The sequence below is a fragment of the Erythrolamprus reginae genome, chromosome 6 (assembly GCF_031021105.1).
Source record: "Erythrolamprus reginae isolate rEryReg1 chromosome 6, rEryReg1.hap1, whole genome shotgun sequence".
Lineage (NCBI taxonomy): Eukaryota > Metazoa > Chordata > Lepidosauria > Squamata > Dipsadidae > Erythrolamprus > Erythrolamprus reginae.
This window is the reverse complement of record NC_091955.1, coordinates 36,228,517-36,489,431: the sequence shown is the minus strand read 5'-3', so window position 1 is coordinate 36,489,431 and position 260,915 is coordinate 36,228,517. Positions and strand designations below refer to the sequence as shown.

Sequence of the window (260,915 nt, the reverse complement as noted above, 5' to 3'; positions counted from 1 at the left end):
AGATTTTTATTCCTTGCAGACAGCTGTCATTTGTATTCTTTTATAGAGTCCTTGAGGCCGCCTTGAGGTTTTTCTGTGTTCTCAGGATCACCTGAGTTATGCAAATGGGTGTGGAGCCTTCTGGGAACTGTTGAAAAGACTGGTGTAGACTGGAGATAAATGATGTTGTATCTCTCCCTCTATGCCAAGGGTCCCCAAACTTTTTACACAGGGGGCCAGTTCACTGTTCCTCAGACTGTTGGAGGGCCGGACTATAAAAAAAACGTATGAACAAATCCCTATGCGCACTGCACATACCTTATTTAAAGTAAAAAACAAAACGTTAACAAATACAATATTTAATATTTATTCTCCTTCTTTCTCTCTCTCTCTTTCTCTCTGTCCTCTTGCTTTCTTTCTCTCTCTTCTCTCTTTCTCTCACTCACTCTCTTTGTATCTCTCCCTCTTTCTCTCTCCCTCTCTGTCTCCTCCTTTCTCTCCCTTTCTATCTCCTCTTCCTTTCTCTCTCCCTCTCTATCTTTCCCTCTTTCTCTCCCTCTCCCCCTCTCTCTTTCTCTCTTCTCTTTCTCTCACTCACTATCTCTCCCTCTTTCTCTCTACCTTTCTTTCTCTTTCTCTCTCTCCCTTTCTCTCTGTCCCTCTCTTTCTTTCTCTCTGTCCCTCTTTCTTTCTCTTATCTCTCCTCTCACTCACTCTCTTTCTCCCTCTTTCTCTCTCTATCTCTCCCTCTTTCTCTCTCCTCCTTTCTATCTCTCCTCTTCCTTTCTCTTTCTCCCCTTTTTCTCTCTCTCTCTTTCTCTCTCATACACACACCAGCAACAGAGAGAGAAAGAGAGAGGTAGAGGTCGGGTGCGTTACCGGGAGGTGGAGGCGGCGTGGGGCCGGACGCTGGGTGCCGGGGAGGGCAAAGGGATGGATGTGGCTGCTGCCTCTCAGCTGCAGAGCTGAACAGGGGCGGAGGCAACGGCGGAGTCCGGCTCTGGGGCCATGCAGGGCCGCTCATCCAGGGGGGCGTGGACCAGCAAGCCGCCCTCCACTCTCTCTTTCTCTCTCATACACCACGCCAGCAACAGAGAGAGAAAGAGAGAGAGCAGAGGGTGGTTTGCTGGCCCACGCCCCCCTGGATGAGCGGCCCCGCATGGCCCCAGTGCTGGACTCCACCGTTGCCTCCCCCCCCTGTTCGGCTCTGCAGCTGAGAGGCACGTCCACTCCTTCGCCCTCCCCTGTGTCCCCGGCACCCAGCGTCCGGCCCCACGCCACCTCCACCACCCGGTAACGCGCCCAATCTCTTCCTGCAGGAACGGGTGGTGGGGCGCCGCGAAGGGACGCGCTTGAAGGCCACCACGGCGCCGCAGTCCCAAATTGCTCACTTCTCTGGCCAGCAAAGCCGGCTGCCTGGGAAAGTGGCGTGCTTTTTGAATGCGCGCTTTTCAAAAAGCACGCCACTTTCCCGGGCAGCCAGCTTTGCTGGCCAGAGAAGTGAGCAATCTGGGACTGCGGCGCTGTAGTGGCCTTCAAGCGCGGCCCTTCGCGGCGCCCCACCACCCGTTCCTGCAGGAAGAGATCGGGCGCGTTACCGGGTGGTGGAGGCGGCGTGGGGCCGGACGCTGGGTGCCGGGGGCGCCGGGGAGGGCGAAGGAATGGACGTGCCTCTCAGCTGCAGAGCCTAATGGGTGGAGGCAGGCGCTGGGGCCATGCGGGGCCGCTCATCCAGGGAGGCATGGACTGGCAAGCCGCCCTCCGCTCTCTGTCTTTCCTGCATCAGCCAGCAAAGCCGGGAGGAGGAGAGGAGGAGGTGGAGAGGCAAGGGGGTGGGGACGAAAGCGGGCCTGCAATTGGCCAATTTCTTTCTCGCCTTTAGGGAGAGGAACTGTTGCTGCTCTGCCATAGGGCAGCAACAGTTTCTCTCCCTAAAGGCGGCAAAGGAAAGGGCCAATTGCAGGCCCGCTTTCCTCCCCACCCCCTTGCCTCTCCACCGTCTCCTCGCTCAGCAGCCGACCACGGTGAGTGGACAGGAGATTCGGGAGCTTATTATATCGACCAGTAAAATCTCGTGAGCTGCTGCGGGCCGGTTAAAAGACCTTATCAGGCCGCATCCGGCCTGCGGGCCGTAGTTTGGGGACCGCTGCTCTATGCTGTTCAATTTTGACAAACGTGGTCGCTTTGACCCCTCTTTCAAGCCAGTGGTCCTCTCTGCCCAAAATGAAGGTTTTGCTGTCTTCAAAAGATTAGATTAGATTAGATTTATTAGATTTGTATGCCAACCTCGGAGCGGCTCACAACAGCAAAACACAGTACAAATCCAATGATTAAAAAAAACAGTTACAACCCTTAATATAAAAAACAGTCATACATCCCAGACAAACCATACATAAAACGGAACGGCCCAGGCGAATCAATTTTGGGTTTTAAGAAGTTTGCAAAAGGCAAGGAGGGTGGGGGCAGTCATGATCTCTGGGGGGAGTTGATTCCAGAGGGATGGGCCTGCCACAGAGAAGGCTCTTCCCCTGGGTTCCACCAGATGATATTGTTTCGTCGACGGAACCTGGAGAAGGCCGACTCTGTGGGACCTAATCGGTCGCTGGGATTTGTGTAGCAGAAGGCAATCCCGGAGAGTGACCATTGTCTTTAAATGCAGATAGACTGTTAGATTTGGTGGAGTATAAGCAGCATTTTTAATATGGTGGAGTACAAGTGGCTTGCTGGGCTTGAGAGCTAACCCTGCAGGAGCTAAGAGAGACACTCAATGAGATGGAAGCTCCCGGAAGCCCATTTCTCGGCCCATAGTGGGAGCCTTTTTTCCAGTGTAGGAAGAAGGGACATCAGGTTGTGACTTGCCCAACCGATGGTGGCCCAGAGAGTCCTGAGCCAACCAAAGACCAAGAAGGTGCCAAAGAAGGCAAAAGAAAAAATGCAGATGGCACATCAAGTCATGGAGGACTCTGTCTAATCCAGTGAAGGGAAGGGAATTCCAATCCCCATCAAGCCCAAACTGGTCTTCTACAAAAGCAACAGCAAGGAGGAGGACAACATGATGTTCAACATCACATACAGCCTGGGAGAAACCCCGCTTAGCAGCAGTAACTGCGAAAGAGATCTTGGAGTCTTGGTGGATAATCAACTAAACATGAGCCAGCAATGTGCAGCAGCGGCCAAAAAAGCCAACACCATTCTAAGATGCATCAACAGAGGGATACACTCCAAGACCAGGGAAGTACTAATACCACTCTACTACGCCCTGGTCAGACCACATCTGGAGTATTGCATCCAGTTCTGGTCACCACACTTCAAAAGAGACATTGAAACTCTGGAGAAGGTGCAGAAAAGAGCAACCAAAATGATTAGGGGATTAGAAACCAAGACTTACGAAGAGAGATTGTGGGAACTGAGCATGGATAGCCTAGAGAAAAGGAGGGCCAGAGGGGACATGATAGCTGTATAAAGGTATTTGAGGGGTTGCCACAGAGAGGAGGCGGTCACTCTATTCTCCAGAGCACCAGAGGGCTGGACAAGGAACAACGGCTGGAAGCTGACCAAGGAGAGATTCAACCTAGAAGTAAGGAAGAACTTCCTGACGGTCAGAGCGATCAACCACTGGAACAACCTGCCTGCGGAGGTTGTGAACTCCCCAACTCTGGACAGTTTCAAGAGGAGATTGAACTGCCACTTGGCTGGGGTGCTATAGGATTCCTGATCAGGCAGGGGGTTGGACTTGATGGTCCCTTTCAACTCTAACAATAAATAAAATAAATAAATAAACCCGATGATAAGTGGAGCCATTGCCCCTTTCATCGCCTAAGTGGAGATTATGATATCTCCGGGACCGCCTTCTGCCGCACGAATCCCAGCCACCGATTAGGTCCCACAGAGTTGGCCTTCTCCGGGTCCCGTCGACTAAACAATGTCGTTTGGCGGGTCCCAGGGGAAGAGCCTTCTCTGTGGTGGCCCTGACCCTCTGGAACCAGCTCCCCCCAGAGATTAGAACTGCCCCCACTCTCCCTGCGTTTCGTAAACTCCTTAAAACCCACCTTTGCCACCAGACATGGGGAAAGTGAGATATCTCCCCCGGGCCTATACAATTTATGTATGGTATGTTTGTATGTATGTCTGCTTAATAATGGGGTTTTTTAATTATTAGATTTGTTATGAATTGTTTTGTGTTGTGAGCCACCCCGATTCTGAGGTTGATGATGATGATGATGATGATTGCCCCACTCAGGAGTCTGGGTGGTTTTCACCACTCTGATAGACTCGGGTTGGACCCTCTGCTTAGTCAGTTTGCAGACTGTAGAGAAATTAGGACTAAGAATAAGGAAGATAAACTAGCAGCCTATAATGTTCAAGCAAGATGATGGCTGAATCACAGTGTCTCTCTGTGTGAGTGCCTGCCCACCACATGCCTAACTAAACCAGTGAGCATGATAGCAGGGAGCCATGAAGAGATTCATGATTCGTAGTGGCCCCCAAAATGGCAAAGATATTAATACTGGGATTACCTATGTTGAAAAAATGGAACCCTGCAATGAATTGTGGAAATGACCAGTGACACTTAAAGGTGGGGATGAAAAAAATAGAGATAGCAGAAAGGACGACTGGAATGAGTTGAGTATGGAGGAGAGAGAGCTGAGCCAATTAATTTATCAGGCAAACCCCAGGTCAGGGGAGCCACACATCCTGAGAGAGTACAGGGATTGGCAGAAGTGTTCAATGAGAAGGAGTCTGACATCTGAGAGGACCCAGATTGTTGGTGGCAATATGCTGACTCTGTAAACTGCTTAGAGTGGGCTGTAAAAGCACTATGAAATGGTATATACAGTGCGGTGAAAAAGTATTTAGTCAGACACCAATTGTGCAAGTTCTCCCACTTAAAAGGACGAGAGAGGCCTGTAATTCACATCATAGGTAGACCTCAACCATGAGAGACAACATGAGAAAACACATCCAGAAAATCACATTGTCTGATTTTTAACTACCGTAATTTATTTCCAAATTATGGTGGAAAATAAGTATTTGGTCAATAACAAAATTTCATCTCAATACTTTGTTATATATCCTTTGTTGGCAATGACAGAGGTCAAACATTTTCTGTAAGTCCTCATAAGGTTGGCACATACTGTTGCTGGTATGTTGGCCCATTCCTCCATGCAGATCTCAAGAGCAGTGATGTTTTGGGGCTTTCGCTGGGCAACATGGACTTTCAACTCCCTCCAAAAGTTTTTTATAAGGTTGAGATCTGGAGACTGGCTAGGCCACTCCAGGACCTTAAAATGTTTCTTACAAAGCCACTCCTTTGTTGCCCTAGCGGTGTATTTGGGATCATTGTCATGCTGAAAGATCCAGCCACGTTTCATCTTCAGTGCCCTTGCTGATGGAAGGTGGTTTGCACTCAAAATCTCACAATACATAGCCCCATTTATTCTTTCGTGTACACTGATCAGTCATCGTGGTCCCATTGCAGAGAAACCGCCCCAAAACATGATGTTGCCACCCCCATGCTTCACAGTAGGTGTGGTATTCTTTGGATGCAACTCAGCATTCTTCCTCCTCCAAACATGACGAGTTGTGTTTCTACCAAACAGTTCTACTTTGGTTTCATCTGACCATGTGACATTCTCCCAATACTCTTCAGATGGCAAACTTCAGATGGGCACGGACATGTACTAGCTTAAGCAGGGTGACACCTCTGGTACTGCAGAATCTTGAGTCCCTGGCGGCACAGTGTGTCACCGATGGTAGCCTTTGTTATGATGGTCCCAGCTCTCTGCAGGTCATTCAGTAGGTTCCCCTGTGTGGGTCTGGTATTTTTGCTCACCGTTCTTGTGATCATTTTGACCCCAAGGGGAGGAGATCTTGGTGTAGTCCCAGATCAAGGGATATTATCAATGGTCTTGTATGTCTTCCATTTTCTAATTATTGCTCTTCACACCAAGCTGCTTACCTATTGTAGATTCAGTCTTCCCAGCCTGGTGCAGAGCTACAATTTTGTTTCTGGTGTCTTTTGACAGCTCTTTGGTCTTCACCATAGTGGTGTTTGGAATGTGACCGTTTGAGGTTCTGGACAGGTGTCTTTTATACTGATAACAAATTCAAACAGGTGCTATTACTACAGGTGATGAGTGGAGGACAGAGGAACCTCTTAAAGAAGACGTTACAGGTCTGTGAGAGCCAGAAATCTTGCTTGTTTGTAGGTGACCAACTATTTATTTTCCACCATTATTTGGAAATAAATTAGTTAAAAATCAGACAATGTGATTTTCTGGATGTGTTTTCTCATGTTGTCTCTCATGGTTGAAGTCTACCTATGATGTCAATTAAAGGCCTCTCTCATCTTATTAAGTGGGAGAACTTGCACAATTGGTGTCTGACTAAATACCTTTTCCCCACTGTAATTCTAAGTGCTATTGCTAAACTCCTTCCCAATTGTCCCATGGAGTGTTGGGAAGGAGTTTAGCAATAGCACTTAGACTGTGCAATTGAGATATTACCGGGGACAAAACAACCTAACCCAAGATGTACGTGATGACCACTAGGGAGATGGAGGATCTGAGAAGTTTCATGGACCTGGCTAGAGGATTTATTCAGCGAGCAAAATCCTAGGTGGCAGCCCCTTACTTTTCAAGGAGAAGAAGGATGGATCCATGAGGCTGTGCATGAATTTCCATGGAATTAATAGGATGTGCGTTGAGAAAATATACCCACTCCTCCTCATGAAGAACATGCTGGGCTACCTGTCCAAAGGGAATGTATTCACCAGTCTGGACTTGAGAGAAGCATATTGTCAAGTAAGGATTAAAGAGGGAGATGAGTGGAAGACAGCTTTCAATTACCCCCTGGGATGCTACCAGTTCCGAGTGATACCATTCAACATATATGGCCCCCAGCTTATTCATGCAATTAATAAACATGTTGCACGAGTATCACAAGTGTCTTCGGAGAGGGGCGGCATACAAATCTAATAAATAAATATAAATGTAACTGTAACTGTAACTGTAACTATAACTATAAATATAAATAATCGTCTTCATTTACCCTCAGATGGAAAAAACATGTGAAGTTAGTGCATGAAGTGCTGAGGAAACTCCTAGATGGTAAACTCTACACCAAACTATTGAAATGTGACTTTTATAAAACTGGGTTATTTGGGCTACAGGTTGTCAAGCAAGGGGGTGGAGATGGACCCTAGGAAGGTGAAGGCCATATTGGAGGCCCCTTGAGCCAGAAAACAACTGCAGAGTTTCTTTTTTTTTTAAATGTTTTTTAAATTTTTCTCCACATTGAAATTATACATAACATCATATATACCTTCAATACAAATCAATAAACATATATTGTCTCTTGAATACAATAACCTAAATTACATTCCAATTTTACTTTTTATCATTTAGTCTGTCTCAACCTTTCCTTTCCCCACTCCCCTTCCCTTCTATCTCAGGTGGCTATTCCAACTCTACTACCTACTTTCTTAGAACTTCTCTCTGCTTTTCTACTACCATCTCCTCCTCCTTCCTTCTTTCTTCTCTACCCCCCCTTCTATTCTCCTTTCTCTCCTTTTTTTCCACTTCCTCTTATGTCCTCAAACCCTTCCCTGAGTGGATAATTCTATTTCTAACACATGACAGACTGAAAAAAAAGCTTCTCTTAATTTTTACCCTTTATAATCATAGTTCTTAGTTCTTAATTCCATATCCATTCTGTTATATCTTTACATTAGGTATATATACCACATTTTTCACAGTGCAAGACACACTTTTTTAACCTCCCAGAAGAGGATGAAAACTTGGGTGCATCTTGTACATCGAATGTAGCCCCACCCAGCCACCTCCACTCTTTGGTCTCTGCCTGCCAGCAATTTATCTCCTTGCAGAAAACAGCAGCAAAGCCTGATTAGCACAAGCCACTGATAATTATCTGCCTCCCAACACTCAGCTGATTGAAGTTGCTGGGAAGCCCACATGCTAAAATTAAAGTGAAATTAAAGCTGCATGGAGGCAAATTGCTGCAGGGAGAGGCAAAGGCTGAAACTGGTTTATTTTTTGCTGCAAAAGGGTAAGTCAATAACGGGGGGTTTTGCGCATGTGTCAGTGAGTGTAGACGCTCTGCTGAACGCTCTTCAAATGAGAAAGTAAACACTGGATTTTAAACCCTGTCGAATCTCCCGAAGTCTCAAATAAATTGAACTGAGTAAAAAAGCTATAAATTTGGAATCCGGAAATACCTTGGGCTCATCGAAGGAGAGAGAAACAACTTGGAAACAGCCTGTTTTCCATTCGGAACTGTGAGTAAATAATAAGCTAAGAGGAAGAGATGGCGGAGAAAGTTGGGGAGGATCTCACAGAGAGAATGGATGCCTTGGTGAAAACTTTTGTTGTGGTCGGTCAGCAGTTAAAAGAAATGCAAGATGTGGTTACTAAGACCGCAACTGAGCTACAAACAGTGAAAATAGAGCAACAAGCCCAAGGTAATAGGGTTTCAAAACTGGAAGAAGAAAGGGAACAGGACCGTCAGCGTATAAGTATGTTAGAAGACAGATTAAGAAGAGCAAATGTACGTCTGAGGGGTTTTAAAGCAGATTTTGCTGATAGCAGAAACATGATCCAAAATATCCAGCAATGGTTTAAGGAGAATAAAATTGAAGTGTTGGATCATGAACTAGAAAGGGCACACTGGGTTTTTGGAGCAAGAAGGGATGCAAACCAACGAGACATCGTAATTAAATTCCTCTCAGAAAGAACAGCTGAAACAGTTTACAAAGAACTAAGAAAAATCACCAACCTTACTTTTAAAGGAGCCCCGATTCGGGTCTTAAAAGATTTGTCGGTGTCAACTCTGCAAGCCAGAAATCAAATGCGTCCGATAACAGATACTTTGTTCAAAGGAAATGTGCATTTCAGTTGGCAGTATCTGGCCATTGTGGTAGTGTTTCAGGAGGGGAGGATGTATCGAGCAAAGACATTCGAAGAAGGAAAAGAAATGCTGGTGAAACTCGGCATGAATTTGGATTTAGAGCAACAGGCAGGAAAAACAACAGAGGCGCTGAAAGAGGGGGGTGCATCAGGAGTAAAGATCTCATGGAACTTCTACAATCAACATTCCTCAGCAAACAAGCCCTTTTGGGGAAGGAAAAAGAAGCACCGGAATCTTCCAAGATGGATGCAAGAGTCAAGAGGCAAAAAAAGAAATGAAATGTTTGTAAAAATCTTTGTCTTAACTGTTTTAATGGTTTTACATATTAAGGGGAAAAGTTAAGGTCTGTTTCAATTCAATATCTGTTTTAACTTTAACCAAATTAAGGGAGACTTAGGGAGGGGAGTGTGGGGTTTTATTTCCAACCTTTAAAGGGTGTTTGGGGGGGCATTAGCTTCGGTGGAACCATGCCCCTTATGGTGCCAAACCAAAGCAGCGGATTTCCCCCCCACTTTTCTCTCATTGTGAGAGAAATTCAGAGGGAGGCACCTGGGTGGGGAGATTCTTTTATAAAAATGAAAAAACCAACAGAACTCTGGGTTGCAGGAGGGAAAAATGTTAAATGGAAATATTATGGGTGATCGAACAATTATGGTATTAAATATAAATGGTCTTGCATCGCCGGTGAAAAGGTATAGATTTATTGAAGTTAGCGAAAGAAAACTATGTGGATTTCTTATTTCTTACTGAAACCCATAAGGGAAGGAAAATACGGATAAATTGATTGAGAGTAAAGAATGGAAATATATTTTTGAGTCTAGAGGAAAAACAAACAGTAAAGGAGTGGCCATATTAATAAATCAAAGAAATGTTTTTCAGGTGATACAAACAAAAGGGGACAAAGAAGGAAGATTATTATTTGTAAAAGGAAAAATGAATCAAAAGATGATAACGTTAGCGGTAATATACACTCCAAATGTAAATGCTAAACAATTTATTATGAATGCAAAACGTAAACTGGATTTATTTTCAGAGGGGACGGTGATATTTTCTGGGGATTTTAATGTAGAAATAACAGCTAATAACAAAGACAAGAAGCAATTAAATTTGAATAAGTTAAATATGATAGACTTACACGCTGATAATTTAAATAGGGGAACATATTCAGCAAGATACAATAAGTTTAGTTGTATTGATTATATATTCATGAACAAAACAGGAAACATCCAAGTTAAAAAGGCAGAAACTAAAAGTAATTGGATATCTGATCATGCAGCCATAACGGCAGTTATAAAAATAGACTCCATTGGTAGACAAAGAATTTGGAGATACAGTGGTACCTCGAGATACGAGTTTAATTCGTTCCGGACCTGGGCTCTTAAGTCGAGCAGCTCTTATCTCGAACGACTTTTCCCCATAGGAATTAATGTAAATAATTTTAATTGGTTCCAGCCCTCAAAAAACTCACAAAGTTAGTCTAAATTATGCAGAAAGACATGTTTTTAATGAAGAAATGTACATGTACATATAAATGAATAATGAAGTTTCTTTCACTTAACTTGTAAACTTTCTTAAACTTTTAAATTTACATATGTTCAACTTCTCTGCCACCCAATCCTGTAGGACAGAGGTCCCCAACCCTTTTTGCACCAGGGACCGGCTTTAAGCGATCAAGAGAAGAATGGGTGAATGAATGGACGGAGGGTGGGTGGGAAGGAAGGAAGGAAAGAGGGAAGGGACAGGAACAGAGGAAGGAAGCAAGGAAACTTATGAAAGGGGAGAGTAAGAGAGGAATGAGTGAAGGGAGGGAGGGAGGGAAGAAGGTGGGAAGGAGAAAGAAAAGAAGAAATAGAGGAAGGGAAGGTAAAAGAGAGAAAGAAAAAGAGCAAGAAAGAAAGAAAGAAAGAAAGAAAGAAAGAAAGAAAGAAAGAAAGGGGGAAGGGACAGGAACAGAGGAAGGAAGCAAGGAAACTTATGAAAGGGGAGAGTAAGAGAGGAATGAGTGAAAGGAGGGAGGGAGGGAAGAAGGTGGGAAGGAGAAAGAAAAGAAGAAATAGAGGAAGGGAAGGTAAAAGAGAGAAAGAAAAAGAGCAAGAAAGAAAGCTGCAAGCACCCCCCCGAGCCCTCCAGACCGGCTGCAACCTTTTAAAACACGCACGCCGCTTCGCAGCTGTCTCCTGAAGCCGAACGCGGAAGTTAGCGTTTGGCTTCAGGAGACAGCTCCTTGGCGCTTGTATCTCGAATTTGGGCTTGTAAGTAGAACAAAAATATCTCTCCCCTCCCAGCTCTTATCTCGAGTTGCTCTTAAGTAGAGCAACTCTTATGTCGGGGTTCCACTGTATAACACAATTGTCTCAGTAAGTGAAGAAAATAAGAAAAAAATTCAGAGAGATATTCAGGAATTTTATGAAATAAATCAAAATGATGGAATGAGACAATCAGTTATATGGGACACGAAGAAAGCAGTTATTAGGGGTAATCTAATTACTATGGAGTCTTATATCAGAAAAAGTTGGGGGATGGAAAGGGAAAAAAGAATAAGGGAAATAGAATCAATAAGAGAAAATTTGAGAATAACCAGAAATAAAGAATGGAATGACCTGTTAAAACTTAAACAAAGACAATTAAAGGACATAGAGGAAGAAAACTGGAATAATATGAGAACAGCAGTGAAACAGAGAATTGAAATATGGGGGAAAATATCAGCATTACAAATGGCGAATTATCTTAAAAAAAGAAAATAAAAATTAATAATAAATGGCCTGAAGGACAAAGATGGAGTAATGAGATATGGTAACAGAGAATTAGAAAATGTAATAAGAGAATTTTATGCAAAACTATATGAAAAAGAACATGTTATGTTACAAGAAATAGAGGTTAAAGAAAGGCTGAATGAAGAAGAAAGACAAATGTTAAACGCAAATATAACAAGGGATGAAATAATTAAAGTGGTAAAAGAGCTAAAACCTGGTAAAGCATCAGGCCCCGATGGATTTACAGGTGAATATTATAAAACGTATATAGAAATTTTGTTACCGCATTTGGAGAAATTGTATAATAATATCCTCACAACATTGGATGTTCCACAAACATGGAAGGTTTCTGAAATTGTAACAATTCCTAAACCAGACCGAGACTTAAAAGAACCAGGTTCCTACCGCCCAATTAGTCTGCTAAATCAAGATTATAAAATTTTTATGAAAATTTTAGCAAATAGATTGGAAAATATATTACCAAAGATAATTGGGAAATACCAGTATGGTTTTATAAAAGGAAGAAGAATATATGAGCCTATTAGAAACATAGTGAATGTGCTGCACCATGCCACAAAAACCAAAAGGAAAATGGGAATACTAAAGCTAGATGTTTATAAAGTTTTGATAAAATAAATCATGAGTATTTGTTCCAATTATACAATAGTTTGAATATGGGGAAAGGGTTTTGTCAAATAATAAAAGAAATATATAAGGAAAATACAGCCTATGTTAGAGTGAACGGAAATAGAACGGAGAAGATAGAAATAAATAATGGGACTAAGCAGGGATGTCCCCTATCCCCGATGCTTTTTGCAATGGCAATTGAAACGTTAGCTAATAAAATTAGAAAAGATAAACAATGGAAGGGATATCAGATAGGAAATATGGAATTAAAATTAAACTTATTTGCAGATGATGCCATAATAGTTACAGAAACACCAATAGATATGATTAAAAGAATGATTACAATACTTCAGGAGTTTAAAAACCAATCAGGGTTAAAAGTGAATATGGAAAAATCAGAAATTATTTGTTTAAATACCGGGCCTAAAGACAAATTGAAATACGGAAGGTATCGGGTTTAAAATTTGGTAACAAGAAAATGAAATATTTAGGAGTATGGTTATTAAAGAATCCGGAAAAAATGGTGGAGTTCAATTATAACTTAATATGGAAAAAAATTCAGAAACAAATTAAGAATTGGAGAAATAAAAATTTGAGAAGATTGGCTAAAGTAAGAGCATTAAAGATGATGATTATCCCAAAAATGTTATACATTTTACAGGTAATGCATGGAACCTTCCCAATAAGGAAATTAAGAGAATGGGACACTAAATTAAATGAATGGATAGAAGGTAATAAAAGATCAAGAATTTTTTAAAAAATGGCTGATAGCTACGGAAGATGAGGGAGGTTGGGGAAATCCCAGCTTGGAGTGTTATAGGGACGCATATCAAATTGATAAGCTAATGGAATTACAATTATTAGAGGAAAAACCATGGGTAGAATTAGAGAAAGAAATTAATGATATTGAGAATCAGGAATTATTATTTAGGAAATGGAATAAGGTAGAAATAAATAGATTATTAGACCCTACTAAAGCGATAATAGAGAGTTGGATGAAATGGCAAGATAAATTGAAAATGACAAACTCTAAATTAGCAACGCTATATGTGATAAATATAAAGAAAGAAAGTAATCTCACAAAGATAATATAGGAATTAAGGAGGAAAGGTGTACAGTTATACGAAAAGGACGGAAGAGCTAATAAAAATGAAATAGAGAGGTGCCTTGGACAACAAAATTGGTTACAAATTAATGCAATAAGCACATACTTAAGTAAAAGGGAAAATAAAGAAATATTCATTAGACAAGAAACAAATTTAGAGAAGATATTAAGGGAAAAGTGTAAGAATATAAAAGCACAAACAGATAATATATAGAGAGAATTATTAAAAGCAGAAGAACAAGTAGTAAAAGGATTGACGAGATATTGGCAGGATGAATTAGAAATCGATGAATGGGATATGGAAGGTATAATTGAAAATATTAAAAGAATTAAAAATACAAGAATAAGAGAGATGAGAAGAAAAATATTACATAAATGGTATTATACACCAGTACAATTAGCACGTTTTCAAACAACGAAGAAAGGAAATTGTTGGCATGGGTGTAAGGAAAAAGGAGTATTTATGCATATGTTTTGGGAATGTAATAAAGTTCAAAATTTTTGGAAACAAATACAAATGGAAGTGAATAAAATTACGAATGGTAATTGGAAAATAACCAAGGAAGCAGCATTATTGATAAAAAATAGTGAGGTAAAGGAATATGAAGAAATCAAAACTGCAGCGATAGAAAGCGCCCAGGCAACTATAGTGCTTGGGTGGAAAGATGATAATAAATGGACGATAAAAAATTGGTGCAGATACATGGTGGACCACAGTCACTATGAAATTATGGAAATCAGATTACATAATTATAATGAAGAGAAATTAGCAGCAACAATGAGGTGGTGGGAGAAGGTCAAAAATTATATATTAACAACATCAGTAAGCGATGCAAATGTAAGAAATAAAATTCAATCACTTTATTAAAAATGAACAATGTAACCCAGAGATGAAGTAAATGAAGGATACAAAATTGAATCTACCTTGGTGAATGGGATTTTTCTTTTTCTTTTTGGTGATGGCACATTTTATGCTTTATGTTTTGTTTTTTGTAAAAATTTTAAAAAATCAATAAAATTATATATATTTTTAAAAAGGGTAAGTCAATAACAATAAATGTCTATGGAATGTTCAAATTATTAGACTTATTTTTTAAAGACTGCTTTATTATTGTTCTAGACAACTTAACAAAATGAAGAAGATTTTTAAAATAAATGCTTAATCTGAAGAGGCCCAATGCTATTGTATCTTCTTTTAAATAGCAGAGAATACTTCCAGAAAGCCACATCAATTTTAAAGATCTGCAAAAGTATAATCTGAAATGTCCTGTTTTAGTATTAAATATTTGTATTAAGTATTAGTATTAAGATAAAGCAGCTGAGTTAAATCCTGACTTAGGTTTGGAGTAGATCTATTTAAATCACTGGGAGGAGTTAGTGTGATTATATGTTTTAAATTATTTTTTATTATTTTCAAATATTTTATACTTCAAACAACAAAAATATGACAGAATGTCAAGACAATAAACATACATTTCAATACAACGTTATATGTCAAATCGTTTTTTGGTTCACGAGTCTTCCAGTCCATATAATGTGGATAAATGCTCAGGTTTTTATAAGTGTTCTTATATTCATCAGAATGGACATTCATGGTTTCATATAAATATACAATAGAGAAACTAAATATAAACTTTAATATAAACTTTAACTCCATTCTATTTGTTTAATATACTGTTTTTTAATTTATTTGGAGTATCCCCAAGGAGCCTTTTAGTCTCTCTGATAATACCACTCCATCAGAGTGAATGGACGCATCAGTATTTTGTTCTGCCTTAGCAAAGTGTACGTTTCCATTTCCTAAAATAGGCTGCAAATTTTCTCTTAGATTTTTCCGTTTCCAGGAGTTCTACACAAAAGAGTTGTTTCATGTGTTCTATTACCATGGCTACTGTTGGCACTGTGGGTTACAACCAGGGGTGGGCTACTGCCTAGACAGGGGTGTGTGTGCAGTGGAGTAGCAAAAATGAAACTACAGTGATCCCTCGATTATCGTGAGGGTTACGTTCCAAGACCTCTCGCGATAATCGATTTTCCGCGGTATAGTGGTGCGGAAGTAAAAACACCATCTGCGCATGTGCGCCCTTTTTTCCATGGCCGCGCATGCGCAGATGGTGGAGCCGGGGAGCGACGAAAGTGCAACTAATATTAGATAAACATCTACAGTATCTAAATAAATAAAATAAACATCTCGCCGCTCGCCCGCCCGCCGCTCGCCTGCCCTTCGCCTGGCCACCCGCCGCTCGCTCGCCGCTCGAGAGCAAGAGGGGGAGAGATAGAGAAAGAGAGAGAAGGAAAGAAAGATGAGAGAGGGAGGAAGAGAATGACAGGAAAGAAAGAGACAGAGAAGTGACTCTTGGTATGATGTCATCGGGTGGGAAAAAACGTGGTATAGCAAAAAAACCGTGGAGTATTTTTTAATTAATATTTTTTGAAAAACCGTGGTGTAGCGTTTCGCGAAGATCGAGACCGCGAAAATCGAGGGATCACTGTAAACCCCAGAGTATCCAATTTGCATTGAAAGATGTTGAAAGAAAATACATAAGCCACACCCACAGTGTGTTAGTAAAATTTTTGGTAGCCCTTCACTGGTTACAGCCTACGTTTTAATAAACACTTTTTGCTGACCAGAAATAAAACATGTAAGAGTTTGGGTTTCCCCAGTGAATTCTTTGGCTCACCATTTTACGTTTCAAAGTCACAATGAAATAGACATAATTTGGAAGAAAGGTTGTTTTCCCTAGGCCATAATCCTTTGATGACATTCTCTATTTGTTTCCAAAATCTCTTAATATATGTACAATCTCATAGTCCATGTTATAAGTCAGTGTGGGGTGTATTATATTTTGGGCATGCTGTTAATCTATCCCGTCTGCTTGGTGTTCTTGGGAGGTTAAATGCATATATAGCCTTATGCATGTTTCTAAATTGGGTCTCACGCCAATATTCATTTATCATGGTCCTACGTAATGCCTTCCAACCTTGCAGGATTTTCCCAATATTCTCATCTTTCAGTTGCCTTGCCCATGTGGAGAATTATGGATTATGCTGCACATCTAGGTTTCTCATATGATAGTATAATATTGTCACTGCCCTGGTGTTTAAGTTTAGTGAAAGAAGTTTATCTATTTCATTTTGCCTGACTTCATCTTTAACACATCATATAATAAAGATATTAAAAACCTTCGCATGTGAGCAAATGGTAGCCCATGAGCCAATCCCAATTGGTATTTGTCCAGAAATCCTTTTCTATCTAACCACCTAGGTTCTGTTTCATGGAGGTTTTTTAACAGATATGGTGTCTTTTGTTTTCCATTCTCTAAACATCTTATTTTCGCGCCCCTCTGGAAATCCCGGGCAGTTCCAAAGTGGTAAATGTTTCGATATCTGAAAGGACAAGTGGTATTTTATGCATATGGTTTTCCATGCAGCTATGGTGTCACGAAAGGCAGCTGATTTTTTAATATATAACGGTAGCTGAGCCATCTTAATGTGTAATAAGGTACTCAGGTCTCAGGGTGCACAAAATTGTGATTCTAGATCAAATGTTGAAAAAATACTAGTGCCTTTAAGCCAATCACAGATGTGCCTCATCATACATACCAAGTTATATCCCCTAATGTTTGGGGAATTAATCCCTCCCTTTTATTTTGCTGCCATCAATTTTTGATAATGGATACATGGGCGCTTGCTCTGCCATATAAAGTGAGATATAGCTTTATTAAGTTTCATAATGTCAATATGCTTAAAAAAAACAATTTTTCCTTATTTGAATGGGTTGGGGATGAAAGAAATTGCACATAAATAGAGCGTACTGCAACTGAGATCAAGGCATATTGTTGTCCAGGTTTTTTTTTTAAGGATTGGACATTGCCATAATTCTGCCTTGAAGGACTGCCTTTGCGGTCTCCGAAAATAGAGCATGGTCTTGGGAATGAATCTGGTTATTACTCGCATACTTCTTGAGCAAAAGGACAAAGCTTTCATCTCTTATTAGATAGGATGGGAATCGCCATATCACTATCTTTCTTGGATATCTAAGGATGGGCTAAGTAAAATATAGTCGATGCGTGACCATGAATTGTGGGAGTGAGAGTAATGGATGTATTCTCTCCAATTTGGGTGTATGAAACGCCACCTGTCTGATAGTTGGGTATTGTCTAAGAATTCAGCAAGACAGGTCATCTCAACCAGGGGCACTCCAATTCTTGACCTTCTATTGCTAATTTTTGCACAATTTCTTTTGTTATGTGAACATATTCCATTCTAGTCACTTTTACAGTGCTTTCAACCTGCACAATCCATCTTAATTTTCCATTATGCTTCTTCTTGTTTTCCCACAAGTTCTTCCAAAGTTTGTTGTTGATGATGATGACAGACTTAATTTTCAATTCAATCACTGTCTTGGACTGGTAAAAACTTAATACAGTAGTCCCTCACCTATCGCTGGTGTTACGTTCCAGACCCGGCCGCGATAGGTGAAATCCGCGATGGGGAATTTCTCCTCCTTCCCACCAGCTCCGGATGCCTGGAGGTGAGCAACGGCTGGCTAACCTTCCCCCCCCACCACTACTACTTACTCTGCGCCTGAGGAAAACAAGGGGAGGGGGGCAAAAGAATCGCCCCCCTGAGCATTCCCGACCCACTGCTATTCTTTGCAGCAGTTCGGCCAAACGTTGTCTTTTTTGCCTCTTTTTTGCACACCGCCGCCGCCAACCACTAAGCGCGCCTCCAAAGACTGCCTTCTCGGCACTGGCGAGGCGGGTTGATTGAGGGGACGGGCCTCCGCCGGAGCTCAGTCCCCGCCCTGCTCATCATTCGCCCAGCCGCGGGCTGGTTGGCTTGTCCTGCCCTTCCAAACTTCTAAGCGCTGTATCTGTGCCAACACTGACTTCAAAACCCGCAATGAAGTGAAGCCGTGGTGGGTGAAGCGCGATATAGCGAGGGACTACTGTAGTTCAAGTTCTAACCAAGGACCTAATGGCTACTAAGATAATGTCTGAGTATATAGGCGGTTTTTTGTAAAGTCAGAATATTAATATCTATATTTCATTATTTTTTGCTAGCTGTTTCTCTTCAATTTTTGCCTCATCTGGTGTTGCAGGCTTTTCCATTTGCTACAATAGTAATGTCAGGTATATTGTGGGCCAGGTGTCTGTTTGGATTTGAAAGTTCCACAACATCTTGACTTGTTCATTTTTAAGAACTTTGTCAACTTGGTGTTCTCAGTAATTTTTGCTGCATTCAAATCCAAACTTCTGGCAAAGCTTCCAATGTAAAATTTTAGCAGCTCAATCATGACATTGTAGATGATGATGATGGTGGTGGTGGTGGTGATGACTTTCTACTATTCCAATACTGCATTGTTTCTCCTTTTATAGGGAGCTTTAATTCATTTTGTAGGCAAAGCAGTTTCTGTAAACAGCATTCTACAGATGAATGTATAAAATATATCCTAGTATTTACTATCACTAGAAAATACATTGATATTAAAGGTGCTTTCAATTGCACAAAGAAACTAAATATTCCATAGTATACTAAATAGATTTATGGTTGAGAAAAGCTACATTAATTCAATTTCCCTTAACCCTATGAACCTAGCACTGATCTTGTAATTTGTATGTTGAAGGTGATGTATCAGACATTGCAATGGTCAAAGTCACAGAAATGCCACAAAAACATAACTGCCTAAATCAGACTACTATTCCATTTGGTCCATATCATTAATTTTAATATTAATATGGTTATAATTCTCCATGTAGAAAAACTTCCTCTTGTATTTGGGATCTTTTGTATGTGTTACAAAGCATGTATGGTACCATTAATGACACATATAATTAATGTATCAAGGTGGAAGTTATTTACTGGTGTAGGACAATTAAATGTTTTAAGTCTTTGAATAAAGTTATTCAAATATACTTATCTCGGAATAAATCTATTAAAATGAAATGAATTATGGGAATAATGTACATCCCAAACTTGCCAAAAGTTATAGAATTAAAGACAATCTTAAAATATCTTCAAAATAATAAATTCAATAGCACTTCTGATCACATGTTTTTTCATACTTAAACATTTAATAAAATAAGGACTAGAGGTTTTCTGTAAAGTATATTCCAATTCAGTGTATTTATTCTGCAGTGAGTGATTACATTAGAAATAGAGACTTTAAATATCTTTAAAAATGCAATGTAAATACAATTTAATGTAATCATGACAATAACAACAAGTAAAACAACATACAATGAAATGTATTTATGGGAAAATGTATTCTAGGGCATAGTTTTCTATATTAGAAATATTGTTTTTAAAAACATTATACAATCTAAAGTATTAAAATACGTAAGTATTACATCTAAAATAATGATGAATTACATGCTGATATCATATTTCAGCATGTAGTAATATCTAGTATACTGTGAAAAAACAGTAAAAGGAAAAAGGGGGGAAACCCTAGAACTTAAAAAAAAAATTAATTCATTTTAAAATATAAAACACAACATACAACAAGTGCTCAGTAATTTGTGCCCACCACCAGACAACATCCATACCCCTCCACCAAAATGGCGGCATATCTTATATATATCATTTTAACTCAAGAGCAATATATCTATTTACATATTATAAAGTGATTCCAATTTATTGCTTGTAGCTTGGTCTCGAATTCTACTAACCATATATCCTCTTACCTTGTCTCATCGTCCCATCAGTTCTCGCAAATCAGTTTCATTAGCCGAATTCATCCTCTTGTCCATAATCTCAAATTGAATATGATCCACCATGTACCAGTACCAGTTTTGTATTGTCCATTTTGGTGCATCCTTCCAACCGAAGACTATTACCACCTGAGTGCTTTCATCGCTGCTTGTTTTATTTCTCCAAATTCTCCCATCTCATTGCTTTTAACTAATACTGCCATTTTCTTTGTAATTGTCCATCGTATATTTAACATCCTATTAATATCCTCTTGCACTTTCCCCCCAAAAGTTCTGCACTACCGGGCATTCCCAAAGCATATGCATAAATAATCCTTTATCTTGACACCCATGCCAACAAGTAATTTTAACATTCTGCTGGAAATATGCAAGTTGAACTGGTGTGTGATACCACTTATGTAATATTTTCCTTCTCATTTCCCTAACCCTTGTATTCTTAATTTTCCTTATATTCTCCACTATATTTTTCATCTCTTGCACATCTACTTTTAATTCACTCTGCCACCATTTAGTCAATCCTTGGGTCACATAACCATCTGACTGCACTGACATCTTATATATATTACTTGCGTGTGGTTTGGTACCCTCACTTTTTTCTCTTATTATTTTCTCTAACTCCATCTCCTCTCTAAATAGTGCTTCTTTATTCTCCCTTTCATTCAGATATTTGCATATTGCATTTATTTGTAGCCATCTTCCCTTACCCAACCACCATTCTATATTATTTCTACTTGGCCTCCCATCCTTCTCATATAACTGTTCTATCTTAGTTATCCCTCTTCCCTTCAACTCTCCTATTTAGATTTGTTTCATTATCTCTATTTATTATATATAACGATGACAGTTTTGATTTATATAATCCTATTTTCCCCTGCCATTTTTTCCAAATTTCCATGGTCTCTTTCAAGGGACCTATTAATTTATCTAGATCACCCCTCTTCCCTTGAACTCTCCTATAAACCTATTTAGATTTACTTTGTTATCTCTATTTATTACATATAACGATGACAGTTTTGATTTATATAATCCTATTTTCCGCTGCCATTTTTTCCAGATTTCCATAGTCCCTTTCATGGGACCTATTAATTTATCTAGATCGCTCCTATTCCACCTTATAAAAATTAATTCTCTATTCTTCATACGATCCATTTCTTTTCCAAATTCACCCATTTATTTTCAAATAATTGCAGCTCTATTAATCTTTCAATTTGAAATGCATCTCTATACAACTCCAAACAGGGAATTCCCTATCCACCCTCTTTTTCATTAGCTATTAACCACTTTTTTCTTACTCTCGGTATTTATCTTCTTCAACCCAATAATTAAGTTTTTTATCCCAATCTTCGGAGAGGGGCGGCATACAAATCCAATAAATAAATAAATAAACTTTGCTGCTGATAGACCCCCTGGCAATACCTGGGGCAGCTATATCATCTTGGGGACTATCATCATTTTTAATGCTCTTATTTTAGCCATTCTCCTTAACCTTTTCTCTTTCCCCTTTAACATTTTCCTCCATATCTGTCTATAATTAACCTTCACAATTTCCCCTGGATAACTCAATATCCAAATTCCCAAATGTTTCATTTCCTTTAGTCCCACCTTTAACCCTAAAACTTGTAAGGAAAAAAAGTAAAACAAATCTTTTTGTTTATAAATTAAGACACTAGAATAAAAAGTTCAAGCCCTGTAGAATGGGGTGACTGAAATGCTAAAATCAAGACAGAATTGCTTTAGAAGCAATTAGGTATTTCATTTACACCAACCTTTTATTAAGAAAATGTCACCATCAGCCATTTCACATAGTCATACCAAATTCAGTGATAAATTTTCAAACAGATCCAAAATAGTCATTCCTGGTCATGAAGGAGAGGTTGGCGTTCTGGAAAAATCTTGGGCTGTAACTTTTGCCAACGCTCTGGAGGCCAAAGTATATGAGTAGCACGAGCATGTAGAAGGCCAAGAGAGATCTGAAAAAAAGTAATGAAAGCATAGGTGTATGAATGAACCAGCAAACATCTGAAAAACTCTCAAAAACATCACCGCTTACTGCAAACCAACTTCCCAAGCTGAAGGAAATCAGCAACTGACAGAAGACCTGAATGTGTTCTACTGCAGGTTTGAAAAGAAATTATGGCTACCTATCTCCACAATCTCCATTCCAGATACATCCGTTGATGATCACAGAAAAAGAAGTGCAAGATCTATTTCACAGACAGAAATCTGGAAAAGCACCAGGCCCAGACAACATAACTCCTTCTTGCTTAAAAGTCTGTACTGACCAATTGCCCCCCCATTTTCACCCAAATCTTCAATAGATCACTAGAGATGTGATATGTTCCTTCCTGCATCAAATGCTCTACAATCATCCCAGTGCCTAAGAAGTCCTCCATCAAGGAACTGAATGACTACAGACCCCAGGGTAATGGACGGACAGATGGGGTTCTCCTTGGGAGGCAAGACCCACAGCCACTCCATCTTGTCAGGGTTGAACCTGTGTCTGTTAACATCCATCCAAACCCTAACAGCCTTCATACACCAGCATATCATTTCCACTGCTTCACGGAGTTGGCACGAGTTACTGATGGTAACTTACCCCATGTCCTCGGATGATCTCACCCAGCTTAATATCATGTAGATATTAAACATCAGGGGGGAGAGGACCAACCCCTGAGGAACCTCACAAAGGAGGGACCTAGGAACCAACCTCTGACCCCCTGCCAACACTGAGTGTGACTGACTGGAGAGGTAGGAGGAGAACCATCATAGAATGGTGCCTCTCCTCCATCTGGCACAGAAGGATACCATGGTCAATGGTATCGAAAACTGCTGAGAGGTCAAGAAGCACCAGGATAGCGGAGTTACCCCTATCCCGGGCCCACCAGAGATAATCCATCAGTGTGACCAAAGCAGTTTCTGTGCTGTAGCTGGGCCTGAATCCGGACTGTTGAGGGTCAAGATAATTGGCTTCATCCAAGAACCGCAGGAGTTGAAGCGACACCACCGTCTCAATGAGTCGTATTTATATACAGCCTGGGAAAGATGGTATAAATGGCTCAAAGAGAGGAAATATTTAAATAACATAAAATAAAATTAGCATTAAATTCATCACTCGCAAATGCAAAGAAATTGAATTGAATTAAATAATTAATTAATTATACACATTACTAAAATGACAAATCCGATTTAGAGAGAAAACATCATTACAATATAGTAATACATTCCGGGACGAGGTTCCTAAGGTGAAAAGTTCGTAAGATGAAACAATGTTTCCCATAGGAATCAATGGAAAAGCGAACAATGCATGAAAGCCCAAAACTCGCCCCTTTTGCCTCATGACCACTGATATTCTGATCCTTGTTCGGGGGCAGGTGGAGGAGGGGAGGGGAACAGAGCAGAGGCTGTGGAGGGAGCTTCGTGAGTGATTAACACACGCGGGAAGCTGCCTTGCGGCTTGTCAGCCGGCAGGGCTTCCACCTTCCTTCACCCTGGCTCTCACTCTGCTGGTGTGTGGGGGTCCATGAATGCTGGTAGAGAACAGGGGGAGGCTCCTTTCCTTCCCCTTTGCTCATGGGGACCAAGCCTCCGAGCTCCAGTCCTCAGTGAAGCGCAGGCGATGGAGACACGGTGTAGGGGGAGGTCAGTCTGTCAACTAAAGAAGAGCAAAATAGGAGTGCTGCGGCCTCTGAGGATGGTAGGGGGGCACGTTCCTTCCATCAGGTTTGGGGCTGCGCGATTGTTTAGTTCCCTGAAAACTTCGCGAGGAAGTTGAGATACAGGCTCTCACAGCCTCCTCACCCCCTCCCCATTTCTTTAAGGCTGCCCCCATCTCTCGCAAAGGAGGGCAAAAGGTGGCCAGCTCTCCTACCCTCCTCTCAGCTCTGCTACGTACATTTTCCCTTCAGTTGATCCAAGAGCTGGCAGGGAAGGAACGAACTGAAATGCGAGTCAGGAGTCCTGGAAACCTTACAAAAATGGGGCTGGTGGAATAATCATTGGGAGTGGGGTGTCCTGGAAGTTGAGATACAGGCTCTCACAGCCTCCTCATTTCCCCCCCTCCCGTTTCTTTAAGGCTCCCCCCTCTCTCGCAAGGGAAGGCAAGGGGATGGAAATGCGAGTTAGGAGTCCTGGAAACCTAATAAAAAGGAGGCTGGTAGAATAATCATTGGGAGTGGGGTGTCCTGGAAGTTGAGATACAGGCTCTCACAGCCTCCTCATTTCCCGCCCCTCCCATTTCTTTAAGGCTCCCCCCTCTCTCGCAAGGGAAGGCAAGGGGTGGGAAATGCGAGTCAGGAGTCCTGGAAACCTAACAAAAAGGGGGCTGGTGGAATAATCATTGGCAGTGGGGTGTCCTGGAAGTTGAGATACAGGCTCTCACAGCCTCCTCATTTCCCCCCCTCCCCTGTTTCTTTAAGGCTCCCCCCTCTCTCGCAAGGGAAGGCAAGGGGTGGGAAATGCGAGTCAGGAGTCCTGGAAACCTAACAAAAAGGGGGCTGGTGGAATAATCATTGGGAGTGGGGTGTCCTGGAAGTTGAGATACAGGTTCTCACAGCCTCCTCATCTCCCCCCCCGTTTCTTTAAGTCTGCCTCCCTCTCTTGCAAGGGAGGGCAAGGAGTGGCTGGCTCTCCTACCCTCTTGGCTCTGCTACATACATTTTCCCTTCAGTTGATCCAAGCGCTGGCAGGGAAGGCACAAACTGAAATGCGAGTCAGGAGTCCTGGAAACCTAACAAAAAGGAGGCTGGTGGAATAATCATTGGGAGTGGGGTGTTCTGGATGTTGAGATACAGGCTCTCACAACCTCCTCATTACCCCCTCCCCGTTTCGTTAAGGATTCTTCCCTGCCAGCACTTGGATCAACTGCAGGGAAAATGTACGTAGCAGAGCCGAGAGGGTAGTAGAGCTGGCCACCCCTTGCCTTCCCTTGTGAGAGACGGGGGGAGCCTTAAAGAAACGGGGGGAGGGAAAATGAGGAGGCTGTGGGAGACCGTATATCAACTTCCAGGGCACCCCACTCCCAATGATTATTCCACCAGCCCCTTTCCCTGCCTCTCCAAGCACTCCGCTAGCCTTGCTTTATCCACCCGCAGCTGTGGAGAGATCCTCGTACTCGCTGATTTCTAGTAGATGGGATGGAGGGAGGGGGGAGACCTCCCATGGAAAGCCTGGCTCCAGTTCCTTTTCCATCATCAGAGGTGCAAACTGAAAAGTGCTTGTTTTGGCCGCTGCTCACAGGAAAGAAGCAAGGGTTTGTAAGACGAAAATAGTTTGTGAGAAGAGGCAAAAAAATCTTGAACACCCGGTTCGTATCTTGAAAAGTTCGCATGAAGAGGCTTTCGTAAGACAGGATCCCACTGTACTAAGTCGCAGAGTAACAGAAGTCAGTGGATAGATGACAGATGTTCTTATTGAAGAAAAGCAGTAACACATAATCATAAAGGATTACTTGGGAAGAGATAAAAGTACAAATGAAAAACATGGAGGAAGTAATAGACAACCATGATTATAAAATAAAAACAATGGAAGATGCCAAAGTGAGGACAGATTCAAAGATTGAAGGAACCGAATGGCAATTGAGAGCAGCCAACAGAGAATTCGAAGGAGCAGTGGCAATGTTAGAGATGGAGAAATCCAATTTCTACCTCCGCTTTCAGAACATCCCAGAGTCCAATGATGAAGACCCTTTTAAAAAAATGATTGAGATACTTACGACACTTTTAGAAATTGACAAAGAAGGACTCAGAAATCACATAGACGATGTTTACAGGGTACAAACTAACTATGCCAGGTGCTTCAAATTATCAAGAGAAGTCCACATAAGATTTACAAAGAAAGCGGTATGAGATGAAATATATAAAAGCACCGGGGTGAACCTTTCATGTATGCAGGAAAAGAGATAATAATACTAAAGCAGATCCCGAAAAGGATAAGAGAAAGATGAGATTTTCAATATTTAACAAACAAATTAATCAGACAAGGGATTACATTCAGATGGTTAATCCCAGAAGGATTATTAATTATTTGGAATGATAGGAAAATTAAAATTGATTCTTACGAAAAAGTGGATACATTTATTAAAGAAAATTTGGAAATAGAGAGAGCAGCACAGAAATTGAATCTCGAAGCCAGGAAGACAAAGAAACAGAAGAAAAAAGAAATAGTCAAGACCCAAAGGAAGAGAGAAAATAGCCACCCGAGCAACGACGAGGAAACAGGAACATGGCGAAACCAGTAAAAATATTTTCAGTTAACATTAATGGACTAAATTCTATAATCAAAAGCTAACAAACAATTAAAAAACTACAAAGAGAAAATGCAGGTGTAATTTGTTTACAAGAAACACATATCAAAAAATCTGAAAATAAAATGCTAGAATACTGTATCCAAAACTTGGCAAACTATTTGTAGCCTCAGCTGAAACCAAAAAAGAGGTATTGCAGTGTATGTAAAGGAATGGCTGGTCCCCAAACATATATACTCAGATGATGAAGGTAGAATTCTAATCCTAGAAATCTAAATAGACTACATTTTTTTTATTTAATTGTAATATATGTACCTAATATTAACCAAAAAGAATTTTATAAAAAGCTATATGAACAAATTAATATGATACAAAACCAAAATATATGACTGCTAGGTGATTTTAACGCCATTCTAGATCTGAATATTGATTATAAAATAGGGAATAAAAGAAATAAAGGTAACAATAGAAATTGACTACCTTCTGTATTCTTTGACATGGTGGAAGAATTTAGACTCAAGGATGTATGGAGGGAAAGGAATAAACTTAAAAAACAATACACCTACTTTTCACCACCCCACAAATCATGGTCTACATTAGACATGCTATGGACTGATAATGAGATAGAAAACAAAATAGAAAAAAATAGCATCGGAACGAACATTTGGGCAGATCACCAACCAATAATATTAACACTAAAAGGAACTGAAAAGGGAAGTAAGAGATGGCCATTATATGCTAATATAATGAAGGATAAAGAATATATTAAATTAATGGAAAAAGAGCTAACTTCCTTCTTAAAAGAAAACTGGAACAATGACACCATATTACAGAACATTTGGGACACCGCTAAAGCCTATATCAGGGGCTTATCAATCTCATACATAAGTAGGAAAAATAGAAATAAAAACCAAAAACTAAAAGAAATACAAGACCAAATTAAAAAGTTAGAAACTCAATTACAAAGTTAGCAACATTATATCAGACAGAAGAAATAAAAGAAAATGATATACGGAACTATCCAAACGAATGTAACCCAGAAGATATATCAGACCTTAATAGAGAATTACTAGATACAATGATAACTAAACAGGAATTGGAAGTAGCCATTCAAAGCCAAGGGAATAATAAAACCCCTGGACCAGATCGGATCCCTGCCGGCGTTGCTGTGCGAATGTGGTCTTAAATAATGTTGCTCACTCAGCTACTGGAGAGATATCGTTCACAAGGTGGTATGGTAGGAAGCCTGACTTGAGCTATCTTCATGTGTTTGGAGCACCAGCATGGGTGCACATTCCATCGCAGGTTAGGAGAAAAGGTCAGCATAGAGCAAGGTTGTTGTATTTTGTTGGATATCACAATAACCATAGATCTTTTAAGTTCTGGGATAAGAACACTGGTGCATGCTGCTATAGCGCAAGCGCCAAGTTTCTGGAAAACCCTGGATAGACTAGGGTAGAACATCCTGAAGGGACAAGTAAGGAAGTTATCATTCAGACTCCATTATTTAAGGAGAAGAAGGATAGCTGCCAGAGACTGTGTAGTAGTGCTGGAAGTAAGTCAGAAGAGTCAGGTGATGAGGAGTTGTCAGATGAGGAAACTCCAGGTACTAGTGAGATTGCTCCAGTAGTGGATGTAAAGAGTGAAGTGGAGGATGAGCCAATGCCAAGCGGTAGCGATGCAATTGTTCCCAGGAGAGGTTCTAGAATTAGGCAGGAACCTGATAGGTATCAAGCTAATGTAGCTTGTAATGCAGTTGTGTAACCAATGCATTATGGCGAAATTAAGATGTATCCAGATAGAGAGAAGAAGCATTGGCATGATGCTATGAGGAAAGAATTGGCTGCAATGAAAGAGTTGGGTGTTTATGAGGAAGTTCAGTTGCCTCCTGGAGAGCATTTGGTGGGATCTCGCTGGGTCTATAAGACTAAAACCGGATCCGATGGTGCTATTAAGTACAAGGCTAAATTGGTAGCACAGGGTTTCTCCCAGATGGAGGATGACTATGATGAGGTATTAGCTCCAAGTTTTAGAGCTGCAACTCTGAGGACAGCCTTGGTTTGGGCTGCAAATCATAAGAGCTGTGTTTACCACGTTGATGTGCAAACTGCGTATTTGCACACACCATTGCAACATAAGATATTTATGAGGATTCCACCTGGTGTTACACACAACAAAAGTAAATGTTGGGAGCTGAATAAAAGCTTGTATGGATTGAAGCAACCTGGATTCGAATGGAATTCATTGATTGTCAAAGAGTTGAAGAACATGGAATTTCATGCAAGTCAGGCTGATCCCTGTATGTTCACTAGAGAGAGGAAAGATTCCAAAGAAGCATTGTTGCTTTTCACATTTTGCTGGGTCTGTAGAGTCTGTTCACAGGATTGTAAAAGACTTAGAGAAGAAGTTTAGGATACAGAATCTGGGTGAGATTAGCCCATATCTGGGCACTGACATTGTGAAAACTAAGAAAGGTTTTAGATTGACGCAAGCTGGAAAGATTAACAGTCTGTTGAAGAAGTAAAATATGGAAAGTTGTAAGATTTCTAGAACTCCATTGGGAGTTGCTTCATGCATGGCAATAAGGATGGAAAGGCTATTGATAAGGGACTATATCGTTCGCTTATAGGAAGCTTGTCGTATTTGGGAAATTGGTCACGGCCGGATATAGCATATAGTGTGAATCAGTTGGCACGGTACAATATAATTGGAAGGCGACAAAGAGGATTTTGCGGTATTTGAAAGGTACCATGCATCATGGTTTATATTTGGAACCTGATGATAGTTTGAATTTGATGGCATATGCGGATGCCAGTTTCGCCTCTCATAATGTGACCATGAAGTCTACGACTGGTTTAGCTATTCTTTTTAGTGGAACCTTGGTAGGAAGCAAATTAATGAGACAGCAACACCTTAGTCTGTCTATGATGGAGGCCGAATTTGCTAGTCTGTCGCAGTTATGTACAGATCTAGTGGTATATCGGAAATTGCTCCTGGACTTAGGTATAGAGTGCCATAAGCCTATTATGGTATATGAAGACAATAAGTCAGCTTTAAGTATGGCAAAAGGGAGAGCTGTCAAGAGAAGATCGAAATACACAGACTTAAAGTACCTGAACGTAAGAGAGTGTGTTAAGGATGGGATGATCAAGCTTGAGTACTGTGAGAGTACTGATAATGAAGCTGACAATTTCACCAAGGCACAAGGAGATGTTGAGAATTGCACTAGGTACAACCTGAAAATGTAAAACTGTATTAAATGTACATTATACTGTCAACCCCAATGGGGGAGATTGTTAGTACATGGTACTCACCTGTTTTGGGGTTGCCATGTAGTAAACTACCAATGGTAGTTTATAACTATAAAGTTGTAATATGTCTTTAAGAGCTTTGACTGGTTTGGCCATAAGAGGGCGCCAGTACCTTTCCCTGTGGGGGGAGTTTACTTTGAGATATTCTTAGCTGTGTGCGGCTTGTTATCTTTTGCTACTTTGTGTTGTATATATGTAAATACTGTAATACTTTGTTAAATACTAAGTCTGTATCTTTTACTGGCTAGCCCACACAACTACACCCTTGCTGGGCTTCTCGTTGCGAGCCCCCAATTAAATCCAAAAAGAGAAATTGAAACACACGCGTTTGTAAAGGAACTAAGGTTGTTTTATCGAAAGGAAAATACTTCCAAACACAGTGTTAGTCAGTTAAAGTGCTCTCCCACAAGTCAACAGACTAGAACACTGTGAGGAACACAAAACAAAAACAGAGCAGAGAAAAGGCAGCTGTGAAGACATCACAGCTACCCCCCCTTTTCAGAATCCTTGAGTCAAAACTTAACTGAGTTAGTCCGAGAGTCCTAGAAAAACCTTGAAACGGGTCAAAGAGTCCTTGTGAAATCCTGATGTAAAATGCAGTTCTCACTATCATCAAACGGATAAACTTCCATGCCCAGAGGCAGAAATGCTGACTATTTAACAGCAGCCCCATTAGCCTAATTACCCCAGCCACAGGCGATCTCCCTTATTTCCTGTAATATTTACGCAGTTGTACTTTCCTTGACATTGCCCTGCATCTGCGCACATCTATGAATGTCTCCCCTTCAGAATCTAATGATGATAAGGAAGATGATTCACTAACAGGACAATTATCTAATGGGCTGCCTGTCCTTACCTCCTCCGTCGACCCCACTTCACTTTCAGAATCCTCCCCAGACGCTTCACTGTCGGAAGCAGCCGGCAGCAAAACGGGCCTCTGACAATGGGAGGATTCGCTCACATCAACCCCCACAGTCCTTGGAGCAGGAGCTGGCCCAGAGACAACCACAACACCACCCCCGGAAGACCCCTCCCCTGATTCCAGCGCAAGGGATGGGGCTTGTGTGGAAATTTCATGTGAAATGCCTGAATGAGTGCGGGAGCATCCACCAAGGTGTCCCCCACCCACCAGCACTCATCTGGCTCACCCTCCACCCATTGCACTAAATACTGGAAGCAATCATCCACCCAATGTGAGTCCCAGATGGTGTGGATCATGACGTCGGGCAGATAATCCCGAACACAGGGTACAGGCAGGATGAGTACACTAGGATGGAGCGGGCAGTCAGGACGAACAGGAACCAAGAGAAAACGATGGAACACCGGGTGTACTTGCATGTTGGCAAGCAAGGTGAGATGATACGCCACAGGATTGATGACCTGCTCGACAGGGAAAGGGCCCATGAATTGCGGATCTAATTTTTGACGGGGCAACTCCAAGGCAATGTACTTCATGGACAGTCACACTTGATCCCCAATGGCCAACAGGGGAGCGTCTCGCCGGGACTGGTCAGCAAACCGCTTGTAGTCCTCCTTGGCCATGATCAAATATCGTTTCACCATCTCATGCACCGCGTGAAGTTCTGAGAGAAAGTCCTCCGCTGTTGGGACTGGGGAATCTAATAGGGTTAGTGGAAAGAACTGAGGATGGAACCCGTAATTGGCATAGAAGGGTGTGATTCTTATGGATGTATGACGGAAGTTATTGAAAGCAAACTCGGCCACCGGGAGACAGCGTGACCAGTCGGACTGCCAGTCCAACACAAAACACCGCAAATATTGCTCAAGAATGCCAATGACCTTCTTGGTGCCACCATCAGTCTGAGGGTGCTGTGTCGAGGCGAGGCAAACCTGCACCTGTAAAGCGGACAAAAGTTCCCTCCACAACCACGCCGTGAATTGAGTCCCCCGGTCCGACACTACCTGAAGCCCATGGAGCCGGAAAATGTTCTGGAAAAATAATTGGGCCGTGACCTGAGCTGTGGGCACTCGGTGGCATGGAATGAAATGTGCCATTTTAATCAGCATGTCCACCACCACCATCACCGTGGTGAACCTCCAAGACACTGGCAAGTGGGTTACGAAGTCCATGGACACAGCTCCCGACGGCCTTGTGGGCGTTGGCAATGGCTGAAACAATCCTGGTGAGGCCCCTGTAGCGGACTCGGCTGCACGACAACGTTCACAAGTGTTGACATAGGATTGTACATCATCCTGGAGCCGTGGCCACCAGAATGTTTGGGACACTAAGTCCAATGTCTTGAATAATCCAAAACGACCCGCGGCGGGATTGTCATGACATTGGGACATGATTAAACCACGAAGCGGCCCTGCTGGCACGTAGAACTGCCCCCGGTACCGGAGCAGTCCATTTGTAAATGTCCAGGGAGAATTTGGCACCATCTCCCACACCCGCTCTGCCACAAAACCATCCCCCCACTGCATCTCTCGAGTACGCCTACGCAAATCGACGGGGTCATGGATGGCAGCCGAAGCTTCCGCGGGCAGGATAGTTTGTAATGGGGCCAGTTCTTTGGGATGCATGAACTCAGGTTTTCAAGATAAAACATCCGCTCTGGGGTTTTGAAAACCCGGCGTGTACCGGATCTGAAAGTTGAAATGCACAAAGAAAAACGTCCAACGTATCTGTCGTTGATTCAACTTTCGGGACGTTTGCAGGAACTCCAGATTCCGATGGTCCGTCCGGACCTCCACCTGATGCCGAGCTCCCTTGAGATGATGTCTCTACGTGTCGAACGAAGACTTGACAGCCAACAATACTTTTCCCAAATCGTATAATTCGGCTCCGAGGACGTGAGCTGGTGGGAGTGGTAGGTGCACAGAAACAGTGTGCCACCTTCTGGACATGCCTGAAGAAGCACCATGCCGATGTCGACATCAGAGGCGTCGGTCTCCACGACAAACGGCCGATGCGAGTCTGGATGCTGCAGCAAGGGTTCCTTCATAAAAGCGTTCTTGAGAGCCACAAATGCCTGCTGCTCAACCTCACCCAATTGAAACGGCACATGTTTCTGCAACAGGTGGGTGAGGGGCGTGGTCATAGTGGCAAAACCTGCACGTCGTTCACCCTCCACGGGGGTTGCCAGGTTTTGAGAGCCGACATCTTGCCTGGGTCCATGGCTATGCCCGCTGGAGAAAGAACATGCCCCAAAAATTTAATGGTGGTCTGAAAAAAATGACATTTCTCCAACTTGGTATATAAACTCTGCTCTCGCAAATAGTGCAGAATCTGGCGCAAATGCCCCAAATGACTGGACTGTGATGGGGAGTACACGAGAATATCATCAAGGTAAATGACCACAAACTGGTCTAGCATATCCCTGAACACATCGTTCATCAGATGCTGGAAGACCGCCGGGGCATTGGTGAAACCGAAGGGCATAATGGTGTACTCAAAATGCCCTTACGGGGGGCCGAACGCCATTTTCCACTCATCTCCTGGTCATATCCACACCAAATTATGGGCACTGCATAGATTGATCTTGGAAAGCACTTGGAAACAGATAAAAGAGTCCTTGTGAAATCCTGATGAAAAACGCAGTTCTCACTATCATCAAACAGATAAACTTCCACGCCCAGAGGCAGCAACGCTGGCTATTTAACAGCAGCCCCATTAGCCTAATTACCCCAGTCACAGGTGATCTCCCTTATTTCCTGTAATATTTACGCAGTTGTTCTTTCCTTGACATCACCCTGTGTCTGCACACATCTATGAATGTCTCCCCTTCAGAATCTAATGATGATAAGGAAGATGATTCACTAACAGGGCAATTATCTAATGGGATGCCTGTCCTTACCTCCTCCGTCGACCCCACTTCACTTTCAGAATCCTCCCCACACGCTTCACTGTCGGAAGCAGCCGGCAGCAAAACGGGCCTCTGACAATGGGAGGATTCGCTCACATCAACCCCCACAGTCTTTGGAGCAGGAGCTAGCCCAGAGCCAACCACAACAGCTATAACTCTGCTGTGTGTATGTCGACAGTTTCGCACAAGGCTGCACCGAGACATACTAACAATACCCTTTTAATCTCTGGGCCAATATCAAATTGAAAGTTTTGTAGTCAACATTTAGGAGTGAAATAGGTCTATAATTTGAAATCAAAGTAGGATCTGTATCTTTTTTATGTATTAGGGCTATATTAGATTCTTTCCAGGACATAGGTATTTTCCCCTCTTTCAGCTTTTTATTTGAAGACTGTCTGAACCTGGTGATGTATTATCCTTCTGTTTTTTAAGTGCTTCCCTTAGTTCTACAATTGAAATTTCCTTATTTAATATCTGTTTTATGCCCTCTGGTATTTTAGGAAGGCCTGCCATTTAAAAAAATTCTTATACTTTCCTTACATTGATCGGATTGTCCCTTTTATATAGTGTCCTATGAACAGGGGTGGGGGTAACGCAGTGGAGTAGCAAAAATAGAGCTCCACCCCAGAGCACCCAATTTGCACTGAAAGATGTTAAAAGAAAATGCAGTGCATCCTGCATAAGCCACACCCACAGTGTGGTAGTAAAAAATTTGGTAGCCCTTCACTGTGTATAAAAGTCTTGAATTGTTGCCATCTTGTTGCACCGAAGAGTGCATTTTCAGTTAAGTAATATTAAAAGGGACAAAGATGGCAGAATGCTATTTATTAAGGGGAAAATAAGTAACAAGCTAGTAACCTTAGCGGTAATTTATGTTCCCAATGTAAATGCAAAACAATTTATAATAAATGTAAAACGGAAACTAGATGAATTTGCGGAAGGTATTGTGATTTTAGCAGGAGACTTTAATCTGGAATTAACAGCAGGGAAGGGGGAAAAGAAAAAATTACATCTAAATAAACTCAATATGATGGATCTTCATGAAAACGTAGCTAATAGAGATACTTTCTATTCTGCAAGACATAATAAATTTAGCTGTATAGACTATATGTTAATTAATAAAACAGATAAGGTAAAGTTTAAGAAAGCAGAAGTAAAAACTATTTGGCTATCAGACCATGCTCCTCTGTTAGCTGTGATAGAGATAGAGGTTTGTAGTAAACAAAGAATTTGGAGGTATAACCCCATTGTTTCAGCAAATGAGGAGAGTAGAATTAAATTACAAAGGGAACTTAATGGATTCTTTTGTATTAATGCAACAGGTGAGGTTAAACAAACAATAGTTTGGGATACACATAAAGCAGTAATGAGGGGCAACTGCATTAGTACTGAAGCTTTTATTAGGAAATCCTGGGATGTTAAGAGGAATAATTTATTAAAAGAAATAGATTTAATCCAAGAAACTTTAAAAATTACAAGAAATAGAGAATGGAATTTATTATTATCATTTAAGAAAAAGAAATTGCAATTACTTGATGAAGAAAGATGGAATAAAATGAATATGATTATGAAACATAGAATTAGAGGGTGGAGTCACAAATCAATGAAGCAAATGGTACATTATTTGAAAAAAAGAAAAGAGAAATCTTACATCTCTGCTTTAAAAGATAAGGATGGTGTAATAAAACGTAGTAATGTAGAAATGGAAAAAATAATGAGAGAATTCTATGGGGAATTATATAAAAAAGAGTATGTTGTTTCGCAAACCTCAGAGGTTAAAAAGAAATTAGAAGAAGATGCCCAAATGTTAAATGCAAAAATTACAAGTGAGGAGATATCTAGAGTTATTAAGGGATTGAAACCGGCCAAAGCTCCTGGTCCAGATGGTTTTACTGCTGAATATTATAAAGTGTATATGAATGAATTATTACCACATATGGAGAAATTGTTCAATAACGTATTGGAGACTTTTGAAACTCCAAAGACGTGGAAAATGTCAGAAATTATAACGGTCCCAAAACCAGATCGTGATTTAATGGATCCGAGTTCTTATCGCCCCATCAGCCTATTAAATCAAGATTATAAGATATTTATGAAAATATTGGCAAATAGGGTGGAGAATATATTACCAAAAATAATTGGAGAAGATCAATATGGATTTGTGAAAGGAAGGAAAATTTATGAACCAATAAGAAACATGGTCAATGTTTTACACCATGCTACCAGTACCAAAAGAAAATTATGCATTTTAAAATTAGATGTCTATAAGGCTTTTGACAAAGTTAACCATGACTACCTATTTCAATTATGTAAAGATTTAAATATGGGAAACATATTTTGTAGAGTTATAGAAACAATATACAGTAGTCCCTCGCTATACCGCGCTTCACCTACTGCGGCTTCACTTCATCGCGGGTTTCTGAGGAAGTCGATCGGCAGATTTAAACAGCCCGCCGAACTCGATCGGCAGGTTTAAAAAAAAAAAAAAACTAAAATTGTAAATACTGTATTTAAATACTGTATCTAAAATAAATACTGTGTGGGAAGGGTTTATAAACACTTAAAACAATGAAAACTTACCAAACAATTACAATATAAATACTTAAATAAGTACTATCAGTCGATAAATTCCCCATCGCGGATTTCACCTATCGCGGCCAGGTCTGGAATGTAACACCAGCGATAGGTGAGGGACTACTGTATAAGGATAATGTGGCTCAAATTAGAGTAAATGGCAATAGAACAGAAATAGTTAAAATTCAAAATGGAACTAAGCAGGGTTGCCCACTATCCCCAATGTTATTTGCATTAGCAATTGAGACCCTAGCAAACAAAATTAGAAATGATAAGGAATGGAGAGGCTATCAAATAGGGGAATTGGAATTGAAATTGAACTTATTTGCAGATGATGCTATAGTGATGTCTGAAACTCCAATTGAAATGATGAAAAGAATAATGATACTACTTCAGGAATTTAAAGATCAATCTGGACTGAAGGTTAATATAGACAAATCAGAGATAATATGTTTAAATACAGGCCCTAAAGAGCAAATCGAGATTCAAAAAACTTCAGGACTGAAACTAGGTTGTAAAAAAATGAAATACTTGGGAATTTGGTTATTCAAGAATCCAATAAAAATAGCAACGGCCAATTATAACCTAATATGGAAAAAAATCCAGAAGCAGATTAAAAATTGGAAGGGTAAAAAGTTAGGAAGAATGGCTAAGATTAGGGCTCTTAAGATGATGATAATACCAAAAATAATGTATTTGTTTCAGGTTCTACCTGGTAGTTTTCCTGAGGCAAAATTAAGAGAATGGGATAACAGACTAAATTTTTGGATTGAAGGAGATAAAAAACCCAGAATAAGGAAACATTGGCAGAATGCACAAGAGAAAGAAGGGGGGTGGGGCAGCCCATGTCTAGTATTATATAGAAATGCATTTCAAATGGAAAGGTTAATGGAGCTACAGTTATGGGGGGAAAAGAAATGGGTACGAATAGAAAAAGAAATTAATAATATAAATAATAAAGAACTATTATTTAAAAATTGGAGTAGAATTGAAACCAGTACCTTAAGTGATCCTTTTAAAGCATGTTTAGAAATATGGCTTAAATGGCAGAGGACAAGTGGAATAAAGGTATCCAGGCTATCAACGTTACATGTATTGAATATAGGGGATGAGGTTAATCTAAGTAGAATTATTAAAATATTAAATAGTAAAGGAATAACGAGAATTGAGCAATTATATGAGAAAGATGGAAGAGTTAGTAGAACTAGATTGGAATGGTGGATTGGCAAACAGAAATGGTTGCAGATCAATGTAATATGTACATACTTAAACAAAAGTGAGAATAAAGAAGCCTTCTTACGGGAAGAAAATAGTGTAGAAAAAATAATAAGTGAAAAGACAAATGAAAGTAAAGCACAAGCCGGTAGTATATATAGAATGCTATTGCAAATGGAAGAAGAAGTAACAAAAAGTTTAACAAGATGTTGGCAGGATGATTTACAAATAGATGAAAGAGAAATGAAAGAAATAATAGAAAATATATACAAGATTAAAAATACGAGAGTTAGAGAGATGAGAAGAAAAATCTTACATAAATGGTACTATACACCTGTACAAATTGCACACTTCCAGGGGAAAGAGAAGGGCATATGTTGGCACGGATGCCAGAAAAAAGGGATTTTTATACATATGATTTGGGAGTGTGCAGAAATTCAGAAATTCTGGAATGTAGTCCAGAATGAAATTAATAAAATGTTAAACATTAATTGGATTATTACAAAAGAAATAGCAATTTTAATCAAATATAGAGAACTAGGAGAATTTAAGGAAATTAAAACCGCAGCATTGGAAAGTGCTCAAGCGGTGATGGTATTAGGTTGGAAAGATTCTACAAAATGGACACTACAAAATTGGTACTGGTATATGGTGGATCACATACATTTTGAAATTATGGAAATAAGATTAAATAATTTTGATAAGAATAAATTGGAGAAGCTGATGGTGCGATGGAACAAGGTAAAAGATTATATGTTAAGTAGAATCTGTGATGTAAATATGAAAAATAAATTGCAATCACTCTTTTAATAATACTTGATCAAGATAGAGCCAAGGAATAATAGATAAACAATTAAATTTCTTTGAATCCTCTTGTATGGGTGGTGGGGGTGATGGGGTGTGTGTTGTTGTTAGGTGATGGGCACATGCACTGTGCACTGTTATATGTTTGTTTTATGTAAACTTTTAAAAATCAAAATTTTTTTTTAAAGAATTGTTGTTTCTTTTCCTCTAATTTATAACAAAAGGTTCCACCCTCTTTTTTAAGAGTGCTGATTAAACTATTTTCACTTTCTTTTTTTAGTTTGTTTGCAAGCCATTTTTTTAAAAAATGTTTACTGTACTTAATTTGCTTAATTTGCTATGCAAGTCCCTTTCTTATCTAGTAGGTTAAATTTATGTTTAGCCAATATCATCTGATGTTTAATTTCTTTTCTATCCAGTTCTTTTAATAGTTCTTCTTCCAATTTCCTATATTTAACCTCTTCTTTTTAAAGTCTTTGGCCATGTACGCAATTGCCATCCCCCTCATTACCGCTTTAGCAGTATCCCAGAGGTTCTGCTAATTAGGTTGCTTCTTGGTATTTTCTTGAATGAAAAAATTTAATTCTTCTTTTAATTTCTGTTTAAAATTCTTATGATTCCCAATTGTCCTTTTTAAAGTTCATCTTATTTTTCTTTCCTTTCCTTTCAAGTTTATTCTTATTGCTTCATGGCCTGCCTCCAGATTGTTCTCTATTTCTACCACCACTAATAGTAAATCTACTTCAATAGTTGCTCAGACCATATCTAACTTCAACCAGGAGCAGTGTCTATCTGAATAATATGTGAACCCTCTTTGTGTCAAATGTCTTTCTCTCCAACAGTCTTTTAGATTTAACTCTTTGGCCAATTGAAAAAAAGATTTATGGAGCACCAAACTCTCCTCATCCGGGAAATAATCCTGGATGAGGAGGCTGACCTGGTGTGACTGAGACCTGGCTGGGCCCGGAGGGAGGAGTTCCTCTGTCGGAAATATGCCCAGCTGGGTTTCAGGTATGGCACCAGCCACGACTGCAGGGAAGGGGGGGAGGGGTGGCTATTATAGCCAAGGAGACTTTTAGCTTGTGCAGACTCGCTACTCCTGAGATTGCGGATTGTGAGTCCCTCTTTGTAAAGCTGGCCCCAGGGGTTCAGATGGTCTTGTTGCTCACATACCTGCCACCCAGCTGCATGTCAACAACCCTGCTTGCACTGCTCGAGGAGGTAGCTGGGCTGGCGGTGGAGTTCCCCGGACTTAACGTCTTGGGGGATTTTAATCTGCCGGCGCTCAGTGAATCCTCTGGGCTTGTGCAGGAGTTCATAATAATAATATTAATAATTAATATTATTAATAATAATTTATTAGATTTGTATGCTGCCACTCTCTGAGGATTTGGAGCAGCTCACAACAAGTAAAAACATCATATACAAATTCAATATTAAAACAGCTTTAAAAAACCCTTATGAAAAAAAATCATACAACCCAAACAAACCATACATAAACCAAGACAGCTAAGGATATATCAATTTTTCCATGCCTGGCGACATAGGTGGGTTTTCAAGAGTTTACGAAAGACAAGGAGGGTGAGGGCAGTCCTAATCTCTGGGGAGAGTTGTTTCCAGAGGGCCGGGGCCGCCACAGAGAAGGCTCTTCCCCTGGGTCCCACCAGACGACATTGTTTTGTCAACAGGACCCAGAGAAGGCCAACTCTGTGGGACCTAATCGGTCACTGGGATTCGTGTGGCAGCAGGCGATCCTGGAGGTATTCTGGTCCGATGCCATGTAGGGTTTTATAGGTCATAACCAACACTTTGAATTGTGACTAGTAACTGATCAGCAGCCAGTGCAGGCTGCGGAGTTTTGACGAAACATGGGGATATCTGGGAAAGCCCATGATTGCTCTTGCACCGCATTCTGCATGATCCGAAATTTCCAAACACTTTTCAAAGGTAGCCCCATGTAGAGAGCATTGCAGTAGTCAAACCTCAAGGTGATGAGGGCATGAGTGACTGTGAGCAATGATTCCCTGTCCAAATAGGGCCGCAACTGGTGCACCAGGCAAACCTGGACAATCGCCCTCCTCGCCACAGCTGAAAGATAGTGCTCTAATGTAAGCTGTGGATCGAGGAGGATGCCCAAGTTGCGGACCCTCCCAGTAATTCCCCCCCAGGGTGATGGACAGACAGATGGAATTGTCCTTGGGAGGCAGAACCCACAGCCACTCCATCTTGTCAGGGTTGAGTTTGAGCTTGTTGATACCCATCCAGACACTAATAACCTCCAGGCACTGGCACATCACTTCCACTGCTTCACTGACTGGATATGGGGTGGAGATGTACAACTGGGTATCATCAGCGTACTGATGATACCTCACCCCATGCCCTTGGATGTCCTGACCCAGTGGTTTCATGTAGATATTAAATAGCAGGGGGGAGAGAACCGACCCCTGAGGCACCCCACAAGGGAGAGACCTAGAGTTCGACCTCTGACTAACACCGACTGCGACCGATCAGAGAGATAGGAGAACCGCTGGAGAACAGTGCCTCCCACTCCCAACCCCTCCAGCCGGCGCAGAAGGATACCATGGTCGATGGTATTGAAAGCCGCTGAGAGGTCAAGGAGCACCAGGACAGAGGACAAGCCCCTGTCCAGGGCCCACCAGAGATCATCCATCAGCGCAACCAAAGCAGTTTCCGTGCTGTAGCCGGGCCTGAACCCTGACTGTTGAGGGCCTAGATAATCATGGCCATTATGGCAGCCATGGACCTGACCCAAGTAATTCAGGTCCGACTCATGAGGGTGGGCACACTCCTGACATGATATTTCTCTCAGAGCAGCTGAGCATTTAAGGGGCTTAGATGTTTTGCCCTTGGCAGAACTGACCAGGTGGTTCCGCCCCAGACGCCTAATGGACCCAAAGGACTTTCAGATGACACTTGGGGTTTTACCAGATTCATTCGTACACAGTTCGGCAGAGTCTCTCGCTGTGGCCTGGAATATGGCTGCGACAGAGGCTCTTGACCAGATTGCACCATTGTGACCTCTCTGTGGCACTAGACCCCGGAGGACTCCTTGGTTTACCGAGGAACTCCAGGTGTTGAAACGCCAGAAGAGACGTCTAGAGAAGCAGTAGAGGAAAAGTAAATCTGAGTCTGATCAAACACTTGTAAAAGCCCATGTTAAGACTTTCAAAGTGGTGCTCAAGGCAGCAAGAGAGGAGTTGGGGAGCCCTTACAGAGTAGTGCTGAGGACTTTAACGTGTTTTTCGCTAATAAAATCGCTCATTCAGACGGACCTTGACTCTGATTGGACTGCAGTGTCAGGTGACAGGGGCCCATCTTTGTCCATCTGTCTGGAAGGAGTTTGACCTGGTGACACCTGATGAAGTGGACAAGGCCATTGGAGCTGTGAGTTCCACCACCTGTTTGCTGAACCCATGTCCCTCCTGGCTGGTTTTGGCCAGCAGGAAGGTGACATGGAGCTGCGTCCAGCAGATTGTCCATGCTTCTTTGAGGGGGCATCCTTCCCGGCTCCCTACAAGGAGGCACTCATGCGCCCCCTCCTCAAGAAGTCTTCCCTGGACCCAGCCGTATTTAATAACTACCGTCCAGTGTCCTACCTTCCCTTTATGGGGAAGGTTGTTGAGAAGGTGATGTTGCTCCAACTCCAGCAGTCTTTGGAAGAAGCCGATTATCTAGGCCCTCAGCAGTCAGGATTCAGGCCAGGCTACAGCACGGAAACTGCTTTGGTCATGCTGATTGGTGATCTGTGGCAGGCCCGGGATAGGGGTTTATCCTCTATCCTGGTGCTTCTTGACCTCTCAGAGGCTTTTGATACCATCGACAATGGTATCCTTCTGCACCGGCTGGAGGGGTTGAGAGTGGGAGGCACAGTTTTGCGGTGGTTCTCCTCCTACCTCTCCGGTCGGTCACAGTCAGTGTTAGAAGGGGTCAGAGGCACTGTTCCCTCTAGCTTGCGTGGTCATGCGGCCGCACAGGTAAAAAACAAACAAGCTAATCTGCTGTCGGTTAGGAGAAACCCCTGTGGGCTCTGAGCCCCACCCAGTTCCTCCGGCTCTGTCTGGGCCCTCTGCCCACTTCTCTCAATATTCTTCCCGGCGGCGGGAAAAAACAGGAAGCAAAAAAACCCCGGAAACAAGAGGCAGCGGTTGGACGGCCTCGCCACCTGTACGCAAAGGCGGCACTCTTGGGAAAAAGCGGCAGGCGTGGACTTGTGTCTACACCTGAGCTGTCGCCTCACCCTCTCTCCACCTTTCCCGTAAGTTGACTTGGGGGACGTCTCATTATTTCAGCAGAGAGACAGAGACGCACCCCGTCAAGTTCATTCATCCTGCCTGCTTAGACTTTTTAATATTGGAATTGTTTGTTGAAACAATAAGTGATCACATTACATGGGTCTCAGCTATGTGTTAAATTGAAAGAGCTTTCTCACAGGGTATTTTGTGGGGATAAAAAAAACCCACCCTCATAAAAAACCACCCTCTTATTTGGAGTCCTATCATTTTTCAAGAATTCTTTCATATTTTTTAGACATTGGCTTTGTTAAACGTTAAGCGTACTTTAAATACAGATTGATAATTTGGGCATTCATAGTGGAGCCTCTCCCACCCCTCACCCCCTGAGGCGCATGGCGGGACACAGAAGTTTTTGTGAGAGAGAGGGGAAAGAGAAAGAAAGAAAAGGGAAAGAGATGGAGGGAAAGAGAAGTGGAGAGGAATGAAGGAGGGAAGGAAAGAAAGAAAGAAAGAAAGAAAGAAAGAAAGAAGGTTGGAGAAATGGAGGGAACAAGGAAGAAAGGAAGGAAGGAAGGAGGAAGAATGAAATGAATGGAGGGACAGAGGAAGGAAGGACTGTTCTTTTTTTGGGGGGGGGGTTGTTCATTTTTCTCTCAACATACATTCAAACAATACAGTGTACCTGTTAGTACAGGGTAAATGATTGTTAGGGATTGCCATTGTAAACTGCATATTGTAAACTGTACCAAACTTGTACTGAAAGAGTTAATGTGAACTCAAAGAGTTAACTTGTACTTGAAGAGTTAATCTTCAAGGCTGTTTCGTCACTTCCTCATTGAAGCTATAAAAGCTCATTATTTTGCTCGGTCACTTCCTTTACTTTACTTTTGCCTGAGATGGGGGAGTTGTGCTTGTATTAGCTTCGTGCTTGTATTAGCTTCGTGCTTTATCTATATTGTATTTTAAGCTTCGTGCTTGTATAAGCTTTGTGCTTTTATCTATATTGTATTTTGCTTTGTGCTAATCTTGTAATTGCTCAGTGCGTATTATTCTGTATTTGCTTCGTGCTTATTCTGGATTGTTTATATTTTGTTTTTATGTAAGTAATACTTATTTAACTAAGTCTGTGTCTTGGCTTTATCACACATCCACGCTCTGTTAAAATTCTCTGCTCGGTATTGTCGAAGGTTTTATAGCATAGCTAACCGAGACAAGCCAACAGTACCATCTAATTTTCCATGAATAAAATGTGGTATTTTGTTAGTTGCAAAAGTTTTTTTTTCTAATTTTGTCATCCAGTTACATTCATTTTCTTTTAATTAAATTCTCTCCTTAATGTTCCTTCAAAAAGTACAACACCAATTATATTTCTAACTTATTAACCATTATGCCAAATGTTCTGGTTTCTGGCTAGGACCTTGGTTAATTGGAAATAAGGCTCGCTGAATGCAGTGATTTATAAAGCAAAACCACCATCTTTATTCCTTCTCTCCTCTGTTATCAAACTATGTCATGTGCAGGCAAACACTTTCATCTCATTCCTTAGTGATAAAAAGCATAAAAACATCCTTCCAGCACTCCTCCCTTATCTTAAGATTTATGGCTAGGCAACATTAGTCCAGAGTAATAAAAGCAACTGTTAAAATACACAAAAAAGGCATAGCTTACTTCACAGCCGCACCGTGGCACGTCCATTGAATTTATAGCAACACTGAAAACTCTTCCCTTCTTCTCCGCTGGCACCCGGACGTGACAAATTAATCACTAAAGTAATTAACCTGTTCCTCCCCATAATATTTCTTCCCTGACAGTTGTTCCCTTCATCTTTGTAAATGTCTGAAATGTGGATTTACCCATTTATTATCTGTCTCTTCTTCATTGGAGTCTGGGCTCATAGAAATGTCCTGTGGCTGGCCTCCCCCTTGCTCTGCTGCCTGTAAATCAGGACCTGCCACTAATTCATAAACACTATCTGAATCAGAATCTTCAAAATCTTCAAACTGAACAGGAGTATATACAACACCAAAGTGCTTCCTTTTTTCTTTATACATAGACTTATGCGCCCTTTTCACACTTAGGACCTTCGCAGCAGCCCCATGATTGTGTGATCAAAACTTGGCTGCCATTGCATATTTATGACCGCTGCTGTGTGTCTTGAGGTCATGTGACCCCCTTTTGTTTCTAACCGATCCACGCCCAAGGCATGAAAATGTGCCGCTCAAACATTATACTTTTCTGCCCACACTGAAAAATAATTAGAGGGAACATTAGTCAAAGGGTTACATCTAGGTTTCTCCCTTGTGGGGTTTCTCAGGGGTTGGTCCTCTCACGCCTGCTATTTAATATCTATATGAAACCACTGAGGTCATCCAAGGGCATGGGGTGAGGTGTCATCAGTACACGGATGACATCCAGTTGTACATCTCCACCTCGTGTCCAGTCGCAAAGCAGTGGAAGTTATGTGCTGGTGCCTGGAGGTTTTTAGAGTCTGGATAGGGGTCAACAGGCTCAAACTCAACCCTGACAAAACGGAGTGGCTGTGGGGTTTGCCTATCAAGGACAATCCCATCTGTCCATCCATTACCCTGGGGGGGGATTATTGATTCCCTTGGAGAGGGTTGCAACTTGGGCATCCTCCTTGATCCACAGCCGACTTTAGAACATCATATTTCAGCTGTGGCAAGGAGGGTGTTTGCCCAGGTTTGCCTTGTGCACCAGTTTCGATTCTATTTGGACAGGGACTCCCTGCTCATAGTCACTCATGTCCTTAGCACCTTGAGGTTCCACTACTGCTATGCTCTCTACTGCTATGCTCTCTACCTCTGAAGAGTGTTCGGAAACTTCAGACCATGCAGAATGCAGCTGCGTGAGCAGTCATGTGTCTTCCCAGTTACACTCATATTTCGTCAGCACTCTGCGGCCTACACTGGTTGCCGATTAGTTTCTGGACACAATTCAAAGTGTTGGTGATGACCTATAAAGCCCTACATGGCATCGAACCAGAATACATACGGGACCACCTTCTGCCGCATGAATCCCAGCAGCTGACTAGGTCCCACAGAGTTGGCCTGTCTCCAGGTCCTGTCAACTAAACAATGTCGTCTGGTGGGGCCTAGGGGAAGAGCCTTCTCTGTGGTGGCCCTGGCCCTCTGGAATCAACTCCCCCCAGAGATTCGAACTGCCCCCACCCTCCTTGCCTTCTGCAAGACCCTGAAGATCTATCTATGTCGCCAGGCGTGGGGCAACTGATGTATCCCATTCTCTGACTATTAATAGTTATGTGTGATTATGACTGTATAGTATTGATTGTTTTTTAAGATAGCGGGTTTTTTAGTTATAGTTTAACCATTAGATTTGTATTGTACTGTTTTATTGCTTTTGTGAACTGCCCTGAGTCTTTGGAGAGGGGTGGCATACAAATCTAATAAATTATTATTATTATTAAACATTAAACATTAGATTTTAAAGTTGAAAGTATAGCATCAGTCTGCTAAGGTATGTTTATTATTTTATTTTTTAGTCTTTAGAAGGTGGGAGAAGTAGAAAGGGAGGGAGAGAAGGTGAATGAGGTTGAGGAAGGAAGTGGTAAGGGAGAGAGAGAAGGAAAGAGAGGTCAAGGAAGAGTGAAGGGAAAGCAAGTAGGAGGAGGAAAGAGTCTGCAGAGAAGGAGGAGGCGGACGCACAACTCTGCAATGTGCATCGGGGAATCAGGAAGAAAACATTTTCAGGTGGTAGCACTGGCTGGAACTGGCCACCGCCTGAAACGTGATGCACTTTTTTGGCCTCCACCCATCCTGTTTTTGGAATGGGGAAGAAAGCATTTTTGAGCAGTAGACCCACGATCCCCTTCCTGATTCCAAAAATGGGGCGAGAAAGTCAGGCTTCCAATGCCTATGGCTATTGGTAGGAAAACGGAGGCATCGTGAGAGTGAAGCCTCCAGTGCCAAGTCCCATTTCTGCTCCCATGGAAATCATCCCCCACCCCACTCACTCACTCCAGTTAAATTGGAGTAGGGTGATAGGATTTTTAAACTGATAAAAAGATCCGTGCTGTTTGTTATCAAGATCTGAGTGGAAGTGAGGATGCTGCTGATTCTGATACTAGTAGGGAAAGGCAGAATGTCTTTTTTTCTTGTTTTCCTTCCCCCAAAATAAATGCATCTTATACTCCGGTACACCTTATACTTCAAAAAATATGGTAAGTATTCACAGAAATAGAATTGCAAAGAAATGAAAGTCTTGCCAGCAGTAGGTCAAACTTTCAAGGCAAATAATGAGAGTTGACAGTAGATGAAGTCAGCAGAGCTACTGAACTGTTTTCATTTCCAAACCAGGCACTCAGCTTTCTCTTCAGAAAGAACAAAGCCTTCTAAAAAAAAAACAAGAACTGGGAAAAAAAGAATAACCAACATGTAGAATCTCTGGAGGACCACTTGAACATTATCAGCATTGACAAAATCACCACCAGTGATTTCAATTTCAAGATAACACATTCAATTAAGTATTAAAATATGGTTTTAGAATGAATTTCGGGAGACTTCCGGGTGGAGCTCGATCGCGCCGGAGGTGCGGAAGCCAAGCTCCGGCTCCGTGGCCTTTGTTTCACACTGTAGGACGCCACGTTGCGTTGTGCCGACACCCGGACGGGGTCGGCCTAGGACAGGGGGTCTCCTGGACCCCCCGGGACGGATCGCCACGACCCCGGGGGTTAGGGACAGCCCCGCAGCTACAGGAATGGAGACCTGCAACCAGACGGTCGTTTGGGCGCAGCCATAGCGATCGCGATAGCGGAAGTTAAAAGAAAGATCAAGAAGTCTACAAACCAGCAGATTGGCAGATAAGGGAGATCTACAGCACCACACGGAAATCTTTCGGATCGGAGAAATTTCTATTAGAAAAAGAAGAGATTTGGAAGGCGAACACAGGCAGAGGAAAAATAAACAAACTGTAAGTCATATCCATACGCGGAGGAGAAGCCTAGCCGGAACTACTTTATTTTTTTATTTTATTAATAGAGTTGAAAGGGACCGTTAGGTCATCGAGTCCAACCCCCTGCCTTTGTTAAATCCAATAGTATAATCCTTTTCTTTTACAATTTTTTTTTTACAATCTTAGGATAGTGTGGTGCCTTTGTTGTTTATTCCTCACTATTGTTTTTCTTTTAAAATCATATTTTCCCCTGACAATTAAAGACTGATTGACAACTACCTGATTAGATAAAGTAGAAATGTCTAAATGAATTGAATATACGACCATATGGATTGAACTGAAATCACCTTTTTATAATGGAATCTTATTGAGATCATAATTGCTTGGAGTAAATTTTGGATGGTATATTTTATTTTTATATTTTTATAATTTTTTCGTTTGGATTTTTTTCTCTTTTTTCTATGGACTAAGTGGGACTATTTTTCTTTCAACACGAATTTGGAGGCGTAAGGATATCTTTTGTGTTTGTTTCTTTTCTCCTTGTTTTCTTTTTTTAAAAATCCTTTTTAATCCTTTTTTATACAATAAGAAGATACTTATTCTAATTGGATATTATACTGGATATTACATTGGACATTTGCTTGGAGTATTTTTTAAAGAGATTTTTATCAAAGCATAATTTATATTTGGCATTTTTGGATTCAATAGTGTTTTTTTTTCTTGTCTTTTTTGCTTCCTTTTTTCCTTTTTGGAGTTTTCCTTTAGACTTTTTAGACCTTTTATTTTTATTACATATATTATTTTATATTTGTTTTCTTCCTTCTCTCGTCTAAAGAAACTTTTTCCAGTTATTTTTTCTTTTTCTTTTTTCCCCTATCACTTTCTTCTCTTTAAAGAAATCTCCCTACCTTTTTGTCTTCCTTCTTCTTTTTTTTCCTTTTTTCTCCCTCTCCCTTTTTAGCTTTTATCTTCAATTATTATTAATTTTTCCCTCTCAAAATCACATTTATATTTTTTCTCTCTTTCAGTATTAAATAGCCATGTGCTAGAATATTGGTTTCTTCCTTTCCCCCACCTGATCCCCCCTTTAAGGAGTCTAGGAACTCACTGAAACATTTCTCCACCTTTCCCCCCCCTCTTTCTTTTTCTCCATTTTCCTTTTTAATTAAACCAAATAATTAATTATAGCAGTAATTGAATTGAATTGATATATTTAATTTCTTTCTTTTCTTTTTTTTCATTTCATTTTCCTATTAAGAATATATAAGATTTAGATTAAAATAATTTTTAAAATAAAATAATAACAGTGATTTTGGATTATGAAAGGTTCCCACAGGGCACAGAGTGTGACTTCAGTGACTACAATAACAATGCGTAAACAACCAACCACTCCCGCCCCAACCTCTACACCCAGGGTCTCCCCAACTTCATCACCGTTACAACAAAGGACCATACCCACAATGTTGGCCAAAGAGAAAGAAAAAGACAAGCCTATGATGGATCCTAGTTTCCAGATTATCCAAAAAGCACTAGCAGACATCAAGGCACTACAAACCCAGGCAAAAACTCAAAGTGACACAAACAAAGAAGAAATGAAAACTTACCTACAAGAACTGAGGCAAGAGATGAAGGAGATGAAAGACGAAATTAAAAAAGAAATTGCGGAACTTAAAACCGAATTAACTGAAGTAAAAGGGAATGTTGTCGAAATGGACGGAAATATTAAAGTCATGCAACAAAAACTACAAGACAGCGAAAAGAGAATACAAGTGACAGAAGAAAAAATCCAAGAGGTGGGACAGAGAGTAGAAGAATATGAAGACCGTAACTATGCAGCCTGTAGAGACTTCGATATAGCAATAACCAATCTAGAACTCCACTCCGCACAACATGGTTTGAGGTTCCAAAATATTGAAGAAGAAAGAGATGAAGATTTGCCTTCAAAAATGGCAGAAGTCATGGGAGCTATTTTGCAGTTAGACCCAACAGACCTGGTAAAAGAAATCGACGAAGTCTACCGAGTCCAGACTGGCTATGTAAGGCACCATAATTTACCCAGAGAAGTCCACATTAAGTTCACAAGAAGAATCGTCAAAGACGAGATACTGAGATACACAAAAAACGAGTCCTATCAACGCAACGGGAAAGAAATCACGATCCTGAAACAAGTTCCGAGGAGAGTCCGAGAGAGTAGAAGACAATATTATTTCCTTACAAGCATTTTAATCAGAAAGAACATTGTTTTCAGATGGCTGATACCAGAAGGGTTGACCCTAACATGGCAATCAACGAGAGTGAAAATAGAAAGTGTAGAACAAGCAAGATCTTTCCTAGCACGCAGTGGACTGGACAGCACCGCACAAATTCAGATTCAACCAAAGCCTAGTGACGATATGATGGGGGCCACAGGTGGCGGAGGGGAAGAAGCATTGGTGGTGAAGCAGAAACAACTACAGATTTCACAGGACTTAATCTTGGATACTCGTCTCCGAGAACCAAAAGAAGCTAAAAGGTACTACAAATAAAGATGACACATGATTTGAAAATATTTTCAGTCAATGTACCGTATATACTCGAGTATAAGCCGAGTTTTTCAGCCCAAAAAATGGGCTGAAAAACACAACCTCGGCTTATACTCGGGTCATTGACAAAGTCACCACACGAGGGCGCCATTGCTTGAGCCAGAGCGAGAAGGCACCAGCTTTTGTCCCCTCTCGCACACTGTAGTTCCTCTCCCTGGCTCAAGCAAAGGAGGCAGCCATTTGCTCCAACCGAGAGGGGAAAAAAGCAATGGGAAGCCGGTGAGGTCGTGTGTGTGTGGGTGGGTGTGCATGCCCCCTCTCCCCCCCACCGTGAAAAAAGCCAACTACCTCTTGCTGAAACCCAGAGGCTTTTTTTTTTACTCCCTGTGTGTATTTGTCAACAGGTTTACAGTAACTATTCCTTGCTCTCTCTGAATCCCCCTCCTTTGAAAGGATTTAAACTGTTTAAAAAATGGTATTTTGTGGTAGTTGCTGTCCTTGCTTGGATAGGATCTAATAATGTGTTATGAGGCAGAGCTAGACAGGAATTCTTTTTCTATCTGTCTATCTTTCTATCTATCTATTTTTCTATCTATCTATCTATCTATCTATTTTTCTATCTGTCTATCTGTCTGTCTTTCTGTCTATCTATCTTTCTATCTATATCTATCTGTCTGTCTATCTATCTATCTATCTATCTATCTTTCTATCTATATCTATCTGTCTATCTATCTTTCTATCTATCTATCTATCTATATCTATATCTATTTCTATCTATCTATCTATCTATTTTTCTATCTTTCTATCTATTTTTCTATCTATCTATCTATCTATCTATCTATCTGTATCTATTTTTCTATCTGTCTGTCTGTCTATCTATCTTTCTATCTCTATCTATCTATCTATCTATCTATCTATCTATCTATCTATCTATCTATCTATCTGGTTTTCTATGCTGATAACCTCACAGCAGCTAATGCTGAAGCTCTTCTTTGGATACACTTATTTATTTGTTTGTTTGTTTGTTTATTTATTTAATTGGATTTGTATGCCATCCCTCTCCAAGGACTCAGGGTGGCTCACAGCATATATAAAAACAGAACAATAATGTAAATCCAATTAATGATGAGAAGGAATCCAGTTTTGAAGGATTTTAACTCTTAGGTTTTAGCTTTGTTGCTGATCGAGCTACTTTTTTTACTTTTTAATTTATTGTTAATATTGTTAATTTGTTTACCCTCTTTTAAATTTACAGAGCTAGTTTACTGGTTTTCTTTAAAATAAATATTCTAAAACATGTCTCAATTAATGTAATTTTATTGTTTTCCATTTTTATAAGTTACCAGTAGCCACTGCATTTTCTAACCTCGGCTCATACTCGGGTCAATACGTTTTCCCAGTTTTTGTGGCAAAAATTGGTGCCTCGGCTTATACTCGGGTCGGCTTATACTCGAGTATATACGGTAAATGGATTGAACAACCCAAGGAAGAGAAACCAAGTATTAACTAAACTTATGAAACAAAAAGCCCAGATAAATATTCTACAAGAAGTCCATATCAAAAAATCAAAAAGAAGTCTCCTTAAAAATTCAAAATTGGGAAAATTATACACCAGTTTGGCTAATCAAAAGAAAAGAGGGGTAGCAATGTATATTGATGAACTAATTGAATCAAAAGAAATATATAACGATGGGGATGGAAGGATTTTGATAGTACAATTAGATTTAGAAACAAAACCACTAACAATTGTCTCAATTTATGCATCAAATGATAATCAAAAACAATTTTATAATGATTTACATGAAAAAATTAATGAGTTATCAATTGAAAATATGATAATAATAGGAGACTTTAATGCAATCGCAGATGACCATATGGATTATAATGGGAAAAGAAACGAAAAGAAAAAAAAGGTAATTTTGCCGGTGTCATTTTGGAAAATGAGTTCAGAATTATCATTAAAAGTTGTATGGCGAGAACTGCATTTAAAAGACAAACAGTATACTTTTTATTCCAACCCGCATAAGACATGGTCTAGAATTGATATGGCTTGGGCCCCTATTCACATAATGGAACAAATAAGTGAAATAGAAATAGAGACAAATACTTGGGCGGACCATAACCCTTTATCCATATATTGGAAAGGTAAAAGGAGAATAAAGAATTGGTCAATGAATAGAACTATAATAAAAGATCCTGAATATAAGAAATGGATAGAGAAGGAATTAGAGATTTTTTAAAAAATAAATAAAAATACAGATACCACTCCTCAAAATTTATGGGATACAACTAAAGCATATATACGTGGACTAACAATATCATTTATAGCAAAAAAAAATAAAGAAAAGAAAAAATATCAAGAAACACTAGTAGAAGAATTAAGAAAATTAGAAATTTTAATGCAAAAAGAGGACAAGGATGATAAATTAAAAAATCAGAGAGAATTAATAAGACATAAATTGAGATTAATAGAACAAGAACCAATTGTAGAAAAGATAAAGAGAGCAAAACAAGATCACTTTGAGCATGCGAATAAACCTGGAAGATGGTTGGCATACAAACTAAGAAAAGAGAGAGAAAATAAAATTATAAAGAATTTGACAGATTCAAAAGGTATAATAAAACATAGAATAGAAGATAAAAAGGAAATAGTATTGGAATTTTATAAACAATTATATAAGAAAGAAGAGATAAGTGAGGATGCAATTTTTAAATATTTGGAAAAAATAGAACTTCCAGTTTTAACCGAAACACAACAGCAAAGATTAAATAGACCTATTACTGATATAGAATTAAAACAAGCTCTAAAGAATCAAAAAAATTATAAAGCGACCGGCCCAGACGCAATACCAGCTGAATTTTATAAATTAGAATTAGAATTTTTTTTTTCTAATATGTTTGAGATATATAATCAAATATTGACAATAGGTAAATTACCAAAAACCTGGTCACAAACCTTAATAACCTTAATACATAAGGGTGATACCAAGAAAGAAAAAATTGAAAATTACAGACCTATCTCATTGTTGAACGTCGATTACAAAATCTTTATATCAATATTTGCCAATAGACTTAAAAGTATTATAAATAATATGATACATAGTGATCAAAATGGATTTTTACCAGGAAGACAAATAAAAAATAATCTAAGAATAACAGTTAATACTTTGGAATATTATGAGCAGCATCCTGAAAAGCAAATGGCACTTATATTCCTGGATGCCAAAAAAGCATTTGACAATGTGGATTGGAATTTTATGAAAATACAATTAAATAAGATGGAAGTAGGAACAATTTTTTTTAATATAATAGACACTATATACTCTGAACAAACTGCTAAAATTATTATAAATAGTGAACAGACAGAAAATGTAGTTATACAAAGAGGAGTAAGACAAGGCTGCCCAATATCACCATTGTTATTTATTTTAACCTTAGAAGCATTCTTGATAAAAATAAGAGCAGATAAGGAAATAAAAGGATTGAAAATTAGGAAAGAAACCTATAAAACACAAGCATTTGCAGACGACGTAGTGTTTGTTTTGGATGACCCAATAGAATGTATTTTAAATTTAATAAATGCGATCGAAGAATACGGGAAAGTTGCAGGATTGAAAATAAAAAAGGAAAAGACACAGATATTAACAAAAAATATGACTGAAATACAGAGAAAATATTTAGGAGACCTATCAAACATGAAGATCACGAAAAAAGTGAAATATTTAGGGATATGGATGACTTCCAAAGCCGTATCTTTAAAAAATGACAATTATCTAAAATTATTAAGTCAGATCAAAAAAGATTTAGAAATATGGAGTAACCTACAATTATCATTTGTAGGAAGAATCTCCACAGTTAAAATGAATATCCTTCCAAAAATATTGTTTCTTTTCCAAGTGATTCCAATAAATCCAGGAACAAAATTCTTTGCTGAATTGAATAAGATAATAAGAAAATTTATTTGGCAAGGTAAAAAACCAAGAATAAAACAAAAGTCATTAGAAGATCGTAAGGAAAGAGGAGGCCTAGGTCTCCCAAATTGGAAACTATATTATCAAGCCACGGCCCTGACATGGATAAAAGAATGGCTCACACTAGAAAATCAAAGATTGCTCAATCTAGAAGGGCATGACTTGATGGTCGGTTGACACGCATTTGTATGGTATGATAAATTAAAAACTCACTCATATTTTAAAAATAATGTTATTAGAAAAGCATTGATAGAAGCGTGGAATGAGATAAAGAAAAATCACTTTTTAGTAATGCCAGAATGGGTTTCACCCTTCAAAGCCATTGTACACCCGAATCTTAAAGGAAAAGGTAAGATTTGGAAATGTAGTGATTTGTTAGATAATCAATTAAAATTAAGAACAAAACAAGAGCTATACGAGTTAGGTATAATTGGTGGCATTATATGCAGATTAGTTCTAGATATCAAATAGACGCAAAGACCTATATTTTTTAAAAAGAAAACAATGTACTGAGCAAATTATTATTTCAAAATCAAACAAAGACAATTGGAAATGTTTATAAATATTTATTAAACCATAGAACGATAGGTTGGATATTGAAAGATAATATGATCAGTTGGTGCAAAAATTTTGGTAAAGAGATTAATTTAGAAACTTGGGAAAAGATATGGACGTATAATTGGAAAATAACAAAATCAATTTCTTTTAAAGAAAACCAAATTAAGATGTTTTATAGATGGCACCTTCCACCATATAGAATTTCTAAAATGTTTCCATCCGTATCGCCTATTTGTTGGAAATGCAAAAAAGAAGTTGGTACATATTATCATGCATGGTGGACCTGTTCTGAGACAAAAATATTTTGGAATAAAGTAGAGAATTGGATAAATGAAATAACTAAGGAGAAGATTAAAAAATCTCCTGAATTTTTCCTATTGGGTATTTCAAATATAAAGTATAAAAAAAATTACTATTTGATAATACATATACTGGCGGCGGCACGAATAGTATTTGCACAGAAATGGAAAGAAAAGACGATACCGAAAGAGAAGGAGGTATTCAAAAAAATTATAGAATGTGCAGAATTAGACATGATGACTAAACGTTTGAATAACCAAACCAAAACAGAATTTTACAAAATATGGGATAAAGTATATGATTGGTGAAATGTTAAAAATAGTACTAAAAATTAAATATGCAAGAATAAATGACTATTTGAAAAACTATATGATAGAATTAAATAGTTTATATGATAACTAATTTAGAAGTGTTTATTTTATTCTCTTTTTGTATTACTAATAATTTGCTCTCTCTATATATACAAGTGTATTATTTATATATATATATATATATATATATATATATATATATATATATATATATATATATATATATATATATATATATATAAATTTAACCAATAATCTTAATTTTAAAAACATAGAATTAAATTCAATGATAATGTAATTTGCAAGTGTGGCATTTCTGCTTAGATCTGGTAACAGTTAAGAGTTTTTTATATTCTGTATTAGTTAGACTTCTACGATAAGCGGAGCAATGGTAGCTCCTTAAATGTTCAATGTTGTATGTCTTTGTCTGTCTTTTTTGAAAATAATAAAAAATATTTTTTTTTAAAAAAAAGAATGAATTTCGGTGTGTGTGTGTGTGGATTAAAATTAATGTAGAGACAAGATGGAGCAAACCATTTTGTATAATCATTTAAGAAAATATTATTTCGTAAATCAATTTATGAACTGGAATAGTTCTGTTGTTCATTTGTAATTCAGCTTTCTTCTTCTAATTATTATTATTATTATTTTAAAAAATTGTTTTATTTTTTCTCCACTATTACAGATATTCACCCAATATTACAGAAATCATATACAAAAACATAGTTCTTATCATTTAATCAAAAATTCCCTTCTTTTGTCACCCCTAGTCTTTTTTCTATCCTTCTCTCTTGAATTCCCCTCTATCTTTCATCAACTCCTCCGCCTACCCACTTGCACCTTCACTCCTCTTCTACCTCTCTCTCCTTCTCTTCCTCCCTTTCTACTTCCATCGCCTTAAACCTTTCCAGCATATCTCCCCTCTCAGGTTTGCAGACTAGTATACTATAATTCCCTTCTCTTCTTCCTTTGCTGTCCCTGGTCTATTTTTTTCATCATTCTCTCTCAAACTCCCCTTTCTTTCATCACTCCTCCTCTACCTCTCTCTCCTTCTCTTCCTATCTACTTCCTCTCCTTCTCTTCCTACCTACTTCCTCTTTCATCCTCTTAAACTTTTCCAGAATACCCCTCAAATTTGCAGACTGGTATTGAATAACTCTTTTAACTATTCCCAAAAGAAAAGAAAAAAAATATTTATGACTATAAATGCTAAAAAAAAGGACACATCTCCAGTAAAAAAATATATCTAATTTTGTCATCTGGCTTCACAACCTAATTAGTCCAACCACTAAGTTCTTGTAATTAATAATTATAACCTATTTTCTATCATTATTGGCTATCTCTCATAACTTCCTTTTTAGGCCTGTTGCTTTCTCCTCTTCTTTGATAGTTTCCTCAATATCTATTTTACTTTCATTCCCTCTTTTACTGTAACTAAAAACCTCTACTCTACTTTTAAATATATAATCCAATCTATTATATTCCATTCATTTTCATTTTTAAAAACACATTTTTAGTAACCAATCATTTATATAATCAGGCTTTCATGTAACCAACCATCAAATTTCATTTAGATTTTTTTCTCATAATTAAAACCAATTTTTCATCATTTTTTCATTTAGTATCATATGAATTAGGATCATTTCTAATTTGATAATTGTCAAATCAAGAATTACCCATCTATAATATAAGAAGAAACATACATACACACACAAAGAAAACCCCCAGAAAACCCCAAAATTAATTTCTTAAGAGTCCTTCCATATTAATAATATATCATCAATCCTTGAATTATTAATATTACCTTGACCATTACATTGTATTTTTTTATGTTAAAAAAAAACTGTTAGACAATCTCAGAAGTATACTTGCTTTTTTCAGGCAGGGCTTTACTTTTGCAAATTTTTCTTATAAGGCTAATTTGTAAAATATATTTGCTTATTTAAAAGGATGACAACAACAAAAAGATATTACAGCGTAAAGGAGAAAAGTCAAGAAGGCGGCCAAATTAGGGAGGTCTCTCAAGTATTAATAATATGCAAATTATTTACCCTCCATTCTGATAGTTACATTCATTCTATATAATCACATTATTAAAAAAAGAAAAATTCTTGTTTCCATTACCGCCAACTCTAATATGTATGATAATAGAAGATCATTGATTATGCATGTGTTGCAGACAGCTGTAGCCGCTCCTACAAAGAGCTCCCAAATGTAGGTTTGAAAAATTGGGAAATAATCCACCCCCCCTAAACTCCTTAAAAGACATACAGTACTGAAGAGCAATTAAAGCAGATCAACAAAAGAAGATGGCGGAACTCTAAGCATCAGCATATTAGCATTAAGAGACCCTTGTGGAGTTGTTAGATACGGTAAACAGGTGGAGAAGATAATGAGAAAATATTATGAGGATTTGTATAAATGTAGGAGCTCTAAATGTTGGGGAAATAGTAAGTGAAGAAGATAAACAAATACTGAATGCAGAAATTACACAGGATGAAATTGCTAGAGTAATTAAAGGGTTAAAACAAGCCAAAGCACCAGGCTCGGATGGGTTTACAGGAGAATTTTATAAAACTTATATGAATGAATTGTTGCCGCATTTTGGGGGAAATTGTTTAATGATATATTGCAAACTCATAATGTTCTGCAGGCATGGAAGATTTCAGAGATTGTTACCATCCCGAAGACTGATCGAGATTTAAGAAATCCGTGGCACTATCATCCTATCAGTTTGGGAAAGCAAGATTATAAAATATTCATAAAGATACTGGCAAACAGACTTTAAAATATTTCACCGAAAATAATCCAAAAGGATCAATATGGGTTTGTAAAGGGTAGGAAGATAAGTGAACCAATTAGAAATGTAATAAATGTGATGTATCATAGAAGATAAGGGAGAACACCTGTGGCTGAGGTAATTAGGTTAATGGGGTTGCTGATAAATTATGGGCATTGCGGAGTGCGCATGTGGGTGTTTATCTGTTTGGAGAAAGACCATTGTTTTGGTTTGAACTGTTCCAGGACTTTTTGGATATTTCACAATTAAGTACATCTTGTGAACTCATTGAAGAGGGGTGGGGTGTTCTTCCGATCTGGCTCGGGACCGCAGCGGAGTCTCTTGGGCAGGGCTCTGCCCCGAGACTCCTTTCACCCCTCCGAAGGTCGTGGATTGCGATCGGATCGGGTCCGGATGGCCCGATCCTAGAACAGGGGGCTCCCCTCTGTCCGAGGAGCCGCCGCCGAAGCTCCAGAGACGGCGGTCTGCCCTACTGCTCCGGAGAAGGGAGAACCAATCCTCTTCCATAAGAGGATACGGCCATCGCGATCCCCCCAAACCTAGTGGGAAGCGAGGAAAAAGTTTAAAGAAAGTAAGGATTTCTGAAGCCTCTCAGACCGAAAAAGAATACAAAAGACAAGAAGAATTTAAGGTAAAATTTCATTGTTTCATGTTTACAAATAGAAGATCGGAGTACAGAGAAAGTTACAAGTGAAAGTTTCTTTAACAAGGCGAAGGTGAAAGTTATTAGAAAACTCATATCCAATCGCGAAACAACAGCCGGATCTACTTTTCCTCACTTTCGTTTTTTGCCTCGAACTTGAACTTTCGAACATTTAAAAATTCTGGAAAATTAACCACATAATACAAATTTGATATGATATTATGAAAGACTTAATCTGCAAAGTTGAATAAAATTGAATAAAATTTGGAATCCTTAAATCTTCAGTAAAACTGCATCCCAGGCTCTAATTTTTGACAGCGGAGGGATTAAGAACGTCTTTGCTTCACTTTCTTCTTTCTTCAAACGACAAAATGAAATAAACTAACAACTTGAATATAAATGAAAAGTAAAATGAACTGATATATTAAAGCTAAGAAGACTCATTTCTTGGACTGTTTGTTCTTGGATTATTCTCTTTGGATTACTTGCTGTATTCTTGGATTTGTAGCAGAGAGACTGACTGCTTTGTCTTGGGCTGTGAAATATAAACTGACTCCATTTTTAAAAAATTCAAATTCGACTTGATTCTAATTGGAAAATCATGACTGTATAAAATATAATAACATTGAAATTTCTTCTTTGACATCGATGGACTAACAAGACTTTGCATCTACAAGGATTATTTGCCATATAAGAAGAATATAAGTATATAACATTGGTATATAACACTGATATTTTGCTCTTTAAATTTTACAGCGTTAATTCCTAACCTTTGTCTCTTTTTCTCTTTTCCCTTTGTTCTTTTTAAATAAAATTAACTCAGAATATATGCATTGCTAACTATCCTTGGTTTCCTGCTCTACTCTACTGAAATTAAAACCTCCTTTTCTCCAGGGACTGCTTCTCTGCTTTCCTTTTTTTTTCTTTTTCTTCTTCTTTTTAGTTATATAATTAATTTTTTATTTCTCCTCTTTCTTTACTACAATTTTTTCTCTTTGTATTGAACATTGAACTGCTTCTTCTTTTTTAAATTGTTTTTAAATTGTTTTATTCGTCTGCCCTCCTTTTGGTCTTGTCAAATTAAGGTAACAAGATAATCTACTGTGAAATTTGCTAACAATTTTACTGATATCTCTGCTATATTATTAGTTAAATTTCATTGTGATATTTTAAAGAAAATTTGTTGAAAAATCAATTGAACAGGTTTGGAATTTATAGTGATTCTTTTCTTTTCACTAAATATAAAATAATAAGAATTGTAAATTTGAAAATGTTGAGTACTTCAACCCATACTAAAACAGTTAAAAAGCAAACAGCAACTGCAGCTTCATCACCCCAAGGCTCACCCCATCCTTCTCTGGCACACCAGACTGTATCTGTAACCATGTTTACTAAAGAGAAGGAGAAAGAGAAACCACAACAGCCTACGCTTACAACAATACAAGAGACTTTGAATGCAATGAAGGACTTTATGCTTAAATCACAAGACGATGCAACCCAACAAAGAGAAGCCATAAAAGACAATGCAACTCAACAAAGAGAAGCTATAAAAACAGAGATGGCTGAACTCAAAGCAGACACGGGAGAAATGAAGGCACAGATGAAGGAGATTCAACAAACTCTGAAAGAAAGCGAGGATCGAGTTAAAACAGTTGAAGAGAAGACTGATAAAATAGAAAAAAGAATGGACTATCTTGAGGACAGAGCTGACTCGAGATATAGAAGATATGATGAATCAATCACTCATTTGGAAATGCAACGTGCTTCGTATGGGCTACGATTTCAAAACATAATAGAAGAAAAAGATGAAGATTTAAAGATGACTATGGCTGAAACCATTGGAGGAATCCTCGAGGCAGATCCCATAGAAATAATGAAAGAAATCGACGAAGTTTTCAGAATTTCAAATAGCTACATACGTCGCCACAATCTTCCGAGAGAGATTCACATCAAGTTTACAAGAAGAACTCTAAGAGATGATATAATACACTGGGCAAGAACTGGAAAATTGCAACACAAAGGAATAGAAATAAAAATATTAAAACAAGTCCCAAGAAGTGTCAGAGAAAGCAGAAGAGACTACCATTTCCTAACCAGAATTTTGATTAAAGAAAATATAACTTTTCGTTGGCTCATTCCACAAGGACTATCATTAACCTGGCATTCTAAAAGATACAAATTGGAAAATCTGGATCAAGCAAGAGATTTCTTTTAAAATAGTGGAATAAGCCAACTGGACCAATCAGTAAAGGAACGGACAGTACAACAGCAACCAGTAAAGGAATTGACAGTACAACAGGAGGAAGTCATGGGGGCAGTTGCACAAGAAGAAGAGCAGGACCAACCTCAGCGCGAAACCAAAAAGCACAACAAATGACAACATTGAAAGACTTAAAAATTTTCTCAGTAAATGTAAATGGACTGAATGAACCAAAGAAAAGAAAACGAATGTTTTCCAAAATTAAAAACCAAAAAGCTCAAATTGTAATATTACAAGAAGTACACATTAAAAAAAGTAATCGGAAATTATTATTAAATCCTAAAATTGGAAATATGTATGCTGCATTAGCAGACCCAAAAAAAAGAGGAGTACAGTGATCCCCCGGTTATTGCGAGGGTTCCGTTCCAGGACCCTCCGCAATGAGCGAAATTTCGCGAAGTAGCGCTGCGGAAGTAAAAACACCGTCTGCGCATGCGCGATCTTTTTTTAAAATTATTTTAAGGCCGCGCGTGCGCAGACGGTGGGGCGACGGCAGTTCGGAAGCTGGCAATGGTTATTTTTCATGGTTTTTTCCTGCTCTCAAGTTCCTAGCTCTCAGTGAGTAAACTTGCCACTTTTGATTTTAAAGTCCATTTTTAACATGGTTTCTTCTGGTCAAGTTCCTAGCTCTCAGTGAGTAAAACCTGCCACTTTTGATTTTAAAGTCCATTTTTAACATGGTTTCTTCTGGTCAAGTTCCTAGCTCTCAGTGAGTAAACCTGCCACTTTTGATTTTAAAGTCCATTTTTAACATGGTTTCTTCTGGTCAAGTTCCTAGCTCTCAGTGAGTAAACTTGCCACTTTTGATTTTAAAGTCCATTTTTAACATGGTTTCTTCTGGTCAAGTTCCTAGCTCTCAGTGAGTAAACCTGCCACTTTTGATTTTAAAGTCCATTTTTAACATGGTTTCTTCTGGTCAAGTTCCTAGCTCTCAGTGAGTAAAACCTGCCACTTTTGATTTTAAAGTCCATTTTTAACATGGTTTCTTCTGGTCAAGTTCCTAGCTCTCAGTGAGTAAACCTGCCACTTTTGATTTTAAAGTCCATTTTTAACATGGTTTCTTCTGGTCAAGTTCCTAGCTCTCAGTGAGTAAACCTGCCACTTTTGATTTTAAAGTCCATTTTTAACATGGTTTCTTCTGGTCAAGTTCCTAGCTCTCAGTGAGTAAACCTGCCACTTTTGATTTTAAAGTCCATTTTTAACATGGTTTCTTCTGGTCAAGTTCCTAGCTCTCAGTGAGTAAACCTGCCACTTTTGATTTTAAAGTCCATTTTTAACATGGTTTCTTCTGGTCAAGTTCCTAGCTCTCAGTGAGTAAACCTGCCACTTTTGATTTTAAAGTCCATTTTTAACATGGTTTCTTCTGGTCAAGTTCCTAGCTCTCAGTGAGTAAACCTGCCACTTTTGATTTTAAAGTCCATTTTTAACATGGTTTCTTCTGGTCAAGTTCCTAGCTCTCAGTGAGTAAACCTGCCACTTTCGATTTTAAAGTCCATTTTTAACATGGTTTCTTCTGGTCAAGTTCCTAGCTCTCAGTGAGTAAACCTGCCACTTTCGATTTTAAAGTCCATTTTTAACATGGTTTCTTCTGGTCAAGTTCCTAGCTCTCAGTGAGTAAAACCTGCCACTTTTGATTTTAAAGTCCATTTTTAACATGGTTTCTTCTGGTCAAGTTCCTAGCTCTCAGTGAGTAAACCTGCCACTTTTGATTTTAAAGTCCATTTTTAACATGGTTTCTTCTGGTCAAGTTCCTAGCTCTCAGTGAGTAAACCTGCCACTTTTGATTTTAAAGTCCATTTTTAACATGGTTTCTTCTGGTCAAGTTCCTAGCTCTCAGTGAGTAAACCTGCCACTTTTGATTTTAAAGTCCATTTTTAACATGGTTTCTTCTGGTCAAGTTCCTAGCTCTCAGTGAGTAAACCTGCCACTTTTGATTTTAAAGTCCATTTTTAACATGGTTTCTTCTGGTCAAGTTCCTAGCTCTCAGTGAGTAAACCTGCCACTTTTGATTTTAAAGTCCATTTTTAACATGGTTTCTTCTGGTCAAGTTCCTAGCTCTCAGTGAGTAAACCTGCCACTTTTGATTTTAAAGTCCATTTTTAACATGGTTTCTTCTGGTCAAGTTCCTAGCTCTCAGTGAGTAAACCTGCCACTTTTGATTTTAAAGTCCATTTTTAACATGGTTTTTGGCTCTCATGTTCTCCTTCCATCCCTCCCTCCTTCCTTTAGTAAAAAGCACTTAAACAATGACAGAATAAAAAACCCCAGCCCTCACCTGTGTTTGAATTTCATTCACTCAGTCATTCATTCATTCTTCTCTATGCCACTCAGTCCCAACACTTTCAACCCACAAATTACCATTTCCCATCCCCTTACTGTACCTCTACCTGTAACCTGTAACCTGTACTGTACACATTGAATAACACTTAGTCATCCTGATAGAAACAATAAAAATATTTATTTACATTTTTACATTTGGGGGGGGGGGGGGTTAGCATAACTAGGATAAATCGGGATCTTCTTCTATCACCATGTCTACAATGGACGCTGCAGGTGATGTTGTGGCAGACCTCTTGGTTTTCGTGAGAAACATAGTTATGGGCAGTTGTTGGCGCGTTTTCTTTTGCTTGGCTAACAAGGCTCTGTATGGTGCAATGGTGTTGTCAAGGGAGGCCTTAAAGTGTATAGAGCGAGTCATGTTGGGATCCCAAAGTTCCGCCATGCGTTGCAGATGTGCAGCAGTTCTGTTCATTTCTGCAAACCGCTCTAGCGTTAGGCCAACATCTTCTTCTTCCTCAGCTTCTACAGCTCCCTCCTCTTCTTCACTCGCTGACCTGGTCAGCTCCTCCAGATCTTTGTCTGTCAGCGGTAGGCCATGCTCATCTATCAAACCATTGACTTCCGCTGGTGTCATGTCAACGAAGCCTTCTCCACCCAGTGCCTGTGCCAGCTTCACAGACTTCTGGACTGCAGCATCTTGGATTTCTTCGGGAGCAAATCCCCTGTGATCATGCACCACTTCTGGCCACAATTTCCTCCAGCAGGCATTCATTGTCTGTGACTTCATATCCACTAAGGCACTCTGAATGTTCTTCAGACAAGATGCAATTGTGTACTGACGCCAGTAGGCCTTCAATGTGAAGTTTTGATCAGCTTCCATTGCTTCCACAATGCTTCCAAGAGAATTGCGCGTGTACAGTGCCTTAAATGCGCGGATAATACCTTGATCCATCGGCTGGATAAGCGATGTGGTGTTTGGTGGCAAGAATTCGACTTGCACCCCATCATGTTCATCTGCCAGATCATCATGGCCTCCGGCATTGTCCATTAGGAGAAGCACTTTGAAATCTAGTCCTTTGGCAGCCAAATAAACCTGCACCTGTGGGATGAAGCAGTGATGAAACCAGTCCCGCGTGAGGGGTTTTGTAATCCATGCTTTAGGATTATGCATCCAGTACACTGGCAATGCATTCTTATTTCTGTTCTTGAGGGCTCTTGGATTTTGTGACTTATAAATTAGCCCTGGCTTCAGCAAAAAGCCTGCTGCATTCCCACACATGACCAAAGTCACTCTATCTTTCATGGCCTTAAAGCCAGGGGCTTTGGCTTCATCTTGCATCAAGAAAGTCCGTGAAGGCATCCTCTTCCAGAACAGGCCTGTTTCATCCATGTTGAACACCTGTTCTGGATGGTAGTCCCCTTCTGCAATTAGATCTTTAAAGGTGTGCCGGACAAAGTTTTCAGCTGCACCTGTATCTGCTGAGGCAGCTTCTCCATGCAATGACACACTCTTCAGGCCATAGCGCCGTTGAAATCTGTCAAACCACCCTTTGCTTGCTGTGAATGTGGCTGGGGCTGAAGAAGCAGAAGATGTTGATGGCTGGGGGTCTTCAGAGTCATCTACAGAGAATGACAGGAAAGGGAGAGAGAAGTGACTTGAATGAAAGCATACAGTCTTTCCATCCCTCCCTCCCTTCTCTCCCTCCCTCCCTCCTAACATCCCTCCCTCCCTCCATCCATCCATCCTTCCATCACTCCCTCCTTCTCTCCCTCCCTCCCTCCCTTCTCTCCCTCCCTCCTTTCTCTCCCTCCCTCCTAACATCCCTCCCTCCCTCCATCCATCCTTCCATCACTCCCTCCTTCTCTCCCTCCCTTCTCTCCCTCCCTCCTAACATCCCTCCCTCCCTCCATCCATCCATCCATCCTTCCATCACTCCCTCCTTCTCTCCCTCCCTCCCTCCTAACATCCCTCCCCCCTCCCTCCCTCCATCCATCCATCCTTCCATCACTCCCTCCTTCTCTCCCTCCCTTCTCTCCCTCCCTCCTAACATCCCTCCCTCCATCCATCCATCCTTCCATCACTCCCTCCTTCTCTCCCTCCCTCCCTCCCTTCTCTCCCTCCCTCCCTTCTCTCCCTCCCTCCTAACATCCCTCCCTCCCTCCATCCATCCTTCCATCACTCCCTCCTTCTCTCCCTCCCTCCCTCCTTCCCTTCTCTCCCTCCCTCCCTCCTTTCTCTCCCTCCCTCCTAACATCCCTCCCTCTCTCCATCCATCCATCCCTCCTTCCATCACTCCCTCCTTCTCTCCCTCCCTCCCTTCTCTCCCTCCCTCCCTCCATCCATCACTCCCTCCTTCCATCCATCCATCCTTCCACCCTTAACACTTAACACTTAAATACAGTATGTAATGACAGAATAAAAACCTCAGCCCTTACCTGCGTTTCCCTCATCTGCATCGCCTCCTTCTGTGTCTTCAAGACGGTTGTACAATTGTTGTGCCTTGGTTCTTATAGTGTTGGTATCCAAAGCAATGCTCTTTTTGCGGCAGTCTTGTACCCACACAGACAAAGCAGCTTCCATCTTCATAAGCCGTTTGTTTCTAGGCGTCACTATTCTTTTTGCACCCTTGTTGAATGATATCAGAGAACTTTGCCTTATCTTCTTCTCCTCTTTCCTAATGTATCGCACAGTCGATTCGTTGATCCCATAATGCCGACCAACCTCTACATTAGAATGTCCCGCTTTCAGCATGTCCAAAAGTTCAATCTTTTCCTTAATTGTCAGCATCTTCCGGGTCTTTTTAGCATCGCCGGCTCCACTCCGCATGGAACGTTTAGGTGCCATCTTCCACGAAGTCTTCACAAAAGAGCTCCAAGCAAGAGATCGAAGAAACAGATCCAAGAAAGAGCTCCAAGCAAGAGATCGAAGAAACAGATCCAAGAAAGAGCTCCAAGCAAGAGATCGAAGAAACAGATCCAAGACAGAGCTCCAAGCAAGAGATCGAAGAAACAGATCCAAGACAGAGCTCCAATGCAAGAAACAGCTCCGACCAACAGCTCACAAAGTTCCAAGACAGAAACGGCTGCACAAGTTGCAAGTTGCAAAGGAAAGCAAAGCAAAGCACTGATTGGCCGAGATTTCTGCCCATCAGCAATGACAATGGTGATTGGCTGAAATTTTGCTGTATCACCATTGCCATTGCAATGGCAAAGCTGATTGGCCGAGATTTCGGCCAACCAGCAATGCCACACGTCAGTTTGGTCAGTTTGGGCGGGAAAAACCGGGCAAGTACTGTATTTTTAACTTTTTTTTTTTTTTTTGAAAAATCACGATGTAGCCTGTAAAGCGTTTCGCAACGATCGAGATGGTAGCAATTGCTCAAAAATCGCGAAGTACCATGTAAAGCGTTTCGCAACGATCGAGATGGTAGCAATTGCTCAAAAATCGCGAAGTACCCTGTTCGCAATAGTTGGGGACGCAATAAACGGGGGATCACTGTAGTGATGTATGTTGAGAATTCTATAAATTCCAAACATTTATAGACGATGAAGGTAGAATTTTGATTGTCCAAATTAATATTGAATCTAGACCTCTTGCTATTGTTTCTATTTATGCCCCAACTGTAGACCAAATGACTTTCTATAAAAAATTACATCAAAAAATAACAGAGTTAAATATTGAAAATATGCTAATAATTGGAGATTTTAATGCTATTACAAATAAACAGTTAGATCACTCGGGGGGGGGGAATAGTAAAAAGGAAAAAAAGAATTTACTGCCTACCACTTTTCAAAAAATGAAAGCAGAATTATTATTACATGATATCTGGAGGGAAAGACACCCTCAAAAAAGACAATATACTTTTTATTCTAACCCCCACAAAATTTGGACAAGAATAGACATGGTATGGGCTCCAAAAACAACCGCAGAACAAATAAAAGAGGTGGAAATAGATGTTAATACATGGGTGGATCACAATCCTGTAGTAGTCTACATGAGAGTTAATAAAAAACATTTTAATTGGCAGATGAATAGAAATATATTGGAAGAAAAAAAATATAAGGATTGGATCGAGAAAGAATTAAAAATATTTTTTGAAATTAATAAAAACTCAAACACCACTCCACAAAATTTATGGGATACAACCAAAGCATACATAAGAGGATTAATGATATCTTACACAGCAAAACATAATAAGGAAAATAGAACAAAATACGAACAATTAACAAATGAATTAAAACAACTAGAATCTTTATCACAACAAAATATAAAAAATAAAGAATTAAAAGGAAAAATAGAGGTAACTAAACATAAAATTAGATTGATGGAACAGAATCAAACTGTAAAAAAAATAAAAAGAGCTAAACAATATTATTTTGAACATGCTAACAAACCAGGTAGATGGCTCGCATATAAACTTAGGAAACAGAGGCAGTCAAAAGTAATTAAAAAACTAGAAGATAAAGATGGAATAATAAAATATGATACGGAAGGGAAAGCAAATCTTGTACAAAATTTTTTCAAAGAATTATATAAAAAAGAAAATATTAGTGAAGATGAAGTTTTCAAATATTTAGAACATGCTGAGTTACCACAATTAACAGAAGAGCAACAGGCAAATATGGAAGGACCAATAACAATGGAAGAACTTCTTACAATAATTAAAAAACAGAAAAATAATAAAGCTACTGGACTAGATGCTATACCGGCAGAATGGTATAAAATAGAAAATGAGACAATAAGAAATATGTTAGAAATTTTTAATGAATGTAGACTTGATGGTAAAATCCCTAAATCTTGGTCTGAATCTTTAATAACCTTAATTCATAAATCGGGTACAGCAATAGAAAAAATCAAAAATTATAGACCCATATCATTATTAAACGTAGATTATAAGATATTTACTGCAATATATGCAAATAGATTAAAAAGGGTTATAAATGGCATAATTCATCAAGACCAGAACGGTTTTTTACCAGGTAGACAAATTAAAAATAATCTTAGAATGGTTATCAACACATTAGAATATTATGAGCAACATCCTGGAAAAACATTATCATTAATGTTTCTAGATGCTCAAAAAACCTTTCACAACGTCAATTGGATATTTATAAAAATGCAATTGAATAAAATGAGATTTGGTCCTAAATTTTCAAATTTAATAGATGCTATCTATTCAAAACAAACTACAAAAATTATATTAAATAACGAACAATTGGAAACATTTGAAATAAATAAAGGAGTTCGCCAAGGATGTCCTATATCACCTTTATTATTTATTATGTCCTTAGAAACCCTATTAATTAAAATAAGAGCAGACTCAAATATAAAAGGTCTGACCGTTGGAAAGGAGACATATAAAGTCCAAGCCTTTGCAGACGATCTGACTTTTATAATTGAAGATCCGATAACGACAGTCCCAATATTAATTCAGACAATAGAACAATATGGAAAGGTAGCAGGTTTAAAAATAAATAAAAGTAAAACACAATTTATAACAAAAAATATGAGTAAAATACAAGAAAGCAAACTGGAACACATCTCTGGAATACAAGTAGTTAAAAAGGTTAAATATTTGGGGATATGGCTAACAGCAAAAACAATAACACTAAAAAATAATAATTATACAAAATTAATGGTGGAAATTAAAAAAGACTTAGAAATTTGGAATAATTTAAAAATATTCTTTTTGGGAAGAGTGGCCACAATTAAGATGAATATTTTGCCTAAAATCTTATTTTTGTTTCAAGTGATCCCAATAAATCCAGGGGGAAACTTTTTCAAAGATTTAACAAATATAGTTTAAAAAAATTTATGGCAAGAGAAAAAAGCAAGAATAAAGATAAATATGTTAGAAGATATTAAAGAAAGGGGAGGATTTGCACTTCCTAATTGGAAATTATATTATCAGGCAACAGCCCTAACATGGATTAGAGATTGGATAACCTTAGAAGATAAAAGAACACTAAACTTAGAAGGATATGACCTTCTACTTGGCTGGCATGCCTTTATATGGTGGCTGGGCCTGGGTGATGGGAGAGCTACGGCAGGCCAGCAGGTAGGCCTGGGTGGCGTGCCAGAAGAGGGAGACCTGCAGCAGGCTGGCAGCTGGGCCTGGGTGGCAGGAGGGCCATGGCTGGCTGACGGCTGGGCCTGGGCAGCCGGTTGACAGAGGGAGAGCTGCAGCAGGCCAGCGGCTGGGCCTGGGCAGTGGGAGAGCCACAGCAGGCCAGCAGCTGGGCCGGGGTGATGGGAGAGCCATGGCAGGGTGGCTGCTGGGCCTGGGCAGTGGGCTGGTGGCGGGAGAGCCACAGCAGGCTGGTGGCTGGGCCCTGGGTGGCATGAGGGCTGCGGCAGGCCTGGGCAGCGGGAGGGCTGTGGCGGGCCAATGGCTGGGCCTGGGTGGCAGTTGGGCTATGTCATAGGCAGAGGGTAAGGGGCTTTCTTATCTCCTTAGTGAGCTGAACAACTACTGCCGCAGTTAAAGGGGCGAGAAGGAAATCAGGCTTGCAATTGGCTCCTTTCTTTTCCATTCCAATTGCCAATTGGTCAGACCTCTGTGTGGGAGTTGCAAACTCCTGCGCGGAGCTGTCAAATCTCCTGTGCTATAGCACATAGCGCAGGTTAGAGGGAACAGTGATTAGGGGGGCTCCTAATGAAGGGCCCAGCATAACACCATGCTACTGTTACTAAAAGGAAATTGGGAATTTTGATATTAGATGTCTATAAAGCTTTTGATAAAGTTAATAACCGTTATTTATATAAATTATGTAAGGAATTAAATATGGGGGATAAATTCTGTGACTATAAAAGAGATATATAAAGGAAACAAAGCATATGTAAGAGTGAATAGACAAAGAAAGCAGAGATTTAAATCCAAAATGGCACTAAGGAGGACTGTCTATTATCCCCAATGTTATTTGTAATGGCAAGAGAGACATTAGCTAATAAGATAAGACAAGATAATACCCGGGGAGCCGCCCCAAGTTTGCGGAGAGGGGCGGCATATAAATCCAATAAATCTAATCTAATCTAATCTATAAAGTAGGAGAATTAGAAATGAAGTAAAATCTATCTGCAGATGATGCAATCATATTGACCAGACCCCGATGGAGAAGATTAAAGCTATAAAAATTATTCAGCAAGAGTTTCAACAGCCATCAGGGTTATCGGTCAATATGGAAAAATCAGAGATTATGTGTTTAAATATAGGTCCGAGAGAGCAGAAAGAAATCAGGAAGGAATCAGGGTTGAAGGTGGGACTAAAGAAAATGAAATATTTGGGAATTTGGTTATTGAGTAATCCAGGGGAAATTGGGGAGGTTAATTATAGACAGATATAGAGGAAAATGTTAAAACAAATGACAAATGACAACCTGGAAAGAGAGAAGGTTAAGGAGAAGGGCTAAAATAAGAGCCTTAAAATGATGATAGTCCCCATAAAAGACCAAGAGTAAGGAAAAAGTGGTTAATATCTACATGAAACCGCTGGGTGAGATCATCCAGGGGCATGGGGTGAAGTATCACCAGTATGCTGATGATACCCAGCTGTACATCTCCACCCCATGTCCAGTCAGCGAAGCAGTGGAAGTGATGTGCCAGTGCCTGGAGGCTGTTGGGGTCTGGATGGGTGTCAACAGGCTCAAACTCAACCCAGACAAGACAGAGTGGCTGTGGCTCTTGCCTCCCAAGGACAACTCCATCTGTCCGTCCATTAACCTGGGGGGGGGAAATTATTGACCCCCTCAGAGAGGGTCCGCAACTTGGGCATCCTCCTCGATCCACACCTAACATTAGAGCACCATCTTTCAGCTGTGGCGAGGAGGGCGTTTGCCCAGGTCCACCTGGTGCACCAGTTGCGGCCCTATTTGGACCGGGACCGACTGCTCACAGTCACTCACTCCCTCGTCACCTCGAGGTTCGACTACTGTAATGCTCTCTACATGGGGCTTCCTTTGAAAAATGTTCGGAAACTTCAGATTGTGCAGAATGCAGCCGCGAGAGCTATTGTGGGGCTTCCAAGATCTGCCTACGTTTCACCAACACTCTGCAGCCTGCACTGGTTGCCAATCAGTTTCCGTTCACAATTCAAAGTGCTGGTAATGACCTATAAAGCCCTACATGGCATCGGACCAGAATACCTCCAGGACCGCCTGCTGCCGCAAGAATCCCAGCGGCCAATCAGGTCCCACAGAGTTGGCCTTCTCTGGGTCCCATCGACTAAACAATGCTGTTTGGCGGGACCCAGGGGAAGAGTCTTCTCTGTGGCAGCCCCGGCCCTCTGGAATCAACTCCCCTGGAGATTCGAATTGCCCCTACTCTACCCACCTTCCGTAAGATGTTGAAGACCTATCTATGTCGCCAGGCATGGGGGGAATAACTATCTTGTCCCCCCAGCACCACCTTTTTTCTGACTGTAATATATGAAAATGGTATGATTGTGTAGTAATGGTCGTTTTTAATATTTATGGGTTTTAAATTGCTTTTAACTTATATTGGATTTGTACTTTGTATATTGTATTGCTGTTGTGAGCCGCCCCAAGTCTTCGGAGAGGGATGGCATACAAATCTAATAAAACTTAAACTTAAACTTAATAGCTAATGAAAAAGATGGTGGATGAGAAAGCCCTACCTTCGAGCTGTATAGAGATGCGTTTCAAATTGAAAGATTAATGGAGCTGCAATTATTCAAAAATAAATGGGTGAAATTGGAAAAAGAGATGAACGGGATAAAGAATAGAGAATTAATTGTTATAAGGTGGAATAAGAGCGATCTAGATAAATTAATAGGTCCCTTGAAAGGGACTGTGAAAATTTGGAAAAAATGGAGAGGAAAATAGGATTATATAAATCAAAATTGTCATCATTATATGTAATAAATAGACAATGAAACAAATTTAAATAGGGTAAATGCAATATGCAAATATTTGAATGAAAGGGAGAACAAAGAAGCACTACTAAGGGAGGAGATACAGTTAGAGAAAATCATAAGAGAAAAAAGTGACGCACCAAGGCGCAAGCAAGTAATATATAGAGGATGTTAGTGCAGGCAGACGGGTGTGTGTCTATAGGATTGACTAAGTAGTGGCAAAGTGAATTACAAATAGATGTGCAAGAGATGAAGAAGAATATAGTGAAGAGTATAAGGGAAATTAAGAATACAAGGGTTAGGGAAATAAGAAGGAAATATTACATAAGTGGTATCACACACCTGCTCAACTTGCATACTTTCAGCAGAATGTTAAGAATACTTGTTGGCATGAGTGTCAAGATAAAGGGATGTTTATGCATATGTTTTGGGAATGTCCAGTAGTGCAGAACTTTTGGGAAACAGTGCAAGAGGATATTAATAGGATGTTAAATATAAGATGGACAATTACAAAGGAAATGGCGGTATTAGTTAAAAGGAACGAGATGGGAGAAATTAGAGAAATAAAAGAAGTAGTGATAGAAAGCGCTCAAGCGGTAATAGTTGGAAGGATACGACAAAATGGACAATACAAAATTAGTATCGGTACATGGTAGATCACATTCAATTTGAGATTATGGATAAGAGGATGAATTTGCCTAATGAAACCAATCTGCAGGAACTGATGGGACGATGGGACAAGGTAAGAGGATATGTGGTCAGTAGAATTTGAGACTTAGCTATAAAGAATAAATTAGAATCACTTTATAATATGTAAATAGATATATTGCTCTTGAGTTAAAATGGTATATACAAAATATGCCCCCATTTTGGTGGAGAGGTATGAATGTTGTCTGGTGACAGGCACTTAAACACTGAACACATTGTTATATGTTGTGTGCTGTGTGGATGTTCTATATTATAAAAATTAATAAAAATACAAGATAATAGAAGATCATTTAAAAGTCATTTGATGGAAAAAACAATTTATTGATACCTTGACCATTCATCTTTTAAAAAATATTTATATTTCCTCCAACCCATAACTTTAAATTGCCCCCTTTCTCTCTAGCTTTATTTTTCTTTTTTCTTTTTTTCCTTCTATTGTTCTCCTGTCTATCCCCTTTCCCTGCTCCTTTTCTGTTTCTTAAGTATTTTATTTTTCCCTTGCCTGACTCTATAATCACAACCTCTTTATTATCCTTCTCTATTCCTTTTTTGCAATTCCAAATATTTTTTTAAAAAATTATTTATTTATTATTAGAGTGCAACCCTCTGTTGCTGCAGGAGACCTTATACCTCACTAGCCCAACAGTAGTCCAGTCTTTTCTTGAAGGTCACTAGTGTTTGAGTGTTCACCACCTCTGTGGGCAAGCTGTTCCACTGGTTGATCGCTCTCACAGTCAGAAAGTTCCTCCATATTTCCAGGTTGAATCTCTCCTTGGACAGCTTCCAACCATTGCTCCTTGTCTGGCTCTCTGGTGCTTTAGAAAATAATTTATTTATTATTTATTTATTATTTGGATTTGTATGCCGCCCCTCTCCGAAGACTCGGGGCGGCTCACAACAAATGGAACAAATCATAAATAATCCGACTAAATTTAAAATATTTGAAGATTTAAAAAACCCCATATACTAACAGACACACACACAAGCCTACCATGTATAAATTAAACATGCCCAGGGGGAGATGTTTCAGTTCCCCCATGCCTGACGGCAAAGGTGGGTTTTAAGGAGTTTACGGAAGGCAGGAAGAGTAGGGGCAGTTCTAATCTCCGGGGGGAGCTGGTTCCAGAGGGCCGGTGCCGCCATAGAGAAGGCTCTTCCCCTGGGGCCCGCCAACCGACATTGCTTAGTTGACGGGACCCGGAGAAGGCCCACTCTGTGGGACCTAATCGGTCGCTGGGATTCGTGCGGCAGGAGGCGGTCTTGGAGATATTCTGGTCCAATGCCATGAAGGGCTTTAAAGGTCATAACCAACACTTTGAATTGTGACCGGAAACTGATCGGAAGCCAATGCAGACTGCGGAGTGATGGTGAAATATGGGCATACCTAGGTAAGCCCATGACTGCTCTCGCAGCTGCATTCTGCACGATCTGAAGTTTCCGAACACTTTTCAAAGGTAGCCCCATGAAGAGAGCATTACAGTAGTCGAACCTCGAGGTGATGAGGGCATGAATGACTGTGAGCAATGAGTCCCAGTCCAGATAGGGCCGCAACTGGTGCACCAGGCGAACCTGGGCAAACGGCCCCCTCGCCACAGCTGAGAGATGGTTTTCTAATGTGAGCTGTGGATCGAGGAGGATGCCCAAGTTGCGGACCCTCTCCGAGGGGGTCAATAATTCCCCCCCCAGGGTAATGGACGGACAGGTGGGATTGTCCTTGGGAGGCAAAACCCACAGCCACTCCGTCTTATCCGGGTTGAGTTTGAGTCTGTTGACACCCATCCAGGCCCCAACAGCCTCCAGGCACTGGTACATCACTTCCACCGCTTCATTGACTGGGCATGGGGTGGAGATGTAGAGCTGGGTATCATCAGCATATTGATGATACCTCACCCCATGTCCTTGGATGATCTCGCCCAGCGGTTTCATGTAGATGTTAAATAGCAGGGGGGAGAGGATCGACCCCTGAGGCACCCCACAAGGGAGAGACCTAGGAGCCGACCTCTGACCCCCCACTAACACCGACTGCGACCGACCAGAGAGGTAGGAGGAGAACCATTGGAGGACAGTGCCTCCCACCCCCAACCCATCCAGCCGGTGCAGAAGGATACCATGGTCGATGGTATCGAAAGCCGCTGAGAGGTCAAGGAGCACCAGGACAGAGGATAAACCCCTGTCCCGGGCCCGCCAGAGATCATCCATCAACGTGACCAAAGCGGTTTCCGTGCTGTAACCGGGCCTGAAACCCGACTGCTGGGGACCTAGATAATCGGCCTCTTCCAAGGACCGCTGGAGCTGGAGTGCCACCACCTTCTCAACAACCTTCCCCATAAAGGGAAGGTTGGAGACTGGACGATAGTTATTAAGTACAGCTGGGTCCAGGGAGGGCTTCTTGAGGAGGGGGCGCACGAGCGCTTCTTTATAGAGTGTTGGAAAAACTCCCCTCCCCAAGGAAGCATTGGTAATCTCCTGGGCCCAGCTCCGTGTCACCTCCCTGCTGGCCGAAACAAACCAGGAGGGACACGGATCCAGTAAACAGGTGGCGGAACTCACAGCTCCAATGGCCTTGTCCACTTCATCAGGTGTCACCAGATCAAACTCTTACCAGACAGGTGGACAAGTACGTGCCCCAGTCACCTCGACTGACTCGTTGTCAGTCGACTCTGTTTTACAATTGGAGTCGAGGTCGGCCCGGATCTGAGCGAGTTTATCAGCGAAAAACGTGTTAAAATCCTCGGCACTACTCTGCAAGGGCTCCCCAACTCCCCCCTGGTTGAGAAGGGAGCGGGTCACCCTAAACAAGGCGGCATGGTACGCGCATCTTGCCGCCTTGAGCGCCACTTTGTAAGTCTTAATAAAAGCTCTTACAAGTGTTCGATCAGATTCAGACCTACTCTTCCTCCATCGCTTCTCTAGACGTCTCTTTTGGCGTTTCAACTCCCGGAGCTCCTCGTTGAACCATGGGGCTCTACGGGGTCTAACGCCACGGAGAGGTCGCAAAGGCGCAATCTGGTCAAGAGCCTCTGCCGCAGCCCTGTTCCAGACCTCCGCGAGAGACTCCACCGAACTGTGGACGAGTGCCTCTGGAATAACCCCAAGCGTCGTCTGAAAGCCCTCTGGGTCCATCAGGCGTCTGGGGCGGAACATCTTCATTGGTTCCGCCTCCCTGCGTGGAAGGATTGGAGCCAGGAAGTCGAGCCGTAGTAGAAAATGGTCTGACCATGACAAAGGCAATGCTTCTAAGCCCCTTAGTCTCAGACCATTACTCAGTTGCTCGGAAAGGAATACCATGTCAGGTGCGTGCCCTCCCTCGTGAGTCGGACCCTGTACTACTTGAGTCAGGTCCATGGCTGTCATGGTAGCCATGAACTTCTGTGCCAACCCAGAGGTTTCGCCGAGTGACGGCAGGTTGAAGTCCCCCAGGACAATGAGTCCGGGGAACTCCACCGCCAACCCGGCTACCTCCTCGAGTAGCACAGGCAGGGCTTTTGACACGCAGCTGGGAGGCAGGTACGTGAGAAATAAGCCCACCTGAACCCCTAAGTCCAACTTCATCAAGAGAGACTCGCAACCCGCAATTTCCAGAGCAATGAGTCTATGCAGGCAAAGGCTCTCACTGGCTATAATAGCTACTCCTCCCACCCTTCCCTGGGGTCGAGGTTGATGCCATATCTGAAACCCGGCTGGGCAAATTTCAGAGAGAGGAACACCTCCCTCTGGGCCCAGCCAGGTTTCAGTAATACATGCCAGGTCGGCCTCCTCATCCAGGATCAAATCCCGGATGAGGAGAGCTTTATTTACCACCGACCTGGCATTAAGCAGCAGCAACCTGAGCCCAGGGTCAGAGTTACACTCACCACCAGTACCCAAGATTGGGCTCACAGAGCCAGAACAAGGGACCGTTATTAAGCAACGATCCCTCGTTCCCCTGGAACGGCTAACTGTGTGGCCCCCGCCATAACTGCCTCTCCGCAGCAACACAGGGATATTCCGACCCCCTGCCACCCCAGAGATCGGTGCCCCTTCCTCTCCTGTCTCCCGAGCGTCAGGTGGGCCAGACCTATCATTCACATTACTATCACTCAACTCATCCATACCATAACCCCACCCACCCCCACCCACCCAATCATACCAGTCATTCCACTCATACCCTCAAGTATATTTATCCCAGTCATCCATTACTTTAGAACCCCAATTATGTTAAAAGTCAATTAAATTAGTAACAGTGTAAAATAGCAGTTAATAACAATTTAAAACACTAAAACATTAAAAATATAAGTATATAAAATATAAGATAAAAATTGTAAATTAATATAAATTTATTTTGTTTGATGGTATAATCAATTGTCCATTGGGACACAGGGTCTAAATACAGTTTGGTTTTTCTAGGACTGGTCAAGATCGGTGACCAGTACTGTAAAAATTCTGTCTCTTTGCCTCGATTGAGAATGTCCCAAGTTCTTCCTCTCTGGGGGCTCCAGTTTCCATCAGGTGCCCTGGGCAATCTCCAGTAGTCCTCAGTCCCACTTGATAACATCTCTATCTCCATCGCCCCTTCGTAGCTCCACGTTCTTAAAGCTTCTGCTGGGTGCTCCCCCCAAGACAGCAGCCACTCCCACTGGCCACCGCCCCAAGTGCCTCGGTGTTTTCAGGCATTTTCTTTTGGCTTTGCAGCTGACACCAGCAGGCTCCCTCCAGCACGTTCTTAAAGCTTCTGCTGGGCGCTCCCCCCAAGACAGCAGCCACTCCCACTGGCCACCGCCCCAAGTGCCTCGGTGTTTTCAGGCATTTTCTTTTGGCTTTGCAGCTGACACCAGCAGGCTCCCTCCAGCACGTTCTTAAAGCTTCTGCTGGGCGCTCCCCCCAAGACAGCAGCCACTCCCACTGGCCACCGCCCCAAGTGCCTCGGCGTTTCAGGAGTCTTTTGGCTTTGCAGCTGACACCAGCAGGCTCCCTCCAGCACGTTCTTAAAGCTTCTGCTGGGCGCTCCCCCCAAGACAGCAGCCACTCCCACTGGCCACCGCCCCAAGTGCCTCGGCGTTTCAGGAGTCTTTTGGCTTTGCAGCTGACACCAGCAGGCTCCCTCCAGCACGTTCTTAAAGCTTCTGCTGGGCGCTCCTCCCAAGACAGCAGCCACTCCCACTGGCCACCACCCCAAGTGCCTCGGCGTTTCAGGAGTCTTTTGGCTTTGCAGCTGACACCAGCAGGCTCCCTCCAGCACGTTCTTAAAGCTTCTGCTGGGCGCTCCTCCCAAGACAGCAGCCACTCCCACTGGCCACCGCCCCAAGTGCCTCGGCGTTTCAGGAGTCTTTTGGCTTTGCAGCTGACACCAGCAGGCTCCCTCCAGCACGTTCTTAAAGCTTCTGCAGGGCGCTCCCCCTCCTCTCTGTGGCTGCCTCTCAAGTATTTGTAGACTGCTATCATGTCCCCCCTGGACCTCCTCTTTGCTAGATTATCCATGCCCAATTCCTGCAACCTTTCCTTGTATGCTTTAGTTTCTAGTCCCTTTATCATTCTGGTTGCTCTCTTCTGCACTTTTTCTAGAGTATCAATGTTTCTTTTGTATTGTGGTGACCAAAACTGAATGCAATGCTCTAGGTGTGGTCTAACTAGGGCAGTGATGGCAAACATATGGCATGGGTGCCCCAGGTAGCACGTGGAATCATACCTGCTGACATGCAAGCCATTGTCCTAGCTCAGCTCCAATGTGCATATTTAGGCCAGCCAGCTGATTTTTGGCTTGCACAGAGGCTCTGGGAGGGCCTTTTTGTCTTCCAGAGAGCCTCTGGGGGGATGGGAGAAGGCATTTTTACTCTCCCCCAGCTCCAGGGAAACCTTTGGAGCCTGATGAGAGCAAAACACAAGCCTACTGGGCCCACCAGAAGTTGGGAAACAGGCCATTTCCGGCCTCCAGAGGGCCTCTGGGGATGTGGGGTGAGTTGTTTTTGCCCTCCCCAGGCATTGAATGATGGGTGTTGGAACTCATGCATGTGCAATAGCACACAAGCACGCTCTTTCAGCACCCGAGGGAAAAAAGGTTCGCCATCACTGAACTAGGGCATTATAGAGTGGCATTAGCACCTCCCTTGTCTTGGAGTATATTCCTCTGTTTATGCAACTTAAGATTGGGTTGGCTTTTTTAGCTGCCGCTGCACATTAATTGGCTCATGTTTAGTTTGTTGTCCACTAAGACTCCAAGATCTCTCTCACATTCACTGCTGTTGAGAGTGTTTTTGCCCAGTTTGTATGTGTGTTTTGGGTTTTTCTTACCTAGGTGTAGGATCCTACTTTTCTCTGCATTGAACTTCATTTTGTTTATTTGGGCCCATTGCCTTAGTCTGTCTAGATCCCTCTGTATCCTGACCCTATCCTCTGGGGTATTGACCACTCTCGCCAGCTTGGTGTTGTCTGCAAATTTGATGAGTTCCCCTTCTACTCCCTCATCTATGTCATTAATGAATATGTTGAAAAGTACTGGGCCTAGGACTGATTCTTGTGATATCCCGCTACTGACTTCTTTCCATGTGGACATGGAAAGGACTACTTGCTGTGCGCGATTGGTCGGCCAGTTGCCAATCCACCTGGTAGTGTTGCTGTCTATCCCACTTTTCTCTAGTTTGCAGAGTAAGAAATTGTGATCAACCTTGTAAAAAGCTTTGCTGAGATCCAGATATACTAAGCCCACTGTGTTGCTCTGGTCAATTGATTTGTTCACAGTATTGAAGAATGAGATGAGGTTGGCTTGGCATGATTTGTTCCTGACAAACCCATGTTGACTGTTGGTTATTATGTTATTTGTCTCTAAGTGGTGGAAGATCTTTTTGATTATTTTGATTATTTTCCAACCATTGTTTCTTTTTCCTGCCCTCTGATGTTTTGAGGAATAATAGCCTGCCATTCAACTTTCCGGTTGGCTCAGCTCTGCTGTGTGGTCTGCTCCAATCAGCCCACCACTCGGCTCCACCATCTCTTTCCCATTGCTCTCTGTGCTGCACTCTATCTTGCTACACTGCCCCTTGCTTCTGGGTCTCCTCCCTGCTCTGTTGCTGCTGCTTTTTCTTCTGCCATCACATGGCTCTTGTTTGCTGGTCCATTGCGCCAGTATGCTGCTTGTACCAGCAGATAGGACTGCCTTGATGGTCCACAGCAAGCTTGCTTTTCCTCTCTTCACCTCCTCCCTACTCCACTCTCTCAGTGGCTCACCTCTTTGTTCTCTGCTGGTTGTTGTGCTGCCCTTTGTCTGCTGGCCTCGCTGCCCCATAGCTGATTTTCCTCCTTGCTCCACAGCTGGCACCACTTGCTCACTGCTCCGCCTCTTTGTTCTCTGCCAATTGGTTTTGCTGCTCGCAGTCAGTTTGTCTTTCTACTTACATAACATCAATGGGCCACTGGTATCTTAGGTGAGCCTCTCTGGTGCAGCTGGGCTTTTCTCAGGCCTCTCAGATGAAGCTGGGCTTCTCTCTTCCTTTCCTTTCCCCTGTCCTTTTTATTTTTCTATGACTTATCTTTCCCTTTCAATCTTACCTTTAACCATTTTATCTTTGTTTAATAGCAACTTTTCTCCCTGAAATATAACAAGGTTTCCTCTATTGCTGCCATCTTGAAAATGTATAACTAATAATAATAATAAATAATAATAATTTATTAGATTTGTATGCTGCCCCTCTCTGAAGACTTGGGGCGGCTCACAACAACAATAAACAATGCAGTACAAATCCAATAATTAAAACTATGGCTAAAACCCACTATAATTTAAAAACAGTCAATACTACCCAATCATAGCCACATATAAATCTTACTAGCCAAAAAGGGGATACATCAATTACCCCATGTTTGGCGACATAGATAGGTCTTCAGAGTCTTGCGGAAGGCGAGGAGGGTGGGGGGTAGTTCAAATTTCTGGAGGGAGTTGATTCCAGAGGGCCGGGGCCGCCACAGAGAAGACTCTTCCCTTAGGTCCCGCCAGACGACATTGTTTAGTCGAGAGGACCCAGAGAAGGCCAACTCTGTGGGACCTAATCGGCTGCTGGGATTCGTGTGGCAGGAGGTGGTCCCATAGGTATTCTGGTCCGATGCCATGTAGGGCTTTATAGGCCATTACCAACACTTTGAATTGTGTCCGGAAACTAATTTGCAACCACTGACAAAAGATGGGCGTATCTGGGAAGGCCCATGATTGCTCTGCAGGTTAGAGGGAACAGTGCTCCCAACCCCTCCAGCCGGCGCAGAAGGATACCATAGTCGATGGTACTGAAAGCCGCTGATAGGTCTAGAAGCACCAGGATAGAGGATAAACCCCTATCCCAGGCCTGCCAGAGATCATCCATCAGCGCAACCAAAGCAGTTTCCGTGCAGTAGCCAGGGCTCAATCCTGATTGCTGACCACTGGAGCTGGAGCAACACCACCTTCTCAACAACCTTCCCTATAAAGGGAAGGTTGGAGACTGGACGGTAGTTAGAAACATAGAAACATAGAAGACTGACGGCAGAAAAAGACCTCATGGTCCATCTAGTCTGCCCTTATACTATTTCCTGTATTTTATCTTACAATGGACATATGTTTATCCCAGGCATGTTTAAATTCAGTTACTGTGGATTTACCAACCACGTCTGCTGGAAGTTTGTTCCAAGGATCTACTACTCTTTCAGTAAAATAATATTTTCTCATGTTGCTTTTGATCTTTCCCCCAACTAACTTCAGATTGTGTCCCCTTGTTCTTGTGTTCACTTTCCTATTAAAAACACTTCCCTCCTGAACCTTATTTAACCCTTTAACATATTTAAATGTTTCGATCATGTCCCCCCTTTTCCTTCTGTCCTCCAGACTATACAGATTGAGTTCATTAAGTCTTTCCTGATACATTTTATGCTTAAGACCTTCCACCATTCTTGTAGCCCATCTTTGGACCCGTTCAATTTTGTCAATATCTTTTTGTAGGTGAGGTCTCCAGAACTGAACACAGTATTCCAAATGTGGCCTCACCAGCGCTCTATATAAGGGGATCACAATCTCCCTCTTCCTGCTTGTTATACCTCTAGCTATGCAGCCAAGCATCCTACTTGCTTTTCCTACTGCCCGACCATACTGCTCACCCATTTTGAGACTGTCAGAAATCACTACTCCTAAATCCTTCTCTTCTGAAGTTTTTGCTAACACAGAACTGCCAATGCAATACTCAGATTGAGGATTCCTTTTCCCTAAGGGCATTATTTTACATTTGGAAACATTAAACTGCAGTTTCCATTGCTTTGATCATTTATCTAGTAAAGCTAAATCATTTACCATATTACAGACCCCTCCAGGAATATCAACCCTATTGCACACTTTAGAGTCATCGGCAAATAGGCAAACCTTCCCTACCAAACCTTCCCCTATGTCACTCACAAACATATTAAAAAGAATAGGACCCAGAACAGACCCTTGTGGCACACCGCTTGTAACCTGTCTCTGCTCAGAATACTCACCATTAACAATAACTCTCTGATGTCTACACTTCAGCCAGCTTGAAATCCACTGAACTATTCAGGGATTAAGTCCAATCTTCACTAATTTATCTATCAGCTCTTTATGTGGAACCATATCAAAGTTATTAAGTACGGCTGGGTCCAGGGATGGCTTCTTGAGGAGGGGGCACAGGAGTGCCTCCTTGTGGGAGCCGGGAAGGACCCCCTCTCAGAGAAGTGTTAACAATCTCCTGGATCCAGCTCCATGTCATCTCTCTATACTAAAAGCACTGAGTATATTTAATATTCTCTATTTCTCTTATTTTCCCAGCAATAACTGGGAAACGATGAAATGAGTTGCTTTGAGAAAGAGAATGACAGGCACCGTTCCCCGTAAGCTGCGCGCTCCAAAATACCCCCCACGCACCCTTTTCCTCGGGCGCGTGCTCCCCATCCCCCTGCCACCCCACGGGGGGGGGGCGGGGAGGCGCGGGCAGTAGAAGGGAGCCGCTGCCACCCCTGCCTCTCCATGGTGCCTCCAGCCCCCTCGCGCTCCTGGCCTCTCGGCCCTGCCCCCCGCCTGCCCGATCTGCCCCCTCTCCTCCTCCTCCGGCTCCTGCCTTGGGCGAGACTTCTCCCTCGGCAGTCGCTGCAGCTTCTTCTCCTCGTCTTCATCCACGCTCCTGGCAAGAGGGATGCAATTGGCCAGGGCGGGGCTGGAACAGAGGGGCAGCTGCGATGGGGCTGGCTCGGCAAAAGTGCTCCCAACGAAGGGGCTGTGAGAGGGTTTTCTCTGCGCGCTTCAGGAATGCCCGCCCCTCTCGCAGCCCCCTCGCTGGGAGCACTTTCGTCCCGGACTTTCAGCAAGGGGGCTGCAGTAGAGGCAGGGCAGGTGTTCCCGAAGCGCTCGGAGAAAGCGCTCTCGCAGCCCCTTCGCTGACAGAGAGGGGGGGGGAGAGAGAAAGTAAGTGAGAAAGAGAGAGAGAGAGAAAGGGGGGGGAGAGAGTTAGCAAGAGAGAGAAGAGAAAGAAAGCACAAGAAATAGAGTGAGAGAGAAAGAAAGCAAGAGAGAGAGAGAAAGAAAACAAGAGAAAAAGAGAGAGAGAGAGCAAGAGGGGGAGAGAGAGAGAGGGAGAGAGAAAGTGAGAAAAAGAGAGAGAAAGCAAGAGGGGGAGAGAGAAAGAGAGAGAAATGACTCTTAATTTAAAGTATATGGTAAAAAGCACCCAAATAATAACAGAGAAAAAAACCCCCAGCCTTGTGTGTGTGTGTGTGTGTGTGAACTCTTGAACCATTTCCAATAGCTCACCTGTTATTGGAAATGGTTCAAGAGTTCACACACAGAGAGAGAGAGACACACACACACAGAAGGGGGAGGAGACAGGGATGGAAAAAGAGAAGATAGTAATAATAACATTTTGGTTTTGTTTTATTATTAATTTCTTTTAATTTAAAAAAAGGGAATTTTTTTCTTATTTATTTATTTATTTATTTATTTATTTATACTTCTATGCCGCCCAGTCCCAAAGGGACTGCCGCTCAGACACTATACTTTTACGCCCACACCGAAAAAAAACTAGAGGGAACATTGATGACAGGTCCAAATTAAAGTAATTGTTTTTCATGCCTAAGGGAGATTTAAAACTCCCATTCTCCTATTTCTAAATCAGCACTTCAATCAGTATATCCAACTAGCTGTCTATATAATATTTAATCATGTGATCAGAATTCCTGAAGAATTAATTCCTTAGATCTCAGTAAATTTAAATTGTAATTTAAATAATAAACAAATGTGCATTATTATTAATATGAAATTGATCCAGAATACCTTACATTAAGTTTCCTCTTCAGCATGTCATAGCTACATCTGCGCCTGTAAATTCTTTGAAATGAATGATTAAAATTATGCATGATTTTTAGTCTCTTAAATAAAACAGCAATACTGTATTCTTCAATGTTTTGTCTATTGCTTATTGCTTTTATGAAATGTTCAATAAACCAAAAAAGAAAAGAAAAAGAAGGTCAAAAGTGACTCTGCTTCATCATTGCCTGCACCTGATTTCAGCTCGTAGTTTGCCAAACAGAATTGAGAGGGATTTTGGTAAATTTCTAAGGAGGGAGGAATGTCAAGGAACTCTGTCATAGAAACATAGAAGTCTGACGGCAGAAAAAGACCTCATGGTCCATCTAGTCTGCCCTTATACTATTTTCTGTATTTTATCTTAGGATGGATATATGTTTATCCCAGGCATGTTTAAATTCAGTTACTGTGGATTTATCTACCACGTCTGCTGGAAGTTTGTTCCAAGGATCTACTACTCTTTCAGTAAAATAATATTTTCTCATGTTGCTTTTGATCTTTCCCCCAACTAACTTCAGATTGTGTCCCCTTGTTCTTGTGTTCACTTTCCTATTAAATACACTTCCCTCCTGAACCTTATTTAACCCTTTAATATATTTAAATGTTTTGATCATGTCCCCCCTTTTTCTTCTGTCCTCCAGTCTATACAGATTGAGTTCATTAAGTCTTTCCTGATACGTTTTATGCTTAAGACCTTCCACCATTCTTGTAGCCCGTCTTTGGACGCGTTCAATTTTGTCAATATCTTTTTGTAGGTGAGGTCTCCAGAACTGAACACAGTATTCCAAATGTGGTCTCACCAGCATTCTATATAGCGGGATCATAATCTCCCTCTTCCTGCTTGTTATACCTCTAGCTATGCAGCCAAGCATCCTACTTGCTTTCCCTACCGCCTGACTGCACTGTTCTCCCATTTTGAGACTGTCAGAAATCATTACCCCTAAATCCTTTTCTTTTGAAGTATTTGCTAACACAGAACTGCCAATACAATACTCAGATTGAGGATTCCTTTTCCCCAAGTGCATTATTTTACATTTGGAAACATTAAACTGCAGTTTCCATTGCTTTGACCATTTATCTAGTAAAGCTAAATCATTTACCATATTACAGACCCCTCCAGGAATATCAACCCTATTGCACACTTTAGAGTCATCGGCAAATAGGCAAACTTTCCCTACCAAACCTTCCCCTATGTCACTCACAAACATATTAAAAAGAATAGGACCCAGAACAGACCCTTGTGGCACACCGCTTGTAACCTGACTCTGCTCAGAATACTCGCCATTAACAATAACTCTCTGATGTCTATGCTTCAGCCAGCTGCAAATCCATTGAACTATCCAGGGATTAAGTCCAATCTTCACTAATTTATCTATCAGCTCTTTATGTGGAACCATATCAAAGGCTTTGCTGAAGTCCAGATAGGCAATATCCACGGCACCACCTTCATCCAACACCTTTGTGACATAGTCAAAGAAATCAATGAGATTAGTCTGCATTATTTGCCTTCAGTAAAGCCATGCTGATTTGGGTCCAATAAGTTATTGTTTTTCAGGTGCTGATTTATCCTCTTTTTGAGTAGAGTCTCCATCATTTTAACTACAACTGATGTCAAGCTAACTGGCCTGTAGTTACCAGCTTCTTCTCTACTGCCCTTCTTGTGAATAGGCACAACACTGGCCATTCTCCAATCCTCAGGAACTTCTCCTGTTAACAAGGATTGGTTAAACAAATCAGTCAGGGGGGTAGTAATGACAGATCTGAGTTCTTTAAGAACTCTGGGGTGGATGCCATCTGGACCCATTGCCTTATTTATCTTTAATCGTTCAAGTTCTTCTAAGACATCGGCTTCTAAGATCACTGGAGCTGAATCCGTACAGCTGGAAGCAATGCTATATCCCTCTATAGTATTATTTTGTACGGTGTCTTTTGAGAAAACTGAACAGAAGTAGCTATTGAAATGGTCAGCGATCTCCTTATTCCCATTAATGCATGTATTATTCCCGGTACTAAGTTTCGTGATGCCGCAGTTTTTCTTCTTCTTATCACTAACATATCTGAAGAAGGTTTTATCCCCCTTCTTTACAGATTTTGCAATTTCTTCCTCTTTTGAGGCTTTAGCAGCATATATTATCTGTTTCGCCTCCTTCTGTCTCATTTTATACACCTCTCTATCAGCTATACTTCCAGACTCTTTATACCTCCTATAGGCAGCCTTTTTTTCATTGACTATAGCCCTTACATCATTGCTAAACCATAGCGGTTTCTTCTTCCTTTTACCTTTAGTTATTTGTCTTACATACAGTCCAGTGGCTTTTAAGATGGCCTTTTTTAATACAGTCCACTGGGTGCTCGCTCCTGCCATTTTATCCCTCCCCTTTAATTCATTTTCTAAATATTCCCCCATTGCATTAAAATTTGTTTTTCTGAAATCCAATACTTTGGTTGCATTATAGGATTGCTCACAATTAGTTTTTACATCAAACCACAAACATAGATGGTCACTGCATCCTAAATTTTCTCCCACCTTGACATCTGAAACCCAATTCCCATTCGTAAAAACTAAATCTAGAATATTCTCCCCTCTAGTTGGTGTCTTAACCAGCTGTGCCAGAGCTGCTCCTGTAAAGGCCTCTACTATATTATTACTTTTGCATGTTAGGGCACTGGGGATATTCCAGTCAACATCAGGCATGTTGAAATCACCCATAACCACAATATCTCCCTTTACTGCCATTTGGGTAATTTCATCCACCATCTTGTTGTCATATTCCTCGGATTGCTCTGGAGGCCTATAGATCACCCCAATTCTAATGACAGAACCTTCTTTATTTTGCATGCAAATCCAGAGAGTCTCTAGATCTTGACATGTCACCTGAGATCTGTCACCTGAGATACCCACCAAGGTCAAGCTCTGAGAACTGTTCAAATGGCGCAGACTGTTTTCCCAAAACAAAACACTGTGTGTAATGGTGGACACTGAACTGTGAGTCGCCTAGAGAAGAAAAAGGGTTTTTACTTATGCTGGTTTTACTCTTGGTGAACTCTTGGACCAGGAGTTCCTTTTTTAGAATGTGCGCATGAACCTGCTAAAAGTGTTTTTGTGATTTATATCATATTATTCAAAGTGTAAACTATAAAACTGCTGGTATATTCATTTGAATATTTTATAGACTATAACAATAATTTAACCATCTGAGACTACTTCTCTAGCAATAAAATAAACAAATGTATTGATATTGTTTTTAGTAAAATTTAAGTTCAGAATCAAGTTTCATAACAAACCTTTAGGCCCAGTGTTTGGAGATTGTAGATTAGAAATTGGCTATCATATTTAAATTGTTTATATTTAAATCAGGGGTGTCAAACTCAAGGACCATGGGCATGTGGTCATCCTGGAAACTGAAAGGGGTCAGCCTGCATCACTACGGCTTGGCCCATGCCATCCCAGTGTGTGTGTGCATGCACAGGCTTAGTTCTCCATCACTGCATGCAGGGCAACAAAATTAGTCTATGGGACTATGGTTAAAAAAAAATGTCCAAACATTCCAACCTCACAAGATTCTTTTTTGTGTGAGAAGTTACCATAGTCCCACAGGTTAGTGAAGGGATGTGTGTGAGCGATGGTTTGGCCTGGGTAGCTTGGCTGAAGGATTCTCAGGTAAGGCAGGATAGGTGGGGAAGCTCCGCACCTCCTGCCTTGCTTCATCCTCCAGCATTAGTGCAGCAGCCAAAAAGTGCAGCAGGGGGGAGTGGAGGAAAAAGCAGGGCGGGTCTGCCTTCATGCCCTGCACCAGGTTACTTGACCTCTCTGCCGGCCAGGCACTAAAGTAGTGCCACTGGAGAGAGAGACAGAGGGGGAGAGAAAAAGATGGGGGGGGAGAGAACCGTGCTTCACACAAGTGGGCTGGACATGGGTAGGAGGGGCCTGGCCCTGCAGCACATCCTCGCTCAGTTGAAGACTTTGTTCAGGCTTCAAACAGTAAGGCTGACACACACAAGTGAGCAGCACATCTGGGCCATGGACAGCATTGGTTCCTGCATCCAGCCGTTCCGTGACTGGCCTTACTGTTTGAGGGCAGGAATGAAGACTTCAATATTGTTCAGTGTTGGGGATTGGAATTAAAGAGGGAGAGAAAGTGCAGGTAGAGACCCACATATAGACAATACACATATAGAATATCCAGCCCAGGCAAAATCCAACATCCAATCATGATAGAGCTCAGAACCCTTCACCCAAGGCTTCAAACTTTGAATCTGATCAGGTCTTCTTTTCCCTATCCCCCACCTCCAAAAGACAGAAATTTTATTTGTGACATTTGTGAAATGAAATCAAAATAGCAAGTGCTTTGATGCAAAGGGGGAGGCGAGAGAGAGCAGATGGTGGTGAGTACTCATACTTGCTAATGCCAGGTGGGGGCCACCAAGTCTGGTTGCTCCATCAGAGGATCATGTCATCCTCACCAGCCAAACTCCCTCTCCTGCTTGGGTACAACAAGGGCCTTTTTGTCCTGCTCCTTAGGGAAGGTGTGTGCACTCTGACTACATGGGAATCAGTGGCTGAGTGCTGGATATAAATGCACAAAAGAGATGGTGGACAGGATGGTGTAGCTGTGAGAGAAGGGGTACAGCGCTATAACTCAGCTGCCCTAATCAGTTTCTTCTTATGGGGGAGAGAAGCGTCTCGACTCAAGGCTTTCCAGGCTCCAGACCCAGCTCTTCTCCCCTTTCTCTCCTGTCCAGCAGCACATCTCAGACTGAGTCTAGAGAGAGGGGCGGCATACAAATCTAATAAATGAATAAAAACAGGGAGTATTGTGGTGCTGTGGACTATAGAAGGGACTCATTCCCCTCCTCCCACATTGCTGTATGCAACGTGGGGTTCATATGTTTAGCAGGAGAACTGTCACATTCTGCAAATGCAGTTTGGCGACATATCAACTTTTACATGGTCTGATCCAAGACTGGTTTTCTTAAATTCACGACCACCATCCAATTAGCCTTAAGGAACCCTGGTGGTTGTCCCCTTGGAACTCCCTGCCCGATTGTCTGCCCCTGCTTATCTGCGCACAGTGGAAGCAGATAAGAGAAAAACAAAAATAAAAACGTGAGCATGAGCAAGAGAGAGGGAGGGGCTTCTGTTTTGGACAATGAAGCTAAAACAATACAGTATAATATTTGTAAAGTAGGATTTTAATTGTAATAATCACCTAGAGATTTTGCTGCATGTTAGTATTTATTACTTTTTTAAAAAAAATAGTTTATTAAGTTTCACATTTTAAAAAGACACAAGAGGGGTATGGGTCAAAAGAGATAGAAGTGATAAACAGGTGGTTACATAATTGTGCAAACGGTTCTGTAGTTTAAGAAAGATTGTAAATGATATGATTAGCTATATTTGCAACATAGAATATATGCATCAAATATATATATTGTATATTAAGTAACTGTTAGCTAATAATACGTATTGCACTATTATGATAGACTCAAAGACAAGAAAAAAAGAAGGAAAGGAAATGAAAAAGTCGAGAAAGGATATAGAAGAGAGAAGAACAGATATAGAAAGAAAAAAGGGAAAAAAGGGGAAAAAGGAGGGATAAAGAGAATTTGCACATTCGCAGACATTTGTAGGAAGTGCGACATAATAGTAAGTTGAAGTAGTAGGTGTAGATGATACAGAGAGAAATATAAAAAGTTAGTATAAAAATAAATTCGATTAGGAGTAGTTGAAGAGGTGGAAAAATTTTATATTACATATTTAGAATCAGACTGATTATTGTCGATGTTTGGATTACTTATAATAGTATATAATGTTTTTGTTTAGAAAGGTCAAAAATGGGGTGAGTTTAATAGGTAAATGATTGGTATTTTTTTGCTGCTATCCATTGATACCACTTGTCCCATATTTTATAAAAATCAGATTCTTTTTTGTCCCGAATTTCCATAGTAATTTTGGTCATTTCGGCACATTCCATAATTTTGGTTATAACTGTTAAGAGTCGAGGGAGTCATTGGCTGCTTCCAAGTTTGTACATATGCAATTCTGGCAGCTCCTAAAATGTGTAGCATGAGATATTTTTCTTGATGTGTAAATTTTTGTCTAAATATTCCTAATAAAAATAATTCCGGTTTTAATGTTACACCAATCGATATGACTTGGTCCATTAGGGCTTTAATGTTCTTCCAGAATTTTTTGGCGTGGGTACAAGTCCACCATAGGTGGTAAAATGTCCCTGATTTTATTTTACATTTCCAACATTGGGACGATAGATTCGAAAACATTTTTGATAATCTCGACGGAGGTAGATGCCATTGGTAAAACATTTTAGTTGATTTTCTTTATAAGACATTGCTAATGTCATTTTATAGTTGGTGGTCCATATTTTCTCCCATTCTGCTAAGTTGATCGTGTAGCCGAAATTCTGACACCAAGCAATCATGCAACCTTTAACTTGTTCTTCACAGTTATCTTGGGCTAATAAATAATTATATAGTTTAGATACCATTTTTACTTTTGGTCCAAAGAGAATTAAATCTATTGTATCATTTTTTTGAAAACCAAGTATTTTTTTATGATCATTGTATTTGAAATTGATTTGTGTGTAGGTAAACCAGTTCAAATTTATCCCAATATCTTTTAGTTGTTGTCTTGTTAACAGAGTGTCATTGTTGGTATGTTAGGGATCTAGAATATGAAAAAAGGTTGGGGTATGGGATTAATTCATTGGGGGCTATCCATTTAGGGACGGAGTGATAGTAATTTTTTTTTATAGTTTGCCAGATTGTTATCAAAGTTTTTTTGGGTATTTTTTGGAAATCCATCATTAAAAACGAGTGCTATCCAGATTGGAGGTCAAAACCCTCAAGTTTTAGGAGTCTTGTATTCTTAAGAATCACCCATTCTCTTAACATAGTCAAAATTGCTGCTTGGTGATCTAATTGAAAATTGGGAAGTCCTAGACCACCTCTATTTCTGTGATCTTGGAGATTTTTAAATTTAATTCTAGCCTCTTTTTTTGACCAGATAAATTTCCGGATTTCTCTGTGTAAATTTTCAAAGAAAGATTTGTTCAAATTTATTGGGACAACTTGAAAGAGGTAAGATATTACATTTAATCGCAAATATTTTCCCCATCAGGGAGAGTTTCAAATTTGACCATTTTAGTAGATCTTTTTGTACCTCTTTAAGTAATTGGTCGTAATTATCTTTTTTTATTGTACTATAATTTGACATCATCCATATTCCCAGATATTTCATCTTTTTAGCTGTGTTTATGTTAATCAAATGCTCCAGAAATGTAATTTGATTGGTGGACATGTTTTTGGTTAGAATTTGAGTCTTTGTCTTATTAATTTTTAGGCCAGATTCTTCACCAAATTTATGTACTTCTTTTAATAAAATTGGGGCAGTTTGTATTGGATCTTGTATAATGAAGACAACATCATCCGTGAATTTAATTTAATGTAATTTAATTTAATTTAATGTAATTTAAATTGTTCTTTTTTAATATTAATACCCTGGATTAGATTATTGTTTCTTATATTATTTAAGAGGGTTTAAAGGCCAGAATGAAAATCAGTGGAGCTAAGGGGCATCCTTGACGTACTCCTTTTATTATTAATATTTTTTCAATAATATTATTATTAAAAAGAATTTTCGCAGATTGTTGTGAATAAATAGATTTAATTAAATTAAGGAAATTTTCTCCAAAGTCTATGTATTTAATCTGGCTAATAAAATATTCCCATTGTAAACTGTCAAATGCCTTTCTTAAGTCCATAAACATTAAAGCTGCTGGTTTATCAAAAATTTTATCATAATACTCAAGAGTATTTAATATTATTCTTGTATTGTCTGTTATATTTCTTAGGGGCAGAAATCCATTTTGATCTGAGTGGATTATGGTATTTAATATTTTCTTAAAACGGTTTGCGATTATTGAAGTAAAGATTTTATAGTCAGTGTTGAGCAATGATATTGGCTTGTAATTTTCAAGATGTTTCTTGTTCTGATTATCCTTCAGGATTAACGTTATGTACGCTTCAGACCACGATTTAGGTAATTTAGCATGTAACAATGCATCATTATAAATGTGTAACACCATAGGTTGCAATATAGCTATGTGTTGTTTATGGAATTCAGCAGGAATTCCATCAGGGCAGGAGTTTTATTGTTTTTTTGTTTTGCAATAGCAGTTTGAAGTTCCGTAGTAGTGATTACATCATTTAGCATAAGCGTTTGTTCATCTTTTATTGATATTTTTTCATTTTGTTGTAAGTAGTTTAGTATTGTTTTATTATCTGTTCTATCAACAGTTGTTGATAGAAGTCATGTATTATTTGTCTTTTTTCAGTATTAGTAGATTTCAAGTGTCCAAAGTTATCGTATAATGTTTCTATGTTCTTATCTAATTGTTGATGAGCTATTTTAGAAGCTAACCATCTACCCAGCTTATTGGCGGATTCAAAGTAAAGTTGTTTTGCCATTTTTAATTTGTGGGAAAGTTGCTGTTGTATAATTAAGTTCATTTGATGTTTGATGGTTTTTATTTCTGCCAGTATTGAGGTATTTTGAGGGTCCATTTGTAAAGCCTTTTCAGCGTGTTCTGAAGATATATTTAGTTTTTGTAAGTTCTCTTGTTTTTCTTTTCTTTTATTTGATGAGTAAGATATATATATTCCATGAATAAAGGCTTTGTTAATGTCCCACACAACTTGTTGTGAGGTTTCACCATTACAATTGCATTCAAAGAAAGTAGTTAGATCATGTTGTATTTTTTCTTGGAATTGTTGTTGTTTAATGATTGATGAGTACATGGACCATCTTTGTGATTGGTTGTTATTTAGATTTCTGAAAGTCATTAGTAAAGGGTTATGGTCTGCCCAAGTAGCGTTCTGTATTTGTATGTCTATAATTTCATTTAAAATTTCTATGTTGGACCAAGCCATATTGATACGTGAGAGAAAGTGGTGAAGAAAAGAAGGTGTACTGTTTAACATCGGGGTAATAATATCTCCAAATATCTTTTAGTGCAAATTCGTAGGTTAATGAGTCAAATGTAGATGGGAGTATCTTCTTTAGTTTGTGTTTGGAAGTGCCTTTATAATCCTTAATTCTGTTTGAGATAGCATTGAAGTCTCCAATTATAATAAAATTTGTTTTCTCCAATTCTAAAAAAATTTTATGGAGATTTTTGAAGAAAGTGGATTGGTTGATGGAGGGCGCATATATTCCTATGATATTAATTTTCTTATATCCTAAGTTTAGTTGTACTATAAGTATTTGTCCGTTTTGATCAGCATAGATAAATTTTGGAAAAAGATCTTTTTTTGCATATATAGCTATGCCTCTTTTTTTAACAGAAGCCGATGCAGTAAATAGTTCTCCAATGTTGGGGGAGTATAGTAAGTTCACCTCATCTTTTAAAGTATGTGTTTCTTGGAAACATACTATATCATAATTATAGTTATTTAATTTGTGAAAAATTTTAGTTCTTTTTTTCTGTGAATTTAAACCATTAATGTTAGTAGAAAATAGTACGATCTGGTTTTGTGGTAAATTAGGGTACAATTTTCTTCCCTTTCTCTCTTTGAGCTTCTGCTTTTGCTCGAGTTGCTGATCCTCTTCTTGTGTATTCATCTTCCAGGTGTTTTAATTGGGGGTCCTTATCTAATAGGTTGTCATCTGAACTAAGTTCTTCCAAGGTAGGTTTGTCCCTATTATCTTCTTCTCTTACTCTTGTGTTTTCTATTGTTTTGAAGAATTGGTCATAAAATTCTTTGGCTTCTTCGGGTGATGTGATTTTGTATTTTTTATTTATCAGAGACACCATTATGCCTTCAGGGATAAGCCATCTAAATTGAATATTGTTCTTGTTTAATTTGTTGACTATAATCTGATATGGCTTTCTTTTTTCTCTGACACGTCTTGGTATTTGTCGAAGAATGACAATTTCTTTTCCCTTGTAAGATACCTTATTTTCTTTGGACATATTGTATACCTCATCTCGAATAGTTTGTTTGTAAAATCTAATATGCACTTCTCTTGGAAGTCTGTGACGTCTTGGATAGGTTGTCAAAATTCGATAGATTTCATCTGTCTTATCAATCATTTCTTGAGGGGTCTTGCCAGTTAGGTCAGTCAGTATCTCAGCCATTATGCATGGGAGGTCTTGGTGTTCTGATTGTGTAATGTTTTGGAAGCGGAGGAAGAACGCTGATCTTCCTAATTCCAGATTAATTATTGACTCTTCTAAATTTTTATTAATATATTCAGTTCTTGCTTTGTTGAATTGTAACGGTCTGTCCATCCTGTCACTAGTCTCTTCTATGTTTTTTATTCTTTGGACATTTTGTATTAGGATACCTTGGCCGTCTTCCATTCTTCTGTCAAGTTTTTCCATACGTTCATCAAGGTGTCCTACATGGTCTTCTATTTTTCTTTTATGTCCTCCTTCATTCTGATTCTAAATACTCTTGCATCTTAATCATCATCTAAAATAGTGAATTTAAAGTAATAGTCGGTGTTGATTGTGGAGGTTGCGTCACAGGTGGTTTTTCTACTAGTGCCATTTCTGTAGTGCACTGGGAAACAGGAGTTGATAGTTGTACAGTGTCCTTCTTCCAGGATTTTGTTATAGTAGATTGAGACAAAGAAGACATCTTGAATTTGTTCGAAATGAGGTCTAATGTGATCGTACAGGTTTTTTTTTAAATTAGTTGTAGGGGGGAATCTATAACGATGGTGTCAACCTGCACTGCCTGCTGGTTGTCATAGAGACGGGGAGGGGTAGATAATAAGGGGGGGTTGGGAAGTGTGCAGGAGGAAAGTTTTGTTAAGTTTCGTTTCCCCAGGTTTGGAGGAGACCGTTACATGGACACATTCCTGAGAAGCCTAGGAGGAGCATCTTGGACCACCTGATGTGGGGTTTTAGTATGTGGGCTACGCGCCATTTTATTCAGAAGTTGCTTTGCTTTTGATGTTTCATGTTCTGATTTTGGTAAATTCACTTTGAACCTTAAATGAAAGGACTCTGAGTTTTATTTGTCTGAATTATAACTGGCAGCATCTGACATTAAGCAAAGTCTGCCTTAACAGTCACTCCTGGAGAGAAATCTCCCAACATGAGAGTGAAGGGTTAACCTCAGAAGAAGAGATTGCTATTAAGAGTCCGGGACCCCTCAGCTTGGAAAAAGAGGTAACCTCCAACCTCAGTGGAGACGATCCAGCCAGACGGATTCCACGATGGTCTATCAGGGTAGGATCAAAAGGTCTCCTTGAAGAGGGAAGCGGAGCTTCGGATGCAAATGTGACCTATCGTAAAAGGAAAAGTAAGGAGAGATGGGTGGTTAACCAGGAAGGTAATGTACTGACAGAACTATTGACAGGAATTAGAGATGTCTTGTCAGTGGTGGAAAAGAAAAGTCAGGCTTCCCTAAAACCACTCCTTAGTGAGGAAGAGGGGGAGGAGGATCAAATGCCAGGACCCTCAGGCCAGGGAGAACAGCGTCAACAGGCAGCCACCCAGAGCCCTTCCCCCCCAGAGGCCAAAACCCTGTGAGCCCAAGACGCTCTACACAAAGGGGGGGAGCCCACAGAAGTAAGGCCCCAACCACCCCCTTCACCCAGCGTTACGATGGAGCGCCGGCAGGGCTGAGATATTTCCTGGCTCATGTAAACCAGTACATGGAGGATTATGAGGATGAATTCCTCAATGACCCAGCCCGGGTTAGGGTGGTGACCCGAGCATTGGATGCGGAGGCCGCAAATTGGATGGTGTCATTGCATGAGAGGAGAGACCCCGTCCTCAGGAATTTTGATCAGTTTATGACAGCACTCAGAGCGTGCTTTGAGGATCTCCAAGCGGAGAGGAAGGCTAGATGAAAGCTGAAAACCCTAAAACAGGGAGGAAGATCAGTTACTGAATACACCCAGGAGTTCAGGGAACTGATGGCTTATGTGAGCTCATACCAAATGAATATTCTGATGGAATACTACATGGGTGGCTTAGATGACGAAGTTTACCATCATTGCAGAGGTAGAGCAACCCCTAGAAACCTTAGCAGATGGTTCAAATTGGTGGCAGAGATGGAGATAGATCTCCAGCGTAACCAACGGGATAAAAGCCCCCCCCCAGGGGAGAGAGAGTCATGAAGAAAACGCCCCAAAGTTTCCCAGACAAGCCCAAATCTACAGCCTGTTTCCGGTGGGGGAAAAGAGGCCATAGGGCTGCGGAATGCTTTGCCAAACCTGTGCCGAGAGTGACACCTGGTGGCGGAGAAAAGTCAGAGCAATGGAGTAAAAAAACCTCAGAGGCTGCCAAAAGTGGAAAGGAAACCATTGAGGTCACCCTCCCAAACAGGGAGGAGTTGGGATCTCCGGATCGCCCAAGCATCCTGGAAAGTGAGCCGGAAGAAGCCTTCTCGGTAAGTCCCCCCCGGCTGTGTATACATTCCCCTAACTTTAAGGGATCCGAATGGGGGGATGAGGGGGAGTATGGTAGCCCTCCTCGATTCAGGCTGCACCAGGAATCTGATGTCCCCTGAGGTGGCAGAGAGTTTGGGCCTCAAACTCAAGAAACTAAGGGACCCCATTTCTTTCACCCAGCTGGATGGAACCATAGCAGGGGGGAAGCCCTCTACTCAGGAGACAGGGACTTTAATAATGACCATGGGTTCCACCAAGAGACTATGCAATTCATTGTGGGACCCGTGCTGGATAGCTCAGTCATTTTGGGACTCCCCTTGTTGCGGAAGTGGAATCCAGAAGTAAACTGGTGTACTGGATCAGTCATGATCTCCTACAAGGGGAAAGAGGAACGGGGGTTTGTAAAGGCCAAGATGGGAAAGAAAGGTCCCCCCCTAGTGGAGAAAATTGCAGGTGATGAAAAAAAACCCAGAGAATATTGGGATCTAAAAGCAGTGTTCAGCGAACAGGAAGCCAACAAGCTGCCTCCCCACTGTAGTATTGATATAGTGCCCGGGGCGAAATTGCCGAAACCCCGGATGTACTCATTAACTCCTGGGGAATTGACCAAGTTACGGCATTTCGTTGATTAAAATTTGGAAAGGGGATTTATAGAACCAGCCAGGCCTCAAATGGCGGCCCCCATCATGTTCAGGGAAAAGAAAAACGGCTCGCTTTGCTTAGTGGCAGACTATAGAAACTTAAACGCCATTTGTACGCACAATGTGTATCCCCTGCCCCTTATGAAGGACATGTTAACATATCTGGTGAAGAGGAAGTTCAATTGGACCTATGCGAAGTGTACTACCAGGTGCGGATAAAGGGAGATGAGTGGAAAACCGCCTTCAACACTCCGCTGGGATGCTTCCAATTTAGGGTACTCCCTTTTGGGCTGCAGGGGGCGCCAGGAGTTTTCATGCAACTGATCAATGAGGTATTGCATGAACATTTATTTAAGGATGCTTGGTCTACCTAGATGACATTTTAATTTATTCGGAGTCTCTAGAGGAACATATAACTCTGGTCAGGAAAGTTTTAAAGAAACTCAAAGCTGCAGAATTGTATGCTAATTTATCCAAGTGTGAATTTCACCAGAGCAAAGTTGACTACTTGGGTTATCGCATCTCACATGATGGAGTGGAAATGGATCTACTGCGGCTTGACTTCCTGGCTCCAATCCTCCCCCGCAGGGAGGCGGAACCGATTAAGTTGTTCCGCCCCAGGCGTCTAATGGATCCAGAAGGCTTTCAAAAGGCACTTGGGGTTCTTCCAGATACACTCATCCACAGTTCGGCAGAGTCTCTGGCTGAGGCTTGGAACAAGGCTGCAGCGGAGGCCCTTGACCGAATTGCGCCACTGCGACCTCTCCGCGGCACTAGACCCCGTAGAGCTCCATGGTTCAACGAGGAGCTCCGGGAGTTGAAACACCAGAAGAGACGACTAGAGAAGCGATGGAGGAAGAGTAAGTCCAAATCCGATCAAACACTTGTAAGAGCTCATATTAAGACTTACAAAGTGGCGCTCAAGGTGGCAAGATGCGCGTATCATGCCGCCTTGATTGCATCAGTGGAATCCCGCCCGGCCGCTCTGTTTAGGGTAACCCGCTCCCTTCTTAATCAGGGAGCGGGTTACCCTAAACAGAGCGGCCAGGCGAGATTCCACTGATGCAATCAAAGCAGTTTCCGTGCTGTAGCCGGGCCTGAATCCAGACTGTTGAGGACCTAGATAATCGGCTTCTTCCAAGGACCGCTGGAGTTGAAGTGCCACCACCTTCTCAACAACCTTCCCTATAAAGGGAAGGTTTGAGACTGGACAGTAGTTATTGAGCACAGCTGGGTCCAGGGAAGGCTTCTTGAGGAGGGGGCGCACAAGTGCCTCCTTATAAGGAGCCGAAAAGGACCCCTCCCCAAGGAGGCATTGACAATCTCCTGGACCCAGCTCCGTGTCACCTCTCAAATGGCCGAGACCAACCAAAAGGGACACGTATCCAGTAGACAGGTGGTGGAACTCACAGCTCCAATGGCCTTGTCCACTTCATCAGGTGTCACCAAGTCAAACTCCCCCCAGACAGATGGACAAAGATGTTTAGCCCCAGTCACCTCAACTGACTCGTTGTCAGTCGACTCTGTTTTACAATTGGAGTCGAGGTCCGCTCGGATCCTAGCGATTTTATCAGCGAAAAATGTGTTAAAATCCTCGGCACTACTCTGCAAGGGCTCCTCAACTCCCCCCTTCTTAATCATCTGTCTGGGGGGAGTTTGACTTGGTGACACCAGATGAAGTGGACAAGGCTATTGGAGCTGTGAGTTCCGCCACTTGTCTACTGGATCCGTGTCCCTCTTGGTTGGTCTCGGCCAGTTGAGAGGTGACACGGAGCTGGGTCCAGGAGATTGTCAACGCCTCCTTGGGGAGGGGTCCTTTTCGGCTCCTTATAAGGAGGCACTTGTGCGCCCCCTCCTCAAGAAGCCTTCCCTGGACCCAGCTGTGCTCAATAACTACTGTCCAGTCTCTAACCTTCCCGTTATGGGGAAGGTTGTTGAGAAGGTGGTGGCGCTTCAACTCCAGTGGTCCTTGGAAGAAGCCGATTATCTAGGTCCTCAACAGTCTGGATTCAGGCCCGGCTACAGCACGGAAACTGCTTTGGTCACGTTGATGGCGGGCCCGGGACAGGGGCTTGTCCTCTGTCCTGGTGCTTCTTGACCTCTCAGCGGCTTTCGATACCATCGACCATGGTAGCCTTCTGCGCCGGCTGGAGGGGTTGAGAGTGGGAGGCACTGTTCTTCAGTGGTTCTCCTCCTCCCTCTCTGGTCGGTCGCAGTCGGTGTTACTGGGGGGTCAGAGGTCGACCTCTAGGTTGCTCCCCTGTGGGGTGCCTCAGGGGTTGGTCCTCTCCCCCCTGCTATTTAATATCTACATGAAACCACTGGGTGAGATCATCCAAGGGCATGGGGTGAGGTATCATCAATATGCCGATGATACCCAGTTATACATCTCCATCCCATTTCCAGTCCATTATTTATTTACTAAATTTTACAAATCTATAATATATTGATATATATATATTAATCTATTATATATTATATATATGTTTATAAAATTACTTATTTACTTCCTCTCGTAGTTCAAAGGTATAATATTATAGTAAAGGACCGTTGAACTTACCTGAACGGTCTTCTCAATGCACTGCAAGGAGAATCCAACGTGGGTAATACTCTAGTCTGATTGGTAGGGACTGAGTTTAATTTTAATATTAGGTAGGCACCGCCCCCTAGCCCTCCAGTCAATAAGAAAACGAAGGAGCAGTAAACCATTGAAATTTATTAAATAACTAAACAACCATGTCAACTTATCAATCTATAATAACTTAACTGAATATCATAACCCTGGTCCCTTAAGCCAGGAGGGTTTGGACTCTCCTTGCAGTGCATTGAGAAGACCGTTCAGTTCAACGGTCCTTCTCCAATGCACTTGCAAGGAGAGTCCAACGTGGGATACGCCCAAGCCATAGTTAGAGGGAGGGATAGGCTGGACCAGGGGCGCTGTAGTAGAGCATACTCCTTGTAACACACGCCTCCCAAAGGCTGCCTCCGATGAGGCAAAGTAATCTATGCGATAATGTTTAATAAATGTAGATGGTGCCGCCCATGTAGCTGCCTTGCAAATGTCTTTGAGGGATGCTTGCATCGTCCAGGCTGCCGAGGTGGCTGCGCTACGCGTGGAGTGTCCGGTTACTCTGTGTGGGATCTGTTTACCCCTTGCTTTATATGCCTCAGAAATACAGTCACGCAACCAACGGCTAACTCTCTGAGATGAAACCTTGTTTCCTCTAGAACTTTGGGAAAATGATACAAACAACGCTTCTGAGATTCTAAATGATTGTGTCCTTCGGATGTAGATTTTTAGAGCTCGGCGAACATCTAGCTTGTGCCACCTTAACTCAGAAGGATGAGTCCCATGTGTGCAAAAGTCTGGAAGAACTACCTCCTGGGCCCTGTGGAACCAGGAGTTTACTTTTGGTATAAAGGCCGGGTCTAATCGTAACATGACCCGGTCTGGATGAAATTGGGAAAGATCCGATCTTACCAACAGAGCCGAAATTTCCAAAACATGTCTGGCCGAAGTGATCGCTACCAGGAAAGCGGTCTTCATTGACAGAAATCTTAAAGAGATTGTCCAGATTGGTTCGAAGGGAGGTCCTGTCAAAGCTTGTAGGACCAATGGCAGGTCCCATGTTGGGTTTCAATGGACTGTCGGAGGCCGAACATTAGAAGCCCCTGTCAAAAAATCCTTGATCCATGGATGACGAGTCAGAGTATGGTGGATAAAGCCGCTACATGGCTGCACAGGGTGTTTGGCACGAGCCCTTTATCCAGGCCTACCTGAAGGAAGATCAAAACTGTGAGCGGAGAAGCTGTTTGTGGATCAACTCCCTGATGTTGACAAAATTTACAAAAGGCCGACTAGGTGGTTTGGTAAATGCGCCTAGTTGATGGCCTGCGAGCAGCCTGCATGGTAGCGATGACTGTGCAGGTAGCTATTGATGTCTCAAGCGATCCTCCTCAAGTGCCACATGGTCAGTTGCACCCCTGGCTGAGGGAGATCAAATGGTCTGGGATTCTCCAGTGTGGAGAGATGGATAGGTCCTTTAGGTCTGCAAACCATGCTCGCCGTGGCCAGTAAGGTGCCAGTAGTAAAATCTCTGCCCGCTCTGAAAGGATCTTTCTGATCACCTTCGGTATTATGCATGTTGGTGGGAAAGCATAAAGCAGTCCATGGGGCCACGGGTGGTGTAATGCATTTACCCCCTCCGCACCCAGCGAGGGGAAGCGGGAGAAGAATCACGGGAGAAGAATCACGGCTGTGGCAAAGAGGTCGATCACTGGGTGGCCGAACCGACGGGTTATTTCCTGGAAAATTCTGGGTTCTAGTTGCCATTCCGCCGGATCTATGATCAAGCGGCTTAGCCAATCCGCTTGCATATTCTCCTGACTGGAGATGTGTTCTGCTGTGAGGGATGCGAGGTGAGCCTCGGCCCACCTGAAAAGTGCCTCCGATTCCCGCATCAACCTTCGGGATCTTGTGCCCCTTTGGTGGTTGATGTATGAGCATGTTGCAACGTTGTCCGTAAGCACTAAGACATCCTGTCCCTGGACTAGGTGTATAAAGCTGTGTAGGGCTAAGGATACTGCCTTGAGCTCTAAGTAATTGATGTTCACCTCTTGCAGGTCTTGTGGCATCCAAAGACCCTGGGCCATCTGACCCGACGAGTGGGCCCCCCAGCGCATCAGGCTGGCGTCTGTTGTTATTGTAATTGGTGTCCGTCCACGGAAGTATGAGCCCTGTTGAATCGCTGTTGAAGCCCACCATTGAAGTGATCTTCTGAATTGCGGGTTGAGGGTCACCCTTCTGTGTGTGTGACTGGATTTTCTCTTTTGAAATGGTAGTAGAAACCACTGGAGTAGACGTAGATGGTGTCGAGCCCATGGTACTATATCTATGCAAGACACCAGTGTGCCTAACAGCTTTGATAGAAAGGAAAGTGGGATCCTTTTGTGAGTCCTCAATGAGTCCAGCAGAGTTCGTATATTGGTCTGTTTTTCCAGTAACAGGTAAACTGTACATAGGTCTGTGTCTATAATTGTGCCTAGGTGTGCTAGGCGCATTGTTGAAGTTAAGTGACTCTTGTCGAAGTTTATCGTGAAGCCATGGGATTGAAGTGTCTGGGTGGTTAATGTCAGGTCCCCTTGAGCCTGGCTTGGATATTTTGAGAGGACTATTATATCGTCGAGATATGCCATAAGGCGTAGGGACTGTTGTTTGAGGTTGGCTGTGAGGACATCCAGCAATTTTGTGAACGTCCTTGGCGCTGATGATACGACAAACGGCATTGCCTTGTATTGGTAATGTACCTCTTCGAGCAAAACCAGAAGAATTGCCTGTGTGCTGGATGGACGGGCACATGAAGATATGCTTCCCTGAGATCGATGGAGGTAAGGAAGTCCCTGTGACGTATGGAGAACAGAATTGAATGGAGGGAGTGCATTCTGAACCTCTTGTATCGCACATAGAGGTTCAGATGGCGCAGGTTAAAAATTAATCTGCATCCCCCTGAAGCTTTGGGGACCACAAAGATGACTGAATAGAAGCCCTTGCCTTGTTGTATCAGAGGTACCTCCTCGATTGCCTCTATCTCCAGTAGGTGATTGACTTCCTGATGTAATAAACCTCTTTTCAGAGGTTTTGTTGCCAGTGGACACGGTAAGAATCGGTTTGGAGGTAGCTGAGAAAATTCGATTCTCAACCCCTGGGAGACGGTGGCTATTGCCCATGCGTCTGAAGGTGTGATTTCCCAGGAGCTGGTGAAATTCTGCAGCCTGCCACTGAGAGAATAATGGTCTGCTGAGTCATTTGTTGTGTTTGTACCCCCTGTGGCTGGAGCCTCTAAAGGGACGCTGTCCTTGTTGCGAGCCCCTACTACGATCCGTGAAATATCTGTCTGAGTGGTACGCTCCATGGTTGTAAGAGCCCTGAAAGTAGGATCTTGGGCCTTGGGAGGAGGCCGAGGGGGGCTCTGATCGAAACGGCTGTCGACGGGTGAATGGGGTGAAACGTCTGTCGGATCGTCTGTTTGCCCTTGGAAGGACATTTTTATAATCCTTATCCTCAATGAGGACCTTATCTAATGACTGGCTGAATAATTTCTTGCCCTGAAAGGGTGCAGTCGCTAGACGCCATTTTGATTTGGTGTCTGCCTGCCAACTTCAGAGCCATATCATCCTTCATGATGACACTGCTGCTGCCATGGCTCTGGAGGAGAACTTTGCTGCATCAACTGTGGCATCTGCCGAAAACTCTGTAGCTGCTAAGAGTTTGTTTAGGTCCTGTCGTAGGCCCCCATCCTCTGGGTTGACTCTAGTCTGCATTTCTTGGATCCATAAGGTAGTGGCCTGATTAAAAAACAAGGCTGTGGAAGCCCCGCGAAGGGCCCATGCTGCCATTTGGTGCGTTTTCCACACTCTCTGTCTTCCTATCCTCGGGCTTCAGGCCGTCCGCCATTTCTGAGGGGACCAAAGCGTTGGATACGAGGCTGGCCACTAGTTTGTCCACTGTCGGAGAACCCAGTAACGCCTCCATCTCCTGGTCGAATGTGTAAAACGTTCGCTCCACTATTGAAGGACCATGGGCCGCCGTTGGGTGCTGCCATGGTCTTTTTACGTTCTCTATGAACAGTTCAGATGAGGGGATGTGTTCTGTCTCCCTCTGGTGCACTTTAAACAGGCCACCTGTTGTGGCAGTTGTTGGTGCTGTCCCAGGCTGCTTTCCCTCACCTGCTTCGTCTATGGTCTGTTTTGCTTTGTTCAGTAAGACTTGAAACAGTGATTGTTTAAAAAGTCCCGTAAAGGCCGGGGGTTCTGGGATATCTTCCTCACCAGACAGGTCTTCTTCCGCATCGCTATTCCTGCGCCTTGGTGTTACATCCTCCTCTATAGATTCGGGTAAGGATGGAGGGGCTTGAACTATCCAAGGGTCTCTAACTCTTGGGCGTGGGGCGGCTGCTGCATATTGCTGTGCCCCTGTTGCCAGGCCATGCGAATAAGCGTTGGCAATGATATCCTGCAGGGCTGGGGGCATGTTTTGCCATGTGTCCTGTGAGGTGCACAGTCCCGCCGCTGTTGGAGTAAATGTGGCAGTTGGTATTTGACTATACTGCGTTATGTAAGATGCTTGTGGGAGTGGCGGAATGTTAGGCCAGCTGGAAGTCTGTCTAAGAGGGGTGTATGCCTCTGGTACTGGGAGAGGGGCTGGTAGGAGAGGGCGATCCGGTGACCAGTCCTTATCCATTGCCGAGCCTGCTACCCCTGTAGTTATGGGGGAGACCGGTGGTGGTATAGGTCCCAAAGAGAGGCTAGCTTGTGATGGTGAAGTTACTGGTAGCAGCTGTCTTTGGGTTGCTTCTAGTTGTTTTTCAAGTGCCTTGATTCTCTTTTCTGCCTAAAAGAGGAGCCTTGAGAAGACTTGGCCTTAGGCTTGTCTGATTTAGATTTCTCCCTCGGGGTGTTAGGTCTAGCCATGGCTGTATATTCCTCCTCTGCTTGATCTGCCATAAGTTTGCCCCTTTAAAACACTCACAGCGGCCGTTATGTGTAAATAATCCGTTACACCACCTCTCTGTTCGTACACCTCGTGGAGAATGGTAAATGGCCCCTCACCATGCCTGCATGTCTCTAGGGCAGATTTTAATGTCGTCTAAATCAGTGTTTCCCAACCTTTCTTGAGTCGCGGCACATTATTCATATTTTCAAAATTCTGGGGAACACTGAATGGGGGGGGGCGGGGGAGGCGGGGGGGGGGCTAAAGAAAAGTTTGGACAAAAAAAATATCTCTTCCTCCATTTCACTCTATTTCTCCCTCGCTCATTCTCTCTCTTCCTTCCTTCCCTTCTTTCTCTCTCCATCCCTCTTTCTTTCTTTCTTCCTCTTTTTTGCTCTCTTTCTCTCCCTCCTTCACTCCCTCTATGTCTTTCCCTCTCCCTCCTTCCCCTCTCTTTCTCTCTCTCTCTTGCTTTCTTTCCCTCTCTCTCTTGCTTTCTTTCCCTCTCTTTCTCTTGCTTTCTTTCTCTCTCATTCTCTCTCCCCTCCTTTTTCTCTCTCTCTCTTTCAGCACGCCGGCAACAGAGAGAAAAAGAAAGAGAGAGAGAGAGAGCCGGAGAGAGAGTGGAGGGCGCCGTTGTCTTCGCCTCCGCCTGCCGGCTCTGCATCTAAGAGGCAGCAGCCATCAGCCCCCTCGCCCTCCCAGACGTCCCCAGCACCCGGCCATGCACCGCCTCCCGTTAGCCCGGCCAACTTTGCCCTGCTGCCGTTTTCTCTTCATGGCGCAAAGCCCCACAGTCCCGGACTCCCGGATCGCTCGCTTCTCCGGCCAGCAAGCCGGCTGCCCGGAAAAGCATCGCGCTTTTTCAATGAGCGGCGCTTTCCTGGGCAGATGGCATTGCTGACCAGAGACGCGAGCGATCCGGGAGTCCGGGACTGTGTGGCTTTGCGCCATGAAGAGAAAACGGCTCTGCCAGCAGGGAAAAGTCGGCCGTTTTCTCTTCATGGCGTAAAGCCATACAGTCCCAGACTCCCGGATTGCTCGCCCCAAGGCAGGAGGCGGCGGCGGAGGAGAGGGGGCAGGATTGCGCCCCAAGACAGGAGGCGGCGGCAGAGGAGAGTGGGCGGATCGGGCGGGCAATGGGGCAGGGCGGAGAAGCCAGGGGCGCGTTTGTCTGGAGGCACCGTGGGGAGGCAGGGGCGGCCGCGGCTCCCTTTACTCCTACTGCCGCACCTCCCCGCCCCTGCCTCCTTTTCCCCGCCTTCCTTCTTTGGGGCCCAGCAGGAGAGCGCCATCGGGCAGTAGCTGGGGGACAGCTGCGAGTGGGAGCTCCAGGTCGGAGGCACTGGCGGTCCGGCACCGGCAGCGCCCCGCCCAGCTGGAGCTTCCCTAGGAGCTTCGCAGCACACCTGACTGTGTCTCGCAGCACACTAGTGTGCCGCGGCACACCGGTTTGGAAACGCTGGTCTAAATGACGTGTATATGAGGAGGCTCTCTGCTCCTCTTCCTTCTAATTGGCCTCTGTTCCTGTGAGTTTTTTTACACGGCCAGCTTTCTAGTTGCTATGGTAACCACCAACGCTCCGAAATGAGCCCCGAGCTGACGTGCCCATTCTGGAGCCTCCAAAATGGCCGCTGCCCAGTTGTCAAGGCAACTGAGGACTTCCCGCCTCGTAACGGTGCCAAAAGAAAACCTTCCCTTCGCTCGGCTAGGATGTTTATTTGCCTCACGAGCAGAATCTGCCGCTTTCTGCTGATATCGGAGTCCTTGGGATCCTTCTGTTTCGGGCCGGTATGTTGGCTGGGGGTGGCGGATCCCCCCCCCCAGCGTCAACTGCCTCCTCTTTTCCGGGTGTGACCGCGAAGGTCGGTGACCCGGTAGCTCCCTCTGTCCTGATAAATATCGGTCTTTTTTGTGGAATAGGGGGAGGGGGGAGCGGCAGCTCCAAGGGTGATACCCTCTGAGGGTAGTGACCCTGTGCTGCTAAGGAGGGGCTTGTATCCATTGATTTTCTTCCTGTAATAAAAACAAATGAAATGTTAGAATAAACTTACATACAAATTCACTTCTAAACTATTGAAGTCTTGGAGAAGAAACTCAGAGTCCCTTTACTGCGACTCAGTTTTTAAGACTGGAGGGCTAGGGGGCGGTGCCTACCTAATATTAAAATTAAACTCAGTCTCTACCAATCAGACTACAGTATTACCCACGTTGGACTCTCCTTGCAAGTACATTGGAGAATTATAGTTTTGAATTAATAGGTGTAACTAAATTAACACTATTCTCAGTAATATTAAGAGATATCAAAGTATCAAAGTATCTATTGTTCATATTTATTTGGAGTGGTAATTCTATAAATTCTATAAATATTCTATAAATTCTATAAATAGAAGATTACAACTAGTGGCAAGGAAAATAAAGAGAAAAATACAGGTTCAAGATTTACTCTGTAGGGAGTCTATTAAGCACTACTAATAAATAACACACATTAATCTAAGTTAATCTAAATGTATTATAAATGTATTATAAATTCAATATATATTTAAATTTAAGTATTAAGTATTTTTCTAAATAAAAAAGTAACAATAGCAGTAAGATATAATGGTAATAACAGTAATTTCTTCTTAAGTACTTGTCGAATTCTATTATTTGCTTGTAGTAAGTTGCAATGGGTCTTATAAGTGTAGATGTTGTATGTATAGTTTTAAGTAATCTCAGGATCGTCCAAGACAACCCATATATCCAATATGTGGAGTATTAATTCAATAATTAGTTAGTTCATTAAGTAAAGTACTCCCAATAGTCAACCGTCATGTTCAATGAAATCGAAGTGTGTTCAAAATAGTTGAACGGTTAGATAATTAGAAGAATAGTCACTCCTTATTGTTAAGATAATCCAACTAGGGACTTCCAGGGTGGAGCCAGGCTGAAGCGATGTGCAAATCAGTAGCTCCTGGTTTGTACTCGAGATTTCTCGCTTAAAAGACCACTTAGTGGTGTTAATTCTTCCTGGTGAGAAGACTTATAGTTAGGGGAAGCATCTGGTTACGGGGGGGTCGTAACCCCTCCCTTAGCGGGGGGAAAAAGCTGGGGTTTGTCCTCAGCCCGAAGGCCTGGCTTACTGAGCTGTCATCAAGGAAGTAAAAAAAGTAGAGCGGCGGCAGCAGCGGTTTGGGAAAAAAAAATTACTTACCCAGAATGATTTAGAGGTGCTAAACAACGTCTTTGTGATAACTCATATAGTCTCCTGTGATTAACGAGCGGCGATTGAGGAGAGCGGAGTTTTTCATTTTTTTTGAAGGGAAAAGTAAGTTGCTGATGGTGGGCGGAAGTAGTCGCAGCCGGTTAGAAAGTTAAAAGAGGAAGTTCTGTGTGAAGGAGACGGTAGCTTGACGGAGGATCTGGTGCTGTGTGGCTGGTGTGGTCAGTGACAAAGAGAGAGGAGAAAGAGCAGAGGCGAGAACGGTTATAGAAAGTAGTATATCGTGAACGTCTGCAGCGGAGAGCGGAGACCGGGGAGCGGTGCAAACCAAACGAGACGGGAGGCCTAGACCGGTCGGAACGCAGCGGAGCCGAGTTGTGAAGGATCTCAACAGCCGAATATCTACGTGGAGGAGACAAGTAAGACCAGCGGCGGAAGATTTGAGACAACCGCCACCTGTTCTCGGTCCCCTTTTTGTTTTGTTATTTGCCTTTCCTCTCCCCCAGCGAATCCAGCTACTCTTAGTGATTGTAAGACGAAGGAGAAAAGAAACCCGGCTGGGAGACAGCAGGAGAGGAAGTGAAGGAGGGTTAAAGGCCTGTGGCTTTGAGAATGGTCTGTGGGGGTTTCATAGTTTAATGCGACCGAAGGAGAGAGAAGGAGAGAAGATGACTTTTTCTTTTGCACACCTGCAGGGAGATCTGAGAAACCGTTGCTGACAGTTACGACAAACCAGGATACCTCGATCATTGGTGAATAACATTGACTGAACTGCTGAGCCTTATTTAAAGTGAACGCTGCAAATTTTTTTGAGCTGACTGGAACGTGTTGTAATACTAAAAGCTAAAAAGCTAATTGCCTATTCTTGATTCTACTATATTGTTTCCCTTTTTTCCTTTTTTCCCCTTCTTTCCTTTCTTTTTTCTACTGTATTAATCTTTTCCCCCCTCTCTCTTTTCTTCCTTCCTTTTCTAATCTAATCCTTTTCCCTTCTTTTTCTATTTAAGAATCAAAAGTGATTAATTGATTAATTGACTAGTTGTTGTATTAAGACCTTTAAATTAATTGACAATTGACAACTGATATCAATTTAAACTATCTAAGATTAATTATTATTAATTATTATTAATTATTAATTATTAACTATAGTGTTTATAATAATACCAATAAAGTGTTTTAAGGATTTTAAGACCTGCTTAGAAACAACTTAAGTTAGATTTATACTATTTAAGCTATTTATTACTATTTATTAACTGTTAACTATTAACTAAGTAATTAATTCATTTAACTACCTAATACTACTTGACAGTACATTAATTATTTACCTTAATTGTCTACTCAAACTCTATTTCTATCTATACCTTATTTATATGTGTACTGAATACTGTTATTTACTATTTATTTAATTGATTAATTGATAACAATCGATAACAATTGATAACAATTGATAATAAGTGACTAGTTAAGAAAGAGATATATATATAATCAGTTAGAAATTAGTAATTAGAAATTTTATATTTGACTACTCTTATACTAAATATTGGAGAATTTAGTTACGTTAGAACGAATTCAATTACTCCAACTTACCAAGTGAGACTAACCTTAAAGTGTGACTCAAACAACAACTCCTCCTTTACTAATCAATTGAATACGTGGAAAGGACATTATCTCGGACAAATTGTTAATCACTCTTATCTGGAAAGGGAGTATGACAACCAATTTCTCTAAATACCCAAAAAAAACCACACCAGGAACACCGACGACGCAAAGCACAAAATCAAATATAGAAATGGCAACTACCGACAAAACTTCTCTGCAATCGATCCAGGCCTCGTTAAACCTGATTCAAGAGTTCATGGTCTGCAGCCAAGAGGCAGCCACAGTTACCTAAGAAACCATAAGACAAAACCACAAAGAAACAAAACAAAACTTTGAAAAAGTGTCTGGAAAAATTGAAGGTTTGGAAAACCGAATGGAAGGCATACAGGAAATTGTAATTAACAATGAACAGAGGATACAAAAAATTGAAACAGACACAAAAAGAATCGATGAGAGAAGAATCGAAGCGGAAGGAAGATTAATTGCGGCCAATAACGAGCTCGAAAACTCAATCGCAATCCTGGAAATGGAGAAAGCAGCTTACTTTCTCTGCTTTCAAAATATTCCCGAAAATGCAGACGAAGATCTATTCAATAAACTAGCGCAGCTGATCACTGATAATACACAAATTGAACTAGACGAGGTCAAAGACCACATCGATGAAATTTACAGAATTCAAACAAATTATGCTAAGAACCACAGATTACCCAGAGAGGTCCACGTAAAATTTACCAAAAAATCTATTAGGGACGAAATATACAAATCAACAAGAAATGGGAAAATCTTGTATCAAGAAAAGGACATAATAATTCTCAAACAGATCCCGAAAAGAATAAGGGAAAAAAGGAGAGAATTCCATTACTTTACAGCAAAGCTATTGAGAAGGGGAATCCCATTCCGATGGCTAATTCCGGACGGTCTCCTGGTAACGTGGAATGGGAAAAAAATCAAAATAGACTCGTTCGAGAAAGCAGATTATTTCATTCAAAAACATCTAGAACAGGAGCCAGAGAACCATCAAACTATAGAAGATCTACCACAGGAGGAGAGACGGACCGAGGATAGAAGAGAGGAGGAACAAGACAAGGAAGAACAACAAAAGGAACAAAGGGTTACAACAAGAGTGGCGGCTAAATGTCAATAAAGGAAAGGAAAGCAACCGGGAAAAAAGGGAAGAAAATGACGCTAAAAACACTTGAGTTAATTTCTGTAAACATCAATGGATTCAATTCTCCGATAAAAAGAAAACAGATAATGACGAAATTATTAAAACAAAATTCAGATATATTATGCCTTCAAGAAGTACATATCAGAAATCAGGATCGTAAACTCCTAGAAAATAAAAAATTAGGTAAACTATTCACAGCTCTAACAGACTCAAAAAAGAGAGGGATTGCTTTATACATTAGGGACATATACCAACCGGAAAAAATCTACTCAGATGAAGATGGAAGAATACTGATTGTAAAGATTAAAATAGGATATAGAGAAATAGTGATAGTGGCGATTTACGCTACAAACACAAAACAGAAACAATTCTACAAAAAATTAGCTGAACAGTTAGCACATATACAAAAAGGGGACATTTGTATCATTGGGGATTATAATGCAGTGAGTGACATTAAAAAAGATTTTAAATCTATGAAGAAAAAATCGAAAGATAGAAAAACACTGCCATCAGAATTCCAGGAAATAGCAAGGAATATAGATTGGTAGATATTTGGAGAGAAAGACATCCATCTGCCCGGGAATACACTTTTTACTCACCGCCCCAAAAGTCATGGCCCGAATAGACATGATCTGGACAGACCAAAATTTTGGGAAATTAATCCACAAGATTGAAATAGGCCCAAACATATGGGCAGACCATCAACCAATATTGATGAAAATTAAAATACTGACCCCAGGACAACACCGTTGGTCCATAAACCAGCTATTACAGTAGTCCCTCACCTATCGCTGGTGTTACGTTCCACACCTGGCCGCGATAGGTGAAATCCGCGATGGGGAATTTATTGACGGATAGTACTTATTTAAGTATTTATATTGTAATTGTTTGGTAAATTTTCATTGTTTTAAGTGTTTATAAACCCTTCCCACACAGTATTTATTTTAGATACAGTATTTAAATACAGTATTTACAATTTTAGATTTTTTTTTTTTTAAAAAAACCTGCCGATCGAGTTCGGCGGGCTGTTTAAATCTGCCGATCGACTTCCTCAGAAACCCGCGATGAAGTGAAGCCGCAGTAGGTGAAGCGCGGTATAGCGAGGGACTACTGTATTCCAAGATCAGAATTATATTAAACATATTAAACAAGAACTCAAGCTATTCTTAAGAGACAATTGGAATACTGACACCACTATTCAGAACATCTGGGATACAATAAAAGCATTTATGAGAGGGACAACAATAGCTTACCTAGCAAAAAAAAAAAGAAACATAAAGATAGGAAATTAGATGAATTTAAGAGTAAACTAAAACACTTAGAAATAGAAGCTCAAAAAGACCTCCAAAATGGAAAAATAAGAGAAGAGATAGACACAATAAAACACAACATTAATCTAATAATACAAGACGAAATTGTCATAAAATTAAGGAAGACCAATAAATACCAATTTGAAAACGCGAATAAAATAGGTAGATGGCTTGCTTATAAACTAAAAAAACAGGAAGAAGAGCGATACATACAAACTTTAGAAGATAAAAACGGGGAAATACAACATATACTGGGGGGGGGGGAAAGAACATAGCAGTGGAATACTATGCCCATTTGTATCAAAAGGAAGAAACAAATCAAGCCCAATTAAATAAATACTTAGAGGAAGCGAAAGTACAAAAGATAGCAGAATCAGATGAAACTATACTAAATAAAGAAATAACCATATCAGAAGTTGAATAAGCAATAGCTAAACAAAAGAATAGCAAAACTCCAGGCCCAGATGGGATACCGGCCGAATGTTATAAAGAGCTAAAAGAGTCTTTACTTGAAATTCTAGTAATAATATTTAACGAAGTATTAGGAAAAGGTTTGCTACCGACACCTTGGACACAAGCCTTAATAAGTTTAATCCCGAAAGACCTGGGGGAAAAAAACACATACAAAATTATCGGCCAATATCCCTTCTCAATGTCGATTATAAAATCTTTATGACAATAATAGCCGAAAGACTTAAACCAATCTTAAACAAAATAATAAAGGAGGATCAAAATGGCTTCCTCCCAGGTAGATACATAAGAAACAACACAAGAACAATACTCAACACTTTAGAATATTACGAGACACATTCAGAAAAACAATTAGCACTAATATTTTTGGACGCCCAAAAGGCTTTCGATAACCTAAGATGGGAATTTACTCTTGAACTAATTAAAAAAATGCAATTCGGCCCAAAAATGATAAAAATGATTATATATAACACCCAATCAGCTCAAATAATACTTAATGGTGAATTAACGAGGTCTTTTCAAATCTCAAAAGGAGTCCGACAAGGATGTCCTTTATCTCCGCTTCTATATATTTTAGCAGTAGAAACACTACTAAATCAAATAAGAACCAATGCGAGAATCACAGGTCTCACGATAAAAAAACAGGAATTTAAAGTCCAAGCTTATGCAGATGACTTAGCATTTATTTTGGAGGACCCAATAGAAGCAGGGGAATATCTACTGAGAGAAGTACAATGATATGGAGAGGTAGCGGGTCTAAAAATCAATAAACAAAAAACCAAAATCATAACCAAAAACATGAACAGCACGGTTACAGCACGGAAACCGCTTTGGTCGCGTTGATGGATGATCTCTGGCGGGCCTGGGACAGGGGTTTATCCTCTGTCCTGGTGCTCCTTGACCTCTCAGCGGCTTTCGATACCATCGACCATGGTATCCTTCTGCACCGGCTGGAGGGGTTGGGGGTGGGAGGCACTGTCCTTCGGTGGTTCTCCTCCTACCTCTCTGGCCGGTCGCAGTCGGTGTTAGTGGGGGGCCAGAGGTCGACTCCTAGGTTTCTCCCTTGTGGGGTGCCTCAGGGGTCGGTCCTCTCCCCCCTGCTATTCAACATCTACATGAAACCGCTGGGCGAGATCATCCAAGGACATGGGGTGAGGTATCATCAATATGCGGATGATACCCAGCTTTACATCTCCACCCCATGCCCAGTCAACGAAACGGTGGAAGTGATGTGCCGGTGCCTGGAGGCTGTTGGGGCCTGGATGGGTGTCAACAGACTCAAGCTCAACCCGGATAAGACGGAGTGGCTGTGGGTTTTGCCTCCCAAGGACAACTCCATCTGTCCGTCCATCACCCTGGGGGGGGAATTATTGACCCCCTCAGAGAGGGTCCGCAACTTGGGCGTCCTCCTCGATCCACAGCTCACATTAGAAAAACATCTCTCAGCTGTGGCGAGGGGGGCATTTGCCCAGGTTCGCCTGGTGCACCAGTTGCGGCCCTATCTGGACCGGGACTCATTGCTCACAGTCACTCATGCCCTCATCACCTCGAGGTTCGACTACTGTAATGCTCTCTACATGGGGCTACCTTTGAAAAGTGTTCGGAAACTTCAGATCGTGCAGAATGCAGCTGCGAGAGCAGTCATGGGCTTACCTAGGTATGCCCATGTTTCACCATCACTCCGCAGTCTGCATTGGCTGCCGATCAGTTTCTGGTCACAATTCAAAGTGTTGGTTATGACCTTTAAAGCCCTTCATGGCATTGGACCAGAATATCTCCGAGACCGCCTCCTGCTGCACGAATCCCAGCGACCGATTAGGTCCCACAGAGTGGGCCTTCTCCGGGTCCCGTCAACTAAACAATGTCGGTTGGCGGGCCCCAGGGGAAGAGCCTTCTCTGTGGCGGCACCGGCCCTCTGGAACCAACTCCCCCCGGAGATTAGAACTGCCCCTACTCTTCCTGCCTTTCGTAAACTCCTTAAAACCCACCTTTGCCGTCAGGCATGGGGGAACTGAAACATCTTCCCCTGGGCATGTCTAATTTATGTATGGTATGCTTGTGTGTATGTCTGTTAGTATATGGGGTCTTTTTAAAATCTTTAATATTTTAAATTGTCAGATTATTTATGATTTGTTTCCACGTGTTGTGAGCCGCCCCGAGTCTTCGGAGAGGGGCGGCATACAAATCTAAGTAATAAATAAATAAATAAATAAATAAATAAATAAATAAATAAACATCAAACAAGAACAGGAACTAGAAAATTTTTTTAGGAATTCAAACCGTCAAAAAAGTAAAATATCTGGGCATAATACTAACTAAAAGGTGTGGCACAATTCAAAAGGATAACTATGATCTACTTATCAAAAAAACAGAACAACAGTTAATTAGGTGGAATAAAATTCACATCTCGTTATCAGGGAGGATAGCTACAATTAAAATGTCTATCTTACCTAAATTTTTATATTTATTCCAGACTATCCCAATAAAATTGAACAAAAACTTTTTCACCAAAATAAACACAACTATTTCAAAATTTATCTGGGCGGGGAAAAAACCAAGGGTGAGATTTAAAGCTTTACAAGACAGAGTAACAGAAGGCGGATTTGGACTACCAAACTTTCAAGTCTACTACGAAGCATCGGTTCTTCTATGGGCAAAAGAATGGATAACCCTCCAAGACCAGAGAACTTTGGCTTTGGAGGGACACAACATTCTACAGGGTTGGTATAGCTTTCTATGGAATGAAAAAGAGAAAATACCAGTATATTTTAGAAACCACATGATCAGGGACTCCTTAATAAATGTATGGTTAAGAATTAAAAAAGAACACTACTCCAAAATCCCTAGGTGGTATTCCAGCCTTGAAGCCCTTAGACACCCTAATTTATTTCAAATACAAAAAGTGCTGAATTATAATCACACATTAGATGAGAAAGGAGTTATAAAATCTAGACAACAACTACAAAACCAAAATATCAATATTGATTGGTGGTCCTATGCTCAAATTTTGACGAAATGGAATAAAGACAAAAAGAAAGAAGGAATCCAAGAAAAGATAGTATAATTGATAAAATATTATTAGGATATGAAAAAAAATTTATAACCAAAATGTACAATTATATAATGGGGTATACTATGGAAACTGAAATAGTAAAAGATAATATGATTACTTGGGCCAAAAATATAGGTCATAACATCTATATAGAACAACGGGAACAAATGTGGAAAAACCTGAAAATTACTGAAAATCTACAAAAAATGTTCTATAGATGGCACTTACCCCCAACTAGATTGGCTAAGATCTACCCCAACCTAAAACCAAACTGTTGGAGATGCAACAGCATAACTGGAACCTTCTATCACCTATGGTGGACATGCCCACGCATAAAAAAAACTATGGAAAAAAATTCAAATATGGATACAACAAATCACAGCAATTTCATTAAAACTTAGACCAGAAATATTCCTCCTGAGCATAATGGATTTGGAAAATAAAAAAGAAGACCTATACCTAATACAGCATATAATTACAGCTACAAGAATCACAATAGCACAAAATTGGAAAAAAGACAATACACCAAGTGAAAGAGAAATTATTAAAAAAAATTATGATTGTGCAGAAATGGATAGGCTCACCCAAAAACTTAAAAATAAAGAAGATTCGAGATTCTATAAGAATTGGGAAAAATTTTACGACTGGGTAAAAATCAAAAAACAAATGGAGAAAGAAAAGAAAGACAAGGAAACAACATAAATTGTAGATCAAAAATACATTAACGGATAGTGGAGAAACCTTTATAGCGACATAACACAAAACTCTGAACGGTTTTATCGGATCATTATGAACACCTTGATCAACCCAATATGACTTTATCTCAAGTGTAATCTAGAAATGTATTGATAAAAATAAAACAACAGAAAAACAAAAAACAACAAAACCGCGGCACCCATATGCCGCCCAATTAGTAATTTAAAGCTTTCAGAACTGTTACAGTTCACTGGGGGGGAGGGGGAGGGAAGGAAGAGTCAGAAGACTTAAATGATAACGAATTTTCCATAATTGGTTCTGGGTTTGATATGTATACTGACTGGATAAAGTTTAATTGAACAGAATAATCATATTACACTTGCGAGTATATGTTATCACAATGATGGCAATTAAGATATATTTACTCTTCCTCCCTTTGTACATACTTTTTTTCTGTAAACTAATAAAAATTATTAAAAAAAAAAAAGATAATCCAACTAATGCAAATGATGAGATGTTCCAGATGTTCAATGTCTAAATATCCAATAACTAGTCCAATTGATGTGAAAAATGTTGTCTGAGTACGGTCTGAAAATCCGGTAAGTATATCACATACGTCTACAAGATAGTTGAGGCAATAGTTGAAGCAGAAGAAAAAAGACAGGAACGTAGTAAATCCAAAAAAAAGGGAAGTCCCAAAAAAAAGGGATATGCAAAAAAAAAAGGGATATGCAGAATAATGTAGAGTAGAAATGGAAAAAGTAAATAGAAGGGGATCAGTGGGGAATTCCGGTTGTTATAAAGTTGTTATAAAATCAGTGGGCCTGATTCATTCATTCAATCAAAGTTTCAAACGACAACAGCAATCTAACAGTAACTTCTTTCTCTTACGTTCAACATGTTCTAAAATCTTTCTCCCTTTGTGGTCAATGTATGTCTTTTTTTAAAAAAATAATATTTTTTATTAGTTTTGCACATTTGTATATAACATAAAACAAACAAAACAGTGCACGTGCCCATCACCCGACTGACAATACCCACCACCACCACCATCACCACTAATTAGGGGGTTCAAATATTTACTAGTTTATGTTCTTTTATTTCCTTAGCTCTAATTTGCATTTGTTTACTATTCAAAGAGTGATTGGAGTTTATTTTTCACATTTTCGTCACAAATTCTACTCAACATATAATCTTTCATCTTATTCCATCGTACCATCAGCTTCTCCAATTTGTTTTCATCAAAATTGTTTAATCTTATTTCCATGATTTCAAAATGAATGTGATCCACCATGTACCAGTACCAATTCTGTAATGTCCATTTTTTAGACTCTTTCCAACTCAATACCACTACCGCTTGAGCGCTTTCCAATTCTGCAGGTTTTATTTCTTTGAAGTCTCTTAATTCTCTTAGTTTAACTAATATCTCTATTTCTTTTGTGGTCAATGTATGTCAATGATCTGATGGCTTGAGATTTTTAAGTCGAAATCCGGCAGAAAGAAAATACTTTATGGCTATCTGGCTATTTATGCCTATCCGACTATTTAGTGCTGCATCATTGCCACCATCTTCTTCAGCCAGAAAAAGAAGAAAATTCGTAGTCACCGCTTACCATTCCATTGATATTGCAGGAACAAAAAATAAATTAATTCCACAAAGGGGTTACTTTCATAAACTTTCAAAATCCAAAGCACCAGCTTGTAATCTTTCAAATCTAGCCCAAACAAAATGCTCCGTCGCTACTGCGGCTTCCTCTAATGAATCAGGAACGCCATGCTTCTGGATCTGCCTGAAGACAGATCTCTTTGGGAGACAATCAGGAGGGGTTCCCTCACTTCCCGAGGGGTCCGCCGGCCATCCCCTAGTGCGCTGGAAGTTCCTCTTTAAAACTGCAGGCTCTATGGGTCCGCAGTCGCCCGACATGGCGATCGAAACTCTTAAAACGCCGAAAACAATCTCGGAAGACCGGGAATCGCCCAGCTACAGCGTGACGTCACAACTGTCACAAATTTTTTAGACACAAATTTCAATTTGATTGCATCATAATCTTTTTGAGTAATCACGCCTGCTTCTATCTGTATTAAATAAGATCCTTGGTTCCAGGTAAGGTCTTCAAAACATAATAACTTATAGACCAGCATATTTGAATTTTTTTGCCACATATAATTTACCTGTGATTTGAGGAAGTCTTTATATTGCTAATAGGGACAAAATAAATTCTTGAAAACAAAGAATGGCCAAATGGTGTAGATCAGAATTCCCCAACCTTTCTGGCTTTGCAGACTGGCAGAGGTGAAGGGAGGGGATGGTTCAGCGCAAGCGGCGGGCAGGCATATCTGCATAGCTCCATTTGTGCAAGTGAGGGCCTCTGGCTGGCAGTGACAAGGTGGGTGCCGCCCCAGTTAGCCGATCCTGGTGGAGGCAGCTGCAACAGCAACTGCTGAGGCAGCTCTGGCGGCTTCCCTTTGAGAAGCAGCAGCGCTGGGAATGCCACATCCACACCCCAGGCCCCCACCGCTGAATTTCAAGGCTGAGGAGGTGGGCAAACTGGCCCTGAATTAGCAGAGCCATTGTTTGCACCTGCGCCTTGTTGTTGGGTGACGGCTCGGCGAACAGCTGGGGCAGGGACCGACTCTCCCCGGCTGAGACAGCTCCACACCCCAGGCCCCCGTCACCAAATCGCAAGGCTGAGGAGGTTGACAAACTGGCCCTGAAGTTCCTCAGCCTCACGATTCAGTGGCAGGGGCCTGGGGTGTGGATGTTTACATTCCCGGTGCTGCTGCTTCTCAAGCGAAAGCCACCGGAGCCGCCTCCGCCGGGATCAGCCGACTTGGGCGGCACACCCCTTGCATTTTCCAATTATTTCCACCCTACTGTCCTTGCCTTCACTTCTGACGATGTGACTCCACCTCCGCCTTCATCCCTGATCCTGGCAAAGCCACCTCTTTAGTTCTGCGGACCAATTTGTGTTTGGCGTGATAAAACTTTACGATAGCTTGCACCAATAGCGACACAAAAGAAAGGATTGGAGTCTATATGGTCTCTACATCAAATCCATGAACTAAATTTGAATAACCTACTGTAGTCTCCTTGCATAAGAGAACAAGTAATGCCAGTGGAAGAATTCTATATTTCTTATATGCTCCTCCATCTATTTCCTACAGCTTTGTTTTGTTAGCATGAATCCAGTAACCAAACTTCACAAAAAATCCTCCAGTGTTTTTTATTATTAATACTGGATCATTATTTGGTGGGACTTAATAATAATAATAATAATAATAATAATAATAATAATAATAATAATAATAATAATAATAATTTATTAGACTTGTATGCCACCCCTCCCCAAAGACTCCGCAGTATATTTTACTTTATAAATTTTTAAAACAATTGTAAAAATAAATATAACTAGTATACATATTCATTAGATGAACCTTGCACTTCAGAAATATTACAAACAATCTTTTAAATGAATTTGTGCATTATAGACTAGAAGGTGCTTGAGCAACTTTTACTTAGGTTTTATTAATAAAAATGAAACTGAATTAGAAAGTGGGACAGTGTGAGTGCTAGTTCTCTCTGAAAAATGAAATATGGGTAGTGATTTGGGACAAGCCATATTATCTCAGCCCAACCTGGTTTCACAGATTTGGCACCAGCCGAGACTTCGAGGAAAGGAAGGTGGGGTGGCAGCAGTAATGGGCTTCTGCCCCCAAGTGGGGGACACACAGTGGGGGTAGTAAGTTTATGCACTATTTATTGAATACTGAATGATTTTTTATTGTCCTTCCTTCTCTAATACCTTAATATGATCCTTAATTACTTTTAAAATAGGAAATAATTAAACAGTATGTTTTTACCCATAAACGCTTTAATAATTTTAATCATTATCTAGAACTTAGGGGTTAGGAGTGCAAGGGTCTTCAAACCTGCAAAGTTTAAGGCTTGTGGACTTCAATCCCCATTTCTGAGCTAGCATGACTGGTAGAGGAATTCTGGGAGTTGAAGTCTTGGAGCTGTCAAATTTGAAGTTTGTAAAAAGTGTACATGGTTTTAAAAAGTTTACATGGTTTAAAAAGTATTAATGGTTGTAAAAAGTATTCTGCTACACTGATATTTTATGAAACAATATAATACTACACCATTTGGTTCAGAATACTTTTTTCTTGTTTTCCTCCTCTAAAATCTAGGAGCGTCTTATACACCGGTGCGTTTTATACACTGAAAAATACGGTAAATGTCAAGTCATAACAGAAATATACAATTTCCCAAGGCACTAATTATAGCCAAATGGAAGTGAAGCTATGGTTATTGCAAATGTTCGTTTGGAAGAGGAAGTTATGAGTGCCACTCAGATCAAAGAACTCTTCCTTTCCTTTTAAATATCAGTCATTAAAAGTTTAAAATATTAGTCATTAAAAGTTTTCTGCAACTCTCTGAAGGGAGAAGCTGCTCCCAGCAATTTTTCTTAATGCTCATAAAGTAGCTTAAATTGTGAATTATTTTAAATTAGTGTATATTGTATTGTTATACTGTAATAAGGAGCCGGGGTGGCGCAGCAGGTAGAGTGCTGTACTGCAGGCCACTGAAGCTGACTGTAGATCTGAAGGTCAGTGGTTCAAATCTCATCACCGGCTCAAGGTTGACTCAGCCTTCCATCCTTACAAGGTGGGTAAAATGAGGACCCGGATTGTGGGGGCAATATGCTGGCTCTGTTAAAAAGTGCTATTGCTAACATGTTGTAAGCCGCCCTGAGTCTAAGGAGAAGGGCGGCATAAAAATTGAATGAATGAATGAATAAATAAATAAATAAATCATTTATTTATTAGATTTCTATGCTGCCCTTCTCGAGCCAACACAGGGCAGTGTACAACATTAAATATAACAATATATAGGAAATCTAGTAACTATAAAATATGAAAATTTACTAAAATATTTTATAATTTACTAAAACTTTTTAATGGCCCCCATGCCCACCGGCAAAGGTAGGTTTTAAAGCTTTATGAAAGACCAAGAGGGAGGGGGCAGTATGTATCTCTGGAGGGAGTTTGTTCCAGTGGTCTGGGGCTGCCACAGAGAAGGCTCTTCCCCTAGGCCCCACCAGTCGACATTGTCTGGCCTATGGGACCTGGAGAAGGCCAACTCTATGGAACCTAACTGGTTGCTGGGATACATGAGGCAGAAGACAGACCCGAAGATAATCTGGTCCTAAGCCATGTAGGCAGTGAAGGGCTACCAAAATTTTTACCCAATGCAAGGCGATAGTCAGGAAAGCCAAGAGAGATTTTGAGGAGCATATAGCAAAGAATATTAAAAATAATAACAAAACTTTTTTAATTAGGACAACCTCTCTCCAACCAAACTATCAGCAATCTGCAACAAGCACAGCACAATAATAATGGGGGACTTTAACTACCCCGACATTAACTGAAAAACAAACTCAGCACCAAGTGGAAAGACTGACAGATTTCTCACCAGCCTCGCCGATAACTTTCTAACTCAAAAAGTGGAAACAGCAACCAGAGGGACTGCAATACTAGACCTATTTTTAACAAACATGGAAGAAATGATTGAGGGAATAGAAAGAGAAGGGACGCTAGGTGAGAGTGACCATACCATCCCAAAATTCAACATTGTGCAATCACTAACTACAACACCCAACTCAACTACAGTCCCAGACTTCAGAAAAGCGGACTTTAACAAGCTCAGAGTGAACCTGAAGAATAAACCCTGGAAGGAACTTCTTAAGAGTAAATCCACACAGGATGCCTGGGAAGCCCTAAAAAACACTATCATTGAGGCCCAAAACAATTCAATCCCCACGTAAAAGAAAAGCAGAAAAACTAAAATGAAACCAGCATGGCTAAACAAGGACCTCGCAGACAACATAAAAGAAAAAAAAGCTAAATACAACAAATGGAAAGAAGGACTCATAACCAAGATGGAATATCAGCAAACAGCCAGAACCTGCAAGCAAAACATAAGAACAGCAAAAGCTCAACACGAACAGCACCTCGCAACAAAAATTAACGACAACAAAAAAAACTTCTTCCACCACATAAACAACAAGAAAAAAATCAAGGAAACAGTCACCATACTAAAAAAAAAAGATGGTAACGAAATCACCGACAACAGAGACAAAGCACAGCTGCTCAATACCTCAATACCATTAGTCTTCACACATAAAGGAACTACCAACCAACCAACCTACAACCTAACTGCAAATAACAGCCACAGAACCGAACTCAACACAGAAAAGCTACCATAAGGGACTACTTGAGTGAGCTTAATGAGTACAAATCATCGGGACCTGACGGACTCTACCCCAGAGTCCTAAAAGAACTGGCAGACACCATAGCGGAACCTCTTCTCCTCATCTACCAAAAATCATGGGCCACTGGAGACCTACCAGACGACTGGAAACGAGCAGACGTAGTTCCCACCCACAAAAAGAGGGAAAAGACGGATCCAAGCAACTACAGACCTATTAGCCTGACTTCAATACCTGGAAAAATACTGGAGAAAATAATAAAAAAACAGCTTTGCCACTACCTGGAAACAAACAAGATAATATCCAACAGCCAACACGGGTTTGTCAGAAACAAATCATGCCAAACCAATCTCATATCCTTTTTCAACACCATAACCAAATCAGTAGACCAGCACAACACGGTGGACCTCATATACTTAGACTTCAGCAAAGCTTTTTACCACCATCTCCAATTGTGTAACAGAGTCGACTGACAACGAGTCAGTCGAGGTGACTGGGGCACGTACTTGTCCACCTGTCTGGGAAGAGTTTGATCTGGTGACACCTGATGAAGTGGACAAGGCCATCGGAGCTGTGAGTTCCGCCACCTGTTTACTGGATCCGTGTCCCTCCTGGTTGGTTTCGGCCAGCAGGGAGGTGACACGGAGCTGGGCCCAGGAGATTACCAACGCTTCCTTGGGGAGGGGAGTTTTTCCATCACTCTATAAAGAAGCGCTTGTGCGCCCCCTCCTCAAGAAGCCCTCTCTGGACCCAGCCGTACTTAACAACTATCGTCCAGTCTCCAACCTTCCCTTTATGGGGAAGGTTGTCGAGAAGGTGGTGGCACTCCAGCTCCAGCGGTCCTTGGAAGAAGCCGATTATCTAGGTCCCCAGCAGTCGGGTTTCAGGGCCGGTTACAGCACGGAAACCGCTTTGGTCGCGTTGATGGATGATCTCTGGCGGGCCCGGGACAGGGGTTTATCCTCTGTCCTGGTGCTCCTTGACCTCTCAGCGGCTTTCGATACCATCGACCATGGTATCCTTCTGCACCGGCTGGAGGGGTTGGGAGTGGGAGGCACTGTCCTTCAGTGGTTCTCCTCCTACCTCTCTGGCCGGTCGCAGTCGGTGTTAGTGGGGGGCCAGAGGTCGACTCCTAGGTTTCTCCCTTGTGGGGTGCCTCAGGGGTCGGTCCTCTCCCCCCTGCTATTCAACATCTACATGAAACCGCTGGGAGATCATCCAAGGACATGGGGTGAGGTATCATCAATATGCGGATGATACCCAGCTTTACATCTCCACCCCATGCCCAGTCAACGAAGCGGTGGAAGTGATGTGCCGGTGCCTGGAGGCTGTTGGGGCCTGGATGGGTGTCAACAGACTCAAGCTCAACCCGGATAAGACGGAGTGGCTGTGGGTTCTGCCTCCCAAGGACAATCCCATCTGTCCGTCCATCACCCTGGGGGGGGAATTATTGACCCCCTCAGAGAGGGTCCGCAACTTGGGCGTCCTCCTCGATCCACAGCTCACATTAGAACAACATCTTTCAGCTGTGGCGAGGGGGGCGTTTGCCCAGGTTCGCCTGGTGCACCAGTTGCGGCCCTATCTGGACCGGGACTCATTGCTCACAGTCACTCATGCCCTCATCACCTCGAGATTCGACTACTGTAATGCTCTCTACATGGGGCTACCTTTGAAAAGTGTTCGGAAACTTCAGATCGTGCAAAATGCAGCTGCGAGAGCAGTCATGGGCCTACCTAGGTATGCCCATGTTTCACCATCACTCCGCAGTCTGCATTGGTTGCCGATCAATTTCCGGTCACAATTCAAAGTGTTGGTTATGACCTTTAAAGCCCTTCATGGCATCGGACCAGAATATCTCCGAGACCGCCTCCTGCCGCACGAATCCCAGCGACCGATTAGGTCCCACAGAGTGGGCCTTCTCCGGGTCCCGTCAACTAAACAATGTCGGTTGGCGGGCCCCAGGGGAAGAGCCTTCTCTGTGGCGGCCCCGGCCCTCTGGAACCAACTCCCCCCGGAGATTAGAACTGCCCCTACTCTTCCTGCCTTCCGTAAACTCCTTAAAACCCACCTTTGCCGGCAGGCATGGGGGAACTGAAACATCTCCCCCGGGCACGTTTAATTTATGCATGGTATGTCTGTGTGTGTGACTGTTAGCATATGGGGTTTTTTAAATATTTAAATATTTTAAATCTGTCTGATTGCTTATGATTTGTTTTTTACATGTTGTGAGCCGCCCCGAGTCTTCGGAGAGGGGCGGCATACAAATCTAAGTAATAAATAAATAAATAAATAAATCTCCTAATAAATAAATTAGAAAAAAGCGGAGTAAACTACAACACATGCAGATGGATCAATAGCTGGCTGACCAACCGCACCCAACGAGTTGTCCTCAGCGGTTCCAAATCCACATGGAAGAACGTAGACAGTGGGGTAAAACAGGGTTCAGTCCTGGGCCCTGTGCTCTTCAACATTTTCATCAACGACTTGGACGAGGGAATAGAAGGGCAACTGATCAAATTTGCAGACGACACCAAGCTGGCGGGGGTAGCCAATACCCTAGAAGACAGGCTCAAATTACAGAAAGACCTAGACAGACTAACACAGTGGGCCCACACCAACAAAATGATGTTTAACATCGACAAGAGCAAAGTCTTTCACCTAGGCAGAAAAAACCCTGGACACACATACAACCTGGGAGAAACCCCTCTTAGCAGTAGTGACTGCAAAGAGACCTCGGAGTCTTGGTGGACAATCAACTAAACATGAGGCAACAATGTGCAGCAGCAGCTAAAAAAGCCAACACAATCCTAAGCTGCATTAACAGGGGAATACACTCCAAGACCAGGGAAGTATTAATACCACTCTACTATGTCCTGGTCCGACCACACCTGGAGTACTGTATTCAGTTCTGGTCACACTTCAAAAGAGACATTGAAACTCTGGAGAAGGTGCAAAAAAGAGCAACCAAGATGATTAAGGGATTTGAAACCAAGACTTACAAAGAGAGACTGAGGGAACTGGGCATGGATAGCCTAGAGAAAAGGAGGGCCAGAGCGGACATGATAGCGGTCTATAAGTATACGAGGGGATGTCACAGAGAGGAGGGGATCACTTTATTCTTCAGGGCACCAGAGGGCCGGACGAGGAACAATGGCTGGAAGCTGACCAAGGAGAGATTCAACATGGAGATAAGGAGGAACTTCCTGACGGTCAGAGCGATCAACCAATGGAACAACCTACCAGCGGACGTTGTGAACTCCAACACTATGGACATTTTAAAGAGAAGATTGAACTGCCACTTGACTGGTGTACTATAGGGTTCCTGCTTGGGCAGGGGTTTGAACTTGATGGCCTTCATGGTCCCTTTCAACTCTAACAATAAATGAATGAATGAATGAATGAATGAATGAATGAATGAATAAATAAATAAATAAATAACATCAGAAGCAGGAACCCAACCAGAAAAACAGTTGGGCCACTCGATGACAATGGTCAGAAGGGGATAATCAGAGAAGACAAGGAGATTGCTGAGAGACTAAAGGACTTTTTTGCCTCCATTTTCACAGAGAACATTTGCCTGCCACTGAATTAGTTTCACTGTGAATTAGTTTCACAGAGAACATTTGCCTGCCACTGAATTAGTTTTCCCAGGGAGGGAATTAGAAGAATTAAACCAGATAGAGATAAACAAGGAAGATGTTCTTGCATGCCTCTCTAAACTAAATGTCAACAAATCGCCGGGTCCAGATGACATCCACCCTAGAGTTCTCAAGGAACTCAAGTGTTAAATTGCTGAACTTCTAGTTAAAATATATAATATTTCTCTAAGATTAGGCACTGTACCTGAGGATTGGAGGGAGGCAAATGTAACCCTAATCTTTAAGAAAGGATCCAGAGGTGATCCAGGAAACTATAGACCAGTCAGTTTAACCTCAGTTCCAGGTAAAGTGATGGAAACCATTATTAAAGATAAAATTACTGGGCACATAGAAAAACAGGCATTGCTGAAAGAAAATCTACATGGTTTCTGCAAAGGCAAATCATGTCTTACTAACGTTAGAATTCTTTGAGGATGTAAATAAACATACAGATAAAGGGGACCCAGTTGACAGTGTATATCTTGACTTTCAAAAGGCTTTTGACAAAGTCATTCACCAAAGGCTCCTAAAAAGCTCTTCAGCCACGGAATTAGAGGAAAAAGTCTTGTCCTGGGTTGGTAACTGGCTAAATTGTAGGAAGCAAAGGGTGGCAATAAATGAAGAATTCTCTGGATGGAAAGAAGTGAGAAGTGGTGTACCCTAAGGTTCAGTTTTGAGACCTTTACTTTTTAATTTATTCATTAATGATCTGGATGTATAAGTAAATAGTGAGGTAGCAAAATTTGCTGACAACACTAAATTGTTCCGGGTAGTGAAAAGTGAAACTGATTGTCGGGAGCTCCAGAACGATCTCTCAAAATTGAGTGAGTGGAAAACAAAGTGGCAAATGCATTTTAACCTAAACAAGTGCAAAGTTATGCACATCAGGGAAAAGAACCCCAATTATACCTAACAACTGATGGGCACCAAACTTTCTGAGACAACCCAAGAAAGGGATCTTGGGGGTTTTGCGGACAGCTCAATGAAGATGTCAACCCAGTGCGCAGCAGCAGTTTTTAAAAAAAGCAAATTTCATGCTTGGCATGATTAGGAAGGGAATCGAAAACAAGTCGGCAAGTGTTGTATTGCCTCTGTACAAATCGATGGTGTGACCACACTTGGAGTACTGTGTACAGTTCTGGTCACCACACCACAAAAAGGATATAATGGAACTGGAAAAGGTACAAAAAAGGGCAACAAAAATGATAAAGGAAATGGAGCACCTCCCTTATGATACCAGGTTGCAATGCCTTGGTCTCTTCAGCCTTGAAATATGGCGTTTAAGGGGTGACTTGATTGATGTGTATATAATCATACATGGGATAGAAAAGGTGGATAGAGAAAAATTGTTTTCTCTATCATCCAATACTAGGATAAGGGGGGACAAATCAAAGGAAATATTTCTTCACCCAGAGGGCCGTTGGTTTATGGAATTCACTTCCAGAAGAGGTCGTGACTGTTGTCAGCCTTGATAGCTTCAAGGTAGGATTAGACAGATTCATGGATACCAAGTGTATCGGTGGTTATTGAAATGGATGTCCAACCACCTCTATGTTGGTTGAGGCAGGCAGGATTCCCTTGAGTACCATTTGTTGGGGGTCAGGGGAAAGGAAGGGTCTTGTCCTCTCTTTCTGCTCAAGATCCCCATGTACAATTGGTGGGCCACTGTGTGACACAGAATGCTGGACTCGATGGACTTTGGCCTGATTCAACATGGCTCTTCTTATGTTCTTATGTACTACCATGCTGTGGACGTGGCTTATGCGGGATACCCTGCATTTTGTTTCATCTTTTAGTTCAAATTGGGTGCTCTGGGGTGGAGCTCCATTTTCGCTACTCCACTGCATTCCCCCCCCCATCCAGGCAGCAGCCCACCCCTGCATGTAGGGCTTTGTAGGTCATATCCAGCATTTTGAATTGGACCCGGAGATCAATTGGCAACCAGGTTGATGTTGAAATGTGGGCAGATCTTGGTAGTCCCACTATAGCTTGCGCAGTTGCATTTTGCACAATTTGTAGTCTCCAAACAGTCTTCAAAGGCAGCCCCATGTAGAGAACATTGCAGTAATCAAATCTCTAGGTGATAAGGGCATGAGTGACTGTGAGAAGTGACTCCCTGTCCAGATAGGGCTGCAACTGGTGCACAAGGCATACCCGTCTGAACGCCCTCCCTTGCCACAGCTGAGAGGTCTTCTAAGCTCAGCTGTGGATCAAGGAGGGCGCCCAAGTTGTGAACCCTCTCTGAGGGGGGCAAAGATTCCCCCCACTCTTGGGTAATGGACGGACAGTTGGTATTGTCCATGGGAGGCAATACCCACAGCCACTCCGTCTTGTTGTGGTTGAGTCTGAGCCTATTAACACCCATCCAGACCCTGATAGCCTCCAGACACCGGCATATTACCTACACTGCTTCTCTGAGTGGACACAGGATGGAAATGTATAGCTGTGTATCACCAGCATAGTGATGGTAACTCACACAGTGCCCTCGGATGATCTCACCCAGCGGTTTCGTGTAGATATTAAACAGAAGTGAAGAGAGGACCGACCTCTGAGAAAGCCCACAAGGGAGGGACCTAGGTGTGGACTTTTGGCCACCTGCTAACACTGACTGCGACTGACCAGAGAGGTAGGAGGAGAACCACCGCAGAATGGTGCCTCCCACTCCCAACCCCTCCAGCCAGAGCAGAAGGATACCATGGTTGATGGCATCAAAAGTGACCATGATAGATGGTATCGAAAGCCACCAGCTACCATGATGGTATCGAAAGTGACCACTGGTGACCATGGTTGATGTATCGAAAACCACTGAAAGGTCAAAAAGCAACAGGACAGAGGATAAACCCCTGTTCTGCTGCCCCCAGAGGTCATCTGTCAGCGCGACCAAAGCAGTTTCTGTACTGTAGCCGGGCCCGAAACCTGACTGCTGGGGGCCCAGATAATCAGCTTCATCTAAGGACTGTTGGAGCTGGAGCGACACCACCTTCTCGACAACCTTCCCTATAAAGGGAAGGTTGGAGACAGGACGCTAGGTCCAGGGAAGGCTTCTTGAGAAGGGGGTGCATAAGTGCTTCCTTGCAGGGAACTGGAAAGGACCCCTCCCTCAAGGAAGCATTGACAAGCTCCTGGACCCAGCCCTGTGTCACCTCCCTGCTGGCCGAGACCAGCCAGGAGGGACACAGGTCCAATAAGCAGGTGGCAGAATTCACAGCTCCCATGGCTTAGTCCACTTCATCAAGCATCACTAGGTCAAACTCCTCCCACACAACGGGACTAAGACGTGCCTCTGTCACCTCGACTGGCTCATTGCCAGCTGATACTACATTCCATTCATAGTCAAGGTCTGTTCGGATCTGAGCAATTTTATCTGCGAAAAACTCATTAAAATCCTCAGCACTACCCTGCAAGTATTGCTCAACTCCCCCCTGGTTAATATTATATATTATATGACATGAACATAGTATTTTGTACAACAATTATGTTCTTACCGGACCAAAAGCATTGCTGTCAAAGCTGTGCCCATGATGATCGCCTTCTACCCATATATGGCCATGTGGAATTTTAACATATTTCTGTTTATAGGCTATGGTTCTAAAGGCAAATATAAATGGAAAATTAGTTGTGTAAAAAGGCAAAACAAAAAGTCAACACTTTAGGTACAGTTTTAATATGTATTGATATTTTGCATGCTGATCTCTTTATTTATATATATATATATATATATATATATATATATATATATATATATATATATATTTGTTTTCGTAAATTTTCACGGGTATATGTATGTAGATTGTTCTGAGTTCGGGTTTTGCCCTGTGTAATATTTTGCATGTTTATGCGACGTTTCGGTGAAATCACATTCACCATCATCAGGCTGAAGTTTCCAAGCTTCGTGCTGTTGTTCCATTTTACAACAGCACGAAGCTTGGAAACTTCAGCCTGATGATGGTGGATGTGATTTCACCGAAACGTCGCATAAACATGCAAAATATTACACAGGGCAAAACCCGAACTCAGAACAATCTACATACATATACCCGTGAAAATTTACGAAAACAAATATATATATATATATATATATATATATATATATATATATATATATATATATATAGATTCGTAAATTTTCACGGGTATATGTATGTAGATTGTTCCGAGTTCGGGTTTTGCCCTGTGTAATATTTTGCATGTCTATGCGACGTTTCGGTGAAATCACATTCACCATCATCAGGCTGAAGTTCCAATATATATATTCTTTATTTTTTAAGCTTTATAAACTTTATCTTTATACATTTAAACAACATATAAAACATATTCAGTTTCAGTGGTGTTATCTATATGCAGATAGATAGTTATTTGTTTATCATCAATTCATATTTTCTTACATTACATACATATATTTATTTGCTATATAGAAGACATAATTTGTCAACCATGTTGTTGACTATCACTATCAAGCGACCTAATATTGAGTATTTGTATCTAGCGTGTGGAATTGTGTGTTTGTTTTCTTTAGTTCTGTACATTATATTGTATTCATTTTGGATATTTCTAAGGAAGGTACAAATTCATTTTTAGGGGTTTTACATTCCATCAATTTATGGTGCAGTGTTTCTATATTTTCATTTTATTTGGGTACGAAAGGAAGGACTGTCTAATTTTGCTTTACCTTTAATTTTTTAATTTATTTTTTCTGTTTGAGCCATTTGTAACAGTTTTCCCATATTTTGTAGAATTCAGATTATTATTATTAAAAAATAATAAATTATAAATATCAAAGTAGCCCTTTAATTTCTCTCAGCCCTCTGTCCTGTCCCCACAAAAAATCTAGTTTGCAAATGCTTGAAAACTCATTTGCATTTCTGAAAACCAAGATACAGGATGCAGGATCCTCCATAGATTGTGTTGTTTGCCATTAATTATGGTTGCTATGATATTTGGATGATTTCTTTAAAAAAAGGAGTAAAATGGTTTCACATCCTTGTTGGCTTACAATGCAGGCCTATATAAACTTTCACAGAAGAAGCTTTTCTTGCCAAAAATTGTCAAAATCTCACAATGCTATATGTCCCCTCGCAAGATTTTGCTTTCTGTGCAGAGACGTCTAGAAAAGCGATGGAGGAAGAGTAAGTCAGAATCCGATCGAACACTTGTAAGAGCTCATATTAAGACTTACAAAGTGGCGCTCAAGACGGCAAGATGCGCGTATCATGCCGCCTTGATTGCATCAGCGGAATCTCGCCCGGCCGCTCTGTTTAGGGTGACCCGCTTCCTTCTTAACCAGGGGGGAGTTGAGGAACCCTTGCAGAGTAGTGCCGAGGATTTTAATACATTTTTTGCTGATAAAATCGCTCGGATCTGGGCGGACCTCGACTCCGATCGGATAGCAGAGTTGACTGACAACGAGTCAGTCGAGGTGACTCAGGCCCATACTTGTCCACCTCTCTGGGAGGAGTTTGATCTGGTGACACCTGATGAAGTGGACAAGGCCATTGGAGCTGTGAGTTCTGCCACCTGTTTACTGGATCCGTGTCCCTCCTGGCTGGGAGGTGACGCGGAGCTGGGTCCAGGAGATTGTCAATGGTCTTTGGAGAGGGGGTCCTTTCCGGCTCCCTACAAGGAGGCACTTGTGCACCCCCTCCTCAAGAAGCCTTCCCTGGACCCAGCCGTACTTAATAACTATCGCCCAGTCTCCAACCTTCCCTTTATGGGGAAGGTTGTTGAGAAGGTGGTGGCACTCCAGCTCCAGCGGTCCTTGGAAGAAGCCGATTATCTAGGTCCTCAACAGTCGGGTTTCAGGCCTGGTTACAGCACAGAAAGTGCTTTGGTTGCATTGATGGATGATCTCTGGTGGGCCCGGGACAGGGGTTTATCCTCTGTCCTGGTGCTCCTTGACCTCTCAGCGGCTTTCGATACCATCGACCATGGTATCCTTCTGCGTCGGCTGGAGGGGTTGGGAGTGGGAGGCACTGTTCTTCAGTGGTTCTCCTCCTCCCTCTCTGGTCGGTCGCAGTCGGTGTTAGTGGGGGGTCAGAGGTCGACCCTGAGGTCTCTCCCTTGTGGGGTGCCTCAAGGGTCGGTCCTCTCCCCCCTGCTACTTAATATCTACATGAAACCGCTGGGTGAGATCATCCATTTGATCCTGGGGCTTCTGCCTTGTAAGGCAGAGAATTAACCTCTAGGCTACCAGATCTGATCCCTTCAGCTTTGTACCAGGGAGGGGCTATCTCTCACAGCTCCTTTTTGCCTCTAGGCCCAACCAGGATCCAATCCCAGTAAGGGTATGGCTAGCTGATGAGGCCAGAGCAAAGCCGAAATAGTGCTATCCTAGTCTCCCTTAATTCTAAAAATTCAGCAAAAACATGTGATACATACAGAACATAGTTTGTCGTCTATGAATAAATTAACTGCCTTGAAATAGTCCTGGGTTAATGTTATGTTGCTTTTCACACTTTGGCTGAAGGAATGCTATTTCTTTTAAAAGCTTCATTTTCTAGCCTGCATATGAGTCAGATCTACAATTTGTTCTCCAACATAGCGACATTGTCAGATACTGGGGAAAAAGACACAGAAAATCTGGAAAATATATTTTAGAGCCCCAACATTCCTTCTTATTTGTACCTCCTCTTGTATTTTCTCTTCAGGAAATGTGTTTAATTCTGGTACCGAGGAGACATGAGCAATGTTCCCTCTAATATTTTCATGCCTGAGCACCTGGTTTTTTTTTCACCCAAGACAACTTGTTGCGTAATCATTTGCAGCTTGGTGCTGGGGCAGAATAAAGTCCCTTTCCACTATGTTATTCTGTTATTCTGGTTGCCTAATTATTGACATCACTAGCATACAGATTCCAACTGAAATTATGAGTGGAAATAATAGATTTATAAGATATATTTGCTCCTTTTGTACATACTCCTGGTCAGTTGGAGGATGATGAAGAAATTGAGGATTCTGATACAGATAGTGTTTATGAATTAGTGGTGGGCCCGGTGTTACAGGTAGTAGAACAGGAGGGAGGCCAGCCACAGGATGTGGTTATGAGTCCAGAATCTAGCGAGGAAGAATCAGACGTTCGCTGGGTCAATCCTAAATTCAGAAGGGTCCAAAAACGTAAGGAACAGATGTTTGGAAGAAGATATTAAGGGGAGGAATGGGTTAAATACTGGAGTGATGTATTTGGTACGTCAGGGGGTCAGTGGGGAAGAAGGGTGGAGTTTCAATGTTGTAGGGCTAAAATGAAAGGTATTTCCGTTCAGCTACCAAGCAAGCAAATGCATTCTGTGTTATTTTACAGTCATTTCTGCTGTTTTTGAATCATGCTGTAAGTACATAAATCTTGTTAAACGGAGAAGGCTGGGAGGAATGTATGAGGAATGCGATTAAGAAAGATAATGGGAGGAAGAGGAATGTGCTAATATGAACTGTATTTTGAATACGAAAGGGAAGAGAAATAAAGGTGGAGTTTCTTTGTTTATGAAATACTGCATTTAGTAAGAGTTATTTGTAATAGCTAAAGTTCTACCAGAAACCAGAACAGCTCCCAACTATATTATGTTATTTTGTATACGGAAATAGAAGCGGGCAATGATCTGCATGTATATAATGAGATTTCTTTCCTTTTTATTGTATTTGAAAAACTAAATAAACCTTTAAAAAATATTTTGTTCACAGAATAGTTTTTATTTATTGCACCTCTCCATTTTTGGGCCTATTACTTCTTCCCCTTCCTAAATCTCTTCCTCAATATCTTTTTTAAATTTCCTTCTTTTATCGTAACCAGAAACCTCTAAAAATATCTTTAGGTATGTAATCAAACCTGTTATCTTCATCTTCATTAATAATTTTCTTAATAATTGGGATTTCATATATTATTTCAAAACAATTACTTAAATCAAACCTCCATATGATAAATATTCAGATTAGAAACATAGAAACATAGAAGTCTGACGGCAGAAAAAGACCTCATGGTCCATCTAGTCTGCCCTTATACTATTTTCTGTATTTTATCTTAGGATGGATATATGTTTATCCCAGGCATGTTTAAATTCAGTTACTGTGGATTTATCTACCACGTCTGCTGGAAGTTTGTTCCAAGGATCTACTACTCTTTCAGTAAAATAATATTTTCTCATGTTGCTTTTGATCTTTCCCCCAACTAACTTCAGATTGTGTCCCCTTGTTCTTGTGTTCACTTTCCTATTAAAAACACTTCCCTCCTGAACCTTATTTAACCCTTTAATATATTTAAATGTTTCGATCATGTCCCCCCTTTTCCTTCTGTCCTCCAGACTATACAGATTGAGTTCATTAAGTCTTTCCTGATACGTTTTATGCTTAAGACCTTCCACCATTCTTGTAGCCTATCTTTGGACCCGTTCAATTTTGTCAATATCTTTTTGTAGGTGAGGTCTCCAGAACTGAACACAGTATTCCAAATGTGGTCTCACCAGCATTCTATATAGCGGGATCATAATCTCCCTCTTCCTGCTTGTTATACCTACATGAGCCAAGCATCCTACAAGATTTTCCATTTAAAACATATTCCATAAGTTAAAATCATTACTATCTCAATTGATCACTAAATAACAATTCAGTGTTACTCAATCATTAATTGTAAAATCTTTCTTCTACAAGATGATATTTATCTTGTAGAAGGAGAAACCGCACTCTCAAAAAAGTAAATATATTCATATTAATTATGTAGAACAAATGATTAATGCCACAATTCATACTATTAGAATGAATTGAATGGATTGGAATAGATTGGAATAGAATAGATTGGAATAGAGTAGGGTAGGGTAGGGTAGAGTAGAGTAGAGTAGAATAGAATAGAACAGAATAGAGATAAGAATAGAGTAGTATATATAACAATAGAACGAAGAATGAATAGAACAGAACAGAGATTGGAATAGAGATTAGAATAGAGTAGAATACAACAGAACAATAGAATAGAATGAAGAATGAATAGAACAGAACGGAACAGAGATTTGATCTTGTTTTTCATAGATTTTAAATATCCTGTTCCAAATAACCATAGGCACCTATCTCCCAACTATTAGTCAATATCAATATATTGCTATCCTAGACTTTAATTGCAATAATTTATGTTAATCAATAAAAAAGAAAGTGAGAAAAGGAAAAAAGGGAAAAAAAGAGAAGTTGTTAAATCTTGAGCAGGTAGGAAAAAGTAAAGGAAAAGAATATGGGCGACAATTTAAAGTAAATTACAGTAAGTAAATTATATATATTTTATATTATACAAAATGAATTACAGTCCTTAATGTATATTCTATGAATCCTTAAACTTAAAGTTAAATTAGCACAAACTAGATTTTTTTTTTAGCTGCTCTATAATAACGATTATATTAAGTCTTCCACTAAACAATTAATTTATAATAAGCTTTAAATATTGGAACTCTTATGTCTATCAATCAAAACTTTAATAAATAGAAGCAATATATATCAAGCACTATCAATGCCACCAACTACTAGTTAAGTTTATAATTATTAAATTATAAAATATACACAGTAAAATTATTCTAACAGATTATATAGATTCCTAATACTATAGTTGTAAATTATAATAGTTCTTAGCAAATCTTAACGAGCAAATCTTAATTATGATTATTTGTCCATATAAGTACTTATTAATTAAATTCACCTTATGAAATCAATTATATCAAATTGTAAAACCTTATAGATTATAAAGTAATTGTAGCATTTCCTGAGAATCTCAGTGGTCCTTTTTGGTGCTCTTCTATGTTTTTTGTAGATTTGTAGTCTCTATTTTAACTATACAAGTTCCTATAGGTTGCTAAAAGGTGATAAGTTCTGTTTTTTGTAAGTTAATACCTTCTGTTTTAATGTCTTTCTCAAATCTTGATTATAACTGTAAATACATAAACCTTGTTTTTCTAACTCTTGAAGTGGTTTTAACTTCAATGACTGAGTCAATATATCCTTGTATCTTAAAATATTAGACCAGTTTAGTCTATTGGGGTGTATAAATACTTTTATTATCGATATCCAAAATGGTACTTTTGAGTAGTGTTTCGCTTTCATCTTTTCCCAAATTGCCATCAATGAACTTCTTATAATATGTCTCTGAAAGTAACTATTTATGTTCTTCTTCTCATACCGCATAAATGCGTGCCAACCTATTTGCAAGTCATGTCCTTCTAACACCAATAGTCTTTTATTGCTAAGTAAAAGCCAGTCCTTTACTCATGTCATTGCTGCAGCTTGGTAATAGAGCTCCCAATGTGGTAGCCCAAATCCTCCTCTTTCTCTCTTGTCTTGTAAATGTTTTTAACTGATTCTTGGTCTTTTCCCTTGCCATACAAATTTCGTTGTCATTTTATTTAGCTCATTAAAAAAAGTCTTTTCAAGTTTAATTGGAATAGTGGAAAATAGGAACAATAATCTTGGGGAAATATTCATCTTAATTACAGCAGACATTATTATTACAGAATCTGAATAATAATAATTACCTTTCTCTAGTCAGCAACTATATGTGGTTTATTCAGTCTTCTATATCTGCTGTATTATTATTATCATCATCATCATTTTAATTTTATTTATTTATTACTGATTTATTTATTATTTTTCTTATGAATTTTTCTTATGAATTATTTTTTAACACAAAATAAGATAAAAAATAAAAGACATTTGATAACATTGGAATGTTTTTGTAAGAGCTTTTCTTGTGGAAAATCTGATGCGGCCCAGCCTCGCCCAAACTCTACCTCCAGCGGCCCCTGGGTAAATTGAGTTTGAGATCCCTGGTTTAGAGAGTCTTTTTGGCAAAAGAAGCAAACTAGCAATAACTTATTCTTTGGCTAAAATTCCAGAGTAAAGTTAACACTGTAAAAGTTACCAGTTGTAGACAGAGTTCTTAGATGATTTCCTAAATAAATTAACTGGGGGAGCCAAAAACATTAGCAAAGCCAAGAAAGTAACTGTTTAAATCCAAAACCAAAAAGCAAGAGACAAGACAAACTGATTACACAACAAATGGCGTTGTTTCTCTACAACAAGGTGGGGCATGCCTCACTCTTAAATAGTGCGAGGGTGTGACCCAATGACCCAACAGCATTACCTATGAGTGACCCTTCTCCTTGCCAATCAGGTATCTCTCTTCCTTGACCTTCACACTCTGACACCCAGAGGAGGTTCCATTTATGCCTTTGATTCGCTGAGCCCTGGATCTGCTCTGTCATCCACTGATTGGCTGAGCCCTGAACATACTGTGTTCTTCCCTGATTTGCTGAGCCCTGGATCTGCTCTGTTATTCCTGACAGGAAATCCTGAAGGCCCCTCATCAGTGTCACTGTCACTGTCAGGTGCTGCAACCATCAGAATGGTCAAACAAGTAACAGCTTCAAACCTCAACCAACAAATGTTCTGTATTACATATTGGTAAAACAAATTAGAACCCAAAATACAAGTTGGATGGACACGACCTTGTAGATGACACTGAACCTGTTAAGGATCTTGGAGTACTCATCTCTAATGATTTAAGTGCCAGACCTGACTGTAACAACATTGCCAAAAAAAGCATTAAGAATTGCTAACCTAATCTTGTGTAGCTTTTTTTCTGGTAATATTGTACTTTTAACTAGAGCATACAAAATATTTGCTAGACCAATTCTTGAATGCAGCTCATCTGTCTGGAATCTGCCAACATACCAGACATTAATACAATTGAAAATGTCCAGAGATATTTCATGAGAAGAGTCCTCTATTCCTCTGTTCGCAACAGAATACCTTATGCCACGAGACTTAAAATTTTGGGCTTAGACAATTTAGAACTACGTTGCGTTAGGTCGGATCTAAGTGTAGTATATAAAATTATCTTTTACAATGTCCTACCCATCAATGACTACTTCAGCTTCAATCACAATAACAGAGTGGTCAATGCCTGGAATACACTAGCAGACTCTGTGGTTTCTTTCCCAAATCCCCAAAACTTTAACCTTAGATTGTTGACCTCACTCAATTCCTAAGAGGCCTGTAAAAGGCATGCATAAGTGCATCAAAGTGCCTACTGCCCCTGTCCTAATGTTCCCATGTACTCAAAATCATCTTTTGTATACATGTTTATACTTATATGTAATCTTATATGTGCTTGACAGAAAGAAAGAAAGAAAGAAAGAAAGAAAGAGAAAGAAAGAAAGAAAGAAAGAGAAAGAAAGAAGATGAAATGGCATGAACAAGGCTGAAATCAGTACCAGCAAAGTTCTAAATGAGTATTCAATTTTTCATTATTTAAATAATCGCCCCAAGAAAAAAATAGGAAAGGTTATTGCTGGAGAAATTATCAGACTAATTTGATAGGTTGGTCTCTCAAGCCAAATGAAGATGGATATGCTGACCAGTGGACCCTGCCATTGCATGGAAATAATGCCAGAAAAAAGACTAATGTGATAGATTGCTTTCTACATATTGTACTTCTTTTAGACCAGAGGTCCCCAACCTTTTTTGCACCAGGGACCGGCTTTAAGCTAGACCAGTTTTCCATGGCCCGGTGGGGGGGGGGGGAGCTAGCTGTCAGCGGCGCCGTAAAAGGGGCGATCAAGAGAGGAATGGGTGAATGAATGGACGGAGGGTGGGAAGGAAGGAAGGAAAGAGGGAAGGGACAGGAACAGAAGAAGGGTGCAAAGGAAGCAAGGAAAGGTGTGAAAGGGGAGAGTAAGAGAGGAAGGAGTGAAAGAAGGGAATGAGGGAGGAAAGAAGGGAGGAAGGAAAAGGAAAGCAAGAAATGGAGGGAGGAAAGGAAGGAAGGAAAGAAAGAAAGAAGGGGGGAAGGGACAGGAACAGAGGAAGGAAGCAAGGAAACTTATGAAAGGGGAGAGTAAGGGAAGAAGGTAGGAAGGAGAAAGAAAAGAAGAAATAGAGGAAGGGAAGGTAAAAGAGAGAAAGAAAAAGAGCAAGAAAGAAAGCAAGAAAGAGAAAGAAAGAAAGAAAGAAAGAAAGGCAACTTCAAAGAAAGGCTCACTGAGCATCTCTCACTCTCTCTCTCTTTCTATCCCTCTTTCTTTCTCTTCCTTTCTCTCTCTCCTCTTCCTTTATCTCCTCTCTCTCTCCCTCTCTCTTTCTCTCCCCCCTCTCTCCCCTTTCCCTCTCTCTTTCTCTCTCTCCCTCTCTTGCTATCTCTTCCCCCTCTCCCTCTCTCTTTCTCCCTCTCCCTCTCTTTCTCTCTCTCTCCCCCTCTTTCTCTCTCTTCTTCTCACTTTCTCTCTCTTGTTTTCTTTCTGTCTCTTTTGCTTTCTCTCTCTCTCACTCTTTCTTGTTTTCTTTCTCACGCTCTTTCTCTCTCTTGTTCTCTCTCTTGCTATCTCTTTCTCCCCCCCTTTCTCTCACTCTCTCTTTCTCACTTTCTCTCTATCTTGCTGTCTGTTGCTATCACTCACTCTCGTTCTCCGTTCTTCTCAGCGGTGACGCGCGCACGCCCTGCCCGCCTCACCTTTGTGAGAGCACTTTCGCCCCGGGCTCTCAGCAAGGGGGTTTGCAGGAGAGGTGGGGCCGGCGAAGGTGATATTCAATGTCGGGGGCGCACAGGCGGTTGCACGCGCTCCCTATCTCCCTGCTAGCCCACTCGGAATATTCAAAATAAGAAAAGCCTTCGCCGGCAAAGGTTTTTCTTATTTTGAATACTCCGAGTGGGCTAGCAGGGAGATAGGGAGCGCGTGCAACCGCCCGTGCGCCCCCGACATTGAAGACCTCCGCTGAGAAAAGCCTTTGCCGGCATTTCCTCTCGGCGTCAAGGAGGCGCAGCGGCGGGCGGAGAGAGAGGGAAGGGGGGGGCAGCGGCATCCCTCCTGGCCTTGGCGGGCCGCCCGACCCTCCCCACCTCCTGCAAACGCGGCGGGCGGCGGGAGGAGAGCGAGGAGCCGGTTCCGGCGGGTGCGGGGCTTGGCTGGCTGGCGGGGAGAGCGCCGCTGGTGGTGCGGAAAGGCCGAGGGGGCCCTGGCGCCGCGGACCGGCTGAAAACCCCCAAAGGCCCGGTGCCGGTCCGCGGACCGGCGGTTGGGGACCTCTGCTTTAGACTATATGAATAATTGCTTTTGTTTTAAGGATACATTTTCATTAGCAAATGGACAAAGCAGAGGTGGGTTGCTCCCGGTTTGGATCAGTTCTATAGAACCGGTTGCAGGAATTCCACCCCCGCTTGCCAAACCGGGAGCAATCACCGGCTGGCCACGTCCCAAATTGATTGTCTTGGCAGGGCCAAAGGCACCGATACCTTGTTTTTGGCTTCTGTGCATGCACAGAAGCTATTTTTGGCTTCTGTGCATGAACAAAAGTTTGGTTTTCAGCACTACACATGCATGTGCATACCCACAAAGCATGGGAGGAAGCGAACCAGCAACAATGTAAGTTACAACTTACCATCCACGACCTGCTCAGCTGATCACAGATTCTGAGTATCGAGAGATGGGTGTGGGTTGGTATCCTAGGCCAGTATCCCTGGCACCCGAGTCTGATAGCGAGGAGGTCACAGAGGATGTGGGGTCAGAATCTGAAAGCCAACCAGGTCCTGTTGCACCTCCAGAGGTGTCCTTGAGTGACTCAGGAAAAGAGGAAGAGCATCTTCTCAATGCAAGAGTGTGCAGGAATATCAGCAGACAGAAATGGCTGAACAGGAAGAGGTATATGCATTAATAGCTCTCTAGAACAATTAGCCACACCTTCTAGTTATATAAGGGTTAGTCTTATGACAAGCAAGTGCAGAAGTCAACTGAATAGTGTGAGTGAAGTTCGGTGTGGACTAATTAAGTTATTAGGATGAAATTATCAACCAAGAAGAAGGAACTTCTTATCTCATGTTCTTATCTTATGTTGGATGAAGGTGGTGCTGTGGATATTGCCTATCTGGACTTCAGCAAAGCCTTTGATACGGTTCCACATAAAGAGCTGATAGATAAATTAGTGAAGATTGGACTTAACCCCTGGATAGTTCAGTGGATTTGCAGCTGGCTGAAGCATAGACATCAGAGTTATTGTTAATGGCGAGTATTCTGAGCAGAGACAGGTTACAAGCGGTGTGCCACAAGGATCTGTTCTAGGTCCTATTCTTTTTAATATGTTTCTGAGTGACATAGGGGAAGGTTTGGTAGGGAAGGTTTGCCTATTTGCCAATGACTCTAAAGTGTGCAATAGGGTTGATATTCCTGGAGGCATCTGTAATATGGTAAATGATTTAGCTTTACTAGATAAATGGTCAAAGCAATGGAAACTGCAGTTTAATGTTTCCAAATGTAAAATAATGCACTTGGGGAAAAGGAATCCTCAATCTGAGTATTGTATTGGCAGTTCTGTGTTAGCAAAAACTTCAGAAGAGAAGGATTTAGGGGTAGTGATTTCTGACAGTCTCAAAATGGGTGAGCAGTATGGTCGGGCGGTAGGAAAAGCAAGTAGGATGCTTGGCTGCATAGCTAGAGGTATAACAAGCAGGAAGAGGGAGATTGTGATCCCCTTATATAGAGCGCTGGTGAGGCCACATTTGGAATACTGTGTTCAGTTCTGGAGACCTCACCTACAAAAAGATATTTACAAAATTGAACAGGTCCAAAGACGGGCTACAAGAATGGTGGAAGGTCTTAAGCATAAAACGTAGCAGGAAAGACTTAATGAACTCAATCTATATAGTCTGGAGGACAGAAGGAAAAGGGGGGACATGATCGAAACATTTAAATATGTCAAAGGGTTAAATAAGGTTCAGGAGGGAAGTGTTTTTAATAGGAAATTGAACACAAGAACAAGGGGACACAATCTAAAGTTAGTTGGGGGAAAGATCAAAAGCAACATGAGAAAATATTATTTTACTGAAACGAGTAGTAGATCTTTGGAACAAATTCCAGCAGACGTGGTTGGTAAATCCACAGTAACTGAATTTAAACATGCCTGAGATAAACATATATCCATCCTAATATAAAATACAAAAAATAGTATAAGGGCAGACTAGATGGATCATGAGGTCTTTTTCTGCCATCAGTCTTCTATGTTTCTATCTCCAGGCTACCTGCCAACTCAAAGTGAGTCAGTGAAAATGCTAGCTGTATGATCAAAGGAGATATAGCTGTGAACTGGATATTTGTTCTCAGAAGTTAATTAGCTGGCACAGAAAAGACATTCCTTGGTTGTGGCTGCATTTAAAAAAATCTCTGCTTTATAAATATTAGGAGGAAGAAGAATCTAGCTTTGCTGCCTATTGCAACCAGGAATCTCAAAACTATAACATATTTGCAGTGATAGCAGCGAATAGGCTGAAGAAATTCTTAAATGTGTTTTATACACATGGATCAAAATGGATTTTTACCGAAAAGACAAATTAGAGACAATATGCATATAATCCTTTTTTAAAATAAAAAATACAATCTTTATTGACAATAAATAGGGAAGAGGTACATAAAATAAAGAGACTGTACAAATACAAATGTATAGGAACTTTGAATGTATAGTTGTAAATGACATTACACATTTAAGAAAGAGAAGGAGAGAAAGGAAGAGAAAGAAAAAGAAGAAAAGAGGAAAAGAAAAAGAAAAGAAAATTTGTATCTATAAATCTATAAAAATGTGCTTATTGTTAACTTATCTGCTGACTATATTAATCTACAGCTTCTAGGTTCTTTACTATAAGTGTTATTAATGTTTCTGCAATTTTCATCTTGAATTTGGATTAGTTCTCGCGTTGGTTTCTTTAGGTTCCCATCCCCCAATGGGGTTCATATGTTATCATCTTAAGTGCTGCATTTTAGTCGTTTTTATCTGTTTATCTTCCTTCATGGTTTTTGTGGATTTATGCAGTGGTTGTACTAAATAAGACTTCTGAACTTTATGTTATATTTGTATATTCTCTTTTCCCCAGCCAAATATATAATTTATTCCACACTTTGTAGAATTCTGTTTCCTCTTTGTCCTGTAGCTGAAGAGTCATTTTTGTCAGTTCAGCACATTCAAATGTTTTGTTAATAAAATTTAAGGTGGATGGAATGTGGTCCAGCTTCCATGTTTGTGCTAATGTTATTCTTGCAACCGTTAGTATATTAACTAGTAGGTATCTGTCTTCTTTGTCTAATTGTTATCTAATTATCCCTAAAAGGAATAGTTACTGCTTTAGGGGGATCAGTTTCTGAATAATCTGGTCTAGGCATTTTTTAAAATTTTAGCCAAAAGGCTCTAGTTTTGGGGCATATCCACCAGAGATGGTAGTAGGTCCCTACTTTTTGTTTACATTTCTAACAAATAGGAGGTATGGTTGGGAACATTTTAAATAGACGGGTGCGTGGAAGATGCTATGGTTAATTTGTACAGTAGTTCTGGGTCCAAATTTTATTCCATTCTGATAGATTTATCGTATAGCCAAAATTTTGGGCCCAGGCAACCATATTGCCTTTTACTTCTTCAAGAAGACTGTATTGTAAAATGAATTTGTAGAGATTTGAAATTATTTGTTTGTCAGGGCCAAATAGAATTTTGTTTAAGGTGTTCATTTTTTGAAAACCTAGTTTTCCTTATCTTTATCATATCTAGATTTAATCTGAAAATATTGTAGTCGACCCAGATTAACACCTTTATATTGTAGTACCTCTTTGGAATTTAACTAATCTTTCTCATCCATTAATTCCTCGTGTGTTATGGGTTTACCTGAGACTAGGGCAATGGAGTATGTTTCTGCCTCTATGGGGGCAAACCATCTAGGCATCTGTATGTAGTGAAAGATTTTTATTTTTATCCAGGAGTTCATGAAACTCTTCCTGATGTAGTGGTGCCTAAAGGGGATATGCTTTTTATCCTTGTCCGCCATTAGAGAGGCATGCCATCCTTGTTATAAATCAAAACAATCTAAGATTAATATTCTTTTATCCCTTAGAATAATCCATCCCTTATCCAGGTTAACAATGCAGCTTTGTAGTAGATTTCCCAGTTTGGGAGTCCCATGCCCCCCCCCCCCCAGTTCTATGATCCTGTATTACGGTAGCTAAGTTTAATTCTTGCTTTCCTTTTGAGCCATATAAATTTGTGAATTATTCTATTGAGATTTGTGAGAAATGCTTTGTTCAATCTGATCGAGATTGTCTGAAAAAGAAAACGGAATTTTGGCAGAATGTTCATTTTAATTACGGATATTTTTCCCAGAAACGATAATTGTAACGTAGACCAGCGTTTCCCAACCGGTGTGCCGCGGCACACTAGTGTGCCGCGAGTCACAGCCAGGTGTGCCGCCAAGCTCCTAGGGAAAAAGGAGAGCTTAAGGAGAGCCCTGCCCAGCTGGAGATTCCCTGGCAGCACCAGGTAGAAGCCGGCAATGCAGCACCCTTTTCCAGTGCCGCGCAAGGAGCTGGGCGTTGGAGTTTGGGGTGGGGAGCGATGAAAGTGCGGAGGCTGGCGCCGCGGCTGCCCCCACCCCCCAGTGCCTCCGTTCCCCTCGCGCCCCTGGCTTCTCGCCGCTGACGCCCGCCCGCCCTCCCGCTCGATCTGCCCCTTTCTCCAGCTCCTCCGGCGAGCGCTCGGAGAAAACCTTCTCACAGCGGAGGTCGGAGAAGGTTCTTTGGAACGTCGGGGGTGCGTGTGCGCGCCCTATCCCCCAGCCAGCCTACCCGGAAAAGCTTTGCCGGCCTCCGCAGAGAAGGAAGAGAGAGAACAAGAGAGAGAAAGAAAGGAAGAGAGAGAAAGAGATAGCAAGAGAGACAGAATGAGAGAGAGAGAGAAAGAGAAAGAAAGAAAGAGACAGCAAGAGGGGGGAAGGAGGGAGAGAGAAAGAGAGAGGAAGGAAGGAAGAGAGAAAGAAAGAAAGAGATAGCAAGAGAGACAGAATGAGAGAGAGAGAGAAAGAGAAAGAAAGAAAGAGACAGCAAGAGGGGGGAAGGAGGGAGAGAGAAAGAGCAAAAGAGAGAGGAAGGAAGAGAGAAAGAAAGAGATAGCAAGAGAGACAGAATGAGAGAGAGAAAGAAAGGAAAGAAAGAAAGAAAGACAGCAAGAGGGGGGAAGGAGGGAGAGAGAAAGAGCAAAAGAGAGAGGAAGGAAGGGAGAAAGAAAGGGATGGAGAGAGAGAGAAAGAGGGAGGGAGAGAAAGAGGGAGGGAGAGAGAAATAGAGCGAAAGGGAGAAAGAGATATTTTTTTGTCCAAACTTTTTTGCGCCCCCCCAATGTTCCCCAGGATTTTGAAAATGTGAATAATGTGCCGCGGCTCAAAAAAGGTTGGGAAACACTGACGTAGACCATGAGTCTAAGTCCTTAGTTGTTTTTGGTACGAGTGAATCATTATTGTACTTTTTCAATGAACTGCACCTTTCAGATACTACTATTACTAAGTATTTTATTTTCCAAACTGTATTGATATGTAGCAGATCTTCTAATTTTGAGTTTTGGTTAGGAGTCATATTTTTAGTTATTATTTTTGTTTTTTCTTTGTTAACCTTTCGGCCCGCGACCTTCCCAAATCTTTCCATATCTTTTATTAAAGTATAAGCTGAAGTTAGGGGATCTTCAACCATGAATGCCATATATTATCATCAAATGCTAAGAGTTTATACTCCTCCTTATTAATCCTTAGCCCTCTAATTGTTGGGTTGTTTCTTACATTTCTTAGTAGCATTTCTAGTGCCAAAATAAAAATTAATGGGGCTAGCAGGCAGCCTTGTCGAACATCTTTTTTAATATGCATATAATCTTGAATACATTAGAATATTATGAACAGCATCCGAAAAACAGATAGCGCTAATGGTGTTGGACGCACAAAAAACATTTGATAATGTGAATTGGCAGTTTATGATTCAACAATTAAAATACGTGGACTTTTGAGAAAGATTTATAGGCACTTCCAAGCTAAGTGCCTGAAGGACACCATCCCATCATCAGGACTCCTGGCTGAGGCATGAGTGAAACTTTGGCCAAGCACCTATGAAGACAGGAAGGGGCTCTGCCTATCTAGTGCCTGGATTGCCTACAACACGAGCATTCATTCTCAACTTTATTTGAGATTCCTAGCTGTGATGTAAAGCAAACTAGCTAGGCCTAGGACTGACTCTGGCTGCGGCTTCCAGCTCAAAGCTGAAACAGAGGGATTGAGGGCTGCTTTAGGTGCTACCAGCTGGCACAAATGTACTGAAATGGGCAGCGCAAAGGCAAGTTGTACTTTGCTTCTGCATACTAAGGCTTCGGCTATCATTACTGCCACTTTCGCCCGTCCGCACCTCCTCTGTCACACACATGGTAGGGCACTCTTGATGCCATCTAAATCGACTAAGTTGCTGTGTACTGTAAGGAAAAAGGATGTCTCTCCAAACTTGATAAAAATGGTCTTTATTCCATGCAGTATTAAAGTACAAGAGTGTACAGAGGATTTAGCAGAGCAAGACTGATCACCCGGTACCAGAGTAACACACAATATATACATTTACATTCCTAAGCTCCTCCTGTAATGGGTGTGGGGTGAAATGTGAATACTGTCATTATCAGAATCTGAATAGATATTGAATTCACACCTGTCTGTCTAGGTCAATTCCCCTTTGTCTGTGATGGCCATTGCCCACTTACTATGCAATCCCAATCAATTAGATCCTGTCTCTCCATCTCTCAGGAAGGGCTATAGTGGCCCTATATAACTGTAGTTATACAGCTACCTACAATTCTGTACAGTCCCAGAAAGTTCTAAATAATTCTGGACAGTTCTAGAAACTTCTTGATAGTTCTCACAATTCCAGAAGCTTCTTAAGTATCTTGAAATATTGTGAATATCCTTAAAAATAGATCAATTTTAAAATATCATTGTGCTGACCACAAAAGCAAAGTTTACAGGGAATAATAACTTTTTTCTGTTCATTTAAGGTACAAACAATCAGGAAAACATGCTGCTTTCTCTCTCTCTCTTTTTAAAAAGGGTTTAAGTCTTTAATAGAGAACTTGAAAATTGTCTCATTCCGTTTCAAACCTCTGTTCACAAACCATTCCTGCCCATAATCTTCTTGTCCTGATTGTCACAGCTTCATGCTGGCCATAATGGTCATAGTCTCTGCTGCCTATCAGGAGGATTTCTTTGGATCTAGTGAAGAAATTGCCATTTCCCCATGGTCAACAAAGAGTCCTTCCTATCTTCATCACCCCTCCATGATAGCTTTGGTCCCATAGGGTCTCCTAGCAAGCAGGTATCAGCTGGGTTTTGTGGAGACCCACTATCCCATGTTCATCTCACTGTGACATCAATTGGTCGAATCACTCCTACATTGTTTTAAGCTGGTAAATCACCATCATGTCAATGTAAACAAGAGGAAGGAATAAATAAATCCCAAGCTTTCAGCTTCATTTTATGCCCAAACTTATAATTGTTAAAGAAGCCTAGATTTGTAGAAGAAGAAGAATCCTAGCTAATGTTGATACACAATTCTGTTGGGCACAATTAATTGCAATTTAATGCTCTCACATAAGACAAAAATAGCTTTTCCTAGTTTTTAACTACTTTTGTAAAGAGACAGACAAAGGGGTAATGTTGAAAATAAACAAGCTACATGCCCAAACATGCAACTTAATTCCAATATAGTTTATTAAGTCAGGGTCCTTGTTCCAAATTGAAACAACTATGACCTGTCGGCTGGTGAATATCTTTGCCTTAAACCCCTTCCTTTCTCATTAAAAAAAGATACAGAATGTTAATTATACATTTATACATTTATTTTATTATACATAATAGTACATTTGTCATACATGACAAAAAATGAAGGCTGTCTGGGATATCTCTCTATGCTAGAATACTTTCACAAATTTTTAGGTGACAATGTATAATACTTACTTGATGATGTCCCCTTCAAGAGCAATCACTCGTTTAACGATCTTCTGTTCTGGATTTCTTGGAGACCTATGTAAAAAATGGAAAGGACAATTATTTACTCAGCAGGGTTTTCATTGTTTAAAAAAAATGAAGAGAAAAACAGTCTGAAAATGAGGACTGTGCAGATTTTGATATCCGGATCCTGTCGACTAAGAGGGGCGGCATACAAAACCAAATAATAATAATAATAATAATAATAATAATAATAATAATAATAATAATAATCATAATAATCATAATCATAAAAAAAAACAATGTCATTTGGCAGGTCCCAAGGGAAGAGCCTTCTCTGTGGCGGCCCCGACCCTCTGGAACCAGCTCCCCCCTGAGATTAGAACTGCCACCACCCTCCTTGCCTTTCGTAAACTCCTTAAAACCCACCTCTGTCATCAGGCATGGGGGAACTGATATAACTTCCCCAGGCCTGTATTGTTTATGTATGGTATGTTGTGTGCATGTTTTTTTAAATTATCGGTTTTTAGCTTTAATTATTAGATTTGTATTCTACATTGTTTTTTTCTATTACTGTTGTGAGCCACCCCGAGTCCACAGAGAGGGACGGCATACAAATTAAACAAACAAACAAACAAATAAATTCTGCCTAATATCTCATCTATCCTTGCAGAAGTGAAGCTATTGCCATCACTGTCATTTCAGTGTAGAAAAGGAGACAAGAGCGAGAAAACATTTTTTAATCCAAAGACCAAGGTAATTTATTTTCTTTTTGTTACAAAACAAATTGGAAAATATTCATTGATGATCAAATTAATGCTCTGTTATAGAGAATGTTGAGATGGATTCATATATTTAAAAGTGAATTTACTACTAAATGCCAGCATAATAGCATACATGAACATTTATGTAGGTCATTTATTTCAGAGTAAATGGAAAATTACACAATTTGATGAAGACAATTTTCTCTTAAAACAGATTTTAAAAAATGAAGAGAGCTCCATATTCCATGGAAGAAACATAACTTTAAAAGATATGAGAGTGACAGCAGTTATAAACACTCCACCAAATAAATAAATAAATAAATAAATAAACAAACAAAAAACAAACAAATAATGAACGAATGAATGAATGAAAACAGTACAGATTCTGCTGATTATCCAACAGCTTCCTGCAATACTGATTGAATAATATACCGTATATACTCGAGTATAAGCCGAGTTTTTCAGCCCAAAAAATGGGCTGAAAAACACAGCCTCGGCTTATACTCGGGTCATTGACAAAGTCACCACACGAGGGCGCCATTGCTTGAGCCAGAGCGAGGAGGCACCAGCTTTTGTCCCCTCTGGCACGCCGTAGTTCCTCTCCCTGCCTCAAGCAAATGAGGCAGCCATTTGCTCCAACCGAGAGGGGGAAATAGCAATGGTGAGTAACTATTCCTTGCTCTATCTGCATTACCCTTAGTCGGATTAAAAAGGCCCCCTGCTGTCAGATTCTCCTCCCCCTCCTTTGAAAGGATTTAAACTGTTTAAAAAATGGTATTTTGTGGTAGTTGCTGTCCTTGCTTGGATAGGATCTAATAATGTGTTATGAGGCAGAGCTAGACAGGAATTCTTTTTCTATCTGTCTATCTTTCTATCTATCTATTTTTCTATCTATCTATTTTTCTATCTATCTATCTATCTATCTGTATCTATTTCTATCTATCTATCTATTTTTCTATCTGTCTGTCTGTCTATCTATCTTTCTATTTATATCTATCTATCTATCTATCTGTATCTATTTCTATCTATCTATTTTTCTATCTATCTATTTTTCTATCTATCTATCTATCTATCTATCTATCTGTATCTATTTCTATCTATCTATCTATCTATCTATCTATCTGTATCTATTTCTATCTATCTATTTTTCTATCTTTCTATCTATCTATTTTTCTATCTATCTATTTTTCTATCTATCTATCTATCTATCTATCTATCTATCTATCTATCTATCTGTATCTATTTCTAGCTATCTATCTATTTTTCTATCTGTCTGTCTGTCTATCTATCTATCTATATCTATCTGTATCTATCTATCTATCATCTATCTATCTATCTGTATCTATTTCTATCTATTTTTCTATCTTTCTATCTATCTATTTTTCTATCTATCTATTTTTCTTTCTATCTATCTATCTATCTATCTATCTGTATCTATTTCTATCTATCTATCTATTTTTCTATCTGTCTGTCTATCTATCTTTCTATCTATATCTATCTATCTATCTATCTATCTATCTATCTATCTGTATCTATTTCTATCTATCTATCTATCTATCTATCTATCTATCTATCTATCTATCTATCTATTTGGTTTTCTATGCTGATAACCTCACAGCAGCTAATGCTGAAGCTCTTCTTTGGATACACTTATTTATTTGTTTGTTTGTTTGTTTATTTATTTAATTGGATTTGTATGCAATCCCTCTCCAAGGACTCAGGGTGGCTCACAGCATATATAAAAACAGAACAATAATGTAAATCCAATTAATGATGAGAAGGAATCCAGTTTTGAAGGATTTTAACTCTTAGGTTTTAGCTTTGTTCCTGATCGAGCTACTTTTTTTACTTTTTAATTTATTGTTAATATTGTTAATTTGTTTACCCTCTTTTAAATTTACAGAGCTAGTTTACTGGTTTTCTTTAAAATAAATATTCTAAAACATGTCTCAATTAATGTAATTTTATTGTTTTCCATTTTTATAAGTTACCAGTAGCCACTGCATTTTCTAACCTCGGCTTATACTCGGGTCAATACGTTTTCCCAGTTTTTGTGGCAAAAATTGGTGCCTCGGCTTATACTCGGGTCGGCTTATACTCGAGTATATACGGTAATAGTCAGAAACTGGACAAATAGTCCTCATTTAGCAAATTGCTCACAGTTACAACGGCCATTCCTTGCATAGAAACATAGAAATATAGAAGACTGACGGCAGAAAAAGACCCCATGGTCCATCTAGTCTGCCCTTTTACTATTTCCTGTATTTTATCTTACAATGGATATATGTTTATCCCAGGCATGTTTAAATTCGGTTACTGTGGATTTACCAACCACGTCTGCTGGAAGTTTGTTCCAAGGATCTACTACTCTTTCAGTAAAATAATACTTTCTCATGTTGCATTTGCAGCCTTCATAGGTCTATAAAACAAAGGAAAGCTGAAGAAAGATAATAAAGACAGAGTTTCACTCTGTGATTACTTCACTTAACAATCCAGTTGACATTTCCAATTGTGGTTGCTAAACTGATATCCTTTGCTTAATAGTATCTAAAAATTCTAAAAAAAGTATTTTAAGAAATTAAATACGTGTACATACATATATATAGTACATATATATTTCAATGTGACTCATAGAGATAAGTGGGAATTATACATGCAGTACATAGAACTGTGGGTTTTACAAAGTTGTTTGGTACAAGATTGTGAGCCGCCCCGAGTTTGTGGAGAGGGGCGGCATACAAATTAAATTAAATTAAAATAAAATAAAATAAATAAAATAAAGAATAATAAATAAAGTAAAGTAAAGTAAAGTAAAGTAAATAAAATAAATAAAATAAATAAAATAAAATGAATAAATAATAAAATAAAATAATAAAATAAAAAATAAATAAATAAATAAAATAAATAAATAAAATAAACAAAATAAATAAATAAAATAATATAATAAAATAAATAAATAAAATAAATAAATAAAATAAACAAAATAAAGTAAAATAAATAAAATAAAATAATAAAATAAACAATAAAATAAAAAAAAATTAAAAAAACATAAAATAAAATAAAATAAATAAAATAATAAAATAAAATAATATACAATAAAATAATAAAATAAAATAAAATAAATAAATAAATAAAAAATAAGATGGGCAGCAAACAAACAAATAAATAAAGATATTTTCATACTATACCTGAAGTAAAATCTTGCAAGAAATTTATTTTCATCAATAAAGACATAAAACAAACTAGTTAAAAGCAACACTAAAATAACCACAATAGGGAAGAAACTGCATTTGAAATTTGAAATCCAAAATACAAGAATATGCATCTGGTGAGTTTAATTACAAATTCTACCATATAATACTAACATTCAACAAACATTTCTGAAATGTGTTTTTGGAGAATTTAGCTCCACCAAAACCAAATATTGAAAGAGGCTGAATGTTACACAAACTCTTAAAGATGTATTAATGATACAATTCTCTCTTCATCTTCATTTCACAATTCTTTTACTGATCTTTATTTAATTTCATAGATTTTGTTTTAACTGATCAGTCAAAAATGCTACTTTTTAATTAGTGAGGTGGGGTGCTTTTTCTTTTTTCCAACTACCGTATTTTTTGGTGTATAAGCTGCATCTTTTTACTTCAAAAAAGTGCATCAAAAACTAGGTGATTCTTATACATCGAATGCTGGGGTGGGGGGAGTTGAGTAGTGGTTAGCAGCAACAACCTTCCCGTGGCTTTGCTGTTTGTCCCCGAGGCCATCGGCAGTCCTTGGCTGCCGGACGGCCTTGCTTCCCTCCCTGCGGGAGATGGGGGATTCCCTTGCTTCCCTCCCCGTGGGAGACTGGCAGGCATTCGCTAAGAAGCCCTCCCGGCAGGCTGAAAAGAGGCTCGGGCGAGCGGCTGCGGCCAAGCAGGGGCCACCTCTCTCTGGCCGAGGAATTCCCTCTGTCCTTCGCTTCAGCATCAGGGAAAACACAAGCAGTGTCTCTCTCTGGGAGCCCTGTTTCCTCCCTCATGCCCTGCGCGCCCCCTGTTTCAGCCTGCACTCCAAAGCACTTTCCCCTCCGTTTAGGACCTGGTGCTGTTCTCTCGGGGTGGGGAGAATGGAGCCACAAGCGCTGCCTTCAAGCTCCATGCAGGTGCTTCTGGTATTCTTCAACCAGGCAAAAGACGCCACGGTGGAGGTGCACAGGCTGAAACGGGGGGTGCGCAGGGTGGGAGAAAGGGGGCTCCCAAAGAGAGAATCAATCATTCAGAAGGCTTTGAAAGTGGTGCAGACGCCGCTTGTGTCCGGGTAGTTGCACCCGTCCAGCCCTTTCTCTCTCTCTCTCTCTCTCTCTCTCTCTCTCTCTCTCTCTCGCACATACACATACAAGCAGATGAGGGACCGGAGGGGAAAGACGGTGACAGTTGGAGCAAAATAAGGTAGAAACCTATTATAAAATTCTTCCTCCAGTTTGCCAATCTAACGATTCTTTTTGAAGCAACAAAATGGCAATATAGAAAAATACATTACAATTTAGTTAGATTTGTTCCAATTCCTAAGATTTTTGTTAGAATGGCCAACGTTTTTGGTAGATTTTTCTGACCCATTTGACTACATAATGGATAACAATACACATTTAAATTTGAAAAATCCATTAGCAATATACATATGTAATAAGAGGTTGAGGGCCTACAGTTTTGTTTGCAAGGTTTCTTCACCTAAGCATTTACATATACTGCTTTCCTCAGGAACCAGCAAATTGGTTCCAAGATCTAAGATAAATTGTGTGTGTTTGGGGGTCTTTTTCACTTCAACAGCCCCCTCCAAATCTCAATAAACAGAAATGAAGATGACCTACTAGCAGATCTCCCCTCAGATGCACCAATGAACAAAAATACAATCAGAAAGAGAAACTTAATAACCTTAACACAAAACTTCAGATTGCAGACGACACAACAACTCTAATTGAAACTAAATCTATAAGACACAAAATAAACCTAGAAACTCAACATCAACTTACTGTATAAAACACTAAAAAGAATAAATTTCGAATCAGCAAACAAACCGGGCCGTTGGCTTGCTTTCAAACTGGCGCAACAAAAGGCTGAAAAAAACTATAGAATCTCTTTATGACAATTTAGGCCCACTAAAATCAAACACAGAAGGGAAAAAAATATAATAAAACAATTCTATCAGCGAATATATGAAACAGACACAATGGACAATTGTCCAATTAGAGAATACTTACTCCAAAATGAAACCTTAGTGATAACGGATGAAGAAAAGATCAAACTGAACAAGAGTATTACTCCAACAGAAATTAAATTTGCTATTAGAAAACAAAATAATAATAAAACTCTGGGAACCGATGGTATTCCCACACAATTTTATAAATACCATCAGGATCTGTTAGAACCTATCATCTTAGATATTTATAATGAAGCCCTAACACAAGGCAAACTCCCAAAAACTTGATCTGAAGCCAACATAACTATTATCCCGAAAGAAAATAAAGACAAAAAATACCTTGAAAATCACAGACCTATTTCTCTATTAAACACTGATTATAAAATATTTTCTACAATAATTGCAGAATATCTCAAAAAGATTTTGAATAACATTATGCATTCAGACCAAAATGGATTTCTACCAGCAAGAAATATCAGTAATAACACAAGGACTATACTTAATACTCTTGAGTACTACAATTTATTAGATTTGTATGCCGCTCCGAGTCTTCAGAGAGGGGCGGCATACAAATCTAATAAATAAATAAATAAAAACTCTGATAAACCAATGGCCCTTATATTCATAAATCTAAGAAAGGCTTTCGATTCTCTATACTGGGAATATTTTATAGCACAAATAGAACACATGAAATTTAGAGATAATTTTCTTAACTTAATTAAATCTATCTATTCACAACAGTCAGCCAAAATACTCTTCAATAAATGCATTACTGAAAAAATAGCAATAATGAGAGGTGTCCGCCAGGGCTGCCCCCTAGCACCCCTAATTTTTATACTTGCAATAGAAACGCTATTAAAGAATATAAGAAACAATCCACAAATTCAAGGAATCAAAATAAAAAAGGAATATTTTAAATTACAAGCCTTCGCAGATGATATTGTATTCATAATTCAAGACCCGCTTGAATCAGCTCATATTTTACTGGAAGAACTTCATACGTTTGGAGAAATAACCGATCTTAAAATCAATGTAGACTGTCACGGATTGCTTTATATATTTTCTCACCATTTGGTTTTTGTTTAATTCTGTAGACCCATCGTGTGCCAATAATCTTCTTGTTTGTTGGAGGTTCAACGTGTTTAAACACCTTAAGTTTCTTTAAACTGTCCAGTTCAGTTTCCATTGCATTATTCTTGTTCTTACTCAGGTAAATGTCTTATTTGAGAAAAATTCTCAGGAGGAAGTGTAACATTGTTGCACAGAAAAGGAAAAGATTTTTGCAATACTTGCTGTTAGTATCTCTTTGGAGGGATTCCTTTTGTGGTTCTCTTGGAACGTCTTAGAACTGTGGTCCATTCATCATCGTGGTCATCTCCATTTCCAACTGCATCACTAGGAACATCATCTGCAACTGGTGAAGACTGTACATCATCTGGAACATCTGGAACAGCTACCTGAGGGTCAGGTTGCGCTGTACCTTGAACATAATCTTTAGGAAAATAAACTGAAGTATCATTGCTGTGTATTCTGGACCAATTTGTATCTTCCTCAAATTTAGCTGATTTGGAAATAACAGCTGTGTGATTAGAGTCAGCAAATTTGTAGTACTTAGAACTTTCATCAAAACCTATAAATCTCAGTCTTTTTGCCACTGGACCTCCTTTCTTTCTCTGGACCAGTGGAATGTTAACCATGGCATACGAGCCAAAAATGTGGAGGTTTTGGATATCAGCCTTCTTTCCATAAAGCATGTAAAAAGGAGTTTGTTTTAAAACACTGCTCCAGATACGGTTAACAATGTAGTTAGCATACCTTAGTGCTTCACCCCAGTAGAAATTGTTGAGATCAGCGTCCTCTAGAAGACAGCGAAACATAGTCTGTAAAACGCCTGGCTGGCGTTCTACTATACCGTTATGTTGAGGCGAGTAAGGGGCTGAAGCCCGGTGAGGTATCCCATTCCGTCTCATCCATCCTTGGAATTGCTGGGACATGAATTCTCCACCACGATCACTTTGAATTCTTCTGATGCGGACACCATATTGATTGAAGCAAGGTCTCTAAAGATCTGAAACGTTTCTGATTTTTGTTTCACTAGATACACAAAACCATATCTAGAATAATTATCAACAATAGTTAAGAAATACTTACAATTACCCCTAGTAGGCCGAAATGAACCGACAATGTCAGTATGAACCAAATCAAAAATGCGTGTAGACAAATGTGTGGCATGCTTAGCAATAGGAGCTTTGGATTTGGACTTGTTACAAACAGAACAATCTAAATAGATTTGGCAATTACTATCAACTTTAAAACCATTTACAAACTCAGGCATCTTGGATAAGACATCATATGAAGCATGGCCCAAATGACGGTGCCAACGGTGAATGCACCTGGAATGAAAAGATTTGTTTGTTAGTACAGGTTTAACATTTGGCAACATTATGCGGAACCTCTTGGAGTCCATTGGCTTTATGAGCCTCTGTTTCTATAGTAGCAACAGGTTTTCTCTCTGGACCTGTGCTTTCATGGTTTGGAACATTTATACTTACATCAACCCGTGCTAGAGGTCTCGGCTTCAGGTAATAAACACCACCAATTGGAATAGCATGTGCGATAACAGTTCCATTTTTAATAATGTGAATCTCATTTTGCAAAAGCATAACTTTGTAGTCCAAGTCTTTGTTTAGGTAATACAGACTGAGTAAGTTGCTTGTAGCCTTTGGGATGTAAAAAACATGTGGAATCATCTGGTCCAATTCTTTTATGTAAACAGTTCCTTCTCCTTCAACTTTGCATAAGTGATTTGACACTGAATACAACTCTTTTATATCAGTCTTATATAATTCTGTGAAAAGTTCTCTTTGGTAAGTAATGTGAATAGCAGCTCCGCTATCTAAAGTTCATAGACGTCGGATGTCACATTCTGGATCTGATTGTGGAAAGTTGTTCAGAACCAGGGAATTTATGGGAGGACGTGACTCTCCTCTTGAACCTCATTGAGCCGGTCTGTAGTTGCTGGAGCTTCTGCGTCTGCCACCTCTGGGATGTGTTCCTCTGGGCGGGGCAGGATATTGAGAGCGTTGAGAATCATCAGATTGAGTGCGTTGAAAATCTGTTCTTCTGGGTTGGTTACCTCTTTGTTGGTAACTGCGACTCATTGGAGCTCTAGAAGTAGCTGTTCTGGATTTAAGTCTGTGTTCCATAATGACTTCTTCTGTTAAGATTTGGCAAACTCTGGATATGGTGCGTTGAGCTAGGGGTATGCTATTGCATTTTGTAATAGCTTCTTTCCAGTCCTCGTTTAGCGATGAGACGATCACTGTGGTCATTTGTAGGTGGTCAATATTATATCCTCTTTCTGCCAATTCCTTTTGCATTGCTAAGAGTTTTGAAAAGTGTGGAGCAATTTTCTCTCCAGGCTTTAATTTTGCAGTAAAAAAATCAGATAAAAAATATCATGTGAAAATCTAACTGACAAATCGGTATCCATTGACATAAGTATCAAAATAGTTGCTCTCATATTTAAAGCTCTTTCTTCTTCAGTCCACTGTCTATTTGGTGGATTGAAAGCCATGTGATCAGCCCCTTCAGCAATTAATATCAGTCTAATCTCATGCAACCAAGTTTTATAATTTCATCCATTATTCTTTAATCTTGACTCACCTTTCAATGGTGTCAAGGCAGAAAATTGCCTTTGAATTGCAGCCGGTACTGGTACTGGTTGTGGCAGCTGAAGAAATGGAGCCAATGGTGGTTGTGCCGGTTGAACTGGAATCTGTGGCAGCTGTGCCGGTTGAACTGGAATCTGTGGCAGCTGTGCCGGTTGAACTGGAATTTGTGGCAGCTGTGCCAGTTGGATTGGAGTTTGTGACAATTGCGCCTGTGGGGTAGAAATCTGTGGCAACTGTGCCTGTGAAATAGAAATCTGTGGCAGCTGTGCCTGTGAAATAGAAATCTGTGGCAGCTGCATCTGTTGAATTTGCGCCCCTTGGCTTTGTTGCGGTATTTGTTGCAAAAATGTTGGTTGAGGTACAAACCTTGCTTTGTCTGCAGTGTAGAATTGTTGTGCTGAAGCTCCTTGATTCATTTGATTATCTAAAAAGAAATCTTTCTGTCACAGATTAACATTTTTCTGGTCATATAAATTTTCTGGTGATTTTAATTGCTTAAAACAGTCACTAGATAACACTGCAGGATCATTTTTCATCATTTGGCTTGAAAAGAAAAAAAATGGGTTTTGAAAATAAATATTTGAGTGCAATTGCTTAATTAGGCCACCAGGTGACACTGCAGCATTTTCTTTGGATGGTGTGACATCAATACTTTGAGCGGCTGGAATTTGCCCCCCCCAACTCCATTTTTTTAGCTTCTAGTAATTTATACATTTCCCCTTGGCAGAACATCATTTGCATAGTTCTTAATTCATTTAGCTTTTTTTCTTTTTCAGTTATTTGCCTGCAGTAAAAATCTAATAAATCCATTTCACTCTTAGTAAGTTCAACTGAGTTTCTGTTTGCATAGAAGTTAGTGAGATAATTTTGTGCACTTTTTATATCTCCCTGTAAATCGGCTGCAAGAGATTTGGAAGTAAGTAAATCAATATTTGATGTTACAGATGATAAGGGCAAAAATTGGCTTTCCTGTGAAGTTAATTCAGAGCCTTTTAAGGACATCTGTTTTTCATCAAGGGGTTTTTCCTTAGGTCTTGCTCCGAGGCCAGCGGAATGTTTAGCTATGTCATATTGAGTAATGGTTTCAGTCTGCAACTTGGAAGGATAGCCTGAATATTGCTGTGCCTGACCGGGAGCACAAAATTGAGAAGTTTGTTCTGACAAGTTTACTTTTTTAGTAAGAATAGCTAATTGCTCTATATCAATAGGGGAGGCGGACTTACTTCGTATTTGGTCTGAAGCCTTGGTGAGAGATGAAATTCTTTCAGCAGGAATTTCTCCAGTGAGGGGGGCGGCAGCTTGTTCCATTGTTTGTTCTGGCAATGATTCATCATCTCTTTCCTCCTGTATTCCCATTAGCTTTGAGATAGCATCTTTTACTTGTCGATTTGACATGCCTGATGCCAGAGCATTTGAAAAATAACACTTTCGTTTCTTAGCAGGCATATCAATCTTAATTAATTAAGACAGAACCATCCATCTGCTGCCATGTCACGGACTGTAAAAGTCCGTTTAAACTTTAAACTTACACAAGATATACAAAAAGACTTAGTGAGATGGACAAAGCTAAAACTATCTTTGACGGGGAAGATTGCCGCAATCAAATCAAACATCCTCCTTAGATACCTATATCTATTCCAGGTAGCCCCAATCAAACTTAAAAAAATTATTTTTTGAACATTTGCATAAGATAATTCAAAAATTTATTTGGTCAAAAAAAAAGGCAAGAATAAAATTTAAAAATTTACAGGATCATCGATCTAGAGGAGGCTTTGGCCTCCCTAACTTTCATTTGTACTATCAAGCCACCATCCTGGCTAAAATTAAAGACTGGATAACACTCCAAAACACACAATTACTTACTTTAGAGGGATTTGACTTGTAGTCGGGGTGGCATTCATTTTTAACGCTGGAACTGAGCAAAATTCCAAACTATTTTAAAAATCACTACATAAGAAACGCTTTAATATCAACATGGTACCAGATTTAAAAAAATTTACTATCTAGCAATTCCGAAATGGATATCTCCTAACGAATCCCTCACCTACCCGACCGTCTTTTCATCGAAAATCATAACTTACTCAAAACTACTTGACCTTAATGACAATATCCTTACAAAGCAACAACTAGAAGAAAATAGAATAACCTTACATTGGTTTACTTACATGCAGATAAACGCCAAATATAAACAACATAAGAACACTTGGCTTTCAAAATACTAATCCCCTTGATGTAATTTTATTTGGATCTAATTTAAAAATGATTTCAAAAATATATAGCTACTTACTATGACAAGACACCAAAGAGGAACAAGTTAAGGGATGTATGATTGCACGGGTACAAAATTTTGGATATATAATAAATCTCTCAGAATGGGAAAAAATATACACAATTAATTATAAGGCGACACTCGCAACATCTTACAAAGAAAATTTATTCAAAATGATTTATACGTGGCATCTTTCACCGGCTAGACTTTCAAAGATGTACCCTAATATATCTCCTTTCTGTTGGAAATGTAAAAGAAAACAAGGAACCTACTATCATTTATAGTGGACATGCATATATACTAAAAAAATTTGGGCAGATGTTAAAAAAATTATAGACCAAGCCATATCGATAACGATTATACTTAAACCAGAATTATTCTTGTTAGCCATCTTCCGACAGAAAGTCACAAAAGAAGATAGATATCTTATTATACAAATATTGACCACTGCTAGAATAACTTATGCCCAACAGTGGAAACAGGAAAACATCCCGACTACCCTAAATATCATCACTAAAATTATGGAAGGAGAACAACAAAAAAGAAAAAAATGGACAATAAATAATAAGGTGATTATAGAAAAAGAATTTAAACAATATATTGAAAAAGAACTAGCATTTTTCTTAAAAGTAAATCAGAACAATGATAAATAAATAAATAAAATAAATGGGACACAACAAAAGCATTTATTAGAGGATTAGCTATCACATATGTAAGCAAAAAATAAAATAAAATCAGAACTACACAAATGAGATAAATTCAGAATAAAATTGGAGAATTAGAAGGTAAAATGCAAAAAGATCCAGATAATTTAAAAATAAAAGAAGAGAAAGAATTATTAAAGCATAAAATAAATCTTATAGTGCAGGAGAAAATTGCCCAAAAGATTAAAACAGTAAAAAAATTACTTTGGACAAGCTAACAAACCTGGCAGATGACTGTCCTATAAGTTGAAAAAAGAAAAAACTAAAAAGTATATACAACAATTAAAAGATGAATCAGGGAAAAGATAATTTGAATCAGAGGACAAAAAAAAGATTGCAATTTTTTTTAAAAAAAATATATATAAGAAAGAGGAAATAGAAGAACAAGATATACAAATATATTTAAATCAATCTAAAATACCAGGGATATCACAAATTAACATAGATAGAATGGAAGAAGATATAACAATGATTGAATTAGAAAATGCAATTAAAAACAAAATAATAATAAAACCCCAGGACCCGATGGAATTCCGACTGAATTTTATAAAGAATTAAAAGACTCCATAAAAAAGCTGTTGTTAACAACATTTAATGACATATTAAACAAAGGCATGATGCCGCAATCTTGGAAGGATTATTTACTTTAATTCCTAAAGATGCCAACAAACGACATATGATTAGGTGCTATAGACCAGTGATTTTCAACCTTTTTTGAGCCGTGGCACATTTTTTACATTTACAAAATCCTGGGGCACACCACCAACCAAAATGACACAAATCAATCAAATAAATACATACATACATACATACATACATACATACATAACCCCCTCGTATATACAATCCCATGTAACATCCCCTTATAAATACAGTCAATCATCAATCATCCCTACTCAAATTTATATCTCATTTCTGGGTACTTCTCCTGTCTTTCCCCCTTTTCTCTCTCATGTTTGTCATTTCTCTCTCTTCCTCCCTTTTTCCCTCATTCCTTTTCCCTCTCACTTCTCCTCTTTTTCCATCCCTGTCTCTCTCCCCCCCTTATGTGTGTGTGTGTATACACACTGGAACCATTTCCAAAACCAGTTGAGGGCTGGGGTTTTTTCTCTTTTATTCTTTTCAAAAACAGGTGTGGGCTGGGGGGCGTTTCTTATTATTTGGGTGCTTTTTACCATATGCTTCAAGAATCACCCCTCTCTCTCTCTTTTGTTTCTCTCTCCTCTAATTCTCTGCCTCAATCATTTCTCCTTTTTTCTCCCCTTTTTGTTCTCATTTCTCTCCTTTCCTCTCCCTATCTCTCTCTCTTGCTATCTCTTTTCTCTCTTATTTTCTTTCTCTCTCTCTTGTTCTTTCTCTCCCTCCCTCTTTCTCTCTCTCTTTCTCACTTTCTCTCTCTTGTTTTCTCTCTCTCTCTCTCTCTTGATTTCTCTCTCTCTCTCTCTTGTTTTCTTTCTCACACTCTTTCTCTCTCTTGTTCTCTCTCTTGCTATCTCTTTCTCTCCCCCCTTTCTCTCTCTCTCTTTCTCAATTTCTCTCTATCTTGCTGTCTGTTGCTCTCACTCACTCTCGTTCTCTCTCCGTTCTTCTCAGCGGAGGCTGGCGAAGGTGATATTCAATGTCGGGGGCGCGCGGGCGGTTGCGCGCGCTCCCTACCCCCCTGCTAGCCGCTCGGAATATTCAAAATAAGAAAAGCCTTCACCGGCGAAGGTTTTTCTTATTTTGAATATTCCGAGCGGCTAGCAGGGGGGTAGGGAGCGCGCGCAACCGCCCGCGTGCCCCCGACATTGAATATCACCTTCGCTGGCCTCCGCTGAGAGAACGCCTGCCCCGTCTCTCCTGCAACCCCCTTGCTGAGAGCCCGGGACGAAAGTGCTCCCGGCAAAGGTGAGACGGGCAGGGCGTGCGTTCCGGGTGCGGGAGGAGCCACGCCGAAAGGCAGGAGACAGCGGAGGAGGAGAGGGGGCGGGCGGGGGGCAGCGCCGAAAGGCCGAGGGGACTGGAGGCACCGTGGAGAGGCAGGGGCGGCCACGGCTCCCTTCCCTTCTGCTGCCGGCGCCTCCCCGCCCCCCCGCGGGCTGGCACAGGGATGAGGAGCGCGCGGCCGTGAAAAAGGGTGCACGCGGGGGTATTTTGGGGTGCGCGCACGCACACACGCACAGCTTTCGGGGAAGCGACGAGAAGCCATGGGCGCGAGGGGGCCGACTTTCAAAGCAACCTTTGCCGGCCTCCCGCGGGAGGGTGCCAATAGCGGCGGCGGCGATGGAAGGCAATAGCGGGGGGCCGAGCCGCCTCGCGGCACACCTGACCATGTCTCGCAGCACACTAGTGTGCCGTGGCACACCGGTTGAAAAACACTGCTATAGACTGATTTTACTTCTAAATTCAGATTACAAGATATTCACTTCAACAATTGCAGAACGTTTTTTAAAATAATTAATAAAATAATACACACAGACCAAAAATGGCTTTTTATCAAATAGAAACATTAAAAATAATATAAGAAACATTGTAAATGTTTTGGAATATTATGAAGCACACCCGGAAAAACCGATGACCTTGATTTTCCTTGATGCAGAGAAGGCGTTTGATAACTTAAATTGGATTTTTTTCATAAATCAATTAATAAAAATGAAATTTAAAGAGAAGTTTATAAGGACTGTAAAAACCATATACACAAAACAAACAGCAAAGATTATTATAAATGGAGACACCACAGATAGTATAAATATAGAAAAAGGAGTCCGTCAAGGACGCCTACTCTCCCCTTTAATTATCATATTAGCAATAGAGATTCTGTTAATACAAACACATTTAAATAATGATATTATGGGACATAAGATAAGAGGACAGGAATACAAACTCCATTTGCAGATGACTTAGTTTTTAATATTGAAGAACCCCTAGAAACAGGAGAAAAATTATTTGATGAAATTACCAGATTTGGGAAAGTAGCAGGTTTTAAAATAAACAAATAAAAGACAAAAATTTTAACAAAAATTTTAACAAAAAATGAAAATCAAGAATTGATGAATAGATCAGGAATACAGATAGAAAAAAAGATAAAGTATTTAGGTATAAACTCATCTGCAAAACCCACAACAATTAAAAACGATAATTATACAGAATTACTGAAAAAAATAGAGGAGAAACTAGTAAACTGGAATAAACTACCAATTTCTCTGATTGGAAGAACATCAATGATAAAAATGTCAATCTTACTGCAAATATATCTATTTCAAACGATTCCAATTACATTAAAAAAAACCTTTTTTCAAAAATTGAATAGGATGGTAACAAAATTTATTTGGGCAGGGGAAAAAAATCTAGAATTAGACTACAATACCTTCAAGATAATAGGAAACAAGGAGGTTTTGGACTTCCAAATTTTGAATTATATTAATATGCATCCATATTAAGTTGGTTAAGAGAGTGGATCAAATTAAACAATAAAAGATTACTTTTATTAGAGGGCCATGATCTATTGGCAGGGTGGCATGCTTTCCTTTGGGATGAAAAACTCATAAATATTTTAGAAAACATATAATTAGAAGCTCACTTCTTGAGACTTGGAATATAATTAAAACAAACACTACCCTCAAATTCCTGGATGGTTCTCTAGTATGGAAGCCATGATACATCCCCACACAATAGATTTCAGCAAGGTGGTATCATATTACGAATTACAAAATGAAATAGGAGAATTAAAGACAAGTATACAACTAGGGAAAGAAGGAATAAAAGTGGACTTGTCGCCCTATATGCAAATAAAATCGAGATATGATGACAATAAAAGAAAGAAATACAAAAAGGAAAAACAGACCTTGATAAAATAATTTTAGGTCAGGATAAAAAAATCATATCTAAATTATATAATTATCTTTTGAATTACAAAATGGTGGAATATATAATAAAAGGAAATATTAATAGTTGGAACAAAAATTTTGGATATAATGTAAACTTAGATGAATGGGATATAATTTGGCACAAAAACTATAAACTGACTAAATCTGTAGCGTATAAAGAAAATTTATATAAAATGTATTACAGGTGGCATCTTGCACTAGCAAGGCTAGCGCAGATCTTAAATTAAAACCTTTTTGCTGGAGATACAAAGGAAAATTGGGAACCTATTTTTACATATGGTGGACTTGCCCATATATTTAAAAAATTTGGGACAAAATGCAAAGGTGGTTGACAGATGACTAAAGTGACAATTAATAAAAAGCCTGAGGCTTTTCTATTGGGTATTATCGACCAGAAAATGGAACAAAATCAATATTATTTAATTATTCATATATTAACAGCAACTAGAATCGCAATAGCGCAAAATTGGAAACAAATACCTGATGATCAATTGTAATCAAGAAAATCATGGACTGCGCAGAGGTAGACATGTTAACATTAAAACGGAGAAATAAAAAAGACTCTGGGTATTATAAAATTTGGAACTCATTTTATGATTGGTTAAAAAAAAGGAAGGAAAACTAAAACTATAATATAACAATGTATGAATTACATATACGGTATCCAGAAATTTCAGAATATCAAAACAACATTTTTTTTCCAAATTACACACTGAATTTGGTTATTTCAATTATATAAATTTTTGTACTAATGATCAAGATAAGGCTGTAGGAAATATGACAGATATATAGATATAGAGAATTTAATAACCGAAATGATTTTTTTCCCAACTGTATTTGCCAAAATAAGAAAACAAAAGAATACAAGGAAGGTGTTCTGCCAGCTCCTGGCAGGAGCCTTCAATTAAATGTAAAAGTAGCAAAAACAGACACACACACAGGACAAGGCAACAATAGTTTCTTGGTCCAAAGAAAAACAGAAGAAAAGCCCTCTTTTGAATTCAAAGGGCTCACTTGTAAAAACAAACAACTTGAATGCAGTGAAATAATAAAAACAACAAACTTAAGTCCATTAACTAGTAGCTGTGATTTCGTCATAGCTATTCCTTTTCAGACGTTGTAAACTCACTATGATTTATAGTCAGAGTCCTGAAATCCAAACAAAGGTCCTGGGAAAATCTGGAACAGCAATGCAAACTCCACAAGCACGATCAGATAATCTTCCACACTGCGAGGCTGGCACGCTGCCCATTTAACAGCAGCCCTAATTATTTGAACCCCACCCAACCACAGGTGGACTCTATTATCTCCTGTAATATCTGCGAAGCTGTTCTCTTCTATGCATAGCTCTACGCATTCGTGGGTTTATTACAGCTTCCTCATCAGAGTCTATCGAAGATAAGGAAGATGATGACTGGCTTCTCCCTGGGCTACCTGCCAGACCCCCCTCTGAAGGTCCCATCTCACAGACACTCCCTTCTTCAGAGGATAATTCGCTGTCCGAAGCTGTTGGCAGCAAAACAGGCCTGTGACATTTGGATGTTTCACCCACATCCACCCCCACAGTCCTTGGAGCAGGAGCTGGGCCAGAGCTAACCACAACAGAAGATGTTTGATGTTGATGTTTTTGTAAATGTATATATAGTGTTATGTGTATGTCTTTTCTTTTTTTCTTTTTGTTGTTATTGTTTGTATGTTTATACTTTCTTTTAAATTTTAAACTTCAATAAAACTATTTTTTTAAAGGAAATAATCAAGCATGTATTGTCCATGCATCTGTAAAAAATGAAGCACTCAAAATCATTCAAGCATAAACTACATGTACTTTTCCATACTGAAGAAAAATGATTCTGGTCACATCATATTCATCACAAACATGTCTAAATTCAGAACAAAGTTATATCATTATAACTTTATAAAGTTATATCTTATTCCATCATTAAATCACTACTGCTGTTGTAAAATTACAAGTTACTTTTATCTGCTTATAGTAAAACATAACGCAAATAGTGAAAATCTTTTGAAAATCTGGAAAGCAATGGTAATCATCATAAAACTGTGACTCATCAGTAAAGAAGACAAAGACATGCTGCCATTTGCTTAAAGCTACTTACACAAGTGAAACTATGTCTCCACGTTCTACTTTGTAATTCTGAATAGTCCAATGATTTAAAAGCACTATATCAGATACTTGCTGTTCCACTGGATTCAGTGAAGGCTGGGAGGATTAAAAAGGGACAGATATTAGCATTCAGAAACAGAACAACCCAATTAACTTGCATAATAGCTTTGTTTTACCTGTGTCCCCTGAGAAACCTAGAATTCTCATCAATAGGCATTGGTTGGGGGATTGGTAGTAAAAATAACTTCTAGAAATTTTATTAAGAAATGTTAGAATTTTTTTTCTAGACTTAACAAAACCAAACCATGATAAACAAATTATTGATTTTTGGTACCCCTCAAAAATTGTATTTTTATTTTGCAAATTATTGCCATGTTGCTTTTTGTCAACAAAACCTTTTCTGAAACATAAAACACTGCAGTGACGCAGTGGATTGAATAGGGGTTGGACAATTACCTGAACGCCTCTTCTCATACGCAGAGCGGGAACAGCAGTCACGTGAGTATGCTCAGTGTCCTAACCAATCAGGACTGAGCCTTCAGTCTTAAAAAAGCCTGCTGGGTCTGCCCATTCTCCTGAATTCGCGAATCTGTATACTTGGCTCAATGGTGGTGGATCCTGAGATACTCAACTCTTGGCTTAAGGTTAAGGAGGAGGAAAGAAAATAAGTTATAGGGAGGGAGGTGACTGCTATCCCTGCTCTGCATATGAGAAGAGGCGTTCAGGTAATTGTCCAACGCCTATTCTCCATACTGAGGAGTGGGGCTAGCAGTCACGTGGGACATATTCAATAGATATGTCCCCTAGGGTGGGGAAAGGTCAGAGGTCATGAGAGATTATGCTTTGGAGGACTCTACGGCCAAAGGCTGCATCTGTTGAGGCATAGGAGTCTATTTTGTAATGACAAATGTCAACCCTAGGACAAAAGGCATCAGCCTCCACTGTGGGCAGGTGGATCTGGGTGACTATCGCCGCAGCTTATGATTCCTTCGCGATGGCAAGGCCCACTAGAATAACCATACATTCCACATGTACTACAGCGATCCCAGGAGCTTAGGCTACCCAGGTGTCACTTGAGGAAGTCTGCTGTGTGGACACCTGGGCAAATCCCTGTCAATTTATTCACCATTATAAAATAGATACTTTTGCGTTGGCTGATGCTTTTTTAGGCTGCAGAATATTGCAGCAGCTCCTAGGAGATGTGTCATGGTGAGGGGCCCAGCTCGGTCCATCCCAAGGACAGATTGCTTGGGTATGTCCCATCCTGGATGTCAGGCCCCAGGTTAATATGTGAATTCAAAGGCTGGCCTGACACAGTATAGTAGAAAGAAAAAAACCCCACACACAGGGGAATGAGAGATATGCCACATAGCACACATTCCTTCACACAGAATCCAAAGTAACTGAACACAGGAAGGAATTAGAAATCCCTGCATTGGATTTGTCCACATGATTTGCCCTTGTGGGTGTGGGGATGGGAGATGAGCTTTTGACCTGGATGTAATCTTAAGGGACCTTAAATTGGAATGAAGCATGTTGAATCTAATTTGGCTCTGTTAATAAATATGACTCTACGCTAAAGAAATAAGACGTGGAAGTTCATTTATTTTCTCAGATGTCTTAATTGTTCACCTCACAATCAATTCCAACTTGCCCTTCTGAGGAATGCAGTGGGGAGTATCCAGGAATGTGAAGATAGAAGAGTTTGGAATTTTCTACACAACCGGAATACTACAGCACGGAAAGTAAAGGGGGGGAGGAACAACTTGAATTAACTAAGCCAGAGACAATGTACCATTATTTACTTCTCTTTTAAGTCTTTCTTTTTAATAAAAACACCTTTTGGATCCAAATAAAATTAAAACTTTCAATTTTAAATTCCTTTTAGCTCCAACTTTCAAGTGAAAAATATTCTTCCAACATGGGTTTTAATTATAACTTTTTAAATCCATTCATCACACATTGAACACTTCTTTTATCAATTTAGCCACTTCCCCCAGCTTCTCTGTATGTTTTCTCCATTAATCAAAAGAAACAGTTAGGTTTTTACTCTGGCAAAAAAGCTCATCATATCCATCAATTCTCTGTCTCTTGGTCCTCCAGCACAACATTTTCATTCCCTTTCTTCCCAGATGACTTCCATTTCTGCAATTCAAACTTCCCATTACGCAGTCACCATGGCTAAGACTGGCTAGCTGCTTTCCCACTGTTGTCGGTGGAGGCTCTCGGCGAATTCTCCATGGGATATGCAGACCCCAAAATGGATTTCCGACCAGGTTCCCTTCACCTCCCCTCTGGGAAGGTTCTGGGCTGACTTAAAACTGAATCAACACCTCCGAACAGTGGCAATTCAGAGTCCCCCCACAAAGCACAATGAATTCTCTCTAGTTCTCTCTCCCGAAGGATCCCCTTAAATAAAATAAGAGTGCTGGGATGGATTATCACCTGTAATGATCTGCTGCCCCCACGGGGGTGGACGGTAGTAAGTTTATGCACCATTTATTGAATAAAAGTTTTTTTTCCAGAGTAATTATTTTTATTTTTTTCTTCCACATCATATAATACAAAAAGTCATATACAGTAATACCTCATGATACGAACTTAATTGGTGCAAGGAGGAAGTTCGTAAGACGAAAGGTTCGTAAGACGAAACATTGTTTCCCATAGGAAACAATGTAAAGTCTATTAATCCGTGCAACAACAAAAAAACCGCAAAAAAACGCTGCCGCCCGGCTGTCACTTTTAAAACAGCGGGGGGGGGGGGGGGCAGCAGCTGCCACAGCTGCCGGCTTCCCCGCCGCTCGCCCGCCCCGGATGCTGACCTGCTGCCTCGCGGGGAAGCCGGGCAAGAGCGATCTTCTGCCGGCCATGGGCGAGCGGCGGGGAGTCGCCCATGGCCAGCAGAAGATCGCTCTTGCCCGGCTTCCCCGCGAGGCTTCCCCCCTCCTCGCCCGCCCGTCCAGAATGCTGACCTGATGCCTCGCGGGGAAGCCGGGCAAGAGCGATCTTCTGCCGGCCATGGGCGAGCGGCGGGGAGTCACCCATGGCCGGCAGAAGATCGCTCTTGCCCGGCTTCCCCGCGAGGCTTCCCCCCCCCACCGCCCGCTGGCTGCGAGCGCTCTGCCAGGCGGCCAAGAAGCATTCAGGGCGAAGTGACGTGGAGGAATGGGGAGCTGAAACCGGGCGGTTTCAGCTTTCCATCCCTTCACGTCAATTCGCCACTAAATCGTGTGGCAGCAAACATGCTTTGGGGTTTTGGCTGGGGGGAGGGAGTTAGGAAGGTCCTACTTCTCCCCCCAGCCAAAACCCCAAAGCCTGTTTACTGCCACATGATTTAGCCAGGACAGGAGAGAAGTTTGGGTTTGGCGTTTGGCTTCGGGAGATGGCTGGGAAGACGCACGGCTCTTTTAAAAGGTCACAGCCGGGCTGGGGGGCTTCCCAGCACCCCCCCCAGCCCAGCTGTGACCTTTTAAAACGGCCGCGCGGCTTCCCAGCCATCTCCCGAAGCCAAACGCCAAACCCAAACTTCCGCGTTTGGCGTTTGGCGTCTGCTGGAAAGCCCCCCAGCCCAGCTGTCACCGCAGCCTTCAAACGCATTGCTCTCCGGACCCCGCCCGCTCAGCCCGGCTGCTGGATTCAAAGTGCTAGGGTGGGGGGGCTGTCGGGACAAGGAGCGAGGGGGCTGCGAAGGGGCGTGCGCGGCAGAGCTCCGGCGGAGGAGCCGCGCACAAAGGCCGAGGCGAGGCTGAGCAGGAGGCGAAGCCAACCAGTGAGGCGGTGAGCTGGGAGCCGCAGGCGAAAGGAGCTCGGCGGCCCTTTCCCTCTCCAGGCTGCAGGCGGGGTCCGGAGAACAATGCCTGGCGGCGCACTCCGATGCCCGAGCTCCTTTCGCCTGCGGCTCCCAGCCCACCGCCTCGCTGGTTGGCTTCTCCTCCTGCTAAGCCTCGCCTCGGCCTTTGTGCGCGGCTTGTCCCGACAGCCCCCCCACCCCAGCACTTTGAATCTAGCAGTTCTGCGGGACACGGGCGGTGGGTGGGACGAGCGGCGCGGAAGCCAGGGGCTTGGCAGCTCGCCCCTCCCATCGCCCGTATCCAGCAGAAGCGGCGGGATTCAAAGTGCTGGGGTGGGGGGGTGTCCTGACAGCCCAACCACCTTGAATCCAGCAGCTTCTGCTGGATATGGGCGGTGGGTGGGACAAGCGACACGGAAGCCAGGGGCTTGGCAGCTCGCCCCGCCCATCGCCCGTATCCAGCAGAAGTGGCGGGATTCAAAGTGCTGGGGTGGGGGGGTGTCCCGACAGCCCCACCACCCCAGCACTTTGAATCCAGCAGCTTCTGCTCGATACGGGCGGTGGGTGGGACGAGCGGCGCGGAAGCCAGGGGCTTGGCAGCTCGCCCCGCCCATCGCCCGTATCCAGCAGAAGCGGCGGGATTCAAAGTGCTGGGGTGGGGGGGTGTCCCGACAGCCCCACCACCCCAGCAGTTTGAATCCAGCAGCTTCTGCTGGATACGGGCGGTGAGTGGGACGAGCGGCGCGGAAGCCAGGGGCTTGGCAGCTCGCCCCGCCCATCGCCCGTATCCAGCATAAGCGGCGGGATTCAAAGTGCTGGGGTGGGGGGGTGTCCTGACAGCCCAACCACCTTGAATCCAGCAGCTTCTGCTGGATACGGGCGGTGGGTGGGACAAGCGGCACGGAAGCCAGGGGCTTGGCAGCTCGCCCCGCCCATCGCCCGTATCCAGCAGAAGCAGCGGGATTCAAAGTGCTGGGGTGGGGGGGTGTCCCGACAGCACCACCACCCCAGCACTTTGAATCCAGCAGCTTCTGCTGGATACGGGCGGTGGGTGGGACGAGCGGCGCGGAAGCCAGGGGCTTGGCAGCTCGCCCCGCCCATCGCCCGTATCCAGCAGAAGCGGCGGGATTCAAAGTGCTGGGGTGGGGGGGTGTCCCAGAGCTGCTGCCTTTTCCCGCGCCCGCCGCCGGCCCGATCCTGCGCCTCCTGCTTCCCCCCCCAGCCAAAAATACAAAGGGGTCTCCGGCGGCAGACCCTCTTTGTGTTTTTCACTGGGAGGGGGGAGCAGGAGGACCTTCCTGACTCCCTCCCCCAGCGCCGGACCTCCTGCCCTCCCTCCCAGCCAAAAACCCAAAGCGGCCTCCCGAACGTTTTACATCTTACGAACCTGCCGCCGCCGCCGATAAGCCCCGCCGCCCGGCTGTCACCTTTAAAACAGCCGGGGGGCTTCCCAGCAGCTTCCCGAAGCCGAACGCCAAACCTGAACTTCCGGCTTCGGCTTCCGGGAGGCTGCTGGGAAGCCCCCCCGCTGTTTTAAAAGGTGACAGCTGGGCTGCGGGGCTTCAAACGCCGAACCCGGAAGTTCGGGTTTGGCGTTCGTAAGATGAAAAAAGTTCGTAAGAAGAGGCAAAAATTTTCTGAACCCCGGGTTCGTATCTCGGGTTGTTCGTAAAATGAGGGGTTCATATCTTGAGGTACCACTGTACTTTCTCTTTTGTTATAATAAAATAGTTTTTGACTAATACATCTTATGTAATCACATTATACATTCTTAAATCCCATCTATTTAATTTCGGTTATCATCACACACCACTTACTCCTTTCTTTCTGATTTCATCATCCAGATAAATCTCAATTAAGTCTAATTAAGCCCATCATTAATATTCCTTAAACTATTTGTAAAATCTAAATCTTTCGGATTTTATAATCTTAATGTCAAATCCGTAGTGCCTTCTTCCCGCTAGTAAAAATCTCAAAACAAACTAAAAACCCTTATATCTAAATTTATCAATATAAAAATTATATACTTTATCAATTAAAAAAAAATACAAACATTTAAATTCATTACTTATTATTATGTCATTATTATATTTCATCAAGCCTCTCTTGATAAGCTGAAATTAAGCAATAAAACCAAATAATTTGATTTACAAATTTATAAACCCCTTTTAACAAATTAAACAAACCTTTGAAGTCTAGATTAAGCCTACTTAAGTCACCTTAATATATTTCAATTATTTATTTAGTTATAAATTCAAATTCATAAATGGATTTATGGTAACTACTAAATGGATGCTAAATGGATCAAGAAGTAACTACTAAGATTTTTTTAAAAGCTATTATAAAATATTATAAAATATTCAAAATACGATCAGCCAATTTTCAAAGAGCCCTTTTCCTTATCTATATTTAATATCTATCTCTCCCATCTTTTTATATTTCTTTTTATTTTTCATTTTCATATTACTCTTCTTCTTCTTCCTCACCCATCTCTTCTTCATATAAAAAGTCCCCCTTAAATATCCTTTCTTTGCAAATTTCCACTCTTTAATTCACATTCCTTTAAAAAATGACAAAAGCTATTAACCTTGTTTATATCTTCCCTTAACAGTGCATAACTTAATATAGTAAAAATCTCAAAAACAAACTAAAAATCCTCATATCTAATTTTATCAATATGAAAATTATATACTTTATCAAATTAAGAAACAAATACAAACATTTAAATTCATTACCTATAATTATGCCATTATTATATTTCATCAAACCCCTCTTAATAAACTAAAATTAAGCAATAAAAAATACTTTAATTTTAAGATCCATGAACCCCATTAAGCACATTTATCCAAATTAAACTCCCCTTGCCAGTGCTTAACTTAATTATACTCATAACTTAAGACATGGACAATGGTATCTTCATCTACCAAACATTTTTCAGAAATTTCTATAATTTTACCCCCAGGTTTCTCTTGTTCCACCTCAGCATGTAACCATACACCATCCAAAATATATGTAGTATATCCCCCAATTATTTCATCCTTAATCCTAAAATTGGGGGACCTCAATCTCCAGGCAGATTGGCTGTCCCGCAAGATAATAGATCCAGGAGAATGGATGCTTCTCCCGTCACTTTTCTCCCAGATCTGCCTCAAATTCAGTCTCCCCTCGGTCGACCTATGTGAGACTGCAGACAATACACAACTACCCCACTTTTTCTCCCATTTCCCCTCTCAGGAGCAGAGATGATCAACGACCTCAAGAATCCATGGCCACAGGAATTGCTTTATGCCTTTCCTCCAATTCCGATCATCCCGGATCTCATCCACAAAATCCTGCTGGAGAAAGCCGAAGTGGACGGTAGGTCCCACAGAGTTGGTCTTCTCCGGGTCCCGTCGACTAAACAATGTCATCTGGCAGGACTCAGGGGAAGAGCCTTCTCTGTGGTGGCTCCGATCCTCTGGAATCAACTCCCCCCAGAAATTAGGCCTGCCCCCACCCTCCTTGCCTTTCGTAAACTCCTTAAAACCCACCTCTGTCTCCGTCTACGGCAACAAGAATAGCGATAGCGCAAATGTGGAAAAATGAACAGACTCCAACAGAAAATTTAATAATAGACAAAATATACACATGTGTAGAAATGGATAAAATTACAAATTCAATCAAGGGAAACAAAATTAACGAATTGAAAAGAACATGGTACAAATGGCATGAATGGATTCAAAAGAGAATATAAAAATAATATAATATAGAGTAACAGTACAATCTGAAGAAATAACAGATACCTTGTAAATGTCTTTATTTAACATTTAGAAAATGTAATATATTATGTAAAGAAACAAATAATTGTATATTGTATACTACTGAATGCAATATGTAAAAAGATCAACGAAATACACAAAAGGTAACAAAAAAAACCCCCATTCCCATTGGGGGTTCTTTGGCTTGCTTCCTACCAGCTTGGCAACTATCCTCTAAGGCAGTGATTTTCAACCTTTTTTGAGCCACGGCACATTTTTTACATTTACAAAACCCTGGGGCACATTGAAGGGTGGGGGGGCAGCTAAAAAAAGTTTGGACAATTTTTCTCTCTCCCTTCCTCCCTTTCGCTCTATTTCTCTCTCCCTCCTTCTTTCTCTCCCTTCTTTTTTTCTGTCTCTCTCCATCCCTCTTTCTTTCTCTCTCTCTTCCTTCCTTCCTCTTTTTTGCTCTTTCTCCCTCCCGACCTCCCTGTTTTTCTCTCCCACCTTCCCTCCCTCTCTTTCTCTCTCTTTCTTTCTATCTATCTCTTGCTCTCTCCCTTGCTTTCTTTCTCTCTTGTTCTCTCTCTCTCTCTCTTGCTTTCTTTCTTTCTCTGTCTTTCTTTCTCTCTCTTGCTTTCTTTCTCTCATTTTCTTTTTCTCTCTTGCTTTCTCTGTGTCTTTTCTCTCTCTCTCTTTCTTTCTTCCTCTGTCTTGTTTTCTTTTTGTCTCTCTTTCTTTCTTTCTTTCTTTCTCTCTCTCTTGCTTTCTCTCTTGCTCTCTCTTGCTTTCTCTCTCTTTTGCTTTCTTTCTCTCTCTCTCTCTCTCTCTCTTGTTTTCTTTCTCTCTCTGAGCTTCACGGCACACTTGACCATGTCTCACGGCACACTAGTGTGCCGCGGCACACTGGTTGAAAAACACTGTTCTAAGGATCCATGGGTATTATCCACCATTAAGTGGGGTCTTCAGTTAGAATACCTCCCAGGTACATGGAAGCCAGGATAGAGGCCAGGGAGTGCATCTTGAATTTCCTATATTTGATGAATTGATTTAACCTTTTGAGATCTAATATGGCTCTCCATCCCCCAGAGGACTTGGGGATTACAAAGAGGATGGAGTAGAAGCCCGATTCTCTTTGAGAGGAGGGAACGGGTTGAATAGCTCTGATTGAGAACAGATGTTGGATGGCCTTCTCCATAAAGAGTTTGGAGGCCTGGGATTTATGGTGTGGGCAAGAAATGTTTGGGTGGTGGTAGAAAGGAATTTTAACTGAAGACCCAACTTAATGGTGGATAATAACAACCCCCAATGGGAATTTCTGAAAGGTCACCATCTAGATCTCTTACCAGATCTGGAGGAGGAATTGTCTCTCTGTCCTCTATTGGCTCTGCCTTTAGAGGCCCTGTCTGTCTGGTTTCGAGGACTTGGAGTATGCTGACCTGACATTTCTGGCAGACTCCAACCTGCTATGGCTTAAGCCAATGGAGTTTCCTAGCCACGCTGGTTGCTAATATGGATTTGGCTGAAAATCTGGAAGCTTGGAGAATCGTGTCCAGCACATATTGAACTGATGCGAATATTTTGTCCAAGTCTTGTTGGCCCCGTAGGTCATCGGGGGGAATGTGGTGTTGAATTTGTTGTAGGAAGAGTAGCATAGCACTGGCAAAGAAAGATGCTGAAGCTGTGGCCCTGAAGGCCCAGCTGTCAGCCAAGTGACTCTTTTTTAGCATTTGTTCTAAACAGCAGTTTTTGACCTTCATCACCTCCTTGGCCTTGTCTGGCATTGCAGTGGCTGAGTGGAGGGCCTTGATGGGTTCATCAACTTTGGGGAAAAAACAACAGATCTTCATAGGAAAGTGTTACCAGTGAGGTACCACAGAGTTCAGTGCTCTTCAACATTTCCATTAAGGACCTAAATGAGGGAATACAGAGGGAACTAATCAAATATGCAGATGATACCAAGCTGGTGGGGGTAGCCAATGCCCTAAAGCTGTGATGGCACGTGGAGCCATATCGGAGGGCACGCGAGGCATTGCCCTATGTCAGGTCCAGCGCGCATGCACATGCTGGCCAGCTGATTTTCGGCCTTTGGAAAGGCCGTTTTGCTCTCTGGGAAGAAAAGCTTGCAAACTCTTCTCGCTGCGAGATGTGCCCTCATGGGAAGAGTTGATGTAGTTTGCAACCTTTTCCCCCTAAAGATAACAGCTGACAGACACATAGAGCTGTTAATTCCAGAAAGACACCTGTTTCCCCTGCTAAGGGGGTAGGAAATGGAGATAACTCCTGCTACACATTCCCCCTGACGCAGAAGGGCCACAAGAGCTTTGACGAGAGCTGGTGCAGCCGCTTGCCGGTCGCCTAGAGCACGCCATTTGGAAGAGTCACCTAAGCTGGGGGTGTGGGGTATGGCATAAGAATCCTTTGGCAGGATCTGGCCAGCCAAGGTAAATGGGACCGTTGCTGGCAGAGTTGCCCACTGCTATTGCTTTTAAGCAGGACGAGACATCAGGGAGTTTGGGGGCAGCTGGGAGTGGAGAAGGCTTGCCTGCATCAGGAAGAAGGCGAAAGTCTGTGCTCACCGGCATGGGGAGTGCGTGGCTGGGTAGGATATGTTGTCTGGTCCTGCTAAGGGTGTGGGAGGACCCTCCTCACTGCAAGACCCTACCAGGCTTCAAAAGGCCCGTGCGTATGCATGGGGGCAGCATGGGGGGGGGGTTTGCAAATACACAGAGGGATGGAAGGGATGTGGGCACGTCACATATGCAAGCCCCCCCACCCCTCCCTTTTGGCACGCAAATCAAGAAAGGTTCGCCATCACTGCCCTAGAGGGTAGGCTCAAAATACAGAAGGACCTAACTAGATTAACACTGTGGGCCCAAACTAACAAAATGATGTTCAACGTCAAGAAAAGAAGTCTTTCACCTAGCTTAAAAAAAACCCTAGACACGCTTACAGACTGGGAGGAACCACACTTAGCAGTAGTGACTGTGAAAGAGGTCTCAGAGTCTTGGTGGATAACCAATTAAATATGAGCCAGCAATGTGCAGTAGTGGCTAAAAAAGCCAACACAAACTTAAGCTGCATCAACAGGGGGATACATTCCAAGACTAAGGAGGTAATAATAATAATAATAATAATAATAATAATAATAATAATAATAATAATAATTTATTAGACTTGTTTGCCACCCCTATTCGAAGACTTAATACCACTCTATAATGCCCTGGTCAGACTACAGCTGGAGTATTGCATTCAGTTCTGGTCATCACGCTTCAAAAGATACATAGAAACTCTGGAAAAAATATAGAAAAAAGCAACCAAAATAATAAGGGGATTAGAAACCAAGACATATGAAGAGAGGTTGCTGGAACTGGGCATGGATAGTCTAGTGAAAAGAAGGGCTAGGGGGGACATGATAGCAGTGTACAGGTACTTAAGGGGTTACCACAGAGAGGAGGGGGTCACACTATTTTCCAGAGCACCACAGGGCCAGACAAGGAACGACGGATGGAAGCTGACCAAAAAGAGATTCAACCTGGAAATAAGGAAGAACTTCCTGACGGTCAGAGTGATCAACCAGTGGAACGGCCTGCCAGCGGAGGTTGTGAACGCCCCAACTCTGGACATTTTCAAGAGGAGATTGGACTGCCATCTGGCTGGGGAGGTGTAGGATTTCCTGCTTGAGCAGGGGATTGGACTTGATGACCTGCAGGGTCCCTTTCAACAATCAATCAATCAATCAATCAATCAACCTTATAACATTTTTTGTCTCTTGAGGAAGAGCTTGGGCCCACTGCTGGGGATGTCCACTGCTTCAGTAAGGCATCCTTGAATAGTTTGGGCAAGGATATGACATTAGTGTCTTGCTGCTCCTCAGAAAAGAAAGGGCAGGTTTCCTGTTCAGTTGTGGAAGTTTGTTCTTGAGAAGTGAGCCCTGTGGCCACGCATGCCTTATGAAGAAGCGATTTGAACAGGTGAGAAGGAAAAATGTTAGAAGAGACTGGAGGTTTAGTTGGTACATCTTTATCCTCAGAGAGGCCTTGGAAGGGATCCTCTTTTGAAATGTCTTGTTCTTCCTATTCCTCATCTTTTTCCTTAGATGAGGAAAATTCCATTCGGGTAGAGTCCTGCTTCCATCTGAGAGAGGTAGAGGATTGAGGAGGCCTAGCCCATCTGGGAGAAGGAGCAGAGGAAGAAGAGGGCACATTGAGAGCCAGATCCTGGAATCAATGGCCTGAGATAAGGCAATTAGCATAGCTTGAAAATCAGGGGGAACATTAGAGGGCGGTTGAGAGACAGGAGACTCTACCCTGGGTTCCTGGTCTAAGCCTCGATCTGGAGGGGAGTCCTGATGGGTCCCTATGATTTCTGCACCTGAGCCCCAAAGGTCAGGTTGGGATCTGTTCAGGTTAAGTTCATCCAGTGCTGAATGATTTTCACCTGAGACAGGAACTCTGGTACTTCTGTTGAGGTAGGTGAGCTAATGTGAACTTGAAATTGTACAGTTAGATGTCTTGCAGACTTATCGTGTAATTTCTGCAATGTCTTGTCCCTTCTCTTTTCTTCTCCAGTAAGTTTGGAGGATAATCTGTCCTGAACTAGAGAAGCAGGGGGCTGAGAAGGGGATGCCAGGTCTATTGCATCCTCTAAGGGCCTGTTGCTCTTTTGGGTGCACTTGCCTCCCGTGGGATTCCTTTTGGGATTCCTGGATGCCATGGGTTCTACTGAGTGTTCTGGTTTCTGGTAGAAATTTAGCAATTACAAATAACTCTTATTAAATGCATCATTTCATGAATAAAGAAACTCCATTTATTTCTCTGCTCTCCTTTTATTCAAACACATTCCATACAGCACTCAGTCCGTTATCTCTCTCTTAGCTGCATTCCTCAAATTCCTCCTTCTGCTTCACTTAAACAAGATTTATTTTCCTAACAGCATAACTTTAAAAAAACATTAGCACTGACTGATAACAATATAAAATACTTTGGCTTACTTTAGCGTGGCAAAAACACATCCATTTTTCCTTTCGGCAACATTGAAACTCCACCCTTCTTCTCCACTGACCCCGACGTGCCAAATACCTCACTACAATATTTAACCCATTCCTCTCCTTAATATCTTCTTCCAGATCTCTGCTCTCTGTTTTTGGGCCCTTCTGAATTTAGGGTTAACCCAGCGAGCGTCCGATTCTCCCTCACTAAATCCTGAGCTCATAGCCTCATCCTGTGGCTGGCCTCCCACCTGTTCTACTACCTGTAACCCCAGGCCCCCCACTAATTCCTAAACACTATCTGAATCCGAGTCCTCAATATCTTCATCATCCTCCAACTGATCAGGAGTATGTACAACATCAAGTAGTACCAGGGAGGCAGAGCCAAAGGAATTAAACCCCACAAAGCCTAATGAATGGCTGCCCCAGCTCTCTATTCCCTTGGAGACTCTCCAGGGAGAAGGGTAAGAGAGTGTAAGATCTAGGCCCTCGTAGAGCTGCTGAACTATGTGAAACAGTTGAATTAATTGGTGGAATCCTGGTAAGAGGGACTACTGAGGAGAGCGTGGTGCCGAATGATTAGTGTGACATGCTCACGGCCTGAGGCTGGGATTGGATGCCAATCGGCTCTGCGAGGGTGTTGCTGTTCGCATGGGAATTTTGGTGCGCTTGGACCAAAAAAACACAAAATAATAAAAAACCAATAATGAGAGACAAAGCTCTGAGGACAGAATCAGTTCCTGGGTATCCACGCCACAATGTAGAATTAAGCTGGGTAATTTCGGAATCGAAAGTGAAAACAGCCGTTGGCGGCGAGGCAAAGCGTTGGCCTGTTGATTTTGGCTGCTAAATCACCTCCCCACCCTTCCTTTGCCTATGAGCCATCTTAAAAGCTCTATGAGTCAATTCCCCCCCCCCCCCGTGGCTGGGAGAGGGAGGGAAGGGGGGGAAGGAAGGGAAGAAAGGAATTTACTTAGCGTTGTTTTTCTGTTGAATAAATCTGATTCGAGAGCCATCTGGTGAGCAGTAAAGGAAAAACAGTGTAGGGGAAGGATTTGAAGATATTTGAAGAGGCCAGAAGAAAGGAGCCACCACACGTCCTGCAATACAGAGGACTGAACAAAATCTGGGGAAGGAGTGGATCCAGCTGTATTGTATCCTAATTGGATAGGACACGGAGCTTACCCACATGACTACTGGCCCAGTTCCCAAGTATGGAGAATTCCCTGGCCCTGGAACACCAACAGTGCGGTAGGATGCTGTAAATCACTCACCTCAGCTTATCAATCTATGGGTGACTGGATTTCTCTTATTTCCTGGCCACTTTGGTCTCCTTCCTGCCCCTTCTGAATCTGATTCCTGTGAAGAATTTGGGGAAAAAGCAGAACCCAGGCAGAAGGCGAAGGCACCCATGTCCTTTGCTTAATACTTGGTTCTCTTTCACCCTCACACACTTAGGATTTTAGGAAAGATTTCCCCCATGACACACCCACTCCTCAACCACTTTAAAGTCATCTGGCCACTTTTTCTAGATTACTTCCATTTCATTTGCTTGATGTTTTCAGAGCCATTTCCTCTGTTGCCAAGCTCCAGATAGGCGACCAAACATTTTTTGCCTGGATGAAGAAATGAGAGAGATCCAAGAGTTTCGTGTGCTTGCAAAAGGGACAGTTTGAAACAGAGCAATTAGGTGCATTTCAAAGCATCCCCTTTGCAAGCAGCAAAACTTTGTCTTCCTATGGATGAAAAGTGTGCAGCAGTCCCAAAAAGTGGCAGCGGTGATCCCAACAGGCCCCCCATTCCATCCCACCATGTCTTGGCTTGCCTGTGGTCACGCTGAACAATACACACAAGGGACATTGGAATCACTTGCCTCCATCCTCCATAGCTCTGCCACCAGTGCAGCATGTCTGGATCGCCTGTCTTCCCCTCCCCCACTCGTATCCATGCTTGGAATTAAAAGTATTTGCACTGAGCCAAGGGGCTAGTGGGCTGCAGCTGGGCATTGTCAGCCCCCACGCACTCACTCTCATGCTGTTTTTGTCCATCTTCTGGGCTTATTTTGGGGGTAAGGCTTATATTAGGCCTACCCAAAAAAATCAGGCTAGGGATTGTTTTCAGGGTGGGTCTTATTTTCAGGGAAACTTGGTAAGAAAATGAATTATTCTAATTCACTCACGTAAAGTATTAATTTATCTATATCTGTTCATTTATTAGTAAAAATCCCTTAAATGTCTTTCTTTCAACTGAAAGAAATTGAGGGGCATGTTTCAAAATCATATTCAATAAAATGTAAGTATTTTTATATTTTTCCCAAACACAAAAGTATGAGGAAAGGCCTTTGCTATACAATATTTATCTTTCTAGTACCAAAAATTACATTTTTATCTTGCCTTTTGTTCTGGTTTCAGGCTAATCCAGATAATAATTGGAATAATTTGCTTCTAGACGTCATTATTGTAAAAAACAGCAAAGCTTCTTTTTATTTCTTTTTACTTCTCATTACAATGCTGCTGTTGCACAGCACAAATCATTCTCATTTTCCCCTTGAGTAGTTAGGCAGTTTGTCTAAATAATTACTTCAATGCATTCCAGAAGTCATTCTAAAATGTATGGGCTAATCAGTGCTAGCGAAACAAGCCAGGTTATAAATCACCTGATACGTAGCTTACATGCCGGAGTTTAACTGGAAGGATCCATCTTGGTTGGACAAAGTTGACGTAAGCAATCACCTTTTCCGTTCACTCCCAGATGTGAGGTAATTAATTAATTAATTCCTCACACTCTAAAATGCAGCTAAAATCTCCTCCTACTAACTTCTTTTAATTGTCTCTGTTGCGTCTAAATTTAGGATTAACCCATCTTCAATCCTGCCCGTTTGATTAATCTGACTGTTCTTCATCTGAACTCATTTCTATGTCAAGTTCTTCTTCACTAACATTCTCCTATGCTTCTAAATCAGGTAAATTGATAGGTTCTAAATCACCCTCCCCCTCCAAATCTGAGCATTCCCCAGGCTGAGAGGAGGTATATGCAACACCTTTCAAATTGGATTGCCACTTAGTTCTAATTCAGGCATTTATACCATATTTCCCCGAAAATAAGACTTTTTCTTTTGACCTCTGAAATTTTCTTTTGACCTCTGAAATAAGTGTTTGGCCTTATTTTGGGGGGAGGTCTTCCCCCCCTCATCTACTAATATGATACAGAGAGCAGGGCAAGCAGTCCCTCATGCCAGCTTCCCGAAGGGTTGCAGCAGGCCATTCCACCATCCACAAAACAGATGATTCACAGGAGCCATTCCTACTCAGGTAGGATGATATGCAGGAAAATCTTCCCCCACCCCACCTGCTGTTAGTTCTTTCAAAGAGGAGCCCTGCATAGATACACATCCCTTCATGCCTTTGGAGCCTCCAGTCTTGCAATCCTGAACAGGGAAGGCAGAGTTTTGCTCTAAAGCTGCGGCAGAGCGTTGTATAAGGAGACCTCCACTACTACTGTAACATTTCTGAAATGTTAACTTTTAACACCACACTGGGCCAAGTGGTCAGGACGAAATAATATTAATTATTAATATTAATATTAAGAAATGTGGATATCAGTAACTGCTACTACCCTTCGGACAGCCATCATGAGGTGCGGGATGTGTGGGACACATCTCCTCCTGCAGAAGTGGCCACATTCAAGGAGTGCTTTTGGGAGAGAAAGCAAAGGGGAAGTGATCAGCTTCGCCTTACCCCTTGCCCTCAGCCCCCCCCCCCCCATCTCTCCAAAGTTGTCTGCCAGAACTAAGCTCTGGCAGGCTCAACCAGAGAAGTGGCATGCAGACTTTCAGGAGCAAAGCTAAGTCTAAGAAGGGCCAGTCCGAAGAAAAATCTAGTGCCTACCCAGTGCTCTTCTTTCCTCAGAAATGAAATCTTGGGAGGGGGAAAGGGCATCCCCAGGGAGGGAGTGTATGTCGGCATGTGTAGAAAAAGTACAAAGTGAGGGAGCCAGCAGCTGCAGATTAAAGAGCTTTGTGAAACTTCATGCCTACATGCAAAGTTTGGCATGTGAGGGGGAAGAGATTCTTCCTCTCTCTGCAGTGTTTTGCTTGAAAATGTTTGAGAATCCAACCAGAGAGAAGGGATAGGGATTTCCATGCCTTCTTTTATGGGTGGTTGTTTTGCCTCTGTGACAGAGGAAGGAGCCCTGCATGGAGACTAAAATGATGTGTAGGAAATCTCCCCATCCACCCACCTGCAGATCATTCTATCAAAGAGGAGTTTCACCACAATGAGATGGTTGGAGGTGGCATTTGCGTTGGATTGGGCTTTCTTTGCGAGAGGGATGATCTGGGGGATGAGATTTAGGAAGCCTGGGCTGGCCTGGGTTTCTCCACAAAGCGTCTGATTCATCCCCAGGGGTAAGCATCTTGTGGGCCAGCCAAAGAGGGAGCGTCTTCAAATAACTTTGCTCTGTTTGTCTGTGTCTCTGCGGGCAGCATCTCCTCACAAGGCTCCTTTCTATATCACAGGTGTGAAGCAATCTTCCATAACGGAAAACATGGAAATCTGTACCCCTTCACTCTAGTCGGATTCTCAAATAATTTCAGAAGAAGCAGAAGAGACCCGAGGCTTTCTTTCTCTCCCCAAAACTCCGCCAACAATTAATTTTGTGAGACTCATCATGCCGGCGCAGCCTCTTGGAGCAGGACGTTGCAAGGCTTGTTGTTCCACCGTGCATGCAAATGGAAGCAGCACTGCAAGGTTTGACATACCGGCACAGATGCAAGCAGTAGGACGTCAGCTGTGCCAGTGTGATGAAGCTTGTAACAGTGCTGTTGTTTACATGTATAATGCCACAACAAGCCTTGCAGGGTCCTGCTCCACCCTCACAGTGGTGCTGTCATTCCCGCAATTTAGGGAGAGAAACAAGCTAGGGTCTCTGCTGCTTCTATTTTCCTTGCATGCAGCCAAAAGTTTGCAAAAGGCAGGAAGGTGAAATGCCAAGCTCACCCTGTACCGAAATCTCATGTATGGGCTACACCCAAGCAGCGCTGGGGCTGAGGAGACCATCAGGGGAGCCCAATGCAGCCCCCACCTGCTTCCGCTTTACCTCTGCCAGGGCAGCGGGTGTTATAAGGGCACTGTCCTGAAGCCTACCCACCACTTGGTTTAGGGCAGATGGTGCCCAACAGGTCCAGGTTTGGTGGGTGGATAGAGGCTGCACTACTCACTCGAGTTGTGAGCAACCGGGGATTTGGGCGGCATTTATGTGGCCAGGATATCTGCAGGATCTCAAGCAGGTGAGCCTCAGAGAAGAGATGCTGCAAGGGAGCCCACTTCTCACATTGACTGGTTGCAAGGTTGCCTGGAGCTATAGGCAGGCCTGGTGCTGGAAACATCTCCAGGCACCCGGAGAGACAGAACTCCTGGCCCTCACTGGATCACCTGTGCTGGTCACACCCACCTCATTCACTAGGGCTCATTTTAGGGTGTATATTAGACCAATCCCCCCCACAAAAAAAATCAAGCTAGGACTTATTTTCAGGGCAGGTCATATTTTCAGGGAAACATGGTACCTAAAAATGAACACAGCAAAAAAGATTCTAGTTACCTGCATTGAAGTCCCTTCTACTCTCGCTATACAAGCCACTCTGTCAAGGAAAGTGACTGTCACAGGAACAGCAACAAAAAAACCTTTCAAAAAGGCTTTAATATACCTTCTCCCAAAGCCTTGCATCTGTATCATAATCTGAAAGATAAAATATAAACACAATATAAATTAGACTTCAAAACTGACAAATAACTTTAAGATATTTTGGATGCAAAAAATATAATAAAGTGATATCAAATAGGTACCTTTACCTCCTATCAACTCATTAGTAACTATTAATGTCTTCGTATATTATCAGAAAGTTTACCAGACATTAAAGCACAAAATGGGCCAGGAAAAAAGGAGAAGTAAGATAAATGCTTTCAATTCATTATTTTTGTCCCTGCCTTCCTTTTGACAAAAAGGAAACAGGTAAAAATTGCCTTTTCTATCCTTGAACCAAAATTTTATCTTTATCTTTTGTGTAGTTGAAAGGACCCTATTCATTTTATGGTATTCCACACAATCTCATCTAAAAGTAGATAAAAACTAATTTAGAAAAAGATGAAATAAAAGAGATTATTTAATCAGATTTCTACAATAATCAGTTGAAATGTACACAAAAAATGATATAAGTATGAAGAATGATTATTATTAAGTGGTGACCCAGGCAGGGCTGATGTTCCAATCTTGCAACTAGTTAAAGTTGTTGTGGGACAATATTAAGGCAATAGATCCATTAGTGAATATGCCATCCTGGTATATAGATATAGTTTCCACCCATTGCTTCTTGTCCTACCTTCAGTTGCTTTGGAGAATAGTTTTGCTCTCTTTTCTTTGTGGCAGCCACTGTGATATTGCAAAACTGCTACCGTGTCTCCCTTAGTCCTTCTTTTCATTAGACTAGACCAATGATGGCAAGCCTATGGCACAAGCCAACTGATTTTTGGCTCACACAGAGGATGTTTTTGGCTTCCAGAGAGCCTCGGGAGGGGAGGGGAGAGGGCATTTTTACCCTCCACCGGCTCCAGGGAAACCTTTGGAGCCAGGGGAGGGTGAAATACAAGCCTACTAGGAAGGTGTACAACATTCTGAGAGACTCTTCTCATCCTGCTTATAATCTTTTTAAACTATTGCCTTCTGGCAGAAGATACAAAACAATTAAAACTCGGACCACACATTTTCTGAATAGTTTTTATCCCAGAGCTATACTCGCACTTAACAATGAAATAAAGATTCACCATCAGTGAGCTGTTGGACAGTATTACTTGGTCTGTTGTATAGATGTTTGGGTGGTTCAGAGTGGGGAATTTGTGGTGGGTAGGGCATGTTTTTGGGGATTGTTATGTGTGTTGGGACTGGTCTTTAAGCATCACTGTATGGATATACTGTGTATATATACATACAATGACAATAAAGTATCTATTTATATACTGTTCCTGTGCATTTGGGGGGAGAGTAGCCTAAATGTAGAACCTCACTTTTTTCACCATTGAATTTTACTTTGTTAGATAGCATGCAATGTTCAAGTCTGTCACGATCCTTCTGCATCTTGAGCCTGTCTTCTGGGGTGCTATTTCTGCCAGCTTGGTGTCATCTACAAATTTTATGAGTTCCCCATCTATCTCCTCATCCAAATTATTGATGAAGATGTTGAAGTGTACTGGGCCTAAAACAGAGCCTTGGGTTTTTCCACTACATACATCCCTCCACGTAGACACAATTCCATTGAGCACTACACATTGAGTGTGGTTGGTCGGCCAGTTACGAATCCATTTGGTGGTGATGCTGTCTAACCTAAATTTTTCTACTTTTTCTAGTAGAAGACTATGGTCTACTTTATCAAATGCCTTATGAAGTCCAAGTAAATTACCATATTTTTGGAGTATAAGACGCACCGGATTATAAGACGGACCTTTGTTTTTGGAGAGGAAAATAGAGAAAAATATCTGCCTACCAGCCTATCTGATCAGCTTCAGCACATTATCCCAATTAGGGCTTTTAAAAACCTTATTTGGAGAGAATAACAATGAAAGAGCTTGCAAGCAGGTAAGAGCTGAGGACATCGTTAGCACCTGGTTAGGACTGGAAAGAAAATGTATAGCAAGTAGAGAAATTTTAAAAGCCTGTCAGACTTAAGGCTTGGAAAAATTCTTTGCAAAGAGCAACAATAGAGCTTGCAAGATGCTAAGAACTGGGAACATCATCAGCACCCGTTTAGGCTGGAGAGAAACATTCTGAGCAAGTAGAGCAATGAAAAAATCCTGCAAAGGATAAGGGCTTGGAAAATATTCTTTGTAGAGAGAAACAATGAAAGAGCCTGTAATGTAAGAGCTGGGAAGATTATTAGCAGCTAGTTAGGGCTGGGGGAAAAAGCTTAAAAAAAGCTACATTCAGAGTATAAGATGCACCCATATTTTTAGCCTCATTTAGCGAGGAAAAAGGTCCATCTTATACTCCAAAAAATACGGTATATTGACAGTATTCCTTTGGTCCACTAATTTTGTCACTTTGTCAAAGAATGCAGTAAGATTAGTTTGGCATGATCTGTATTTGACAACCCCATGTTGACTTTTGGTTATTACTTTGTTTGCTTCTAGGAGTTTGCTGATCTGTTGTTTATCTTTTCCAAAATCTTCCCTGGTATTGAGGTCATGCTGATAAATCTGTAGTTTCCTGGATCTATTTTTCTTCCTTTTTGGAAGATGGGAACTACATCAGCTCTTTTCCAGTCCTCTGGCAGTTCCGCGATGTTCTAGGATCATTGAAAGATATAGTTCAGTGGTTCTGAGATCTAGTTTGCCAGTTCCTTCGGAACCTTGGATATAATCCATCTGGTCCTGGTGATTTGAACTTGTCTTTTTTTTTTTTTAATATAATTTTTATTGATTTTTAAAAAAGTTTTACAAAAAACAAAATGAAAGCATAAAACATAAAAGTGTACCATCACCAAACAAAGAAAGTTAAAAAAAATCCCTTCACCAAGGAAGATTCAATTCTTTCCCAACCCCTTCATTTGCTTCATCTCTGGGTTACATTGTTCATTCATTATAAAGTGATTGAATTTTATTTTTTACATTTGCATCGCTTACCGATATTGTTAATATATAATTTTTAACCTCCCACCGCCTCATTGTTGCCGCTAATTTCTCTTCATTATAATTGTGTAATCTGATTTCCATAATTTCATAGTGAATGTGGTCCACTATGTACCTGCACCAATTTTTTATCGTCCATTTATTATCATCTTTCCACTCAAGCACTATGGTTGCCTGGGCGCTTTCTATCGCTGCAGTTTTAATTTCTTCATATCCTTTTACCTATTTTTTATCAATAATGCTGCTTCCTTGGTTATTTTCCAATTATCACTCGTAATTTTATTCACTTCAATTTGTATCTGCTTCCAAAATTTTTGAACTTTATTACATTCCCAGAACATATGCATAAATACTCCTTTTTCGTTACATCCATGCCAACAGTTCCCTTTCCTCGTTGTTTGAAAGCGTGCTAATTGTACTGGTGTATAATACCATTTATGTAGTATTTTTCTTCTCATCTCTCTTATTCTTGTATTTTTAATTCTTTTAATATTTTCAATTATACCTTCCATATCCCATTCATCAATTTCTAATTCATCCTGCCAGTATCTCGTCAATCCTTTTACTACTTGTTCCTCTGCTTGTAATAATTCTCTATATATATTACCGTATTTTTCGCTCCATAAGACGCAGTTTTTTTCCTCCCAAAGTAGGATGAAAAATCAGCCCCGTCTTATGGAGCGAAGATGCAGGCAGGGAGGGGGGGGGGAGGCGCTGGAGCAGAGGGGGGCGCAGGGATGGGGACAGGGGGGGGGAATCGTCTGAACGCGGTTCCGAGTTGGGGGTTCGGGGGGGTGCTGGAAAGCCCCCCAGGCCGGCTGCGATCTTTTAAAACAGCCGCGCCGCTTCCCAGCTGACTCCTGAAGCCAAAAGCCAAAGGCGAACTTCCGCGCTTCAGGAGTCAGCTGAGAAGCGGCGCGGCTGTTTTAAAAGATCGCAGCCGGCCTGGGGGGCTTTCCAGCACCCCCCCCCGAACCCCCAACCCGGGTTCGGGGGGTGCTGGGAAGCCCCCCAGGCCGGCTGCGATCTTTTAAAACAGCCGCGCTGCTTTTCAGCTGACTCCTGAAGTCAAAAGCCAAGATCGCAGCCGGCCTGGGGGGCTTTCCAGCACCCCCCCGAACCCGCTTCCCAGCTGTTAAGTTATTCTGTTATTGTAATAAATATTTTAGCCCACTTTTTGGCTCAAATTTTTTTTTTCTATTTTCCTCCTCTAAAATCTAGGTGCGTCTTATCAGCAGGTGCGTCTTATAGAGCAAAAAATACGGTACTTGTTTATGCTTTTATATTCTTACTCTTTTCCCTTAATATCTTCTCTAAATTCATTTCTTGTCTAATGAATAGTTCTTTATTTTCCCTTTTACTTAAATATATATTTATTGCATTAATTTGTAACCAATTTTGTTGTCCAAGGCACCTCTCTATTTCCTTTTCATATAACTGTTCCATTCTCTATATACCTTTTCTCCTTAGTTCCCATATTATCTTTGTGAGGTTACTTTCTTTCTTTGTATTTATCACATGCAGCATTGCTAGTTTAGAATTTGTCATTTTCAATTTATCTTGCCATTTCATCCAACTCTCTATTATCACTTTAGTAGGGTCTAGTAATCTATTTATTTCTACCTTGTTCCATTTCCTAAATAATAGTTCCTGGTTCTTAATATCGTTAATTTCTTTCTCTAATTCTACCCATGGTTTTTCCTCTAATAATAATTTCAATTTGATATGCATCCCTATAATACTCCAAGTTGGGATTTCCCCAACCACCCCCATCTTCCGTGGCTATCAACCATTTTTTAAAAAATTCTTGGTCTTTTATTACCTTCTATCCACACGTTTAATTTGGTATCCCATTCTCTTAATTTTCTTATTGGGAAGGTTCCATGCATTACCTGAAAAATGTATAGCATTTTTGGAATAATCATCATCTTTAATGCTCTTACTCTGGCCAGTCTTCTCAAATTTTTATTTTTCCAATTTTTAATTTGTTTCTGAATTTTTTTCCATATTAACTTATAGTTAAATTCCATCATTTTTTCCGGGTTCTTTAATAACCATACTCCTAAATATTTCATTTTCTTGTTACCCAATTTTAAATCCGATACGTTCCGTATTTCAATTTGTTCTTTCGGCCCAGTATTTAAACAAATAATTTCTGATTTTTCCATATTTACTCTTAACCCTGATTGGTGTTTAAACTCCTGAAGTATTATGATAATTCTTTTAATCATATCTATTGGTGTTTCTGTAACTATTATGGCATCATCTGCAAATAAGTTTAATTTTAATTCCATATTTCCTATTTGATATCCCTTCCATTGTTTATCTTTTCTAATTCTATTAGCTAACATTTCAATTGCCATTGCAAAAAGCATCGGGGATCGGGGACATCCCTGCTTAATTCCATTATTTATTTCTATCTTTTCCATTCTATTTCCGTTCACTCTAACATAGGCTGTATTTTCCTTATATATTTCTTTTATTACTTGACAAAAGCTTTTCCCCATATTCAAACTACTACATAGTTGGAACAAGTACTCATGATTTATTTTATCAAAGGCTTTATAAACATCTAGCTTTAGTAATCCCATTTTCCTTTTAGTTCTTGTAGCATGGTGTAGCACATTCACTATATTTCTAATAGGTTCATATATTCTTCTTCCTTTTATAAAGCCGTACTGATCTTTCCCAATTATCCTTGGTAATATATTTTCCAATCTATTTGCTAAGATTTTCATAAAAATTTTATAGTCTTGATTTAGACTAATTGGGCGGTAGGAGCCAGGTTCTTTTAAGTCTCGATCTGGTTTGGGAATTGTTACAATTTCAGAATTCTTCCATGTTTGTGGAACATCTAATGTTATGAGGATATTATTATATAAGCTCTCCAAATACGGTAGCAAAATTTCTATATACATTTTATAATATTCGTCTGTAAATTCATCAGGGCCTGGTGCTTTACCAGGTTTTAACTCTTTTACCACTTTAAATATTTCGGCCCTTGTTATATTTACATTTAACATTTGTCTTTCCTCATCGTTCAGCCTTTCTTTGACCTCTATTTCTTGTAACGTAACGTTCTTTTTGATACAATTTTACATTAAATTCTCTCATTACATTTTCTAATTCTCTATTACCATATGTCATTACTCCATTTTTATCTTTCAAACCATTTATTATTAATTTTTCTTTTCTTTTTTTACGATAATTCGCCATTTGTAATGCTGATTCCCCCCCCCCCATATTTCTATTCTCTGTTTCACCACCGCTCTCATATTATTCCATTTTTCTTCCTCTATATCCTTTAGTTGTCTTTGTTTAAGTTTTAACAGGTCATTCCATTCTTTATTTCTAGTTATTCTCAAATTTTCTCTTATTAATTCTATTTCCCTTATTCTTTTTTTCCCTTTCCATCCCCCAACTTTTTCTAATACAAGACTCCATGCTAATTAAATTACCCCTAATAACTGCTTTCTTCGTGTCCCAGATACCATATTGCTTCATTCCGTCATTTTGATTTATTTCATAAAATTCCTTAATATCTCTCTGAATTTTTTTTCAGTTTTCTTCACTTGCTGAGACAATTGTGTTATATCTCCAAATTGTCTGTTTACTAATTGGGTCTATTTTTATAACTCCCGTTATAGGTGCGTGATCAGATATCCAATTACCTCTTCCTCTCCCCCCCCTTTCTATTATTTTTTTGATTTTTTTATTTCTGGTAGTTTTGATATGAATTGTAATTAAATAACTCCTCTTTCCTCCCTGTTTGAATTAAAATCCATTAGAGTTCCTTAATTAGATTAAGTTAGGTTTGAAACTGTTTGTGAATTGTCTTTATTTTTGATAAATACTGTATACTCATTATATTTAGTAAAAACATATATTAGCTTAAAGGAATTAGTATTTTAAATAAGTAAATAAGTAAATAGTGAAATAAGTTAAGATTGTTTATTGTATGAGTGTTTATAGTACAGTGGTACCTCAAGATACGAACCCCTCGTCTTACGAACAACTCATGATACGAACCCGAGGTTCAGAAAAAAAATGCCTCTTCTTACGAACTTTTTTCGAGTTAACGGTTCAGGAGGCTGAAGTGAATTCAAGTCGAGGGGAGAGTCTGCCCGGAGACCGATGATGCTGCAGATGGGAGAATTTCCATTGGCCCATGGAAATTCTCCCATCTGCAGCGTCATCGGTCTCCGGGCAGATTCTCTCTCGACTTCAGCCATGAAGCAACTTCAGCCTCCTGAACCGTGAACCCGGAAATTCAGCAAAAGTTCAGAGTTCAGGAGGTTGCTGGGAAGCCCCCCAGCCCGGCGATCACCTTTTAAAACAGCCGGGCGGCTTCCCAGGAGCCTCCAAACGCCGAACTTTTGCCAAACTTCCGGGTTCCGGGTTCCGGAGGCTGAAGTGAATTCAAGTCGAGGGAGAGTCTGCCCGGAGACCGATGACGCTGCAGATGGGAGAATTTCCATTGGCCTTCCTGGATGTTGCCAATTTTTTTTGCGGTGTGTTTTTTTTTGGTTGCACGAATTAATTGACGTTACATTGTTTCCTATGGGAAACAATGTTTCGTCTTACGAACCTTTCATGTTACAAACCTCCTCCTTGCACCAATTAAGTTCGTATCATGAGGTATTACTGTACTTACTTATGTTAATTAATTATATATTAAGCATATGAAATGTACTAAATGTATTAAATATTTTCTTATCTACTGGAAAATTGATAAATTTAATATTGTAATTATTACTCCTTTCACTATCTTTTTCTATCTGTTCCTCTTTCTTACTTGCCCTTCTGTTTTGCAAATATCTTAGAAGTTATAAAAAACGTCTATGTAAGAAAATGTTTTGATTATAAGTGTATGCTATTGTGGAAAAACTTAAGAATTTTGTTAGATATGACCAGTATAACTACAACAATGAAGACCACCAAAAAAGCAAAACATAGACTCACCAATACACCAAAAGACATTAGATACTATGTTAACAAAAGACAAGTCTGGTTCAACAACTAACCTGCAATCAATACAAGATATGATAGTACAACTACAAGATACAATGACAAAAGCTTTGGAAGGTAATAGAGAAGCTAAAAAACAAAATGAAGAATTAAAGACAGAGATGGGAGAAGTAAAAGACAAGATCAAGGGAATGGATGATAGAATTGTAGACATGCCACAAACATTATAAGAAAATATACAAAAAATAAAGATAATAGAAGAGAAGGTAGAGAGGATAGAAGAGAAAAATGAGATGACAATTAGGAATATGGATCAATCTATTTCACAACCTGGAGTTGGATCATTCCTCGTATAGTTTAAGATTTCAAAAATATAATCGAAGAGAGGGGCGAGAATCTTTTTTTAAAAAAATATTTTTTTAAATTGATTTTTAACAATTTAACATCACACAACATAAAACAGTGCGTAGTGAATTGTGCCCACCACCCCGACACACACACATTCCCCACCACCAAATATATATCTGTTTACATATTATAGAATGATTCCAATTTATTTCTTGTAGCTTGGTCTCGGATTCTGCTCATCATATATCGTCTTACCTTGTCCCACCGTCCCAATCAGCTGTCCCAACTCAGTTTCATTATCCAAAATTTATCCTTTTTTTCCATAATTTCAAATTGAATATGGTCCACCATGTACCTATACCAATTTTGCATTGTCCATTTTGTCGCATCCTTCCAACCCAGAACTATTACTGCCTGAGCGCTTTCTATTGCTGCTTTTATTATTTCTCTAAATTCTCCCATCGCATTACTTTTTACTAGTACTGCCATTTCCTTAGTGATTGTCCATTGTATATTTAACATTCTATTGATATCCTCTTTCACTTTTTGCCAAAATTCCCTGCACTATCGGGCATTTCCCAAAACATATCCATAAACACTCCTTTGTCTTGACAACCATGCCAACAATTCCCCTGACATTCTGCTGAAAATGTGCAAATTGAACGGGAGTGAAATACCACTTATGTAATATTTTCCTTCTCATTTCCCTGATTCTTGTATTTTTAATTTTCCTTATATCTTCTACTATATTTTCTATTTCTTGTACCTCTACTAATATCTCATTTTGCCACCATTTAGTCAATCCATCAATCGTGTCCCCATCTGACTGCACTAGCAATTTGTATATATTAGTTGCTTGCGCCTTTATCCCCTCACTTTTTTCTCTTATTATTTTCTCTAACCCTGTCTCCTCCCTCCATAATACTTCTTTATTTCTCCCTTTCATTTAGTTATTTACATATTGCATTTATTTGTAGCCACCTTCCATTACCTAACCACCATTCTATACGATTTTCTACTTGGCCTGCCATCCTTCTCGTATAACTGTTCTATCTTAGTTATCCCTCTTCCCTTTAACTCTCCTATAACCCTATTTAAGTTAATTTCGTTTTCTTTATTTATTACATAAAGCGATGACAGTTTAGATTTATATAATCCTATTTTCCCCTGCCATTTTTTCCAAATTTCCATAGTCCCTTTCATTGGGCCTATTAATTTACCTATATCACTCCTATTCCACTTTCTAAAAATTAATTCTCTATTGTTCATCCCGTTTATCTGTTTTTCCAATTTCGCCCATTTATTTTCGCCTAATTGCAACTCCATTAACCTTTCCATTTGAAAAGCTTCCCTATACAGCTCCAAACATGGAACTCCCCATCCCCCCTCTTTTTCATTCGCAATTAACCACTTTTTTCTTATTCTTGGTCTCTTGTCTTCTTCAATCCAATAATTTAGTTTTTTGTCCCACTCTTTAACCTTACATACTGATAGCCCCCCCGACAGCATCTGAAATAGGTACATCATCTTGGGAGCTATCATCATTTTTAAAGCTCTTATTTTAGAGAGTCCTCCTTAGCTTTTTATCTTTCCAACTCCTCATCTGTTTCAACATTTTCTCCATATTAATCTATAATTAATCTCTTCAATTTTCGCTGGGTTTTTCAATAACCAAATTCCCAAATATTTTATTTTTTTAAGTCCTAATTTCAATCTTGATTCTTTCCTAATTTCTATCTGTTCTCTCAGATCTATATGTAAACACATAATCTCTGATTTTTCCATATTAACCGACAGTCCCGATTCCTGCTTAAACTCTTGTAAAATATTTATTATACTTTTAATCATCTCCATCGGGGTCTGGGTCAATATAATTGCATCTGCAAATAAATTTATTTTCATTTTTAATTCCCCTATTCTATATCCTGCCCAAGTATTATCTTGTCTTATCTTATTAGCTAAGATCTCTATTGCTATTACGAATAATTTTGGAGACAAAGGGCATCCCTGCTTGGTGCCGTTTAATATTTTAATACTCTGCGTTCTTTGTCCATTCACTCTTATATATGCTTCATTTCCTTTATAAATCTCTTTTATAGTTTCACAAAAATTTCCCCCCATATTTAATTCGTTACATAATTTATATAAATAACTATGGTTAACTTTATCGAACGCTTTATAAACATCTAATTTCAAAATTCCCAATTTCCTTTTAGTAGCGGTAGCATGGTGCATCACATTCATTACATTTCTAATTGGTTGACTTATTTTCCTTCCCTTCACGAATCCATATTGATCCTCTTCAATTATTTTGGGTAAAATATTTTCTAATCTATTTGCCAGTATTTTCATAAATATTTTATAATCCTGATTTGCACAAACTGATCGGACGGTAAGACCCAGGCTCTCTTAAATCTCGACCCATCTTCGGAATGGTAACAATTTCTGAAAGCTTCCATGTCTGCGGGATATCACGATTTAACAATATATTATTAAACAATTTCCCCAAATGTGGCAACAACACATTCACATAAGTTTTATAGAATTCCCCTGTAAACCCATCTGGGGGCCCTGGTGCTTTGGCTTGTTTTTAACCCTTTAATTACTCTAGCAATTTCATCTTGTGTAATTTCTGCATTCAAAATTTGTTTATCTTCTTCACTTACTATTTTCCCAACCTTGAGGACTCCTATCTTCACTTGCTCCTCTTTATACAAATCTTCATAATATTTCCTCATTATCTCCTCTGACTGGTCATTACCATATCTAACCACTCCACTAGTGTCCCTCAATGCTGAAAATACATGATTTTTCTTTCCTCTTCTTCAGATATGTCGCCATTTGCTGCATTGATCTTGTCCCCCAGCTCTGTATTTTTTGTCGCATCGTCATTCTCATCTTGTTCCATTTAATCTCATCATACACCATCAACTGTTTCTTTTTTCAATTTCAATAAACTATTCCAATCTCTACTTTTCGTTAATCTTAACTGCTCTTGTATCAATTTCCCTTATCTTCCTTTCCCTCTCTCTACCCCACCTCTTCCTAATATCTGCTTCCATACATATACATTGTCCCCTCATGAAGGCCTTACATGCATCCCATACAATTGATTGTTTAATACCACCCACATCATTAATTCTAAAATATTCTGATAACTCTGTTTGCAATTTCTCTTTATCTTGTTCCCTAGCAGTTACAACTGCATTATATCTCCAAATTCTTTTATTACGTTCCTGACCTATTTCCAATTCTGCCAATAGTGGGGCATGATCTGATATCCATATACTTTTAATGTCTACTTTTTTAACTTGTATATTGCCTCCCATATTCATTAATATGTAGTCTATGCAGCTAAATGTATGATATCTTGCTGAATAATATATAGCTCTGTTTAAAATATCTGCATGTAGATCCACCATATTAAGTCTGTTTAAATGTAATATCCTGCTATTTGCAGTCCCATTTGTTAATTGCATATTAAAATCTCCTACCAAAAAAGTTGAGCCCTCCGTAAAGTTGTCTAACGTCTTCTTAGTATTTATTATAAATTGTTTTGTTTTCACATTTGGGGCATAAATTGCTGCTAATGTCAGCTTCTTTTGATTTATTTTCCCTTTAACAAATATCCACCTTCCTTCTCTGTCTTTCTGAATTCCCACCTCTTCAAAATTAACCCTCTGATGAATCAGAATTGCTGTGCCTCGGCTTTTTTGTGTTCCTCTCGACTCAAACACCCATTTCCAATTTCTATCATTAATCAAGTTATCCCTTCCTCCCCTTCTTTTATGTAATTCTGTCAAAATCATAATATCCACATTGTATTGCTTAGCCCATCCTTAATATCCTAAAACATTTCAAATCCGATCCCAAACCATTCACATTTAAAACCATTATCTTACACTCCGTCATAATATACCAAAATCACCCTTTTCCCCTCTTGTTTTGCCCTTGGTTTATTTTTTTCCCCCTTTCTTTACCCCTATTACCCTCCCCCAACGTGCCTCCCCCCTGTGCTCCCCTCACTGAGAGGGGAGAAGACAAGAAAAAACCTTGCCCATACATGAGGCACATTATCTGGATTGCGTTTCCACTCAACTAGCTCCTCTTTCAACCCTTTTTAATTTTATTAAAGAGAAAATTTCTCCCCCCCTCCTTTCTCCTTTAAATAATTCCTTCTTTAATTTTAAATTCTTAAACCACCTTTTTCTCCCCCTTAGACTTCCCCCACTGAATGACAGATATACAGGAATCCCAAGGCATCTCCAAGAAAAATAATAATAATAACAACAATAATAGTAATAGTAATAGTAATAATTCTTTTCCTTTTTTTTTTTTCACAACAAGACAAGGGACCAAACACCATAACTTTCTGGCTCTCTTCTCACGCAGAGCCCGTGTTTTTTTCTCTGCTCCTTTCTGATGGCCTCCACCTGCCCGCTTAACTCCTTCAGCTGCTCTTCCCTTCGTCTTTCCTCCTCATCTGGGGTACTCCGACCATCAAAAGCCTCTTCTCCTTCATATGCTAGTGCTCCAGTTTCATCAAACTTAATCCCCAGTTGATCCAATAAAGCCTTTCCCTCCTCCAATGAATGTGCTCTGTACATTTTATTGTCCTGGAACACCAAGATGGCCACTGGGTAGCCCCAGCTAAATCTGGTTCCACTTTGATATAGCCGGCTTGCAATTGGTTTCAACACAGCTCTCGCTCTCAGGGTTTTCCAGGAAAGATCCCTCAGAACCCTTATCTCATTTCCGTCTTGTTTAAGGCTCGTAGAAGTCTTCAAAGTTTTATAAATCATCTCTGCTTTTTTTTCACTGAGGAAAGCGACGATCACATCTCTCTGCCTCCCGTCTCTTCTGGGGGCCGCCCAGTGAACTTGCAACAACTCCTCCAAGCTGACATGCACGCCTGTCTGTTTATTTAACCAAGCACAGACAGCTTCTGTTAACTTTAAATCAGAGGCCGAATCCATTCTGAACCCCCGTAAACGCAAATTCCTCCTTCTCTGTCTGTCCTCTAAATTTGCGATTCTATTATTTATTTGTCTTATTTTTCCATCGTAATCCATCACTTGTTTCTCAACTTTCAGTATCTTTCCAGCAGAGGATCCCTCCTCCTTTTTAATTTGCTTTACTTCTGAATCCAGCTGTTCCATTTTAGTTTCTACTTTATTAAATCTGTGTTCAAATTCAGTGCAAATGTCCAGCAATTTATCCAGTTTTTTTTCAATGTTCGCTAAGCTGGAAACGTCTTCTTTTTTCCCTCCCTCCGCCATTTTAAGATTTATTGTACTCACTTATCACTTCCTTATTACAGCGAAAGCACCTCCGTCTTTGCTTGAAATCGTAAATCTTCAAATTCTCTTTGATGCCCGCAGATTCCTGTACCTACTATTTTTTTTTCTAAGAAGGATTTATAGTATTTTTAAGGGAGAGAAAACTCTTTACATTATATATTTATTCGGAGCCAGAGGTGAAATGCCTAGAAACCAATTCGGCACATGCGCAATCCGAGAGGGACGAGAATCTAGGCAAGAAAATGATAGAAATTTTAGCAAAAATTTTACACAAAGATCAACAAGAGATGGAGCGGGAAATAGATGAACTATACCGTGTACATACGAATTATGCAAGAAGGCAACATCTACTGCATGAAGTACATATTAAATTTACTAGATGGATAGCGAGAGAGGAAATATATAAATGGTCACGCAGCCAATCAATAGCATATAGAGGAAAAGAAATAATAATTCTAAAACAAGTGCCACGTAAGATTTGTGAAATTAGAAAACAATAACAATTTCTGGCGAGAAAACTGATTCAAAGGAGTGTAATGTTTAGGTGGCTGCTACCTGAAGGGATGATGATAACTTGGAAAGAAAGGAGAGTTAGAATAAACACCCTGGAGGAAGGAAGACAATTCTGTGAAGAAAATGATTTACTCTATGAGGAACAAGTTAGTAAGAAAAGTAGGGGCAGTAGAGAGGAATTAGAGACAGCAAGTCGGGAGGAAGAGGAACCTAGGGAAGAAAGAGAGAAACTAAGGGTGGAAGAAGGAAAACAAGAACAAAAGGAGGTACAACGGGAGAGAAATTTAAAAGAAACAAGGAAACGGAAATACTATTCGTAGTCAATGTCAGAAGACACAAGTATAATATCTGTCAATGTAAATGGACTTAATAATCCTAGTAAAAGAAGATTAATATTTACAAAACTAAAAAAATTAAAAATGGACATGATTGCTTTGCAAGAATTACATATACGTAAACGAAAACAAGAAATTAGGAACATTTATGCATCTCTAGCAGATTAAAAAAAGGGGGTGGCAATATATGTGAAAGAAACGATTAAATCAAAAGAAATATATAAAGATAAGGAAGGTGGAATTTTAATAATAGAATTAGAAAAAAATCAAAAATCACTAAGCTTAATAGTAATATATGCACCGAATGAGAACCAATTAGGATTCTATAAAAAACTACATGAAAAAATTATTGAATTAGACTTAGAAAATATAATTTTACTAGGAAATTTTAATGCGGTAGCAGATAAGAAATTAGATTATAAAGGAAACAGAAATATTTTAAAAAAAGAAAAACCTCCCCAAAACCTTTTGGGATACAGTGATCCCTCGATTAGCACGGTCTCGATTAGCGCGAAACGCTGCAACGCGGTTTTTCAAAAAATATTAATTAAAAAAATAAAATATTACAAAATAAAAAATAAGTCCACGCTAGTTCTCTCTCTCTTTCTCTCCCTGTTGCCGGCGTGGTATATGAGAGAGAAAGAGAGAGGCAGAGGTCGGGCGCATTACCGGGAGGTGGAGGCGGCGTGGGGACGCTGGGTGCCGGGGACACCGAGGAGGGGGTGGACGTGGCCTCTCAGCTGCAGAGGCGGAGGCAACGGCGGAGTCTGGCGCTGGGGCCATGCGGGGCCGCTCATCCAGGGGGGCGTGGACTGGCAAGTCGCCCTCCTTTCTCTTTCTTTCTCTCTCTTATACCACACCGGTAACAGGGAGAGAAAGAGAGAGAGCGGAGGGCACCTTGCCGGTCCACGCCCCCCTAGATGAGCGGCTCCGCATGGCCCCAGCGCTGCCCAGGCAAAGGGGAAACCCCAAGATCGCTTGCCGCTTGCCGTATTGCAGCGAAGGAGGCGAAGCAAGGCTCCAAGCTGCAATACGGCAAGCGGCAAGCGGCAAGTGATCTTGGGGTTTCCCCTTTGCCTGGGCGGCGGGAAGACCAAGGGAAGGTTCCTTCAGCCGCCCAACACCTGATCCGCTCCGCAGCGCGGCAACGGGGAAACCCCATCTTCGGCTCCTCGCTGCTTCCGCGCTGCGGAGCAGATCAGCTGTTGGGCGGCTGAAGGAACCTTCCCTTGGTCTTCCCCGCCGCCCACACGCAAACTCCACCATCTGCGCATGTGCGGCCATGAAAAAAATGGCGCACATGCGCAGATGGTGGTTTTTACTTCCGCATCCAGTATAACGCGGAAATCAGTTAGCGCGGGAGGTCTTGGAACGTAACCCCTGCGCTAACCGAGAGATCACTGTATAGTTAAGGATCTAAATTTGAAAGACTCTTGGAGAGAAAAACATGATAAACATGAACAACATACATATTATTCAAATCCACACTAGAGTTGGTCACGTATAGACATGGTTTGGGCAACACCACAGATAAATAATGAAATTACAAAAACTGAAATAGAAGCAAATACCTGGGTGGACCACAACCCAATATAATTAATTTGGAGAAAAGGAAATAATTAAAAACAAATAAAATGGATTATGGATAGAAAAATAATAAAGGAAAAGCAGTATATTGAAATGCTAGAGAAAGAATTACAAATATTTTTCGAAATAAATAAAACAGATGAAATCTCACCACAAACACTGTGGGATACAACAAAAGCTTACATCAGAGGAGTAACAACATCATACATGGCAATGAAACAAACAAAAAAAAATTAAACAGGAGAAATTAGAACAAGAATTAAAACTAATAGAAACAGAACTACAATTAAATCCAAAAAGTAAAAAAATTAAGGAGAAAAAAGACCAAATTAGACATGCAATTAATTGGCTGCATCAGGAAGAAGTAGAAGAAAAAATTAGAACAGCCAAATAGGTATACTTTGACCAAGCAAACAAAACAGGAAGGTGGCTAGCACATAAACTAAGAAAACAAAATAAAAAAAAATTATAGACTAGAAGACGAACAAGGTAATATAAAATATGATAAGGAAGAAAAGAAAAGAATAGCAGTACAATATTATAAGAAATTATACACACAGGAAGAAATAAAAAAGGAAGAAATAGAAAAGTATATTGAACTATCAAATATGGAAGTATTAACAGAAGAGCAACAGCAAGAATTAAATAGGCCAATTACCTTAGTCGAAATACAGGCAGCGATAAAACAACAAAAACACAATAAAGCAACAGGCACAGACGGTATACCAGTAGAATCATACAAACAAGAAATAAAAATATTAGAAAATAATATATTGGAAATTTATAATCAAATAGCCCGAGACGCAAAGATACCCCAAACTTGGTCAGAAGCATTAATATCACTTATACCCAAAATAGAAACAGAAAAAGAAAAGATTCAAAATTACAGACCCATATCACTATTAAATACAGATTACAAGATATTTATCACAATTTATGTAACAAGGTTAAAAAAAATCCTGAACCAATTAATATACTGTAATTAAAATGGTTTTCTCCCCAAGAGGCAAATTAGAGACAATTTGAGGATAATAACAAACATACTAGAATACTATGAGGAACATCCTGAAAAACAGATAGAATTGGTTTTTCTTGACGCACAAAAGGCTTTTGACAATGTAAATTGGAAATTTATGATAACACAATTAGAAATGATGAATTTTGGACAACATTTTATAAATTTAATAAAAACAATATATTCGGAACAAAACGCTAAATTTATAATTAATGGAGAGCAAATGGAAAAATTTAAAATCGAGAAAGGAGTAAGACAGGGATGTCCTATATCTCCACTGCTGTTTATATTAACGATGGAAACATTATTAATCAAAATAAGAAAAAATGAAGATATAAAAGGCCTAAAAATAAGAAAAGAAATCTATAAAGTCCAGGCCTTCGCAGATGATTTGGTATTTATAATTGAAGAACCACTGACAACTGCACCAAAATTGATTAAACAAATTGAAGATTTTGGCAAAGTAGCAGGACTCAAAATAAACAAACAAAAAATAAAAATTATTACTAAAAATTGCACAAAAAAACAAATAAAGCATTTGGAACAAATTACTAATATGCAAGTACAGTGATCCCTCGAGTTTCGCGATCTCGATCTTCGAGAAACGCTATATCGCGATTTTAAAAAAAATATTAATTAAAAAAAAACCACTTCCACGTTTGGCTTCGGAAGTCAGCTGGGAAGCTGCGCGGCTGTTTTAAAAGGTCGCAGCTGGCCTGGGGGGCTTCCCAGCACCCCCCCCAAACCCCCAACCCGGGTTCGCGGGGGTGCTGGGAAGCCCCCCAGGCCGGCTGCGACCCTTTAAAACAGCCGCGCCGCTTCCCAGCTGAGTCCTGAAGCCAAACGCCAAAGGCGAACTTCCCCGTTTGGCTTCAGGAGTCAGCTGGGAAGCGGTGCGGCTGTTTTAAAAGGGTCGCAGCCGGCCTGGGGGTCTTCCCGGCGGCCCACGCAAAGGGGAAACCCCGGCTCCTCGCTGATGCCCGCCGCTCGCCCGCCCGCCAGCAAGAGGGGGAAGACCCAGGGAAGGTTCCTTCGGCTGCCCAGCAGCTTATCTGCTCGGTAGCGCAGCAGCAGCGAGGAGCCGAATCGGGGTTTCCCCTTTGCGTGGGCGGCGGGGAACGCAAACTCCACCATCTACGCATGCACGGCCATAGAAAAAAAGGGCGCGCATGCGCAGATGGTGTTTTTACTTGCGCAACCCTACATCGTGAAAAATCGATTATCGCGAGGGGTCTTGGAACGGAACCCTCGCGATAATAGAGGGATCACTGTAGTCAAAAAAGTGAAAGATTTAGGAATATGGCTCACAGCTAAAACGGTGACATTAAAAGAAGACAATTACCGTATTTTTCGCTCCATAAGACGCAGTTTTTTTCCTCCCAAAGTAGGAAGAAAAATCAGCCCCGTCTTATGGAGCGAAGATGCAGGCAGGGAGGGGGGGGGGAGGCTGCGAACTCGGAAGCGCCATCCCGCCGGCTGGCTGGCTAGCTGCTGCCTGACCCCCTCCCTCCCGGAGGAGGGTCTCCCTCTGCACCACCAGCGGCGCTCCCCCCGCCAGCCAGCCAGCCAAGCCCCGCGCCCGCCAGAACCGGCTCCTCGCTCTCCCCCCGCCGCCTGCCGCATTTGCAGGAGGTGGGGAGGGTCGGGCGGCCCGCCAAGGCCAGGAGGGATGCCGCTGCCCCCCCTTCCCTCTCTCCGCCCTCCGCTGTGCCTCCTTGACACCAAGAGGAAATGCCGGCAAAAGTTTTTCTCAGCGGAGGTCTTCAATGTCGGGGGCGCACGGGCGGTTGCGCGCGCTCCCTATCTCCCTGCTAGCCCACTCGGAATATTCAAAATAAGAAAAGCCTTTGCCGGCGAAGGTTTTTCTTATTTTGAATATTCTGAGTGGGCTAGCAGGGAGATAGGGAGCGCGCGCAACCGCCCGAGCGCCCCCGACATTGAATATCACCTTCGCCGGCCCCGCCTCTCCTGCAACAGAAAGAAAACAAGAGAAAGTGAGAAGAAGAGAGAGAAAGAGGGGGAGAGAAAGAGAGGGAGAGGGAGAAAGAGAGGGGGAGAGATAGCAAGAGAGGGAGAGAGAGAGAGGGAAAGGGGGGAGAGGGGGGAGAGAAAGAGAGAGGGAGAGGGGGGAGAGATAGCAAGAGAGGGAGAGAGAGAAAGAGAGAGGGAAAGGGGGAGAGAGGGGGGAGAGAAAGAGAGAGGGAGGGAGAGAGAGGAAATAAAGGAAGAGGAGAGAAAGGAAGAGAAAGAAAGAGGGATAGAAAGAGAGAGTGAGAGATGCTCAGTGAGCCTTTCTTTGAAGTTGCCTTTCTTTCTTTCTTTCTCTCTTTCTTTCTTTTTCTCTCTTGCTCTCTTGCTCTTTCATTCTTTTTTCTTTCTCTTGCTTTCTTTCTTTCTCTTGCTTTCTCTCCTTCCTTCCCTCCTTCCATTTCTTTCATTCCCCCTCTCTATTTTTACTTCTCTTTCATTTTCTTTCTCTTTCTTGCTTGCTTTCTTGCTCTTTTTCTTTCTCTCTTTTACCTTCCCTTCCTCTATTTCTTCTTTTCTTTCTCCTTCCTACCTTCTTCCTTCCCTCCCTCCCTCCCTTCAGTCCTTCCTCTCTTACTCTCCCCTTTCATAAGTTTCCTTGCTTCCTTCCTCTGTTCCTGTCCCTTCCCCCTTTCTTTCTTTCCTTCCTTCCTTCCTTTCCTCCCTCCATTTCTTGCTTTCCTTTTCCTTCCTCCCTTCTTTCCTCCCTCACTCCCTTCTTTCACTCCTTCCTCTCTTCCTCTCCCCTTTTTGGCTCAAAATATTTTTTTTCTATTTTCCTCCTCTAAAATCTAGGTGCGTCTTATCAGCAGGTGCGTCTTATAGAGCGAAAAATACGGTATACAAGTTTAATAAATCAAATTAAAGTAGACCTTAAAAATTGGCAACATTTACAACTTTCATTAATAGGTAGAATCAATTCGATCAAAATGAGTGTCCTGCCCAAGCTCTTCTTCCTTTTCCAGACAATTCCAATAAATCCAGGTAACATTTTTTTAAAAGAATTAGATAAAGTAATATTAAAGTATATATGGTTAGGCAAAAAATCAATAATCAAATTAAAGACATTGCAAGATGTGAAGGAAAGAGGATGTTTGGGTCTACCAAATTTTAAATTATATTACTACGCAACATCACTGGTATGGATTAAAGAGTGGATCACATTAGAAAATAAACGTATATTGACAATAGAAGGCACGATTTATTATTAGGCTGGCACGCCTATCTCTGGTATGGAAGAGATAAAACTTATACATATTTTAAAAAGGATATACTAAGAAATTATCTCATCCAAACATGGAAAAAAAACCCCCAATATATTAAGGTACCAGAATGGGTCTCGCCAATAGAATTAACATACCATCCAAACTTAATCGGGCCCCATAATACAATTAGATATAAAGAATTATTGGACCAGCAAATGAATATAAAAACAAAGGAAGAATTGGAACAAAATGGTAAGAAACTAGATTGGTGAACATACCTACAATTAAAAGATGCATATCAAAAAGACAAAAGGGAATATGGTTTTCAGATAGGGAGAGGTGAATTGGACAGGACACTATTAAAAAATGACGAAAAATTAATTGGCAAAATATACAAATTTTTGATTCATTATGAGACAGAAGTGGAAATCGTAAAAGAGAGTATGATAAGCTGGGGAATGAATTTTGGCTACAAAATTGAATTAGAAAAATGGGAAAAATTATGGACTAATAAGTGGCAGATGACAAAATCGACTGCATTCAAGGAAAACCAATTAAAAATGTTTTACAGGTGGCACCTATCACTGGAAACACTATCAAAAATGTTCCCCAAAACCTCCCCATTATGCTGGAAGTGCAAAAAAGAAAGAGGTACGTTCTACCTCCAATGGTAGACATGCGTGCAAGCAAAAAATTTCTGGAATAAAATAACAAACTGGTTAAAAGAAATAGTAAAAGAAGAAATTGAAAAAAAAACCAGAATTGTATTTATTGGGTATTTTAAATAAAAAAATAGAAAAAGAGGTAAGATATTTAATTATACACATACTAACAGTTGCCAGGGTAGTATATGCCCAACAGTGGAAAATAGACAAACCACCGGAAGAAAATATAGTAATTAAAAAAATATTGGACTGTGTGGAGATGGACAAGTTATCTAAAAGATTAGAGGGAAAAGAAGATTCAGATTATTATAAAATATGGGCAAAATTTTATGATTGGTTAAAGAAAAGAGCAACAAAGAAATAAATAAAAATTTACGCAAAGCAACACATCGAATAAAAGAATTGAAAAATTAATACTATGAGAAAGAAAGAAGTAGACTTCCGCAGGCGGGGCGGGGCCGGCGCGACATGCAAACTTGGGGCTCCAGAGCTGCACTCGAAATTTTCCGTTTGTTATCCGTGATAACGGAGATAGTTCCTCACAGTTGAGTGAACTAAATAGAGGGGAAGTGTCAATTGGGGGGTGGATGTGCAAACTCCCCCAACGAGAGGCATAATCCCTGTGACCAGATGGAGGAAAAAGCTGAGGTTCCCCATCAGCCCGAAGGCCCAGCATGCCGAGCGAACATTGGAGAAGTCAAAAAGTACAAACGGTAGTATCAGTGAAAACAGCAAACTACAGCTACAAGTTACTTACCCAAACTAGAGGTGTGATTTCGGTGATCTTTTTGGAGCATTGTGAGCCTCCTGAAGTGCAGAAAAGTGGCGAGCGTTGAGAACGGAGCAAAGACAAGAGAAAGCAAAAGGAAGTTGAAGTTGGTTAGCGGAAGTGAATGGCGGACGGCAGATAGCGAGAGAAGAAGGAAAGCAGAGAATGCAGAGAGAGGTGAACAGAGTGAACGGAGTTTCCTGAGGCGTTTCCTGAGTGTTTGCTGGGGTGCGGTCTAGTAGAGCTGTCGGAATATCGACCATCCCTAAAAGGAAGGAGACGGAGTGACGGAGATGGAGACGGACCGATGGAGATAAGGAGTGCGGAGTGACAGAGAATGGGGCAGCGGCCAGAGGTTAATTCAACGCGGTGGTGTGAAAGAAAAAGAAGAAGATATTGCCAGCTTGTTTTGCCTTTTTTGGGTTTGGAAAGAAAGTCGGGGTGTGTGAAATTGTGAGAAGACAGACAGAAGGGACAACGAAGAGCCGACTGAACGGGGGCGCTTGACGACAAGAGAACAGCAAAAACACAGGAAGAACGGAGACACCAGCATCACGTGGAAAGTTGTAGATTTCATCTCTTTTTGTCTTTTATAAACCCAAATTGAACTTATCTTAATTACCTATTAGAGAGTTAATTTAAATTAATTTATAATCGACTAAAATTATAATCTCTCATACGTTAATTTACTATTAGAACCCCTTACTGTTTGACCATTTGACTATTTGATAAGTATATTCATTTTACTGTAGCATTTATTAGAATTATTGTGTTTAATTAGATAAGATAATATTTATTGATATCTATTTATATTTATGATACTGATAAGCTGATAAATTGATTTATTTAATTATATAAGTGATTTAATTATTTAACTGATTTATTTATTGGGCATTTTAATTACTTGATGAATTGAAATTTGACAAGGAATTAACCTGATTAGCGGTCAAAGTGATTATTGAGTAGTGAATTATTTGAGGATTTGAAACATTAGTTTGTGAAATCAACAGTAGTAATATAAGAACATATAACTAGCATTATTTATGGTATATTGTTATAGTTGAGATATTTTCAGACACAATAGTATGAGGAAATAGAAAAAGAAAAAAGAAATGGTCTGAGACAGTACTGAGGGACGGTTTAAACATATAGATATATACAATTTAAATTCAAACACAACCAAATAATTTTTGAAATATATTTAATATATCTGATATATTATGTGATTGGAGTGATAGTATAACTGATAATTTGCATTAATAATTTTATTAGACTTATAGCAATTTATATTTATAGATAACACCTATTTATATATTATTTACTATTTACAAATATTAATTATACTTGCGAGGATACTGTGCAGTTAGGTGGATAAGAGAAAAAAATTATTAAAATAATTGTCTTAAAATACTTATACCTTAACAACTGACAATTAAATAAGCTCAAGGTAGATATTTTACTCACTCTACACTTTTAAACACTAAGTAACAAGGAGAACACATTAAGAAAAACGTGGAATATTCCTTTAAGTAGTCAACAACGTTTACCAAAACACTAAAAAAACCAACTCCAGCAGGAAGCCCAAACGTCTCAAGCTCTAAATTAAATACGGAGATGACATCTACAGACAAACAGAATCAGTTACCAACTCTTCATTCGATAGAGGCCTCACTTGAACTTATACAAGAATTTATGACAAGAAGCCAAGAATCAACAACCATCACACAAGAAACAATAAAAAGAAACCAGGAAGAAACTAACAAGAACTTTGATAAAATGGCGGGGAAGATTGAGGGATTAGAGGCAAGAATGGAAGGCGTCCCAGGATGCAATTAACAAACATGAACAAAGGATTAAAAATATGGAAGCTAACATAGTCAAAACTGACGACAATATTGTACACACTGAAGGAAGACTGAAAGCAGCAAATAAAGAACTAGAGGGTGCAATTGCAGTGTTAGAGATGAAAAAATCCTCGTATTTTCTCCGTTTCCAGAACGTACCAGAACAAGCAGAAGATCTACCAAGTAAAATGGTGAAGATATTAACAGACAATTTACAACTAGATGAAGATGAAGTGAGAAACCATATAGATAAGGTCTACAGAATTCAGACTAATTACACAAAGAAAAACAGAGTCCCAAGAGAGGTACACAGACGCTTCACAAAAAAAACAGTGAGAGACGAAATCTACAGATGTACCAGAAATGAGCAGATAATGTGTAATGACAAAGAGATAATCACACTAAAACAAGTACCTAAAAGAATCAGAGACATAGGGATTTCCATTTTTTTAACAGCAAAACTGATGAGAAAAGAGATACCATTTAGGTGGTTAATACCAGAGGGGCTGTTAATATCCTGAAAAGGTAAAAAAAATCAAGATAGACTCATTTGAAAAAGCGGACAACTTCATATTTCAATACCTAGTAGGAGAGAATGAAAGCGGTTCTGAAGTAAGATCTCAGACCAGATAGGAAGAAAGAGAACAGAGGCAAGTAAGTGATGAAAGAGAGAAAAATCATAGTCCAAGAAAGGAAGAAAGAGTGACAACAAGAGCGGGAGCGAAAAAACAATAAGAATAAGAAAAATAATAATAAGAAGGAAAAAGAACAAGAACGAACAAATAAAGAAAGAAATAAACAAATAATTTAAAGGGGGGAAAAATAAAAAATGAAAAACCTCAAAAAAATTTCAGTTAATATAAACGGGTTAAACTCCATTATTAAAAGAAAACAAACGATGAAGAAATTACAGAAAGAAGAGGCAGATATAATATGTATGCAGGAAACTCATATTAGGAATCAAGATCGAAATCTACTACAAAATAAAAAACTAGCAAAACTATTTACTGCCTTAGCAGACACAAAAAAAAGAGGTATAGCAATTTATGCCAAAGAGACCTGAATTAATATATGCAGATCCAAAAGGAAGAATTCTTAATTTTAAAATTAAAACTGGACAGTAATTAGCAGTCTTGATGGTGATATATGCCCCAAACTCAAACCAGACAGAATTTTACCAAAAAATAACTGACCAAATAACACAATTAGGAGGAAAAAATATATGTATTATAGGAGATTTTAACGCAATTCATAATACACAAAAGCACTACAAAACAGCAAACAGGAAAACCTATGATAGAAAAATCTTACCAAATAAATTCTTTGAAATGGTGAGATAATTCAAACTATTAGATTTATGGAGAGAAAGACACCCGGGAAAAATCACCACCACAAAAATCGTGGTCAAGGATAGACATGGCTTGGGGAGATTATGGCTTGGACAATTGTATAGAAGAAGTCGAAATTGCACCCAACATATGGGCAGACCACCACCCAATCATAATTAAAATAAAAGAAACCAAAAAAGATTTTCTAAAATGGTCTTTAAACCAGACACTACTCAAAGAAAAAGATTATATTGAGCACATAAAAAAGGAATTTTCTTCATGACAACTGGAATGAAGAAACTTCCATACAGAATTTATGGGACACTACGAAAGCGTACATAAGAGGAGTGACAATATCACATTCTGCTATATTAAAGAAAATTAAAACCCAACAAATTAAAGAATAGAAATAGATTTGCAAAAAGACATATCAAACGAGGAATTAAAAGAGGAAAAAAACAAACTTACTAACAGCTTAGCTACCAAATCAATTTAATAACACAGGATGAAATAGCGTGGAAATTAAAAATGGCTAAGCAATATTATTTTGAAAACGCAAACAAACATGGTAGATGGCTAGCTTATAAACTCAAAAAAGAAGAAGGATATATTCAATCCCTAGAAGATGACAAAGGAAGCAAACAGTCCACAATAGAGGCGAAAAAACAAATTGCTATCAATTACTATTAAAAAAGAAATTAAATCAATAGAAGATCAAAAAACATATATAACACAAACGGATATCGGCGAATTAACAGATAGTGAAAGAAGAACACTAAACAAGGAAATTACGATGATAGAATTAGAAGATATAATAAGGAACTTGAAAAACAACAAATCACCAGGCCCCAATGGCATCCCCAGTGAATTCTATAAGGAATTCATCATTAGCTTAGGAGAACTTCTATTGATGGTATACAATGAGGTACTAGAAAAAGGATTAACACCCAATTCCTGGACAGAAGCAACAATGAGCCTAATACCAAAAAGTGAAACAGATAAACATAAAATACAAAATTACAGACCCATATCTCTACTGAATGTAGACTACAAAAATATTCATGAGTATCATGGCAAACAGATTAAAACCAATTCTAAACAGAATACACTCCGACCAAAATGGTTTCCTACCCAGTAGATTTATCAGAAACAATACAAAGACAATCTTGGACGTCTTAGAATTTTACGAAACGCATTCTGAAAAAAAATGGCCCTCATTTTTCTAGATGCTCAAAAAGCGTTTGATAATTTGAACTGGGAATTTATGAAGGAATTGACAAAACAAATGAAATTTGGCTCTAAATTTATTACAATGATTGAAACTATCTACCAAAAGCAATACGCAAGAATCACAATTAATGGGGACACAACTGAACAATTCCAAATTGAAAAAGGGGTCCGACAAGGATGTCCACTATCTCCTTTATTGTATATCTTAGTTACCGAGACAATGTTAAATCAGGTTAGGTCAAATCCAAAAATACAAGGGCTGAAAATAAAAAAACAGGAATTTAAATTGCAGGCATATGCAGATGATTTAGTCTTTATATTAGAAAACCCAATGGAATCAGGGAAACATATAATGGAGGAGGTAGAGGAATTTGGTAATGTAGCAGGACTAAAAATAAACATGCAAAAAACTAAAATTATAACCAAAAACATGAATAAAGAACAAGAAAAAAATCTAGAAGATATGTTGGAAATTAAAATCGCTAAAAAGGTTAAATACCTAGGTATTACATTAACAAAAAAATGTAGTACAATTAAAGAAAACTATTATGAGGCACTATTGAAAACAACAGAGAAGCAATTAACCGATTGGAATAAACTCCAAATTTCTTTATTAGGAGGAATAGCAACGATAAAAATGACAATTCTACCAAAATTCCTCTACCTCTTCCAAACGACACCGGTAAAACTAGATAATCAATTCTTCACCAAATTAAATAAAAATATCTCCAAATTTATATGGAACAATAAAAAGCCTAGAATAAGATTGAAATGGCTACAGGACAAAACTAGACAAGGAGGACTGGGCTTACAAATTTCAAAATCTACTACCATGCAACCATCCTTCTTTGGATCAAAGACTGGATAGAAATTAAACGTGAAAGATTATTATCATTAGAAGGCCACGATATGCTAACCGGTTGGCATAACATCTTGTGGAATCAAAACAAAAAAATTCCAACATATTTTAAAAATCATATGATTAGAGATTCCCTAATAGCAACATGGCTAAAAATAAAAAAAGAACATTACACAAGAATTCCCAGATGGTATTCCGGCATGGAAGCCTTGACACATCCGAACACAACAGAACTAAAAAAAAAAGGTAACTTATAATCAAATATTAGACTCAGAAGGTAATATCAAATCAAGAGAAGCTTTAGCAGAACGAAATATTAAAATTGAATGGTGGCCTGATACATTAATATACGTTAATATACTCAAAATGGCAAATTGATAAAAAATGGAAGGGATACAAGAAAAAGATAGATTTTGACAAATTGATATTAGGAGGAGAAAAAAACTTCATAACAAAAACATACAACTTAATACATTATGAAATGGAAACAGAATTAGTGAAAGAGACTATGATTAGTTGGGCAAGAAACATTGGATATAACATTTACATTGACCAATGGGAGGTAGTATGGAAAAAGAATTATAAAATAACCAAATCAGCAGCATACAAAGAAAATATTATAAAAATGTTTTATAGGTGGCATATATCACCATCAAGACTAGCCCAAATTTATCCCAAATTAAAACCAAACTGTTGGAGATGTACAAACACAAATGGAACATTCTTCCACATGTGATTGCCTTGCCCAAATATTAGAACAAATAGAAATTGGATATATGAAATTACTAAAATTAAATTACAACTCAAACCAGAGATTTTTTTCTAGGTATAATAGATTTGAGAGTCAAGAAAGAAGAATACCATCTAATACAACACTTAATAACGGCAAGCAGGATCACTATAGCACAAAACTGGAAGAAAGAAGATCCATCAACAGAGAGAGATATGATAAAAAAAATGCTTGACTGTGCAGAATACGATACACTAACAAAAAAATTGAAAAACCATAAAAAATCACAAGATATATACACATAGAAAAACTTTTATAATTGGGTCAATGATTGGGGGGAAAATAGATGTACGTAAGGCTGATATAAAAAATGGAAAGAAAACACAATAACAATTTAAATATAGATAAATATCACTTTATTTATTTGTTGACAAATTCTTTTTAACTGAGCTATTATTGTTATTTCTATGTAAGTATAGATATGTATATATGTATAATTTAGATATATATGTGTATATCATCTCGCTGATACGATTATCTGTAAATTTACAATAAGATAAGCTGCAAAGAGGCAGCAGGGGTGGGACGGAATTATATGTTGTATTGTCCTTTAACAGACAATCTATAAGTGTACTCACAAACTAAGAATACAACGATCTGTTTATGTTTGTTTTTTAAATATGTATATAATTCAACAAAATTTATTTTTTTTTAAAAAAGAGAAAGAAAGAAGTAAAATTCTCTGATCGAACACCTAAAAAGTAGGGAAACTTTCATTTCCCAAATGTTGTATGTGTATGTTTTTGTGTATGTTTTTTTCTTTTTTATGTTATATTTGAAAAAAAACCAAATAAATAAAATTTAAGAAATAAAATAAAATCCCCACAGATTCTAATAGAACCATCAGGCCTTATCAGTATCACTATGAGGGTCTCCCAGCAAGAATGGTCAGTGGCTTCCAGTATGCCTTGCGAAATGAGCTTATCCAACTCTTTCTCAACCAAGGGCCTTAAGGCAAAATGAACCCTTCTAGGTTTAAGACGAATTTGGGCAACCCTCGGGTCCAGATTCAATGAAATAGGTTTATCCTTATAAGACCCCAATCCTTCTGAAAACACATCTGCAAATTCTGTAAATATACATTCAAAGTCGCTAACGATAGTATTAATACCTATTACATTTAGGCCTAGGACCCCAAACCAATCAAGGCCTAGTAATGAAGGGCTTAGCAACTACTATCAAGGGCAATAACCCAGCAAATGATGCCCTAGTCATAAAAAGTTCAACTTATCCCAGTATAGATGTGGAATTACTCTGATAGTCATGTAAGAGGGCAATAAGTGTGATAATGTCGACCAAGATACAAGGCTCTTAGAAGAGCCAGTGTCAACCTCCATTTCCAATTGTGCCCCCTCAGATGCTGATTTTCTTATGCCCACCATTATCAGCAGCTAAAAACACCTCCTCCTCATCCAAGGGCTCCCCTTGCGATTGAATCTGATAGCAATCCTTGTGAAATCCAGGTTGGCTATGAGAAGCCCTCCAGGAGTAAGGCACTGAAACAGCTCCCAATACAGGAGCAGAACGACACACACAGGACAGATGGCCCAACTTCCCACGATGACGACAGGTGGCATTCTGAAAGCAACAGGAGCTGCAAGGATGAGAATCTCCACAACTGAGACAAGGGTTGAACTGGGTATGGCATTGCCTAGCAGGTCTACTTTCATGATGCTGAGGTGCATTTGACGGAGGAAACTGTGACCTAGTAGACAGCCCTGGGTGTGAAGTCACCTGTAGCCAAGCAATGCTAGCATCCAGGGGCTCTGGAACATCTTGTTCTGCATACTCATGATGTACAGAAACAGTGCGTTGGCCGGCAGACCCCGGAACAAAATGATTGATTTCAGCAGCTGACTGGGATGACATCTCAGATGCCAAGGCCTCATCCATAGCGACGGCCAATGTCAGGTCCTGGCGTGCCAACAAACACTGTTGGAGACGAAGGTTCCTCACACCACACACAAACTGCTCAAGCAGGGAATTGTCCAAATCCGTAAATTTGCATTGCTGGGCAGCCTCCCTAAGTGAGGCCATGCACATATTAATACTCTGCCCTTCGCCCTGGAGCTGCCGGCGAAATGCAAATCGGCGGGCAATTATGGAAGGTGCTGGCACATAATAAGCACAAAGTTTAGCCTGCAATTCCATCCACGGAATTTCGTAGACTACTTCAGGGGCCACAAGCGCATGAGCTGTTGAAAACATCGCGTGACCACAGGCATTCAAAAAACAAGTACTCTTCCTGTCCGGAGGCAACCCGAAGGTAAACCTCAAAGCGCTGGAGATAAGTGTCCCAGGTCTCCTCACCTGAAGCAAATGGTTAAAAATTAAAAAGTTGGTACAAGACATGGTGTTGGCTAGCAGGTGGCCAAGTAGAACAGAATTAAGTCCAAGTCCAATTAGGAACAAGCAGAGAAATCTAGCTAATTACAGAAAGGCAGGCAGCAGCAACTTAAACAGCCAGCTGGAAAATAACTAGGATATGGCTCAATTGAGTGAAACGTCCTGTAAAGCCGACAGCGTTTGGAAAGAGCTGAAGGGAGGAGTGGTTACCAACAATGAAGAGCAGCAGAAGGATCAATTGGCCACATGCACAGGTCAACAATCACCTTCGTCGCCAGTATTATATACTGGACAAACTCAGAGGTAGAAGATTCTCACTTTATTGCAGCAATAAAACACATTAAAAAAAATGTTAGAAAGTAAAAAAAATGGTTAAATAGTTAATGATTGAAGTCCAAAAAGTTCATAAATTGTTCGTCTTGTAATTGGACTAAGGCAGTTCAGTTTTATTGTTTCCCCCCCCCCCGTTTTTTTCCCTTTTAAAAATAAGTCAATAACCAGGTGTCCAAATTAAAAGTAAATTAGAAATAAATCAATACCCAAATTTCATTTAATAATTCAAATCCAGTACTAAAGTAACTAAGGTGTCCTTATTATTCCAGGAAGAAAAAAAAATCCCATTAGCTCAATTAGGAAAGGCCAAATGGTTCAAATAGTAATCCAAGTGAAAGATAAAAAGTCAGGTAAAATCCAAAAAGAAGACTGAGGATCGTTTAAAATTAGTAAAAAAAAAAAAAGAGAATTTGGCAAATCAAAATCAACGCTTTTGTCCTTATAAAATGTTAATCCTCCATCTTGTGTGTTATTTAGCTGCTCCTAATAATGCAAATACGCCATGCAAGTTCTGTTCCAAAAGTAGGCAAAAAGAAAAAAAACCCAGTTGTTTTAAATTTGAGTAATTCTGTTTGATTGCTGAGATAAAATTCAATTTAAATACAGTTCTTATCCCCTCAGTTCCAGTTTATTAGGTAACCTTCCAGGAATAAAATTAAACCCTGCTGTTCAGTTAGGGTCGTATGTGACCAGAAGCCAAGTTTGAGTCCCTGTAAAAAAATTTCCCTGCATATCTGAAACTTGAAATTTCATGACTTTTCATCATTTCAGGGGTTCTCTCTAGGATAATTTTTTTTTGGGGGGGGGGGTTCTTTCTTGCTGAAAAACAAAAAGTCACACTTCTTCTGTTCCCGGCTCACCCTGACCCGGACCGAAAACTCTTCATTTGAAGTGCTTATGTTTAGTCAATTTGAATACTTTTTTCACTTGGAAAGTAGTCTGAACACATCTGCACACAATGATATGAAAATTGAAATGAAAAAAGTAATTCTTATTGGTTTATTTTGCTGATAGAATGCGTGCCCCCCCCCGTTTTTGTGAAATATTTTTCAATTTATGGATAGTTTTGCTTGCAAAATGTGTTCAATTTTACTAAAGTTGGTGTGGGAGTGGTAGTTTGAACATTTCTGAATATAAGAAAAATATAAATGAACTGAAAGAAATGTTTCTTATTGGTTGTTTACAATCATAAATAAGCCCCCCCCCCCTTGGCTGCTTGCAAACATTTTCACTTTATATTTACGCAGGCTTCAAATCCGAAATATTTTTAATATCTTATGCATTAATTTACTCATTTTAACATGGCTGATCATCAAAAACATTTGTGGGGGAAAAAAATTTTTCTGGGCAAAAAAAATAATCACGTTGACTCTGTTCGGGTCGTATAGACCCGGACCAAAATGATTTTTTTTAGGTACTTGAATTTGGTCTTTTTGAAAACTTTTTCCACTGGAAAACTAGTTTGAACATTTATGAACATAATGATATGAAAATTGAACTGAAAAAATTGAGGCTTATATTTTTATTTTGATCAAAAATCCCCTCCCCCCATGTTTTCTGAATTTTTTGTCAATTTATATTTTTTTAGGCTACAAATCTCTAAGGAATATTCCCCCAAAAGTTTTGATATACTAAATTGAACAATCCTAAACATAAGAAAAATAGAAATGAACTGAAAAAAATGATTCTTATTGGTTTATTTTTGCCACAAAAGGGCCAACCCCCCCCCCCGCCTTGCTGTGTGCCATTATTTTCACTTTTTATATATATTTGGCTAGAAATATTTGGAATATCCTTTTGAAAAGCAAGCATATTGTAGCCAGACAACTAATTTTATGAAAGAAATCCATTTTACTAAAACCAAGTATGTAAGTTTGAAATTAACAGCATAATTTTTATATCAATTGAAATAGGGTGGGAGAGACATTTATTTGCAAAATAAATGAATATGCATCAATTTTTCCAGTTCAATTTTCATATCATTATGTTCAGAAATGTTCAAGCTACCAATCCCACACCAACTTTAGTAAAATCCACAAAATCCACAAAAACAGGGGGGAGGCACATTTATGCGCAAAATAAACCAATAAGGATTACTTTTTTCAGTTCAATTTTCATTCCATTGTGTGCAGAAATGTTCAAACTTGTTTCCAGGTGAAAAAAGCTTTCAAAAAGACCAAATATAAGTACCTAAAATGGTCAATTTGCAGTCCGGGTCAAATAGACCGTTCTGGCTTATTAGAATCCACTCACACTGGCAAGTTTTTTTTTGCTTCTTCTTCACCTTATTTAAATTTATTATTTCTATATTTGAGTTTTGTTTCCGGGAATAAAATCACTTTACCTTCGTTCTTCTCTGTTCTTTCTATTATTTCAAGTACTCTTTTGGACTTCTACAGGTTATTTTCTTTGTTCTTCCTCTTGCGTGGAGGTGCCGCTATGGCCGGGTGTCGGTGGTATCTGGGCCCCGGATCTTTGCAGCTAGCGCTGTGGGGCAATCCTACACTTGCGGGCAGCGGCGAATACCCCCTCCAGTGCACAGAAGCTCCCTGTTCTGGATCGGACTCTCCAGGTCTGATCAAATCGCTGGGTCGCGACCACCAGGGAAAAAACAGAGGTCTGGGGATGGAGCTCCATCTCCAGCCTCCCGACACGGCTCACAGCCACCAAAATAATTGGGCAGACCACAATCCATTAACAATTATTTGGAAGGGAAACAAAAAACAGAGGTATTGGCGAATGAATAGAAATATTTTGCGAGATCCCCAATATAACGACTGGATAGAAAAAGAATTAGAATTTTTTAAAATATAAATAATAACACAGATACTTCACCACAAAATTTACGGGATACAACCAAAGCATACATACGCGGCCTGACAATATCTTATACCGCAAAAAAGAACAAAGACAAAAAAAACCAACTTCAAAAATTAGAGGCAGAATTAAAAGTTCTAGAAATACCATCACAAAGTAGTCAGTGTGAAGACGAGAATAAAAAGAAAAGGGAGTTACTTAAACATAAAATAAACTTAATAGAACAAGAACAGTTAGCAGAAAAAATTACACAGGCCAAACAGGAATACTTTGAACATGCTAACAAACCAGGCCACTGGCTAGCATTTAAATTAAGAAACCAAAAAGAGGCTAGAATAATAAAGAAATTAGAAGATAGTACAGATGTACTTAAACACGGAACCATTGAAAAAAAGGAGATAGCGTTAGAATTTTATAAAAATTTATACCAAAAAGAAGATATAAATGAAGATAAGGCCTTTGACTTTTTAAGTTCAACAGATTTACCTTCCTGAACAGAAGAACAACAGAAACTTAATGCTCCATTTACTATGACTGAATTACAGCAAATACTCCAAAGTCAAAAAAATAATAAAGCCACCGGCCCTGACGCTATATCGGCGGAATTTTACAAGTTAAATAGTAATATACTTATAACAAATATGTTAGAGATTTTGAATAATATAATTCTAGATGGTAAAATTCCCAAAACATGGTCTGAAGCCCTAATAACTTTCATACACAAACCTGACATAGAAAAAGAAAAAATTCAAAACTATAGACCAATTTTAATACTGAATGTGGATTATAAAATTTTTGTTTCAATATTTGCTTTCAGATTAAAAAACATCATGACTCGAATAATACACGAAGACCAAAATGGTTTTTTGCCAGACAGACAGATTAAAAATAATTTGAGGACAATTATAAATACATTAGAATATTTTGAACAACACCCAGAAAAGCAAATGGCATTAATATTTTTAGACGCAAAAAAAGCATTCTATAATGTTGACTGGTCTTTTATGAAATTACAACTTAATAAAATGAATTTTGGAACTAAATTTTTTAACATAATCGACGCTATATACTCTACTCAAACAGCTAAAATTATTCTTAATAACGACCAAACAGAAAAGTTTGAGATACAAAGAGGAGTCAGACAAGGCTGCCATATCTCTCCATTATTATTTACTTTAACACTAGAAACCTTATTGATAAAGGTAAGAAAAGAAAAAAATATAAAAGGCTTGGAAATTAAAAAAGAAACATTCATTTTAGAAGACCTAACAATCTCTATTTCAAAGTTAATAGATTTATTAGAAGAATATGGGAGAATAGCCGGCTTGAAAATTAATAAAAACAAGACACAAATATTAACTAAAAACATGACAGATTCCCAGATAAAGCCATTAGAAACAAAATCAAATATGAAAATAACCAAGAAAAATATTTAGGTATTTGGATAACTGCAAAATCCATTATTATTATTATTATTATTATTATTATTATTATTATTATTATTATTAATTAGATTTGTATGCCACCCCTCTCCGTAGCCTCGGGGCGGCTCACAACAATAAAAAAGACAATGTAAGAACAAATCTAATAATTTAAAAATCACTAAAAAACCCATTATTAAAAGCAAGCATACACAAAAACATACCATGTATAAACTGTATAGGCCCGGGGGAGATGTCTCAGTTCTCCCATGCCTGACGGCAGAGATGGGTCTTAAGAACTTTACGAAAGGCAAGGAGGGTGGGGGCAGTTCTGATCTCCAGGGGGAGCTAGTTCCAGAGGGTCGGGGCTGCCACAGAGAAGGCTCTTCTCCTGGGTCCCGCCAAATGACATTGTTTAGTCGACGGGACCCGGAGAAGGCCAACTCTGTGGGACCTAACCGGTCGCTGGGATTCGTGCAGCAGAAGGCGGTCCCGGAGATATTCTGGTCCGATGCCATGAAGGGGTTTATAGGTCATAACCAACACTTTGAATTGTGACCGGAAATTGATTGGCAACCAATGCAGACTGCGGAGTGTTGGTGTAACATGGGCATACCTTGGGAAGCCCATGATTGCTCTTACAGCTGCATTTTGCACGATCTGAAGTTTCCGAACACTTTTCAAAGGTAGCCCCATGTAGAGAGCATTACAGTAGTCGAACCTTGAGGTGATGAGGGCATGAGTGACTGTGAGCAGTGAGTCCCGCTCCATATATGGCCGCAACTGCTGCACCAGGCGAACCTGGGCAAACGCTCCCCTCGCCACAGCTGAAAGATGTTTCTCTAATGTGAGCTGTGGATCGAGGAGGACGCCCAAGTTGTGGACCCTCTCTGAGGGGGTCAATAATTCCCCCCCAGGATTATGGACGGACAAATGGAATTGTCCCTGGGAGGCAGAACCCACAGCCACTCTGTCTTATCCGGGTTGAGTTTGAGTCTGTTGACACCCATCCAGACCCCAACAGCCTCCAGGCACCGGCACATCACTTCCACTGCTTCGTTGACTAAACATGGGGTGGAAATGTATAACTGGGTATCATCCGTATACTGATGATACCTCACCCCATGCCCCTGGATGATCTCACCCAGCGGTTTCATGTACAGTAGAACCTCGACATACGAGGTGCTCTATATACGAGCATTTCCAGATGCGAGCTAGGAGGGGAGGGATATTTCTGTTCTACTTACGAGCCCAAATTTGGGATACGAGCGCTCACCGCCTGTCCCTGTCAGCGGCCCAGCCACCTTCACCCGCCCGCACAACCGCCAGAGGGGCTCCTCCGGAGGGGCGCACAGGGAAGGGCTTGAGCCGCCACCTTCTCCCTTCCCCTTGGGAGCGCCGCACCTCTTGTCTGCCCGGCCCGAGAGGCACGAAAGCGCCGCTTATGCCGGGCGGTCCGCCTGGAACGCCAGCAATGCCGCCGGGCTGATTGCTGAGCGGGGGTGGGGCGCAGGAGGAGGCAGCGCCGCACCGGACCCCTCAGGCTGCTCTGCCTGGGATGGGGCTCCTCCGAGCCCTCGACGCACCTGCCCAGGGAGAAGCCGCTGCCCAAACCTCGGCCGCTCACCAAGTGGGAGCAGTTCGCGCGCCTCAAGGGCATGCAGCCGACTCGCAAGAAGCACGGCACGCTTGTCTGGGACGAAGCCGCCCAAGAGTGGAAGCGGCGCTGGGGTTACCGCCGAGCCGGCGGCGACCCCTCCCGCGAGTGGCTCATGGAAGTGCCCGACTCGGCGGACCCCATGGAGGACCAGTTCGCCAAGCGGTGCCACGAGAACCGCGAGCGGGTGGCGCGCAACGAGCTCAACCGCCTGAAGAACCTGGCGCGCACCCAGCGGAGCCGCCCGGCCGCCGACCTCCACCCGACGGGCCACCAAGACCGAGCCGAGATGAGCCGCGTCGCCGCCCTGGCTCGCGTCTCCACCGCCTCCCGGGGCCGCTTCCAGCCTCACCTGCCCAAGGAGCCCGCCGTCGCCCAGACCAACACGGCCCGCTGCAAGAAGCGGTGCTTCCAGCCGCTGCTGGGCGACCTTGAAGGGGAGAAGAAGCGGCACCGGGAGCTGGCCCGCAGCCTGAGTAGCAAGAAGCCCGCCCTGGACCTCATCCGCGCCGTCAACAAGCAGCTCCGCGAAGATGGGTGAAAGTGGCTGGGCCGCTGACAGGGACAGGCGGCGAGCGCTCGGAGGGGGCACAGCCCGGAGCGAGATTTGGCCTCCGCTGCGGCTGCTTTTTGGGCTTGCATGCATTAATCGCTTTTCCATTGTTTCCTATGGGAAACAATGTTTCGTCATACGAGCTTTTCAACTTACGAGCCTCCTTCCGGCACCAATTAAATTCGTAAGTCGAGGTTCTACTGTAGATATTGAATAGCAGGGGGGAGAGGACCGACCCCTGAGGCACCCCACAAGGGAGTAACCTCGAGGTCGACCTCTGACCCCCGACTAATACCGACTTCGACCAACCAGAGTGGTAGGAGGAGAACCACTGGAGAACAGTGCCTCCCAACCCCTCCAGCCGGCGCAAAAGGATACCATGGTCGATGGTATCGAAAGCCGCTGAGAGGTCAAGAAGAACCAGGACAGAGGACAAGCCCCTGTCCCAGGCCCGCCAGAGATCATCCATCAACGCGACCAAAGCAGTTTCCATGCTGTAGCCGGGCCTGAATCCAGACTGCTGGGGACCTAGATAATCATCTTCTTCCAAGGACCGCTGGAGTTGGCGCGCCACCACCTTCTCGACAACCTTCCCCATAAAGGGAAGGTTGGAGACTGGACGGTAGTCATTAAGCACGGCTGGGTCCAGGGAAGGCTTCTTGAGGAGGGGGCGCACAAGTGCCTCCTTATAAGGAGCCGGAAAGGACCCCCCTCCCCAAGGAGGCGTTGACAATCTCGTGGACCCAGCTCCGTGTCACCTCCCTGTTGGCCAAAACCAGCCAGGAGGGACATAGATCCAGTAAGCAGGTGGCAGAATTCACAGCTCCAATGGCCTTGTCCACTTCATCAGGTGTCACCAGATCAAACTCTTCCCAGACAGGGGGACAAGTATGTGCCCCAGTCACCTCGACTGACTCGTTGTCAGTCAACTTTGTTATTCAATTGGAGTCGAAGTCCGCCCGGATCCGAGCAATTTTATCAGCGAAAAACGTGTTAAAATCCTCGGCACTGCTCTGCAAGGGCTCCCCAACTCCCTCCTGGTTAAGAAGGGAGCGGGTCACCCTAAATAGAGCGGCCGGGCGGGATTCCACTGATGCAATCAAGGCGGTATGATACGCGCATCTTGCCGCCTTGAGCGCCACTTTGTAAGTCTTAATATGAGCTCTTACAAGTGTTCGATCGGATTCGGACTTACTCTTTCTCCATCGCTTCTCTAGACGTCTCTTCTGGCGTTTCAACTCCCGGAGCTCCTCGTTGAATCATGGAGCTCTACGGGGTCTAGTGCCGCGGAGAGGTCACAACGGTCAAGAGCCTCCGCTGCAGCCTTGTTCCAGGCCTCAGCAAGAGACTCCGCCGAACTGTGGACGAGTGCATCTGGAATAACCCCAAGCGCCCTCTGAAAGCCCTCTGGGTTGATCAGGCATCTGGGGTGGAACTGTCTAATCGGTTCCGCCTCCCTGCGGGGAAGGATTGGGGCCAGGAAGTCAAGGCGTAATAGAAAATGGTCTGACCATGATAAAGGCAACACTTCTAAGCCCCTTAGTCTCAGACCATTACTCAGTTGCTCAGAGAGGAATACCATGTCGGGTGCGTGCCCCCCCTCGTGAGTACTACTTGAGTCAGGTCCATGGCTGTCATAGTGGCCATGAGCTCCTGCGCTAACCCAGAGGTTTTGCCGAGTGATGGCAGGTTAAAATCCCCCAAGACTGTAAGTCTGGGGAATCCCACTGCCAGCCCGGCTACCTCCTCGAGCAGCACAGGCAGGGCTGTTGACACGCAGCTGGGAGGCAGGTACATGAGCAACAAGCCCACCTGAACCCCTAAGTCCAACTTCACAAGGAGGGACTCACAACCCGCAATCTCTGGAGCAATGAGTCTACGTAGGCACAGGTTCTCCCTAGCTATAATAGCCACTCCTCCCCCCCTTCCTGGGGTCGCGGTTGATGCCATACCTGAAACCCAGCTGGGCAAATTTCAGAGAGAGGAACTCCTCCCTCTGGGGCCAGCCAGGTCTCAGTCACGCATGCCAGGTCGGCCTCCTCATTCAGGATCAAATCCCGGATGAGGAGAGCTTTATTTACCACTGACATGGCATTGAGTAGCAGCAACCTGAGCCCAGGGCCAGAATTACATTCATCACCAGCACCCTGGGTTGAGCTCACGGAACCAGAACAAGGGATCGCTGTTAAGCAGCGATCCCTCCTTCCCCTGGAATGGCTAGTTTCATGGCTCCGCCATATCTGCCTCTCCCCAGCAGGACCGGAATGTTCTGACCCTCTGCCACCTGAGAAATGGGTGCCCCCTCCCCTCCTGCCTCTCCAGCGTCAGGTGGACCAAAAAATTCATGCATATCATTCCCATTCAGTTCATACATTCCTTCCATCCAATCCCAAACATCCATCCCTAAAATTACCCCACAATGAATTAATTAAAAATATAAGATATAAAAATATAAAATTAAAATTAAAATGGTTAACTGGTTAGATGTTAAAATTAATCTGAGACAATGATGTAATAGTCAGTTAGTCCAGACATCCTCTCCATTTGTCTTAAGATTGATCACCTTAATAAATTAAAAAATTAAAAAAACAAAGGTTATATTATCCATAAATAGTGTCCCTTCACAATCACACTCACTATCATTTAACATACACATACAGTGATCCCTCGATTAGCGCGGGGGTTACGTTCCAAGACCTCCCGCGCTAATCGATTTCCGCGTTATAGTGGTGCGGAAGTAAAAAACACCATCTGCGCATGCGCGCCATTTTTTTCATGGCCGCACATGCGCAGATGGTGGAGTTTGCGTGTGGGCGGCGGGGAAGACCAAGGGAAGGTTCCTTCGGCCGCCCAACAGCTGATCTGCTCCGCAGCGCGGAAGCAGCGAGGAGCCGAAGATGGGGTTTCCCCGTTGCCCAGGCAAAGGGGAAACCCCATCTTCGGCTCCTCGCTGCTGCCGCGCTGCGGAGCGGATCAGGTGTTGGGCGGCTGAAGGAACCTTCCCTTGGTCTTCCCGCCGCCCAGGCAAAGGGGAAACCCCAAGATCGCTTGCCGCTTGCCGCTTGCCGTATTGCAGCTTGGAGCCTTGCTTCGCCTCCTTCGCTGCAATACGGCAAGCGGCAAGCGGCAAGCGATCTTGGGGTTTCCCCTTTGCCTGGGCGGCGCTGGGGCCATGCGGAGCCGCTCATCTAGGGGGGCGTGGACCGGCAAGGTGCCCTCCGCTCTCTCTCTTTCTCTCCCTGTTACCGGTGTGGTATAAGAGAGAGAAAGAGAGAGAAAGGAGGGCGACTTGCCAGTCCACGCCCCCCTGGATGAGCGGCCCCGCATGGCCCCAGCGCCAGACTCCGCCGTTGCCTCCGCCCTTGTTCGGCTCTGCAGCTGAGAGGCCATGTCCACCCCCTCCTCGGTGTCCCCGGCACCCAGCGTCCCCACGCCGCCTCCACCTCCCGGTAATGCGCCCGACCTCTGCCTCTCTCTTTCTCTCTCATATACCACGCCGGCAACAGGGAGAGAAAGAGAGAGAGAAATGATAGAAAAAAGTGGAGAAAAAAAGAGAAATAAGAAAATGATTGAAGCAGAGAATGACAGGAAAGAAAGAGAAAGAGACAGAGAAGTGACTCTTGGTGATGACGTATGACGTCATCGGGTGGGAAAAACCGTGGTATAGCAAAAAAAACCGTGGAGTATTTTTTAATTAATATTTTTTGAAAAACCGTGTTGTAGCGTTTTGCACTAATCGAGACCGTGCTAATCGAGGGATCACTGTAATCAGTCATTCTCCACTCCCCTTCCGACCCCTACAATAAATAACCTTAGCAATATATCTAAAATAATTATTTTAAAAGAAGTAAGATCCAATATAAATTGTTAGGTAATATCTGTACAAAAAGGCACATGAGACTGAAACTTAAAAATGTCTTCTATGGGAGTTCTTGTAGTTTGTGTCAGAGATTATAGTCTGATGAAAAATATTGTTCAGTCTGAAAAGAAAAGACAGTCTCTTGCCCTTGCTTTCCTGACCATTATCCATGGTCACCACAACAGTGGGGGTTAAATGGCCAAGTCCAAGAACCATTAAGTTTCCACATCCCAGGAGTCGCAGCAGCCCTAACAGGAGCCCTAACAAGGAGGGTTGCTCTGGCATATTGGTTATTCCGAATGCCCCAATGTCATTCTCTGGTGTCCTAGGTTTTAAATAGATGCCAGCAACCTCCTCTGGAGTGTCTTCCGGCTTTTGTAGCCGACGCCAGCAGGCTCCCTCTACCACATTCTTAAAGCCTCTGCCGGGCGCTGCCCCCAAGACAGCAACCACTCCCACCGGCCACCGCCCCAAGTGCCTCGGTGTTTTCGGGCGTTTCAGGCGTCCCCCAGCTTTGCAGCTGACACCAGCAGGCTCCCTCCAGCACATTCTTAAAGTCTCTGCCGGGTGCTGCCCCTAAGACAGCAACCACTCCCACCGACCACCGTCCCAAGTGCCCCGGTGTTTTCGGGCATTTCAGGCATCCCCCGGCTTTACAACTGACACCAGCAGGCTCCCTCCAGCACGTTCTTAAAGCTGTCATTAAAAGAGGACAATTATATCAAACTTTTAAAACAAATTAAAAATGACTTAGCAACTTGGAATAACTTGCAATTATCATTGCTAGGTAGAATTTCCACAATCAAGATGAACATATTACCTAAAGTTCTGTTCTTATTTCAAGTAATCCCGATAAACCCAGGAAAAGAATTTTTTAAAGAATTAACGAGAATAACAAAAAAATTTATATGGCAAGATAAAAAAGCTAGAATAAAGCAGTGTGCATTAGAAGATATAAAAGAAAGATGAGCCCTTGCCTTCCCGAACTGGAAGCTATATTATCAAGCTGCAACATTAACTTGCACTAAAGAGTGGCTTACTTTACAAAACAGAAGATTATTAAATCTAGAAGGCCACGATTTAATGTTGAGATGGCATGCTTTTATATGGTATGAAAAGTATAAAGGGCATTCCTACTTTAAGAGACGTATAATCAGAAAGGCACTTATAGATGTTTGAATTGATATAAAGAAAGATTACTTTTTAGTTCTGCCAGAATGGATATCTCCGATCGAGGCCATAAGCCACCTAAACCTAATACAAGAGGCTAAGATTTGGAAATACAAGGACCTAGTAGATAATCAGTAGAATTTAAAAATAAATGAGGACCTGTTGGAGACAGGAATTGTTATAGATTGGTGGCAATATGTGCAGATTAAGTCTAGGTTTTACAAAGACAAAATAACATATATACTGTACTTAGAAAGGATAACAATATTTTAGGTAAATTATTAACAACAAATCAAAGAAAACTGATTGGAAAAACATATACATTCTTAATTAACTGCAAAAATATAGAATGGATATTAAAGGATAACATGGTTAGTTGGTGTAGAAATTTAAACAAAGAGATAGACCTAAATACTTGGGAAAAGGTATGGACATATAATTGGAAAATAACGAAGTCAACTTCCTTTAAAGAAAATCAAATTAAGATGTTTTACAGATGGCACCTGCCGCCAAATAGAATTTCAAAAATTTTCCAAGCTAAATCACCTAACTGTTGGAAATGCAAAATAGAAATAGGTACTTATTACCATACCTGGTGGACATGCTCAAAAGCAAAATAATATTGGAATCTACCGTATATACTCGAGTATAAGCCGACCCGAGTATAAGCCGAGGCACCAGTTTTGCCACAAAAACTGGGAAAACTTATTGACCCGAGTATAAGCCGAGGTTAGAAAATGCAGTGGCTACTGGTAACTTATAAAAATGGAAACCAATAAAATTACATTAATTGAGAAATCAGTAGATTAAATGTTTTAGAATATTTATTTTAAAGAAAACCAGTAAACTAGCTCTGTAAATTTAAAAGAGGGTAAACAAAAGCAATCTGGTAATAACAATAAATTAAAAAATAAAAAAGTAGCTCACTTAGCAACCAAGCTAAAACCTATTTCTAAACCTAACTCAGGGCTCTTTAAACTTGACAGTTTTAAGAGTAGTGGATTTCAACTCCCAGAACTCCTGCCCCAGCCATGCTATCACAGGAGTGGGAGTTGAAGTCCACAAGCCTTAATCTTTTCAGGTTTGAAGACTCTTGCATTTCTAACCCTAACCCAGGGCTCTTTAAACTTGACAGTTTTAAGACTAGTGGACTTCAACTCCCAGAATTCCTGCCCCAGCCATGCTACTTCAGGAGTAGGAGTTGAAGTCCACAAGCATTAATCTTTTCAGGTTTGAAGACTCTTGCATTTTTAACCCTAACCCAGGGCTCTTTAAACTTGACAGTTTTAAGACTAGTGGACTTCAACTCCCAGAATTCCTGCCCCAGCCATGCTACTTCAGGAGTAGGAGTTGAAGTCCACAAGCCTTAATCTTTTCAGGTTTTAAGACTCTTGCATTTGTAACCCTAACCCAGGGCTCTTTAAAATTGACAGTTTTAAGACTAGTGGACTTCAACCCCCAGAATTCCTGCCCCAGCCATGCTACTTCAGGAGTAGGAGTTGAAGTCCACAAGCCTTAATCTTTTCAGATTTGAAGACTCTGGCCTTTTTAACTCTAACCCAGGGATCTTTAAACTTGACAAGTTTTTAGAAGCCTGGAGAGAGTTCATGCCGCCCCCCCCCCCCTTTAGCTTGCTGGCTGGCTCGCTGGCTGGATCTCCCTCCCACCCTGATCCTCCCTCCTCCTCCGTCTCCCTTTATTACCCCATGTGTTGTGGTTGATTTTCAAAAGGATATTCCAAATATTTCTAGACAAATATGTACAAACAGTGACAATAATGGCACATAGCAAGGCCGGGGGTGGGGGGTGGCCCTTTTGTGGCAAAAATAAACCAATAAGAACCATTTTTTTCAGTTCATTTATATTTTTCTTATATTCAGAAATGTTCAATTTAGTATATCAAACCTTTTGGGGGAAAATTCCTTAGGGATTTGTAGCCTTAAAAAATAGAAATTGTCACGAAATTTAAAAAGGATGGGGGGAGGGGCTTTTTGATCAAAATAAAAATATAAGTCTCAATTTTTCCAGTTCAATTTTCATATCATTATGTTCATAAATGTTCAAACTAGTTTTCCAGTTGAAAAAGTTTTCAAAAAGATCAAATTCAAGTACCTAAAAAAATTATTTTTGGTCCGGTCATATACGAACAGAAACAGACTCGAAGTTATGATTTTTTTTTGCCCAGAAAACAATTAGCCACCACCCCAAAAATATTTTTTGATGATCAGCATTGTTAAATTGAGTAAATGAATGCCTAAGATTTTAAAGAATATTTCGGATTTGGAGCATAAAAAAATAAAAAGTGAAAATGGTTGCAAGCAGCCGAGGGGGGGGGGAGGCCTTATTTCTGATATTAAAAAACCAATAAGAATCGTTTTTTTCAGTTCCTTTATATTTTTCTTATATTCATAAATGTTCAAGCTACCAATCCCACACCAACTTTAGTAAAATAGAATGCATTTTGCAAGCAAAACTATCCATAAATTGAAAAAAAATTCACAAAAACGGGGGGGGGCGTGCATTATATCCGCAAAATAAACCAATAAGATTTACTTTTTTCATTTCAATTTTCATATCATTGTGTGCAGAAATGTTCAGACTACTTTCCAAGTGAAAAAAGCTTTCAAAAAGGCCAAACATAAGCACTGCAAATGAAGAGTTTTCGGTCCGGGTCAGGGTGACCCGGGAACAGAAGATTTGTAACTTTTTTTGCCCAGCAAAAACTAAGCCCCCCACCCCCCAAAAAAAATTCTCATAGAGAGAACCCCTGAAATGATGAAAAGTCATGAAATTTCAAGTTTCAGATATGCAGGGAAAAATTTTTTACAGGGACTCAAACTTGGCTTCGGGTCGCATACGACCCGAACAGAACAGCAGGGTTAAATGTACCAGATTGCAATTTGGGGTAAGCATAGCCCCTGGGATTTTTCAAAGCATAATGGAACGCTTATTGTCAGGAATTAAGGGCACTATTCCCTATTTTGATGACATATTAATTTCAGGGGAAAACCAATCCCAACTTAACCAGAGAATAAGGGAGGTATTACATAGACTACAAGCTAAAGGTCTAAGAATCAAACCAGACAGGTGCGTTTGGGGAACTAGCAGTATGGAATTCTTAGGGTATAGGATTGATGGCGAAGGCATCCACCCAACTACTGAAAAATTAAGAGCCATAAGAGAAGCCCCAGAGCCACAGAATAAGACAGAATTACAGGCATTTTTAGGCCTTCTAAATTTTTACTCTGTTTTTTTAAAGCAGAAGGCAACAGCAGCAGAGCCTCTACACCGGCTGCTTCAGAAGGGAACTCCTTGGACATGGGGGAGAACTGAGCACGAAGCCTTTTCGCAAATAAAGCAGTTGTTAACTTCCAAAAATGTGGTAGTTCAGTATAGCACTTTGCTACCCGTTAGGCTTACGTGCGATGCGTCCCCGTATGGGGTCGGGGGAGTCTTGGCACATGTCTTGCCAAACAACACAGAAGCCCCAATTGCTTTCTTTTCCAGGACAATGACTAGTACCGAGAGAAATTACAGCCAGCTAGATAAAGAGGCTCTAGCTATAGTGGCTGGGGTAAAAAAGTTTCATAACTACCTTTTTTGGCAGGAAATTTGAGCTAGTCACTGACCACAAACCCTTGCTAGGCCTGCTAGCCCCTAACAAACCAACACCTCCTTTTATGTCGCCTAGACTAATCAGATGGGCATTGTTTCTTTCAGGTTACCAGTATGAGCTTATACATAAAGGAGGGAAAGCCATCAACCACACAGATGGTTTAAGTAGGTGCCCTATGGCAGAAATAGTTGAGGACCCAGCCCCAACTGCTGATGTTTTAATTCTAGAGCTTGAGGACAACCCACTAACTACAGCAAAAGAAGTTGCTGACCACACTCAGCAAGATCAGATTTTACAAAAGGTGGTAAATTGTGTACTCAAGGGGTGGCATAACGACTCTTTAGAAGCAAACTTAATTGAGTTTAAAAACAAAAGACTGGAACTGTCGTATGTAAAGGGTTGTCTGTTGTGGGGTGATAGAGTAATCATTCCTGAAAGTCTAAGGACTAAAGTACTCACTATGTTACATATGGGCCATCCTGGTATTGTAAGGATGAAGGGTTTAGCTAGGGGGCACTTATGGTGGCCTGGTCTGGATGCAGACATTGAAAGGTGGGTAGCCAAGTGTGATCCATGCCAAGAGTCACAGCCAAATCCCCCCAAAACAGCTCCAGTTGAGTGGGAGCAACCTGCAGGGCCTTTGTCCAGGGTCCATATTGATTTTGCTGGGCCAGTGGGGTCTCAATATTTCTTGATAGTGGTAGATGCGTTTTCAAGGTGGGTTGAAATTATTGCAATGAATAATATAACCACTAGTGCTACCATTAAGGTTCTGCGCCATTTGTTTGCCACCCATGGCTGTCCTGACATCTTAGTGTCAGACAATGAGCCCCAATTGACAGCCAGACAATTTGAGTTGTTCTTGGATAACTTGGGGGTCTGACATGCTCTCATCTCGCCTTACTCGCCATGGGCTAATGGGTTGGCAGAACGGTACGTTCGGGTGGCAAAAGAGGCATTGCGCAGGTCAGGCCCTGGGGATGTACAACAGCATCTGGACCAATTTTTGTTAACACAACATATCACCCCTAACTCACACACACACAAAAGTCCTGCTGAAATTCTAATGGGAAAGAAACTTAGATCCCCACTGGATAGATTACACCCAAGGTATTGTACTCATAATTCTATGTATGTAAATCCTGAAAGACAATTGTACTTGGGTCAAAGTATTTTTGCAAAAAATTTTGATGGGGGGTTAAATTGGATGAAGGGAACAATTGTACAGCAAACAGCCCCTAAAACTTATGTTGTAAAATTGGACGATGGCCGAATGTGGAGAAGGCACATCGATCACTTACAAAGGCGCCTTGAGGCCTCGCCTGTACAAACCGCTAATACAGACTCTTCCCCCTTACTAGACTTTAACGTGCAACCCATCTTAATGGACATACAAATGGACTTACCAAGACGGGAAAGGTCCTCCAGCGATGTCGAGCCATCTTCGTCCTCGGAGGTCGGTGTTGTGCCTGCCGACTCAACACAGTGGGCCGGAGCTCAGCCTCGGCCCCAGCCGCACTGTGGAGGTACTAGCGAACCGACCTCCACCGTTGAAAGCGAGGACTCGAATGATCTGCGCAGGTCAGAAAGGACTCTGCGTAGGCCAAGCCGATTGGAGGACTTTGTCACATGGCTGGCTGACTGACTTGTCTCTGACTAAGGAGGGAGGGGTGTTGAATTCTATGTAAATAGTTGCTCCTATGTAAAAAACGCTGTCTCTATGTAAACTGTGTAAAAATAGAAGTCGCGCCTGATTGGCTCAGGCGCTGACAGTTCTCTTTTGGCAGGAGCCGCAAAAGTATAAAAGGAGCGTCTGTTCTCTGTTAAACTCAGACGCGTTCCAGCTGAATGTCACTTGTCTAAAAGAGCTGAAATAAAGGAACCGTCTTGTTAGCCTCCTGTCTCTGGACACTTCAGCAACTAACAGGAGAAAACAAAAAAGGAGAAGAGGAAGGAGCTGACAGCATATTGATTTAGCGGTATTTAAATATTTTAAAAAGAAAGAAAGCAAGTGAGGAAGTGAGAGAGACGAGCTGCAGGGCCCCGCCCCGCCGCCATTTCTATCAATGTCTCACCCGGCTCCAGTTCGTCAGGCGGCTCCGTTTTTGAAGCAGCTGTGGATTCCTGCTTGTCTTCTCCCCACCCCCACCTCACCAGCTTCCCATCGCCTCCCCCCTCCCTTTTCTGAACTCTTGAATTTGCCTTAAAGGTGCCTCGTCGGCACCGGCATCATTCCTCTGCGCCACCCTTCTCTCCTAATTAAAAGTTGGAGCCGCGGAGGGTGGGAAAGTGCGACCTCTGCAGCCCAGTCCCTGTGTCCGGCTGTCAGAGATGGCACTACGTATTTACACAGACAGCAATGCCCTCCCTGCCCTAGCTCCCTCACCCGCCCAAGCCACCAATGCCTGCCGGACTCCAGCGCGGCGCTCTCTTGTGGTGACTCCTCAGTGACCCGAGTATAAGCCGAGGTCGGGTTTTTCAGCCCATTTTTGGCCTGAAAAAATATACGGTAATAGCAAAATGACGCAGCAAGAAATTAAGAAAACACCAGAATTTTTCTTATTAAGTATATCAAATAATAAATATAAAAAAGATATATATTATTTAATAGTTCATATATTAGTAGCAGCTAGAATAGCTTTTGCTCAAAAATGGAAGGAAACTGAGATTCCAAAAGAAACAGATATACAGTGATCCCTCTATTATCGCGAGGGTTCCGTTCCAAGACCCCTCGCGATAATCGATTTTTCGGGATGTAGGGTTGCGGAAGTAAAAACACCATCTGCGCATGCGCGCCCTTTTTTCTATGGCCGCGCATGCGTAGATGGTGGAGTTTGCGTTCCCCGCCGCCCACGCAAAGGGGAAACCCGATTCGGCTCCTCGCTGCTGCTGCGCTACCGAGCAGATCAGCTGCTGGGCGGCCGAAGGAACCTTCCCTGGGTCTTCCCCCTCTTGCTGGCGGGCGGGCGAGCGGCGGGCATCAGCGAGGAGCCGGGGTTTCCCCTTTGCGTGGGCGGCCGGGAAGACCCAGGGAAGGTTCCTTCGGCCGCCCAGCAGCTGATCTGCTCGGTAGCGCAGCAGCAGCGAGGAGCCGAATCGGGATTTCCCCGCACGCAAAGGGGAAATCCCGATTCGGCTCGAGGGATCACTGTACTTAAGAAAGTCCTAGAATGCGCTGAGCTCGACATGATGACGAGACGGTTAAATAATCAAGAAGAAACAGAATTTTATGATGTTTGGAAAAAGGTATATACGTGGTGGGAAATAAAGAAAAAGAGATAAGTTTGCTGTTATATTACTTTGAATATATTTGAAACTAGTAGTTATACTGTATTAGAGGGTGATTATTTACAATATTAATGTAAAATCCTTTTTTTCTTCTCTTATCCTGTTTATTTTAGTTGAATTTAATTCATAATTCAAGAATTTCTATATATCTTTTTATAAATTTTTAGATGTGTTTTTACTTACTATGTTATAATTGATACTTTCACATATCGTATACAGTGATTCCTCGATCTTCGCGATCTCGATCTTCGCGATCTCGATCTTCGCGAAATGCTATATCGCGATTTTTCAGAAAATATTAATTAAAAAATACTCCACTCTTCTCTCTCTCTTTCTTCCTCTCTCTCACTCTCTTCCTTCCTTTCTCATCTCTTTCTTTCTTTCTTTCCCTCTCTTTCTCTATCTCTCCCCCTCTTGCTCTCCCTTTTTTTCTCTTTCCCTCTCTCGTGCACCGAGCGGCGGGCAGGCGGGCAGGCAGGCGGCGGACAAGCGGCGGGCGGACAAGTGGCGGGCAGGCGGGCAGGCAGGCGGCGGACAAGCGGCGGGTGGACAAGCGGCGGGCGGGCGGGCAGGCGGCGGACAAGCGGCGGGCGGACAAGCGGCGGGCGGGCAGGCAGGCGGCGGACAAGCGGCGGGCGGACAAGCCGCAGGCAGGCGGCGGACAAGCGGCGGGCGGACAAGCGGCGGGCGGACAAGCAGCGGGCGGACAAGCAGCGGGCGGACAAGCGGTGGGCGCGGCAGCAGCGAGGAGCCGAAGATCGGGGTTTCCCCTTTGCGTGGGCGGCGGGGAAACCCCAATCTTCGGCTCCTCGCTGCTGCGGCGCTGCCGAGCAGATCAGCTACTGGGCGGCGGAAGGAACCTTCCCTGGGTCTTCCCAGGTGCGGAAGTAAAAACACCATCTGCGCATGCGCGGCCATGGAAAAAAGGGCGCGCATGCGCAGATGGTGTTTTTACTTCCGCACCACTATATTGCGAAAAATCGAGTATCGCGAGGGGTCTTGGAACGTAACCCTCGCGATACTCGAGGGATCACTGTAGATGGTGTTAAATAACAATAAGATTTCTCCTTTTTTCTTTTTTAACACAATGATGTGTTGCGGAGTGACTGTAGCTCCACTAAATGTTACATGTTATGTTTATTATGTTTGTGTATGCAAATTAATAAAAATATTTTTTTAAAAAACACATAAAACAAGCCCAATGTATATAGGCTAAAACAAGGAGTGAGAGAGTAAACCCTCCTACAACTCTTATTATAACAAGCTATCATTACTCAGCAGCCAATCAGTGAGGTAAGCTTTCCCGTTGTTTTAGAAAGTCTACAGCTGTGCTCCCTGCTGTTGCTGGGGTCACAACACGTATCCCTTTTGCTTTGTGAAAAATGCATTTCCATGCACAGAGAGCCAAGAGCATCTTAGAAAGCAGAAATATTGAGATACTCATATTATACTTGTTCCCTGTATTGTTAAGAACTTCTGTTGAAGAATTTGTAGAGCCTTAATAAATATTCATATCCTTATACCCATTCAAACAATTCTAGATGGACTTAAAATCCAAAATAATATGAGGTAATGAGCAAGATGTTGGTTTGAAAAAACAAGGAAAACCACAAGGGTGGCCAATTTAGTGTGTTTTTTATTTATTTATGTATTTATTGTTAGAGTTGAAACGGACCATGCAGGTCATCAAGTCCAACCCCCTGCCTGAGCAGGAATCCTAAAGCATCCCATCCAAATGGCAGTCCAATCTCCTCTTGAAAGTGTCCAGAGTTGGGGAGTTCACAACCTCCGCAGGCAGGTTGTTCCACTGGTTGATCGCTCTGACAGTCAGGAAGTTCTTTCTTACTTCTAGGTTGAATCTCTCCTTGGTCAGCTTCAAGCCATTGTTCCTTGTCCGGCCCTCTAGTGCTCTGGAGAATAGAGTGGCCCCCTCCTCTCTGTGGCAACCCCTCATATACTTGTATACAGCTATCACGTCCCCTCTGCCCCTCCTTTTCTCTAGGCTATCCATGCCCAGTTCCCACAATCTCTCTTCGTAAGTCTTGGTTTCAAGTCCCGTAATCATTTTAGTTGCCCTTTTCTGCATCTTCTCCAGAGTTTCAATGTCTCTTTTGAAGTGTGGTGACCAGAACTGGATGCAGTACTCCAGATGTGGTCTGACCAGGGCATAGTAGAGTGGTATTAATACTTCCCTGGTATTGGAGTGTATCCCCCTGTTGATGCAGCTTAGGATAGTATTGGCTTTTTTGACCGCTGTTGCACATTGCTGGCTCATGTTTAGTTGATTATCCACCAAGACTCCAAGATCTCTTTCACAGTCACTACTGCTAAGTGGGGTTTCTCCCAGGCTGTATGTGTGTCTAGGTTTTTTTTTTACCAAGGTGAAGGACTTTGCTCTTGTCGACGTTGAACATAATGTTGTTAGTGTGGGCCCATAGTGTTAATCTGTCTAGATCTTTCTGTATTTTGAACCTGTCCTCTAGGGTGTTGGCTACCCCTGCCAGCTTGGTGTCATCTGTGAATTTGATTAGTTCCCCTTCTACTCCCACGTCCAGGTCATTGATGAAAATATTGAAGAGTACAGGGCCCAGGACGGAACCCTGTGGTACCCCCACTGCCTACCTTCTTCCATGTGGATTTGGAACCATTGAGGACAACTCGTTGCGTGCGGTTGGACAGCCAATTGTTTATTCATCTGCATGTGTTGTAACCTACCCCGTTTTTTTCTAATTTGTGGATTAGGAAGTTGTGGTCAACTTTATCAAAAGCTTTGCTGAAGTCCAAGTATATGAGGTCTATTACGTTGTGTTGGTCCACTGATTTGGTTATGGTGTTGAAAAATGATATGAGGTTGGTTTGGCATGATTTGTTTCTGACAAACCCATGCTGGCTGTTGAATATAATGTTGTTTGTTTCTAGGTAGTGGCAAAGTTGTTTTTTAATTATTTTCTCCAGTATTTTTCCAGGTATAGAAGTCAGACTGATTGGTCTGTAGTTGCCTGGGTCAGTGTTTTTACCTTTTTTGTGGATGGGGACTACGTCAGCTCGTTTCCAGTCTTCTGGAAGGTCTCCAGTGGTCCAGGATTTTTGGTAGATGAGGAGAAGTGGTTCCGCAATGGTGTCTGCCAGTTCTTTTAGGACTCTGGGGTGAAGTCCGTGTGGCCCTGGTGATTTGTACTCGTTGAGTTCCCACAAGTAGTCCCTTATTGTGTTTTTGTCTAGGTTGAGCTCGGTTCCGGGGCTATTTGTTGCAGACTTGCAGGTTGGTTGGTAGGTGGTTCCATTTTGTGTGAAGACTGATGCAAAGTAGGTGTTGAGCAGCTGTGCTTTGTCTCTGTTGTCTGTGATTTCAATACCGTCTTCGTTTTTTAGTGTAGTGACTGTTTCCTTGATTTTCTTCTTGTTTATTTTATTTATTTATTTATTTATTCGGTTTTTATGCCGCCCTTCTCCTTAGACTCAGGGCGGCTTACAACATGTTAGCAATAGCGCTTTTTAACAGAGCAAGGCTACTGCCCCCACAATCCGGGTCCTCATTTTACCCACCTCGGAAGGATGGAAGGCTGAGTCAACCTTGAGCCGGTGATGAGATGTTGTTTATGTGCTGGAAGAAACTTTTTTTGTTGTCTTTGACTTTCGTTGCAAGGTATTGTTCGTGTTGGGCCTTTGCTGTTTTTATTTTTTGTTTGCAGGTTTTGGCTGTTTGCTGATATTCTGCTTTGGTTATGAGTCCTTCTTTCCGTTTTTTGTATTTGGTTTTTTTTTCTTTTATGTTGTCTGCGAGTTCTTTGTTTAGCCAAGCTGGTTTCATTTTGGTTTTCCTGTTTTTCTTTTTCATGGGGATTGTATTGTTTTGGGCATCTATGATACTGTTTTTTAGGGCCTCCCAGGCTTCCTGTGTGGTTTTTCCCTTTAGAAGTTCCTTCCAGGTTTTTTTTTTCCAGGTTTGCTCTGAGCTTGTTAAAGTTACTGAAGTCTGGGACTCTAGTGGTGTTGGGTACAGCAGTTGGTGATTGTAATATGTTGAATTTGAGGATGACATGGTCACTCTCACCCAGTGTCCCTTCTTCTTCAATTCCATCTATCATTTCTTCCCTGTTTGTTAATATTAGGTCGAGTATTGCAGTCCCTCTGGTTCCTGGTTCCACTTTTTGGGTTAGAAAGTTATCAGCGAGACTGGTGAGAAATCTATCAGACTTTCCACTTGATGCTGAGTTTGTTTTCCAGTTAATGTCGGGGTAGTTAAAATCTCCTATTATTGTTGTGCTGTGCTTGTTGCATATTTCTGTTAGTTGGCTTGTAAAGAGGTTGTCCAACTAACAGAAATATGCAACAAGCACAGCACAACAATAACGGGAGACATTTACTGTGCTGTGTCAGTGTTTTACAGCTATCTGCTACCAAACTAGGAAAACCTTCATTTTCCTAATGTTCACTAGTCAGTCTCATTAATAATAACAATAAAACCCTGGTTTAATTCAAACACGTTAAGCTATATTGGAGATTTTGCTTCATATAGGAACTTTTTTTTCCTCGCAAGAAGCAACAACTTCAGCCTTTGTTACAGATTTAAATCAATTTAGGGACTTTAACCCTGCTATTCTCCTCGGGTCTAAAAGGACCTGAAATGAAGTTTAAGACCCTGTAAAAAAATTTCCCTGTATAAAAGGGTTGGTTCTAGCTACTGGAATGGTCTTTTTGAATACTTTTTTGACTAGTATACTAATTTCAACATTTCTGAACACAATGATATGAAAATTTAAAAGAAAAAAATTAATGCTTATTTGTTTATTTTGCTCAGAAAAGCCCCCCCCCCTTTTGTGAAATTTTGTTCATTTTCATCTAGATTAGGCTGCAAAATCTTACTTTTTTTTTACCATCTTTGGCATTGAAATACTAATTTGAACATTTCTGAACACAATAATATGAAAATTGAAATGTAAAAAATGATGCTTATTTTGTGCACTTTTTTCAATTTATAGATAGAATAGCCTGCCAAATCAGAATTTTGTGATCGTCTTTGGCATTGGCATAATAATTTGAACATTCCGAACATAATGAAAAGAAAAAAAAATGTTTTGAACACTTGTCGTCCAGGTCATATGTGACTCAGAGTAAAAAAGGTTGGTTCTAGCTACTGGAATGGTTTTTTTGAATACTTTTTTTGCTACTATACTAATTTGAACATTTCTGAACACAATGAAATGAAAATTGAAATGAAAAAAATAATGCTTATTTGTTTATTTTGCTGAGAAAAGCCTGCCCCCCCTGGCTGTGTGCAATTATTTCAATTTATAGATAGATTAGCCTGCAAAATCCTTTTTTTTCCCATTTGTTTGTGACCAGGGATGTTCAAATTAGTGTACTAGTGAAAAAAGTATTTTAAAAAACCATTCCAGTAGCTAGAACCAACCTTTTTATACTTCGGGTCTAAAAGGAACTGGAGGAGCACAAGTGTACAATGTTGGCGAACATCATTTTTTCTCATTTCAATTTTCATTTCATTATGTTCAGAATGTTCAAATTAGTATGCCAATGCAAAGATGGTAAAAAAAAATCTGATTTTGCAGGCTAATCGAGATAAAAAGGAACAAAATTGCACAAAAATGGAGGGGGCAAGCTTTTATGAGCAAAATAAACAAATAAGCATTAATTTTTCACTTCAATTTTCATATCATTGTGTTCAGAAATGTTCAAATTAGTTTCCCAATACCAAAGATGGTCAAAAAAGTCAGACTTTGCAGCCTAATCTAGATAAAAATGAACAGAATTTCAGAAATAAAAGGGGGGGGGGCTTTTCTGAGCAAAATAAACAAATAAGCATTTTTTTTTTCAATTTTCATATCATTCTGTTCAGAAGTGTTCAAATTAGCACACTAGTGAAAAAAGTATTCAAAAAGACCATTCCAGTAGCTAGAACCAACCCTTTTATACAGGGAAATTTTTTTACAGGATCTTAAACTTCATGTCGGGTCCTTTATGACCCGGAGGACTCTAGATGTTCAAAACATAATTTTTTTTTCATTTCATTATGTTCAGAAATGTTCAAATTAGTATGCCAATGCCAAAGATGGTAAAAACATTCTGATTTGGCTGACTATGCTATCTATAAATTGAAAAAAGTGCACACAGCCGTGGGGGGGGAGGCCCTTTTCTGAGCAAAATAAACAAATAAGCATCAATTTTTTTCATTTCAATTTTCTTTTTATTATGTTCAGAAATGTTCAAATTAGTTTCCCAATACCAAAAATAGTCAAAAAAGTCAGATTTTCCAGTCTAATCTACATGAAAATGAACAAACTTTCACAAAAATGGGGGGAGGGTGTTTGATGAGCAAAATAAACAAGCATATTTTTTTTCACTTCTATTTTCATTTCATTGTGTTCAGAAATGTTCAAATTAGTATACTAGTGAAAAAAGTATTCAAAAAGACCATTCCAGTAGCTAGAACCAACCTTTTTATACTCTGGGTCTAAAAGGACCTGGAGGGTAACAAGTGCGTAGTAAATGCGAGGAGGGTACCAGGGTTAAAGTATCACTATCAGAGACTTAATACATTTTTATAAAATAAGCAAAATTGTGTTCAAATAGTAACAGTAAGGAATTCCAATGGCCTCAAAAAATAAGCTGAAAGGCATATTGGCTGCTTACAATCATATATTAAGATGAAAACAATAAATAATGGCTAATTTATTAAACTATAACTAAGATAGGGTTTAACAAAAGTGCGAATCCAGCCATAGAACTTTTATGTTGTAGAATCTCAACTATTATTAATTTAAAATAATATTCCAATTTATAATGGCTAAATCTTAAGAAAGTCACAATTCCTGGGCTAGAAGTACTAGATTTAACTACAGAATAGCATGCTTTGTGTATTTATTTATTATTATTTTTTTACATACAAGACATCAGTGACAAACTAAACAAAACATGAAAAAACATACAACAAACTACAGAATAGTATGCTTTGTGTATTTTGTGTATTTAAATTGTGTATTTACCATCCAACTAGAAGACAGGCCAAGGCATTATATAATATAATTCAAAAATTATATATTTGAGTACGACTGAAATATATGAATGAAATCACCATTTTCTTCAGCAATTTCAGGTTTGTTTATTTTATGGTAACTATGTAAGTGTCAGTTTTTAACCTATTTTTGCAAGTTTGGAAGTTTAATCCTCCAAAATAGAAATCAAAACATAACAATACTATACATCTTTTTTCCGCAAAAAGAGGGAACGAACATTACTCATAAAAACAGTCTGTCCATTTGGTTTAAGAAATGTATTATATGCATGCTGAGGGACGTTACCACCATTATCAAAAGTTTACTAAACCAGAAACAACATATTTTCTCACAAGTTTGCACAATAAGGAAACCCAGCCAGCATCTTTTGCAACATATTATTTAAACTTCCATACTATAGTTTTGCCTCCTTGCTTGCTCGGGTTCGGTGGCTCACATTGGAAAAACAAATAAAACAGTCTGTCCCAACCTCTTGCCTTTTAGATATGTTAAATTCAAACGCCCGGAATCCACGACCACGTCGTTTCCGCCTTACCGCCGCGCTCCGCTCGTCACGATAGAATATGCGCCCGGAAAAACCCAGGATTGGCTAGAGAAAGCCGTCAACTGGAACAATCACGAGGCGACGCTTGCCAATTGTAAACTCTGGAAGACGCTGCGTCGCTACGTCTCTTTCTGATTATTGCGCAGGGAGAAGAAATGTGTCAGGTTGAGGCTGAGAAAATTTCTTGTAACGGGATAGTTTGGTGCCTCTAACACTAAAATATATGGCATTTTATTTTCGGTGGTAGAACAGCCAACTTCTCTGTCCTGCCTTCCTAGCCTCATGGCTTTTTCTTCCAGAAGACTAAAATGTTGAGGCCTTGTTTTATTATAGCTGTGAAAAGATTGCAGAATCTGGAAAGCTAGAATGCATGTTGGAAGAATAAAATCCGGCCCAGTTCCAAGTTGAGAGAAAGGTACTGGAAATAAAGGGAGGCAGGGTGCAGGAAAGCAAGTGTCTGTTTATTTGGTAGCAAGAAACTAGTGACGGCAGCATATTTTGGGGGTGACTGACAAAATTGGGTTGAAAATAGGTGGGCTTTTAAACATACTTTCAGGCTTTGTGATTGAGATGCCTGTTCCTATTGTGGGAAAACCTCCCCCAGAAGAATGAAATATTTTTGTGAATATTAAATTACCCCAAAGGAGAAATGGAGAAACATGCTTTATTTTTTTATATCATTTTTTATTTTTTCACGAATTTTGCATCCATATATATACTATAATATCAAAACATTACATATTTATACATTTATTCAAAATGTCATAAGCAAATATCCTAAATTTGTATCATTTATACTTTTATTTCCCTGTCTATTTTCCTTCTATATTTCATATTACTCCCCTCTATCTCCCTCTCTTCCCTCTACCTTCTTTCATCCTCTCATTTTTTTTAAATCTAGTCTTATTTCTGTACTACCATCCCTTGACTAATAACATTCTAAAATCTCCACAACAAAAAATCCCATTCGTCAATTATATAATCTTATATAGGGATCTTTGAAGATAATTATACAAATCTTGTAAGGGCGGCATACAAATCTAATAAATAAATAAATAAATAAGCTTCCAACAATATCAATAATTATCTGAATCATCCACATTAAATCAAATTTATGAATTACACAAATCTTATATAGAAGCGTGTCTTATAGAGTATGGTGATATTTATTCAAAATGTTATATCCTTCCCAACAATTTGCTGTAATCTATTTCATTCCTTTTCTTTGTTCATCAAAACTTTATTCAAGCCAGCATGTAAATTGTATAATCTTATATAATGACTTGGAAACAATTATGCAAATATTATAATGGTCTAATAATATCTATAATTGCCTGAATATTTTTCAACATCAAATTTATAACTTACACGAATTTCATATTAAAAACAAATCTTATAAAAAGCATCAAAATTTAATTCAAATCAACATGTAACTTATAAAAAAACTCTTAATGAGATAATTACCGTACTTTTTGGTGTATAAGACGCGCCAGTGTATAAGACACAACTAGATTTTAGAGGTGGAAAACAAGGAAAAAAGTATTCTGAACCAAATGGTGTAGTATTGTTTAATAAAATACCAGTGTAGCAGAATACTTTTTGCAAATCTCAAACTTGACAGCTTCAAGACTTGTGGACTTCAACTCCCAGAATTCCTTCACCAGTCATGCTAGCTCAGAAATGGGAATTGAATTCCACAAGCCTTAAACTTGCCAGATTTGAAGACTCTTGTGTTCCTAACCCCTAACTCAAACAAATAAACAAAATAAACAAGGACAATTCATTTTGTTAGTTGTTCCTTTAGTCACAGAAATGGCTAGTGATAGAATCATTTACAATTACAGTTCCCTGCTGAGGTTGCCTTAATATTACTATATACCATGAGGTTTTCAAAGACCCTCTCTTGACTACTCCAATTTTCACAAATGAAGTGCAGACTCCCCTTCGGCTGCCTTTCCATGGCAGGAGGGGCAGGTCCTGAGGGACAGGCTCGTTCAGGCTCCAGAGCGCCGCTGCCACTCATGCCATAGAAAGGCAGGCTCCCGCTCATCCCTGGGGCCAAGCCACCGGCTTCCCGCCAGGTGCTGCCAGGTGGCCTCGGCAACATTTGGTGTATAAGATGCACCCAATTTTTAAAGCACCTTTTTGAGGTAAAAAGGTGCGTCTTATACACCAAAAAGTGTGGTATGTTAATTAATTGTACATATTTATACACAACTAATATTATTAAGATGATTAAATATAGCCCAATAATTCTAAAGTGTTCTGCCTGACTGGGCTCAGGCAATGCGTAACAGTCCAAGGAAAAGAAATCAAACACACACGTGCTCTGCTAATCAGCTAACTTGTATTAGATAAACAAAAAAGGGTTACTCAAAAACAGTTCTTAGTGTCCGAAAACAATGAGAGTGCAAGGCTTACTTCAGCCGCATATAAAAACACAGGAGAAAACAAACAAAGACAACCTGGAATGAGCAAAGACTTTTCAGGAGTCCTTTTGAATCTTTGGAGCAAACAGCAAGTCCCAGAGTTTTCACCTCCCACTTGTCTGAAAAAGCTGGGTTGAAAACTCCAACGGCACGGAACAGAAATTTCAGAGCAGGAACCACAAAATAACACAGATAAACAGCCACAGTTTGCCTTGGCCTTGGTTCCCTTTTATCCCTTTAGCCCTCATTAAGGGAACCACACCCAGCCCTCAATATAAGAACCACACCCAGCCCAGATGCTCCTATAATGACTTGTAATACTCCTTAAAGCGATCCCTTCTTTGCTTAGCTCTTCGGCTATGCAGATCAATATACTGATCTGCAGAAGAACCCAGGGACGAAAGACTGTCTGACGGACTGCATGCCAAATCACCTGGGCTGTCTGCTGAATCCTGCATCCCAGTGGCCTCATCCTCCTGGCTGTTTGCCACATCTTCCTGGCTGTCTGCCACATCTTCCTGGCTGTCAGCCAGGCTTTTGCATACACTTTGTGCCACGTCTCTCCCATCTGTGGGAGCAACGGCTGGCCCAGGCCCAAACACAACATAAAGAAAAAAATCTTGTAACATTCATCCATCAATCAATCAATCATCCATGCTCTTTTGGTCTCTCATCAATACCACTTCTTATAAATTTTCCCTTTCCAGCCTCTTCTCTTAACTTTTTCTCTTTTTTCTTTCTTTTGTTTTTATACTAATAATTTCTTTTTTTCCAAATTCCCTTTTATATATGTTATTCTCCAATCATTGGAGTAGTCCACAGTCAGTGGGTTGACCTCCGTCTGTCAACCAATCAGGACTGAGCCCATGTTATAAAAGCTCAAATTCTGTCAGTCTTCCCGCTTTTTTCCTCAGTCCTCAGCAGGACATGTGTGGTCAACTCACTGACTGTTACTTCACCTTTATTTCTATCCTCTTCCTTACTTTCCAGGTAAATCCTTAAATTTTAAAAATAATAATTCTAATAATAAACCCTCCCTGAGTTTCCCTCCTCCCCTTTTAGCTGCTGCCTTGGGAAGGCATTCTGAGAGTGACGGAAGGCTTCCTTTCAGTTCGTCAGGCCTGACTCTTCTTCCGCATTATAATGACTCCTTTACAAAATTAATTGGAGCCTTACTTAACCAGGTGGGGGAGGTGATCTTAGCACCCAAGTCCTCCCTGGGGGCCTTCAGAGCCGGCGACAGGAGTCGCCGAGGCAGGCATCAACCCGAAAAGCAATTTCAGCATTATTTCCTCGGCTGCGATCGCCCGGCTCCCTGTATCTCACCATTCCTTATCAGTGCCTATTAGCTGACCGGCTCCTGCGGCAGCGCGACGTGCCGTCCCCTCAGTTGTCCATGATTTAGGGCTATTTTGAGAGCTGCGTAATTGTGTTTTCTGGAGGACACTGAAGTGGGTTTTCGATGTGGCTAAGCCAAAATTGCTAATTTAAATTTGTTGACTCGGGAGTGAGTGGATATATAGAAATAAAAAAAGATTAAATAAAACGGCACCATTACCTTGTTGCCATCTTGAACTGAGAGCTGCAATATTATTCAATGACGCCTATCGAATTAAGACAACCTAGGCTTCCCTTCTTGGTGGCCATTTTATTTATTTATTTATTTATTTATTACTTAGATTTGTATGCCGCCCCTCTCCGAAGACTATGAACCGCCATTTTGCCTGGGCCTTTCTTTACTCAATCTAGTGATTGCAACCCCTGCCTCGGCAGAGCAAGATTCTGGGGTCTCCATACCTACCGCTGAATGGGATTCTCATGCTCCTGGCCCCAGCAACATGGGGTTCTCCTTTGCGCACTCAAAAAAGAGAGCCTTTAAGGCTAAGGAGACCAGGCCTAAAATAACTAAGGCCTCAAAGAAATCTGAGATCAGGATTCACAAGGCCTTAACGAGACTCTGTGATAAAGCATCCAAGGTAGAAGTGCACACTGAGGTTGCAGCTCCTCCTACTGATCAGGCAGATTCAGTTTTAATGGAATCCTGCAATTTGGCTCTAGCAGACTCTGATATTTGGGGGGCTTCAGGCCAGCCCTTAAATGTACTCCCTACCTCTATACTTCCTTTCCTTCCTCTCCCCTCTGCACCCTTTCCCCTTTCTCAGGCCTATTCAAGCCCTGCTGCAGTTCCTACCATGGCCTATCAGAATGTACCGGTCATTCAGGGGTTTCAGGATCCTGCCAATATACAGGCTATTATCTCGGCAGCAGTCTCCCAGAGCATGTCTCAATGCATGCAGATGATGAGGGGAACCAAGCCTCTATCCCTGGTGCAGTCCAACCAGTTCCTTCTGCAGCCCCTTTGAGTTCACCTCAGGCCCAGGTTACTCAGACCCTGCCTCATATGAGTTATGCACCAGAGTTTCGTGGCACAGCAGAGGAAGAGGATAGGGGGCCGGATTTGGAGCTATCAGACGATGAAGGTATCCCCCCTGAACCCACTGCTATTGCAGGGCTTTTCCATCCCTCCTTATTCCGTTCCTTGTTATTCAAGGCTAGGAACGCGGCAAAATTGGTTACAGCAAACCCCTCGGCTCCCTCTGGATTAGACATTAACCCCCTCTTTTCCCTAAACATGCCTGAGGCTCAAGTAATCACTTGTCCACCCCTATTTGTAGAGTCAGTTCAACAACAGTAGCTCTTCCCTCCAGCAGGCCCCATGCCCTTCGCTAATGATAGAAAGTTCTTCAATGTTGGCCCGGAACTAGCCCCTTCCCTGGAGCCTCCCAAGGTGGATGCTCCCATTACTGCCCTCTTATCCCCCAGCAGAATTGATGAAGCTGGAGGACAAAAGAGTCGAGCAGACTCTCATAAAAAATCACCAAACTGGTGCCTGGGCAGTGAAGATGGCCACTTCGGCTTCCTTCTTTGCCCGAGCAAATTTGACCTGGCTGCGGGATCTACAAGAAAGGATTTCACCTGATGATACTAGATCTCAGCAAGACATCACCAAGATGCTAGCAGCAGCGCGCTTCACTGCGGACGCTTCACTTCAAGCAGCCAGGTTTGCCTCCCGCACTATGGCAACTTCCGCTGTGGCTCATAGGATGCTCTGGCTCCGCTCCGGGCAAGCGGATGCCAAACATAAGTGGAAACTTTCTACCTCTCCTTTCGATGGACATCTCTTTGGACCTGTTTGGGAACTGCTGCTAACTGAGGACAAGGACAAACATAAGATCTTGCCTCATGCTAATCGCAGAGGTAATTCAAAATTTGTTTCTAACCCAAGAAGACCTTATCACTCTCCCGTTCAATCTTTCTATGGAGCACGTCAGCGCCCTTTCCAGAACCAGTCCTTTAGGGGCAGGGGTTCCAAATGGCTATTTCGAGGAGGAGGAGGAGGCCGCCCATTTCGACGCACCAAGTGAGTCACCGGAGGATCTGGACGCTCCCATTGGTGCTTGCCTCTTGCTTTTTGCAGACCAATGGGAGGAAACCACATCTGACGTGTGGGTCAGGGAGATGGTAAAAAATGGCCTCTCCCTAGACTTCCTCTCTACCCCCCCTCCAAACTTTTTAATCCGGTGCCCTGTGTCTAACAATTTGGCCAAAAAGTGCCTCATGAAGAAGGCAATTAACCATCTTCTTGAGATTAAGGCCATTCAGCAGGTGCCCGATCATGAAGCTGGATCAGGATTTTACTCCATCCTTTTCCTGGTTCCTAAGTCTTTGGGGGGGTGGAGAGCCATTCTGGACCTTAAAAAATTGAACTGCCATATTAGGTACCGGCGGTTCAAGATGCACTCACTTCAATCCATCTTGGTGTGCATAAGGAAGGGCAACCTTCTATCTTCTCTTGACCTTACGGAGGCTTATCTCCATATCTCTATCCATCCCGATTTTCGCCAATTCCTTAGATTTTGTTATGGGGGTGTTCATTACCAATACCGTGCACTTCCCTTTGGCCTTTCTTCAGCCTCCAGAGTATTCACTAAGGTACTAGCAGCCTTAGCGGCCCATCTGAGGTCAATTCCCATGCAAATTCTGTGTTATCTCGATGACATTTTGTTGCTGGCTTCTTCTAGATCTCAAGCCTTACATCCAGGTAACGTTATCAGCCTTAGCGGACCACAGGTTTTCTGTCAATAGGGAAAAAAGTCATTTAGTCCCTTCCTAGTCCATTTTTCATCCAGGTGCTATTATAGACTCCCTAGAGTGTAAGGTGTTCCTTTCCCAGGAATGTCAGGCTAGTATTGCGGATCTAAACGCTTCTATTCGGCGCCAGCGCAAGGTATCTCTGCGCACGTTGTCCACTCTTCTGGGAAAATTCATCTCGGCCATCCATATTGTTCCTTGGGCACACCTACACTCCAGGGATTTGCAATGGTTCCTCCCCCTTTCCAAAAACAAGGTCGAGGTTCATCTCCATTAAAAATTCTTTTCCCCCAAAAGGTCCGGAACTCTCTACTATGGTGGTCTGCAGAGACTTTGAGTCAGGGTTCATGCTTCATTGAACCAGCCCGTCTGGTGCTGACCACGAATGTCAGCCTCTTGGGATGGGGGGCTCACATCAATTCCTCGGCGGCACAGGGTCTCTGGTCAGAACAGGAGTCCTCTTTGCCCATCAACATCCTGGAATTGCGGGCAGTTTCTCTGGCCCTCCAACATCTCAGTCAGCTGACGGTGGGGAAGCATATTCTGGTCCTCACCGACAACACCACAGCCAAGGCGCATATCAACAGACAGGGGAGTACCAGGTCCCCTGCGCTTATGGAGGAAGCCAAGATCCTTTGTTCTTGGGCCGAAAATCACCTGCTCTCCATCAAGGCGGACTACATTGCAGGGGAGGACAACACCACAGCGGACTGGCTCAGCCGCTCCACGATAGATCAGACAGAGTGGCGGCTGCATCCCAGCATCTTCAGGAAGATTTGTTCCCGGTTGGGGAGGCCTCAAGTGGACCTTTTCACCACCAGCACAAACACCCTGCTGCCCTGGTTCTTCACCAGATTCCGCTGTCGGGGAGCAAAGGCACGGATGCTCTCCGTTCTCCATGGCTGGAGGGTCTTCTCTACGCCTTTCCGCCTCTTGCTCTGATCCCCAGAGTGATTCGCAAGCTGTTGCAGGAGGGAGCAGAGCTGGTCCTGGTGGCCCCATACTGGCCCCGCAGGCCCTGGTTTGCAGACCTTGTGACCTTGTCTGTATCCCCTCCTTGGCATCTTCCTGTGCTAACCAACACATTGAAGCAACGGTCAGTATGCCTTCCAGACCCCCACTGGGTGAAACTGACTGCTTGGCACTTGAGCGGCTCATGTTAGTCAACCGCCAAGTGCCTACTGAAGTGATGGACTTGATCATTAACAGCAGACGGGCATCTACCCAGCGGATCTATGGCTCTACTTGACGCACCTTCTGCAGGTGGTGCAAAGGATCACGCTGCTCCCCAACAGACTTAACGGTTGGTCAATTGTTGAGTTTCCTGAGTGATGGTTTTGCTAAAGGCCTGGCTCACAACACACTCAAACGCCAGGTATTGGCTCTATCTTCTATCTTGGCCTGTGCAGACTCCTCTCCTTTGTCGCAGCACCCGCTGATTAAAAGTCTTCTGAGGGGTGCTTCCATACGCAGCCCTCCAGTCACTCATCATTTTCCCACATGGAACCTGACCAAGGTACTGGACACTCTGGTTTTGTCAAAAACCTCCATATGAGCCGCTCCGGGACTCTTCCACTTGTCACCTTACTCAGAAGGTGGCCTTTCTCGTGGCCATCACCTCGGCCAGAAGAATTTCAGAATTAGCTGCACTATCCATGCACAAGGATTTCTGTCTATTTTGGTCTGACAAGGTCGACTTACGCCTTGATCCCTCCTTTCTCCCTAAAATAAACTCATTGTTCCACAGATCCCAGGAACTTGCCCTTCCCTCCTTCTGCTCCAGGCCTGTTCACCCTCTGGAACGAAAGTGGCACACTTTAGATGTCAGGCGCGCTTTACGCATCTATTTGAAGCGCACAGCAGAATGGAGAAAGTCAGGCCCTTTTCATCTCGTACCTCCCGGCCTCTATGAGGAGAAAGGTCAACTTCAACACTATAGGTAGATGGATAAGGGTGGTCATAGCTAAGGCCTACGACCTGTCTGCAGCTCCTCACCCTAGGGGTATTACTGCCCACTCTACCAGGCCGCCTGGTCTAAACAGGCTTCCCTAGAAGAGGTCTGTAGAGCAGCTACCAGGTCTGCTCCTACCACTTTCATCACGCATTACAAGATAGACATTTTTGCCTCAGCCTTCAGTAGAAGGGTCCTTCAGCAAGTGATTCCTGCGTCTACTCCAGATACCTAGTTTTAATCCCTCCCGAGGGACTCAGGCTTTGGCAGGTCCCACTGACTGTGGACTACTCCAATGATTGGAGAATCACCGTTCAGATAAAGGTAAGTTCAGCGGTTGATTTTCATAAATCTGCTCTCAATTCCTCCTAGTCGTCTTCTCCCTATTATCACTCTTACTTTTAAATTGTTTCCTACTCCCTTCTTGCTCTCTTCACATCACTGTGAACCAGTATAATCATCAATCTGCTTATTTTTTAAATTCTTTTCTCATTTTTCAAATCACTATAAATCCCAATCTCTTCGTCATTTTCAATTCTCTTTTCATTTTTCTTATAACTGTAGATTCCAGTGTAGTCATCAATCTGTTTTGTCTCTTCTGTTCTCTTTTCATCTGTAGGGTCTCCTTAGTTTTCATTTTTTCATTTTCATTTCCCATCATCGGATATTCTAAATATTCTTTATACTCCAATTCCATTTCTACTTGCTTTTCACCTCTGGTTTCTTAAAGACAATTCTTTTTATATCTTCATAAATGTTTTTAAACATCTGAATCAATTTTTCCTAGATACATGCCTCCATGTTGACAAGTTCACAATTGACAAAGTAAGTTTAAATCCATATAATCACTTGTATTTTCATCCTGTCCAATCCAAAATTCCCTTCATCAAAACAGTACGCCATAAAGTTATTTCAACCTGAGAGACTTTATCTGTTAAAAACTTATTTAAAACTTATTAAAATCCTCAGCACTGCCTTGCAAGGATTCGTCTACCCCTCCCCCATCTTAAGGAGGAATCACTCTAAGCAGGCAGTTGGCGAGACTCCACTAATGCAACCAAGGTGGAAAAATATGTGCATCTTGCCGCCTTGAGCGCCACTAAATAAGTCTTAATGTAAGAACATAATAGTGTTCGGGGAGATCCAGATATACTGTCCCTCCAACGCTCCTCTAGACGTGTCTTCTGGCGTTTCTTCCCTTGAGTTTCTTGGTGAACCAAGGAGATCTGGGTCTACTGCCACAGAGAGGTCGCATAGATGCAATCCGGTCTAGAGCCCTCTTTGTGGCCATATTCCAGGCCATTACCAGTGACTCCACCAAATTGTGTATAAACAAATCCAGTAAATCCCAAGTGCCCTCTGAAAGCCCAATGGGTACATTAGGCTTTGGGCAGTACCACCTAATGGGTGGATTGGAGCCCCAAAATCAAGCTGTAGCAGAAAATTATCTGACCATGAAAAAGGCATGATGTCTAAGCCCCTTAAATTCAGATCATTACTCAACTGCTCCAAGAGGAAAATCATATTGGGAGTGTGCGCCCCTCGCGAGTCGGGCCCTGAATTACCTGGATCAGGTCCATGGTTGCCATGGAAGTCATGAACTCCAGCTACCTCCTCGAGTAGTGCAGGCAGGGCTGACACCTAGATGGGAGGCAGGTACATGAGCAACAAGCCCACCTGAACCCCTAGTTCCAACTTTACAAAGAGGGACTCACATCCCACTATCTCGAGAGCAGAGAGCTTGCATAGACTGAAGGTCTCCCAGGCTATAATATTTACTTATTATTTGTTTATTTATTAATCAGATTTGTATGCCGCCCCTCTCCGCAGACTCGGGGTGGCTAACAGCAATAATACTACAATGTAAACAAATCTAATATTTAAGTTAATTTAAAACCCCAATTTAAAAACCAATCATACATACTATCATACCATGCATAAATTTTATAAGCCTAGGGGGAGGAAGAGTCTCAATTCCCCCATGCCTGACGACAGAGATGGGTTTTAAGGCAGCGTTTACCAACCGGTGTGCTGCAGCACAGACACGGTCAGGTGTGCCGCGAAGCTCCTAGGGAAGCTCCAGCTGGGCGGGGCGCTGCCGGTGCCGGTGCCTCCGACCTGGAGCTCCCACTCGCAGCTGTCCCCCGGCTACTGCCCGATGCCGCTGTTTCCGGCACTCTCCTGCTGGGCCCCAAAGAAGGAAGGCGGGAAAAAGGAGGCGCAAAGAATGAAGCTCTCCTTTTCCCCACCTTCCTTCTTTGGGGCCCAGCAGGAGAATAACCCCAAGCGCCTTCTGAAAACCCTCTGGATCCATCAGGCATCTGGGGCGGAACAGCTTTATCAGTTCCGCCTCTTTGCGGGGAAGGATTGGAGCCAGGAAGTCAAGCCGCAGTAGAAAATGGTCTGACCATGACAAAGGCAACACTTCTAAGCCCCTTAGTCTCAGACCATTACTCAGTTGCTCAGAGAGGAATACCATGTCGGGTGCGTGCCCCCCCTTGTGAGTCGGACCCTGTACAACTTGGGTCAGGTCCATGGCTGTCATGGTGGCCATGAACTCCTGTGCCAGTCCAGACGTTTCGCTGAGCAACGGCAGGTTAAAGTCCCCCAAGACAATAAGTCTGTGGAACCCTACCGCCAACCCGGCTACCTCCTCGAGTAGCACAGGCAGGGCTGTTGACACGCAGCTGGGAGGCAGGTACATGAGAAACAAGCCCACCTGAACCCCTAAGTCCAACTTCACCAGGAGGGACTCGCAACCCGCAATCTCTGGAGCAATGAGTCTACGTAAGCCAAGGCTCTCCCTGGCTATAATAGTCACTCCTCACACCCCTTCCCTGGGGTCGAGGCTGATGCCATATCTGAAACCCGGCTGGGCAAATTTCAGAGAGAGGAACTCCTCCCTCTGGCCCAGCCAGGTTTCAGTTACACATGCCAGGTCGGCCTCCTCATCCAGGATCAGATCCCAGATGAGGAGAGCTTTATTTACCACTGACCTGGCATTGAGTAGCAGCAGCTTGAGCCCAGGGCCAGAATTACACTCATCACCAGTACCCAGGATTGGGTTCACAGAGCCAGAACAAGGGATCATATTAAGCAGTGATCTCTCGTTCCCCTGGAATGGCTAGCTCTGTGGCCCCCGCCATATCTGCCTCTCCCCAGCAAGACCAGAATATTCCGACCCTCTGCCACCCCAGACATCGGTGCCCCCTCCCCTCCTGCCTCTCCAGTGTCAGGTAGGCTAATCAAATCATTCATACCATTTCCATTTGTTTCATCCATACCAAAGTCCCACCCAGCCCACCCATAGCAATCATTCATTTCATACATATTGTCACACCTACCCCAATAATTCATCAGTTTTAAAAAACCCTTCTAATAAATTAGCTAAACTGTTAATTATTAAAAACTCCATATAAATTCTATTAATAAACAGTATAAACATCAATTACACTAATATTAAAATACCAATTAATAATAAGTTATTCTCAAGATCTTAATAGAATAACATGTAATTATTAAAAGATTGTTAAAATTATAAAGTGCTAAAGTTATAGAGTGCAGAAAATATAGGAAATAATTAAATTGATTTTCCATCAGGTCAACAATACAGCACCAGTTCTAAAAAGTGAGTTCTGGGGAGAAGGTTCAATGACCAAGAAGAAGTCCTAGCATATTGTTCTTCAGGATCATGGGATCTTTGGTGCCAGCCACTGCCACTGGCTGGCACTTTCAGGTCTTTCTCTGGATCCACAATCACTTTTGCTCCTCTGCTCTTACAGTATTTCCAAGTCTCCAGTCCCTCTGCGGTCTTATATGATTTTAATACAAACTCCATGTGGTCTCAGTAGGATGAGCTTCAGTCTCCGTCTCGGTCTCCTCCTTCCTTGTAAGTCCACCTATTCCGATGGCCCCTCCGGTACCGGGCGCCCCCACCATCTGGCGCTACAGCTTTCCAGGACCATCCGGTTCAATGGCGAGGATCCGGCTGGCTTGCTTAGTTCTGATAATGTTACAACTACTCGAGGTAGTAGCAGCAAGCAGATGACTCCAAAAAACAGCAAATAACAGCGAGTAACAGCAGATGGTAAACGGCAAGTAGACGGGCAAAGCGCCAGACGGCTCTATTCTTATATAATAGCCACTCCCCCCCTTCCCTGGGGTTGCAGCTAATACCACACTTGAAAGCCAGTTGGGCACATCTCTGAGAGAGGAACAGCCCCCACTCAGGACCCAACCAGGTCTCAGTCACACACGACAGGTCAGCCTCCTCATCCAAGAGTAGATCCCGGATGAAGGGAACTTTATTTTTAACTGACCTGGCATTGAGTAGCAGCAGCCTGAGTCCAGGGCCCAGAATTCACTTATCACCAGTACCACGGGTTGAGCTAGATGACACAGAGGGGCTACAACAAAGAAACGCTTGTAAGCAGCAAGTCCTAATTCCCCATGAGCGGCCTATCCCCTGTCTCCTGCCATACCTGCCTCTCCCAGATACGACTAGTATGCTCCAGCCCTTGGCCACCCCAGAGATTGTCTCTATCACTCCCCTAGCTTTCCCATCCCTTGGCAGGCTGGTCAACCCATCCTCTCCATTTATGGTTATTATTCCATCCATCCATGCTAAAAAGCCTTCCATTCACATACCATTCACATTCACATATCAAACCGTCATCCTACTATAACTATTCACTCATCCACTCACCCGTCCCCCCCTTTCTAAATTAAAACAATAAACTTTCTCCCAATTAAAACTTACACACCCAAACCTTCCCCCCCCACTAAAACAATACCAACCCCACCTAATGACAAGGTCACATTTAAAACAATATTGTCTGAACTTATCAGAATTGTCCACTCATGTGGAGAGCGGTAAAGTGCCAAGTGAAATATTATTAACATAACAGTCTTTCTGTTATGGTCTCCTTGTGGGAGGAGGGTTGATTCAGCATAGTTCACCTATTCTTCCTTTCCACTCCCCCTAGTCCAGTCATGGAGGGCTGTAGCATTGCAGTTCAGGAAGAAACAAGCAAGGATCGTTAATATTCTGGTACCATTAAGCATCCTCATATGCAGGCTTGAGATAATAAATGTTAGGTAATAGTCCTATCTTGCAGTTCCCTACAGTGACAGTCCTTGTCTTCTCCAGGATGTTTTTAGATGGTGGTGAAAATTAAGTAAGTCTTCTCCTCACCGACTTTCCCACAATCTTCTCACTGCCATTCCCAACCACTGGCAAGGGACAGGCAACAATCTCCATTTGGTCTGTCTACTAGGCTGTTCTAATTCTAATCTAAGTGGTAAAAGGGTGGGAATTTTAAATAGACTAGGGAACAAGGGAATTAAAAAACCCGCTCCCTTCCATCTTTCTTACCAATTTACGTTCCCTTTCCAACAAGATGGATGAAATACTGCTTTTAAATAGATGCAATTCTGATTTTCACAATGCATCTGCCCAATGCTTTACTGAAACCTGGCTAAATGAGGAAATTGATGATAATTAGATTAGATTAGATTAGATTTATTGGATTTATATGCCGCCCCTCTCCGCAAACTCTGGGAGGCTCACAACAATAATTAAAAAAAACAAAAAACAGCACAGTACATAATACCAAATACATATACCGGGCTTCCAGATATTTCGCGCAGATAGGAATGAAGAATTATCCGGGGGGGAGGGGAGGTTTATGTATATATATCAACAACAGCTGATCTCAGGACATCACCATAATACAAAAATTCTGTGATGAAAACCTGGAGTCTTTCATTATTAATTGCAAACCCTTTTATTCTCCTCGAGAGATTAATTCTTTCTTAATATCTGCGATTTACATCCCTCTGCAAGCATCTGTAAAAGAGGCACTAAGAACCCTAGCTGATCAGATTACGGAGGCTGAAGCAAAATACCCTAATTCAATGGCCATTATTTTGGGAGATTTAAACAAGGCAAACTTGAGATGAGCTACCAAAAGACTTTCAACATGTAAATTGTCCCACCAGAGGCAATAATATCGTAGACCATTGCTACACAACAGTAAAAAATGCTTATTGGTCCTTACCAAGAACAGCTGTGGCCCACTCTGATCATTGCATGATTCACCTTGTACCTGCTTACAAACAAAGATTTAAAGCGACAAGACCAACAATTACATCAGTGAGGACTTGGACTGACGAAGCAAAGTTAAAGCTACAGGCTTGCTTTGACTGTACAGACTGGAATATTTTTAAAGACACCTCTGCGGACCTAGATGAACTCACAGATACTGTAACATCATATGTCAGCTTCTGTGAAGACCTATTTGTACCAACCAGGAACTTGCAGATATACAATAATAATAAACTTTGGTTCACAGCCAAACTCAAGCAGTTACGTCATTCCAAAGAGGAAGCCTTCAGAAAAGGTGATAGAATGCTGTACAGTTGGGTCAGAAATATATTAACAAGGGAGATCAGAGCAGCAAAAAGGAACTACTCTGAAAAGCTAAAGAATCAATTCTCAACAAATGAACCAGCAAACGTGGAAAAATCTCAAAAACATCACCGGTTACAGCAAACCACCATCCCAAGCTGAAGGAGATCAGCAACTGGCAGATGATCTGAATGTGTTCTACTGCAGGTTTGAAAAGAAACCACAACCACCTATCTGCACAACCTCCATCCCAGACACGCCAACAACAGCCAAATCTTCTACAACTGAACCTATCCCATTGTTGCGAGCTGCCCCAAAGCTCTGGAGAGGGGCGGTGTAAAAGTCTAATGAATTATTATTATTATTATTATTATTATTATTATTATTATTATTATTTATTGGGTTTACAACCCCTAGTGATCACAGAAAAGGAAGTGAAAGATCTATTTCACAGACAAGCCTGGAAAAGCACCATGTCCAGACAAGATAACTCCTTCTTGTTTAAAAGTCTGTGCTGACCAATTGGCTGCCATCTTCACCCAAATCTTTAACAAATCACTAGAGTTGTGCTATGTTCCTTCCTGCTTCAAACACTCTACTATCATCCCAGTGCCGAAGAAGCTCTCCATCAAGAAACTGAATGACAACAGACCAATTGCTCTAACATCTGTAATTATGAAAACCTTTGAAAGACTAGTGATGTTCCACTTGAAAACCATCATGGATCTAGTGTTAGACCCCCTGCAATTTGCATACCGAGCAAATAAATCGACAGATGATGCTGTTAATATGGCTCTACACTACATCCTTCAATATCTTGAATTTTCAATGACCTACATTAGGGCCCTCTTTGTAGACTTCAGTTCAGCATTCAACACCATGATACCGGACATTCTCTTAACCAAACTAAAGCAGCTAGCAGTACCTGGACACACTTGTAAGTGGATCACAAGCTTCCTAACAGGCAGGAAGCAGCAGGTGAAGCTAGGAAAATCACATCAGATACATGTACAATTATCACAAGGGCCCCCAAGGCTGTGTACTCTCACCACTTCTCTCTATACACTAATGACTGCATCTCAAACGATCCATCTGTTAAACTACTGAAGTTTGCACACAATACAACAGTGATCGGACTCATTCATAACGGGAGGTTGAACAATTATACTTGTGACCAAAACAATCTAGAACTGAACACACTCAAAACTGTAGAAATGATGGTAGACTTTAGGAGAAACTCTTCCATCCTTTCACCTCTCACAGACTAGATAACACAGTATCAACAGGAGAGACCTTCAAATTTCTAGGTTCGATCATATCTCAAGACCTAAAGTGGTCACTTAACATCAAAAACATCATCAAAAAAAGCACAACAAATAATGTTCTTTCTGTACCAGCTCAGGAAGCTCAAACTGCCCAAGGAGCTGCTGATACAGTTCTACAGAGGAAGTCATCTGCTCCTCTATAACTGTCTGGTTTGGTTCTGCAACCCAATAAGACCAACACAGACTTCAGAGGATAATCAGAACTGCAGAAAAAACAATTGCTGCCAACCTGCCTTCTATTGAAGATCTGTATACTGCACAAGTCGAAAAGAGGGTGAGGAAAATATTTACTGACCCCTCACATCCTGGACATAAACTGTTTCAACTCCTACCCTCAAAACGTCGCTAGAGAGCACTGCACACCAAGACAACTAGACACAAGAACAGTTTTTTTCTGAACACCATCTCTCTACTAAACAAATAATTCCCTCAACACTGTCAAACTTTTTACTAAGTCTGCACTTCTATTTCTACTAGTTTTTTCTCATCATACCTATCATTCTTTTCCTCCCACTTAGGAACGTATGACTGTAACTTGTTGATTGTATCCCAACATTTTTATTAATATTGATTGTTTCTTCATTGCTTATTTGACCCTTATGAGGGGAATGCGGAGCCAGCTGTGGACCCGGGCAGACAGCAGGGACCAGAACTCTAGAGAAACCTGATGCCCTCAGCTGATCAATAAGCTTCTCAGAAGTTGTAGACCCCTCGGAAGGGGGTCGGAAGATTGGGAGATTCCTGGTAACTGTTTTGGATGGCAATCTGAACGGTGGACTAGAGTAACCCTGGAGAAGATTGATGGGCTGGTAATGACGGTGCGTAATGATGACCAAGTGAGCTGGTTAAAGAAGTAGTGACTAAATAGCGGGACAGATCTGAGATGTGACCTGATTGAGGAAAGCCAAAAACTGCAGTGAACTAAAAGCGAGATTCATTCTGGGAAGAAGCCTCGGAAGTGAGTGATTTTAGTAAAAGGAGGCCAGTGTGAGTGAGAGGGAGGAAGCTGTCATCTTTCCCCCTCCAAGAAGCGGTGAACGGAAACAGAGCCGTAAAAGGGGACTTATAAAGCTGGCAAGGTGCTGATATAAGCGTGGAGAGATCAGGCAATTTCCAGGGAATGTGAATAGTCTTAAAGATTGTATTAGGTAAGAATTTTCCCTTTCTTTTTCCTGACCAGACAGAAAAGAGGACTTTGAGACTTTGGAACTTTGTGACTCAAAAACAACAACAACCCGGAAGTAAGCTAGGTGACATTTTTGAAGCATCAATAACAAAAAAAATCAATTAATTTGACAGAAGATTCTGAATAAATTCTAAAAGGTGACTGAATATTTCATGAGTTTTGAACTGAATTGTAATGAATTGAATTGGATTGGACTAATATATTAACTGAAATGAGTTAACTTTATCTAGATGAACTGACTTGAATGAACTGATCTCACATACAGTGGTACCTCATCATACGAACTTAATTGGTTCCAGGAGGAGGTTCGTAAGGTGAAAAGTTTGTAAGATGAAACAATGTTTCCCATAGGAATCAATGTAAAAGCAAATAATGCGTGCAAATCCTTCAGGAAAATCCCAAACTTTAGAAGGGAGGTGAACAGAGGGCAGGGAGGAGCAGCTAAAGGGGGCGGGTGGAAGAAGCAAGGCTAGGCTAAAGGGTGAGTGGGAAGGAAGAAAGGCAAGGGGGGCGCCCCTCCCTTTTCTTTCTTTAAAAGACACAGTTTCAGTGCTTTTGCAAGCATGTTGTTCTCTGCAAAATCTTTCCTCCTCCAAGCTGCCCCTCCCTTTTCTTTCTTAAAAAGACACCCTTTCAGTGCCTTTGCAAGCACGTTGTTCTCTGCAAAATCTTTCCTACTCCAAACTGCCCCCCCTTTTCTTTCTTAAAAAGACACCCTTTCAGTGCCTTTGCAAGCACGTTGTTCTCTGCAAAATCTTTCCTACTCCAAGCAGCCCCTCCCTTTTCTTTCTTCAAAAAAGGGTGAAAAAAGAAACCCCTTCATCCCAGCAGCAGCTGCTTGGGTTCGTAAGGTGAAAATAGTTCGGAAGAAGAGGCAAAAAAATCTTAAACACCGGGTTCGTATCTTGAAAAGTTCGTTAGAAGAGGCGTTCGTAAGATGAGGTACCACTGTATTTTGAAGGATAAATAGATATACTTCGCTCTCTACTTTTAAAATGTACTATAAACAATTTGGATTGGGACTCAATTTGATTTATATATTTGGACCACACAATTGGGACTTTCTAAAGAAGATCTGAATCTTTTTTTTTTGTATTGATTGATTGTATTGACAAAATTTCTAGCATTTATGCCTTGATGTAATAGACAAAATTGATTGCAATTGGGAATATATATAACTTAGTGTGATACAATATCTCTATAGTATGGTAATATCTTTATATAGCTTTATATTTATAACATTTTATAAGCTATATATTTAAACTATATTTATAATCTATTTATAATATCTATATAATATAATTAAGTATAAGTAATTAAGTATATTTGCTTTAGGGCCCACTGGAAGGTTAGTGTATTTGAAATTTGAGAAAGCTAAATAGTGAAATTTAAATATTGAGATTTTATACTAATAAGGGAACTGTGGAGGACAGTGAAAATAAAACGGTTAAGTGGGAAATGTGGTAGAAAAAGTGGAAAATTACAAGTATGTCAAATTTATCTAGAATAGGATCAGGGAGAAAGGCCCTTAACCAATCAACATCGGCGATTCCAAGTCCTTCAACTGAATGCTCTCTAAAAGAGATGATTCCCAGAGAGAGATCTAGCTCTTTTAAGGATTTACAAACTATACTCAGATGGACATTCCAAAAGAAATAGGAGAAGTAAGCAATGATACGAGTGAACTAAAAGAACGAATGCAAGTCATGGATACAAAGTATGAGGTTTTTCAACAACAAATGATTAAAAATGAACAAAGATTGCAGGATATGGAAGAAAAAATGGAAGTAGGAAAAGGATGGATCAAATGAATGAATGAATGAGAGATTGATCCAAGCTAACAGAGAGCTGGAAAATACAGTGATCCTTTTAGAGAAAGTGATCCTTTGTTGAGAAAGCAAATCATTATTTAAGGTTTCAAAATTTAAAAGAAGAAAAAGCTGAATATTTACCAGATGTAATGGCAGACATCCTTGCTAAGGCGCTGGGTTCTGAGAAAGGAGAAATGGAGGGAGAGAGGGAAAGAGGGAGGGAGGAAGGAAGGAGAAATGGAGGGAGGAAGGAAGGAAGGAGAAATGGAGGGAAGGAAGGAAGGAAAAAGAAATTTATAATTTAATTTATAATTTATAACTTATAACTTATAATTTATAATATAATTAACTCAGTTCTACCCAATAATATACAATATTTGGTAAAACTGAGTTAATTATATTTGTTGTTCATTTGCCTCTACTGTTCATTGCTTCTATTTGCTTTTCTACTTGCTTCTACATTGCTTTTCAAATGCGCACTTTTCAAATATGCCAATTCCCCGGGCAGCCGGTTTTGCTGGCTGCCGCAGGGCTTGACGTCAGCGGGCCCCTGATCACATACAAATCTAAATAATAAAAATAAATAAAAGCAGAGGCCAGAACAGAGCCGGCAGAAAAATGATTGGATGAGACAGATAATAAATTAATAAAAATCAATAGAAATTTAAAAGAGGCAATTTCCCATCTTGAAATGAAGACGTCTGCATTTTATGTTAGGTTTGAGAATATCCCAGTGAATAAAGATCTTCCAGAGCTTATAGCAGAAATTTTAGAAAACATGCTGAACAAAAGTAAACAGATTTGAAATGAATCAGACAATGTCTATAGAATTCACACAAATTATGCATGGAGATATCGACTCCTGCAGGAAGTACACATTAGATTTACAAAAAAAAATTATTAGGGATGAAATTTTCAGTAAAACGAGAGA

General features: G+C 41.1%; 2 protein-coding genes across 6 annotated transcripts; one reads left to right on the top strand and one right to left on the bottom strand.

Annotated features, from left to right (window-relative positions):
* Window positions 1-21,855: 21,855 nt before the first annotated feature.
* IMMP2L (inner mitochondrial membrane peptidase subunit 2) lies at window positions 21,856-240,777 on the bottom strand. 5 transcript variants are annotated; one of them, XM_070755519.1, is made up of 6 exons: window positions 240,573-240,762; window positions 184,223-184,360; window positions 166,100-166,203; window positions 147,540-147,605; window positions 129,235-129,337; window positions 21,856-22,075 (listed from the first exon to the last, which is right to left on the bottom strand). In XM_070755519.1, the coding sequence occupies exons 2-6, from the start codon at window positions 184,355-184,357 to the stop codon at window positions 21,956-21,958; spliced, it is 528 nt and encodes a 175-aa protein (XP_070611620.1). In that variant the 5' UTR covers window positions 184,358-184,360; window positions 240,573-240,762; the 3' UTR covers window positions 21,856-21,955. The 5 variants fall into 5 exon arrangements, with proteins under 5 accessions (XP_070611620.1, XP_070611621.1, XP_070611618.1 ...); XM_070755517.1 differs by lacking the exon at window positions 21,856-22,075 and adding an exon at window positions 94,865-95,098 and having other exon boundaries at window positions 240,573-240,775; XM_070755518.1 differs by lacking the exon at window positions 21,856-22,075 and adding an exon at window positions 140,141-140,386 and having other exon boundaries at window positions 129,265-129,337; window positions 240,573-240,777.
* On the top strand, window positions 214,569-221,198 carry LOC139169120 (ribosome biogenesis regulatory protein homolog). Its single transcript, XM_070754942.1, has 2 exons — window positions 214,569-214,706; window positions 220,575-221,198. Exons 1-2 carry the CDS (start codon window positions 214,569-214,571, stop codon window positions 221,196-221,198), a joined length of 762 nt encoding a protein of 253 aa, XP_070611043.1.
* Window positions 240,778-260,915: the final 20,138 nt, after the last annotated feature.

Coding starts and splice junctions, on each gene's coding strand:
- IMMP2L (XM_070755517.1), bottom strand. CDS start 184,357: ATGATACAGATGCAAGGCTTTGGGAGAAGGTATATTAAAGCCTTTTTG. Junction 129,338..147,539: donor CTTGAAGGGGACATCATCAA/GTAAGTATTATA, acceptor ATTTGCCTTTAG/AACCATAGCCTATAAACAGA. Junction 95,099..129,234: donor ACAGCAATGCTTTTGGTCCG/GTAAGAACATAA, acceptor CTTTTACGATAG/GTCACATTTGCATCCGAAGC.
- LOC139169120 (XM_070754942.1), top strand. CDS start 214,569: ATGGCTCAATTGAGTGAAACGTCCTGTAAAGCCGACAGCGTTTGGAAA. Junction 214,707..220,574: donor AACAATCACCTTCGTCGCCA/GTATTATATACT, acceptor GGCTCCTCCGAG/CCCTCGACGCACCTGCCCAG.